Below are 240538 nucleotides of genomic sequence, written 5' to 3'. Positions count from 1 at the left end.
AGGGAGGTTTAAAGAACCAGTTCTCCCCTTCCCGATCCCTCACTGCTGCCCGGGTCCCCGCTGGTCTCTGCTTCCAGCTTCTATCTCAATCATTGCCAGCTCTGCCAATCAGAGGGTCAATAGAAGCCAGTGATCGGCTGAGAGGACATTCCTAGGCCTTCCCTTATACGTCAAGATAAAAGTCCCGGGCAGCAACCCCCTTAAAGGGAGTCTTTCACCTAAAATGACCATTATACACCACAAACATCATGATATCCATTACATTCCCCTCGGTTCAGCAGATACCATCCTCCAGTCAATGACAAATCGGATTAAACGCTCTGCTGCCTCTGCCCTAGTGGGTAATGGAGTGCGCAGGCGCAGGCGCCGGATTTGTCATTGACTGGAGGATGGTATCTGCTGAACCGAGGGCGGGCCAGAGGGGTGAAAGGGGAGGGGTTTGATTTGAACAGCGCCGTGAAGCCTGGGCACCGGCCGCATAAACGCCGCCCCTGGGCACCTTCAGAACCTAATTAGCATATGGATTAAAAGCGTTTTTAAGAGAGAATAGGCGACGGACAGCAATATGAAAGGTAAGATTATAATATGGGGAATGTAATGGATATCATGATGTTTGTGGTGTGTAATGGTCATTTTAGGTGAAAGACTCTCTTTAAATTGCAATATAAAGTGGAATTTAAAGGGAGTGGGGGTTCCTGAAGATTCTTCATTACAGGAATTTTAATGTAAATGCTGCCATCTTCTCTGAACACATCCTTCCACCTTAGGCTACTTTCAGACTAGCGTTATTCTTTTCCGGTGCTGAGTTCCATCCCAGGGGCTCAATACCGGAAAAGAACTGATCAGTTTTATCCTAATGCATTCTGAATGGAGAGCGATCCGTTCAGGATGCATCAGGATGTCTTCAGTTCAGTTTTTTTGACTGATCAGGACGTAGATAATACCGTAACATGATACGGTTTTATCTCCGGCCAAAAAAACTGAACACTTGCCTGAATGTCGGAGCCAGCATTTTTTTCCATAGGAATGTATAAGTGCCGGATCTGGCATTCAAAATACTGCAAGGCGGATCTGTCTTTCCGGTCTGCGCATGCTCAGACTGGTAAAAATGTTGAAAAAGTAAATAACGGATCCGTTTTTCCGGATGACAAACGGAGAGACGGATTCGTTCTTGCAACGGACCCGGATACATCTACAAATGCTTTCCGTTTGCATGCAGATTGCTGTATCCGGCAGGCAGTTTTGGCGACGGAACTGCTTGCCGGATCACTCTGCCGCAAGTGTGAAAGTAGCCTTAGTGAATAGATTTAAAGGGAGCCTGTCACTGGGATTTTGTGCATAGAGCTGAGGACATGGGTTGCTAGATGGCCGCTAGCACATCCGCATTACCCAGTCCCCATAGCTCTGTGTGCTTTTATTGTGTAAAAAAACCTATTTGATACATATGCAAATTAACCTAAGATGAGTCCTGTCCCCGACTCTTCTCACATACAGGACTCATCTCAGGTTAATTTGCATATGTATCAAATAGGTTTTTTTACACAATAAAAGCACACAGAGCTATGGGGACTGGGTATTGCGAGTGTGCTAGCGGCCATCTAGTAACCCATGTCCTCAGCTTTATACCCCAAATCCTGGTGACAGGTTCCCTTTAAGCACAGGAAACCTCCCCGATATCTATATATGACCTTATTGGATTCTCAAATTCCTTGGTTGTCAGGGCATGCTGGGAGTTGTAGTTTTACAAGGACTGGAGAGCCACAGGTTATAAACCGCTGGCATAGACAATCTCTTAAAAGCGGGCGTGTCAGTTTTGATACGTCTGTTTAGTAAATGCTTTTAACAATTCTGGAACATCTGTGTTCCTCTTTTATTGCTCCTGGAAATGTATGAATAAACTAACAACTAGTGTTTTAAGTTCGGCGTCTAAAGTTTGGGTTCGGGTTATCGAAGAATCGCGTTATGGATTCTAAATTCCGTTATGGTCCATGGTAGTGGAATCCATAACGGGATTCTTCGATAACCCGAACTTTAGACGCCGAACTTAAAACACAAGTTCGCTCAACACTAGTGACCACTAATCAGCATTCCACTGGTTGATGTCAGCACTGATCTGATGGTGGCCATAAAGGGGTTGTCATGGTGGGATAACCCCTTTAACAATAATAGTTACTAAGCAAATTGCAAAATAAAAAGTTGCCATTTGGATAAACTGATACAATTTGTAACATGGTTGACTGTTCAGTTCTTCCCCCGGCTGCACTACCATCACTTTCTATGCAGGGTAAATCTATGGGAGACTGAAGAGCCCCCCCAATGTATCTTTACAAGGGAACGCCCAATATCTCGACATAACCAGGATCTCAGTGACCGCAGGAATGCACAGATAGCAGCATCACAGGACCACAAACCACATAATCCGGCCACACAGACCGATTGATTTGCTTATGGTGTCGAACAAGGAAGAAACTGAACACATTGTTTATTTTCGCCTGAGCAAACCAACTTCATAAAAGCTGCAAATATTTAAAGGGCTTGACCAGTTTCATCATTGTATAAAGTTCGGCAACCTTCTAATAGACTTGGCACCTGAAATTCTCCTTATTTTCAAGATCTTTGCTTGCTGTCAGTTACAAACAGAGGCTTAAAAGCAATTCTGCTTCCACAACTGATGAGCTTGTTACAATGTATCAGTGCAGGTAAGAGGTATTACATAACTATATGGTCCTGGCAAGACAGATTAAGGATACGGCCACACGGCCGAAATCCTCAGCGACAAAATTTGTGCCAAATCCACGGTCCGGTCCGTTGCGCAGTGTGAGGAGTAGAGTCCGGCTTAACTGACTGACAGTCTTCTCACAGGGAAAGGCTGTAGCTGGTGGGAAGGGTTAGCACGCAGGGTTCCATTCACTGATGGAAAGCAAAGCAAACTGGAATAACATATATTCTAAAGTTTCAGAACTTCTCATCATACATGGATTAGGCTCCATTCACACGTCTGTAGTGTGTTTTGCGGATCCACAAAACACGGACACCGGCAATGTGCGTTCCGCATTTTGCGGACCGCACATCGCCGGCACTAATAGAATAAGCCTAGTTTTGTCCACAATTGCGGACAAGAATAGGACATGTTCTATTTTTTTCGGGAACGGAAGTGCGGGTCTGCATTTCCGGAGCCGGGCCATACATCGCGCGGCCCCATAGAAATGAATGGGTCCGCAATTCCATTCTGCAAAATGCGGAATGAAATTGCGGACATGTGAATGGAGTCTAAGGTTTCTTTCACAGAGTCCGTGTTTGGTCAGTGTTTGATCAGTGATTGTGAGCCAAAAACACAGAACAGGAGCTAATCTTCTCCTTATCTCTTTGGAGGCCCCACTCCTGGTTCTCACAATCACTGATGGAAATCACTGATCAAACACTGACTGGGTGAAAGCGGCCTCTTAGGGTTTTATATAGCAGAGCTGAGTTATCTTTTGGCATAACAATCCAATCACATTGATGTAAATGACCGACCGATATCATCTGCCAGAAAACTGACCCATGGACCTCATCATAAAAAGGTGAAGACAGGAACTGATTCCATCCTAAGGAAACATCCGTGTAAACTCAGATTTACATAGGACTGCAGGTAAATTTGCTGCAATATTAGTGATCACTATACATAAACAGCACAGAAGTGTCAAATGACAAACTCAGCAATGCTACATCAGTAAGTTTACAGAGTTTTGATTTTAGGAGGAAAGGTTTTTATATGAGGTTTCTATAAATGGCTGCCCCTTTTGTGCACTCTCTTTACGCCCGTAATGTAAACTATCCTGCAGGTATAAGGCAAATGCCGATTTGTAAGGATCCGGCGACCCCACCTTGTGCTGACACCGAGCCCTGCCACACTCCCCAAATAAAACCCAGGGCCCAGCCGAGGCCTGGCACTCGCCCAGTCACCTTTACGTTCCCATGGAGGGGGGACTGTTTGGCCAAGGAATGGACTGGGTCTATAAATGACTGATAACATTTGCTTGTGTAACCCGCGGCGGGATAAATACTCAGCCGCCCACATATTGTTTATACAGGGATGTGATCAGCATCAGTCTAGATTGTAATAGGGGGCAAAATTCAGGACATGGGGGGGGGGGGTCGGTGAATGGGATCTGACAACAGTATCTGCACAGAGCACCAGTTGCCCCCGGGGAGTTGTCGGAGTAGCGCATTTGCTGCTCCTGTAAGATGCACAAGAAAACGGGTGCATTCACACGACTACATGCATTATGCAGTCCGCAAAATATGGATGGCGTCCGTGTTGCATGCTTTTTTTTTTTTGCACCCATTTGTGGTCCACATTTGCGGTCAAAAATAGGACATGTTCTATCTTTTCCTGAATGGACATTCAGATGCAGAAAGCACATGGATGCAAAAGATAGAACATGTCCTATTCTTGGCCGCAAAATGCAGGTCATGGACCCATTGAAGGCAATGGGTCCACAAAAAAATAAAATAAATACATATCGTTGTGTGAATGCACACTTACCTAAAGCTCTGTTTCTGTGGGTTACCGCCCGTTGGGGTTGTCACGACGTCTAGTCAGTGTTGGACTAATATAAGACTGCACCATTATGCCAGTCTATATGTTATATGTGTTACACTCCATTATATCTCCCTGTACTGAAGTGCGTCAGCTACTTGCATTCATAATAGAAGTCTATGGGCTGCATAACGGATCCGTCCCATTTCTGTTATGCAGGAGAGGACTTCCCTGCATATTGGAAACTGGACGGAGCCGATAAGGAGCCCATAGACTTCTATTGTGACGGAATAATTAACGGAATGTCTCTAAAGGCATTCCGTCATAGAATTGCGTTATGGTCCGTGGTAACGGAATCCATAACGCAATTCTGCTTTTACCACCAAACGAAGCGTGAACGAATTTCAAAATATGAAATTCACTCAACTCTACTGGGTATCTAGAATGTGCCAAGGTGCCCCGATATCAGAGTCAGACATATTGGAGGATGAAGGAAATTGCTGCGTCTATGGCAGGTCAGGTCACACAAAATCTGCAGAGATCTCCAATGTAAATATTTAATACATAATATTTATACAGCCATGTATAACGTGTACATGGGAGGGCGTGTATACTTTGTAAACTGTATCTAACAATGCTGCGGAGAAGGAGCAAACGCAGAGGAGCGCGGAGCGCGGTGTGCGGGGGCGAGGGCATTGGATACGTAGGTGTGCGGCTATACACGTCTGTGTACAGAGTAAAGATGGCCGTACACACAGAGCTGCTGACCAACCAGTTATCACCTCCTCCCCCACATGCGTGTTCTTTTCTATGGTCATGGATCCCTGATGTTAAATGTGCGTGACTGTGGCATGCAGACTGAATTACATGGGATATCAGGCAGCATGAGGTGTTAGTCCGCCGGATCCCATCTGTACTACATCAAAAGCCACATGAATTAAAGAAAGAATGAACATGTGCCCAGGTCCGGAAGGGAGGTGAATGCTCGACCTTAAAGGGAACCTGTCACCGGGATTTTGTGTATAGAGCTGAGGACATGGGCTGCTAGATGGCCGCTAGCACATCCGCAATACCCAGTCCCCATAGCTCTGTGTGCTTTTATTGTGGAAAAAAACTATTTGATACATATGCTAATTACCATGAGATGAGTCCTGTATGTGAGAAGAGTCGGGGACAGGACTCATCTCAGGTTAATTTGCATATGTATCAAATAGTTTTTTTTCCACAATAAAAGCACACAGAGCTATGGGGACTGGGTATTGCGGATGTGCTGTCGGCCATCTAGTAACCCATGTGCAGTGTCCCAGGGGGTCAGTAGTGTAGCCTTGGATATGCTGGGCTTTGTAGTGCAGAGCAACCCACTAACCTGGAATTCACTGTCGTCTTCAATCTGGGTAGATACTGGAACAGGCAGTTCATAAATGTTCGTGACGCCAGTGTCAATTAAACGGTGACACGCCGTATAATGTTATGTAGAATAATGGAGTAACCACGTGATAGCCAACCAAAACTGGAACTTTACTGATTTTCAGTAGTAATCATGCATGGACATAATTGGAAGCGCAGTTCCATTGAAGACAGTTGGTTTGCAGATGAAGACAGTGGTTTCACAGAAGTTACAGACAGGCCGGTTATAGCAAGGTGCATTTCAGAGTGTTAATCACAGGAGTTGCAGTACAGGCGGCTTGCACTCTATTCCTGACTGGTCCTGAATATATGGAACTGATTCTCCAAGGTCTGATGCCCTATCTCTGGCGTATCCTTGAATCTGTCCTTATCACGTACCTCCTCTGTTACTTTGAGTACCTCTTGCTCTATCAGGTTGGCCTCTGTCTTATTCTGTGTCCAGGCTGGTTAAATATGACGTTTCAGCTAAAACAGCTAATGACTCAGGAGGGGAACCTTTTCCTTGGATCCGGAACCCGGTTACAGGGCCTAAACTACCCTCTCCTAGTCGGCAGGCTCCAGGCCTGCTTTACTCTCACAGGCCCATGGCCTGGCCTTGACTCAGACGCAGGATCATCTCTTACTCCTTCTCCCACTGTCTGCTGCTTTCTACTCCGTGACTGGGCCTTTTATAAACTAGGGTTCCCTAGCTCCCTCTAGTGACTCAGAGCTGGAATAACACCCTAGCCGGCCTGCACATGCACATTTCACAGTAACAGGAAGTACATAGCATTACATTAGCAAGATGATATGATACCAACCTCCCCATACATAAGGGGGGAACGACAGCACACAAGTGACCCTTCTGTAGTGACGGGCATTACAGCTCCCGTACACTACATACCCCGCTGCTTTAAGCTGAGTACGACCTCGTACTCCATCAGGGCCCGCCCAACTGGAATCATTACCTGAAATAGAGAAAGACACATGCATGCATACATATATGTCATTTATACTCATATCAGGCCCAATTGGCAAAGGTGAAGTGCGGTGACAAGGGGCGTCGTTCTCTTCTCTCAGGATAGTGAGTGGAACTGGGGCGCTGACCTGGCACAGCGGATGTTAAAGAACCAGGATAGTCCATGACAATAAATAAGTCCATAATAAAATCAACCTCTCAGAGGCTTGCACATAGGAAGTCCATCTCTGGGCACATAGACGTGAATAAAAAACGGTTATTAAATACAGTCAGCAGCACATATATAAAATGACAATACAGGACTCTGACAATACCAGGGTCATGTTATCCTGGCAAGTCCTGCTTACCCTTTAAAATAGTGCTGACATAAAAATGTCTTTTCAACCTGAAATGGGGGTTAAAAGGGAAAAATGGTGCAAACTTAAGGCACAACCGGGATATTTTAGCAGCAGGCCGGGCGTCCCAAACACAAAATGGGCGGCTGGAAGCAGTGGTATTCAATGGCACTTTCATTTGGTTATAATGCCACCGGCCGTGTAGAACTGGCAGCAAGCTTCACCAGCTTTGCCAACAGGAGGGACAACTCGGCCAGGATGGATATACGTCTGTGGAAACATATAGCAAAGCCTACTTACAGACGAGTATCATATTCTCCGTCCGAAGAAGATTCAACAAGAGGTCCTTGAAGCAAGTGTTCGGGTAAGGCAGGCCACATCTGAAACCCGTCCCCTCTTATGATTTTTAAAGGAGGAGGCTTATCCTTCATCGCCTCTATCTCTGCCTGGGTTCTGGGGAACGGGATGCACTGGACGCATCCTGCGTACCCAAGGTCCTCTACCCAGTAGATCCTCTTCCGCAGGGCTTCTATGTCCACCTTTGTACTAGTCAGTGGTTCCACCGGGGGTCCGGTAACGGTGGCCTCTAGTGTAACTGCAGTGGCTGCCGCCAAACGCCGGGCCTCAGCGCAGTCCTCCGACCGCTGGTAGCTGTCTTGTCTCTCTTTTTCGACCTCCCGCTTCACTGCTTCGGGAGGGGGATATTGGTCAGCCGGCCCCTGCAAAACTATGGGCTCCCAGAAGACGTCGGGCCCGAGATAGATCTGGCTGTGTAGGTGAGTGGATCGGGACGGTTTAGCTCTCGACTCCTCTGTATCACTCGGGTCAGCATCTTCCTTTTCCCGGTCCCAAGTTTCAGCCAGCGCCCTGGGGCGGGTGACTGCGGTGGCGTAGGGGCCCCTTAAACTCTCTGCTGGGGTGTACTCGACTATCTCCCCCAATGTTAAATTGTGGAGGCGCTCCGGCAGATAATGGCGTTTTACCGAGCGCCGATTAACGAAGAAGTCCCGGCCAGTTCCCAGCTCCTGGATAAATCCAAACCCCCGCTCTTTATCGAAGGCCACCACGATCCCGCGGCGCCTTTCCAGCTGGGGCTTACCTGGGAAGGAGTCTCCCTGGATGGATTTGACTATCTCCTCAAATCGCTTTTTCCGGGTAGTGTTTTTTCTTGCTACCGCGGCCCTTAATTCGGCCATCAGTGTCGGCCATTGCGCAGGCCGGCGACGGGTCACCCGAAGATCTACAGCTTGTTCCTGGTCCTGGAAACCGGCCGCCCAGGCTGGGGGATCCCATTCTTCCAAAGCAGGACAGTCCGGTGGAGTGGCGCCCCACTCACACGTGGAATCAAACTCGGGCCTCTCAGCATCCGCCATCTCCTCTTCCGCTGTGTTCAGAGTCCACACTGGCTCCTCCCTCGGACTGGGCCGGTCTACCTCCATCTCAGGCCCGCCTCCCAGGCGTAACTCTCCAGGGAAGTCAGCCGCATCATGACTCATCAAGGTGGGTGGCGCTCCAGGGCATTCTCCTCCTCCCTCTTGGGGAGTTTTGGCGCCAAATATTCGCGCCTCTGTACATCAGTGATGGCGCAGTAAAAAGCTCCATGGCATCGGCGGCCATCTTGGGTGTCCTGATGCCGCAATTGACAGCAAGCAGGTTGATGAAGAGTTCAATAAAGCACAGTCCACAAATACAATTTTTTCTCTGGGGGTAGCGCAACACAGTACAGCGCCTCCGATTCCTCCCAGGCACTATTGTAATCCACCAGCTTAGAAATAAAGGGTACAGTCCTTGCAATACGGTGGTGGAATAGTTAAAGCACACAGTTCACACTTCTCTGCACTTCAGAAGTATGCGGATCCTGTTCGTGACGCCAAAAAGAGCGATGCAGTGTCCCAGGGGGTCAGTAGTGTAGCCTTGGATATGCTGGGCTTTGTAGTGCAGAGCAACCCACTAACCTGGGATTCACTGTCGTCTTCAATCTGGGTAGATACTGGAACAGGCAGTTCATAAATGTTCGTGACGCCAGTGTCAATTAAACGGTGACACGCCGTATAATGTTATGTAGAATAATGGAGTAACCACGTGATAGCCAACCAAAACTGGAACTTTACTGATTTTCAGTAGTAATCATGCATGGACATAATTGGAAGCGCAGTTCCATTGAAGACAGTTGGTTTGCATATGAAGACAGTGGTTTCACAGAAGTTACAGACTGGCCGGTTATAGCAAGGTGCATTTCAGAGTGTTAATCACAGGAGTTGCAGTACAGGCGGCTTGCACTCTATTCCTGACTGGTCCTGAATATATGGAACTGATTCTCCAAGGTCTGATGCCCTATCTCTGGCGTATCCTTGAATCTGTCCTTATCACGTACCTCCTCTGTTACTTTGAGTACCTCTTGCTCTATCAGGTTGGCCTCTGTCTTATTCTGTGTCCCGGCTGGTTAAATATGACGTTTCAGCTAAAACAGCTAATGACTCAGGAGGGGAACCTTTTCCTTGGATCCGGAACCCGGTTACAGGGCCTAAACTACCCTCTCCTAGTCTGCAGGCTCCAGGCCTGCTTTACTCTCACAGGCCCATGGCCTGGCCTTGACTCAGACGCAGGATCATCTCTTACTCCTTCTCCCACTGTCTGCTGCTTTCTACTCCCTGACTGGGCCTTTTATAAACTAGGGTTCCCTAGCTCCCTCTAGTGACTCAGAGCTGGAATAACACCCTAGCCGGCCTGCACATGCACATTTCACAGTAACAGGGAAGTACATAGCATTACATTAGCAAGATGATATGATACCAACCTCCCCATACATAAGGGGGGAACGACAGCACACAAGTGACCCTTCTGTAGTGACGGGCATTACAGCTCCCGTACACTACACATGTCCTCAGCTCTATACACAAAATCCCGGGGACAGGTTCCCTTTAAACTGGTTAAAGAGAGATTACCTTTATTTGTTTAGAGCAGGCATCCTCAAACTGTGGCCCTCCAGCTGTTGCAAAACTACAACTCCCAGCACAGCCTACAGCTATCAGTCTACAGCTAGGCATTGTGGGAGTTGTAGTTTTACAACAGCCGGAGGGCCGCAGGTTGAGGATTCTTGGTTTAGAGAATAGGCAGTTGTACAATTTCTAATATACACGTATTTCCTATTTTTCCTTGCAGACCTTTATTTTATCCGTACAAAAGTCCATTCACACATCCGTAGTACAATACACCCGGCCGGCACCCCCCATAGAACTGCCTACTTTTGTCCGCAATTGTGGACAAGAATAGGACATGTTATATTTTTTTTCCGGAGCCGCGGACCAGAAGATCGGGGGCACACTCCAGAAATGCGGATGTGAACATGGTGTGAATATTTTGGGGCCCATTGAAAATTGCGGAAAGGATGCAGACCCATTATGCAGACGTTTGAATGGACCCTTAGTTATGGTCCATGGTAGCGAAATCCATTTGCGGCAGGGGCGTACCTAGAGCATTTGGCACCCGGGGCGAACCCTTTGTTTGGCACCCCCCCCCCCCCCCCCAAGAAAGTTAAGAAAACATGCACAAACTTTTTTCAATGTTTTCAATAATATTTATTACAAAACATTCAGACATCCGCATGTGTTTTGCGGATACGATCCATGTATCAGTGGATCCGTAAAAATCATACGGACGTCTGAATGGAGCCTTACAGGGGGGTGATCAATGACGGAGGTGATCAGGGAGTCTATATGGGTGATCACCCCTCTGTCATTGATCACCCCCCTGTAAGGCTCCATTCAGACATCCGCATGTGTTTTGCGGATCCGATCCATGTATCAGTGGATCCGTAAAAATCATACGGACCTCTGAATGGAGCCTTACAGGGGGGTGATCAATGACAGGGGGGTGATCAGGGAGTCTATATGGGGTGATCAGGGGTGATCAGTGGTTCATAAGGGGCATCTCCTCTCCTACATAGCGCCACATACCTCTTACATCCAGTGATGTCACCTTTGATGTAGACGTTCTCTTTCCTCATCTTCTCCATTCAAACCAGACCGCCATGATGATTTTTCTGCCATCTCCCGTCTCTGCAGAGATTGAGAAACAGACATTAGTTTCCTGCCACCCCCAATACTATACTGCAGAAACAGTCCCCCTGGAAATACTACTATAGTGCCCTAGTAATCATGTTCCTCATAGCCCCCAGTAGTAGTATAGCTCCCCATAATACCCCCTAGTAGTACTAATTTTCCCTATAATATGACAGTACATGAAATACCCCCGCTTAGTGCCCGCAGTTGAGCTAATGTCCCCATAATGTATGCCAGTATAAAATACCCCTATATAGTGCCCCAGTAAATGCCCTCATACTGCTCCTCTCCCCCTTCCCCATAGTGTCCCCCATAATATGCCAGTAAAAAAATGCCCCTTAGTGCCCCCAGCAGATGCCCCTATAGTGCTCCTCCCCCACAATGTGTCAGTAAAAAAATGCCCCTTCTTAGTGCCACCATATGCCTCAATAGTGCTCCACTCCCCCATAGTGCCGCTCTCCCCTATAGTGCCTCCCATAATGTGCCAGTAAAAAATGCCCCCTTAGTGCCACCAAATTCCAGTGCCCCCCATAATGTTCCAATACAAAAGACCACTTTAGAGCCCCCACTTCCCCATAGTGCCCCCAAATAATGCCCCTATAGTAACACCAGATGCCCCATAGTGCTGCTCTCCCCTATAGTGCCCCCAAGAATGTGCCAATAATTAAAAAAAAGCCCACAGATACCCCCATGGTGCCCCCCCATAATGTGCCAGTAAGAAATGCCCCCATAGTGCCAGCCCCCCCCCCTATAGTGCCCACCCCCCCCTATAGTGCCAGCCCCCCCTATAGTGCCAGCCCCCCCTATAGTGCCAGCCCCCCCCCCATAGTGTCAGCTCCCTCTATAGTGCCAGCTCCCCCTATAGTGCCAGCTGTCCCTATAGTGCCCCCCCATAGTGCTAGTTCCCCCATAGTGCCAGATCTCCCCCCATAGTGCCAGCTCCCCCCCATAGTGCCAGATCTCCCCCCATAGTGCCAGCTCCCCCCCATAGTGCCAGATCTCCCCCCATAGTGCCAGATCTCCCCCCATAGTGCCAGATCTCCCCCCTATAGTGCCAGATCTCCCCCCTATAGTGCCAGATCTCCCCCCTATAGTGCCAGATCTCCCCCCTATAGTGCCAGATCTCCCCCCTATAGTGCCAGATCTCCCCCTATAGTGCCAGATCTCCCCCTATAGTGCCAGATCTCCCCCTATAGTGCCAGATCTCCCCCCTATAGTGCCAGATCTCCCCCTATAGTGCCAGATCTCCCCCTATAGTGCCAGATCTCCCCCCTATAGTGCCAGATCTCCCCCTATAGTGCCAGATCTCCCCCCTATAGTGCCAGATCTCCCCCCTATAGTGCCAGATCTCCCCCTATAGTGACCCCCCATAGTGCTAGTTCCCCCATAGTGCCAGCTCCCGCCCCCCATAGTGCCAGATCTCCCCCCCCCATAGTGCCAGATCTCCCCCCCCCATAGTGCCAGATCTCCCCCCCCCCATAGTGCCAGATCTCCCCCCCCCCCCCGCAAAGAGGGAAAAAAACCAAAAAAACGAATACTTACCTCCATCAGCTCAGCAGCGATGCAAGCCTTTTCCGGGCTGTGTCCCTGCTGTGTGCTGCCGGCTCAGGCGTCGTGATGATAATGACATCATCGCGCTGCCTGAGCCGGCCTCTGATAGGCTGCAGGCATTAGTGCCTGCGGCCTATCAGAAGAACAGGGGAGGGACACGCCTCTCCCTCCCCTGCCCCACAGCACACAGCGGCCGCAATTACATCCAGGGCCGCGCCGCCTGTGGCGATCGGCGGTGCGGCCCTGAAGAATAAAAAATATAATTTTTTTTTTTTAAAGACAGGCGGCCTGGCACCCCCCTTGTGAGTGGCACCCGGGGCGGCCCGCCCCCCCGCCCCCCCCTTGGTACGCCACTGATTTGCGGAATTGTTACATAACCCGAACCTGAACCTTGTACGTATAGCTTGAAACACAATCCCGCTCATCCCTAGTTGGGACCACAGAGGGTGAATAACGTGTTTTTCTTTTTACAATTTTTTTGTGAGAGTGCTGCCATTTTTTTTAATTCTTATATTGTCCTGGATTTCCGGATCCATTGGCCTGCACCGCCATACTGATATTTGGCCTGATGTGCTGCCATTATTATATGCAAATTGTGGGGTTTCGCTCTGGTAGACAGGATTAGCGGACGCAGTATAGAGGCAACAACAAGTTCTTTGGATTAAACAGTTCAGTGTTTTATTCACACTTTAGGCAAATGACAAAACAAGCAAACAGTTCAGTGTTTTATTCACACTTTAGGCAAATGACAAAACAAGCAGTGATAATCAAGCAAAAAGTCACCGTGTGGTGTTGGTGGTAATTCACACCATGCAGCAATTCTGCCTCAAAGAGTCCTTGCTGATAGCAGCACCAACCTGTTTTTACGACAAACAGGTAGCAAGCCTTCATCCAGACACAAGGCTCCCAGATCCCAACACAGAGACCTGGTTTCTGAGCCCGGCTGCCTATTTAAGGACAGCCAGGTGCTGCCAAAACCCAGACCTGCATTTAAAATCTGTTCCGGTATTTGACCTCATCTGGCTGTAAATCAGCCCAGCAGCACATGCTGGGAGGAAAATACCGTACCCGTTTTCCCAGACCAAACCTCTCACTGTGTCACAATATATATATATATTAGGGTTATTCCTGCAGTATAGAAATCTTTTGCTACAGGTAGTGGTACATTGTGTGTGTGTATATATATATATATTACTCTTTTTGTGAGGCAAGGTAACCAAAAAATGGCTGTTCTGGCACAGTTTTAATTTTTAGTCTTTTCACCTGACAGGGTAGATAATGTAATATTTTTATAGAGCAGGTCGTAATGACTCGGCAATACCTAATATGTCAATTTTTTTATTTTTTGTGGGGATTTACACAATGTTTTTGTGTCTCCATTTTCTGAAAGCCATATTTTTTTTATTTTTGGGACGATTGTATTAGATAGGGTCTCATTTTTTTGCAGGATGAGATGACTGTTCGATTGGTACCATTGTGGGGCACATATGACTTTTGGATCACTTGGTATTACACTTTTTGTGATGTAAGGTGATAAAAAAATGGTTTTTTGGCACTTTTTTTTTTTTTTTTCGGCGTTCACCAGACGGGTTGGATCACATGCTATTTTTATAGAGCAGGTTGTTATGGTCACAACGATGCCTATTATGTGCCTTTTAGTAAATTTTATTTTACACAGCTGAAAAACAGCCTGTTTCAGTTTATTCGTTGTTTTCATTAAATTGAATGCTCAAAAAATGTTTAGTCTCACTCCCATTTCTTCTTGTTGCATGTTGAAGCTCTACTTGGAACCTTGTTAAGATCCAACAATGGAAAATATGATTTTTTGCCATTTTTCAAGTGGTCTTAAACTTTTGATCAGGACTGTATTATATTCACCATGTTATGGGGGAGGTTTATCATGTTTTCTACACTGGTGAATTGCAGGCCTCGGTATATATTAGGTGCATCCTCCAGCAGTCGATGCACCTAAACGGAGATCTACGGCAGGTCTGAGCAAAAAAAGTTGTGTTCTTAGACATGCAAAAATGTTCATTCAGGAGTCTGACAAATTCCAATAATATCGCTAGTTATTTGCAGTCATGTTTCTCGTCACCCAATGTTCCCAGCAGTGGACACTATTTTATCACTGGTTACAGCTTCACTATAAGGCCTCCTGCGCTGCTGCATACATTACGGGATACGTGCGATTTTTCTATGCAGAAAGACCATAGTGTAGTACAGTACCAGCAAAGTGTATGAGATTAGACAATTCTCATGTACACTTTGCAGATATTTTCTGCAAAAAATAAAATTAACAATGACCTGCCGAGGGGTTTTCCAAATACGCAGCTTGACAATTATGTTTGCGGTTTCAGCTGTGGATTTTACCCTTTTCTAATGAAGGGTGAGATCTCTGGCAAAACCATATCTGAGGGCTCATGCACACGAACGTAAAACACGGATGCCGCCCGCGTGCCTTCCACAATTTGCTGAATGGAGCGGTCGCCCATAACAGAAATGCCAATTCTTGTAGGCAAAACGGACAAGATTAGGACATGTTCTATTTTTTTTGCAGGGTCACGGAACAGAGCACACGGAGTGCTGGCCGCATCTTTTGCGGCCCCATTGAAGTGAATGCATCCGAGCCGGAAAAAAATGCGGCTTGGTTGCGGACAAAAACAACGTTTGTGTGCATGAGGCCTAAGGCAGCATTGTGCAATCTACAGGAAATCTATCCAGGCGACATCGATGATCTGACATCCCCCTGAAGGCCACCACCTGCAGACACCTATAGATATCAGGAGACATGGTGGGTGACACAAGGCCCCCTGGATGTGACGTGATAAGCCCCCAGCTCCTCACGCCATTTCCACATCCTTGCTCCATCCTCCGTCTTGATTTGGGAAGTTTGTGCTTCCACCCCCTCATAAGAAGAACATGACGACATGACAGTTCCTCTTCACAAGCATTTCTCTCCAGAGCCTCGTGTAGAATCAGCTGCAGACGGAGGTTGAGGACCCATCTGGTAATTATATCATGTACATTATATGGAGAGGGATCGGGGGAGGGCGATGCAAATCTTGGGGGCACATAACAAATATGGAATTTATCTATGGAAGAATATGGAATTTACTGTACAGGGAGCAGCCGGATAAGTTACACGTAAAACACAGGGAGGATAGGATCTCCACTTCTATGGGGGTGGACTGGAGCAGAGAGGAGACCGAGACCCCACCAGCCATACAGGACGGGGCATGTCCCCTTTGGTTGCCCCCTGTGGCTCAGACCCCTTATCATGTAAGGACCCGGACCCCAGGACTGTCCTCCAGCCTCCCCCTGTATTTAATCTCCTGCATTTCCTATTGACAAAATAAATAAAAAGTAACAAAATGTAATGTTCTGGTTTAAATAAAATCCCTGGGTTTTTTCTATTTATGGAAGTTCATCTCTATTTATTTCTGTGTAGATAAAAGGATGAATATAAAATACATTTGCACTTGTTACTTGCATATTTATTTATTTTTTATGCAGCAATTTTTGCACATTTCTCAGTTGTTTTCGATATCGTTGTGTGAACCCGGTTCATACACAGGCGAACGTTACAGCCACATGAGGATCTGACTGGTGGAGATTGCATCACTGAGTGAATTAGCAAATCACACCCCAAATCTTGTAGCCCCAAGTAGAGGAATGGGGGGGGGGGGGGTGCACTGGGGTCTTGCAGATGCTGCAATATCATTATAACTGTGTCCATGTCTAAAAGTCCCCCTTAGTTGGTCATGGGGACTCTTGCTGCTGGAATGTACACAGGGTCGAATAAAGGGATGTAGGGGTCCTGTCCGGTGTGGGGGTTCGGAGTGGGAGACACCTCCACTAACAGGGGCTTCCTGACTCACCCAGGATGTCACAGGTTTTAAAAAAAGAAATCAGGAGGATCTAAAAGTCATAAACACGTTATGTAATAGAGAAGAAGACATTTTTCTATCACTGAGGAGGATTGCACCAAGGACTGCGGGTCTCCTGATAGCAGCAGCACAGAGCGTCTCAAGCAGAGCTGCACTTGTCTACTAGTCTGGGAATAGAGCAGTGACAAGGACAAGGACAGGAAAGGACCCGGGAATTTCACAACCCCAGAACTGCAAAAGTGTCCTCATACATCCAAAGGGGGCTTGTAGAAATCCACAAATGCAGCCACGTTCAGAAGTAGGTTACAGATATTAAATAGAAAAAAAAATACAGTATTTGCTGCAAATGAACAGACTCCAATTTTGTCAAGTCCCTCCTATTACAAATAGGGGTGTAAAGTTTTGCAACCAATTTTTCTATTGCTTTAATGCATCCAATTTTTTTTTTATAAAAATGAACCAATTATATTAAACATCTCCTAGTGTTTCATGCATCCAGCTGCTATGGAGACCTGTGTGTCTCCATGGTTACAGACTACAAGCACCCTGTGTAGTCATGTGTTAATGTTCTTCCTGCGCCTCCTCTTCTTGATAAACTACAGATGGTAGGAGACAGATGAAGGCAGGATCAGACTACACAGGGTCGGTTTGTAGTCTGTAACCATGGTGACACATAGGTCTGCACAGGAGCTGTATACACAAACTATAGGCAAATTTTCATAACGATTTGCAGAGTTTCTCCTTTTCTTGATATTGAGGCATCGAGCAGTGAATGTCTATTCCTGTTCTCAGGGCTATAAGAGGCGGTCACAGAATTTTGGGGGTGAATCATTTTACCTCTGTATTTACTTTAGTTGCGCAATTTGATTTATGTCATAATTTACCATAGAAATTAAGAAACCAGACAGCAAATAATGCATAGGAAATTAACCCCTTCTATTTTGCAACAGTGACTTTCCTCATATATGTCAGGAACCTGCTTTGTGCAATGTCTGTGTCTATGGGGTAACCCGTCCTATTCAGTCCCTTCTCCTCTTAATAAGCATGAACTCTTTAAAGCGTGAAATCCCATATTCCTCCTCCATAAATGGTCTCTGAGGAATCAGCTAGACCAAAAAAATATGGTGCGTTTTTATTCAGCTGTTTTTATGATATATTACATTTTGCAATCAAAATTGAAGGACATAAAGATAAAGTGAGGAGGATGTGGGTAGATCCGCATCCAGCAAGCTAAGCAAAGGCTCTCAATGCCAAGTAGCAGCTGCAAAAGCAGCTAAAGTCTCAGGGTGCATAAAGTAACTGCTGTGGTTGAGGCGTGTGAGCCTTGACATGAGGGCGTTGTGTGGATCCAAATAACATCAGGGTCCACATTGTAACTAAACTAACAAAAAGAGGTCCCTAGAGGGTGAAACCCATGGGGATTTTGACAAAAACTGAATGCGAGGGTTGATAACCCAAAAAATAGCCCCTGTACAGGGTCACCCATATTGAGATAAAACTTAACTTTTGCTATTTTTGCTCAAAGAAAATAGAAGTGTGATCCATGAAAACTATTGGGTACCTCTGTCGTTCCTATGTGACGGTGTGCAGATCACGTCTAGCAGCTGATAGGATATTGGAGTGAGGTGTTGGCTCAAAGTGCACATGAAATTCTGGTGGGGGGTTGATCCACCAGTATTTTGGGGTGAATCTATAGGTGTCTAAATTACCTAATTTGTCCCAGGTCTAGTGGTCTCTGTGTGGTCTGGCTGCAGACTACCTACTGGATTCTTCCGAAGTGGCAGAGGAGCACTCGATTTCGTGAATACTTGCTTTAATGAGCAGTCATACATGCCGGATCGGTCTTGCTCCGCATCCCCAGGACGGAAAGCAAAATACAACCTGTTGCAGTTTGCTCTCCAGTCTGGGAATGCAACTATATGGAACAGAAGAGCATTCCGTTCTGTTTCAGTTTTGTCCCCATTGACAATGAATGGGAACAAAACTTAAGCGTTTTTCCCGGTATTGAGCCCCTATGACGGATCTCAATACTGGAAAACTTAAACGCTAGGGTGAAAATACCCTTAGTTAGCAAGCACTATACTGGGTAGCAGTTCCTTGTCTATAAAAAATAAAAATAAAAGCTAAACCTCCCTACATGTTTCATCAGCGCACTGGCTTCATCAGGGGAGTTTGGGTTGTGCTAAACTCCCCTGATGAAGCCAGTGCGCTGGTGAGACATGTATGGAGGGTTTGCTCACGGGCATTTTTTTTTTTCTTCGGCAAGGGACCGCTACTCTACCTTTGACACAGGAAAGTGCCTGCTAACTAACAGACCTTCTATTAGGAGCAGGATGTTCCATTCCACAAAATGCGGAATGCACATGGCCATGATCCGCAATTTGCGTACCGCAAAACAGGCAACAGTCGTGTGCATTAGCCCTAATCCTGTCATACAGCAGCCAAGATCTCTGCTTCCTGGAGCATGACTTTGCATGGGATGAGATATTATATTTCCTAGCAGCGCCACTGACACTTTAGAAGGAGTTTATAATCATTTGCGCAAAATGTTTAACTTTTTTACACCACTCACAGCACTTTAAAAAATCTCACCTAGCGGACATTTACTGTGCGGCATATCCCATGGATATGCTATAGATGTTTAGATGGGAAAACAGTGATTGGTAGGGATCACTGATGTCCATCCACCACCGATTAGATATTTTACCAATGCCTTACGTGAGAAACTTTACCCTTCTTACCCTCCAACTCAATAAGCAATGAGCAAATGTATATCCCTAACTGCAAAACAGATCGAACATGTCCTATTCTTGTTCATTTTGCAGACAAAAATAAGCATTGTTAAAAAATCAATCAGCCCAAAAAAAAAAAAAGGATGCAACACGGACGTCATCCGTATTTTTTCATGATCATGTGAATGCACTCTTGTGGAACTTTTCAGCAATTTGATTCAGATGCTGCGTAAGAAATCAGCAGCAGAAATCGACCTGCGGTGGACTTTATATGGCACCGTGATGCATGCCAGCCGCTTTATATTGGGATATGGCCATTAGAATTATACACAGATCATACATATGGTATCTCCTTTATGCAACCACCTCATGGGCCCTATCCCTACAGGTCTTCCCTAAGATGGACAAACCCAAACGCAGACTTCTTCCATTGTTTCGGGGGGGATGTTCACAAGAGTAGACTTTTACATGCGCTCCTCAGGCTGCTGATCTCAGGGGGGGAATCTAAGGCTGAAGATATCATACATCTTTGAAGGCTTTGTGCCGACCTCCTGCACTTATTTAGTTTTTGGATCTTATTTGGGGCAGATCAGAAGAAGGGCAAAATAAATGGTGATGTCATCCAGGCCAAACAGGGAGAATAGTGGCCCCATCACAGAACGGTAAGGTGGCAACAACAGTGGCAGTGGTGGGTGCCAGTAGGAGCACCTGGCAGAAGGTGTGGCATCAGGCGGGTGGCAGCATCAGAATAGTAGCTGAAACAGGTAGCCAGAAGAAACCAGTCTCTTTTGACAAAGTTTAGGTGAGGCACCGTGGATGATCTAGTCTGATGCATCAGGCATTGGTGTGTGGAAATCCTGGCTGATCCACGCCTGATTCATCTTTACTAAAGTCAGTCTCTCCGTAATTTGGGTGGAAAGGTGAGTTCTTCTTGGGGTAACTATGGCCCCCAGCCGCACTAAACACCCGCTCTGATGCCACACTACTGGCCGGGCAGGAAGGCTTGTCCAAGGCAAACTCGGCCAGTTGTGCCCACAACTAAAGTTTGGCTGCCCAGTAGTCCAGGGGATCTTGGATCTGGGGTGGTAGGGTGCAGTCTAAGTATGCCACCACCTGCTGGTTCAGGTTCTGCTCCATGTCCTGCTGCTGCTGGTGGGTGGTTTCTTCAGTAGGCGGGTGAAGAAAAGAGACTTCAGATTTAAGTTGCTGCTGAAGGAGCTGGTACTGCTCCTGCCCCCCCCCCAGCAGCCATGGCAGAGGAGCGTGAGCGCAGAGGGCCCCCCCGTTAGACCTTTATGAGGATGGACAATGGCACACAACTGACTACATAGGATGTCTCGATAGTAGATGAGTTTATCCTCCCTTTCAGCAGGTCGAAAAAAAGGCACCCTGGAGAGCCAGTAGTCATCTTTCTGCCGAATGGCGATAATACGGCTGTCACTACCCAAGGAACTCAGCATGCATCAGGCCATTTGCGTAGGGGACTCGGAGGGATTCCCTTCCTCCATCTCAACTGCATACTGCCACAGTGTGTCAGGGTCATCTGCCTAGCCTTCCTCCTCTCCTGTCACTTGTGCAGATAAACCACCCATTTCTGTATACATTGCTTGTGCGTGAATGTCGTCGTCCTCCTCCTGCACAGGGCTCAGGTGGCCATGAGATGTAGACGCCACGTCTCCTGTCCCCTGGCCAGCCAGATTTCTCAGCATCTGCTCCAGGACATGAAGCAGTGGAGTTACGTTGTTCATTCCGTAGTCTTGGCGACTGACAAAGTGGCCTCCTCAAAAGGGCCTGGGCAAATGGCAGGTGTCATGCATGAGCTGCCACTGGCTAACATCGAAGTTACCCAGGGGAGTGCTCCTGTCCGCTTGCATCATCAAGAAATGGTTTACGGCCTTCCTCTACTCATATAGTCGGTCCAACTTGTGGAGGGTGGAGTTCCAATGGGTGAAAACGTACTTGTGTAAAAAAAAATAAAAAAAAATAACACAATGTGGACACGCCAAAAGCAGTAGTATTACACTACTACTATTGCACTCCAATAACATAAACAAGGCCTAATGAAATTACTTCTGTATAAAACAATGTGAACACCACAAAATCAGTAGAATTAGACCACTAGTTCACTACAATTACAGAATCAAAGCCTAATGGAATTACTTATGTACAAAACCAAATACATGAAAAAAATATATACAGCGCTATTTCAACCCAATTACAGAATCAAGCCTTTATAGAATTACGTATATACAAAACAATGTGGGCACCACAATAGCAGTAGTATTAGACCACTTTTTTTTAACCCAAATTAGTGCAGCAAGATGTAATAGAATGGCATATCTGTTAACCAAGGGGGACACTGTTCTATGAGCCCCTGCACTCTCCCTATAGTGTGGATAAAGTCTCCCTATTATCTCCCTGTGCTGTCCCTGAACTGTTCCTAACCAAAATTTTACGATTAAAGTAATTCCTAATCACTGTCCCTCGCGCCTGTCACATCTTTCCCTGCACTATGTTCACAGTAAAATGTCGGAGACCGGGCAGGATGAGGCTTTTTATAGGGCTGTGACATCATGTGGGGCTGGCTATCTGCTGATTGGCTGGCTGCACGGCATTATGGGTGATCCCTTATTCCCGGGCCTCTTAATTTCACTTTGCAACATGTGCAGCAGCCATTTTAGAAAAAAAATATGATTCCTTACCACGAACCATCAGGAAATTTGGATTTGCGACAAATCAAAATTTTTCCTGAAATTCGGATCAAATTCCACTTCGTCAACTTCAATTTGCTCAACACTAGTTCAGACCATGACAAGGCTGTGGCCAAATGTTTCAGGATGAAGATGAACTGATGGACCGGCATCTGAACAACCGCTCCATATTGCGTTCTTTGGTTGGTGCCTCCATTATGTCGGTGGTAATCTGGTTCCAAAGTGTTGAGTTTTGTTCTCTTGCACCCTGCAGGGTACTGTTCAAAGATCCTTAGAGACTGGAAAAACCCATCTAATGGGATTAGTAAATAATTTATATATATATATTTTTTTGCAGGTTCAGAAGACAAACATGAGTATAAAATTCGACTTTGACGATTATTACTCAGACGCTTACACAGATGTCTACACCTACATCCCACCAAACGATGCCGCCCCGTGCCCGGTTTCATCACCTGTCAATAAATACGTAGTTGTCGTAATTTATTCCACAGTTTTCTTACTCAACGTAGTCGGCAACAGCCTTGTCATTCTCGTCCTGTGCTACAACAGGCTGAAGAGATCGTCAACCGACATTTACCTGCTGAACCTGGCCCTCGCCGACCTCCTTTTTTCTATAACGCTCCCCTTCTGGGCTGCATACAAAGGCAGAGAGTGGACATTTGGCATCGCTATGTGCAAAATCATCTCCATACTGCAAGAAGTCAACTTTTACAGTGGAGTCTTCTTGTTGGCCTGTATAAGTGTAGACCGGTACCTGGCGATCGTCCATGCCACCGAGTTCTTTACAAAGAAGAAACATTTGGTCAAGATTATCACCATCGCCATCTGGATCATTTCATTTGGTCTTTCTTTTCCAACCATTTGGTTTAGAGATGTGTTTGTGTCATACAAGAGAGGAAATGTTTGTCATGAGAACCTGAAGGAAAATACCGAGGACTGGTTGCTCATCATTAGGATTGGACGCCATGTGATGGGGTTCTTCATACCGTTGCTCATTATGCTTTTCTGTTATGGCTTTGTCATTAAGACCCTTATTAAGACCAGAAATAGCCAGAAGCAACGAGCTATGAAGGTCATCCTTGCTGTATTTTTTGTCTTCCTGATCTGCTGGCTTCCCCACAATATCACCGTCATGGTGGACTCCCTCATGAGAAAAAAACATATCAAAGAAACGTGCTTACTGAGAAATCAGTTGGACACCGCTCTGTACATCACTGAAGTTTTTGGCTTCACCCACAGCTGTATTAACCCAATTCTGTATGCATTCATAGGACACAAGTTTCGACACAGTTTCCTGACTATCCTCGCCAACAAGGGAATTATCAGTAAGGACAGACTTTCTAGTTATGGCCGGAGTCTCTCCGTCATGTCCTCATCGGCTCATACATCCACCACAATCTAGAGCTGGCAATGAACTTGTGGATCTACGCTCAGTTCTAGAACTTCTCGAGATAAAAGGCCACAAATATTGCACTAAAGTCAAAATGTCATGGACTGTGATAAATCATAGGCTGGACCTCTGGATCGGATATTGGGGGGGAGAGCAGGGCCATCTTTACCAAGGGGAAAAAGGGGCAGCTGCCCCGGGCTCAGTTGCTCCTGGGGGGCCCAAAGCAGCTGCCTCTTGAGCCCTGCTAGCTACTGCCCCGGGTGTCAAGCTGTCAGCTACACAGGCATCGTACTGTGCTAAAGTTGTGATCTAGGACCTTAATGACATCATCACCATGTGACCAGTAACCTAGCAATTACTGGTCACATGGCTATGAAGTCATCACAGGTCCTAGCAGGAGTGTTGCAGAAGTTAACTGTGGAGCTTTTTTTGTGTGAAGATTACATCAGAAAAAGGTGACAGGGGCTGTTATGTTAATATACTGTAAACTACGGTATAGTGGGGTGCTGTATACTATGTGGGGGCCTGTATACTGTGGGGGGCTGTATATTGTGTGGGGCTGTATACAGTGTGGTGGGCTGTATACTGTGGGGGGCTGTATACTGTGGGGGGCTGTATACTGTGTGGTGGGTTGTATACTGTGTGGTGGGCTGTATACTGTGTGGGGGCCTGTATACTGTGTGGGGGCCTGTATACTGTGGGGGGGGCTGTATACTGTGGGGGGGGCTGTATACTGTGGTGGGCCTTATACTGTGTGGTGGGCTGTATACTGTGTGGGGGTCTGTATACTGTGTGGGGGCCTGTATACTGTGTGGGGGCCTGTATACTGTGTGGTGGGCTGTATACTGTGTGGGGGCCTGTATACTGTGGGGGGGGGGATTATACTGTGTGGTGGGCTGTATACTGTGTGGGGGCCTGTATACTGTGTGGGGGCCTGTATACTGTGTGGGGGCCTGTATAGTGTGGGGGAATGTATACTGTGGGGGGCCTGTACAGTGTGGAGGGGCCTGTATAGTGTGGGGGGGGAGGCTGTATAGTGTGGGGGGCCTGTATAGTGTGGGGGCTGTATATTGTGGAGTGCTATACTGCTGTAATGTATACTGTGGGGGTCTGTATACTGTGGGTGCGGTATAGTGTGGAGTGCTATACTGCTGTACTGTATAGTGTGGGGGCTGTATCGTGTATAGTTTGGGGTGCTGTATACTGTGAGGTGTTGTATACTGTGGGGTGCTGTATACTGTGGGCTGCTATACTGCTCTACTATATACTGTGGGGTACTGTATAGTGTGGGGTGCTATACTGCATACTGTGTGGTTCTGTATACTATAGGGTGCTATACTGCATACTGTGGGGTGCTGGGGTGCACTGTAACACTAGGGTGAGCCGAGCCCTGGTCTCCTTCTTGCAGAGCGGTGCCCACTTCCAGCCTGAGCCCAGAGCACTGATCCTGAGCCGCTGGAGTCTTCAGAACTGGAAGTATTTACAGTCATTCACTGGACTCTACCAGATGTGTGGATTTTTTATGTGTGTGTTGTGGTGGAGGGCGTGATTGCCTGCTGAGGTGTGGGAAGGCGGGATCCAGAGGGCCCAAGTAAATTTTTGCCCAGGGTCCAATCAATACTAAAGACGGCCCTGGGGGAGAGTACATGCAGGCTTATTACATGGACTATACCGTGTGCATTCATCCGTGTAAACACCTGCACAGGTTATTTTTTTATTATTAAGAAGAATGTATTGTCAGAAAATGACTCAATTAAATCAAATTTTCATGTTAAACATTTTATAAAACCATTTTTTCCCCTAACACTTCAGGTCATCCTTTCTAATCCAGTAATTTATATAATAAAATAGATAATAAATATAGTGGCTCACTCTCCCTTAAACTATGGTTGAGGTGTTCTGCTTTTTGGTGACTCCACCCGTCACTGGAAAAGCAATATAAAGATTTTTGAACAGTAAAAACAGGCACTCACCATCTACAGTTGCAAGAAAATTATATGGATTTCTGCACCAATTGGTCATAAAATGTGATCTGATCTTCATCAAGTCACAACAATAGACAATCACAGTCTGCTTAACCTAATAACACACAAAGAATTAAATGTTACCATGTTTTTATTGAACACACCATGTAAACATTCACAGTGCAGGTGGAAAAAGTATGTGAACCCCTAGACTAATGACATCTCCAAGAGCTAATTGGAGTGAGGTGTCAGCCAACTGGAGTCCAATCAATGAGATGAGATTGGTAGTGTTGGTTACAGCTGCCCTGCCCTATAAAAAACACACACCAGTTCTGGGTTTGCTTTTCACAAGAAGCATTGCCTGTTGTGAATGATGCCTCGCACAAAAGAGCTCTTAGAAGACCTACGATTAAGAATTGTTGACTTGCATAAACTGGAAAGGGTTATAAAAGTATCTCCAAAAGCCTTGCTGTTCATCAGTCCACGGTAAGACAAACGGTCTATAAATGGAGAAAGTTCAGCACTGCTGCTACTCTCCCTAGGAGTGGCCGTCCTGTAAAGATGACTGCAAGAGCACAGCGCAGACTGCTCAATGAGGGGAAGAAGAATCCTAGAGTGTCAGCTAAAGACTTACAGAAGTCTCTGGCATATGCTCACATCCCTGTTAGCGAATCTACAATACGTAAAACCCTAAACAAGTATGGATTTCATGGGAGGATACCACAGAGGAAGCCACTGCTGTCCAAAAAGAACATTGCTGCACGTTTACAGTTTGCACAAGAGCACCTGGATGTTCCACAGCAGTACTGGCAAAATATTCTGTGGACAGATGAAACCAAAGTTGAGTTGTTTGGAAGAAACACACAACACTATGTGTGGAGAAAAAGAGGCACAGCACACCAACCTCAAAACCTCATCCCAACTATGAAGTATGGTGGTGGGGGCATCATGGTTTGGGGCTGCTTTGCTGCGTCAGGGCCTGGACGGATTGCTATCATCGAAGGAAAAATGAATTCCCAAGTTTATCAAGACATTTTGTAGGAGAACTTAAGGCGATCTGTCCACCAGCTGAAGCTCAACAGAAGATGGGTGTTGCAACAGGACAATGACCCAAAGCATAGAAGTAAATCAACAACAGAATGGCTTAAACAGAAGAAAATCCACCTTCTGGAGTGGCCCAGTCAGAGTCCTGACCTCAACCCGATTGAGATGCTGTGGCAGGACCTCAAGAAAGCGATTCACACCAGACACCCCAAGAATATTGCTGAACTAAAACAGTTCTGTAAAGAGGAATGGTCAAGAATTACTCCTGACCGTTGTGCGCGTCTGATCTGCAACTACAGGAAACGTTTGGGTGAAGTTATTGCTGCCAAAGGAGGTTCAACCAGTTATTAAATCCAAGGGTTCACATACTTTTTCCACCTGCACTGTGAATGTTTAGTAGTATAGTGTATTACTGTACAGCAGCGGCGGCATGAAGCGCAAGGCGTCATAGCAACCAATGACTCCGTGCGCTCCTGCTGTCAGCAGGAATCCAGCCCAGCATACCACGGACCGCTCTCGGCCGCGGAACACGGCCGTGTGCATTCGGCCTTAGAACTGTGCTGGGAGCCAGAAGCAATTAACCCTTACCACAAGCAGTAAAGTCTATTGCCATAAACGTGCGTTTAACTTACTATCTCAGCCCAAGCACGGTCTTGAATTGGGTTTTAACCTCTTGTGTGCTTTCTTTCCTCCCGAGGAGAATCCTTAAAGGGCTTCTGTCACCACAATCATTGTAGAGAGACAGGCTTACCTGCGACATGTGTGCCGGTCAGCAGAAGCTAGCATTCTTCATCCTGTCCAAATCTGTGGCTTTTTTTTTTTTGAGCCTTCTCCTTTCCTGTGCGCTGCAGCACCCGGCAACCAGTCCTGCTCAGCTTCTGGCTCTGGTGGCAAATTTAAATCATTCCCCGAGAACCCCTTTAACAGAGCAGAGCAGCAGCTCAGGCAAGATGGCCGCCCCCATAATCATGGCTAGAAAATAGAATTCAATTCTTAAAAACCCACACAATTTTTTTTTATCAAAACAGATTTGTCAGAACCCCCAATTTACATTACACAGGTCTCCTCCCCTGATAAGGGGAAAGAAAGTGAGTCGGGCAGGGAGCCACCCCTTTTAGGCTAGGTCTACACCATGACATTTGTCGTACCAATGTCGCGCAACAAATTTAATAATAGTCTATGGGGTCACACTGCAACATGCTGCGATTGCGGCAGTCACAAAAAAATCCATTCGAAATGGATTTCTCTGCGACTGTCGCGTTGCAGTGGCAGAATGTCGCAGTGCAACACCATAGACCAGGGATGGCCAACCTGAGGCTCTCCAGCTGTTGCAAAACTACAACTCCCAGCATGCCCACACTGCCTACAGCTATTAGCCTACAGCATGGCATGGTGAGAGTTGTAGTTTTGCAGCAGCTTGAGAGCTGCAGGTTGGCCATCCCTGCCATAGACTATCATTATAAAAATTGTTGCAGTGTAGTTGTGCCCTAGGTGTCGCGCCACACATGTCGTCGTGTAGACCTAGCCTTACTCTTCTTCCATTCTTGACTTATTTTTAACCCGTTCATCAGGCTTGGATCCCGGAGCAGTGCTGTAGTCTGGTCACCGATATGAGCTGTGCCTCTCCTGCTGTGTGCGGCCGGAGCGCCATCTGCTGTCCGCAGTGCTGTATTGCAGGTTTTTAGTGAAAGATTTTGAAAGAGCAGCACAAAGCTGTGGTTCTTTTCAGAGCAAGCCATCTCTCCTCTTGGGATATGTCCAGCACAGTTAAAGGGGAACTCTCACCTCTGAGATGAAAATACACCTTTTAAGGAAAGGTACATCTGCAGGCCCACATTTATCAAAAGTCTCAAGATTTTGGCCAAGTGCTAAATTAAAGCTAAGGGTACTTTCACACTTGCGTCAAAGTTTTCCGGTATTAAGTTCCGTCCTAGGGGCTCAATAACGGAAAAAACGGATCAGTTTTATCCTAATGCATTCTGAATGTAAAGCAATCCATTCAGGAGGTCTTCACTTCAGTCCTTTTACGGTATTTAGATGGAGAGAAAAACCGCAGCATGCTGCATGTTTCTCTCCGTCCAAAAATCCTGAACACCTGCCGGAATGCTGGATTCCATTGGAATGTATTAGTGCCGGATCCGGTCTTCCTGTCTGGGCATGCGCAGATTTTTACATTAAAAAATGTAAAAAAAAAAAAATACAAGATCCGTTTTTCCGGATGACACCAGAGAGACTGATCCGGTATTGCAATACATTTGTGAGACGGACCCGCATCCGGATCTGTCTACGAATGGTTTCCGTTTGCATACAGATTGCCGGATCCGGCAGGCAGCTCCGGCGACGGATCACTCTGCCGCAAGTGTGAAAGTAGCCTTAACCTTTTATAAAATGTATGCTTTGACTCATTTGTGACCACAAGTTCCCTTCTTTGTTAAATCCGCCACATCCAGCATCACTGCAAATAAGTGGCCAGGAGGATGCCAGGGCGAGTGTGGAATAATTCCTCAATCAGGGGCATAGCTATAGGGGTCTCAACTGAGACCGGGCCCCCTTTGCCAGTGGCGCACCATCAATTATGTATTGCCAGCCTCTGGACAGCCATACAGCTAGGTGCTGAGGCTGGGCAAGGAAGCCTGTAGCCTATCAGAGCCCGACACAGGTAGCGCAACGGTGGCCCCCACCGTCTAAGGGGTTCCCTACTTCAGTGCTGCTGAACACCGGGTGAAGCGAGCAGGCGGACAGCTGAAAAGCCGCGCTTTAAACTGCAAGCTCATTTTTGAAGAGCTTCTGCTGGGATTCCAACTCACAACCATCTACATTAAAGGCAAGAGCCTTAACCAATGAGCTAAAGAGCTCAATGTTAAACTGCTGCAAATATATTATGGCCAAAAACCTCAGTAGTAGTTTCCAAAGTATTTATATACAGTAGAAGTATCATTTTATATATTTTTTTTAGTAATAAAAAAAATGTATAGCACAAAATACATTTGGAATTACAAAAAAAAAAAAAATATATATATATATATATATATATATATATATACATACATACATAAATACATGATACTTCTGTTGTATATGAATACATAATACATGGGAAACTACTACTGAGGTTTTTAGCCATAATATACAATGCTGCCCATAATTATTCATACTCCTGGCAAATTTTGACTTAAAGTTATTTATTCAACCAGCAAGTAATTTTTTGACGGGAAATGACATAGGTGTCTCCCAAAACATAATAAGACGATGTACAAGAGGCATTATTGTGGAAAAAAAACATTTTTCAGCTTTTATTTACATTTGAGCAAAAAATACAAGATGTTTCGCACTGTGGAAAATCTCAAAGGACGTGGTCGGAAGCCAAAAGTGACACCTGTGCTGGTCGGACTGGGGTACCTAGGGCCCACCATGTAAAGTGTATTTTGGAGGCCCACCGTACAGATACATTCAAATATAATAAATAATCTAACAAGTATTTTATATGAACATATCGAACAAATCGCCAGGACCAGATGGCATACACCTCCGTATCCTAAGAGAATTAAGTAAGGTCATGGCCAGACCATTATTTCTGATATTTGCGGACTCTATACTGACAGGGAATGTCCCACAGGATTGGCGCATGGCAAATGTGGTGCCAATATTCAAAAAGGGTCCAAAAACAGAGCCCGGAAACTATAGGCCGGTAAGTTTAACATCCGTCGTGGGTAAACTGTTTGATGGTTTTCTGAGAGATGCTATCTTGGAGTACCTCAATGAAATAAGCAAATAACGCCATATCAGCATGGCTTCATGAGAGGTCGGTCATGTCAAACTAATTTAATCAGTTTCTATGAGGAGGTAAGTTCTAGACTTAACAGCGGCGAATCAATGGATGTCGTATATCTGGACTTCGCCAAAGCATTTGACACTGCACCACATAAAAGGTTAGTATATAAAATGAGAATGCTCGGACTGGGAGAAAACGTCTGTAAGTGGGTAAGTAACTGGCTGAGTGATAGAAAACAGAGGGTGGTTATTAATGGTACACACTCAGATTGGGTCACTGTCACTAGTGGAGTACCTCAGGGGTCAGTATTGGGCCCTATTCTCTTCAATATATGTATTAATGATCTTATAGAAGGCTTGCACAGTAAAATATAAATTTTTGCAGATGACACTAAACTGTATAAAGCAATTAACACGAAAGTAGACAGTATACGGTATATATACTACAGAGGACAGTGTACTGTATATATACACTACAGAGGACAGTATACTGCTACAGAGGGATCTGGATAGATTGGAGGATTGGGCAGAGAAGTGGCAGATGAGGTTTAGCACTGGCGAATGTAGGGTTATGCATATGGGAAGGAATAATGCAAGTCACCCGTACATACTAAATGGTAAAACACTGGGTAACACTGACATGGAAAAGGACCAAGGAATTTTAGTGAACAGCAAACTAAGCAGTAAAAACCAGTGTCAGGCAGCTGCTGCCAAGGCCAATACGATAATGGGTTGCATCAAAAGGGGCATAGATGCCGGTGATGAGAACATAGTCCTACCACTTTACAAATCACTGGTCAGACCACACATGGAGTACTGCAGGGGCGTTGCTAGGGTCTGAAAACATCCGGGGCACAAGCCCATTGTATCACGCCCCTGTGAAGCCACGCGCCCATGGGCCGTCACAGTAGTTATTATCCCTTTTCAGCAGTCCTCCCTTCAAAGTAGTTATTAACCCCTTTCAGCAGTCCCCCCTTCAGTGAATGGAGGACTGCTGAAAGGGGTTAATAACTACTGTGAAGAGCCTAGCCGTCTGGGCAACCCCACAGATCATCCCCTCAGTAATCCGTATCCTGCAGTAACTGAACTTTAAATCAGCGCTCATCTCATTATTATCTTGACTTAGACACTCAGCTCCAGTAACAGGCAGTGCGGGCGGCGCTCACTCACTCACGTCATGCGCCTGCGCCGCCTAGTGGGAGGAGCAGGCGCGTGACGTCAGTGAGCGAGCGCCGCCCGCACTGCATGTTTCAGGAGTTGAGTGTGTAAGATAGTAATGAGATCATAAGCGCTGTTTTAAAGTTCAGTTACTGCAGGATGCGGATTAGGATGGCGGGGCTGCGCAGCGCAGGAGAGTCAGAGCGGCCGGCCCTGCCAGCCAGGGGCGTAGCTAGAACTGACTGCCGCCCCCCCCCCCCCCCCTCCATGACTATCCCGGCATCCTATATGTGCATATGTAAGGGAGAGTTCACATCACATTTTTGCCATCCATTTGATGTTTACGTTGAAAAATGGGATTTAAAAGGGCAGCACACTACGCTTTGTATCCTGCAAAGTATGTTAAAAAAAAAAAAACTTACACATTAACGTATCATTTTTTTTTATGGTGTCAGTCCGAGTCACCTTTTAACATATACATTTTATGTATACATTTCCAGGGGTCAGAAACCTTCGGCACTCCAGCGGTTGCGAAACCACAATTCCCAGCATGTTCCATTAATTTCTATGGGAGTTATGAGAAGACCAGAGCAATAATGCATGCTGGGAGTTGTAGTTTCACAACAGCTGGGGTGCCGTAGGTTGCCGACCCCTGCAATTGACGAATGGCAAAACGTGATGTGAAACCGGCCTTAGTGTGCCATGATAGTGCCAAGTGGCAAGCACTAGAGACAGAGAAGGGAGGCTGCAATGTACAGGGCACAGTATAGTATAGGGGGTACAGTACAGGGCAAGGGGGGTGCACAGTGCAGAATAGGGGGTACAATGCAGCATAGAGGGCACAATACAGGGCAGAGGGATTCCCCTGTACCCCTGTGGGCCAGTCCCAGTCTGCCGACAAATATGGCACCGATGGAGCTGAAGCCTACATCCCAGACATCAAGATGGACGTGCAGAAGAAGGTGTGTAATCTATATCAATGTATGTGGTGCAGTGTGTGATGATCACGCACTGCACCCATCACATGCTGCACCACATGCACATATCACACGCTGCACCCAGGGCCGTCTTTAATATTGATTGGACCCTGGGCAAGAATTTACTTGGGCCGCCTGGATCCCGCCTTCCCACACCCTAGCAGGCAATCACACCCTCCACCACAACACACACCAAAAATCCACACATCTCGTGGAGTAAACTTTAATAATGTAAACATAAAGAACTGGTTCACAAATAAGTCCTTATATTGACCTATTTACCGCCTGTAGCTCCCCCCCCCCCCCCTTCACCAACCACCAAGCACCCTTACTCACATAAAACAATATACATAATACAGCTTACAGTGAATGACTGCAAATACTTCCAGTTCTGAAGACTCCAGCGGCTCAGGATCAGTGCTCTGGGCTCAGGCTGGAAGTGGGCACCGCTCTGGAGGAAGGAGACCAGGGCTCGGTTCACTCTAGCGTTACAGTGCACCCCAGCACCCCACAGTATGCAGTATAGCACCCTATAGTATGAAGCACCCCACAGTATGCATTATAGCACCCTATAGTATACAGCACCCCACAGTATGCAGTATAGCACCCTATAGTATACAGCACCCCACAGAATTCAGTATAGCACCCTATAGTATACAGCACCCCACAGTATGCAGTAAAGCACCCTATAATATACAGCACCCACAGTATGCAGTATAGCACCCTATAGTATACAGCACCCCACCGTATGCAGTATAGCACCCTATAGTATACAGGACCCCACAGAATGCAGTATAGCACCCTATAGTATACAGGACCCCACAGAATGCAGTATAGCACCCTACAGTATACAGCACCCCACAGTATGCAGTAAAGCACCCTATAGTATACAGCACCCCACAGAATGTAGTATAGCACCCTATAGTATACAGCACCCCACAGTATGCAATATAGCACCCTATAGTATACAGCACCCCACCGTATGCAGTATAGCACCCTATAGTATACAGGACCCCACAGAATGCAGTATAGCACCCTATAGTATACAGCACCCCACAGTATGCAGTAAAGCACCCCACAGTATGCAGTATAGCACCCTATAGTATACAGCACCCCAGTATGCAGTATAGCACCCTATAGTATACAGCACCCCACCGTATGCAGTATAGCACCCTATAGTATACAGCATCCCACAGTATGCAGTATAGCACCCTATAGTATATAGTACCCCACAGTATGCAATACTTAGTATAACACACCACAGTATGCAGTATAGCACCCCACACTATACAGCACCCCATAGTATACAGTAGAGCAGTATAGCACCCCACAGTATACAGCACCCACAGTATACAGTAGAGCAGTATAGCACCCCACACTAAACAGCACCCCACACAATATACAGCACCCACAGTATACAGTAGAGCAGTATAGCACCCCACAGTATACAGCACCCCACTATACAGTAGCTTACAGTATATTAGTATAACAGCCCCTGTCACCTTTTCCTGATGTACTCTTGACAAAAAAAAGCTCCACAAATCTGGCAAACTTCTCCTACAGCAACACTCCTGGTAGAAAGAAAGGACCTTTGATTACCTCATAGCCATGTGACCAGTAATATCGCTATGTTACTGGTCACATGGTGATGATGTCATCTAAGGTCCTTTTATCCTAGGAGATTCACAGCTCTCACTCTATCACAGTTTGCTGCCTGGAGTGCCCGCCCGCAGGCAGGCAGGCATGGCACCACCCCTCTGTGTAGCTGGCAGCCTGACCCCCCCCCCCCCAGGCATGCCACTCGATGTAATTAAATTTGTGGGCAGTGGCCAGCGGGGCAGTTAGTTACCTTGGGCCCCCCAGGATCAGCTGCCCCTTTTGCCCCGCGTTAAAGACGGCTCTGGCTGCACCACACCCATCACACGCTGCCCCACATGCTTCCCATACCCCACACAGTGCACCACATATCACACGCTGCCCCACATGTACCACGCACTGATGTGTGTGTGTGTGTGTGAGATGCATGTAGTGAATGCAGGCTATTAAAACCAAGTGGTAAAGTACACTTGGCTTTAATACACTTTACTACAATTACCTCATGTTATTTAGACCAGTAGGGCCCCTTTTACACGGGCGAGTTTTCTGCGCGGGTGCAATGCGTGAGGTGAACGCATTGCACCCACACTGAATCCGGACCCATTCACTTCTATGGGGCTGTGCAGATGAGCGGTGATTTTCATGCATCCCTTGTACGTTGCGTGAAAATCTCAGCATGCTCTATATTGTGTGTTTTTCACGCAATGCAGGCCCCATAGAAGTGAATGGGGCTGCGTGAAAATCGCAAGCAAGTGCGGATGCGGTGCGATTTTCACGCATGGTTGCTAAGATTAAAGTCTTTTCACTGTATTATTTTCCCTTATAACATGGTTTTAAGGGAAAATATTAGCATTCTTTATTACAGAATGGTTAGTAGAAGGTCAATTGAGGGTTAAAAAATTAAAATAAACTCACCTCCTCCTCTTGATCGCGTAGCTGCCAGTCTCTTCTTACTTCTTTAATCATGAGCTGCCGGCTAAAGGACCTGTGGTGACGTCACATCACATGGTCCAATCACATGGTCCACCACCATGGTGGTGGACCATGTGATTGGACCATGTGATGAGCTTAGTGACGTCACCACAGGTCCTTTGACAGGTCCTGAAGAAAGAACAGGAGACCGGCAACTACGCGATCAATTGGAGGAGGTGAGTTTATTTAAAAAAAAAATATTTAACCCTCAATTGGCCTTCTACTATGCATTCTGTATTAAAGAATGCTATTATTTTTCCTTATAACCATGTTATAAGGGAAAATAATTACATCTACACAACCATGAACCCAAACCTGAACTTCAGTGAAGAAGTTCGGGTATGGGTACCACATTCAGTTTTTTATCACACACGTGCAAAACGCATTGCACCCGTGCGATAAAAACTGAACAACGGAACGCAATCGCAGTTAAAACTGACTGCAATTGCGTACCTACTCGCGCGGGTTTGCTGCAATGCACCCGGGACGCATCCGGACACGCTCGTCTGCAAGGGTTTCCTGCATGCTCCCCTCTTAGGGCATGTTCACACAACCGCTATTTATTTCTGTTCTGCTACATAAGATGAGCAGAACAACAAAAATAACGGAAGTTCTGGATGGGGCACATTTTTGTCAACATACACAAAAAACATATACATTATCGGACGCCTTAGTTCTATTGTAAAAAAGTATAGTTTTTTTGCAGGATAGGACGGCATAGTGTATCACTGTTGCAGTTTTCCATCCTGAAAAAAAAATAAAAATAAGGATAGGCTACCAAACATGCCGATTTTTCTCACGCGCGTGCAAAACGCATTAAAATGTGTTGCACTCGCGCTGAAAAATCGTGCATTTTCCCGCGACACACACGCATCTTATCTGGGTCAAATCCATGACGCCCGTGTGAAAGAGGCCTAACAATGTTCCTAACTGTCTGCACGACCCTTCCTAGTCCAGAGTCCCTCCTTAATGAAGTGTTGGGGTCAAAATGACTAGTGACAGATTGGCCAAAATCAAGTAAAAACAAAGCGGAAACAGACGAGCCAGGACAGACAAAAACACATGGACCCAGCAGACACAAATCAATAACCAAATTCCACCAAAGTCAATACCAGGAGAAACACACAAGACATTTACACTGTCACTCCTGCAGTTTCTGCACAGTGTGCCAGGCAGGGTCACAGCATCCATTCACACAGGCTGGACCGCATCACATTCACAAATTCTTACACAATCTATCTGTGCAAAAGAAAACTGACACTGTACTGACTGTGCATTCTTTATTTACTGCAGAACCAGCCAAAATTGGCTTTTTTCCCCCCCTTTCATTTGAGCAAAAACTGCATTTTATACAGCAGGTAATCATCACACGCCATTTTGGTGTGTACTTGAGAAAACTTACATTTCAATATTGCATTTTTATGTGTATATTTAAAATAAAACCGTACACTGGAATATTGCTTGTACAGGAAATGGGTTTCTTGCATCATAGACTGAAATTTGGGGTTTAGTAGGAAACTGAGGCCGGCCGGCTGTCATTATAGAGGAAGGAGATGAAAATGTCTAAAGGATGACTGAGCCATCCACTTCATTATCTCACAGCCGCATGATGTTACCTCTGACTGTAACGTCACCCTCAGTTTTTGCCCCTTCCTATAAAGTTGGCTATTCTATTCTTCCTTATTTCACACATCTTATTTCACTGCCCCCTCCACCAGTAATGTGTTCGCTCCGTCCAGGATCTGCCCCTACTAAAGGAACACAATTTGGAAGGCCATATAAAAGAAAAGGCGCTTCACATTTTTTAAAATTTGGGTAACAACTTACTAGTGCATAATAGATGGAAAGGGTCCTTTTGAGAATATAGGAAATTTCTAATTTGTTTTTTAAACAAATAATGTTAAAGGGGTTATCTGATATCGAAAATATCCCCGGACCCCTTGTATGGACTATACGTGTCAGGGCACCCGCGTCGCTCCAGATAAATGATCTGGACTGACATTCTGCTGTTTGGCCACAAGATGCCACTGTTTCCTAAGCACAGCAACAGACTGCATTTCATGTGATGTTGGGAACACTCAGGGGGTGGAGTTACAAGTCTGGAGAGGAAAGCAGCAGCCATCTTATAGTGAGGCTGTGAGAGACACTGAAGAAATGTGTGAGCAGTGAATCAGACAGCATCCAGGTGTGAGAGTGACCAGAGCGGCAGCTAAGTGAAGCTGATCGTGTCCAGAGGAAACAAGGATTGCTTCCAGGAACGCTGAGGAGAAAAGCTACACACACTGCGGTCTCGCATGCTTGTTGGAGAGGCCTTTGTTCTTTTCAGAGTCACCAGTGGATGCAGAGCAGCAAAAAAAAAAAAAAAAAGACAAATTAAATCGATGGATGTAGGAACCCTAAAAGTGAAGCCAGCATCAACCAATCACAGCTCGGCTCTGATTTCTTACACTGCTCTGGTAAAATGAAAGCAGTGCTCTGATTGGTTGCTATAGGCAATGGCTAGTTTCTCTTGTAATCTATGTGTTGCTCTGTGCCCCCCACATCCATCCACAGTTATTACACCCAATATCACCGAGGATCGCTGTGACTCCATGACACCTTTAACACTGGGTGATCTTGTAAGCCGTGTACCGGGGTGGGCTCCCCAGCATACAGCAAAGTCACGAACGAGGAAAGCAACCCCAACACCAGCTTTTGCCAAAGCAAAATTTTACTTAAATGTGGTAATAAACACAACCACAAATGCTGGGGACCTTCAATAAATTTACATACACCCATCCCGAAGGTTGAGACCCTTGAGCTGCACAGCACGGCGTCCTCCGATGGATGCACGAGGAAAGAGCAGTAATTTACCTACTGGCAGGCATGACTAAACTGCCACACCTTACCTGTTATTACCCTAAAAGAACACTGTATGGGTGTGTGGCATGGGCTAGCCTGCGGTGCAGCACAACAGCTTACAATCTTACACAGATCTACAGGATTCCCTCTCCCATAACTAGTCCTGTAGCACATACCTGAGTATTCCTTCAGAGCCAAACGCCAGCCTGGCGTGAGTTAGTGGGAAGTTTATCAGCTCTCCAATGTGAAATGTCACTTTAAGTTATGGAGTCCTTGCAATGAACAGTAGTAACACTTGTGGCCTGACACAAACAGAGACCCTAACTAACTACAGGCCTGGTCTCAGTCTCTAGGCGCCAACACTGTGGTGAGGTGCGTGCACGATCTTACCGACCCGGGTCTGCTCTGCATCCACTGGTGACTCTGAACAGAACAAATGCCTCTCCAACAAGCATGCGATACTGCAGTGTAAGTAGCTTTGCTCCTCAGCTCTCATCAGCGATCCTGGAAGCAATCCTCATTTCCTCTGGACAGGATCAGGGTCTTGGACACGACTATAAGATGGCTGCTGCCTTCCTCTCCAGACTTGTAACTCTACCCCCTGAGAGTTCCCAACATCACATGAAATGCAGTCTGTTGCTGTGCTTAGGAAACAGCGGCATCTTGTGGCCAAACAGCAGAATGTCAGTCCAGACCTTTAACTTAATTTAAACAAACGCAATGTTCTGAAAATGAGAGACGTTTCCCCATCACACAGGCTATGGCTGCGGACGAGGTCATCGTGACCCCCGCATCATGTGTTACTACTACATTTTATTCCACTTGTTAAATAATTTTGGGTGGTGTTCAAAAAGATTTATTAAAACGGGTGTAAATTAGAACTGGCTTAGTTGCCCATAGCAACCAATAAGATACCACCTTTCATTTTCAAAGGAGCTCTGAAAAATGAAAGGTGGAATCTGATTGGTTGCTATGGGCAACTAAGCCAGTTTTCCTTTCCACCAGTTTTGATAAATCTCCCCCATCATGTTGGTGCAGTTTCTTCTTCATGGTAAGTTTCCAGGGCAGTTGCCTAGCAACAGTCCACATGTGCAGTGGATGACATCAGCAGACCCTCTAGGTTGCATCCGCTCCTTCACAATGGCAGCTGGGGGGCAGCGTTCTTATCGGGGAGATGGGTTTTCTCTAAATAAAGGCGGGCAGGCACTCTAGTCTCCTCAAAATCCTGGCAGACGTCACTTTCCTCCTCTTGTCCTCAGATAACTGCCTCGAGTGTTTGTCCACCTCTCGGTAACCTAGAGGGACTTCATGTGCTGAAATCATTGAATTCCTCTGGTGCTGACCTCACATCACAGCGTGTGATGCTACAGAGCTGCATTCACAATACTGTGCAATCCTGAGCTGAATTCTCCCAGCATTCCCTGGCCGTTTGTTGTCTACAGAGCTTGTCGGTGATTTGCATTCTGGGAATTGTAGTGCATTTGTAGGGCGCCAGGCCGTCACCTGATGTAGATGGTGCACATACTATTTCCCTGCATTACAGGAGCTCTGTTAGAGCCTTCACACGCTGCAGATTTTATTGCAGAATTTTCCACGATTGAAAATCAGTTCCTTCTTTTTTCCTATTCTTTAATATACAAAGCCACACATTTATCGTCACCCAATGACCAATCCCTTTAGTGCATCCACACTGTAGTTACCCCCATTGTGCCCCCCACACACACAGTGCTGCCTCTCCCATACTGTTAATAAATAAATACTCACCTAGCCTCGTTCCCCCAATGATCAGATCACATTCTGCGCTCCCAGCAGGCATGATGCGGTAACAAGTTGCGCCTGCTGCCCCCTGTAGAAGAGCACAGCCCGATTCCCCAGGCGCAGAATGAGTCCCGGCCTGTGAGCTGCTCCTACAGAGGCCACCAGGAGCGACATGTCACCATTGCATTCAACTGTCTTTGCGTCTGCAGAAACAGTTGAAAGTGGGACATGCTTCAGTACTGCTGCCAAAAATCTAGGACTGTTGGAAGGTAGCCGACACCTGAGCTTTGGTTAACATTTAGACGGTACACAAAAACTGGTTTTCCACCCTGTCATGGATGGGGCCACCACTGAACAGAAAATAGCACAGCTAGCAATACACCAATATGGGAATGTCCTTTTAACCCAGAGGTTTTTTTTTTTTCCTTTCATTTTTGCATGTTTGTTTCCTTCCCAGTCTTCCTGGACCCAAACTTCATTTTTCCGTTCACCCGTATGAGGGCTTGTTCTTTGCAGGACAAGTTGTTAAATGGTGGCATTGGAAAGTACATGGCCTACAATGTAGTGAGAAATGGCAAAAGGCTGTAATGACTGCGATCGGCATTATTGCCGGTCATGGACATTAGCTGCGGGTCTCTGCTGTTTGACAGAGACCCGCTGGCTACGGCGCTGCATGTGTGAGCAGGCACCATGTTTAAAGACCCTACCAGCACAGTACATCACTGGTAGCAAAAGGGTTATGACTTAAATTGGCAAAAGTGGCATGTGAACCCATCTAACAAATGCATAGCACGCTACGCTTTCCCATCCTGCAGAGCCCAGCAATAGCTATATACACACACATTCATGTGCACTTATTTTTACAAGTGAACTCTGGCAGCATATGCTAAATGCGAGCCAAAAACATGACATGAACCCAACTTTTTGTAGTGCAACCGATTTTAATTGTTACAATCCAGATGCACACAGTTAAATGCAATCTTGTGGACTGCAGCTGTCACTCAATAGTTAAATCAGTTGCGCTACAGCTCTGGTCTTATTCCCAACACTCAGATCTTCATGCAGTCACAGCTTAACCCCTTCAACCACTGACGTACCGGTACATCACAAGGTTAATGTATGGAGCAGTCTGCTGCAGTGAGCCCACTCCGTATGTGGCAGGTGACAGCTGTATCATACAGCAGACACAATGACAGGGAATGGTGATCCCACCAAACTGTCATTTAACCCCTCAGATGCCACAATCAATGCAGATTGCAGTACCTGTGAGGTCAGGCAGAGGGATGGAGGCTCCCCCTTCCTGCTGATCAGAGCCCCAGCAGTTAAATTGTGGGGCTCCGATTGGTTACCATGGCAGCCTGGATGCTTTTGAAGCCTGCCATGGTAAGCACCCTGCTGCTGGGTGCACAAAGCACAGCATGTGAAAATCCTATTCACCCCAATAGATCTATTAGGGTGATTACTACAATGGATCAAAGGATACCAGGTTCTAGCCCCCTAAGGGGGGTTAATAGTTAAATAAATAGTTGCATTGGAAAAAAACACAAATGCAAAGCCAAAAATAAGCCTGGTACATAAGGTGTTAATGAGCCGTCACATCCTCCATGAGCTGAAGCCGGTAGCACACTTTACAGCTACTTCCTCAGAGTCAGCCTTAACATCCCCCTTGGGTTTTATTATTTTTGGTAACAGATACTAGTGGTCTCTCCACCCAGTGGCAATGGCTGAGGGGAAAACAATTTAAAAAACGTATCCAGCTGCACAGGAACATGTGATGCATGTAAGAATTGGATGTTGACGCAGGACCAGAGCTTGACAGTGGGAGACCAACAGAGGCTGGTACTGCAAGTACGCCCGCTGCAGGCACCTCAAAGGAAGACCCTTTAAGGAGGTTTCCAGGATCAGGTATTGATCGCCTATAAAACCAATATCAGATCAAAGGGTATCAAACCCGCACCTTAAGGGGCCACAGCCTCTTCAACATGTACAAAGCTATTTAGTAACAGTTCAGGGAATTGCTGCTTCCTCCCCTTGAAGTGAATGGGCTGAAGCTCCAGTACTCTGCACAGCATAAAACCAGGTCAAGTTTGACATTTCATACTAGGTGTGAGCAAGGTCCTTCTGTACCCAGTGATACATAAATGTAACAAAGTAACTTAATTAAAGGGACTCTGTCACCAGATTCTAACCCCCCCTTTTATAACTATGGTTCTCTCCATGGTCCCCTTCTCATTACAAAGCTGTTGCTATAAGTTAAATCCGCCGTGTAGTTTTCATAAAAATCACTTTTATCTAACCTGTCAATCTTCAGGATAAGGTGCCCAGGGCGTTTCTGATGGTCTGAATCTGCCGCTCTTCGCCGCCGCCGTTGGTGCCCAGCTCCTCCCATGATCCTTTCAGCGCCACCTCGTCACCTCCGGCTCTCCTCAGTGCCCCCTCCTCCTTTTCAAAGATCTCGCGCGTGCGCACAGGCCTGTGCCTGATGCGCCCGTTTAGATTCTGCCTCGTTGAGCGAAGTGCGCATGCGCGCGAACGAACGCGCACTTCGCTCCACGAGGCAGAATCTAAACGTCCGCACGGGCGCATCAGGCACAGGCCTGTGCGCACGCGCGAGATCTTTGAAAAGGAGGAGGGGGCACTGAGGAGAGCCGGAGGCGGATTGCATTACATCGAGGTGGCGCTGAAAGGATCATGGGAGGAGCTGGGCACCAACGGAGGCGGCAAAGAGCGGCAGATTCAGACCATCAGAAACGCCCTGGGCACCTTATCCTGAAGATTGACAGGTTAGATAAAAGTGATTTTTATGAAAACTACACGGCGGATTTAACTTATAACAACAGCTTTGTAATGAGAAGGGGACCATGGAGAGAACCATAGTTATAAAAGGGGGGGTTAGAAACTGGTGACAGAGTCCCTTTAAAATACATTTTTATTAGCAAAATAAATAAAATAATGACAAAAGCTTCAGTCTGTGGCAGCAGATCCAGGGAGGGGACGGGTGGAAGGTCCTAAGGACACAATGTTCTTCACAGCCTTCTCTACCTCCCGTCTGGTGATGGTTCTCCTGTGGTTATATATGGACAGCCTGGCAGCTTCAGATGCTATGGACACCATTAGCTCAGATTCTTTGGCCAAACAGATGTCCCGCCCCTGAGGTCCCTGTAAAGAAAAGGGTTTATCAGAACAAGGATAGAAAAGCAGAGGCCATTTCTAGATGGCATCACCCACCCTGCACATTTGACTGGTGCAACTTAGCATGCCCAGGAAGGTGAAGTGATAAGTGGATTCCAAGCACTCCTGGTACCACTTGCCCAAGAATCTGACCAGGTTCAGACTGGCCCACAGATGAGTCCCTGGTGGGCTCCCTAGACCCCCATACTCTGGTACAGCAGACTGCACTTTATACTGTAGATATGCAGAGCACAGCATCCCAAACCAGGTCGATTATGTAACCATCTGCCCAGTTTAGAGATGCAGTTGACTGAGAACTTACAGGTAAACAGCAAGGATAGCCTGTATCATCTTTCATCAGGGACCTGCCCTCTACAAGTCAATGCAGAGACCTCATATCTTGTAAAGCCCTGCCACAATATTTGCATTTATACAGTGGTCCCCCAGAAGGACTTCTACTGGTGGGTCCTAGGCACCCATCCAACACCGAATCAGACTACACAAACCCCATTGATAGCATAGCACTGAGGGTAGACACAGATGCAGCCAAGAAGACCACCAAGCAGTTCACATTGCATTATGGTTTCAATTTTAAACCAGATTTGCAGCAAATCCCGCTGTTGGTTTTGCACCGTGGCTGCCACACGTGTTCATGACCACGCCAAGCTTTCTAGATTCCCTATGTTGAGGACCAGCTGGAAAACAGACTCAGTGCTCAACTAACCCAAGTGCCACATATACAACGTTTGGACACGGTGCCAATACTACATCATGTTATTGAACGGGGTACTTTTCAAACCACACCTCTTTCGGGTACGTTCAGATTTCAGCACCAAAATCCATGTCCCGCGTTTGCAGTGTAATCCACGTGGTTCTTATCTGAAGTCAGCATCAAGTGGCATCACTCAACCCACAGCCAGATAGCTGCATTGAGTGGGTTCTGCCTTGGATTTCCAGGAAAATAAGTCTGACTTCTAATGTACATTTTTTGGTCGTGTGAACATCTCCCCCCCCCCCCCCCCCCCAACGGTGCGAGGAGCCTCAGGTCACCTCTTACCAAACCTCCTCCAGCCAAAGAGCTTAGAAAGTCACTGCCTTTGAACTGTGAGAACGGCCCGTGAGACTGGGATACGTGGATTAAAGTCATTACTGGCAGTTAACAAGTCACAGCAGATCTGTCATCTACAGATCACTTCTGCATGAAAGCTGCCAAGTAATGCCAGGACCCAGGAGAAACAACTGCTCCTCCAGGAAAGGTGCAGGGACTGTAGGTTATGGAGCCATATTGGCAGAAGCCTCATTGCCCACCATTCCCTGCTGACTAGGAGGTGCTCTTGGACCATCTCACACCCACCTGTTTTAAAACCTTGTAGATGAATCTGGAGTAGTTCTTGGCCTTTGTGCGGCTTTTCTTCCCTGCAGATCTCAGGCTGCCAGCTTCCATTTTGTTCACAGCGTTGGAGGAGCACTTCATTCTGGATTGTTCAAGGAGCCTGATAAGGAGAATAAAGAACATGATGCCAAGGACATACCAGGCAGGGGAGCGACACCAACTAAGTGTCCTGCAGAAGGAACACTCAACGCTGAAACCCCCAGCACTGGGCAGAGCGTCACCCAGCATGTCCCCTATACATGACCAGCTCTGCACAATGCATTACTGACGGTCACATGCAGGGGGAGCCACAGTATAGTAGTGCACTTGAACCCAAGAAATGGGGGGGGGTCAGGGTCAACATTTCAATACATTTTTGCAGTTAGTACAGACTAACTTTTTAAGGAGACTTTCACACTTGCGTTATTTTTCAGTATCGAGATGCAGAGGGTCCCCATACCAGAACAACATTCCCATTTAGTCCTCATGCATTCTGAATAAAGAGTTTAGGATGCATCAGGAGGTCTCGCTTTCCATTTTGTGACAGGACACAAGACCACTGCAGTTGTGTCCAGTCACAACAGAATAAAACAGGTCCATCACTGAAAACAATGGGAAAAAATATATATATATATATATATATATATATATATAATAAAAGCAAGCTCCCACTAATCCTGTTCCTTAGCACTAGTGTGAAGCTAGCCTAATGTAGGTTATAGACAAATGCCTCGCCAGCATCTCACTCCAGGCAGAATGTAATCAACCCTTCCGTGAGCGGACCGTCATCTACTTTGTAGTTGGAGGGTGGTGCTGCATTTTTCTCCAAAATTATGATGTAGTGATAGTGACCATTTAAAGGGGCCTTCCCACCATAACCTCCCATTCACAGGATGATTATAAGCATCTGATCGGAGGGGTCCAGCTACTGGGACACATGCAGGTTCTGACCAGGTTTGTGAAACAAAAAAAAAAAAAAAAAAAAAATCAGGCGCTGATCATAAAAGGGAAGGGTGTTTTTTTTTTTATTGGACTCCAGGTTCTGGATACAAGAACTGCATTAAAAAAAAACTGAATGTGTGAATACAACATAGAGGAGAAATTAGGTTGCAGTCTGTTTCTGCTCAAGTCCATTACTAAACTCTACAGTAAGTTTATCACCTCTTTAAACCCATGTTTTTGTTTGTTTTTTGGGAGGGGGGGGGGGGGGTAAAATAAACCCACACAACTTAACCACAGACTGAATAAACCCTCCACCCCCTGGGTCCCATACACAAGCACTAATGGCTTCATACACTCACAACCAGCAGAACCAACAGTCCAGGGTTGTCCCAACTTATCAGAGACTAGACTGGCAGATTTGGCTTATCCTGACCCACAAATTATATAATCCCCACTCAGAATTGGGTTCCTGAAGAGGCAATAAGGGGGTCTGACAATGGGACCCCATGTCCGCCATAGTGATCTTTGAGCACATACAGTCACCTCCACTATAGACCAGCAGAAGCAATTGGTGAGAAGACCAGAAATCTGCCAGATTATCAAACATTTCAGACCACCAGACAGAATCCATGCAACTCACCACTAGCCTATAGGACCCCCAATGACTATGCTAATCTCATCACCACTTACCTAATGACCAACCTCACAGTACTGCTGCTGACCAGAGCGCCGTGCTGGGGGTTATATAGCGGGGAGTCATGTGCCTCCAATAAACCCATCACCGGGGGCCGCTCCCTGCAGATCATTACTCAATTACCTCCATCTGCTTCTGTCACTGCAAATCCTGCAAACCTATCACTGCACAAAAAAAACAACCCACACAACGGGGGAGATTTAGGGCTCATTCACACAACGCAGGCCGTCCGTGCCCCTATTGTGGACCGCAAACGACGGCTGACTTGAATGGGTCCGCAATCTGGAAGATATGACACGGTGTGGAGCGGATTGGAAGCCATACGAAGTGCGAAGTCAATGAGTCCGCAGCGAAACAATACAGGATTCACGCGGCCCGTGCCAGTGCACTGCGGAAAGCAGCACGGACAGCCTACGTTTATGTGAATGAGCCCTTATAGAAACTAGTAGAAACCTGGCCCAGTAGCCCGGAGCAGCCAATCAACTAAGGCCAGTTTTACATCCCAGTTTGCAGGGGAGAATCCAAGAGTGGCCTAAAATACCAGTCTTTGTAAATGACCCCCACAGTGTGTGTAGCGCCTGATGTTTTTTAATGCAGTTTTTGCTGGATCCGGCAGGGATCTGCACAAACGCTTCCGTCTAAATAATACAACCAGCAGAATCCATTATGAACGGATCGGGTTGTATTATCTTTAAAATAGAAAAGACGGATCCTTGTTCTTTTGTATCCGAGAAAACAGATCCATTTTTTCCAATTAGGCCCCCTGCACACGGACATGTGTGCTCCGTTGCCATATTCCGGACCGCATTAGCGGATCCGCAATACATGGGTGCCGTTCCGTGGGCATTTCGCATCACGGATGCGGAACCCATTCACTTGAATGGGTCCGCAAATCCAGAGATGCGGAATGGTGCGGAACGGAAGCACGGAACGAAACCCTATGGAAGCACTACAGAGTGCTTCCGTGGGGTTTCATCCCGTACTTCCGTTCCGCTAAAAGATAGAACACGTCCTATCTTTTTGTGGAACGGCCGGATCGCAGACCCAGTCAAGTAAACGGGTCCACGATCCACTGCGGCTGCCCCATGGACTGTGCTCGTGCATTGCATTTTGCGAGTCGCAGCGCGACCACGGGGCGCACACGCCCATGTGAAAGAGGCCTAAACGGTACCCTGCTTACCACATAAAGGTAATTATTGCTTCTCCCTAATATAAGGCGTCCCCTCTGCAGCCATTTCTGTCTGAGCTCCTGCATGCAGTACTTTTGTTTCCGTCTAAAAAAACTGATCTCAGACGGAAATGGCTCAAATGGATGACAACTGATGCAACAGGATCTTTAAAAAAAACTGATACATTGAAATCCTATGCATAAGGGCGGGTTCACATCAGCGTTATGGATTCCATTTTTGTTTTCTGTTATAACGGAAAATAACGGAAGACGTAAGTCAAAACAGAAGCTTTTAAAAGGCATTCCGTTTTGCTTTCCGTCATAATAGAAGTGTAAAGGGATCGTAACGGATCCGTCTAGTTTCCGTTATGCAGAACGAAAAAAAAAGTCCTGTCGACAGGAAACCAGACGGATCCGTTCTGCTGCCCATAGACTTGTATTATGAAAGATCAAAACGGAATGCCTCTTAAAGGCTTCCGTCTTATGGATTCTGTTATTTTCTGCTATAACCATGTTATAACGGAAAACAAAAACGGAATCCATAACGCAGATGTGAACCCGCCCTTACATCGGTTTTCTGTCCATCGTGGGAAGGCAACCAAATGGAATGCATTCTGGTGACTCTGTTCCGTTCAGTTCAGTTTTGTCCCCATTGACAATGAATGGGATCTGGCGGATCTCAATACCGGAAAGAAAAAACGCAGATGTTAACGTAGTGTGGTGTGTTTTTTTTTTTTTTTTGTTTAAAGTACGTGCCCAATTCCTCTGAAGAACATTATAAGAAAATGGATTGGTTAAAAAAAAAATGCATTAAAAGGGGTATTCCGGTTATATAGCGTTATATATAACCATTAGATCGGTGGGTCTCTCGCCGGTAGGAGGCAGGTTGGGCCTGTGTGCGCCCACTGCGTGCTTCAGAGATAGCCGAGCACAGCGAATTAAAAATTGCATGGGCATTTTTTCAAACTGAAAAAAAAATATATATATATGGGGAAAAAAAAAAAAAAAAGACTATGGAGAAAAGCATCAGACCCAGAGCTCTTTACGCTGGTCTTAGTATCCCCCTCTGCGCTGCCATAAGATCCGCCTAATTTATGACAAGGCGCGCGCTTCCGTCTGTGGCAGTCGGTGCGCCTGGAGTAAAAACTAGATTTAGTAGATTTTAGTTGATATTTGCGTATTTGTCCAGGCGCAAATGTAAGTAAATTTGCCAGAGCTAAAGTCCTAGCCCCCGACACAACCGCACCCCTATCACGCCCAACTGGTGTACATGGCGCAAAACTGACCATAGGCAGGATACGCCACTGCTATAGTGCCCCGCGGCACAGGGGGGCCCGGAGCGCACGGAAGGCCCCCTGCAACTGCGCTCACTGCAGGCTCAGCTTGAAGGCCCCCTCCCTGAACGCTCATGGACTCTGCGCGCTCCCTAGGACCCAGCCTGGCTGCGCGCTCCCTCGGCTCGTGTACCTGGACAGCACATTGGGCCAATCAGCATTAGGAGTGTGCAAAGATGCTGATGGCCCAGCTGATTGGCGCACCCAGCGTGGAAGAAGTTGAAAGTGACTTGTGCTGCCCGCCCACCTCGCCAGTGTCACCAGCCAAACCGTCATCCCGCAGCCAGTCCGGACCTGTGCCACTGCCAGCCCGCCCACACAGTAAGACTGCCCCAGCCCCCGGTCACTATCTTTTCAACCCCAACCCAGATCATTAAACAAAAAATTCCTTTACTAATAACAGTCTCTCTTACTGGCACTGGCGTAATTAGAAATGACTGGGCCCCACAGGAAACTTTTGAACGGACCCCACAGCAAATTTTTAAATGGGCCCCCCCAGTTGACTTCTTCCCTAATACAGTCCAATTATCGTCCAATAGACAGTGTCAAAATACCATACTACAGTATACATATATTTACTTCACTTGTCTATTGGACGATAATTGGACTGTATTAGGGAAGAAGTCAAGGGTCTCTGCTGGTCAGTGGTGCTGGACAACTGGGAGGGCCCATTCAAAAATTTGCTGTGGGACCTGTTCAAAAATTTCCTGTGGGGCCCAGTCATTTCTAATTACGCCAGTGTCCCTAACATTTTTGGTAGGTCATGTATACATTTCTTTATTTGCAAATGGGGGGGTGGCAGGGGAGGAGCCAGGGCAGAAGGTGGGATGGGCCAGGCTAGGGGGCGGGGTTAGGGGGCCCAATTCAGATTCTTGCTATGGGGCCCAATGATTTCTATGTACGCCCCTGACCATGGAACAAAATATTGTTGCACGACTTGCGACGCTTTTTACATCTAAATGTTTTGCAAGTCCCTTAGTAAATGTGCCCCATTGACTAAAAAAGTAATCTCAAGGGTGAAAACAATGCAGCTACAAAATAAATACAAAAAATACACGTTTGTCTTAAAATGCAAAGAGATACGTCCCAGGGCAGAGAACAACAACCTCCAGCATACAGCTGTTCTGAAACTACAACTCCCAGAATCCTCTTTTCACTTCTATGGGAGTTAAAAGAACAGACAATAAGTGTGCATGCTGAGAGTTGTAGTTTTACAGCAGCTGGAATGCCAAAGTTGCTGATCCCTGTCCCAGGGAAAAAGAACCATCTCGCTGGGGCCACCTTTTGGAAGTGACCCCTTATGAGTTAGGGCCCGTGCACATGACCGTATACCCTCCGTGAGCGGGCCATATGTCCCGGAGCGGCATACATCGTGCGCACAGGAGTGCACAGCATCATAGGTTACAATGAAGCTTATGAGTCCTGCGGGCGGCCCGACGTGCACAGCATAATTGTAACCTATGATGCTGTGCGCTCCTGTGCGCACGATGTATGCCGCTCCAGGACATATGGCCCGCTCTCGGGGGGCATACGGTCGTGTGCACGGGCCCAGCTGTTTCGGGTGCTTGCTCCTCATCACTATGGCTGGCTGAGTGGGATGCTCAGGATGCAGCTTAGGCTTCCAAAAGGTGGCGCTAGCGAGATGGTTCTCTTTCCCTGGGAGATAAGGCTCGTTTCACATATGCGGCAAGAGATCCGGCCGACTGTTCTGGCAGAGGAGCTCTATGGATCTGGCATTGCCGGACGATATTGGAATGCGGCCCCATCTATATATATAAAGAAGGACGTATATATGTATTTATGTATGTTCCGCAATCACTCAAAAACGCAACCATTGATTTCAACGAATCCCTTGCTACCTGGAAAGAAATATTGTGGGGGTCACAGCTCTCTAGCACGTACCGTTCCTGAGATATTCCCAAAAATGCTAATATGGCACATCATATGACCTACATTAGCAAATAGAAGCCTGCAGGTCTTTCTCTTCATATCCCAACTGCCATACACACGGTCACATGTCCCTTATCAGCCAATAGAAGCTCACAGGGCCATGCCCCCAATCCGGTTGGGCCACGCCCCCTCCCACTCCGCAGCCGACAGGGATTGAAAAAATGATGGTAAAAATCAACTTCTGTCAGCTGCAGGGATGGGAGAGAGAGTGACTTTCTCCCTGCAGCTCGCACTCAGACAGCACAGTGCTGCTGTCTGAGAGTGAGCTTTTTAAAAGGACATCTCTGCATGAGATATTCCCAAAAAATGCATTAGCCAATAGAAGCCTGGTCACATGACCCTTATCAGCCAATAGACTGTCAAAGGTGCGGGCTGCTGTGGAGATCACTGATAAGGGGGTGGGATGCTGTGGAGGTCACAGTTAAAAGGACGGTCCGCTATGAAGGTCAGTGTTAAGGGTCGGGGTGCTGTAGAGGTCACTGTTAAGGGGGAGGGGTGTTGTGGAGGTCACATTTTAAGGGGACAGAGCTCTGTAGAAGTCACTGTTAAGGGGGCGGGGTACTGTGGAGGTCACTAATAAAGGAGTGGCCGCTGTGGAGGTCACTGTTAAAGGGGAGGGCGTTGTTGATGTTACTGTTAAGGGGGCCGGACGCTGTGGAGGTCACTATTAAAGGGGCGGCCGCTGTAGATGTCACTGTTATAGTGGATACTGTCGATATCTTTTAATGACCCGAGATGAAATATACCCGAGCAAAGCCGGGCCCTTCTGCTAGTTAACTATAATGACGTCTGGTGGAGAAACATGTCAAAAATCTCGCCAATCCAGAGAGCTCCGGTGGACTTTTCTGCCGGAACAGCCTGCCGGATCTCTTCCAGCATATGTGACACTAGCCTCACTGTTTGCATGTGATTTTTCCCATGGAGCCACTTCCATACACAGTTGGTCTCTTTAAGAACCAGTACCCTGTCTACTTTGCCTTTAAAAAAAAAATTCCTGGGAAAAAAAAACAAAAAACAGAAGTTAAATGTCTTTATACCCGGTTTCCCAGCACTGCCAGTATTCCAGCAGCATAGCCAGTATTTTGCTCAGACGGCAGATACAGACCCTTTGACTTGCAGTTATTTTCTCTGCACTGCTTAGGAGTCCTGCTCCAACTCCAGATATGGCTTAGGAGTCCTGCTCCAACTCCATATATGGCTTAGGAGTCCTGCTCCAACTCCATATATGGCTTAGGAGTCCTGCTCCAACTCCATATACAGTATGGCTTAGGAGTCCTGCTCCAACTCCATATATGGCTTAGGAGTCCTGCTCCAACTCCATATATGGCTTAGGAGTCCTGCTCCAACTCCATATATGGCTTAGGAGTTCTGCTCTGTGTCCATATATGGAGTCAGTGCTGTGGCCCTGAACGGGGTATTCCCACTATGGTGGCCACTTGGTTCACTCCCAAAAGGCAGACAATATGACCACGCCCCCTGACTCTGCTAGGCCACGCCCCACACTGCCAACGAAGATTTAAAAAAAAAAACAACTGGAAGAACGTCCGGTTTGCTGCAGGGGGTCAGTTTGTGCCTGCAGCTCACAATGCTGCTGTCTGATCGTGAGCTTCTGAAAAGGAGGACATCCCTGCGTCCGTCCACACCCTGTGCCGGATGAAGGACAGGGAGTCAGAAAACCGGACTGTCCAGCTTAAAACCGGCCGTCTGGCCACCCTGTCCCAGGGACCCAAACGCTGTCAGTATGCCTGGGGCCACCCCTGTGTATTTAACTCATTCAGTCTGAATTTTAAAATTTTCTCTGCTCTTCAACCAGCAAATTTTTGCTATAAAAGGTATCTGTCAGCAGATTTATACCTATCAAGGCGTTTCCCTTCTCAGGGCACCCGGGACCCCCCCCCCCCCCTCCGATCAGCAGTTTGATACGGCGCAGGAGCTAGCAGTAGCACTGCGGCCATCTCCCTCCTCACCAAGAACAGCGCCGTATAGCGGCTGTACTTGGCATTCACTTCTATGGAGCTGAGCTGCGCCTAGGCCACGTGACCGATGAACGTGACGTCACTCGGCTTAGCAAAGGTGTGAGAAGGCCGCGGTACTACTAGGCCTTCTCAAATAGCTGATCGCCGGGGTCCCGGGTGTCGGACCCCCATTGATCACACACTAATGACCTAACCAGAGGATAGTTCTTCAGTAGTAAAGTCTCAGAAAACCCCTTTTAAGGCTTGTGCACACAAACATATTTTTTTCCTTGCCAGCTCGTTTTTTTTTGTTTTTTTTGTGGCCCATATCCGAGACCATTCACTTCAATGGGGCCCACAAAAAAAGATCACAAATGACTCCGTGTCCTTATGTCACATAACCGTTCTGCAAAAAAATAGAAAATGTCCCATTATTGTCCTTATCATGGACAAGGATAGGACTGTTCTACTAGGAGCCGGCTGTTCCATTCCATGAATTGCGGAATGCAAACGGTTGGTATCTGTTTTTTGCGTATTCGCAATTGACGCTCGTGTGCATGAGCCCTTTTCCGAATTTCTGCAATACAGGCCGCACCCAAGTGCAGGTAGCCTAAGGACTCATTCACATGACCGTATGAATGGGTCCACGTCCGTTCGGCAATTTTGCGGAACAGGTGCAGACCCATTCATTTCAATGGCTCCATTCCGAGGCTCCCGCAAAAAAAGAGACAGAGCATGTCCTATTCTTGTCCATTTTGTGGACAAGAATAGGCGTTTCTATAATGGGCCGCCCGTTCCGCTCCACAAATTGCGGAACGCACACGGCGCGGTCGTGTGAATGAGCCCTAATAGTGGTGTGTTCCTCTCTCTTTGATGTCTGCTAGAACATGCAGATACATGGTGACCACTAATAAAAACAGCGGGCTTTAATCAATTATTACATGTACCCAAAATGGTGCATTAAAAACTATAACTTTTTCTGCAAAAAATAAGACCTCATACAAGTACATTGATGAAAAAACAAAAAAGTTATAGCTCCTGGAATGCGATTTTAAAATATGTGCGTGGTCACTAAGGGGTTAATAAATCTATGCACTAAGATGAACCAAGCAGGGGATAGATATCTGCGCTGGCGCCGTGCCGCGCTCATACAGAAGATGTACACGCGCTGCATGCAGCGTCCCTGCTCAGATTGTCCTCCTGCATCAGCTTTTTTTTAACAAAGTGAAAGGGGAAGTTTGTGTGAAACTGAGATGAATGTATGAGAGCGCACGCTGGAAATTCCTCATTCAGTAAAGAGGCACAGACCGGCGCAGTTGTGCCCAGGGACCTCACTAATCCATCCAGACCCCCGAGGCTTCACTGCAGGGGGGGAGAGCCGAGAACACCAACATGGGGGACCGCGCAGAGGAAGGTGGGTGCCTGTGCAGCAGGTTCACTGTGGAGACATTTTACAGAATGTAATGAACATCAGTTATATTAGTTATCTGTCGGGGTAATATTTCCTGTAGCACAGTGGCTCCCTCTAGTGGCAGGTGTGATCCTGTTATAACACGCAGGACCCCAGGGGTAATGGAGATTCCTTGAGAATGCATTGTGGTGATTGTCGAATCAAGTGTGATAATATCTGAGCCAGGACATATATGTCTATGATGTGTGATACGGTCGTATCTAAGCCTATCGTCTGCTGAGCTGCATTTCTAAAGGTCCTTTATCACTGATTGATGTTTAAAGGGGTGGTGCCACAAAAAATATTCTACAGTTGTCAAACCAGCACCTGGAACGGAATGCTTTTGTAAATGGATGCAATTAAAAATTTAGCATAGCCGGTGAGTTATTCAATACAATTGCAGCATCGTCGGGCGCACTACTTGGGGTTTCTTGAAGTACATATTTGTCGTGACGCCAGATGTAGTGAAGCAACAAGAGCACAGCGCCCCTTTTAGTGATGTAGTAGTCGATGGTACCCAGGTGTAGGAATGCCAGAGTGGTGCAGGGTGGCCCAACTGTCCCTCAATGGTGTTGCACGTGTCACGGTGCTCCTAGCTGGATACGCCGGAACCCCAGGCGTGGCCTTCCTAAGCACAGAAAATGGGGGTAGTAATAGTAGGGGATGAAAAATAAATTGAGTCCAGACCTTGTGATGAAGTTGATAACAGCTTTACTTTTCTCCAAATGATTTACAGGCTTTGTCTTGGTTACCAGCAGGCAACTGTGGCAGGCAAACTCCTCTCTGCTACATCTGTTGCTCCCTGGCTCTGCTGTGCTAACAGGATAGTTATAGAACTCAGCTTTCTCTGAATGCTGCACTTTGCTCTGTAATCCGGTCTGTCTCTAGCTTTGTCCAGGGAACACTTTACTCCTGGTCTCTCAGGCTTCAGGCTTTGGCCTCCTTTTCTAGCCGAGCTGAAGGTGCTCAAGCTGGCTCAGACAGGGCTCGTACAACAGGGACGGGCTCCTGCTGCCTTCCCCTAGCAGGGGGTAACACTCCACCCTCCCTGCAGCAAGTAGGGAAAACGCCCACCACACCGCAGAGGGGGGTTAGAATGGAAAGAAAGGTTGCACTCATTGTGAGAAAGCTCTGCCGTGTTTGCTGCCACCTGCTGGTGAACCAGGCATATTACACTTGAACATAAACAGTTGCATAGAAATAGATATTATGCACCTGGAAATTAATACATAGGATGACATATGGTTAACCATAGAAGACAGTAGCAGGGTGCAGAAGTGGTACGCACCTCTGGGGCGTTACACAATGTGTCTGTATAGCACCACCTGCTGTATTTTCATTTTCTTATTTCAATGTCCTGCTCACTGAGATGGCCGCACATGCTCAGTTTCAACCTTCAACTGCCTGCTGAGTTGTGATAGGGAGAGTAAGGACACGCCCCCTGAGCTGCAGCAGAAAGGACACTCCCGTCAGGTTGATATAAATCTAGCAGTGCAATGAATGAGGAGATCTTTGGATCCATGTAAGGTACAGGGCTGGTTCTAGCTTTGCTAGAAACATACTGTCATGTCCTATATGATGTATAATTAAAAATTTTACATTAGTCATGAGATAACCCCTTTAAGGCAATTATCGGGAATGAACCAAGTGTTTCCGATGATTGCCTGATCGCCAGCGGTGATGAGGGCTGGATTTACACGCAGCAGTCGCCTCCATTGTACGGTACAAGCGATCAATGCAGCCATCTCTTGTTCCATTGGAAAATCATTGTCCCTGGGCAGCAGATCCCTGTTCAGACAGCAGCATGTCAGTGTGAGGGCTCATGCACATGAGCGTCATGGCTCAGCGCCGTGCTGCGGACCGCAAATGGCAGTCCGCAATGCGCGAGCACTGGCCGTGTCCACTCCGTTTGCAGATGCGGACCCGTTGATTTGATTGGGTCCATTATCCACAACCGCATTTTGTGGATCAGCGTGTCCCACCCTTTGTAAGAAATACCTATTTCTGTCCACAAAATAAACAAGAATAGGACATGTTCTATCTTTTTGCGGTGCAGAGCCACGACCCGAAAGCCCACGGAAGCGCGTCACAGTACTTCTGTGGGGCTTCCGATCCGTGCCTCCACTCCGCAAAAGATAGGTGAAGTCCTATCTTCGGTCATATCTTGCATTCAAGTCAATGGGTCCAAATCCACACCATGGAGTGCACACGGCCGGTGCCTGTATATCGCGGACCGCCTGTACATGGTCCGCAATACGGGCACTGAGCCATAACGCTCGTGTATGTGAGCCCTAGTTCAGCATCTTCCAGGTCTGGCAGGGACACAGCCTTCTAAATGATTGTTAGGGATAAGTGAAGCGAGGCTCAGATCCTAGATCTAGTTTAACGCTGTAGGGACTGGAGATCTGTCTCCGTACAGCATTAAATGTACGGCCTCCGACGAGGCGAAGTCAGTAACTTACGTATTTGATTTTTAAACTGAAAAAAAAAACATTTTAAAACTTGGATCCGAACTCAGCTGTGCCCTGCCTTATACTGCCTGCGGAGCAAACGTATCTAAGGAGGCATCCTCACGACCGTATCTGTGCTGTGTATCTAATCCTATCACTGTGATACTGTCCGTTGAGCTGTGTATCTAATCCTATCCTGTGTGATACTGTCCACTGAGCTGTGTATCTAATCCTATCACTGTGATACTGTCCACTGAGCTGTGTATCTAATCCTATCACTGTGATACTGTCCGATGAGCTGTGTATCTAATCCTATCCTGTGTGATACTGTCTGCTGGGTTGTGTATCTAATCCTATCACTGTGATACTGTCCGCTGAGCTGTGTATCTAATCCTATCCTGTGTGATACTGTCTGCTGGGTTGTGTATCTAATCCTATCACTGTGATACTGTCCACTGAGCTGTGTATCTAATCCTATCACTGTGATACTGTCCACTGAGCTGTGTATCTAATCCTATCACTGTGATACTGTCCGCTGAGCTGTGTATCTAATCCTATTACTGTGATACTGTCCACTGAGCTGTGTATCTAATCCTATCACTGTGATACTGTCCACTGAGCTGTGTATCTAATCCTATCACTGTGATACTGTCCGCTGAGCTGTGTATCTAATCCTATCACTGTGATACTGCCCGCTGAGCTGTGTATCTAATCCTATCACTGTGATACTGTCCGCTGAGCTGTGTATCTAATCCTATCACTGTGATACTGTCTGCTGAGCTGTGTATCTAATCCTATCATGTGTGATACTGTCCGCTGAGCTGTGTATCTAATCCTATCACTGTGATACTGTCTGCTGAGCTGTGTATCTAATCCTATCACTGTGATACTGTCCGCTGAGCTGTGTATCTAATCCTATCCTGTGTGATACTGCCCGCTGAGCTGTGTATCTAATCCTATCACTGTGATACTGCCCGCTGAGCTGTGTATCTAATCCTATCCTGTGTGATACTGCCCGCTGAGCTGTGTATCTAATCCTATCACTGTGATACTGCCCGCTGAGCTGTGTATCTAATCCTATCCTGTGTGATACTGCCCACTGAGCTGTGTATCTAATCCTATCCTGTGTGATACTGCCCGCTGAGCTGTGTATCTAACACTATCACTGTGATACTGTCCGCTGAGCTGTGTATCTAATCCTATCACTGTGATACTGTCCGTTGAGCTGTGTATCTAATCCTCTCATGTGTGATACTGTCTGCTGAGCCGTGTATCTAATCCCCTCATGTGTGATACTGCCTGCTGAGCTGTGTATCTAATCCTGTCCTGTGTGATACTGTCTGCTGAGCTGTGTATCTAATCCTATCACTGTGATACTGCCCGCTGAGCTGTGTATCTAATCCTATCCTGTGTGATACTGCCCGCTGAGCTGTGTATCTAATCCTATCCTGTGTGATACTGCCCGCTGAGCTGTGTATCTAATCCTATCACTGTGATACTGTCCGCTGAGCTGTGTATCTAATCCTCTCATGTGTGATACTGTCTGCTGAGCCGTGTATCTAATCCCCTCATGTGTGATACTGTCTGCTGAGCTGTGTATCTAATCCTATCACTGTGATACTGTCCACTGAGCTGTGTATCTAATCCTATCATGTGATACTGCCCGCTGAGCTGTGTATCTAATCCTATCACTGTGATACTGTCCGCTGAGCTGTGTATCTAATCCTATCATTGCGATACTGCCCGCTGAGCTGTGTATCTAATCCTATCACTGTGATACTGCCCGCTGAGCTGTGTATCTAATCCTATCACTGTGATACTGCCCTCTGAGCTGTGTATCTAATCCTATCACTGTGATACTGTCCGCTGAGCTGTGTATCTAATCCTATCATTGCAATACTGTCCGCTGAGCTGTGTATCTAATCCTATCACTGTGATACTGTCCGCTGAGCTGTGTATCTAATCCTATCATTGCGATACTGTCTGCTGAGCTGTGTATCTAATCCTATCACTGTGATACTGTCTGCTGAGCTGTGTATCTAATCCTATCTTGTGTGATACTGCCCGCTGAGCTGTGTATCTAATCCTATCCTGTGTGATACTGTCTGCTGAGCCTCTGTATCTAATCCTATCATTGTGATACTGTCCGCTGAGCTGTGTATCTAATCCTCTCATGTGTGATACTGTCTGCTGAGCTGTGTATCTAATCCTCTCATGTGTGATACTGTCTGCTGAGCCGTGTATCTAATCCTCTCATGTGTGATACTGCCTGCGGAGCCTCTGTATCTAATCCTATCATTGTGATACCGTCTGCTAAGCCGTGTATCTAATCCTCTCATGTGTGATACTGTCTGCTGAGCTGCTGTATCTAATCCTCTCATGTGTGATACTGTCTGCTGAGCTGCTGTATCTAATCCTCTCATGTGTGATACCGTCTGCTGAGCCGTGTATCTAATCCTCTCATGTGTGATACTGTCTGCTGAGCTGCTGTATCTAATCCTCTCATGTGTGATACTGTCTGCTGAGCTGTGTATCTAATCCTCTCATGTGTGATACTGTCTGCTGAGCCGTGTATCTAATCCTCTCATGTGTGATACTGTCCGCTGAGCTGTGTATCTAATCCTATCTTGTGTGATACTGTCTGCTGAGCTGCTGTATCTAATCCCATCATTGTGATACTGTCTGCTGAGCTGCTGTATCTAATCCCATCATTGTGATACTGTCTGCTGAGCTATGAATCCAAGCCTATTATATGTAATACAGTCAGCTAAGTCTCTGTATGTAAGCCTCTCATATGTGATACTGGCACACAGCACTACAACCCCCATCAGGGTGACACCCATGTTTACACTTTGCCCGTCTTCCACACTGACTCATGACACAAGAACTGCAGACATGCTGCTACACGTGGGAGGAGAGACACGGCAATGAGGATATAAGGATATTTCCACAGACAGAAATTTCCATGGACTCAACCAAAAACCTGGGAAATTCCCCGGAGGCTGCAGACTGCGCAGGGCTGGTGGCAGACGGTGGCAGACGGTGGCAGACGGGGGCAGATGGTGGCAGACGGGGGCAGACGGGGGTTACCTCCAGGGGATCTCAGAACTTGTCCCCATCAACGGTGGAGGAGAGACGGGAGGAAGTGTCAGTGCCAGAAATATTAAAAGTGCAATCAAACTGTGTGATTAATGCAGCGTAGAAATGATAGATATCATCGAGGGGGGCCCTGACTGCTACGGGGCCCCATGTGCTACCAGTAATTAATGGCCTCATCTGCCTTCCATACAGTCATCACTAGAGGGGCTGACTACCTATCTGCTCCCCTATGATCTCTGTATTGCGGTTCTGAATTCTTGGGCAGAGATCACACAGAGCAGGTGAACTGTGCACCGATTAGAGAACAGAGCAGAACTGCATCTAATGTTTGGTAGACGTCCATCCATCCCAATAGGTTATGGTAGGTGGTCGCTGTCTGACGCCTACCCTGGTCAGAAGAGCTGAGCGAATTGATTCCAAACTAAGCTGATTCTGTATTTTTACCAAAAATTAATCTTCCAACGAAGCTGAAGTTTCAGCAATTCAATTTCGATGAATTGCGGATGAAGACAGAGAATCACATGACCCAGGGTGGGGTCCTGGCTTACCCGTAACGCCTAAGGCCGCTTGCACACAAACTTTGTGTGCAAGAGGCCTTACAGTCAGCCTGATAGAAAGTCAGGTTTTATCATCAGGGACAGGATAGGTCATGGTTGCGTGCTGTTAGAGCCGGGGCCGGAGGTGATCACGAATCATACGTATACAGACTGCTGCGCTGCACCTCAGTTTTCACAGACAACACTCTATTTCCTGCGCAGGAGCCTTTTTTTTGTTGCAAAAATCAGTTGCAATGCTGCTACAGTTTATACATCTGCAATAAGCTTATTTTCCAGTATCACCAGCGGCACATATTCTTGCTGTATATTTAGTCAAACTGTCACTTGTTCAGAACAAACAACGGATTCTTCTGACATTAAATAGGCTCTGTCACCCGGATCAGCCCTACTAAACCAAGCACATAGACTGGTAGGGGTGATCCTTCACTGTTGGCACCACGGTTGTTGATAAAATCATACTTTTATTCCTATGCTGGCAGGCAATTTCAAGCACAGCTATGTGACACCTACCAACATCTAACCCCCCCCCCTTCCCCTTGATTGACAGCGTTAGCCCAAGTCGAAGTTGTACTCTAGCGCTTGTACTGAAAAGGCTGGTGCTCAAAATTGGCAGTGTGTCCCTGTACAGTCTGATACTATCCAATCAGTTTTGCCAGATGTCAGACTGTGCAGGGACACACCGCAGGGACACACCGCAGGGACACACCGCAGGGACACACCGCAGACTGGTAACACCTGTTATGGACCGTTATTGAAGACTGATAGCAATTCATTCATAAACTTCGAGTAGGAATAATAAAGGAATGACACAATATAGAGTCATAAGAATAGAGGCTCCAGAATTGTTACTACTTGGGGAATGAAAGCAGTTACTTTAAACAGACATGTCAGGATCGGAGAGAGGTCCTCTTTAGGGTGATCTGATTTACAAAATGTAAATTAGTTCTAAATATGGTTATGTGACAATATAGGGTGCTTTGCACAATGGCCAAGTCTGCAGTAAAACAAGGGGTTGCACAATGCCTGACCCCACAGTCATCAGCTGACCAGGGCTTGTTTTGCAACAATTACACTTTATGCAGCTAATACAAATTATACAAAAAAACTAAACAAAAGAGAATCCATTACTGAAACATAATAATACAGGATGTAACTCAGGATCAGTACAGGATAAGTAATGTATGTACACAGTGTCTCCACCAGCAGAATAGTGAGTGCAGCTCTGGAGTATAATGCAGGATGTAACTCAGGATCAGTACAGGATAAGTAATGTATGTACACAGTGACTGCACCAACAGAATAGTGAGTGCAGCTCTGGAGTATAATACAGGATGTAATTCAGGATCAGTACAGGATAAGTAATGTATGTACACAGTGACTGCACCAGCAGAATAGTGAGTGCAGCTCTGGAGTATAATACAGGATGTAATTTAGGATTAGTACAGGATAAATAGTGTAATGTATGTACACAGTGACCACCAGCAGAATAGTGAGTGCAGCTCTGGAGAATAATACAGGATGTAACTCAGGATCAGTACAGGATACATAGTGTAATGTATGTACACAGTGACCACCAGCAGAATAGGGAGTGCAGCTCTGTAGTATAATGCAGGATGTAACTCAGGATCAGTACAGGATAAGTAATGTATGTACACAGTGACTGCACCAACAGAATAGTGAGTGCAGCTCTGGAGTATAATACAGGATGTAACTCAGGATCAGTACAGGATAAGTAGTGTATGTACACAGCGACTGCACCAGCAGAATAGTGAGTGCAGCTGTGGAGTATAATACAGGATGTAACTCAGGATCAGTACAGGATAAGTAGTGTATGTACACAGTGACCACCAGCAGAATAGTGAGTGCAGCTCTGGAGTATAATAAAGGATGTAACTCAGGATCAGTACAGGATAAGTAATGTATGTACACAGTGACTCCACCAACAGAATAGTGAGTGCAGCTGTGGAGTATAATACAGGATGTAACTCAGGATCAGTACAGGATAAGTAGTGTATGTACACAGTGACCACCAGCAGAATAGTGAGTGCAGCTCTGGAGTATAATACAGGATATAACTCAGGATCAGTACAGGATAAGTAGTGTATGTACACAGTGACTGCACCAGCAGAATAGTGAGTGCAGCTCTGGAGTATAATGTAGGATGTAACTCAGGATCAGTACAGCATAAGTAATGTAATGTATGTACACAGTGACTCCACCAACAGATTAGTGAGTGCAGCTCTGGAGTATAATACAGGATGTAACTCAAGATCAGTACAGGATAAGTAGTGTATGCACACAGTGACTGCACCAGCAGAATAGTGAGTGCAGCTCTGGAGTATAATACAGGATGTAACTCAGGATCAGTACAGGATAAATAGTGTAATGTATGTACACAGTGACCACCAGCAGACTAGTGAGTGCAGCTCTGGAGTATAATACAGGATGTAACTCAGGATCAGTACAGGATAAGTAGTGTATGCACACAGTGACTGCACCAGAAGAATAGTGAGTGCAGCTCTGGAGAATAATACAGGATGTAACTCAGGATCAGTACAGGATAAGTAATGTAATGTATGTACACAGTGACTGCACCAGCAGAATAGTGAGTGCAGCTCTGGAGTATAATACAGGATGTAACTCAGGATCAGTACAGGATAAGTAATGTAATGTATGTACACAGTCACTGCACCAGCAGAATAGTGAGTGCAGCTCTGGAGTATAATACAGGATGTAATTTAGGATTAGTACAGGATATATAGTGTAATGTATGTACACAGTGACTGCACCAGCAGAATAGTGAGTGCAGCTCTGGAGAATAATACAGGTTGTAACTCAGGATCAGTACAGGATATATAGTGTAATGTATGTACACAGTGACTCCACCAGCAGAATAGGGATTGCAGCTCTGTAGTATAATGCAGGATGTAACTCAGGATCAGTACAGGATAAGTAATGTAATGTATGTACACAGTGACTGCACCAGCAGAATAGTGAGTACAGCTCTGGAGTATAATACAGGATGTAACTAAATGATTTTCCTATTTCATGATGTAAAGTCATAGTTTTATTAAAGACACGGAGGCGAGTATTGCTATCTCCTTCTTTACTGTCCACCAATAGCAGCAAAGAGAAAAAATTTACATACAGGAAATAACCAATGTCCCTCCCCTCTGGCCCCTATAATAGGCCGCTCTTCCTCTGGGACTTCCTCTTTCTTTGATCCTGGTGCCCACATCACGAACACCTCAACGAAACTCCGCACTGTAACTGGAACGAATAAGCCCAACGCCAACGAAGTGTATCCAACTAGCCAACTTGGCCAAACTGTGGTAGAAACCTCAACCGAAAGCACGGCATCCTAGAATGGATAGACCTTCAACCTGAAAAAGAGAACAGACCATAGGTCCAGGTGAAACAAAACACGTGACGACCAATCACGTCCGGAATCCCTCTACTGAAAACGACACATTAGGGATTAAAGGACTGAAAACAACATAAATCTTAAAAATAACCATAAATAACCATAAATCACAACAATAATGACAATGATAATAATAATCTTAAACATATCTATAATACAATAAGGCAAATAATAAATACCCCTGTAACAAAAAACCCGTGAGGAGACCCAAGGGCGGGAACAGGGCGGGCAATACTCGCCTCCGTGTCTTTAATAAAACTATGACTTTACGTCATGAAATAGGAAAATCATTTAGTTTTACAGCAAGACACGGAGGCTCATATTGCAAGTTCAAAGCCGATCTATAATAGAAGCAAACAAATTAGCCTGAGGACGGAAATAAAATTCTCTGAACGTGGTAACATTAGACCAATCAGCCAAACGCATCACGTCCTCCAATCTGGCTCCTGAAACCGCAAAGGAGGGCAGTGAAGACAGAAGTGTCAATACCCGCTAGCGACATGACCCACTTAAGCCAACGCGCCAACGTTGGACTAGACACCCCGGTCCAAACGGATGTCGGATAGAAAGGAACAACTGAGATGTGTCGGGAGATCGATGGGCTCTAGTCCTGGATTCGTACTCCCAAAGGCAAGCCACAGGACACAAAATTGGAGAAGAAGTGAAACTGGGATAGGAGACAAACCGGATGCTAGTCCTGGTGCGACGCGAAATGTTAAAAGTAACCCCAACCGGGGTGAAAGAACGAGCGTCAAAATCAAGGGCCCGAACAACCGAGACCCTCATGCAAGAAATAAGACAAAACAATGCTAACAATTTAGCGGACAATTGCCTAAGAGAAAGGGCAGAATTCCCCGGCCAAGAAGATAAAAAAGGAAAGGACCAGGGAGACGTCCCATCTAGTGGAAAAACGAGGTCGAGGAGGGCGTGCCAACCGAGTCCCACGCAACAGACGAGAGACCGAAGGACGTTGACCTGCAGGAACACCCTCGTAACCTAAATGGGTAGACGAAATAGCGGCCCTGAAAAGGTTAATGGTCTGATACGCCTTACCCGCCTCAAACAGTGATGTGAGAAACTGCAACAGGTGAGCTACAGGTGCCGAAACGGGATCCAAGACCCGTCCCACGCACCAGTTAGCCCAAGTTCTCCAGGCAGCCCGGTAAGACTTTCTGGTGCCGGGAGCCCATGCGCTGTCCAGTAACTGTCGAGGTGCTTCCGAAATGCCATCGACATCTCCAGGTGTCCGGAAATCTGGCACGCCAGCAGCCGTAGGGATCCGTCGAGAAGTGGGTCGTGCAGACCCAGAGGGTTGCGCAGGAGATCCGGATGGGTCAGGAGAAAGAGAGCTATCTCCACAAGGATCCTCAGCAACGAAGGGAACCAGACCTGAGACCCCCAGAACGGAACCACCAACACCAGGTCCGCCAGATGCCGTTGAACCTGAAGGAGCGTCCTCAGAGCCATGGAAAAGGGAGGAAAAGCATAAGGCGGGATACCGACCAATCCTGGAGAAACGCATCCACCACCACTGCTTCCGGATCTGGACGCCAGCTGAAAACCGGGTGAGTGGCCTGTTGAGCCGAGGGGCAAAGAGATCCACAGCCATCGGTCCCTACCTGTCCGAAATTGCTGAGAACACCTCCGGGTCCAGCTGCCAATCGCTGCCGTCCGACAGGTAGCGCGAGTTCCAATCCGCACGAACGTTGCTCAGCCCCGGTAAGTATTCCGCCTGCACCATGATGTCCCTGGACAGGCAAAGCGACCAAAATTCCTTGGCCAACCGAGCCAAGGTAACCGAGTGAGTACCTCCCAATCGGTTGACATACCGGACCGCCGAGACATTGTCCATCCGCAGCCTGATGTACGCGTTGGCGATCCCGATGGAGAAGTATCTCACTGCAAACAAGCCGGCTAGGAGTTCCAAAGCATTGATGTGGAGGAGGGATTCCTCCTCCGACCAGGCTCCCCCCGTGGAAGCTCCATTGCAATGGGCGCCCCAGCCCTGGAAACTCGCATCTGACTTGATGGTCAGTTCCGGCAGAAATTCGAAGATTGCTCTGCCGTTCCAAGCCTCCAGATTGGCAATCCACCAGCCCAACTCCTCTCGGGCTTCCGAGTCCAGAAACCACCGCGTCCGCAAAGGAGGCACCAGTCCGAAGATGGGCGATCTTCAATCGCTGGAGAGCACGGTAGTGCAACGGAGCCGGAAACACTGCCTGGATCGATGAAGCTAACAGCCCAAAGATGCGAGCCAGGAGACGTAACGAGAGGAGGGGAATGGTGAGGGCATGTTTCAACCCCTTGCGAATCATACGCAATTTCTTCATCGGAAGACTGAGGGACTCCGAAAGCGAATCCACCGTGAAGCCCAAGAACTCCATCCGCTGAGATGGGATGAGGCATGACTTCTCCTTGTTGAGGAGGAAACCGAGATCTGACAGCAGGTCCGCTGTCCACTGTAGATGTTCCAAGCAATCCCACACTGGACTCGTGCATCAGGAGGATGTCGTCCAGGTAAATGATGAGGCGTACGCCCCGAGTCCTCAACCATGACACGACTGGTCGTAGCAGCTTGGTGAACCACCAAGGAGCTGAAGACAGCCCGAATGGGAGACAAGGTGAACCACCAGATCTCTCCTCTCCACCAGAACCGGAGCAGATCCCTGGAACAAGTGGCCACTGGGACCATCAGATAAGCATCTTTTAGATCCAGCTTTACCATCCAGTCCCCAGGAACTAACAGGTCCCGAAGGAGGTGGGATCCCCTCCATCCTTGAAATGACGGTAGCGTACCACCGTATTCAGAGCGCGAAAGTTGATGACCGGTCTCATCTGACCCCCATTTTTCCTGGACGAGGAAAATATTGCTGATCACACCCCACTCCGAAGGAGGGGCAAATTCCATCGCCTGTTTTTGCCTGAGAGAGCATAGCTCCGCGTCCACCAGAGAGCAATCTGGACGTGATAGCGGGAGGGGCGGGGGGCAAGGAACCAGGTCTGGGGACCCCGTGAGTTCTATGTGAAAGCCCCTGACCGTGGTCAATACCCATGGATCTGAGGTGATGAGACTCCAAACATGAGAAAAAAGTTGGAGTCTGCCCCCTACACAAGGTACCATAGAATCCCCCAATTGGGGGAGACTTACCCAAGGGTCTGCGATAGCTGGGGTTGCCCTCGCGCCACGGGCCTGAAAGCTTGCACGGCCGGACAGGCGGTCTCTACTACTGCCGACCCGACGAGAGACCCGTCCGTGGAATACCCTGCGCATAGAGGCCTGCGCCTTGTCAAGCGCGGTAAGGGTACCCACGAATCGGCCGATAGCCTCAATAAAGGAGTCGCCGAAAAGGAGGCCCTGGGCGTCCTTACCCGCCTCTGTAAGTGCCAAATTTGCCCATTTGGGGTCTATTTTAAACAAGGTGGCCTTGCGCCTCTCAATTGCAAAGGAAGTATTGGCGTTACCGGCAATACAGATTGCCCTTTTGGTCCAGCCCCATAATTCTTCGGGGTCTAAAGAAGAGCCCTCATTTCTAGCCGATTCGGCTAATTCAAAAATCTTGGCTAGCGGGCCAAAGATATCTAGAACCTTATCCTGGCAGCTGCGTAGCGCTGGATCCAGGTCCTTTTTTGGGTTCCAGCCAGTCTTGGCCAGGAATTGTGACATTTTGGGATCTACAAAAGGGGTGTCACATACTTTGTTAGGGACTATCGGTCTGGGACACTCGGCCCTAAGTTTGTTCCGTGATTCACGGCTCAGAGGGTGACGCACCCAGTGCTCTAAATAAGCCCCCACGTGGTCGGTGGGAAGCCATTCCGCCGATCGAGGGTGGTGCAAGGACTCAGGGTCGAACATTGGTTCGCCTGCAGAATCCAGCGGAGCCTCTGATCTGTTAAGATTAGATGAGGACGCTACGTCCTCGGCAGCGGAAGCCGCAGTAGCGGATACTGAGGGGCCCTGAACTGGGGGAGCAAAATCCTCCTCTGACACGTAGTCAAAATCCGCAATAGCCCCCCCCTGATGCTCTATCCGAGTCAGACATATCAGGTGATTGTGCTCTAGCGCACTTCCATGTTCGCGCCCGTTCTGCCTGGCGTGAAGAGGCCCTTTTTCGTGAACTATGCACGATCTCTTGGGTGGCAGGATGCGCACCAGTCAAAGTCTCCTGTGGCACAGGAGGTTCATTAAAGGTAGGCTGCGGTGTAACAATAGGGTCTTGCAAGGACATTCTGGCAGGCTGGGCAGATAGTGCCTGGGTAATGCTATGCGACAATATAGTCGACATGGAGCCCGTGGCTGCCATGATGGCATCAGACACAGAGCGCTGCAGGGCAAGCGCCTGTGCGTCCACCTCATTGCTGTTCTGACCCTCAGGGAGGAGGGGAGAACATTTGTGTGAGGATTAGGCAGAGGGATAGACATGATACCCCAAATATAACCGGGCAATAGAAGGAACACAGGGGCTAGCACAAAGAGTAAATAGCCTAAACTACGCAGTAGGAGCGCCTGAGCAGCCGACCGGAGCAGAGCGCAGGCGCCGGAATGACACACAGTGGCCGGAAGCGCAGAGGGAACCGGACGCCAAACAAAAAGCCCGCGAATCGCGGTACAAACGACACCAAAATGGCCGCCGAGATCTCGCGGCCGGCAGAGCTACTGAAGGCGCTCACAGGAATGGCGCCGCAGAAGCGAGGGGAAGAGGCCTCGCCCCCGAACGCTGGGGGAGCGCAAGGACCGAGCAGGTAAAGCGGAGGTAACACCGCAATGAGCAGTCCGTCGTCCCCCCCCCCCCGCCGCGAATCGGGAACAACGCAGCAGAAAGTAATATGGAACGCAGGGAAGCGCTATATAGAAATACTAAACTAACTCAAAGGGGAATAGAACAACCTGTAAAGACAATGAGAGGGCAGAAGCCCCCAAGGGAGCGCTGCTAGTAAGGGTTAGTCACCCTAGGTTGGAGCAGCGCACAGGATAAACATAAACACAAACCATATAGAACACACAAAAGAATCTATAGGTGTACTTAGCTGATGGCAGCAGCAAAGAAAGAGGAAGTCCCAGAGGAACAGCGGCCTATTATAGGGGCCAGAGGGGAGGGACATTGGTTATTTCCTGTATGTAAATTTTTTCTCTTTGCTGCTATTGGTGGACAGTAAAGAAGGAGATAGCAATATGAGCCTCCGTGTCTTGCTGTAAAACTCAGGATCAGTACAGGATAAGTAATGTATGTACACAGTGACTGCACCAGCAGAATAGTGAGTGCAGCTCTGGAGTATAATACAGGATGTAACTCAGGATCAGTACAGGGTAAGTAGTGTATGTACACAGTGACTGCACCAGAAGAATAGTGAGTGCAGCTCTAGAGTATAATACAGGATGTAACTCAGGATCAGTACAGGATAAGTAATGTATGTACACAGTGACTGCACCAGCAGAATAGTGAGTGCAGCTCTGGAGTATAATACAGGATGTAACTCAGGGTCAGTACAAGATAAGTAATGTATGTACACAGTGACTGCACCAGCAGAATAGTGAGTGCAGCTCTGGAGTATAATACAGGATGTAACTCAGGATCAGTACAGGATAAGTAATGTATGTACACAGTGACTGCACCAGCAGAATAGTGAGTGCAGCTCTGGAGTATAATACAGGATGTAACTCAGGATCAGTACAGGATAAGTAATGTATGTACACAGTGACTGCACCAGCAGAATAGTGAGTGCAGCTCTGGAGTATAATACAGGATGTAACTCAGGATCAATACAGGATAAGTAATGTATGTACACAGTGACTGCACCAGCAGAATAGTGAGTGCAGCTCTGGAGTATAATACAGGATGTAACTCAGGATCAGTACAGGATAAGTAATGTATGTACACAGTGACTCCGCCAGCAGAATAGTGAGTGCAGCTCTAGAGTATAATACTGGATGTAACCGAGGATCAGTACAGGATAAGTAATGTAATGTATGTACACAGTGATTGCACCAGCAGAATAGTGAGTGCAGCTCTGGAGTATAATACAGGATCTAACTCAGGATTAGTACAGGATAAGTAATGTAATGTATGTAGACAATACATTTCCATCCATTAAATCTATAGTTTTTTTCTGATAATGCCTTTAATCTTCAAATCTTTGTTTTAAAAAGAAAGTTTTCACAAAAATGTATACTGTATTTAAAAAAAGATCGATAACCACAAAATTGTGTACTTTTTTTTTACTGTTTGTCTAAACGTATTAGCTTGGCGTACATAAAAAACAAGATGTGAACTTCCCCTAAGTACTGGAATGTATGTACACAGTGACTCAGCTGTATTCCTAGATTAGTTTTATAGTAAAACTGTAAATGGTGATCAAAGGTGAACATGTGCTGTAAAATGACAATAAACCTAAGCTCTGTCTTATTTGCTGTAGCTTTGAATACAATCTATTATTTCTTGTTATCAGCCATTTCAGATTGGAGAGAGTTAGAATCCAGTATTCCTCAATAGAATGAATAACAGAAACTATAGACACTTCCGTGACCTCTATGTCTCACGTCTCCAGTGGGACATTTACACGCATATAGGATCTTATATCTGTATTTTGCTTCTCTTTTTTTTTTTGCATACATATTACTTTTACAGGCTGCATACTCCATATTAATTGGTGAAAAGTAATCACCAGATGACATGAACTATGGACACCAATCACTCCGGAGACAGAGCTTTCTGGAAAGGGTTGTCATGCAAAAACAGTCATGTGTTGTCAGGTGATACAAGAGTTATGAAATCGGATGACATATATGAAATTACAACATTATGGAACTTCCACACTGTGTGAATAAATTGCAGCATCCAAGCTGACAACTAAATTGTGGTCTGTATGACAACCTACAAACTAGTAAATTGGCATGGTATTAAAAATCAGGAAGTGCTCAACCCCATATGCAGTGGTGCATGTATATCGGGGGGAAGGTCCTGCACTTGTGGTCCGCTGCTAATGGCAATCCCCAGCAAAAATGCATACAATGGAGGATGCCCACAGCGGACTACAAGTACCACAATGAACATCCTACACAGGATAGAAAATGTGTGGATGTGATAAACAGTAAAAATAATATAACAATAACAAAGACAGGTGCACTCTGCAGTCTTACTAACCCTCATACTGATCTAAAATTTAGAGATTAGCCAACATATCCTACTGTGGATGACATGACTGATCCCGAGCACCGCGCCAAGGTTTCTCAAGTAGCTCGGAACCTAACGTTAAACCTATCTGTGCGTATGGGCAATATCAGGAGCCAGTGGGCAAATTACAGGAGTGCAAGGCCTGACTCACAGCAAACTCACAGTCACCTCCAACATGTGACCATGCTTACAATAAGAGGAGGCAGAGAGCTCTGAGCTTCACCCAAGACTGGCTGGTATAGCCCGGGCCTCACATGTGCGCCAGAATGCTGCCTGTAGATGGAAATAAAGGCACATTCAGACTAGGAGTTTTTACACCTCCAAAAAATTAAATATACAAATTACAAATTGGCGTGGTATTAAAAAGCAGGAAGTGCTCAACCCCTTTATTTCCATCTACAGGCAGCATTCTGGTGCACATGTGAGACCCGGTCTATATCAGCCAGTCTTGGGTGGGGCTCAGAGCTCTTTCCCTCCTCCCATTGTATGCATGGTCACATGTTGGAGGTTACTGGGAAATTGCTCCTGTAATTTACCCACTGGCTCCTGGTATTGCCCTTTCGGTACAGATAGGTTTAGCGTTAGGTTCTGAGCTACTTGAGAAACCTTGGCGCGGTGCTTGGGCTCAGACATGTCCTCCACAGTAAGATATGTTGGCTAATCTCTCAATTTTACATCAGTATGAGGGTTAGTAAAACCGCAGAGTGCAACTGTCTTTGTTATTGTTATATTATCTATATGACAACCTAAATATTTGGAAGTGTTCGGGCTTGGATTGGAATCGCTGCTGCAGAACTGACTGTGGCTATGTAGTGCCCTGGAGCAGGGGGTACTTTGATGTTTGGACATTTGTGGACATTTGTCTATTTCCCTTATGCAATGTAAAAACTTCTTAATTTATTTCTCTTGGAAGGGTTAACTTATACTGTTTATTTCTATGTTACTGCCTTTTATATGTATGTTGGAATATATACCCTGTTCATTATCACTGTATTTACATGGCTCTGTGGAAAGGGTTAATGAACACTGAGAGACTGTTAGGACTTTGAATAAGAAGCTGGTAATTTACCACAGCTGCCATAGAGTTTAAAGAAGAGAATGTTTTGGAGGGAAAAAAACAGACGTTGTTTACCACCAAACCCAGACAGACTGACCTTGTGAATGTCTGGTTTAGCTCTTATGTTATGTCTGGAAACTTGTTTTTGTCTGGAAAAACTGTGTGTCATTGCCATTGAGTATCACTGAAGCTCTAAAGTCTATGACAGACGGGAGTTGAAACATTGTAACTGTTTGTGCTGAGCTTCTCCACCCCTCCCACTAGTAGGTTCTAGTCTAGCTAAAACTGTATATAAGGAGAGCAGTCAGAGCCCCTAGTGTTCTGCAGTAAGGAACAGTGCTTGGAAGAGGAGACTCTGCCAGACTACTGAGTGACCCTAAGAAAACACTGAGACAGTGATACTCTGCTACAGACCATGTGCCTCCCGCCTTTGACCAGGGTACCAGCCTTCTGAGAGAGAGGGACAGCTAGCTCAGGCCTTTCCTCAGCATCAAACCCTTCTTCTGCCAGGGAGGAGACTGGAGAAGTCAGCTCAGTGCACTGCCTGTATTGTTTTGCACCTGAATCCCTCCAGTAAAGAAGCGCACTGGTTTACTGCAGACCCTAACTCTCTGGACTTATTTCCCATTGGGGTGTACCACGCCTTACCATCCCTTCCGGAGAGCAGCAACATGTGGTGACACCTCGACTGTGTCCAGGGGAACCATCGTAGCGTTGGGGCCACCCCAAACCCAGCCACTATATAGAGGAATAGAAAATCATTCAGGTTAAAACCATTAAAAATTGCAGGATTCGGAATATGGCAGGGTTCACATCTGCACTGTCTGTTCTAGCGGTAAAACAGACTGCCGGAGTTCACCATTTCCGGCATAGCTGGATGCCACTGTGCACCGCAAGATCCCCATTTACTGTAATGTGATCCGGCAGTAATCCTGCAGCTTTCCAACATATATGCCGGCTTTCGGCCAGACAAAAAATGTGTGTAGCATTTTTTGTTTTTTATAAAAATTCTTTTTTTGGGAATTTTTTGTTTTTTACAAAGCATATTCTGACATGTTAAAACAGATGGCAGTGGTACATAAGATTTTGAAAAGCATATGGTTGTGTGATGCTTATACATATTACCAAATACCACCCTCAAGATTTAAACCATTAGATCATGTCTCAACTAGCCAATAATGGAAACATATAAACAAATAGTAAATAAAAAAATAAAAAATAAATGAATCCCTTAGGCCTCTTTCACACCGGAAGAGCGTGTGAGGGCCGGACAAGATGCGGGTGCGTTGCGGGAAAATGCGCGATTTTTCCATGCAAGTGCAAAGCGTTTTAATGCGTTTTGCACACGCGTGAGAAAAATCGGCATGTTTGGTACCCAGACCCGAACCCGGACTTCTTCACAGAAGTTCGGGTTTGGGATCGGTGTTGTGTAGATTTTATTGTTTTCCCTTATAAAATGGTTATAAGGGAAAATAATAGCATTCTTAATACAGAATGCTAAGTAAATTAGGGATTAAAAAAATAAAAATTTAACTCACCTCATCCACTTCTTCGCACAGCCCGGCTTGTCTTCTTTCTTGGGAGGAAAAAGACCTTTGGTGATATCACTGCGCTCATCACATGGTCCATCACATGGCCCATCACCATGGTGATAGACCATGTGATGAGCGCAGTGACGTCACCAAAGGTCCTTTTCCTCCCAGGTCCTCAAAAAAGAAAAAAGAAGACGATCCAGGCTGCGCGAACAAGTGGATGAGTTAAGTTTAATTTATTTAATTTTTTTAACCCCTCCATCCCTATTGTACTATGCTTTCTGTATTAAGAATGCTATTATTTTCCCTTATAACCATGTTATAAGGGAAAATAATAAAGATCGGGTCCCCATCCTGATCGTCTCCTAGCAACCATGCGTGAAAATCGCACCGCATCCGCACTTGCTTGCGGGTGCTTGCGATTTTCACGCAGCCCCATTCACTTCTATGGGGCCTGCATTGCGTGAAAAACGCACAAGTGATGTGTGAAAATCACCGCTCATGTGCACAGCCCCATTGGAGTGAACGGGTCCGGATTCAGTGCGGGTGCAATGCGTTCACCCGTGCGGAATTCTCGTGTGAAAGGGGCCTAATACTTCCCAAGTTACTGCGATACCTCCTCATCCTCTCATACTCTCTTGATAAGTAAAGTTTTTGTCTTACATCCAAATAAACTTACGCACTAACAGTGCAGCTTGTGATTTCCATTTCTGCCACAATTTTACAAACCCTTCGTGATTTCTGTTGAGCCAACTTGTCATCTCTTCAAATTGGCATGCGTGTAGCATTTTTTGTCCGTATGAAAGACGGCATGTACGCCAGATACAGTTACAGGATTACAGCACAGATGTAAACTCAGCCTAACAAACCTAACAACAAGGGACAGGGACCCCTCCCAACCCCCCACAACCATGATTCACCAGTAAATAAATAAAAAAAGTCCACAGAAATAATTACAAATATCATAAAATAATAATTCAAAATGTACATAAATCATAAATAATCATTTATAATATACAACAGTGCAAATATGCTAAATTAGACACTATGCACAACAATGAAGTGTACAGTGCAAAATAAACCCCCGTGGATACCAACGGAAGTGGCAGGGGAGGCAGATGCGGGACCCATCCTGCCACTTGTCTTGGCACGCACAGTGATTTTTTTGCACTTGGCACCTTATTTATTTGCACTAGTATATTAGTGGATTTGTATCGTATTATTATTTCTGTAATAATATTTACTCTCTATATCATGTATGGGCAGTGATTTGCACTGAACACTTCATTGTTGTGCATTGTGTCCAGTTTTGAATATTTGCACTTTTGCATATTATAAATGACTATTTATTATTTATGATTTCTTGTAATTATTTCCGTGGATATTTTATTTATTTACTGGTCAATCATGGTTCTGGGTGCGGCCTTTAGGCCCCATGCACATTACTGGGGTGCAACTATGTCCGTATTGCAGACCACAAACCGCGGGTCCGCAAAACAAGGGCCCCGGCCGTGTACACTCTGCATCGAAGTACGGACCTATTCACTTCAATGGGTTCACGATCTGCAAGATGCGGCAAAAGATAGGACATGTTCTGTCCTTTGCAGTGCGGATGCACGGATCGCTAGGATATGCCACCAATGTCATATAGGTGACAGTCCTACCTCTGGGACCCACACCTATCCCTACAAGGGGGCCCCCCGAAGTGAACGGGGACGCACCGCGCAAGCGCAGCCACCCTCCGTTCTCTTCTGTGGGTAGCCAAGCATAGAGGTCAATGGAAATGTGGCTGCTGATGCGTGATCCACTCTCTGTTGCTTTAGGGGCCCTTCTAGCGATATCGAAGGAATACTCCACCAATGTCTCAGATGACACAACCCCTTTAATGGGCTATGCTACAGCGTCCGAAGCAGGATTTCTGTCTGTCATAATCCTTTCAATATGTCTATTCAGAAATGTGGACATCAAAGAGTGGGGGCCCCTACTAGACCCCCCTATATGAGCAAGAACAAGGGGCCACTCATTTCAATTACAGGCTTCTGGCTTTCCAGTTCAGCCAGTCTTTCCAGTTCCATTTGCGACGGACTCGAACGGTGCTAGGGGTCCCCTTGCTTTTAGAAGGAGGGAAATATATAGTCGTTACGCCAGTTGCATCGAAGCAACAAGGGCACAGGGCCCCTTTTAGTGAAATGATGGTAGATGGTACCCAGGTGTAGGAATTCCAGAGTGGTGTAGCGTGGCCTAAATGTCCCTTAATGGTGTTGCATGTATCACGGTGTTCCTACCTGGATATGCTGGACCACACGGAGTCCACACCTTGTATATAGTAGAACAGCAACTTTATTTGAATAAAAGTTCCTCCAAACAATTTAATTTACAGACTTTGTCTTGGTCTCCAGCAGGCATTGGCACTAACTGTGGCAGACAAACTCCTCTCTGCTACATCAGCCGCTCTCTGACTCTGCTGTGCTGACAGGGTAACTGTAGAATCTTGCATTAGCTATAGGCTGTACTTGGCTCTGTAATCGGGTCTGTCTCTAACGTTGTCCAGGGAACACTTTACTCCTGGCTTCTGAGGCTTTTTGCTGTGGCCTCCAGATCCAGCTGAGCTGAAGGTGCTCAAGCTGGTCCAGACAGGGCTCGTCCAGCAGGGATGGGCTCCTGCTTCCTTCCCCTAGCAGGGGGTACTCTAGACCCCTCTAACTAGAACCCCACCCTCTCTGCAGCAAGCGGGACACGCCCCCACCACACCACAGAGGGGGGTGTTAGAATGGAAGGAAAGGGTCCATTCTCTGTACTTGTAGCTCTGCCATAGATGCTGCCACCAGCTGGTGAACCAGGCACATTACACTTGAACAGTTACAAAATCATAAATATAAATACACATTTTGCAAAACCTGGAAATTAGTACGTAGGATGACATTAGGTTAACCATAGGAGACAGTGGCAAGGTGCAAAGGTGGTGACGGCACTCTGGGGCTTTACACATTCATCCCAGTGATTGCTTCTTAAAGGGACTTTTAAGAAGATAATTGTCAATTGATCAAATAGCAATTCCTCAATACAGTGTCATGATTTGTATAATTTCCTTAGGCAAGACCTGACATTATCGTACAAGGCTGCATGAAATCTATGATTAGGCCTTTAAAGAAGTCTTGTCCCCTTTTCTGACATGTAGGTTTTAATAACTACTTGCTTTCCCCTTGTAATGACAATTCTGGAGCCTCTATTCTTAGGACTGTGTGTTCTATCATCCCTCTATTATATCTGCTAGAAGGTTATGAAATAATTACTAGCAGTTTGCAATAAAGGTCCAGATGGGTGTTACCAGTTGGGGGGGGGGGGTGTCCCTGCACAGTCTAATCAGTGCTTCCAGTGTCAGATTGTGCAAAGACACCCCCCAACTGGTAACAACCATCTGAACCTTCATTGCAAACTGTTATCTATTCATACATAACTTCTAGCAGGAATATTAAAGGAACAGCACAACTCAGAGTCCTAAGAAGAGAAGCTCCAGAATTGTTATTACTTGGGGAATGCAAGCAGGCATGACAGTAGAGGAAGAGGACCTCTTTAATGCAGGGACGGATAATAGATTGTAAGCTCTTGTGAGCAGGGACCTGACTCCTAGTGTTTCAATTGCATATTAGCCAGTTAGTTTTGTTTTGTACATGAACCCTATGAATTTATAAAGCGCTGCGGAATATGGTGGCGCTATATAAATACATTTTATTATAATAAAATCCATGAAAATATTTGATTACTAGGAAAGGAATGAGTACAAGTTGACCTCATGTGACTGACGATTTATAATCCATCTTAATCCATGATTTCTGATCTGATTCTTAAGGTTCACCAAGGAACCGACAATACGGCGCCATTGAAAGGTCCAATAATGAGGAAGGATCCACGTATCTGGATGAGAAGATTTCAATACCGTCCACAGGATCGGTGAGTTATGAATCGGATCATGACTGTTCTATGAATGTCTGAAAGTCAAGAATATCTGATAATCTGAAGCCTTTCCCATGTATGTCAGACCCAAGGAATGTTACTTTTATTTTTAAATATAAATTGCATTGGAGCAAATTATAATAATATAGAATTATGTTGGTGGGGGGGGGGGGGTAACAAGTAATCGTGGACAGGGGCGGACTGGGAACTTAAAGAGGCCCTGGGAGAAAAAAAACCCTAAAAGTGGCCTCATGTTGTAGATGGGTCCAAATTGACTGAAGCAGAAGCAACACGAGTAGGCAGGGCCAACAGAAGCCGGCGGGGCTTACAATACTGTAGCGCGGCACAAAGTACCGACCCAGCAGAACCAAAGACCACAGTGCAGCAGAAAACACTGACGGCCCTGCCACAGTATGCAACTGTATGACAGACCTGAGGACAGTCATACAGTTGAGTTCTGGAGGGCACCTGCGGCCGTCGATCAGGTGCATAAGTACCTCATAGCATTAATTAATGCTAATAGTATCAGATCATTTTGTACCCGGCCAGCAGCAATGAGGAGGGCTCTGGAGGCTTCTTGGACATCGGCCGACCAAGAAATTTCCCTGTAAGGCTTATGACCAGTCTGCCCCTGACCAAGGGGCTGGTGTAGCTCTTGGAGCACTACTAATACTACTCCCCTTGGTGCTCAGTGCACTCTCCGTTCCCCTATGATTGTGAGGGCTAGACAGCCCTGTCTAATGTGGCTCACTAAAAGTCATTGGTGGACCCATTGGTGATGGAATTGCCCAGAGGGGCGTCTAAGCCCTACTCAAGGCCACTGGTCAGGTACGTAAAGATGTGATGCTCTAAACACTTATGACGTGGCCATCGGCCAAACTGTCTAATTTGCATGAAGATAAAAGTAATAATATATCCACAGCGTTGCAAGCAATAGAGAAAAGAACGGTATCATTTTCATCAGCATGATCCACCATGCCAGGCAATCCGCTTGGTATAATAGGGTTGATCATGCTGGCAGAGGCTCTCAAAATTTCTATAACCCTATTCTATGCCCCAAATACTCGATGACCATGTGACGGCGCTGCCTATGGGGAAATATGGTAACACAGCTTGCCCTTGTTTCCGAAATCCTTGAAACATAAACATCCATGCTCTTGGGTGACAGGTCGTCTGAGGACATGAAGTTTAGGAAGGATTTTAATGGAAGACTAGATGAGACTGGAGGAGGAGACGGGTCCTATTTTTTCACATAATGCATCTTTTAGAATCTTGGTTAATTTTTTTGTAAAAATAGTTTAAAAATGTGTAATGGACTGCAAACTTGCAAGTAGCTTCATTTTCCCTGTAGCCCTGATGGATTAGGTTTCCCCCGGTTTTCATCCATAAGTGATATGTTTAAAGGGCATCTGTCAGCAGTTTTGTCCCTATGACACCGGCTGACCTGTTCCATGTGCGCTTGGCAGCTGAAGGCATCCGTGTTGGTCCCATGTTGATATGTGTCCACATTGCTGAGAAAAATGTTTGATTATATGCAAATGAGCCTCTAGGAGCAACGGGGGCGTTGCTGTTACACATACAGATGTAGCTGCCAAGTGCACATGCAATAGGTCAGACAGTTTCATAGGTACAAAACTGCTGACAGATGCCCTTTAAGAGTCAGGTTTTTCCACATTGCAATGCAGATTTCTACATCAGGGGTTCAGTGGTTAACGATAGTATTCCTGGTGGTCTACAGCAGTTTAGAGGTTAATACTCAAAAATGTCTGGTGACCTATTTAGGTGAAGGAGTTAATGTTGCAATGATCTAGAGTGGTTACGCTTTAATACCTAGTAGCCCTGGTGGGTTAGGGTGGATTAGAGGTTATTAGATAAAGTCACTGGTGGTTTAGGGGGGTGAAGGGGTTAATGCCATGATATGTGGGGGTTTGGGTAGTAAAGGGATCAAGCGTAGATATTTCTTTTTGTTTGATCTTCAGTTTCCATAGATAAATGAAGAAATTCGGGCTGCCTGCAGCTACCACTAGGGGGAGTCACTGCTCACAGTTTTATACAGCGCCTATGGAACTCAATAGCGGGTGGCTCTGATTGGACCTCCTTAGCCTCTGGACCCCAGAGAAGCTGTGGTCATGCTATGGACTCAGGTGTACCCTATGAGGGGGAAATGGCCAGAGGGGCATTGCAACAGACAGGGGCCCCATTTCCATTACATCTCCTCTCTAGGTAGGCCCCTGACCCTTGTAACCTGTACTGTATCTGACCCCCCACAGCCTGGCTTCAGCTTCCGCAAGCTCTGGGCGTTCACGGGACCTGGCTTCCTCATGAGCATCGCCTATCTGGACCCTGGGAACATTGAGTCCGACCTGCAGTGCGGGGCAATTGCTGGATTTAAGGTAGGTGCCGAAACTTTTATTCCCCTTCCCAGAGGCCAGTGAGAGCATGTGCTCAAAGGAAGGGCACATACCTACGACGCTCTGCAAGAAGTAAGAGAGAAAGGCACCAGAAGGGGGCGCTATTTTAATTTAAGCTCTGGGGTCTTCTCTTCCCTCCAGGTTTATCAAGAGTTATCAAATTCTTGCATCCTGCCATTTCTTGGTATTGTAGGTCACAACCATCTTGCTCCAGACAACCTGACCATGACTACACAAACTAGTGCACCCTGACTACGACTACACAAACTAGTGCACCCTGACTACGACTACACAAACTAGTGCACCCTGACTACGACTACACAAACTAGTGCACCCTGACTACGACTACACAAACTAGTGCAACCTGACTACAACTACACAAACTAGTGCACCCTGACTACGACTGCACAAACTAGTGCACCCTGACTACAACTACACAAACTAGTGCACCCTGACTACGACTACACAAACTAGTGCACCCTGACTACGACTACACAAACTAGTGCAACCTGACTACAACTACACAAACTAGTGCACCCTGACTACGACTGCACAAACTAGTGCACCCTGACTACAACTACACAAACTAGTGCACCCTGACTACAACTACACAAACTAGTGCAACCTGACTACAACTACACAAACTAGTGCACCCTGACTACAACTACACAAACTAGTGCACCCTGACTACAACTACACAAACTAGTGCACCCTGACTACAACTACACAAACTAGTGCACCCTCACTACAACTACACAAACTAGTGCACCCTCACTACAACTACACAAACTAGTGCACCCTGACTACAACTACACAAACTAGTGCACCCTGACTACGACTACACAAACTAGTGCTACCTGACTACAACTACACAAACTAGTGCAACCTGACCATGACTACACAAACTAGTGCACCCTGACTACAACTACACAAACTAGTGCACCCTGACTACAACTACACAATCTAGTGCACCCTGACTACAACTACACAAACTAGTGCAACCTGACCATGACTACACAAACTAGTGCACCCTGACTACAACTACACAAACTAGTGCACCCTGACTACAACTACACAAACTAGTGCACCCTCACTACAACTACACAAACTAGTGCACCCTGACTACAACTACACAAACTAGTGCAACCTGACCATGACTACACAAACTAGTGCAACCTGACCATGACTACACAAACTAGTGCCCCCTGACTACAACTACACAAACTAGTGCACCCTGACTACGACTACACAAACTAGTGCAACCTGACCATGACTACACAAACTAGTGCACCCTGACTACCACTACACAAACTAGTGCACCCTGACCATGACTACACAAACTAGTGCACCCTGACTACAACTACACAAACTAGTGCACCCTGACTACAACTACACAAACTAGTGCACCCTGACTACGACTACACAAACTAGTGCACCCTGACTACAACTACACAAACTAGTGCACCCTGACTACGACTACACAAACTAGTGCACCCTGACTACGACTACACAAACTGGTGCAACCTGACCATGTCTACACAAACTAGTGCACCCTGACTACAACTACACAAACTAGTGCACCCTGACTACAACTACACAAACTAGTGCACCCTGACTATGACTACACAAACTAGTGCACCCTCACTACAACTACACAAACTAGTGCACCCTGACTATGACTACACAAACTAGTGCACCCTCACTACAACTACACAAACTAGTGCACCCTGACTACGACTACACAAACTAGTGCAACCTGACCATGACTACACAAACTAGTGCAACCTGACCATGACTACACAAACTAGTGCCCCCTGACTAAAACTACACAAACTAGTGCACCCTGACTACGACTACACAAACTAGTGCAACCTGACCATGACTACACAAACTAGTGCACCCTGACTACCACTACACAAACTAGTGCACCCTGACCATGACTACACAAACTAGTGCACCCTGACTACAACTACACAAACTAGTGCACCCTGACTACAACTACACAAACTAGTGCACCCTGACTACCACTACACAAACTAGTGCACCCTGACTACAACTACACAAACTAGTGCTACCTGACTACAACTACACAAACTAGTGCAACCTGACTACGACTACATAAACTAATGCAACCTGACTACAACTACACAAACTAGTGCACCCTGACTACGACTACACAAACTAGTGCACCCTGACTACAACTACACAAACTAGTGCACCCTGACTACGACTACACAAACTAGTGCACCCTGACTACGACTACACAAACTGGTGCAACCTGACCATGTCTACACAAACTAGTGCACCCTGACTACAACTACACAAACTAGTGCACCCTGACTACAACTACACAAACTAGTGCACCCTGACTATGACTACACAAACTAGTGCACCCTCACTACAACTACACAAACTAGTGCACCCTGACTATGACTACACAAACTAGTGCACCCTCACTACAACTACACAAACTAGTGCACCCTGACTACGACTACACAAACTAGTGCAACCTGACCATGACTACACAAACTAGTGCAACCTGACCATGACTACACAAACTAGTGCCCCTGACTAAAACTACACAAACTAGTGCACCCTGACTACCACTACACAAACTAGTGCACCCTGACCATGACTACACAAACTAGTGTACCCTGACTACAACTACACAAACTAGTGCACCCTGACTACAACTACACAAACTAGTGCACCCTGACTACGACTACACAAACTAGTGCACCCTGACTACAACTACACAAACTAGTGCACCCTCACTACACAAACTAGTGCAACCTGACTACGACTACATAAACTAATGCAACCTGACTACAACTACACAAACTAGTGCACCCTGACTACGACTACACAAACTAGTGCAACCTGACTACAACTACATAAACTAGTGCACCCTGACTACAACTACACAAACGAGTTGTCACAACCAGACAGCTGAGAAGCTTTGACAGAGTGTCACAACCAGACAGCTGAGAAGCTCTGACAGAGGCCTTTCAGAACCTCCTCCTTGAGTTTCTGTGTTGTGGTATTCAGCTCCTCCTCTCGTTAGCCTCTCTCAGCTGTCATGTGTTGGACTAATTGCTTCCCTTTAAATTCTTCCCCAGAAGGCTTTTCTGGGCGGCATATACTACTTCCTGAAGTGTGTGTGCACGCTGACTTTGTCCTCCTGTTTGCTTCAAAGCTAAGTGTTGTACCTTTATCTGTTATTTTCTGTTTGCTGGATCCCAGGTGACCCTGACTCCCTCCGTATCTTGTGTAGGGAGCCGGTGGTCGTGTCCCCTCACTATTGTAGGGTGCTCAGGGCTTTATAGTCAAGGTTCGTGGATATGCTAACCTCCACCATTCGGATCTTTGCATAGGCTGAGCAGCCAGGGAAAGTGCCAGGTCTTCTGCAGGGGTCTCCCTTGGTTCCTTAGTTTTTGGATCCAGCGAGTCGTTTATACATGTTGCTTTGCCTTGTTTCCTGTACACCGTCCGTGACACTAGTGCAACCTGACTATGACAACACAAACTAGTACAACCTACCTGACTACAACTACACAAACTTGTGCACCCTGACTACGACTACACAAATTAGTGCACCCTGACTACGACTACACAAACTAGTGCACCCTGACTACGACTACACAAACTAGTGCAACAAGACTATGACTACACAAACTAGTGCAACCTGACTATGACTCCACAAACTTATAAGCCTGGAAAGAAAGTTATATAGAACATGAGGAAACTAAAGTAACATTTCTATGTGATACCAGATTATTGCAAATTCTGAACTACAGGAAGTCCAGATGTAATTTATAGAAACAGCTTCCACTTGCAGATGATCAGGGCACCAGATGAATGAATTTTATTTGTATGTTTCCAGCTCTTGTGGGTTCTGCTTGGTGCCACCTTTCTCGGTCTTGTGTGCCAGAGGCTGGCCATTCGGCTCGGTGTGGTAACTGGTAGAGATCTGGCTCAGATTTGCCGTTCTTATTATCCAAAGGTAAGGTCAGCCTCACAAGTCACATTGTATGATGTTTTCTTCTCTAGTCACTCCTAAAGATACAGTTACAGTTCTATTGGTTTCCAGTTATCAGAGAGAAGTGTATTGTGGGACTAGGTCAGATGGCTCTTGCCCAGATTGAGAACCGGTAGGTCACATGACAGTGGGGTGGAGCCAAAATACTGTCTATTTCAAAGGGCAACCTGCAGAAAAGAGCTTTGGATCTGCATGGAGAAAAAGACCTGAAATAATTTAAAATCAATGCAAAATTGAACATAAAGCACTTGCAGAGTTATATACTGGGATGTTTGTATTCTAGATGCAGAATGCTCCCTAACGTTATGCCTCCTCATTCTTCTCATTGTGCTGGTATATGATCCATACTCTTTGCATCCTCTGTGTCTCAGGCCCCGCGCTGGTTGCTGTGGATTTTAGTGGAAATAGCTATTATTGGGTCAGATATGCAGGAAGTCATTGGTACCGCCATTGCATTTAGCCTTCTGTCAGCTGGACGGTAAGATCCCGATATATCTACATGTATGTATACAGTGCTGTATAGAGTCAGGTAGGTAGAGACACTTCTACTTATCTAGATCCGGCATTAATGAGTACTGAATTATCAAATTTCTGGAATTGCTGTCATAATAAGGGGAGGTTCTCACTTTAAGGAATTAATATGGCTGGTACTGTTGGGGGGCTCTATGGCTGGTACTGTTGGGGGGCTCTATGGCTGGTACTGTTGCGGGGCTCTATGGCTGGTCCTGTTGGGGGGCTCTATGGCTGGTACTGTTGGGGTTCTCTGTGGCTGGTACTGTTGGGGTTCTCTGTGGCTGGTACTGTTGGGGTTCTCTGTGGCTGGTACTGTTGGGGGGCTCTGTGGCTGGTACTGTTGCGGGGCTCTATGGCTGGTACTGTTGCGGGGCTCTATGGCTGGTACTGTTGCGGGGCTCTATGGCTGGTACTGTTGCGGGGCTCTATGGCTGGTACTGTTGCGGGGCTCTATGGCTGGTACTGTTGCGGGGATTTGTGGCTGAGACTGTTGGGGTGCTCTGTGGCTGGTACTGTTGGGGTGCTCTATGGTTGGTACTGTTGAGGGGCTCTATGGCTGGCACTTTTGGGGGGCTCTATGGCTGGTACTTTTGGGGGGCTCTATGGCTGGTACTGTTGCAGGACTCTGTGGCTGGTACTGTTGGGGGGCTCTATGGCTGGTACTGTTGAGCGGCTCTGTGGCTGGTACTTTTGGGGGGCTGTGTGACTAGTACTGTACGGGGCTGAACGACTGGTACTGTTGGGGGCTCTGTGTCTGGTACTGTTGGGGGCTCTGTGTCTGGTACTGTTAGGGGCTCTGTGTCTGGTACTGTTGGGGGCTCTGTGGCTGGTACTGTTAGGGGGCTCTGTGGCTGGTACTGTTAGGGGGCTCTGTGGCTGGTACTGTTAGGGGGCTCAGAGGTAGGTATTTTTTGGGGGGAAGTCTGTGGCTGGTACTGTTAGGGGGCTCTGTAGCTGATATTGTTGGGAGGGCTCTTTAGATGGTACTATTGTGGGTCTGTGTGACTGGTATTGTAGGGGGCTGTATGGCTGGTATAGTTGGGGGCTTTGTGGCTGGTGCTATTGGGGGCTGTGTGACTGGTAATGTAGGGGGCTCTGTAGCTTGTACTGTTCAGAGGTCTGCTGCTGGTGTTGTTCGGGGGCTTTGAGGCTGATATTGTTGGGGGGGCTCTGCGGCTGGTACTGTTAAGGGCCCTTTGGCTGGTACTGTTAAGGGCCCTGTGGCTGCCTCTATTATGGGGGCCCTGAGAATGGTATGGTCATGAATACCTTGTGGATGTCTTATAGGGCTCTGTGGCTGTGGCTGTTGTGGACCTGGAGTTGTTACTGGCAGATGGTACTATTATGAGGGCACTGTAGCAGATATTGTTCTGCGGTTTTTTAGCAGTTAATGTTAGGGGGTCCTGTGATTTTTTTTTCTGTTATGGTGGTCTTTAGCTGTTTATGTTAGGAGGGTCTGTGGCTTTTACTGGCATGGGGGTCCTGTGACTGGTATTATTATGGGGTTTTATGCCTGGCCTTGTATCGTTATGGGGGTTTTATGCCTGGTCTTGTACTGTTATGGGGGTCTTTCAAGTGGTACTATTATGGGGGTTATTGTTAGGAGGGTCTTACGGCTAGGCTGTGTTATATCTTGACACCCTGAGGATCACTCTTGTGTCTGGCAGGATTCCTCTGTGGGGCGGCGTCCTCATCACCATCATTGACACCTTATTCTTCCTCTTCCTGGATAAATATGGTGAGATTTTGGAGTATAATTCAGATGATGTGCCTGATACAGATGATGTCATCATGCAGTGTCTGACATCATCAGTCCTATCACTGTTTCCCTATTAACCTCTTCCGTCTCTATGTTTATCGCAGGACTCAGGAAACTGGAAGCTTTCTTTGCATTACTCATTACTATAATGGCCGTAACGTTTGGCTATGAGGTGAGGATGGGAGTAATAGAGGGACAAGGCCTATCTGTCCCCTGTGTTCTGCTGTTTCCTCCTGTGTCAGCCCTGTAGCTGACAGCAGCCAGTCTTTGTCACAGAGTCACCCGGGCTCCATAGAAATGCATGGGCCCTGCAGTCTCCTCCATTTGTAGTAACCGATTCCCTGTCCTGGTTGCAGTATGTGGTGGTCCGTCCTGACCAGAGGCAGGTGATAAAGGGCATGTTCTACCCGTACTGTTCTGGCTGCGGATCTGAAGAGTTACTCCAAGCTGTTGGCATCATTGGCGCGATCATCATGCCGCACAACATATACCTGCACTCCTCCCTCGTCAAGGTAAAGTCTGTGCACATTAGTCAGATAAAGTGGCACCGTGGTTGGCACTCCTGCCTTCCATCACTAGGGTCCTGGGTTGGCACCATCCGCCGGGGGGGGAAGGGGGGGCCTGTAAATTTTACACAATTACATTGCATCCTATGTTCCATGACTCCTTTCCAAAAACAGAAGTCCTGCAGCGCTTATATAGTGTGCTAAGTAACAGTCCTTTGATCCGGCAATCCCAGGGTCTGATCGATGCCGGATTATCAAATGGACAGAGAAGTCCTATCATAAACTCTGCTGCAGGTTATGAATGGTGGCAGTCCTCTGCTCCTGGTACAGAGTCATCCTGATCATATTGCAGTTCATATAGAAGAGGCTGAATGGAGAAGTAACAAGGATTGGATTTATTACGTTCCCCTTATTTATCATCCATTTTCCGTTGGTGCAATAAACTGATAATTCATATCTGTCACCATGAAGTGATCTGCAAATACCTAGTGCTGCTGAGCTGCCGTATCTAAGCACATCCTGTGTGATACTTCTGCTGAGCTGCCGTATCTAAGCACACCCTGTGTGATACTTCTGCTGAGCTGCTGTATCTAAGCCCATCCTGCATGATACTTCTGCTGAGCTGCTGTATCTAAGCCCATCCTGCGTGATACTTCTGCTGAGCTGCTGTATCTAAGCACATCCTGTGTGATACTTCTGCTGAGCTCCTGTATCTAGGCCCATTCTGCATGATACTTCTGCTGAGCTGCTGTATCTAAGCCCATTCTGCATGATACTTCTGTTAAGCTGCTGTATCTAAGCCCATCTTTGTGATACTTCTTCTGGGCTCTTGTATCTAAGCCCATCCTGTGTGATACTTCTGCTGAGCTCCTGTATCTAAGCCCATTCTGCATGATACTTCTGCTGAGCTGCTGTATCTAAGCCCATCCTGTATAATACTGTCTGCTAAGCTGCTGTATCTAAGCCCATCTTTGTGATACTTCTTCTGGGCTCTTGTATCTAAGCCCATCCTGTGTGATACTCCTGCTGAGCTACTGTATCTAAGCATATCCTGTGGATACTGCCTACTGAGATGCTGTATCCAAGCCTATCTAAGGTAATACTGTCTGCTGAGCTGCTGTATGTAAGCCTATCTTTTGTGATACAGTCTTCTGAGCTGTGTACCTAATCCTATCATGCGTGATACTATCTGTGGTTCTGCTGTATCTAATGCTATCGTGTGATACTCTCTGCTGAGCTGGTGTATCTAAGTCTGTCATATATGATATTGTCTTCCAAGCTGGTGTATCTAAGACTGTCATGTGTGATATTGTCTGCTGAGCTTCTGTATCTTACCCAATTATGCGTGATACTGCCATTGAGTTGCTGTATCTAAGCCTGTATCTAAGCCTATAATGTGCTATACTGTCAATGTACCTAAGCCTATCATTATGTGTAATAGTGTCAGGGAACTTCACACCACTACAATCCCCATCGTGTAAGGATTTGGCTCTCATCATATCGCACCCCCAGTGTCTGTATCCGGTATGTACGCTGTATACAGGTCTCTGAGTTCGGTTGTGACTGTCTCTTCTTCCTCCACAGTCTCGGGATATAGACCGTAAGAAAAAGCAGGAGGTGCGAGAGGCTAACATGTACTTCCTGATAGAGTCCACCATTGCGCTGCTCGTCTCCTTCATCATCAACCTCTTCGTCATGGCCGTGTTTGCAGAAGCTTTTTACAAGAAGACCAACCAGGACGCGGTGAGCACATCCTCCACGAATCAGACTTGTGCATTAGTGTAATTGTAGACATTCAGGTGGTAAGAGGCCCTGGGACCCAAGGAGCGTCACTGCTCAGAAGGGCCACAGGTTTCAATGATAACATTCTTTCTGCCTGCAGCCACCACTAGAGGGACCTCCATATAGCATTTAATGGGACATGTGGCGGTGAGCTCCCCCTAGTGGTGGTACAATGTATGGTTGTGTCCAGAGAAGCAGAGAAAAGCCATATACTCTTCCCAGTCTATATCCACAATGTCGTCCGGCCACAGGTTGCCCTTCTTATTCAGTTATTGACATTGTCCCTTTTTTCCAGTACGATGTCTGTCTGAACAGCAGCAGCCCTCACGCCGGCGTGTTCCCACCCAATAACGAGACCTTATCTGTGGACATCTACAAAGGGGTAAGTGGAAAAATAATTGCACAGTATACATTTAAACTTGCCAATAGCTTTAAAGAGCACATATCAGCAGCATCAACCCTATTTAACCAGACACACTGTCTGGTAGGATGGATCCTGCTGATTAAAATAATACCTGTATTGTGAAAATTGGTTGTGGCATTCCTAAGAAAAAACACTTTAATTCTTCCTGCAGATAAGGGTTTCAGTGCACTGAGGGGCAGGGCCTAGCCCCTCGGTGCCCCTCAATGCCCCTCAGCTTTCCAGTGCTGGCCACATCCAGCCCAGTCAAAATTACAATAGCCAGGGACTCTTCAAAACTAGTTCTGCTACCCAACTAATGGAGTCCATGGCAAGGTGTTACGTGACCCTGCTCGACTTCTGTTGAGAGGGCTCCTCAGGGGAGGGGCTTATGTAGCCAGTGAGTGTCCTTTAATCGGGAATTTGATAATCATCCGGTTATCGCCGCACCTGCAGAAAATTACCCCAGTAGACAGATGGAGACTCTGGTGAATGATGTTTTATAAAACCTCTAGTGATTATTTTCTTGCAGAACTCGTTGTGTTGTTTTTTGTCCGTTTATCCAGAATAATTTATAATCTGCCACCGATTAGATCTCTGCTACATGAAAGGAATGTCGTATCCATACGCACCCAATGTCTTCTGACGCGGCTTCTCCTCTCTCCACAGGGCATTATTCTTGGCTGCTTCTTTGGCCCCGTCGCCCTCTACATCTGGGCTGTGGGCATCCTGGCTGCAGGGCAGAGCTCCACCATGACTGGAACATACGCCGGGCAGTTTGTCATGGAGGTGACTATATAATTTACTGCAGAAGTTCCTTACGTACGTGTAACGCAGGATTGTCCAACAATATGTGATCAGTGGAGTCTAACCCTCAGGACCGCCCGATCTCACCCTCAGAATCTCCACCGATCCCACCCTGGAGACTTCCACTAATCCCACCCATTGGGGCCTTCACCGATCTCACCCTCAGGGCCTCCACCACCTTTGGGGCCTCCACCGATCCCAAAATTGGAACCTCCACAATTCTACCCTTGGGACCTCCACCTATCTCACATTAGGGGCCCTCCAATAATCCCACCCTCGGGACCACCACTGATCACATCCTCAGGACCTCTACCAGTCCCACACTTGGGACCTCCATCGATCTCACTCTCAGGTTCTCAGCACATCCCACTCTAAAATGGGTCATAAAAAAGAGACACATTATTTCTACTGTCTAGACTAGACATAATTGTAGCAAGGCCCAAAGAAAGAATGAGATCTGTACATGATTTTTAGCCTCTGGAGGCAAACCATAATGTTCCTATTCAATGACAGTAAACAGAGATCTTGAAAATCTTAAGGAACTGAAATACAAAGTATATTAGACTGTGGATTGACGCCTCCTACTGCAGATGCATGCACATTCTTCAGTTTATATTGGTGTAATCGTTGAGCTGTGATGTCATCCATCTCGGTTCCTCCGTCTTCTTCTCACTTATAACCTCCATATTTTTTCTTTACTCATCCAGGGCTTCTTGAACCTGAAATGGTCCCGCTTTTACCGAGTCCTGTTCACCAGATCCTGCGCCATTATACCCACCATATTTGTGGCCGCTTTTCAGGATGTGGAACATCTGACGACAATGAACGATTTGCTTAATGTTCTGCAAAGCATTTTGGTAATTCGGGATAATAAAGTTTACATCAGTGAATGGAAATAGCGACATCAGCAAATAATGAGCCGTTCACTGCCTGATGCATCTGCTGTATTATTATTTCAAAAAAACATATATCTGAATAATTCCATAATGAATGCAACTTGTTATATTTTATTTACACAAGTATATATTTTTTTTACTTGTTACTTTCTAGCTCCCATTTGCTTTGCTCCCGGTACTGACGTTCACCAGCATGCGCCCACTGATGCACGATTTCACGAATGGCTTGTAGGTTTTACTGGAAATTTAATAATCACTATTATATCCAAGTTATGTCTTTTATTACACTTCAGAGCTGAACTCAATATTCTGCTGGTGGAGTCACTGTGTACATACATAACATAATTTATCCTGTACTGATCCTGAGTTACATCCTGTATTATACTCCAGAGCTGCACTCACTATTCTGCTGGTGGAGTCACTGTGTACATACATTACATTACTTATCCTGTACTGATCCTGAGTTACATTCTGTATTATACTCCAGAGCTGCACTCACTATTCTGCTGGTGCAGTCACTGTGTACATACATTACATTACTTATCCTGTACTGATCCTGAGTTACATTCTGTATTATACTCCAGAGCTGCACTCACTATTCTGCTGGTGCAGTCACTGTATACATACATTACTTATCCTGTACTGATCCTGAGTTACATTCTGTATTATACTCCAGAGCTGCACTCACTATTCTGCTGGTGCAGTCACTGTGTACATACATTACTTATCCTGTACTGATCCTGAGTTACATCCTGTATTATACTCCAGAGCTGCACTCACTATTCTGCTGGTGCAGTCACTGTGTACATACATTACTTATCCTGTACTGATCCTGAGTTACATCCTGTATTATACTCCAGAGCTGCACTCACTATTCTGCTGGTGCAGTCACTGTGTACATACATTACTTATCCTGTACTGATCCTCAGCTACATCCTGTATTATACTCCAGAGCTGCACTCACTATTCTGCTGGTGCAGTCACTGTGTACATACATTACTTATCCTGTACTGATCCTGAGTTACATCTTGTATTATACTCCAGAGCTGCACTCACTATTCTGCTGGTGCAGTCACTGTGTACATACATTACTTATCCTGTACTGATCCTGAGTTACATCCTGTATTATACTCCAGAGCTGCACTCACTATTCTCTTTTCTGATCTTTCTCCATCTTGTCTCTGCAGAATCAGTAAAGCCATTGCCATTGGCCTCATTGTACTGATCATCGCTATCAACTTGTACTTTGTGGTTGTCTACATCCCGACCCTGGAAAGCACCGCGTTGTATGTGGTGGTTGGGGTAATTCTCCTTTTTTATGGAGTGTTTACATTGTACCTGGTGAGTAAAAGGAGTGGGAGAACTGTAATAACAGGAACAGGTTGGGTGGAGTTCTCCTTTAAAGGGGTTATCCAATACTAAGGCCTCTTGCACACGAAAGCTTTTTCTTTCTATTTATGTTCCGTTTTTTGCATTCCGTATACGGACTGTATACGGAACCATTCATTTCAATGGATCCTCAAAAAAACGGAAGGTACTCCGTATGCATTCCATTTCCGTATTTCTGTTTCAACATAGAACATGTCCTATTATTGGCCGCAAATCACGTTCCGCGGCTCCATTTAAGTCAATATGTTCGCAAAAAAAACTGAATGCATACGGAATACATCCGTATGTCTTCTGTATCCGTTCCTTTTTTGCGGAACTTTCTATTAAAAATTTTATGTCCAGCCCAATCACAAATAGAAACCAAATGGAAAAACGGAATGGCAAAATGGAAACACTACTGAAACAAAAAAATGGAAAAAACTGATCCGTTTAAAACGGACCGCAAACCCATACGGTCGTGTGAAAGAGGCCTAAGGGCTCATTTACACAGCCATATGAACGGATCCGCAACTGTTCCGGAATTTTGCTGAAGGTCTGCGGATCCATTCATTTCTATGGGCCCTCAAAAGATGCGGACAGCTGTCCGCATCCGTTATTCCGTACCACGGCTCCGCAGAAAAGATAAAACATGTCCTATTCTTGTCTGCAATCTCGGACAAGAATAGGCATTTTCTATTATGGTTGCAGAACGCACATGGCTGGTATCCGTATTTTGCAGATCCGCAAAGCACTACGGCCGTCTGAATGGGCCCTAAGTACTTTTGCACATGAACGTTTTTTTTTTCAGTTTACGTTCCGTTTTTTGCGTTACATATACGGAACCATTCATTTCAATGGATACGCAAAAAAAACAGAAGGTACTCCGTATGCCTTCCTTTTCCGTATTTCCATTCCGTTCAGGGCTCGTTTACACGACCGTGTGAAGCCCGTGCTGTGGACCGCAAATTGCGGTCCGCAATGCACGGGCGCCGACCGCGGCCCAGCCGCATGGGGATCGCGGACCCATTCACTTGAATGGGTCCGCGATCTGTCGGTTCCGCAAAAAGATAGAGCAAGTTCTATCTTTTTGCGGTGCGGAGGCATGGAACTGAACCCCAGCAAGCACTACATAGTGCTTCCATAGTGTTCCGTTCCGTGCTTACGTTCCGCATCTCCGGATTTGTGGACCCATTGAAGTAAATGGGGAATGCACATGAAACGGTGCCCGTATATTGCGGATCTGCAAATGCGGTCGTAATACTGCAACGGGCAGCAAACGTTCGTGTGAATGAGCCCCCAAAGATAGAACATGTCCTATTATTGTCCACATAACAGACAAGGATAGGACTGTTCTATCAGGGGCCAGCTGTTCCGTTTCGCTAAAACGGAATGCACATGGACGTCATCCATATTTTCTGCGGATCTGTTCTTTTCGGACCGCAAAATACTGAAAAAGCCATATGGTCGTGTGCAAGAGGCCTAAAGGCTTGTTCACACGACCGTATGGCTTTTTCAGTGTTTTGCGGGCCATTTTTAAGGGATCCGTTTTTTGTTTCAGTAGTGTTTCCGGTTCCATTCCGTTTTTCCTTTCCGTTTTTCCGTATGACATATACAGTATACAGTAATTACATAGAAAAAATTGGGCTGGGCATAACATTTTCAATAGATGGTTCTGCAAAAACGGAACTGATACGGAAGACATCAGTTTTTTTGCGGACCCATTGACTTGAATGGAGCCACGGAACGTGATTTGCGGGCAATAATAGGACATGTTTGATCTTTGAACGGAACGGAAAAACGGAAATACAAAAACAGAATGCATACGGAGTACTTTCCGTTTTTTTTGCGGAACCATTGAAATGAATGGTTCCGTATACGGACTGTACACGGAACTAAAAAAGGCCCTTATACGGAACGCAAAAAACATTTGTGTGTTCGTGTGAATGGGTCCGCAATACACGGGCACCATTCCGTGGCCATTCCGCTTCACGGATGCGGACCCATTCATTTCAATGGGTCCGCAAATCCGGAGATGCGGAACGGAAGAACGGAACGGAACACTACGGAGTGCTTTCTGGGGTTCCGTTCCGTGCTTCCGCACCGCAAAAAGATAGAACATGCTCTATCTTTTTGCGGAACGGAAGGATCCCCATGCGCCTGCCCCACGGACGGTGCCCGTGCATTGCAATTTGCGGTCCACAGCACGGGCTTTACACGTTTGTGTGAATGAGCCCTAACTAATGGAATAACTGACCAAATAACTAACACGTGAACTCAGCCTAAGGCTTCCTGCACATGGCTGTATTTTTTTTCTGTTTTCATTCAGTTTTTTTGCTTTCCATTTGCGGAACCATTTACTTTAATGGGTCCGCAAAAACAACGGAAGGTACTACGTATGCATTCCGTTTCCGTATTTCCTTTAAAAGATAGAACATGTCCTATTATTGCCCGCAAATCACATTTCGTGGCTCCATTTAAGTCAATGGGTCCGCCAAAGAAACTGAATGCATACGGAATGCATCTGTATGTCTTCCGTATCCGTTCCGTTTTTGTGAAGCCATCTATTAAAAATTATTTATGCTCAGACCAATTTTTTTTATGTACTTACATACGTTTGTGTGCAAGAGGCCTTATTCCCATCTTGGACAATGGGGACATATCGCACGAATCTGATGTGCACCTATACCTAGAACGGAGCTTGCAAAGTGCCGAAGGGCGCACTGCGCATGTGTGGCCGCCCTCCTTTCATTCTTATGGGAGTACGGAAAAAAACAAAGCTGAGTGCTTGACTATTTTCGGAAGTTCCTAGTGTGGCCACCGCTCCTTTCACTTCTACGGGGCTTATGGAAATAACTGAGCCAGCTCTCTTTCTGGCGCTCCTATAGGAATGAATGGAGGGCGGGTGTGCCCTCTGGCACTTTGCAGGCTCTGTTTTAAGTATAGGTGCGGGTCCCACAGGTGGGACCCATACCTATCAGACATTGGGTGCGTATCCTAGGGGGCCAGGGGCTATCCATAGTATTCAGTATATTGAGCAGACTAGATGGGCCAAATGGTTCTTATCTGCCGGCACATTCTATGTTTCTATCCTAGCGATGTGCCCCCAATGTCCAAGATGGGAGTACAAATCTCTCTGCTACAATGTATCAGTCCGGGCTGTTTAGCTCACAGAGCATTGTCTAATAGCCTAAAGTGATAACACTAACCATTGTGAATCATATTCCTTGCACAGCTCTGGACCTGCTGTCTTGCCCATGGAGCCGAATTTCTGTCCTGTGGCAGACATGTTCAGTTTTGGTACGGATTACCAGAGGACTACAATAACCTGCCGGGGACCCAGTAGTGAGGTCAGGGACCTCTGGACTGTTCGGGTAAATGTGGATTTATGTCCTAGAGCTCAAGGGTTCGGCTCCACAGTGATCTTGGTTGCACGACATCCACCACGCCCAAGGATCGCAGTGAAGCATTGCTAGAATAGAAACGAATGGGGTCGTAGCACAACTTGCACATTTGTCAGGACCCCAGAATTGCTAAAATTCCATCAGTGTAAGATTTTTTTGCGATTCTGGTGTCACTGTTGAGACACATGCAAGTCGTGCTGCAACCCGATTTGTTTCTATGCTAGCACTGCTACACTGCAATCTTTGGGTGCTACACCTATCGTACGACCGCCATATAGCTGACCACTTAGGATAAGCAACAAATTCTTATCATGAGAACTATGCAATGATGTTCCAGTGACGCCATCTTGTGGACAATATGTATATTGACGGTGAAACAAGATTCAGAAATCATGGAACCTCGGGGGCCTCCATCCAGTCAGATGATTTTCTCAAGTATTAAACTCCAGTAAAAATAAATCTGGAAAATAGGAGCGACCATCCGGAGGGTGACCCCAGCAACTCCAAAGGAGTTTTAACCACTATTGTAAAGACCTGCTTACAGATTTTTTAGGGGTGTTTTTTTAATGCAGGACCCAGGAGAAATCCAGACTACTGAATACCGGATAAAAGGAATTTTACTGTGCGTCAAAGTGGGACTAATGTGGTTACAGGACGAGCGAAAATGGAAACATTGGATTTAGGAGATATTTTTGAAATTGCTGCACATCCCATGAGAATAAGTGTACAATGCACAGAGATGTGCCCCCGACCACGGAGGTGTTACACATTGACATTTTGTACTTTTCTTTATTTACAGTGGATGGTGGTCCAGGTCCTTAAACTTGATCTAATGTGTCGTGGGGACCAAGGGGACGGGCAGAAGCCATTTTCACCACTTTCGTCTTCCTTGCTTTCACGTACATAATTAGTGCAGAGCACCGTGGCAGTGCCACCGCCCAAATTACTGTAGAAAAGTAGAGTGAAAAATATTAAAGGGGTATTCCAGTAATAGCAAGTTATCCCCTATACACGGGCTAGATTGGTGGGGGTCCAACTGCTGGGACCTCATCAATCACTATAATGGAGGACCCAAGTCTCCTGTTTGAATGGCGTGGAAGGTGAGCATTAGCGCTGCTGCTCAATTCACTTTCTATGGGACTATATCTAACCCGAGCGAACAGCTCACCCGCCGCTCCTGTCAAATGGAGACTCAGGTCCCCTGTCCTTGTAACCACTGGGTGTCCCTGACTTTGACCCCCCCCCCAGTTATAAATATCCCCTATCCAGTCGAAAGGACAGGATATAAAACTAGAACAGTAAAAAAAAATACACATAAAATAATCCCGTAAAAAAAAAAAATAATAATAATAATTATAAAGGGGAATTTTCAAGTCAGATTTGCTGAAATCTGCAGTAGCTTAATTTGCACCGAATTTTTCAAACATTTTGCTCCCCTATTGTAGTGTTAAAAAAGTTGCAAATGATGGCACGTACCGTGTTTACACTGTAATTTGCTACTTTTCATTTCTCTTGCCGTTTTTCAGAGGTGAGGAGGGAAAGTGGGCGGGGCTTAGTGGGAGGGCGTGGCCTCTAGCAGCCCAGCAGATTTACACCAGAAATGTGCATGAGCGATAGTTCAGATCGCCGCCTGGTCAATGGTCATACCTGATGGAGTACTTAATTACTGCCGCACGGACTGCCAGGAAATGCGCCAAATTTATTAAGAGGCCTGTGTCTCTTTGGAAGCCAGAATTCCAGAGTGCAGAGTGTGATAAGTTCCCCCCGTGTAATTAGCAGAAAAGTGAAGTAGAAATTATAATTCTTACAAACTGTAAACTTAATTTTTCCAAAAAAGTATAAATCATGTAATTGAATTTAAAAAAATCAGAAAGTAAATAATTTACACTAACACGTAATAAAAATGGCTAAACCGCTGTAAAGTTTGGATAAAGGAGAACTCCAGGGACCAAGTATGACAAGGGCAGGGCCTAAGGATCTAGAGTATGACACAGGGGTAGGGCCTAAGGATCCAGAGTATGACACAGGGGTAGGGCCTAAGGATCCAGAGTATGACACAGAGGCAGGGCCTAAGGATCCAGAGTATGACACAGAGTCAGGGCCTAAGGATCCAGAGTATGACACAGAGGCAGGGCCTAAGGATCCAGAGTATGACACAGAGGCAGGGCCTAAGGATCCAGAGTATGACACAGGGGCAGGGCCTAAGGATCCAGAGTATGACACAGGGGTAGGGCCTAAGGATCCAGAGTATGACACAGGGGTAGGGCCTAAGGATCCAGAGTATGACACAGGGGTAGGGCCTAAGGATCTAGAGTATGACACAGGGGCAGGGCCTAAGGATCCAGAGTATGACACAGGGGTAGGGCCTAAGGATCCAGAGTATGACACAGGGGTAGGGCCTAAGGATCCAGAGTATGACACAGGAGTAGGGCCTAAGGATCCAGAGTATGACTTAGGGGTAGGGCCTAAGGATCCAGAGTATGACACAGGGTCAGGGTCTAAGGATCCAGAGTATGACACAGGAGTAGGGCCTAAGGATCCAGAGTATGACACAGGGGTAGGGCCTAAGGATCCAGAGTATGACACAGGAGTAGGGCCTAAGGATCCAGAGTATGACACAGGGGTAGGGCCTAAGGATCTAGAGTATGACACAGGGGCAGGGCCTAAGGATCCAGAGTATGACACAGGGGTAGGGCCTAAGGATCCAGAGTATGACACAGGGGTAGGGCCTAAGGATCCAGAGTATGACACAGGAGTAGGGCCTAAGGATCTAGAGTATGACACAGGGGTAGGGCCTAAGGATCCAGAGTATGACACAGGGGTAGGGCCTAAGGATCCAGAGTATGACACAGGGTCAGGGTCTAAGGATCCAGAGTATGACACAGGGGCAGGGCCTAAGGATCCAGAGTATGACACAGAACAGGGCCTAAGGATTCAGAGTATGACAAGGGTAGGGCATAAGGATCTAGAGTATGACACAGGGGCAGGGCCTAAGGATTCAGAGTTTGACACAGGGGCAGGGCCGAAGGATCTAGAGTATGACACAGGGGCAGGGCCTAAGGATTTAGAGTATGACACAGGGGCAGGGCCGAAGGATCTAGAGTATGACACAGGGGCAGGGCCTAAGGATTTAGAGTATGACACAGGGGCAGGACCTAAGGATCCAGAGTATGACACAGGGGCAGGGCCTAAGGATTCAGAGTATGACACAGAGTCAGGGCCTAAGGATCCAGAGTATAACACAGGGGCAGGACCTAAGGATCCAGAGTATGACACAGGGTCAGGGCCTAAGGATCCAGAGTATGACACAGGCGCAGGGCCTAAGGATCCAGGGTATGACAAGGGCAGGGCCTAAGGATCCAGAATATGACACAGGGGCAGGGCCTAAGGATCCAGAGTATGACACAGGGGCAGGGCCTAAGGATCCAGAATATGACACGGGGCAGGGCCTAAGGATCCAGAGTATGACACGGGGGCAGGGCCTAAGGATCCAGAGTATGACACAGGGGCAGGGCCTAAAGATCCAGAATATGACACAGGGGCAGGGCCTAAGGATCCAGAGTATGACACAGGGGCAGGGCCTAAGGATCCAGAGTATGACACAGGGGCAGGGCCTAAGGATCCAGAGTATGACACAGGGGCAGGGCCTAAGGATCCAGAGTATGACACAGGGGCAGGACCTAAGGATGCAGAGTATGACACAGGGGCAGGGCCTAAGGATCCAGAGTATGACACAGGGGCAGGGCCTAAGGATCCAGAGTATGACACAGGGGCAGGACCTAAGGATGCAGAGTATGACACAGGGGCAGGGCCTAGGGATCCAGAATATGACACAGGGTCAGGGCCTAAGGATCCAGAGTATGACACAGGGGCAGGGCCTAAGGATCCAGAGTATGACACAGGGTCAGGGCCTAAGGATCCAGAATATGACACAGGGGCAGGGCCTAAGGATCCAGAGTATGACACAGGGGCAGGGCCTAAGGATCCAGAATATGACACAGGGGCAGGGCCTAAGGATCCAGAGTATGACACAGGGGCAGGGCCTAAGGATCCAGAGTATGACACAGGGGCAGGGCCTAAGGATCCAGAGTATGACACAAGGTCAGGGTTTAAGGATCCAGACTTGCTGAGGAGGCACAGGCTGCAAGGGACGGGTTCCCAGCGCAGTCCATCTGTTACATCAACTGAATCCTGTGGTAGGAGCAGAGCACCCCCATAGCCACCCAGAACAAAAATGAGCATGCCCACTACTGGCCCCCATGAATGTGCTGCCACTGACATGTAAGGTACTCCCTCTATAGTGGGGGACATGGTGGTTTGTTTAGGCAAGACAGAGAATAGATGTCTATAGGTGTTTTCCATATCTACCACCGCTGGCTGTCTACGAGTCTATACAGGATGCATATGAGGCCTGTATACAGGGCTGGTCTGTCCTGGGATCTGTCAGGGAGGGGAATCTGGACATCATTTTTAGAATTTCAATTTTCATGCAGAAATAAACTACACAACAATGAGTAACTCTGCAAGTACTCTGCTTTATTTAGTTACTATATCCTGTACTCCAGTCACCATCAAATCTGCATTCAGAATTCTATTGACTGCTGCCCCCTGCTGGTTCCCAGCCAGTGCAGAACATACTGTGCAGCGGTACACCAAGAGTAGTATGATGCAGAATAAACATCTCCCATAATGCACCACAGCAAAGTGCCGAGCAAGGGGCATGTCTGTCAGTGATGACAGATTCCAAGTAGCAGGCACCAGACTTCTGAATGCAGCTCTGGAGGTGTACAGAGCACAGGATATGATGTAACTTGTTAATAGACTGTCTTGCAGATTTGGTGGTGTTACCATGCCTGGTTGGAGTTCTGTGTCATAAAGTGAATTCATAAAACTGTCTCTAATTCTCCTAAAAATATCAATGCAATAAAAACCACTGAACTAAAATGTGTCTTTTTTTTGCGATACAAATATAATTTCATTCATCGCTCGCAGCTCCGATCACATGGGAAACCTCAGTGTAAGGGCTCGTTCACACGAACGTGTGATGCCCGTTGCCGTATTGCGGACCGGATTTGCCGATCCGCAATATACGGGCACCGTTCCACATCTCGGATGAGGACCCATTCATTTCAATGGGTCCTCAAATCCGGAGATGCGGAACGGAAGAACGGAACGGAACACTACGGAAGGCTTTCTGGGGTTCCGTTCCGTGCTTCTGCACCGCAAAAAGATAGAACTTTCTCTATCTTTTTGCAGAACGGACAGATCGCGGATCCATTCAAGTGATGCGCCTGCCCCACGGACGGTGCCCGTGCATTGCGGACCACAATTTGCTGTCCGCAGCACGGGCTTCACACGTTTGTGTGGACGAGCCCTAAGCGCCGAAAAAAAAACAAGGAGATGAGGGGGAGGGGGTCCGTGTCAAATGAAGTGAAATAACATGGTGTCTATTCATTTATATGGATCTCTGTAGCTTTGTTACTGGGAGACCAGTGAAGGTCCAGCAGGGGCGTCTTATCCCTGATGAGCTGGTGGACGTCTCTCCATTGCTAATGGGCCAACGCTAATCTCCCTAATGGTCCAGTGATGGCTCTTCGTTGAAAATAGTCCAGCAAGAACTTCATCACCCCTAACCCTAAGTTCAGACCTGAGCGTTTTACAGCGCGTTCCTACACGCTGTAATACGCTCAACACGGAGAAACCAATGATTCCCTATGGGAATGGTTCTCACCTGGGCGTTTTACAGTGCGTACGATCGCGCTGTAAAACGCCCGACGCTCAAACAAGTTCTTGAGCTTTTTTTTGGGCGTTTGTCACACGTTCCCGTACATAGATATTCGGAAACGCGCGACAATGTGTGCACGCCTGTCTCTGTATGCGCGATTGTAAACGCCTGTACAATCGCGCATACAGAGCGCTCGTTTCAGAACGCTCAGGTCTGAACCCCCTGTAATTGTTTGTTTGGAGCCTCCTTCTACCTACTGGTCTAGTGATCGCTTCATTGTCCCTGCTGGTCTAGTGGTTGCAATTTTATTCCAAGTAGGAGTTTCATCAACTAGGGCTTGACATTGGTAAGGTCAGTTAGGGGTAGCCTAGCGAAAGCCTCCTAATTACTAATGGTCTAATGAGAACCCCGGTGCCCCTGATGTTCTAGTTGGAACCTCATTATCCCTATAGGTCTATTAGAAGCCTCAATATTGAGTTTCAATGGCATTTTAAAATCCCTGATAGAACAAAATCAAAAATTTAAAAACATAATTTATAGGCTCATATATGAGCCACAAAATCATCACAAAAAATAAAAAAAAATAAAAAAATGTATAAGAAAGTTTAAATCACCCCCCCCCTTTCCCATATAATTAAAAAATAAATACCTAAATACCAATAAATAATAATAAATATAAACATCATGGATATCTCTGCGACCGAAAACGCCCATACTATTAAAATAGAAAAAAAAAATTCCAATAAGGTGAAATGGCGTAACGGAAAAAAGGGCCAAAATGGCCGATTTGCCATTTTTACATTGCTTCTCTTACCCCCAGAAATGTAATAAAATGTGATAAAAAAGTCACACACTCCAAAATGGTATCAATAAAATACTACAGATTGTTCCACAAAAAATAAGTCCCTAAACAGCTCAGTAGATGAAAATATAAAAAAGTTATTGGGGTCAGAATATGGCGATATAAAATATATATATATATCAAAGTTTAAATGTATTTTTACACTATTTAGACATAAAGAACCTATACATATGAGGTATCGTTGTAATTGTACTGACCCAGAGAATGAAGGGCATGGGTCAGTTTTGCGTTTTTTTTCCAATTCCACCCCATTTAGATTTTTTTTTACCGCTTCCCACTACATTTTATGCCATAATTAGAGGTGGCATTAGAAAGTACAACCTGTCTTGCAAAACATAAGCCCTCATACAGCTATGTGAACTGAAATACAAAGAAGTTATGGCTCAAGAAAAATAGGGAAGAGGAATGAAAAACGCAAAAAACGAAAAAACCTCCGGTATCCTAAGGGTTAAATATCCAAGACTTTAGCAAACTACATTGTTGTAAGACAGTGGAGTCCCTATTAGTCCCCACTAGAGGGGACTCCAAAATAAATTCTGTTTCCCATCGTAATATTCATTAGAGCGTAACTGATCCCATAAGAAATAATCCTTTCCCCCTGACGTTTGCTACGCAGCGACGTGACCGGTCAGGGCCACATTTACAGCAGACGCAGTCTTTCCAAGTGTTATTACATGGACATAATCTGGCGCTCTCTTTATTTGTAATTTGGGGGGCGAGGGGGGGATCTACTATTCTGCATTTATGTAAATGCCCCCTAATAAGATGTGATTCCAACTGTGGCCAGCAGGAGGTGTACGGTGCGATTGCTCTGATCTGATCTCACTTGCAAAGTGTTATAAAAAGTGGGGGAGCGGCTTTATAGGAAACCGCAGGGATGACCTACGACTGGGAGCATCCGGCTGCCGAACAGGGAACCATCACATAGTCGTTAATACCAGACCTCCAAGGTGTCCCTCTTTTGGAGGGACAGTCCCTTTTTTTGACTCAAGTCCCTCTTTGCTCCTTAAATGTCCCCCTTTTTTACCTGAGGTGTAGATTTACATTGTTACATTTGTCCGGTTCCTCTCTGTATATTGCATCATTTTTTTTATTTGATGCAATTTTAGAAATTTCTATATTCATAATTTTTGCGCTATTGTGTAAAATGAAACTATTTCAGTCTATAAATATGCAGAAAAAATGGATCCTTCTCACCATGAACCATAAGTGTCCGTCCAAGGGAGGTATGTTACTACAATGCTTATGAATTAAATATAAATTAACCCTAACCTTAAAGTTTACTGGCCAGCCCCAACCCCCCCACCCTACAAGTGCTGCACTGTAAATAAGCCACCTTCGCCCGTGGGGCATTTCGCCAGCATGCATTATTCTATAGACGGACAGGGGGAGCAGCAGAGCAGACGGTCCCTGCTGGAGCTTTGCAGACGGTCCCTGCTTTCTGAGCTCTGCTTGTTGCTTCTGCTCATCTCCCGCCCTGCGCCTCACTCCGAGGCTGGAGCTTTGCAGACGCTCCCTAGGCTGTTTCCAGGCTCCCCCTTCGCAAACCTCCTCCTGGAGCCTAGTATATATGTAAAAATAATAAAACCTTCCTTCTGTGGAGCCTTCAGGGGCCCCGGGGTCCTCTCGTGTGTCCCCGGAGAGGGAGGGCAGAGGGAGAGCAGGACTCCCCCTGAGAAAGGAGGCCCAGAGGAATCCAGTGCTTCACCATCAAGCAACTTGTTTTTCTGAAGAATGTGAGAAGTCTTAAAGGGGCGACGCCCTCAGTGCTGGGCCTCCCCTGAGCTGCCCATGTGCAGGGTTATGAGCCCCCAGGTGCCTGCATCATGTGGCGCCAGCTGTGCCCGCCGGTCTTAGAGGGGCAAAGGTTTAAAAGTAATATCAGGAAGTATTACTTTACTGAGAGAGTAGTGAATGCATGGAATAGCCTTCCTGCAGAAGTGGTAGCTGCAAATACAGTGGAGGAGTTTAAGCATGCATGGGATAAGCATAAGGCCATCATATAAGATAGGGCCAGGGGCTATCCATAGTATTCAGTATATTGGGCAGACTAGATGGGCCAAATGGTTCTTATCTGCCGACACATTCTAGGCTTCTATGGTCTGTTCCAGTGAGTTACAGGCCTAAAGCTGCAGTGAATGGAATTTAAAGACACAGGAACGGGGAAAACTGTGCAATAATTAGAAAAGAAACTGAAATAAAGCTTTTTGTCTAATAATATTTAAGTTTTACTGTCATATTTTGATTTGCTAATGGGTAGGGACGGGGATAGGGAACTATTTTCCAATATACCAGGGCTGAAATGTCCCGTAAATAACTCAATTTCAGATACAGGAGGAACTGAAGCCGTGACCAAAGATGTGAAACCAAAATGACAAACGTTGAAGAACAGCAGCTCGCAGGAAAGACCCAGAGGCTGCCTCTATATGGACCACAGAGACCAGGGGTGGGCAACCTCCAGCTGTTGTGAAACTACAACTCCCAGCATGCATACTAACTGTGCTCTTCTCCGAACTCCCATAGAAATGAATAGAGCATGCTGGAAATTGTAGTTTCACAGCAACTGGCGTGCCGAAGGTTGCCGATCCCTGAGGCTGGGTTCACACCTGAGCGTTTTACAGCGCGTTCCTACGCGCTGTAAAACGCTCAACAAGGAGAAACCAATGCTTCCCTATCGGCATGGTTCTCACCTGGGCGTTTTACAGCGCGTACGATCGCGCTGTAAAACGCCCGACGCCCCAAGAAGTACATGAGCTTCTTTGGGGCATCTTGTCGCGTGTTCCCGTACATAGACTTTCGGGAACGCACGACAATGGGCGTTCGCTTGTCTCTGTATGCGCGATTGCAAACGCTCAGGTGTGAACCCAGCGTTACACTCGGCAGCATGCACCGCAATTGCTAAAACACCTGCGCTGCAAACACAATACAGCTCATTTAAGAACAGCCGTGTGCCAAATTAATAAAACCCTAAATGCGTGCACATGATGGGGGGGGGGGGGGGGGGCAAAAAATGACGGTGAAAAAGGCGAGCTTAGTAAATGTGTTAAAATGTATCGACATAGTATCACCGGGAGAATATTCATCAATGCGAATTCCACAGAGCCTGATTCCCACCTCCTTCCACCCGCACAAGATCAGCAGCACGTTTCTCCTCAAATACTCTGTGCTGCTGCATCCACTCTGTCATTCTGTCACCTCCTAGACCTAGAGAACCTGAAAAATTCTGCAACCTTCTAATAGATACTGGAGAGAATTCAGCAAAGCCTCTGGGCTGGCGCAAAGTCGCAAATGTTTGCGTTAGATCAGGTTTGCGCAAATCTTAAATAAATAACACCTGAAGATTTCCATTCCTGGCTCGGCTTATGCCCATGCAGCATCTGATGAGGGTACCTGCACACGGGTACAGGTTTCAAAACAGAATTTCGGCTCTGGTTTTCATGCCGATCTCTCTGCGTTTCTGCATCAAAATCCACATATGTTATTTGTGGATTTAGTTGCGGATTTCGATGCAGCTTTTCCCCAATCTCACTCTTCTTGCACTGCAAAGGTTGAAATTCGTAGTAAAAAGCCACTAAAACAGTTGACATGCCGCTGATTTCAAAATCCGCATGGAAAAAGGATGCAAAGTGTGCACGAGATTTTCCGGATCTCATTCACTTCGCGGCATTCTTCTATACATCTGGAGACTGAAAACACATCAGCTGAAATGTTTCTCTTGTAAGTACTGTACGATACAATGTATCAACCTGGAGACCAAACTATTGATGGTACAGGCACACAGAGCATCCGAAATGTTGCTTCAGTACGCCATCACGTAGATTTACTTCAAATTCGTATAATTTGCAAATCAATTGTTAAAGCCTATGTGGTATAATCGATGTTTACTATGAAACCATTATTGATCAATTTTAAAACTGCGCTGATTTAAGGTAAAGCCGCATGTCAGCACAGTTTTCAGCTGCTCCATGTGGCTGTAACCTTAGGTTAGGCCCCCTGCACACCAACGTGTGCACCCCGTCGTCATGCTGCAGCCCGCAAAATGCGGGCCGCAATGCTCGAACACAGTCCGTTGAATGGGTCCGCGATCCAGCTGTTCCGCAAACAGATAGGACATGTTCTATCTTTTTGCGGAAGGGAAGTACGGGGCGAAACCCCACGGAAGCACTCCGTAGTGCATCTCTGGATTTGCGGACCCATTGAAGTGAATGGGTCCGCATCCGTGATGCTTAATGCCCACAGAACGGCACCCGTGTATTGTGGATCCGCAAATGCGCTCCGCAATACGGCATCGGGAAGCACACGTTTGTGTGCAGGGGGCCTTACGAAGAACTGTTTAGACTGGATACAATTGTAACAAGCATTCAGCTGTAAGAAGTATTAGGGCTCATACACACAAATTGCAGTCCACAATGCACGGGCACTGACCGTGGGGCCGCCACGTGCAGATCGCGGACCCCTTTACTTGAATTGGGTCCGGGGTCCGCAATCCGCATCCGTCGGTCCGCACCGCAAAAAAGTAGCGCATGCATTACTTTTTTGCAGTGTGGAGGCACAGAGAAATCCCACGGAAGCACCCCCGTAGTGCTTCCGTTCCGTGCCTCCATTCCGCATCTCTCAGATTGTGGACCCATTGAAGCGAATGTGATCCGTGATGCACACGGCCAGTGCCCGTGTATTGCGGACCCGCCGTATGCGGGCCACAATACGGCTATTGCCGGGCAACGGTCATGTGCATGAGCCCTAAGGGTACGACCCCATGGTGTAACTGGCTGCATGCAGCCAAGCCACACCCACCAAGGTCCGCCAGCGGCCACGTGATTTTGAAAAGGGGCCCAATGCTGTATCCTTTCCTATAAATCACTCTGATCCAAATTTGCCAGCCTGTAATCAAACCCTTAGGCCCCTTTCACACAAGCGATGCGTGAAGCAAATGCACAGTATCCGGTCTGAATCCTGACCCATTCATTTTAATGGGTCTGTGCACGTTTTTCTTCAATGCATCATTTAGGAGTTCAAAAAAAATGGCAGCACATTCTATATTCAGCTTTTTTCACGCGCTCTGGTTCTGTAGAAGTGTATGAAAAACAGAAACCGGATATAATGCGTTTTTCACTGATGGTTGCTTGGAGATGTACTGTTATTTTTCTGATTTTTTTACGCGCGTGAAAAACGCATCCAAAACTGATCGCGCCCGCGCAGAAAAAACAAACACTGAACACAATCGCAGACAAAACTGACTGAACTTGCTTGCAAAACCATTTGTTTTTTCCTGAACAGACCCTGTCACAATCCGTATCGTTCACGTGAAAGAGACCTTTAAGGGTACATGCACACGGTCAGGATTCATGTGCGGAGAATCCGCACTGAAATCCGCAGGTGTTCGCAGGCAAATCTGTGCGGTCAATCCGCATCAGTTGGTGCGGATTTGCATGCAGATTCGGTGCGGATTTTACTAAGTGAATGAAGAAAATCTGGTCAGGAAAAATAAAATAAATTGACATGCTGCGGATTTTAAAATCCGCACCGCAGGTCAAAATCCGCGTAGAAAAAAATCTGCATTGTGTGCATTGAGAATTTCAAATTCTCATAGAATACAATGTACATGACCTACAGTGCGCAATTCCTGATCGTGTGCATTTAGCCTTAAGGTTTTTCTTATTTTTTTAAAGATTTTTTTTTTCATATTTGGGAAGTTTGAAGGTTAAAGTGAGTCTGTCAGCAGTTTTGACCCCTCAGAACTAGTGTTGAGCGAACTTGTGTTTTCAGTTCGGGGTCTAAAGTTCGGGTTCGGGTTATCGAAGAATCCCGTTATGGATTCCGCTACCACGGACCATAACGAAATTTAGAATCCATAACGGGATTTTTCGATAACCCGAACTTTAGACGCTGAACTTAAAACACAAGTTCGCTCAACACTACTCAGAACTGCTGACAGCCCTAGATAGGTGGAGGATAAAGTGGTTTGAGAAGCCCCCCCCTCGCTCTTGACTGGCAATTCTAGTGTTCAATCAGAAGACCGCCAGAACTGTCAACCAGGACACTGCACATGGGATAATTGTGAGCGCAACGCGGAGGGGATTACAACTTGCATAATGATCCCATGCGCTCAGTAGTAATTAATGCTAGGCGCAGGTACTTATGCACTTGGCTGGGGACTGCAGGTGCCCTCCAGAACTCAGCTGTGCGGCCATCCTCAGGACGGTGATACAGGGAGGCTGCACCATGGTATTGCTGGTCCGTCTACTTGTTTTGCTCTTGCCTTCTGTCAATTTGGACCCACCTACACCATTGGGCCTCTTTTAGGCCTCCTGCACACGAACCCGTCCGTGGGGTAGACGCAGCGGATCGCGGACCCATTCACTTTGATGGGTCCGCCATCCGGCCGTTCCGCAATAAGATAGGACATGTTCTATCTTTTTGCGAAACGGAAATTCGGGGGCGAAAATGCGGTCCGCAATACGGCAACGGGAAGCACAAGTTCGTGTGCAGTAGGCCTTAGGTATTTTTCCGGATCCACTTTAAGCTCTAAGTCCCCCCCCCCCCCTGCCTATGACAACTACACTGGCCGCGCAGAAGGCTGCCTCTAAGCCCCAAGAGGTTCCGCAGCAGCCGCTTTATCACCAGTTTTCTGCATTTACTTTGATCCAGTTTGCTTTCCTAACCAAGAGGTTCTGCAGGTGCTATAGCCTTATTTCTACTAATGGCCATCAGAACTGCCAAGAGGTTTTGCAGCAGCTGCTCCACCATTTATCTCCCTGTAGTTTCCTGCATCGGCTTTACTCCAGCTTGCTTTCCTAAGGGCTCAGGCACACGACTGTATGTATTTAGCGGTCCGCAAAAAATACGGATGACGTTCATGTGCATTCCGTATTTTGCGGAACGGAACAGCTGGCCCTTTCATAGAACAGTCCTATCCTTGTCTGTAATGCGGACAATAATAGGACATGTTCTATTTCTTATGGACATACAGAAACGGAATGCACACGGAGTAACTTCGCATTTTTTTCCCGGACTTGTTGAAATAAATGGTTCCGCATACAGTCCGCAAAAAAAAATAAAAAATGGTCTCGGAAAGAAAATATGTTCGTGTGCATGAGCCCTAACTAAGAGGTTCTGCAGGTGCTACATCCTCATTTCCACTAATGGCCAACCGAGCTGCCAAGAGGTTCTGCAGCAGCTGCGCCCTCACTGTTCCTATTAGGGTGTGGTCAGCTTCACTGGTTCTGCAGGAGTTTAACCACCAAGAGATTAGCTCCGAGGTTCTGCAGCAGCTGCGCCCTCAATGTTCCTATTAGGGTGTGGAGTTTAGCTCCGAGGTTCTGCAGCAGCTGCGGCCACACTCCCCAGTGCCTCCCCTTCCACCAGTGACCCGGGGGTGAGCAGGAACGAGCGCGCTCTGTATCCGCACGAGCGGCCCCCAGTGGGCGCTGCAGGTATCGCCGCTTTAATTGGGGCCCCTTGAAACCGCCTCCGGGTTCCATGTTTGTATCCGAGCTGTGAGCGCAGAACTCCATGTTGTAACAAAGTTTCCAGATCTCCCTTTTTTTTGTTTTTATTTGTGTTTCTTTCCCTTTTCCTCCCTCCCCGCTCGGCGCCGTCCCCTCCATGCCCTCCGTCCTGTCGCCTTCTCGCCCTGTGTTCCTCGGTTCTCCGGCCAACCCCAAGCCCAGAGGAAGGAAGAAGTGAGCGGCGTCCTGCAGGATCCCGACCCGGGGAGGTGTGATGGACCACCCGTCCATATTCACCCAGGTCAGCCGAGAAGATGTGAGCGCCCCCCTGCAAGAGAAAGGTGAGTGCATTCCCCGGGGGGCCCGAGCAGGGTGGGGGCTGCACACCTGGAGACTCTGGCTTTTGTATTGAGGCTGTGCCCCCCATAATTTCACCGTGTACCCCAAGAATGCCAAACCCCAATAGACATTGCAATCCAGTGTCTATGCCTTCTCTATGAGCCCTGGCAATGGAAGGGTTAATCGCATGAACCCCCTAAAAAGGGGGGTTTGACAGATAAGGGGGCGGGGCACTTGGCTGTGTCACAGGTTCTGGGCCCCTCTGTGGTGACATCCAGTGATCAGTCCTGTATTCTAATTGGGGGTAGACTGCTGATCTCTGCAGGTAATGGGCGTGATCGGTTTTAACCCCTTGTGGCGTGTCACGTTTTTGACAGCTGTGGGAGATTGATCCCCCACCCCAAAGACCCTGGAGTGTCACCCCCCAATCCTAATGGTCCCGGACCCCGTCCCTGCAGATCTGTAAAAGACCCCCGCTCGCCTTCCAGATCCTTCACTGGGTTTGACAGGAACTTGTTTAAACAGCAAATAAAGAGAATAAGGAATTTTTGGCATGCAGCCCGCACGCTGTGTCCCTGCACTGGAAAAATCCAGGGTCCCAGTTAGGTTCCTACTGGTAGATACATATTTATACTGGGGAGGGTGTTTTATAGTATTTGGGGGTCCTGGTGGCAGTGGCGGTTTCTGTGGTCCTGACCCGCACGTTATGGACGTGGCTTTATGTTCCTAAATTGAAAGCAAAAATAAGTTTCTTTGAAGCCGTTGGAGAAGTGAAAGCGACTTGTCTCTCTAGTCAGTACATGGCGTCCTTGAGGGTCAGCTCTTCGGCTTACCACATCTTAAATCAGTGACAAAGGGTTAAATATTACTTGTCAGCTACACGGTCTTGAAATGTTGTACTAATGTGGTCACGTGCAAAAAATGTCAAACTGCTTGCGACTTCCACTCATGGGGCATCGGAAAGAAGCGCCATGCTGTAGGCATCGCCCGCTGGTGACCCCCTATTAGTCACAGATTTTATTCCAAAGCATGTGGTGCCCCCTTCCGATCCTGAGATACTCTAGAGCAGGGATGCCCAACCTGCGGCCCTCCAGCTATTGCAAAACTACAACTCCCAGCATGCCTAGGCTGTCCAGCAATTAGGGCATACTGGGAGCCAGTGGCGTACATAGAGAAGTAAGGGCCCCATAGCAAGGATCAAACCAGGGCCCCCCCACAGGACAGAAGGGTTTCTGCCTAAACCCCTGTCAATGACCCTTGGGCCATTTTTCCACTGCCTCATTTGCTGAAAGTTATTCCTTTAGACCAGGCATCCTTAAACTGCGGCCCTCCAGCTGTTGCAAAACTACAACTCCCAGCATGACCGAACAGCCTACAGCTATCAGCCTACAGCAGGGCATTGTGGGAGTTGTAGTTTTGCAACAGCTGGAGGGCCGCAGTTTGAGGATGCCTGCTTTAGAGGGTAGAGTCCTGACCAAGTTTAATCCCAACTAAGACTGGGCCCCCTCTTGCCCTGGGCCCCCTCTTGCCCTGGGCCCCATAGCAGTCGCATGGTCTGCCGCTATGGTAGTTACGCCCCTGCTGGGAGCTGTAGTTTTGCAGCAGCTGGATGGCCGCAGGTTGGGCATCCCTGCCCTAGAGCCATACTCTGTAATCCTTAGGCCACATTCGCACATTGAGTATCATATGCAGATGTGCCACACGGATATCTGTGCGACAGATCTGCGGTGACATACAGTAGCATTAACATTAATGACATTTGCAAAATACCACGGACACATTGAGGAATATTTCCGTACGTCAAGATTTTTAAATCCGCAGCACGTCAATTTATGTTGTGGATCCGATTTCATACAGAAATTCCCCATTGGCAGTGATGAAGTCCGGAGGTGGATTTTAGGATGTTCTGCCACAAATTCTGTAAGTCCGAAATGGACTACTTCCTCCACTGGTGTTTCTTGTCGCACCCATAGTCCGATGCCAGTCTCTGCGCAACCCAGCCTCCTGCAATGACATCTCTTCCCATGTGACCGCTGCAGCCAGTCGTCATTGCAGGAGGCCGTGTACAGAGACGGGCATCGGACCAGGGAAGTGCCAGGGCAGGTGGGTATTCCGTGTTTTAGCCTGTTTTCCGCAGGTTAAGGGCTCGTTCACACAAAGGTGTGATGCCCGTTGCCGTATTGCGGACCGCATTTGCAGATCTGCAATACACGGGCACCGTTTCATGGCCATTCCGCATCACGGATGCGGACCCATTCATTTCAATAGGTCTGCAAATCCGGATATGCGGAACGGAACACTATGGAGTGCTTTATGGGGTTCCGCTCCGTGCTTCTGCACAGCAAAAAGATAGAATTTGCTCTATCTTTTTGCGGAATGGACGGATCGCGGACCCATTTAAGTGAATAGGTCTGCGATCCCCATGCACCTGCCCCACGGACGGTGCCCGTCCATTGCAGACCGCAATTTGCGGTCCACAGCACGGGCTTCACACGTTCGTGTGAACGAGCCCTAAAGCCGCAAACACTACGGTCACTGACAGTGATTTATTGTTCTTGCACACCTGACCGCTGAGACCAGTGAGTGGCTGCAGCGGTCTTGTGACCAAGAACAGATGTCCATCATGTCTAGTCCAGCACTGCCAGTGGTGGCACTTTGAAAAGTGAGTTGTTGTTTTTTGAACATACAGTAGTCCTGCCCGCCATTTTTTACGTTATCACTGTTTTTGTGCAAATGTACTGATCAGTGGTATCCGTCAGGGACTCCTGCGTTTTCCAGTGCAAGATATAAATAGGATTGCATGCAGGCGATCTTGTCCTTTTTTACGTCTCATATGGGGTCACTTACTTTTTTTTCATGCTGTACTTTTTCACAAAATCACTCTTCTTTTAGCTGCAGCAGGAGCTGCGCTCGGAGTCCCTCCCGCCTCTGACAGCTTTTTCCCTGTACTTTGCTTAGGGAGAAAGTTGTCAGTCAGTGGCAGCAGGGGAGTCGTCAGCTGATGAATTTTGAGGTCTCCACTGCACATGCATACCACTGAGCTGCGGCCTCCACTGCACATGCATACCACTGAGCTGCGGCCTCCACTGCACATGCATACCATTGAGCTGCGGCCTCCACTGCACATGCATACCATTGAGCTGCGGCCTCCACTGCACATGCATACCATTGAGCGGCGGCCTCCACTGCACATGCATACCATTGAGCGGCGGCCTCCACTGCACATGCATACCATTGAGCGGCGGCCTCCACTGCACATGCATACCATTGAGCGGCGGCCTCCACTGCACATGCATACCATTGAGCGGCGGCCTCCACTGCACATGCATACCATTGAGCGGCGGCCTCCACTGCACATGCATACCACTGAGCGGCGGCCTCCACTGCACATGCATACCACTGAGCGGCGGCCTCCACTGCACATGCATACCACTGAGCGGCGGCCTCCACTGCACATGCATACCACTGAGCGGCGGCCTCCACTGCACATGCATACCACTGAGCGGCGGCCTCCACTGCACATGCATACCACTGAGCGGCGGCCTCCACTGCACATGCATACCACTGAGCGGCGGCCTCCACTGCACATGCATACCACTGAGCGGCGGCCTCTACTGCACATGCATACCATTGAGCGGCGGCCTCCACTGCACATGCATACCATTGAGCGGCGGCCTCCACTGCACATGCATACCATTGAGCGGCGGCCTCCACTGCACATGCATACCATTGAGCGGCGGCCTCCACTGCACATGCATACCATTGAGCGGCGGCCTCCACTGCACATGCATACCATTGAGCTGCGGACTATTTTTTTTTTTTTTTTTTATGCATTTTCCTTTTTGCTGGTGTTTCCCCCCCCCCCATTTTACATGGACAACACAGCAAGTAGAGGAGACACATTTACATGCAGCGATCTCCTCCACAGTATGGGGGGGGGGGAGTGAGAGCTAATGCCAATGTTCCTCCCCATACAGACTCATTGTTTGCCGCCAGCAGATCGTGTTTACACAGCAGAATCTGCTGACGGCAAACAATTTTTGTGACCACATAAATGATTTATTACCCGCGTTTAGCTCGTTCATTAAGTAATTGGCGGCTCCTTAACACTGGGTTCAGACCTGAGTGAGCGTCCTGACCTGAGCGTTGTGTATGCGCGATTCTCCAGGCGTCTCACATACGCGGCTCCGGTAGTATGCGAACGCCCATTGTCGCGCATTCCCGGAAGTCTATGTACGGGAACGCGCGACAAGACGCCCCAAAGAAGCTCCTGTACTTCTTGGGGCGTCGGGCATTTTACAGCGCGATCGTACGCGCTGTAAAACGCTCAGGTGAGAACCATTCCTATAGGGAATCATTGGTTCTTGCCTGTTGAGCGTTTTACAGCGCATAGGAACGCGCTGTAAAACGCGCTGTAAAACGCTCAGGTCTGAACCCAGCCTTACACGGCCAGATAATCGCTAACAAGCGTTCCTGTGGACACTCTCTTTAGCGATTATCTACGAGATTCTCAGCCCATGTAAAGGGCCCTTCAGGCTAGGTCTACACAACGACATTTTTCACGCAACATTTTGTTGCACCAATGTCGCGCGACAATTTTTATAATGGCAGTCTATGGTGTCGCACTGCAACATACTGCGACAGTAGCAGAAAATCCGTTTGAGATGGATGTTGCAGTGCGACACCATAGACTGCCATTATAAAAATTGCTGCGCGACAAATGTTGCAGTGTAGTTGTGCCCTATCTGTCACACAACTTATTGTCGTCGTGTAGACCTAGCCTAAGAACGCCAGCTCCGGATGTCAGACAGACAGGTGTTTTTTTTTTTGTTTTTTGTTTTTTTTACTCTTGAGGTGCATTTTTTGGGTCAGTGTTTTCTTTTTTAATTGCAGCGTGCTCTGGGTCTGGTGTTTTTTCTCCCCATTTATTTATTTATTTTTTGCATTTTGCTGGCATTTTTTAATGCTGTTTATTTTACCAATGTTTTTTTTTTTTCCCCCATACAGCTCTAGAAAAGAAGTGACGTCACATAGGGGCCATACTTTCATTTAAAAAAAAAACGCTGCTTAATCTGCAGGCAGCATGTTATAGAGCAGGAGGAGCTGAGCAGATTAATATATAGCTTTGTGGGAAAAGATTTGGTACAAGTTGCATTTCATTCATTTATATCTCTGCTCATTCTGGGCTTTGAAGTCCAGGAGCCGGTCCTATCGGTGATTGACAGCCTTCCCTCTAGGACTGTATACACAGATAGCTATCAATCACTGATAGGACCGCCTCCCGGACTACAAAGCCCAGAATGAGCAGGAAATAAAATGAAAAAACACAAGTTTTGCTGATTCTTTTCCTATAAAACTATATAGGAATCTGCTCAGCTCCCCCTCTATAACATGCTGCCCTCAGCTCAGACAACGTCCCTTTATTAGCAATGTTCTGGAAAGCCCCTTTAGGCCTCATGCACACGACAGTGTTTTTTCACTGTCAGTGATTTGGCTTTAGTGGTCCGTGTCCGATTTTGCTTCAGTTGCGTCTCCTTGTGTCTTCCTTTTTTTTTGTCTGACAGGGGGAAAAAAAAGGAAGGTTAATGAAAAGTGTAATTTTATTGCATCAAGGTCTTTTAGAAAAAATGGACGTGGACACGGATGACATACGAGTTGTGCATCATTTTTTTTTTTTTTTTTTTTTTTTTTTAATGACCCATTGACTTGAATGGGTCCGTCCTCCGTTTTCCACTGACAAGAATAGGACAGGTTATATTTTTTTGACAGACTGGAATCACGGAGGCGGAGAAAAAACGGAGGACTATCAGTTTATTTTTCACAGCTCCATTGAAATGAATTGGACCTCCGCTAAACTGTGAAAAATGACGGAACGGACGCGGATGCACACAACGGTCGTGTGCATGAGGCCTTAACTGCTGAGAACATTAGAGACTGAATTGCTGTTGTTTCCTGACTTGGTCCAGTTTACCCCAGTGCTTCTGTGCACACTGGATCCGAGCCCGTGTACTGCAGCCTATACGTTACACGTATACATAGGGCTCCCTATTAGATGACTCGGCCACACAAGACCTGATATATGGTGCAAGCCCCAGGTCCCATCTCTTGGTCAGTATTGTAGGTGAAATCTTCTGCAGATCTGCACGGGGTCTGGCCAGGCTTCTTCTCCTCGTTATAGACTTGAAACATTTTTCCAGTAGCCATATTACTTGCCCCGTGTTGTAGGCTTTGCTGGAAGTCGCCGCTGTGCCCTATAATCATCACCATCATTATATCTTTCCCAGGCTCCTGAAGGGCAGGTCTGCATGTAATCGAGCAGCCCACCCAGCTTTCCCACTGTCTAGTTGTCCAGTAATGTATGTAAGTAGGCAGATCAGACGTTATCTGGGACACATCCCTGGTCGGGGGTGTCCTAGGGGCAGATACAAGTCGGATCAGTAGGAAGAGTTTGCATCAATGTTTCATTTTTTGTTCTTCTGATGCATCAAAAGAGCAGAAAAAAATAAATAAATAAACAGATCCTAAGCATCAGTTATGTACATTTGGCATCCGTTTGAGCCATTTCCTGTTATAGACGGAAAAAAAAAGTCCTGCATGCAGAACTTTTTTTTTTTCTGTCTAAAAAAACGGATCTCGGACGGAAATGGCTCAAACGGATGCCACATGTACATAACTGATCCTCTGGAACCGTTCTTTATTTTTTATGTTCTTATGACTGATCAGAAGAATGGAAAATGAAACGGTGATGTGAACTCTGCCTAAGGGCTCATGCCGCATTTCTTGCAGCTCAAATGCGGACCCATTCACTTCAATGAGGCCGCAAAAGATGCGGACAGCGCTCCGTATGCTATCCGCATCCATTGCTCCATTCCGCAGCCCCGCGAATAAAAAAAAAAGAACATGTCCTATTCCGTTTCGCGGACAAGAATAGGTATTTCTTTAATGGGCGGCCTGTTCTGCAAATTGCACTTTTGTGTGCATGAGCCCTAAGCTTGTTAACCGTTCTACAGCTCGAATCATTGACTGACTTGTAATGAGCTCTAGTGATGGTGCCCCTGCCTCCTTTATTTTTGGGGTCGGTCTCCATGTGGAATCATAAGTCATTGGGTGGTTTAGTTGATGACACAACCGTACAATGGCGGCAAGTATCGTACACATGTAAATACATTTTTTCGTGAATCTGGTCTCTGTTGCTGGGCATCTACACTTGGTCCTATCCCTGGTCTGATTTTGGCAGTGGGCCCCATGTGTGGCCTACATAAGCATGCCTCCCAGGTGTCCCTCTTTTTGACCCAAGTCCCTCTGTCCCTCTTTAATCCTTAAGGCTGGGTTCACACTTGAGCGTTGCACAAACGCGCGTTTTACGCGCGTTTTTGACGCGCATTTTTATGCGCGTTTTTGTAATAGTAAACGCGCGTTTGACGCGCGTTTGTGTGATTCACTACAGTGTCCTATGGCCACAAACGCCCCAAAAGTCGCTCATGTACTTTTTGGAGCGTCGGGCGTTTTACAGCGCGATCGTACGCGCTGTAAAACGCCCAAGTGTGAACCATTCCCATAGGGAATCATTGGTTTCTCCTTGTTGAGCGTTTTACAGCGCGTAGGAACGCGCTGTAAAACGCTCAGGTGTGAACCCAGCCTAAATATCCCTCTTTTTGACCTGCAGAAATGAGCATTAATACATTTACTAAATTGCTCCCTACTAAACTATCTGTATGGTCTTTACCTGTATATTGGACCATAAAAATGAAATTTGGTCCAATATATTTGGTCCAAAAAAAAACTAATATTCGTCATTACAAATAAATAGCGCTATATTCTAAATATTCGTGAATTCTCGAAGTGCTGATATTGGCAATAAAAATTTGTAGTACGAATATTCGCGCTCAACACTATTCACCTGCTGTGCGGATTCTGAAATCCACAGCAGCTCAATTTCTGGTACGGAGTTTACCCTTTTCAATGGAAGTCTGAGATCTGAGGCAAAACTGCACCAAAAAACGCAAGTAAGACATGCAGATTTTGGTGTAGAAACAAATTTGTGTGGATCTTCTACATTTTATATATATGTTTACCCCCAGATAATGTGCCTGATAATCGGTCCATGGAAAAGGACCTTAAGGTAAGTGTCCTGTAATCAAGTATAATAGGATAATCTGACAGTGGCCTCCAGGCTCCATGCATCTCCCCGAACATGGCAAGGGGCTCATGCACACAACAGTGTGCGGCCTGTGCTGCGGACCCACAAATAGCATTCCACAATGCACGGGCACCGGCCTTTTGGCCGCTGTTTTCAGATGCGGAAATGTTGTATTTTCTTGAGGTGCAGAGGCACTTAACAAAATCCAACAGAGGCGATCCGTAGTGCTTACGTGGGCTTTCGCTCCTTGCCTCCGCAACACTCCGTATCTTGCGGATTACGGACCTATTCAAGCTGTTTGCAGACCGCACACGTTCACGTTCATGTGCATGAGCCCTAAAATGTAATTTCCTCCAGTTCTGTCCAACACTTTTAGATCAGTATGTGTAGCGACCACAAAATCTTATCTATGGAAGGAAAAATCACTGTGGTTTCTAACTGTCAACTGATCTGATGCAACTAATGTCACTGACATAACCATGACGGACCATGTGCCCTGCAGCAACAATATGAGGACTGTGCTATGAGCGGAGGAAAGTGATACTTTAACAAACTAAAATGAATAGAATAGCTATACCTGTTATACCTAACTACTATAATACTGCCCTCTATGTACAAGAATATAACTACTATAATACCGCCCTCTATGTACAAGAATATAACTACTATAATACTGCCTCCTATGTACAAGAATATAACTACTATAATACTGCCTCCTATGTACAAGAATATAACTACTATAATACTGCCTCCTATGTACAAGAATATAACTACTATAATACTGCCTCCTATGTACAAGAATATAACTACTATAATACTGCCTCCTATGTACAAGAATATAACTACTATAATACTGCCTCCTATGTACAAGAATATAACTACTATAATACTGCTCCTATGTACAAGAATATAACTACTATATTACTGCTCCTATGTACATGAATATAACTACTATAATACTGCTCCTATGTACAAGAATATAACTACTATAATATTGCTCCTATGTACTAGAATATAACTATTATAATACTGCTCCTATGTACAAGAATATAACTACTATAATACTGCTCCTATGTACTAGAATATAACTACTATAATACTGCCTCCTATGTACAAGAATATAACTACTATAATACTGCCTCCTATGTACAAGAATATAACTACTATAATACTGCCTCCTATGTACAAGAATATAACTACTATAATACTGCCTCCTATGTACAAGAATATAACTACTATAATACTGCCTCCTATGTACAAGAATATAACTACTATAATACTGCCTCCTATGTACAAGAATATAACTACTATAATACTGCTCCTATGTACAAGAATATAACTACTATATTACTGCTCCTATGTACAAGAATATAACTACTATAATACTGCTCCTATGTACAAGAATATAACTACTATAATATTGCTCCTATGTACTAGAATATAACTATTATAATACTGCTCCTATGTACAAGAATATAACTACTATAATACTGCCTCCTATGTACAAGAATATAACTACTATAATACTGCTCCTATGTACAAGAATATAACTACTATATTACTGCTCCTATGTACAAGAATATAACTACTATAATACTGCTCCTATGTACAAGAATATAACTACTATAATACTGCCTCCTATATACAAGTATATAACTACTATAATACTGCTCCTATGTACTAGAATATAACTATTATAATACTGCTCCTATGTACAAGAATATAACCACTATAATACTGCTCCTATCTACAAGAATATAACTACTATAATACTGCCTCCTATGTACAAGAATATAACTACTATAATACTGCCTCCTATGTACAAGAATATAACTACTATAATACTGCCTCCTATGTACAAGAATATAACTATTATAATACTGCCCCTATGTACAAGAATATAACTACTATAATACTGCTACTATCTACAAGAATATAACTACTATAATACTGCCTCCTATGTACAAGAATATAACTACTATAATACTGCCTCCTATGTACAAGAATATAACTACTATAATACTGCCTCCTATGTACAAGAATATAACTATTATAATACTGCCCCTATGTACAAGAATATAACTACTATAATACTGCTACTATGTACAAGAATATAACTACTATAATACTGCTCCTATATACAAGAATATAACTACTATAATACTGCTCCTATGTACAAGAATATAACTACTATAATACTGCTCCTATCTACAAGAATATAACTACTATAATACTGCCTCCTATGTACAAGAATATAACTACTATAATACTGCTCCTATGTACAAGAATATAACTACTATGAGTTAGATTCTGCAACTTTCTAATATATTTTGTTTTTCAGTTCCTGATCCTTTTCATTATGTCTGCTTGCTGCGGGCGAATGGAAATACCCTTGTTTATATCTAGAGGCTGTATAGACCTAAACCACAGCTGAGGGTTTGCTACATTTGTACCCAATGTAGAGAATCCTCTGTGACCAAAGAACCCCAGACTGATACATTTTACTGCATTGATACATTGTAACAATCTCTCAGGACAGGAGCAATTTGTGCTGCGGATGTTTTCCGCTCTCGGGGCGCTGTCACGCATTCAGTTTTTTTTTAAATGCGTTTTTTAAAGCCAAGACGAGGAGTGGATTGAAAAGAACTGGAGAAGTTGTGTCCGCCCTTAATACTCTCTCCTGTTATGATCCACACCTGATTTTATCTTTGAAAACTGCTTACCTCGTGCATTTTGTGTAGCAGCCTCTCAATTGTGAAAAATATTATTAGGTCTGTACAGGTTTTTAGCTTCTAGATGTAAGCAGTAATGCTTCAACTCACTGACAGCAAGCAGATATCTATGATGCTAAATTAAAGGATTGTTACTAAACTGACTGCGTGATGTGTGAACATTTGCGATCGCACCTCATGCCTCTCGTATCGTTGTTGATTTCATTTGATTCACTGCTTTACCGGATAATAAAGATTTCATAAAAAACGCGCAGCGGCGGCCGATGCGCAGACACTGGGTTGATGAGCAAATCAAATGTGCTGATGCTCGTCTTTTGTTAAAGGTCCAGTAACCTGAAAAAAAGGTGTCGGGTGCCGATTTTTGGAGTAAGAGCATGGCAGGGCACGACATGTTTAACTCTTTCCCTTCCACTTCTTTATAATAAGTTAACATGTAAAAGTAAAGGGAAAACAAAAGATTTGCCGTTCAGAAGCTGGGAAAGCTGGGTAGCTGCTGGGTCCGTATTGGCCTTCCATGCTTTGCTATAGTCGCCCATCCTTCCCAGAGTCCTCAGTGTAAAATCTCATTAGGCAGTGATGTGGCATGGGGCAGATTTGCTCCCGGGGCCCCAGGAAAGCTGTGTGAACGACTGACTTGAGTTTGGTCAGATGTTCGCTACTTGTATCCGTTTCTGAGAAAGCTGAGTCGCTTCCATGTCCAGAACAACTAATATGGGCACAGATAGGAGAGGTCACCCAGCTTTTCCCTGAGTCCTGAATGACATCTGCCTGGTTACAGTGCAGTCCTGGGTGGCTTTGGACTCTTGGAGAGCTTTTTGGTAACCTCATTGACCACATTGTTTGTCATCCAGCTTTCCCAGAACCAGACTCGGGGACAGTCCTCATACTCTGCGGTCTCTGGGAGCTGCATGCGTCCTGGCAGGGTGTTCGGGTGTGGCTGCAGTTCACATTGTTGCTGCCCACGCAGGGAGGTGCGCGGTGTGCACAGGAGGCGCCTGAGAGGTTCCCAGACGTTGTGTCCCTCACGTCCCCTCATATAAGGGGGCTCCTCCCGGGAAATACAGTGTCCTGGAAATAAATACTCTGCCCTATCTATAATCTAGCTGAATATGGACGGAGAAGACATCGTCCTCTTTTGTCCAGTGGTTAAATATTTCTTGACTGCATCTGATCCTGGGAAAGTGCTTTCCAGACGATCCCTATGTGAGGTCTAATAGTATAACACTGGGGTCACCCAGCTTTTCCATATACAGATGTAATAGAAGGAGAAGGTAGCGAAGGCTTTCCCAGACTCCTGAACAGCAATGCAGGCATAGATCCCTTGTTGCATATCTAGCTGGGTCTGTATGCCAGTCAGCACTGGGTGGTATGATTCCATAGATAGAAATCGAAAGTACCATGCCTGCAGGGGGCATCACCCAGCTCTCCCAGTCGTCACCCAGCTCTCCCAGTCGTCACCCAGCTCTCCCAGTCGTCACCCAGCTCTCCCAGTCGTCACCCAGCTCTCCCAGTCATCACCCAGCTCTCCCAGTCGTCACCCAGCTCTCCCAGGCACCTGAAAGGCAATTCACCCTGCCTTGTGATAGGTGAGTGGTCACATGAGAACTCGTCTGGATTGATTTGAGCCGATGTCAGGACAAGCGATCAATGAGAGAAATGGCGCTGTAACCGTATATCTCACCCGTCATTTATCACCCAGGCTATGAAAAAAATTTCAATGACAGCATGACCATTCACATAGGAGAGAGTTAGCATCGGTCCGCATAGAAAGAACATGTGGGTTACTGCACCCCGACTAGATAGGATGAGACTAATGCTTCCCCCCCCCCCCACCTACTACTAGGATAATGACGCTGACACTCGGGGTACAGGATAATGACGCTGACACTCGGGGTACAGGATAATGACGCTGACACTTGGGGTACAGGATAATGACGCTGACACTTGGGGTACAGGATAATGACGCTGACACTTGGGGTACAGGATAATGACGCTGACACTTGGGGTACAGGATAATGACGCTGACACTTGGGGTACAGGATAATGACGCTGACACTTGGGGTACAGGATAATGACTCTGACACTTGGGGTACAGGATAATGACGCTGACACTTGGGGTACAGGATAATGACGCTGACACTTGGGGTACAGGATAATGACGCTGACACTTGGGGTACAGGATAATGACGCTGACACTTGGGGTACAGGATAATGAGATGATGTCCCTCTAAATCCTGGTCTTCTTTCTGAGAATTGGGGGTGACATCCGGTGCGGCCTCCAGTTCATCCACAGGATTTATCACCCAGCTTTTCCAGGCTCCAGTGACTGATGACAGAGAACAGCAGCTCGTCGGCCGGGTCTCCCTCTGGCAGGATACAGGAGATGACAGCAGCGGCAGAGGCAGAGCCAGGAGTATATATATACACACGGGGACTAGTGTATCGCAGAGCAGAGGTGTCGTCACCAGAGGCGGACTGGGAACTTAAAATGGTCCTGAAAAAAATACTAAAAGTGGCCCCGTTTTGTAGTCGTGTGCAAATTTATGGAAGGCAGAGCCATGAACACCATATTGCGGCACATTATACCGCCCCGACAGAGCCACATACCACAGTGCAGCACAAAATACATCCCCCAAAACTTCCACTGGCCGTCTGTGAGGAGGGCTCAGACGGCCCCTGGGCATCGGCCCACTGGGAAATTTCCCTGTAAGGTCTATGGCCCTGTCTCCGCCCCTGGTCGTCACTATGTGGACGTTATATTCTTCTGATCTTGAGCTATTGCAGATCAACATAAATGTTCTCATCCGGGGTCTGGGAAAGCTGGGTGTCCTTGAGGGGAAGGGGGGGGGGGGGTGATGATCTCGGCATTTGTGATTTTGTGCACGTTCACAGCCATTAATGAGTAACCACGGAGGCTTCTCCTCTCACTTCCTCGTGGCCTCGTTTGCTTTATTGCTCTGGGTAAACTTCTCCTGAAAGGTGTGACTGGAATTCTGCGCTTGTTTTCTATCTCCGGGCCCCTCCCTGTAGCAGAGGCTCCTCCCCCTAGCTGAGGCCCCTCCCCCTCAGTCCCTGGGCAGCAGTCATCATCGTTTTCTCACTGGTGGTTTAGTAATTATTCTGCCCTAACTGTAATCCTCTCTACATGCTCCAACCTCCTGCCTATATTAGGCTTTTATGCAGTCAGTGCTGCAGTGTACAGCATGGTGGACAGAACAGCAGTCAGAATCTCAGATGTGACAGGTGGTAGATTTCAGATGACCTGCGACTCCGAAAGACCCCACATCCTAATATGGGTACAGACCCCTGAAACAAATAGACCCAGACCCGCTAAACTTATAGAGAACCTGGGCCAGACCCCCTAAAGAAAGTCCCTCCAAATAAGGACAACAAATCAGGCCCCCTTAAAAAAATAAATAAAAAAAAGACCCCAGACCATACCCCCCAAGATGTTTTTATTGCTACTTTAAAAAAAAAACTAAATAGATGAGGACCCCAGAGCAGACCCTTCTAGATAAATTCAGACCCCAGACCCAACCCCCTAAAAATTCACATCCCAGGTTACCTTATAAAAAGAGACCTCCCCAGTTAGACAGGTCCCGTCCTGACACCGCTTTGTGATGACGCCTGTACTGGAGGGAAGCGCAGGAACACGGAGTGGCGAGTATGTGGGCACCCAGGAGATTTACCAACTCCTCAGGAAGTTTAGGAGATTCCCTCTTTTTCTGGAAAGTTCGGCAAGTGTACTCCAGTCACCTCCAAAGATACACTCTTCTGCCTGCAACTTGATTAGACTTCTTGGCAAGTACCTGTAGTACAGTCTTAGTGCTCCCCAGAAGAGCGTGCAGACACTGGAGCAGCAGGGCTGCTGTTAGCTGCCAGGTCATTCAACCTGAGAAGCCTGCAGAATTTTGAATGCTTTGGATGGGGTTGGAGTAAAATGTGACCTTGCTCCCTATCGTGCTGCCGCGTCCATGCACGGCACGTGTGTCAGTTTGCCCTGTTTCAGCGCGCTCAGCAGATTGGCACCGTTGTTAACCACTGATCGGCCTGTGACCGCAGAGCTGAAAGCAGTGCAGGACCGGTGTGGCTCTTGGCTTCCAGGCACAACAGCCGCAGCACAGCATGGCAACGTCTCACCTGGCACGTCGAATAAGTTCTGAGAGCTTGGGGGGTGCAGCGGAAGAGGCGGTAGCAGTGGAAAAGGAGGAGTCAGCCGAGGAGGAGACGGAGGATGGAGTAGAAGAAGAGGCAGGCCTGCATGCAATCCGTGGCGGTAACACCAAATCCACACGGGACCACGGGTTGCATGTTTGACGGCCAGTGGGCAGTAAAAGTTATCTACCTTCCCTGCCCGTGTTTGCTAGACCACGTGTCTGTGGTCAGATGTATCTTGGTACTGACATGCCAGCGGTCAACCGTTGAGCAAGAGGATTTTTACGCTCGAACATTTGGGCCACGGAAGCCTGCCTTCTGCCAGATATACGCGATGACGGCACGGTGGAAGGTGGAGCGGAGGACAAATTGGAGGGGAGAGGAGACGGAGAAGAGGCAGGACGTGGAGTGCCAGGTGTGTGGCTTTGTGGGTTCTGACGGCGTTGCTCCCACTGGGCTCGGTGATGGGAGGCCAGGTGCCTAAGGCGGTCGTCCCTAGGTGAGTGTTGGGCTTACCGCGACTTATGCGTTGACAGCACAGGCTGCAGATGGCAACACTATTGTCAGCAGCTGACACGTTAGAAAAAGCCCACACTGCGGAGCCATGTGCCGGCGTCCTGGGAGCGCCAGATGTGACCGTGCAAGGTGGATGGCTCGCTCCAGATACGTTTGCTTTTTGCCTCCTGTGCACTGCGCGCTCTGCCTGCTTCTCCTTCTCCTCCCTCTCTGCTGCTCCGTCTCTCCCTCCGAACTCCCCTCCTCTTCCTCTCTTGTGGGCACCCATGTGACATCCATCGACACCTCATCATCGTCACTTTCACCACCACTGACATTAGAGATCTCGGAGTAGGCAGCAACACCGGGGACCTCCCTCCTTGGGCTGATCTGGGTACTGTCGTCAGACCGCTGGGTGGCGGCCGTTGCTACCTCCTCATCCGATGCCAAGAATGGCTGTGCATCGGTAAGGTCTGGGAATGGATGGGAAAATAATTCCTGTGACTCGAGTGGAGGGGATATGGTGGTGGTGGTGTCTTTGGGGGTGCACACAGCAGAGTAAGTAAGGAGAGTGCTGATCCAGCGGATGAGGCGGAAGGCTTTGAAGTAATCGCACGCGCCTGCTCCAACTTCCCACTTAGGCTCCGGCCTGGTGCACCTGCCCAACCCCTACCACCCCTGCGGAACGTCCTGCCTCTTCCTCTGCCTGTCATTTTCTAAATGACCCTGTAACAAAGTCCCTAGAGAAGAACAGTATTTGATGGAAGCAGGTATATCGCAGGCCTCAAGCTGTTTTTTGGGGGCAACAGGTATATCGCACCCATTGCAATTAGTTGTTCCAATAGCGCTTGTCCCTCTGTATAACTGCCGTATCGCAGCAGAACCGCACACGACTGCTGCTCAATACAAATGCACTATAATATAATTTCTAAGTATATCGCACCCCTGTCCCTGCTCCACACGGCAACCTCTCCCTACACTGGCAAAACACATCATGTAAAATGGCGGCCAGGTCGGGTTCTGTTATAGGGTTGGGGGGGTGGCCATGTGCTGAAATGTCTCAATTGGCTGTCCTGTCCCACCTGATGGATGTGCCATGGGTCAAAGTTCGGCGCTATGCAAAAAAATATGGCCCGTGCGAATATCGCCATATGTTCGCACGTTCAGCGAATCGCGAACGATCAAAGATCACTGCGAAACGACCCCCGGGCGAACCGCAAGGCCATCTCTACTGTTTAATATTCTCGGCTCCAGGGTCTTCCTCCCTCTGTGTATTCTGGCAGAGCTGCAAAGGCCGGATATGCCTGCAAGACGGGGGGGGGGGGGGGTCCGCAGCGGAGCATCATGGGAGCAAAAGGTTGGCACTAAAAGTGGAGAAAGGAAGATGGATAGAGGAAAAACATTGGGGCGTCATGGAAACAGAAGTGAGGGAGGGGCCGGGGGCGTCCTCTGGATACTTTGTAGTCAGTGGATGAATGAAACGTCGGAGCCAAAAAGGATAGTGGAGGGAGGGGGGGGGGGGGGTGTCACCACAGAACACGAGTGGCCGCCGCCTTGCATTGTGTGCAGTGTGTTTCACATTAGGCAGTTTTATGTTTTTAGACCCAAAATAATGTCCCTTATGGATGAAATTAATTTAGCTTGTATAAAAACTATAATCAAGCATCTCTTAAAGGGCCAGTAACTCCGCAGCATAGGACTTAAGAGCCACATACCTCTTGCATCCAGTGATGTAGACATTCTCTTTCCTCATCTTCTCCATTCAAACCAGACCACCATGACAACTTTCACCTGAATCTGTAGAGCTTGGAACACACACATCTTGGGTCACATCATCTTCTTCCTCCTGGTGCCCGAACATTGTCATGTTGCTGATAACCCCAATACTGTGCCCGCTGTGCTGCTCAATGCCCGCAAATACTATACTGCAACAATAAGCGCCATACAGACAGTCCCCGCCATAGTAATTGTGCTACCAGACTGCGCTCAATAGTGCTCCCTACACTACCCCCAATAGCAATAATGCACCCCAAGAGTGCCCCCATTAGTAGTAGTGCTCTCTATATTGTGCCCCCCCCAATGCCTGCAATTGTAATAAGGCCCTTTAAGTGTCCCCTATTATAGCCCCATTAGTTATAAAGCCCCCACCAGTGCACCCTGTTGTTATAATGACCCCCTGTAGGGCCAGCATGCTTACGTTCCCCCTTAGGGCCTCCTGTATTATAATGTACCCTCTATTGCTCTGGCCCGTATTAAAATCCCCCCTCACTGTGCTCCCTTTATTATAATGCCCTCTGTATTAAAATGATCCCCTGTATTAAAGTGCTCCAGCCTGTCATCTAATACCTCCTATAGTGCTGCAGTGCTCCCCATAGTGCCACCTGTATTATGTTGCCCCCCCCCCCCCCAGGCTGTAGTGCGGCGGTCTGTCATATAATACCCCCTGTAGTGTCCCCTGTATTATGTTGCCCCACCCCGCCCCCCACAGGCTGTAGGGCTGCCTGTATTCTATTGCCTCCTCTATTATAATGCTCTCTTTACTGCTGTAGTTCCCCCAGTAATACCGCTATATATAAGGCTGGGTTCACACTTGAGCGTTGCGCAAACGCGCGTTTTTGACGCGCATTTTTATGCGCGTTTTTGTAATAGTAAACGCGCGTTTGACGCGCGTTTGTGTGATTCACTACAGTGTCCTATGGCCACAAACGCCCCAAAAGTCGCTCATGTACTTTTTGGAGCGTCGGGCGTTTTACAGCGCGATCGTACGCGCTGTAAAACGCCCAAGTGTGAACCATTCCCATAGGGAATCATTGGTTTCTCCTTGTTGAGCGTTTTACAGCGCGTAGGAACGCGCTGTAAAACGCTCAGGTGTGAACCCAGCCTTAGACATCACTCTCTTTCTCTGCCGCTGTCTGTCGGGCAGGCCACAGGCCGGAAGAGGCCGCTTCCCGGTGCAGGCTAAGGCAGCGCCACCACGTGATCGCACCACTGAACACCCAGCGTCGGAGGTTGTGAGCTCTTGTGCATTCTACTGGCCGGTCGCCTGAGGGGAGATTCTCATCTCGCCTCATGGCCGATGCGGCACCGGCTACAGCCATCCTCTCTCCAGCCTGAAATGACTGATAACAGGGACTTGCAAGCAGATTTGGAGCTTCACCTATGAATAGTGCTTGGCATACCTGGGCTCTTACTGGACAATGGGGGGTCTTCTGCAACAGCCAGTTGCCTTACAGCCAGCGGGGGCTGTTATATGGTATCCTACTATTGCATACTGGCAGAGCATAATAGGAGTTGTAGTTTCACAACAGCTGGAGAGCTGCAGGTTGCAGATCACTAAACCTTGAGCGCAGCCAGATGCTGAAGGTTGCAGGTTGGTGCCGCCAGATGGTAACTCTAACCTCTTCACAAAAGTGCAGCTTGTAGCAGTGGATTACTGACTGACTGCACAGCTGGACTAGGGTTAACCTCTTCACTGCTGGCGAGGCACTAAGACACAGTCCCTGATTCCTGGTGTCACCCCCCATTCTTGCCGCCTTCGCATTGAGGGTGTCTATTGTATGCAGGTCGTGGGCGCCGTGCCGCCTCCTGAGGCATGTATTGCGGTGGTGGGAGTGAAAGGGTTAACCAGACATGTTAGGCTACTTTCACACTAGCATTTTTTGCGGATCCGTCATGGATCCACAAAAACGCTTCCGTTACAATAATACAACTGCATGCATCCGTCATGAACGGATCCGGTTGTATTATGTCTTCTATTGCGGTGACGGATCCGTCTTGAACACCATTGAAAGTCAATGGGGGACGGATCCGTTTTCTATTGTGTCGGAGAAAACGGATCCGTCCCCATTGACTTACATTGTGTGTCAGGATGGATCCGTCTTGCTCCGCACCACATCGCAGACAGAAAAACGCAGCAGCGTTTTTCTCTCTCTCCGTGATGGGGACGCAACCAAAGGGAACGGAATGCATTTTGGTGCACTCCTAGGACGGATCTCAATAGCGGAATTGAAACCGCTAGTGTAAAAGTAGCCTTAGGCATTAACCGTGTAGGGGTGACATTCCTGGGAGGGGTGGCGTTGTCTTGAGCGTAACGCATGGTTGAACTCCACGACCTGAAAAACAACGTACAGCAATAAGATCTGATTACAGACACTATCCGCTAACTGATAGGAAGAGTGTGGACAACTCCCACTCAGGAAAAATGGGAGTGATAGTAGTCGGTCATGCTACTCTTGGTGACTAGTGAGAAGCCAACGTTCAGCTTTTTACACGTTGTGCTGAGATCATGTATGTCATTTGATCACACATGGTAGGCTTAGATATACCGACCCAGAAGTTTGTATCGCACATGGTAGGCTTAGATACAGCAGCTCAGCAGACAGTGTCACACATGGTAGGCTTAGATATACCAACCCAGAAGTTTGTATCGCACATGGTAGGCTTAGATACAGCAGCTCAGCAGACGGTATCACACAGGATAGAATTAGATACACAGCTCAGCAGACAGTATCACACAGGATAGGATTAGATACACAGCTCAGCAGACAGTATCACACATGGTAGGCTTAGATACAGCAGCTCAGCAGACTGTATCACACATGATAGGCTTAGATACAGCAGCTCAGCAGACAGTATCACACATGATAGGCTTAGATACAGCAGGTCAGCAGGCAGTATCACACGTGGTAGGCTTAGATACAGCAGCTCAGTGCAGACAGTATCACACGTGGTAGGCTTAGATACAGCTCAGTGCAGACAGTATCACACGTGGTAGGCTTAGATACAGCAGCTCAGTGCAGACAGTATCACACGTGGTAGGCTTAGATACAGCTCAGTGCAGACAGTATCACACGTGGTAGGCTTAGATACAGCTCAGTGCAGACAGTATCACACGTGGTAGGCTTAGATACAGCAGCTCAGTGCAGACAGTATCACACGTGGTAGGCTTAGATACAGCAGCTCAGTGCAGACAGTATCACACGTGGTAGGCTTAGATACAGCTCAGTGCAGACAGTATCACACGTGGTAGGCTTAGATACAGCTCAGTGCAGACAGTATCACACGTGGTAGGCTTAGATACAGCTCAGTGCAGACAGTATCACACGTGGTAGGCTTAGATACAGCTCAGTGCAGACAGTATCACACGTGGTAGGCTTAGATACAGCTCAGTGCAGACAGTATCACACGTGGTAGGCTTAGCTACAGCTCGGTGCAGACAGTATCACACGTGGTAGGCTTAGATGCAGCTCAGTGCAGACAGTATCACACGTGGTAGGCTTAGATGCAGTTCAGTGCAGACAGTATCACACGTGGTAGGCTTAGATACAGCTCAGTGCAGACAGTACCTGACATAATAGGCTTAGATGCACAACTCAGTAGACAGTATCACACCTGATGGGCTTAGATACATCGGCATAGCAGACAGTATACAGCTCAATAGACCGTATTAGCTTAGATACACTGGAGTGAATCCCGGATTTCAGCTCACAGATAACCCATTGTGTGACGTCCATCTCTCTCCTGTTTAATTACATCTTGTTAAGAGCGGTCGGATTAAGGTGCGATGATCTGCGCTGATCTCTTAAGGATCCAGTAATCCCTCCCCCACCTGTTGGTGACATCCACTCATCCGATCACTGGAAAATGAGTTCCTGTCTGTAACCTGAGTGGACGGGGTTAATAATGCCTGGAATAATGAGGCTATAGGGGCACTGCTCCCCATCGCCCCCCCGCTGGACTCACTTCTTGTCTTCTCTTCATCCTCAGCTGTTCACAGCTCCTCATCCTCCAAGAAGCCTCGGAGTCGCAGCATCTTCCACTCCCTCTTCTGCTGCCTGTGCCAGGAGGATGCCGAGCCCCTACCTGTTAATAACAACGCCCCCCTATTGACCGAGGAGAATGGATCGGTCCCCAAGGTGAGCGCAGCTGCTTGGATCATTTGACTACTTCTTTAAGGGAGGCTCCACCTTCTGAGATGCTAAAAGGAGCGCAAAAATAACAATTCTCTAAAATGAGTTTGGTAACAGATCACCGGACGGTCGGGTTCATCCAGGATCCTCCTGGGGCTTCCAGCAACAATGTTGCATCAGGGAATTGCTACAGTGTCTATGAGAACCCGCAACATTAGAAGGAGGTGCAACAATGTATCCAACCTGTCCTTATCTTAAAGGGGTACTCCGGTAGGTAGAAGTTTTCTCCTATCCCCGGAACTCCCGGGGAAATGAATGCAGCGGCCGCAGGGGCTACAGGGCCCGAATCTGATAGTTAACCACTAACCTGTGGATAAGGGATAACGTGTACCTACCGGAATACCCCTTTAAAGCCTCATTCACACGTCAGTGATTGTGAGGTAAAAACCGGGACTGGAGCCTCCACAGACATAAGGTATAAGGGAAGGATCTGCTCCTGTTCTCTGCTCAGATCCACTCCTGGTTTTGGCTCTGAATCACTGACCGAACTCTGACGTGTGAATTTTTATACATCACATATAAAGCTTTTATTTTGTAATTTTTTTTATGGGGGTTTTTTAGCGAATTTTTTTTTCTCCCTTTTTTTAGTTCTATTTGGGAAAAACTACAAAAAGTCATTTTGTTTTCAAACTATTGCTTTTTATTTTATTTTTTATATGCAAACTGACAGCAAAATAAATAATAAAAGTGCTTTCCCTATTTTGTGTTGGTCATTTTAATGTATACAGTATTAGGGCTCGTTCACACAACCATTGGTGTCCCATTCCCGTATTGCGGACCGCATTTGCAAATCCGCAATAGACGGGCACCGTTCCCTTGTCATTCTGCATCACGGATGCGGACCCATTCATTTCAATGGGTCTGCAAATCTAGAGATGCGGAACGGAACACTATGGAAGGACTACGGAGTGTGGAGAGATCGCGGACCCATTTAAGTGAATGGGTCTGCGATCCCCATGCGCCTTCCCCACGGAAGGTGCCCATGCATTGCGGACCACAATTTGCGGTTCACAGCACGGGCATGGGACACCAACAGTCGTGTGAACGAGCCCTTAGCTATAGGTTTACATGGAAGGTGCGATAATGGCGATGGATTTGATTAGTGCCTGTGTTTTTATTTCCTTTCTTTGTATTTTATTATACATTTTTACTTTTACTTTTTTTTTATATATATATATATTTTTGGCACATATGTCCCCTCAGAGGTCATTAAAGGACTTTTTGCCCTTTTCGACTCGCGTTCGGTATGATGTGGAAAAAAGAAGACATCAAGTTGTAGAATTTGCGGTTACAGAATCCTTCTAGGTCGATAACTGTGATAAAATCCTCGTTATAGCACTAATTAACTTTTTGAGACCACAGAGGTTTATAGCAACTTCTAATTAATGTGGTGTCTCCTGTTTAACACTTACACAGCACCACCTAGTGGAGAGGACGAGGGCTGTCCTGGAATTTCTCCTAGCTTACGAATATCTGGCCAGCAGGGGCGCCGTTGATGTGACCAAGAACTACCCTTCCAAAAAACACCACCAGCCTCGGACATCTGCAGTAACCAGAGGTTTCTAAACTTGTTTTTGACTTTTTAGGTGACCAAGTATCTCCTGCCGGAGGTGAAGGCGCAGGATGCGGGCAGGATCTGTGTGGTCATCGACCTGGATGAGACTTTAGTTCATAGTTCGTTCAAGGTACATTTTTTTTATTTACTGGGATTTATTATTCCAACAGGAATTTATAGTTTTCATAATTGTCAAGATCTCTGCTTGCTGTCAGTGAGTAAAAGCACAGGTGGCGGCTTATTGCCGTCTTACAGAGCACTGTTTTATGAGAAGCCCTGCCTCAGTGTCAGGAGCACAGGTTTTGGGCAGGTGTAAGCTAGAATGTTTCCATTCACTGACAGCAAGCGGGGAGTTTGGCATGATGAAATACAAGCTTTGTTAATTCTATCCAGTATCCTGGGCTGCTGAGACGGGTACAGGTTGTGTAACCAACCTTTGAACTATTGCAATTCACTGGCAGCCAGCAGAGATCGTGAAATATAGGGAGAAATATTCACAGAAGTATATTAGAAAGTGGCAGAATTTTTTATGATGCAGTGTTTGAGTTTTATTTACATCAGGGTTTAATTTCTTAGAGGGTCTTAATCACAAGGGATTATGACCCTCCCCACAAAAAAAATAAATATTGGGGGTTACTGGGGTTGGGCTTGGTTTGCAGCCGGAGCGGAGGTTAGGTTTACTTTTAATATCATGCAGGCTCTCCAGGTTTTGGAGCAATGGCGCCTCTCCCGGCCATGGGTTGTGTCTGGTACTGCAGCTCTGCTCCATTGAAGTAAATAGGACAGAGCTGTAGTACCACATATGGCCTGAGGACACGAGAGGCGCTGTTTGTCTCTATTCTCACTCTGTCGTTTTGGTTTTCTTTTGCAGCCGGTTAATAACGCCGACTTTATCATTCCTGTTGAGATTGATGGAACGGTTCATCAGGTAAGTGGCGGCGGCTCTTCTGTCCATCCTCCCGCTAATCATGTGACTTTCAGGGAGGGAGCGCCTGATCGCAGCCCGAGGACTGTCCGATTGTCTGTGTGACCTCTTAAAGCCGCTGCTAGCTTCAAGTAATCCAGGATAGGCTGCAATATCACCTCTCATCCTATTCTTGATTACTTGTGGTCAGCGCCGGCTTCAATCGACGAGATCTCGACGAGGCGTTCCAGTGGACTGATCGTCGTGTTCTGATCCTGAGTCACAGCATGTATTATGTTCCAGAGCTGCATTCACAATCCTGCAGCCTTCAGAGCTGAAATTTCCCAGTGTACAGCTTCTGGATAACCAGGTTTAGAATAACCTGATTTTAGAAAATAAAGTGCGTTATACATACCTGGCTGCTCGCCGTCTTCAGCATCATTCACCCTGCGCCCTGGAGCTCCCCCCCCCCCCCCCCCTTCCCCAGTGGCCTTGGACAAGATCGGAGTTGTAGTACGTTAGTGCCTTACCGTGTGTTTATTCATTACTTGGACATGATGGGAGTTGTAGTACTTCAGTGTTTCAGTGTGTAATTGTTTTCTAGGTTTATTTTACCTGATTGTGTAGGTGGACAGTTGATGATGAGGGTTGTCACTGGCTGTGCCCGCTCCACATCATATTACAGGTTTAAATGCAGTCTCAGACTTCTACTCCCACCATGCAAGTTGCAACTGGGGGAACCTGTAGCTGGCCTGACTACCCAGGAAATTGAAAGTACAGATAGGTTGTCAGGGCTAACTACTGTGAAGGGATCGGATATAATCCACACCCCCGTTTGGTATTTTTTATGAAAAAGGTGTCAGTTCTTCTCGTCCATGACCTGGGGCCCGATCTTCTGCCCTCAGATTCCCAGATCTTTCTTCTTTGGCAGTTGGTTTTACAATTTTTTTTTAAATCTCTTTCTCTCCCTCCCCTCCCAGGTGTACGTATTAAAGCGCCCCCATGTGGACGAGTTCCTGAGGAGAATGGGGGAAATGTTTGAGTGCGTCCTATTCACTGCAAGCCTGGCAAAGGTGAGCCTTAAAGGGGAAGTCCACCCAAACCTAATCTGTAAGCAGATCACATCGGGGGGGGGGGGGGCGGCATCCATGAGCTCAGACCTGCATCATGGAGCCCCCAAAATCCCTCCAGCCCTGCTGACCAGGTGTGCACCTAGCCTTTCTGCTGAATGAGGCAAAAAACTGAAATGCCCCCCCCCCCCCTTTCCCCTTTGCCAATCTCTTAACCTAACCCCTTCCCTTTAGGCCTACTGTTAAAGACCCTGGAAAACATTGCATACAGCGCTACACAACATGCAGGGTAATACAGCGCCACATACCTCTTACATCCAGTGACGTCTCCTCTGATGTAAATGTTCTCTGTCCTCCTCTTCTCCATTCAGATCAGACCGCCATGATGACTTCTTTCAGCTACGTCTCATTTTTGCAGAGTTTGACAAACAGATCTCTTAGTTTACTACTTTTCCATCATCCTCCAAACTTCTGTACACCCTATCCTGCCATCCCCGATACTGTGCCCGCTGTGCTCCCCAATACTACACTGCAGAAACAGTCCACCTGAAAATACTAGTACCACACAGATGGCGCCCCTTAAATAATTATTGGCACACAGTGCCCTCAAAATAACTGCACCCAGCAAATAGTGCCCCTGACACTTATAGTGCCGTAAACACAGTGTCCTCCAAAAATAACTGTGCTAAGCTGATACTGTGCCTCCCAATGTAACAGTCCTCCCAAAAGTCCCAATAGTAATAATTCTCTGCCATGTGGTAACAGTGCACCCAATAGTAATAATGTCCCTCATTTTCCCCCTATAATGTGTGCCTGTATAAAAACATTCCCTTCTAATGTGTGACGGTACAAAAAAAAAACACCTTTTAGTGCCCCCTATAGAACAAGTGTCCCTAGAAGTGTTCTAGTACAAAAATGCTCCTGTGCCTCTCGTTTGTATTGCTGTCCTGAATACAGCGATGCAGTTGAATATGTAGAGATTAGCGTTTTCACATCGGAAGCGCTCATTGCCCATGGCCCTTCCGCTGCCCCCCTCTTATCCCTACCTGGTGCTTCCTGAGGAATTCGCCTCACCTCGCCTCATTGGTGGTGCACCCCTGCTGCTGACCCCATCACTTCAAGGACCAATCATATCGATGGAGCGTTCCTGAGATTGCCCTGGTTGCCCGTATCAACTGGCGCACTGTGAGGGGTTGCTATGGACAACGAGTTAAGGTTTTAAAGGGGTTTTCCTTGTTTAAAGTTTGTGGCAAGTCGCTAGGAGATGCCACAAATGTCAGGAAGGTGCGAGTCCCACCTCTGGGTCCTGCAGCTATCTCTAGAATGGGGCCCCCGAAGTGAAGGATGGCGCACCGCGCGCACAGTCGCCCTCCATTCACCACTATTGGAGTTCGAAAAATAGCAGAAGTCTCATAGCGGTGAATGGAGAGGACGCTGTGTATGAAAAAGTCTGCAATTTGAGGGGCCCCATTCTGGAGATAGGTGCAGGTCCCTACACCGATCTGACATTGATGGTACATCTAGGAGAACCCCTTTAAGATACTCGTAGAGATTTATGGAACGGTCTCTGTTGCCCACAGCAACCAATCACATCACAGGTTTCATTTCCTAGAGAGCTCTTGAAAAATGAAAGCTTTGCTGTGATTGGTTGCTAAGGGCAACAAGGCAGTTTTTATTTTGTTATAGAGGGATTCAGTTACCAACCAATCAGAGCACAGTTTTCATTTCTTAAGCTACCCTGTAAAAATGAAAGCTGACCTCTGATTGGTTGCTGTGAGCAACATTAGACTGCTGTGATAAATGAGGCCTATAGAGCACCATAGTGTTGGATATTGGTGGTAGTCTGAGCCTGTGGGCATCCCCCATGCTCCCCATCCATCGTGCCCTCTCACGCCCCATCTTTTCCTGTTTGCAGTATGCTGACCCAGTTGCGGATCTGCTGGATAAATGGGGCGCATTTCGAGCCCGTCTTTTCCGGGAATCTTGTGCCTTCCATAGGGGCAACTACGTCAAGGACCTGAGCAGACTGGGCCGGGACCTCAATAAACTGGTTATTCTCGACAATTCTCCGGCTTCCTATATCTTCCATCCAGATAATGCGGTATGTCCTGACCTCAGACGCAGAATCTTAAAGGGGTTGTGCTACTAAATTATTTTTTTATGTGAAGACTTTTGTAAAGATTTAGCATAGCCGCTGAGCTATTCAATAAAATGTATGTGTATAGCGCCACCTGCTGTTTGCTCTTTTGATAATTTCTTGTCCACCTCAGTGAGGAGGTCGCACGCGCTCAGTTGAAATCTTCTGTTAGCAGCTGTGTCAGTTACAAGGAAAGGGCTACAACAGAAAGGACACACCCCCTTAGAATGGACACGCCCCTCCTGAGCTGCCAGCCTGAAATAAATCTAGCAGAACAGTCAAAGTAATGAATGGGGAGATCTCTGGATCCATGTGAGGTACAGGGCCGGTTCTAGCTTTGTTAGAAAGCAATTCTCATGGACTGCATGATGTCTGGTTTTCATTTTTCACTTTAATCATGGCATAACCCCCTTTAAGAGGCTTCTGTCCCTTTAAGAAGGCAGGGAGTGAGGCGGGCTGGTTAGTCATTGTAGGGTTATCCAGCCTGTGGTCATGGCCATCGGTAAAGAGCTGCTTGGATTTGGCGGCGTGTTTAGGGAATTGTACTATGAGCAGTTGCCTATTATAAACTGCTGCCAAATTTTAGATTCCTGTTTGTGGATCTGGTCTTTAAACACTGGGATCCACCAACAGGAATCTAAAATGTGGCACTGGTTTATAATAGGCAACCGCTCATCATACAATTCACTAAACATACCGCCAAATCCGATTTATCCCATTAAGGCCTCTTTCACGCGACCGTATGGCGTTTTCAGTGTTTTGCAGTCAGTTTTTTTTTTTACGGATCCGTTGTTCTGTTTTATGTTTCCATTTCTGTTCCGTTTTTTTCTGTTCCAATGCGGACCCATTGACTTAAATGGAGCCACGGAACGTGATTTGCGGGCAATAATAGGACATGTTCTATCGTTCAACGGAACAGAAAAACTGAAATACGAAAACGGAATGCATACGGAGTACATTCTGTTTTTTTTGCGGAACCACTGAAATGAACGGTTCCGTATACAGAACGCAAAAAACTGCCCGTAAACGGGAAAAAAAAGAAAACGATTGTGTGAAAAAGGCCAAGACTAGAGGCTTGTTAACGCTATATTGATACCTAGTGTTATTGGGGGGAGGAGGGGCTATTTAGGGATTTGTTCTTAGGAGATGGGGGGAGAGGGGGTCGATCAACCACATACAGATCTTATTCAATTCAAATACTTTGTGTTTATTTATTTTTTACTATTTTAAGCCTCTCTGCTTGCTGTCAGTGAGCGAACATTGTGCAGACCCAATGCTTTTCTAAGCCAGAGTTTTAAGCCACTGTTACATCCAGCCCATACACTTCTCCATGCGGTAAACAGCGTCGCAGATCTCTCTCCTGTGCAGATAGTTTGTTACAATGTGTCAGTCAGAAGTCTAAACTGTTTTGCAGTTGTCTAGACTGGATTCAACTGTAACAAACCCTCAGCTTTGAGACGTATAAGGTCAGCCTCCAGCGCACTTACCAGGTTTGCAGTTGGTAAATTCAGGACAAATAGGCCCAGCCTCCGGGAACAACCCCAAAGCTTGCAGGAACACAGATTTTTGGGCGAGGCTTACATAAGCACTGCCCATTTCTGGCCTGGGACAGCCCAAATTTGAAGGGACTGTGTCTGAAAATTAGTGACTGTCCCAGCAAATTTGTTACTGTTGGCAACTATGCTCTGGATGCTTACAAGAATGTTCCCTTTCACAGAAAGCAAGCAGAGGTCTCGAAACTGGCGCACAGTGGAAAGGCCAAGTCTATTAGTTTACTGCAGAAAGTTTACAGTGGTAAAGCTTTTCCACGGCCATTCTTGGAGTCGGGATAGTTCCTGCTGGTCGGCAGTCTTGTGTGTCGCCATGTTGGCGCATATAAAAGGAGCACATTTTTTTGTCTCTTGCAGGTGCCCGTAGTTTCCTGGTTTGACGACATGAGCGACACGGAGCTGCTGGACCTCCTTCCCTTCTTTGAAAAGCTGAGCCGAGTGGATGACGTGTACAGTGTACTAAAGCAGCGCAGGACTGCCAGCTAATGACTGCCAGGAGGAGGGGCCTCATCACGCTGAGCATGCTCACACCTGCGCTGGACTCTGGAAAGACAGGGGAGTGGGCGTGGCCTCTACTACTGCTGCCGAGGGTGCGTGTGCAGCCCCTGATCCATAAGGCCTCGCCCTTCACCATATTTGTGGGTCGCATTTTGCCGATCTGATACCAAAACCCTAAGTATTTCGGACAAATGTTTTTGAATTTTTCATTTTTTAAATTCACTAAAAAATGAGGGAATTCCTCACAATTTTAGAAACCCCCCCCCCCCCCCCAAAAGAAACTAATGGAGAAAAAAAAAATTAACAGGAATTTTCAATTTTTCAAATTTCATTGTTGATAACCCCCCCTTTTTTTTTTTTTTTTTTTTTTTTTTTTTTCAGTTTGTGAGGGGGTATGAACTTCATCAGCTCCACCGAGGACCTGCGGCCAATAGGGGGCACTAGCAAAAGTATTAATGATTCACAAGTTTGCTTGTTGTGATATTTCAGACGGTTGCCATTATTCCCTGCAGTTGTTAGGAATTTTTGGGTGGTTTTTTTTTTGTTAGTTTTTTGGTGGAAGGTGTGCAGGAGTCATGTGATGTGGGTTACACACTGGGTTGTCTCCCTATGTGCCGGACACAGTTGGGATTGAACTGTTGCCAGCTGGGTGCTGTAATTATTATTATTATTTTTTTTTTTTCAAAAAGTTGAATTTAGTAGGTGGAAAGGTGCATTTGGGGCAAGTCGGGTTCATGATTTAGTGCTTTCCCCCCCACTCCCCAGTATTGGGTCGGCTCAAGGCCTTACCATAACTTGAATATCGCACTATGACCAATCTCCGGGCACTGCGGAGTCCATGTGGACGAGGTCGCTGGTATTAATGACGTGAAATCATTGAGAATAATTGTGCAAATTTTACAAGTTACACTTTAGAGATTTTAGAATATTTTTTTTTAGGACATTTTAGGGACCATAGAACCGCGGAGGTCGAAAGAAAAATTCTGTTATGACTTGAAGAAATCAAGAAGATGTGGGGTTCGTCTTGCTGGCTGCTCTGCTTCGTCACGGGCGTGGGTTTTTGGGGAGCTTTGCAAGTCTTGCAGTTATTGGACCGCTCTATGAAATATGGATCCGAGGACCCCGGGCGTCAAGTCTCCTCCGCCAGTCAGATTTGGGGAGAGAATAAGTGCCTTATAGACTTGGATGTTGAGAGCAAGGTGCCGCTAATTAGTCAGCGCGGGCAGTTTTCGTAGTGCACTTGTCTCGGCCACGTGCTTCGCTATTTGATTGGATGATTGAGCGCACAATATGGATGCCGAGCGAATTCGGAAATGGACCCAGGGTTGCAAAATTTGTGCCTTCTCGGCTCCTCACCGTCACACAGAGACTCGGACATTGAACCATTTGCCTTAAATCCGTGCCTTAATTTTTTGGAAACGCGGGGTCGAGACTCCACGATCGACACTATAACCCCCATTCTCCCTTCAGAGTAGTAATCCAAAGCTGAGCGTTCTCTTGCTGTATTGGAATTGCACATTTTGCTGCAGGGCTACTTTACCGGCGACATTTTCTCACGTAGAACAATTGATTGTAATGCAAGGAACATTAACAGTACAGTGTTCATTGTCGCTCCTGTCACGGCAGAATAGTTAACGGAAATCTCCGCAGCCATGTGCGGCGGTACCAGCAGGGGGTGGTGAAGAGGTAAATAAATAAATACAAATATGTTTTAATTAGTTTATCACTTTATAAATATGTATATCTGTATATATGATTTTAGAGCGCTAGTAACACGGATGGGATCGGCGGGAGGTCTCGCCGTAGATTGGGTTTCCTTGTAGACACTTGATTGGAAGGGCAGGTTTGGCCTTTGCTCTCCGGTGCCCAGAGGTGTGCACAGAACTGCAGGGTCTGCATATGAACATATCCACCAGCTAGACAGGGTCCATGGAAACATTAAAGGGGTTCTCTCACTTTAGCAAATGACATTTTATCATGTAGAGAAAGTTACTATAAGCCATTTACTAATAGATTGTTATTGTCCATATTGCTTCCTTTGCTGGCTGGATTCATTTTTCCATCTTATTATGCACTGCTCGTTTCCATAGCTACGACCACCCTGCAATCCATCAGTGGTGGTCGTGCTTGCACAATATAGGAAGAACACCAGCCTATGTGCGCTCCCATGGTCGCAGCCACCAATGGTGCAAGCACGACCACCACTAATGGATTGCAGGGTGGTCATAGCCATGGAAACGAGCAGTGCATAATAAGATGGAAAAATGAATCTAGCCAGCAAAGGAAGCAAAATGGATAATAATATATTAGCAAATGGCTTATATTAACTTCCTCTACATGATAAATGTCATTTGCTAAAGTGACGACAACCCCTTTACAGCGAACATCCACCTTCTAACACCATTAATCAGTCCTAAATTCGGAGCTGATTAACTCTATAACAGGGATGCTCAACCTGCGGCCCTCCAGCTGTGGCAAAACTACAACTCCCATCATGCCCTAGTAGCTGTAGGCTGTCCAGGCATGCTAGGAGTTGTAGTTTTGCAAAAGCTGGAGGGCCGCAGGTTGGGCAATTCTGCTCTATAATATACCTTTTATATATGTTTTCTGAAACAGAGGTCCAAATCCCCAGCAAAGCCACAGTTAAATGATACAATTTAGATTTTCTGCGGCCACCACTAGGGAGAGCTCACTGCGTATGGTTTCTACCTTGGTCTCTACAGTATGCAGTGAGCTCCCCCTAGTGGTGGCTGTAGAAATGCAGAACTACATCTATGCAGAGGATTTGCAGCTCTGGATCAGATACAATGGAGATTTGACTGAAGCCTATGCTGCTTGTCCGCTGGCGCCTCACTGTTGAGTCGTAGTCTTGTTTCTGCGGCGCTCCTAGGATCCAGCAGGTGGCGTAAATTCAATGTAATGTCCACAGCTGCCTACGGGTTGAGAAGTGGCTGCAGCCCAGCTGAGTGAGCATTTGCATCAGAACATTTTGGGTTCAGTAAGATTTTGGGGTGTCGTCGATAGATCTAACCCCCCATCTTAATCTTAAAGGAGCACTACAGGGAAAAAATGCATCGTATTATGCTGAATGCAAGGCCCAAGTGGGTGGAGCATCTGTGCCATCCCCCGCCTCCCTCAAGTCCTGCACTAGGCATTGCATCAGTTTTACCCAGAGTTCTCCTTTTAATGCACTTCTTTGGCCTTCAAGACTAAAATACTCATTAGTGCCTTGTTGAAATAAGAAACGAGGAGCTCACTGACAGCCTAATCAAACATGGCCTGAAATCCTCTGTGCTGCAGTGTGATAGGAGGCACAGCCGATCAGATTTTCTTGCACAGACCCATTTCATTTTTTTTGTGAATGCAGCAGGTAAGATGCTAAAGTGCGAGGACCAATCAGAATTGCTCTTAGGAACATGAAAGCTGCGCTCTGATTGGTTGCTGTGGGGAGCAAGGCCACATGACACCCTCTGTCCGTACCTTGCAGGGTGTAATACTCTGCAGAGATCCGGTTATGACCCTCTACATGGCGTGTTGTCTACAGAAGAGCACACGGGGGATATTTAACCCTTAAAGGGGCCACCGATACTCCTGAAAGTTATTTTTTTTATGATATTATATATTTTTATTGTATATCTGTCTTTTGAGAGAACACGGGAGCTAATCCTCTTAACAACCTTGGTGAGAAATGTGAGACATTTTAAGTGCCTTCTTTTTGTGTGTGATTTTAAAGCAAAAAAAACTGTAAAATAATCTTTTCAAATGACAAGGAAATGACAGAACTAAAGAGAAATTCCAAAGCCGGTGTCTGTGCCTCGTTCATTTCACGTACGACGCCTCGGAGATCGAATTTCTGTCCAATGTTACATCTGTTTAGAAGCATTCTTCACACAGCTGAAGGTTTGTTACAGTGTAGATTCTGTCTTCTGGACTTCTCCCGGATTGTTCATTTCCACACTGATACATTGTAACACACCCCCAGCTGTTTCAGCAGGACCAGGTCATGGTGGGTTTTCAGCCTCTGAAAGTAAAAATAAAGGCTGCAAACCACAGTCAGCAAGCAGAGATCTTAAAAATGGTGAGAAATGGAAATAGGAACTTTGTTAGAAAGTTCAGGACAGTCCTTAGGCCCCTTTCACACCGGCGAGTATTCCGCGCGGGTGCAATGCGTGAGGTGAACACATTGCACCCCGCATTGAATCCGGACCCATTCATTTCTATGGAGCTGTGCACACGAGCAGTGATTTTCACGCATCACTTTTTCACGTAACGCAGGCCCCATAGAAGTAAATGGGGCCGTGTCAAAATCGCAAGCAAGTGCGGATGCGGTGCGATTTTCACGCATGGTTGCTAGGTGACGATCGGGCTGGGGACCCGATCTGTATTATTTTCCCTTATAACATGGTTTTAAGGGAAAATAATAGCATTCTGAATACAGAATGCAAAGTAAAATAGTGATGGAGGGGTAAAAATAAAAAAAATTAACTCACCGAGTCCACTTGATCGCGTAGTTGCGGATCTCTGTCTTCTTCTGTAATGTTGAGCTGCCGGCTAAGGACCTGTGGTGACGTCACATCACATGGTCCCTCACCATGGTGATGGACCATGTGATTGGACCATGTGATGAGCACAGTAACGTCATCAAAGGTCCTATTCCTGTGCACAGCAAAGAAGAAGACAGAAGAGATGCCGGCTGCGCGATGAAGTGGATTAAGGCGAGTTAAATGTGTTTTTTTTTTTTTTTTTTTTTTTTTAACCCCTCCAGCCCTATTGTACTATGCATTCTGTATAACCATGTTATAAGGGAAAATAATACAATCTACAGAACACCGATCCCAAGCCCGAACTTCTGTGAAGAAGTTCGGATTTGGGTACCAAACATGCAGATTTTTCTCACACATGTGCAAAACGCATTACAATGTTTTGCACTCGCGCATTTTCCCGCAAAGCGCCCGCATCTTATCCGGGAGAAGAACAGGACGCCCATGTGAAAGAGGCCTTAGGGTCCATTCACACATCCATAAGTGTTCTGCGGATCCGCAAAACACGGACACTGGCAATGTGCATTCCGCAATCTGCGGACCGCATATCGCCGGCACTATAATAGAAAATGCCTATTCTTGTCCGAAATTGCGGACAAGAATAGGACACGTTTAAATTTTTTTGCGGAAACTGAAGCACTGATGCGGAAGTGCGGATCCGGACAGCACATTCCGGCCCCGTTGAAAAAACGGATGCGGACCCATTTTGCGGACGTGTGAATGGACCCGTATTATACAGGTTTTATGGTTTACGGATGTAAACTGGAAAGTCCTGATGTAAAGGGGTATTCCGGTTACATAAAGTTATTCCCTATCCACAGTAGAGTGGATTGCTATTAAATCGTTGCGGGTCCTATTGCTGGGACCCCCACTGATCAGGAGTACAGGGCCCCTGTACCCTGTGGAGCCATCCAAAATAAAGAGAGCAGCTGGTCGGGCATGCGCCATGCTGCTCCATTCATTTGTATGGGAGATAGTGGAGTACAACCCTTGGCTACCTCCAGAACAGCCACTCTCTATTCATTTCAGGGGTCTCCACAGAGTACAGGGCCCTCATTGTCCTGATTGGTGGGGGTCCTTGCAGTAGGACTCCCACTGATCTAATAGTAATCCCTTATCAAGTGGATAGAGCAGGGATCAGCAACCTTCGGCACTCCAGCTGTTGTGAAACTACAGTTCCCAGCATGCTCCTTTCATTTCTATGAGAGTTCTTAGAAGAGCAGAGCAACTATGCATGCTGGGAGTTGTAGTTTCACAACAGCTGAAGTGCTGGAGGTTGCCTACCCGTGGGATAGAGGATAACTTTATATAACCGGATTACCCCTTTAAGTGAAAGGGAGCAATGCTGCAGTACCACTTACAGCCACCACCAAGTGCATAGCGCTGTTCTTCTGTTTTGGAGCACAGCAGCCCATTCAGACAGCTGATCTATAAGGGGCCGAGAGTCAGACCCCCACCGATCTGATATAGGTGACCTTTCCTAAGGATATTACAATCCCAGAAAACCCCTTTAAGGACACAAAGGGAAAATGGTTTTAGTGTTACTTTCCTTTTTTTTTTTTTTTACATTTTACTCATATATATATATATATATATATATATATATATATATATAAATATATATATAAATTATTATTTTTTTGTCTCCTGTGGGGAATTGAACACCTACCACAACAAAGTGTAATGGGTGGGGGTCTAACTTCTGGGAACTCTACTGATCTTGGAGTCCCAAGTCCCCTTTAGAGGGTAGCCAGTTATAGAAATGTATGAGAAACAAAAAAAAAAACAGTCAAGTTCTCCGTCTTGGAGCTCATGCACACGAGCGGGTGTGCCCTGTGCCATGCTTGCAGTCCGCAATGCACAGGCACTGGCCATGTGCACGCCGTTTGCGGATGCAGACCCATTGACTTCAATATGGTCAGAGCTTTGTACTGCTTTTGTGGGTTTCTGATCCATGCCTCCGCTCCGTATCTTGAGGATTTCGGACCCATTCAACTCAATGGGTCCACGTCCATGATACGGAGTGCACACGGCCGGTGCCTGTATGTTGCGGACTGCAATATGGGCAAGGGGTACACATGTTCATGTGCATGAGCCCTTAGGACCATGGTTCAGACCCCAGCAATCCCGTATAGCAAATCTTATAATTATTGTAAAATTTATTTAATCTGAGGAATATCCACCCCATGATATATTATGATAGAATCATCCCATTATTCCACCCCCCCCCCCCCCAAAAAATAAAATAAATAAATACGTCAGAGAAAAACTGAGCATGACCTACCAACCTAAGGAACAATGTAATTCTGAAAATGTGGCAAAAGAAAATATTACACCTACATTATCAAGCTGCCACTAGATGGTGATGTATCACACCCTCGGTTTTGTGCATCTGGTGACTGAGAAAAAAACCACAATGTCTCCTCAACCATACTGAAACCATGATGCCTCCTCCACCATACTGAAACCATGATGCCTCCTCCACCAACCGCAAACAATGATGCCCCCTCTACCAGCCCCAAATGTTGATGCCTCATTCACTAGCTTCAAACCATGATGGCTCCTCCACCAGTCCCAAATGATGCTTCAAACCATGATGGCTCCTCCACCAGCCCAAATCATGCTACCATCTTTACAAAACCCAAACCTTGATGCTCCCTCCACCAGTCCCCAAAACATGATGCCACCTTCACCGGCCCCGAACCATGATGCCCCCTCTTACATGCTTCACGGTTGGGATGAGGTTTTGGTGTTAGTATTGGTGTTCACACTGCATCCCAAAACCTCATCCCCACTGTGAAGGAGACCTCATGGGTTGGAGCTGGTGGAGGGGGCAATGCTGCATCCGGATCTGGATGTCTTGCGATGACCTACATATTACAGGAGAACACAAGGATGGCGTCCGTGACCTCAAGCTGGAGAAATGGCTGATGCAAGAAGATAATGACCCAAAGCTCACAAGTAAATCAACTAAAGAACAGCTAAAAGATTGATGTTTTGGAACGGCCAAGTCCTATCCCAATACTGACCTTAACCGTAAGGAGATGCCGCGGTCTGACCTGAAGAGTGTTATGTATGGAGGACAATAGGAACACATTTGCAGGGAGGAATGGTCCAAAATTCCTCCTCAATGTTGTGCAAATCCTATTTGTGACTGCAGAAACAGTGCAGCTGATTGGAGGTGATTGCTGCTAAAGGGACTATTAGAAGGGGTTCACTTACTTTCCCCCCGGTCGTCTGGATGTTTATTCCATGTACTGAGTAAAAGACGGTTCCGCTGTCTGTGTGTTATTAGTTTAGTTACATTGTGTTTGTCTATCATTGTGACTTTGATAAGACCGTATTCAGTGATCAGTGCAGAAATCCAGGCAGCTCCAAAGGGTTCACTTACTTTTTCTTGCACCTATATACACCGTGTTGTGAGACTAGGATATCGAGGCTTCAGCACAATAAACAGAATTTTCTCGGTCCATTGAGTCGCTGGGATGTCTGCGTTCTGGCCCGGATCCCAGTTGGTGGAGGTAGTGCTCATTATCTTGTGTTGTGAACAGAGCTTTGTGTCCGGCCTCGTTAATGCTCCTAATTTCCCTCATTAGTCTGTGAAACGCGTCGCTCACTGGGGCAGAACTGATGTCCTGATCTGAAGCTCATTATTGTCTGTACATCTTCAGGGCAGAGGACGAGCTGCGAAATTCATATTGGAGACGATAACAGGTCGGGGATGAGCAGGAGAAACACAAGGTGAGGACTACTGCATATAATGACCAGTATACCTGTATATAACGGGGACTACTGCATGTAATGACCAGGATACCTGTATATAACGGGGACTACTGCATGTAATGACCAGTATACCTGTATATAAGGAGGACTACTGCATGTAATGACCAGTATACCTGTATATAACGGGGACTACTGCATGTAATGACCAGGATACCTGTATATAAGGAGGACTACTGCATGTAATGACCAGTATACCTGTATATAACAGGGACTACTGCATGTAATGACCAGTATACCTGTATATAACGGGGACTACTGCATGTAATGACCAGTATACCTGAATATAAGGAGGACTACTGCATATAATGACCAGTATACCTGTATATAACGGGGACTACTGCATGTAATGACCAGGATACCTGTATATAAGGAGGACTACTGCATGTAATGACCAGTATACCTGTATATAACAGGGACTACTGCATGTAATGACCAGTATACCTGTATATAACGGGGACTACTGCATGTAATGACCAGTATACCTGTATATAAGGAGGACTACTGCATATAATGACCAGTATACCTGTATATAACGGGGACTACTGCATGTAATGACCAGTATACCTGTATATAAGGAGGACTACTGCATGTAATGACCAGTATACCTGTATATAACGGGGACTACTGCATGTAATGACCAGGATACCTGTATATAAGGAGGACTACTGCATGTAATGACCAGTATACCTGTATATAACGGGGACTACTGCATGTAATGACCAGTATACCTGTATATAAGGAGGACTACTGCATATAATGACCAGTATACCTGAATATAACGGGGACTACTGCATATAATGACCAGTATACCTGTATATAAGGAGGACTACTGCATATAATGACCAGTATACCTGTATATAATGAGGACTACTGCATATAACGACCAATACATCTGTATATAACGAGGACTACTACATATAATGACCAGTATACCTGTACATAACGAGGACTACTACATATAATGACCAGTATACCTGTACATAACGGGGACTACTGCATGTAATGACCAGTATACCTGTATATAAGGAGGACTACTGCATATAATGACCAGTATACCTGAATATAACGGGGACTACTGCATATAATGACCAGTATACCTGTATATAAGGAGGACTACTGCATATAATGACCAATACACCTGTATATAAGGAGGACTACTGCATATAATGACCAATACATCTGTATATAACGAGGACTACTACATATAATGACCAGTATACCTGTACATAACGAGGACTACTGCATATGACGACCAGTATACCTGGTTACAACGAGGACTACTGCATTTAAAGGGGTTTGCACTTTGTTTAAACTGATGATCTATCCTCTGGATAGATCATCAGCATCTGATCGGCGGGGGTCCGACACCCGGGACCCCCGCCGATCAGCTGTTTGAGAAGGCAGCAGTGCTCCAGCAGCGCCCGGCCTTCTCACTGTTTACTGCCGGCCCAGTGACATCACGACTAGTATCACTGGACTGGGCGGGGCTAAACTCTATTTAAGTGAACAGAGCTTAGCCCCGCTCAGGCCAGTGATAATTGTCGTGACGTCACTGGGCCTGCGGTAAACAGCGAGAAGGCCGCGGCGCTGCTGGAGCACCGCTGCCTTCTCAAACAGCTGATCGGCGGGGTCCCAGGTGTCGGACCTCCGCCGATCAGATGCTGATGATCTATCCAGAGGACAGATCATCAGTTTAAACAAACTGCAGAACCCCTTTAATGATCAGTATACCTGTATATAACGAGTACACCCAAAGAAAATGTAAACCAATGATCATCAAAAATGGAACAACCGCCCATACATATCAATACCATACATGACACAATCCACTCATGCCTATGGCAAAAAAATATGTCTGCATATATGCCAATTAAAAAATGCCAGACCGCATTAAATATAATTTATTAACACAATTCATAATTAACAACCCATACATAAAAACAAGTGCAGGGAAAAGGTGACATCCACATCAGGAGACACAAATGGTGACTCAATCCCACATATACATAATAATAAAGTGCAAGTGCATATAAATATCCAATTAATACCCATTATGTGTCTCCTCTGGGATGGCGCCAGCCCCTGTATATAACGAGGACTACTGTATATAACGACCAGTATACCTGTATATAACGAAAATACAATGCAACAGCACTCTGCAAACCAAATAAAGTACAAAAAGGTATTCTAATGCTATGCTTATTTTGTAAATTTGAGATTCTTGGCATATACATTTTGTAAAAAATGATTTGGGCCCGTCTGCCACACGTCAAGGCGATCTCTGTAAGACAGGAACCTAACACTAAATTCTACCTGTAATGTGCGATGACAGCCACCATACAATTCAGGGAGTGTAGGTTCCACATGCATGCTGGGCCACCTTAATTTTTGTCATCTTTGGTGTCAAAATGGCCTCCATTAAATTCAGGGAATGCAGGTACCAACATGCACGCCGAGCCCACTCCACACCACTCCTGGTGCCAAATGGCTTCCAGTGAGTGCAGGGAGAGCAGGCTACGGCTTTATACTTAAACTAATTAAAATCAGCCTATGGGGCAGACAGGCTGGTCAGGGGTGCACGACTAAATAGAGTCAGCCACAACTCTATTACAAACGGCAAAGAAAAAAAAAGGGGGTCAGTCAGCACATCCCAATGCGCAGGTGCACGTTGCCGTGGCTGAAAACACAAAGTAAAAAATACAATGTAACAGCTCTCTGCAAACTAAAGTACAAAAAAGTATTCTGATGCTAATGTTATGCTTATTTTGTAAATTTGATATTCTTGGCATATACATTTTGTACAAAATGATTTGGGCCCGTCTGCCGCACGTCAAGGCGATCTCTGTAAGACTGGAACCTAACACTAAGTTCTATCTGTAATGTGCAATAATGGCCACCATATAATTCAGGGAGTGTAGGTTCCACATGCATGCTGGTCCCACCTTATTTTTTGTCATCTTTAGTGCCAAAATAACGAGGACTACTGCATTTAATGACCAGTATACCTGTATATAACGAGGACTACTGTATATAATGACCAGTATACCTGTATATAACGAGGACTACTGTATATAATGACCAGTATACCTGTATAAAATGAGGACTACTACATAAAACATCCAGTATACCTGTATATAACGACCAGTATACCTGTATATAATAAGGACTACTGCATATAACGACCAGTATACCTGTATATAACGACCAGTATACCTGTATATAACGAGGACTACTGCATATAATAACCAGTATACCTGCATATAAAAAGGACTATTATATAAATCCACATGGGCTGTTGTACTGTATATAACCATGACTACTATATATTGCAAGGACTAATGTTTCACTGTTTGTTCTCCATGGATAGAAATGCTCTTGGTCATTATAACCTAATACTTCTCACAGCTGAGGGTTTGCTACAAGTGCATCCAGTCTAGAAAATCCTCTGTGAGCTGAACACAGATCAGCAGCACAAATCTCTCTCCTGTCCTGATAGTTTGTTACAATGTGTCAGGCCGGAGTGCTGCCTATTTAGCTCCCTGAGGATTGTCTGCACCGGATACAATTCTAGCAAACCCTCAGATGTGAACTATATCAGATCTGTACAGGTTTTCAGCCCCTGCCTATAAACCAGTGTGTTTCTATTCATTGACACAATCAGAGATCTTGAAAACGGTAAGGAATCAAAAAGCCAACTCTAATTAGACAGTGGCAGGGCATTTCGTTATTAACATGTGGCCGTCATGCGAGTTGTAAGCGTTTTCTTTGACTGCGCGGAGGAGACTCAGATGCCCAAGACTGTCGCCCTATTTGCACATTTTCGGGTCCATAGGTTGCTGAGTGTTTGAAATGAGAGATAAGAGGCTCATAAATCGCCAGGGTAATAGGATGTGATGTAGTTAATATTTGGCCAGCTACGCATCAGTTCTTTTTTTTATGGCGGGGCACGGTGTAGGTTTTATAGCGCAGTCCCAGCATCGCACCTTGTATAATGGTTGTACCAGGAAGAAAAGACACAAGAGCTTCTCTAACTTGCGCCACTTCCTCAGTCCAGATCTGCAGCCCTCATCCTCCTACTGGGGTTCACTCCCCTCAGACTTGTACAGAGCAGCCAATCTAAAGAAGCAGAGCTGCAGTGTAAGGCATGGAGGATAGACTCCTATAGACTATGCAGCTGAGCTGGAGTCACGCTGATCATAGCTTTACCTTAAAGGGAATGTCCCATTAAATATATTGTACATTTTTTAAATCGGCACCTGGATTTGAATGCTTTTGTAATTGCATGTAATTAAGAATTTAGTAGAGATATTCACTGAACTCTATCTGTATAGCTCCACCTGCTGTTTGCTCTTTTTCTAAAAATCTGTGTCCAGCTCGCTGAGACGGACGCACATGCTCAGTTCCATCCTTCAACTGCAGCAGAAAGGACACGCCCCCTGAGAAAGTACTCAACCCCTGAGCTGTAAGCTTTAAATAAATCTAGTAAAGCAATGAATGGGGAGATCTCTGGATCCATATGAAATACAGCGCAACCGAACACAACAACGGTCGTGTGCATGAGCCCTTATGCTGCAGATTTCCACCACAGATTTGAGCCTTTACAATGCATCAGGTGAAATCAGCAGCAAATCCACAGCAAAACCTGGGACAAATCTGTAGGTTTGCAATGTTTGTTTTTTTTTACCACAATTTACGTCCTATTTGGACCTACCCTAAGGCTACCTGCACATATTGGGGAATATTTATCAATAATGCTGTATTTTGCACCAGAAAAATACTTACATCACAAATCAAAAGTGATGATTTGTATGTTCACTTAGCCGGCACTGTATTATGCTGTGGTTTTTCTGCGCGAAAATCGGTGTGGAAAAACCGCACTTAATCCTCACCGCGTACCATGCATCATATGTCCACATATGCCTGTATGAAAGTAGTCCCAGCAGACGTTTTTCAATTCAGCACGGTGTATTCTTTTATTCCAGCATGCATATATGTTTATAGGACGCGTTTCGGCCGTCCAGCCTTCCTCAACTGATCGGCCGAAACGCGTCCTGTAAACCTATATATGTATGCTGGAATAAAAGAATGCACCGTGCTGAATTGAAAAACATCTGCTGGGATTACTTCCAAATTATTTACGGGGAACGCCACTTCTCGCGCAGCGCAAGCCACGGATTGAGTGCTGTTGAAATCTTTCCACATATGCCTGTAAACACAGAGAAAAATCTGTGGTTATAACTGCGTTTACATCTTGCCACGAAAGATCCAGCGGGCTTCGCCTTCTCCATTGCAAAGGCTGAAATCCACAGAGGAGATCGGCAGCATAAGTTAACATCGTGCGGATTTTAAATCTGCAATGCCGCGCGTTAACGGGCGTCCATTAAGGTTCCCATGGGTGCTGTCACCCAGCTCTCTCAGGCTCCTGAAGGGCATATGTGCCTGGAAGGGTAAAGGTGTTGACCTCATTGTTACTTATCTCCTTCTATAACGTGTGAGATAGTGAAATACTTGAGATAGTTGAGTTCACAGTCCGAGGGCTCATCTAATGGATTACTAGACACCCGAACAATCCAGCGTTACATCACATTCCTAGAATGATGGGCGTGGAGCGGGAGAGAAGAATAGATGCAATTAGCTACAATATGTAACATTTTGTCAGTATTTTAGCTGCTATTATGAATTGGGTGCATTGTCCTCATTGCTATGATTGTGCAGCTAGGCTTTCCTTCATCAGTGAGCTGCCCCCACCCAAAGTAATGCGGTTCGTTGGTGCCTCCTTGGCACCCAGCATCTTGGATACTTGGTCCTTCAGCCCCAGCTAACTAACCCCTGCACAGTCTGTGCCAAAGGGTGACAACAACCCTCAGTGTCTTTTTATGGCTGCCAAAGTGGTTGTCACTTCCCTTCCCCCACATACCAGTCACAAAGAACAGAGGTCCTCATTCCAAATAAAAGTGTCACCCCCCTTATCAGGCTGGCAGGGGATTTGCACAAAGCATCATGGTCCTAGTTTGGGACCTTATAGGCTTAAGTTCTTGAGATATGCCAAAAAAACTGTCCCATTGGGGAGCTGCATTATATTAACTTTCAATCAGATTTTACTCCACTGTAAGCCACAGCTGGGAGCTACAGCAAGCAGAGTTATGTCACCTGGCTTCCCCCGGCCCCAACATCTTGTTGGAAATCAATACTGTACATATCTAATACTTCTCACTGCTGAGGTTTTGATACAGTTGGTCTAGACAATCCTCTGTCAGCTAAATAGTCTGTAAACGATCAGGACGGGAGAGAGATTGGTGCTGCGAGGATTCCCTAGGCTGGATACAATGGTAACAAACCCTCAGCTGTGAGAAATCTTCAGTCTGTACCGGTCTTCAGAATCTGTATGTAATTAGGAATGCTACCATTCACTGACACCAAGCAGCCCTTTAGAAAATAGGGAAGTATTCAAAAACAAAGAGAGGGAATGTAAAACAAGCACCAGAAAATTGTACAAAAGTTGCAAATTTTTGCACCAAAAAAAATTGTGACTTTAGGGCTCATTTTACTCCAAAGTGCTTTTAAAGGGGTTGTCCCACGAAAAATATTCTACAGTTTTCACACCAGCCCCTGGATCTGAATACTTTTCTAATTGCATTCACTTAAAAATTTTGCATAGCCACTGAGTTATTCAATAAAATGTATCTGTGTAGCGCCACCTACTGTTTTTTTTTTTTTTTCTTATTCGTTGACCTGCTCACTGAGATGGCCGCACATGCTCAGTTTCATCCTCCAACTGCCTCCTGAGCTGTGATAGGGAAAGCGTGGACACGCCCCCTGAGCTGTGATAGGGAGAGCATGGACACGCCCCCTGAGCTGCAGCAGAAAAGACACGCCCCCTGAGCTGTCAGCTTGATATAAATCTAGCAGAGCAATGACTGGGGAGATCTCTGGACCCATGTGAGGTGCAGGGCTGCTTCTGGCTTTGTTAGAAAGAGATTTTTATGTCCTATGTGATGGAAGATTTTCATTTTTTTTACATTAGTCATAGGATAACCCCTTTAAAATGGGTCTTAGTAAATCAACCCCACTGTAAATTAGAAAGCTGCGTTCTTTGTCTGTACACGAGAGCTCTCTTTCAACCAACAGTCATTTCTCCCGACACCCTCTTCCCCTCCAAACACATGAACACTCAGTTCGGCTGAGCATGCATGTGTTCTATTCAGGAAAGGGGACAAAGTCTCTGCAAAGGAGCCGTATCTTGCCAAGAACAAAAGGATTGGACATGTTGATATTAAACTGTCCAATCTTTATCTCCCCAACATCAGTCAGCTATCAGGGAAGAGTCTGGGAGCCGCCATATTGGATGGTTGGCCGCACCTGTTGATAATTTTGGCGCACAGTGTGACAACAAAGATTCCTACAAAGCGGACTATAAAAATTCCCCTTATGATAAATCTCCCCCCATGAGCACTTCCTGTATATTCACACTTTATGCGCGGAGATGTTGGAGGGGGCCCCACCCTCAGGCGACTTTAGTAATGTGCCGTTTGACGCAGGTGTTGCAGATTTTGTTGCTTTATTTTAGTTCCTATATATTTATTGCCCTGGGGGATGATAACAGCGATCTCTTCTAGAAAAGGATGTTCAACGCAGAGAAGAAGAGGGAAAATAGGGCAGTAATATGGAAACAAGCCTCATGCAGCTTTAAAGGAACCGTCAGTGAGTCCCTCCATAACTGGGCAGATGCGCCGGTCAGAGGGCTCGGACGGTTGGGTGACAACCTCCATGGGGACTTTAAGCTTTAAATATACAGTATATATGGCTGTTTCTTGGATGGATTTTATACCTTGGGTTATGTACCATGCACTGTGGATGTCATTCGCAATAATATCTTTGGGGGGTAATAATCTTCTACTTTATACTCCCACATGCAATGACTCCTGTCCCGTGTGAAGAAGTTTTTATACTGAGTATTTATAGGTCACTTCCCATCTTCTATCCATCAGCAGAGATAAGGACTGGACTGTGCCTCCCTCAGTCATAAATGTCGTGTCATTTTCCACTAGGAAACCTCCTAGAAAAAGCAGAACATTCACCTTGTACCAGGCAGGCACAGGACTAGGAGTGTCAACAAGGCGGAGTCACTGTGCGCATACATTACTTATCCTGTACTGATCCTGAGTTACATCCTGTATTATACTCCAGAGCTGCACTCACTATTCTGCTGGTGGAGTCACTGTGTGCATACATTACTTATCCTGTACTGATCCTGAGTTACATCCTGTATTATACTCCAGAGCTGCACTCACTATTCTGCTGGTGCAGTCACTGTGTGCATACATTACTTATCCTGTACTGATCCTGAGTTACATCCTGTATTATACTCCAGAGCTGCACTCACTATTCTGCTGGTGCAGTCACTGTGTGCATACATTACTTATCCTGTACTGATCCTGAGTTACATCCTGTATTATACTCCAGAGCTGCACTCACTATTCTGCTGACGCAGTCACTGTGTACATACACTACATTACTTATCCTGTACTGATCCTGAGTTACATCCTGTATCATACTCCAGAGCTACACTCACTATTCTGCTGGTGGAGTCACTGTGTGCATACATTACTTATCCTGTACTGATCCTGAGTTACATCCTGTATTATACTCCAGAGCTGCACTCACTATTCTGCTGGTGGAGTCACTGTGTGCATACATTACTTATCCTGTACTGATCCTGAGTTACATCCTGTATTATACTTCAGAGCTGCACTCACTATTCTGCTGGTGCAGTCACTGTGTACATACATTACTTATCCTGTACTGATCCTGAGTTACATCCTGTATTATACTCCAGAGCTGCACTCACTATTCAGCTGGTGCAGTCACTGTGTACATACATTACTTTTCCTGTACTGATCCTGAGTTACATCCTGTATTATACTCCAGAGCTGCACTCACTGTATACATACATTACATTACTTATCCTGTACTGATCCTGAATTGCATTCCATTTTGTGCTCCAGAGCTGCATTCACTATTCTTCCAGTTGGAGTCTCTGTGTAAATATATTGTATTACATTACTTATCCTGTACTGATCCCGAGTTAAATCCTGTATTATACTCCAGAGCTGCACTCACTATTCTGATGGTGGAGTCACTGTGTACATACATTATATTACTTATCCTGTACTGATCCAGAGTTATTTCCTGTGTCATACTACTAGCAGAATAGTGAGTTCAGCTCTAGAGCAAAATACATACTGCAGGTGGATGTTTGGGGGCTGAGGCATTCATTACTATGTATTTGTGTTTTGCACAGTAATGTTAAAGATTCAGTAAATTTGTTAGATCTGAGTACAGAGGCTTTCTCCACCTGGGACACACGTGATACAAGGCGTACCTGTAGTCGGGCCCCGGGGAGCAGGGACATGAATGTGCACGGACACGACTGATTCCTGCTACTCATCGTCTCAGGGGATCGGCAGTCATTACCGGCAGCTCTCCGATGTCAGAGCAGAATCAGAACAGACCCATTTCTTGTTTTCATTTGCTGGTTCCAGCCATTAGATTTCCCACATGCATATCAATCTGCACTGTTATACAGAAGACAATCACTTTTCCACCTGTTGTGTCAGTCTTTACTGTCATTCTGGAATTTTGTTTATGAACCAAAAATAAGTTCCATCAGGATTCAAGAGTGTTTGAAAATGTTATGCAGTTTTGGAAATACAGATAAGATAAAATATAAATGAATGAGTCTCTTTATGACCACATTCTCTGGAACAGGCGGATTACTGGAACTTTATTGTATAGGTGTTGATGATGGATGCTTATTCTGTGGGGGTCTCTGCAGTCGGACCCCAACTCTTCAAAACTTTTGATATGTTACTATGACATTGATAAATCTGACATTTCTTATTGCTCACCATATGGGACAAAAGCAATTATGTACAGATGTTTTTTTCTGCACATAAATAGAATAAAGGAAAAAAGGTTGTTTTTTATGTTCTCTGGATTTTTTATTTGTTAATTGAACAATTTTATTTTAGTCTTTCTATGGGAATATCCCTTCTTCTGATCGAGTATAATACAGTGCAATACTTCTGTATTGTAGTGTACACTCAACAACACCAAGATAGTCAGGTCGCAAGGTTATGCAAATTGAGGATGTAGCAGGTGTCACTAAGATTTGCAGATGATTAAATTTTCAAGCACCTAGCTCCAATCTGCAACATGTGGGAGGGGCATAAAAGCCAGATTGAATGTTTTTTAGCCACATGAAACCTCAAAAATCAGCTCAAGTCGTGTGGGATGATTGTGCGATGCTTCGAGACAGTTATCACCACTTGTCACAAACTGAGAGGGACAGAATCCTTCAACTAAGAAGAGCTCCTGCCGGCAGTGTGAAAGAAGCCAGACCTTGGTTTATCACTCCGGCAGATCGCTATGCACTTAGGCTGAGATGTCAGTACTACAGGGAGTGCAGAATTATTAGGCAAATGAGTATTTTGACCACATCATCCTCTTTATGCATGTTGTCTTACTCCAAGCTGTATAGGCTCGAAAGCCTACTACCAATTAAGCATATTAGGTGATGTGCATCTCTGTAATGAGAAGGGGTGTGGTCTAATGACATCAACACCCTATATCAGGTGTGCATAATTATCAGGCAACTTCCTTTCCTTTGGCAAAATGGGTCAAAAAAAGGACTTGACAGGCTCAGAAAAGTCAAAAATAGTGAGGAATCTTGCAGAGGGATGCAGCACTCTTAAAATTGCAAAGCTTCTGAAGCGTGATCATCGAACAATCAAGCGTTTCATTCAAAATAGTCAACAGGGTCGCAAGAAGCGTGTGGAAAAACCAAGGCGCAAAATAACTGCCCATGAACTGAGAAAAGTCAAGCGTGCAGCTGCCAAGATGCCACTTGCCACCAGTTTGGCCATATTTCAGAGCTGCAACATCACTGGAGTGCCCAAAAGCACAAGGTGTGCAATACTCAGAGACATGGCCAAGGTAAGAAAGGCTGAAAGACGACCACCACTGAACAAGACACACAAGCTGAAACGTCAAGACTGGGCCAAGAAATATCTCAAGACTGATTTTTCTAAGGTTTTATGGACTGATGAAATGAGAGTGAGTCTTGATGGGCCAGATGGCTGGATTGGTAAAGGGCAGAGAGCTCCAGTCCGACTCAGACGCCAGCAAGGTGGAGGTGGAGTACTGGTTTGGGCTGGTATCATCAAAGATGAGATTGTGGGGCCTTTTCGGGTTGAGGATGGAGTCAAGCTCAACTCCCAGTCCTACTGCCAGTTTCTGGAAGACACCTTCTTCAAGCAGTGGTACAGGAAGAAGTCTGCAAGGTAAGAAAAACATGATTTTCATGCAGGACAATGCTCCATCACACGCGTCCAAGTACTCCACAGCGTGGCTGGCAAGAAAGGGTATAAAAGAAGAAAATCTAATGACATGGCCTCCTTGTTCACCTGATCTGAACCCCATTGAGAACCTGTGGTCCATCATCAAATGTGAGATTTACAAGGAGGGAAAACAGTCCACCTCTCTGAACAGTGTCTGGGAGGCTGTGGTTGCTGCTGCACGCAATGTTGATGGCGAACAGATCAAAACACTGACAGAATCCATGGATGGCAGGCTTTTGAGTGTCCTTGCAAAGAAAGGTGGCAATATTGGTCACTGATTTGTTTTTGTTTTGTTTTTGAATGTCAGAAATGTATATTTGTGAATGTTGAGATGTTATATTGGTTTCACTGGTAAAAATAAATAATTGAAATGGGTATATATTTGTTTTTTGTTAAGTTGCCTAATAATTATGCACAGTAATAGTCACCTGCACACACAGATATCCCCCTAAAATAGCTAAAACTAAAAACAAACTAAAAACTACTTCCAAAAATATTCAGCTTTGATATTAATGAGTTTTTTGGGTTCATTGAGAACATGGTTGTTGTTCAATAATAAAATTAATCCTCAAAAATACAACTTGCCTAATAATTCTGCACTCCCTGTATTCAATGTTCTGTGTCCTGGTGGTTGGGAGAAAGACAACGAACTGGAATAAAAGCAAGAGGTCCACATAGGAGAATAAGAAGAAGGGTGCATAGTGATCCATTCTGTACTGCAAATGAAATTGTGACACCCCAAGCCTAAGGCGGCAAACAGTGTCTACACAACAGTGTCTACCTACGATTGTTCTCCTGACCTGACACCACTGCTGACAAAGGTTGTCCTGGTGCACAGCAAGGTGGCAATTGAGGCTGTAGTTGAGGTCTGTCCTCTTCAGAGATAATAGCCAGAGATTGGTCTGGAGGTCATGTGGGCAATGCCATGGAAAGGTCTTCAGAAGGGAACATCACTTTGGTCCTACTCCTGGGAATATGGTGTGGGGTGGCATAATGTACAGTAGGTGGACCTCTCTAGTCTTCATTTCAGGTTGTCACGAACCAGCGAGTGGGGACCCACTGTGCCACTTGACCAATTTCCTCTAAGGGTATTGTCTAAGTGAACCTCCCATTCTTCACAGTACCTCTGATGGTGGGGATAGACTTTCCTAAAGAAAAACACCAGATCGCTACCCATTGAGGCTGGCCCAGGAGCACCAGCGGGTACGAGAGCAAGGTACCAGAGGTACGGACATAGTCAACAGGCAGAGTCGTAACCAGGAGCAACAGTGCATCACCAAAGGATGAGGCAGAGGCGAAGTCGTACACGCAATAGGTCAGGGCGGTGGGCACAGATACAGGTCAGGCAATCCAGTTCAGAAACAGGAGAGTCAAGACGGACCAGGCAAGGATCAGAGAGATAGCAGAATCCAGAAGACAAATATGGGTCAGGAGTTCAGAAACACAAGCATCTACAAATGCAACATTAGCAGGACACAAGGACCTTTGAAGCTCAGGCACCTGGGAAGAGGGCTGGACCACTTATATAGGTGCTTAACCATTAAATCACAGGAGGTGATAAGCGTAGGCCATTAAACAATGTGCTACAGGGAATAGGCTAGAAGGCATGCTGCACCATGGGCTGGAAGGAAACCCTGGTGGAGGTGTCTGGGCAGAGCGGCACCTGCAAGGACAGAGCCCGGGACCGTGGAGGTGAATAGGTAAATATCAGCAGCTGACCACCGCTGCAACCTGCCCCGCAATGCGGCTGAACGCGAACAATGACGAAAGGGGCCAGGGAGAACAGTGCTTACCCGAACAAGGAGTCCGGGACCGCGGTGGTGAGTAGGGGGACATTGGCAGCCAGCGTTACAGTAACCCCCCACCCTCCTTAAGTCCCCCATTCTTGAGTCCAAAACTAGACAAGAACCTCTTTAGAAAATTTGTGGCGTGGATGTTCTCCAGTCCACAAGATAGTAGTAGTAGTAGTAGTCTTCTTACCACGCTTTTTGATGTCCAGGGTGTCTTTGACCACAAATACATTGTCAGAATCTCCAGGCACCAGAGTCAGAGCAGATGGAGCAGCAAAAAAGTGATTTAGAAATACTGGTTTTAGCAAGGACACATGGAAGGAGTTGGGAATTCACAGAGAGCGAGAGAGAGAGAGAGAGAGGCAAACGTAGCTCATAGGTGACCTCATTGATCTTCTTCAATACTTCAAAAGGTCCTAGGAACCTAGCGGCTGATTTGAAACTAGGGACCTTTAAGCAAATATTGTTAGAGGAGAGCCATACCTTATCTCCTGAGGAAAACTGAGGACTCGGAGGTTTTCTTAATTTCTTGGCAGCATTTACTTTGATATGAGTCACAGCCTTGCTAATGCAGTCTTTGATCTGACGCCAAACCTTCAAGAAATCTCTAAAAGAAGAATCTGCAGCAGGAAACTCAGAAAACGTGGGAACAGGAAGAAGGGTATGAGGATGTTGTCCATAAACGACAAAGAACGGAGAGGATCCAGTAAACTCACTAGAGTGGTACCAATTGTACCCAGTTGTCGTATTGGGCAGAGACAAAGTGACAGTGATAGTTCTCTAATATCTGATTGACCTGCTCTACCTGTCCATTGGTCTGGGGGTGATACCCCAAAGAAAAGTCTAATTCAATCTTGAGCAGCAGGCAAAGTTCTCCAGAGCTCAGAGGTAAACTGGACTCCGGGATCAGAAACTATGTGCAAAGGTAGTTCATGCAACCGGAATATATGCTCTACGAATAATTTATATAGCTTTGTGGCTGAGGGCAATCTGGATAGAGGGACAAAGTGAGCCGTTTTGGACAACCGGTCCACAACCACCCAGATAGCTGTACACCCGGCAGACTACATCTCCAGTAGTAATACAAGTAAATTTAGACTAGCACATTCATAGTCGCAGGTAGGGATGAGCAGACCTGTAGATGTTTGGGTTCGCCGGGTTTGGCCGAACTTCATGTCAAAGTTCGGGTTCGGGACCCGAACTTGAACCTGAATCCAAACCCCATTGAAGTCAATGGGGACCCGAGCTTTGGTGCACTAAAATGGCTGGAAAATATTCATAGTAAGGGCTAGAGGGCTGCAAAAGGAAGCAAAATGGAAGGGGGGGGGGGGAGTGCAGGACAGTTGCCCTGCAAACAAATGTGGATAGGAAAATTACTTAAAATAACATAGAATAGAAAAAAGTAAAAAAATTATAATCTTGAACTAGGAGGCAGAGGTCAAAGTGGAGTAGGAGGTTGAGGAGGCGGTGGACGTGGTGGCGGTGTAGGTGGAAGCAGCGGTGGAGGAGGAGGAGGTAGCCAACACTGTTTTTGTTGTTTTTTTATTTTACATTTTTTTTCTCCTTTATTTATTTATTTATTTATTAGATAAAAAAAAATAATAAATTGGGAAGACCCCAAAACATTGGGAAATAGAAAAGACAAATCAAAGAGAAAGTGCGCTGTAGTATAACAATGGCTGGGTGCGGCCGGTATACATGTCTATTCTGCACGAGGTACGGACAAGTCCTGTGGGATCCATGTCTGGTTCACATTGGCTGTGGACAGGCGGCTCCGCTTGTCTGTGATGACACCCCCTGCCGTGCTAAACACACGTTCAGATAATACACTGGCTGCAGGGCAGGCCAGCACCTCCAAGGTGTAAAGGGCAAGCTCAGGCCATGTGCCCAATTTGGAGACCCAGAAGTTGAATGGGGGCAGACCCATCACTGCTCCACCATGTTGGTGAAATGCTGCCTCCTGCTAAGACGTTCCATATCAGTTGGTGGTGCTGGTTGTTGTGGCGTGCTGACAAACTTTTTCCACATGTCGGCCATGCTAACCCTGCCTTCTGAGGTGCTGGCAGTGCCCAAGCTGCGTTGGCGACCTCTTCCTCGTCCTCTGCCTTTGCCTTGTGCTTCCACTGAGCCCCCGCTGCTAGGTGGGAATGCTATCATCAGCGTGCGCTTGTACTCGCGCATCTTACGATCACGCTCCAGTGACGGAATTAAGGACAGCATGTTGTCCTTGTAACGGGGATCCAGCAGCGTGGCCACCCAGTAATCAGCACTGGTTAGAATGTGGGCAACTCGACTGTTGTTGCAGAGACACTGCAGTATGTAATCGCTCATGTGTGCCAGGCTGCCGAGAGGCAACAACAACCTGTCCTCTGTGGGAGGTGTATCGTCTGTGTCCTCTGTATCCCCCAACCACACTCCAGTGATGCCCAAGCTGCTTTGGGTGCCACCCTGCTGTGAACATCCTCCAGAACTGTGCCCTGGCTGGACAGTTGTGTACCTGGCCTCTGTGGGTGCAGGAACCCACCCTCAGAGCCACTTGTGAATGACTCGCCTGATAACAATGGAAATGATCCCTCTTCCTCCTCTTCCTCCTGTGCCACATCCTCTTCCATCATCGCCTGAAGTGTTTTTTCAAGGAGACATAGACATTAGATAGTAATGCTGAGAACGGCGTTATCGGCACTGGCCATGTTGGCGGAGTACTCAAAACAGCACAACAAGGAACACAGGTCTCGCATGGAGACCCACTTGTTGGTGGTGAAGTGGTGCTGTTCCGCAGTGCGACTGACCCGTGCGTGCTGCAGCTGAAACTCCACTATGGCCTGCTGCTGCTCGCACAGTCTGTCCAGCATGTGCAAGGTGGAGTTCCACCTGGTGGGCACGGCGCATATGAGGAGGTGAGCGGGAAGGCCGAAGTTGCGCTGCAAAGCACACAGGCGAGCAGCAGCAGGGTGAGAACGCCGAAAGTGCGCAGAGACGGCCCGCACATTATGAAGCAGCTCTGACATATCGGGGTAATTTTTTGGGAACCTCTGCACCACCAAATTCAACACATGCACCAGGCACAGCTGCTACGAGATTTTGCCCGTTATCGTACACCACCAGGCCAGGCTCGAGGCTTAGCGGCACCAACCACTCATCGGTCTGTTGTTCCATGCCAGTCCACAGCTCCTGCGCGGTGTGGGGTTTTTCCCTAAAACAGATGAGTTTCAAAACAGACAAATTCTTGGGACACTGCGGGAGCATTGCACAGTCTAAAATGCATGGCGAGATACTCATAGTGACCACCACAGGTGTTAAAAGCGGTCTTCCACTCATCACCCTCATGAACGTGCATCAGATTGTATGCACTGCGCAGGTCTAATTTTGCAAAGACCTTAGCCCCTGGATCCTGCCGAAGAGTTCAGAAATTAAGAAGTGATCATTTCTGAATAGAGAACCCCTATTTGCAGCTTAACAGGTTTGGGAAGTGGTACCATATTGACTGAAGCCACTGACAGTGGCTTTTCTAGACAGAAGGTGGGGAGCCAGTACTGATGGACTAGAGCCAGCTGAATGAAGTTACCAGCCAACCCACAGTCCAAGAATGCAGGCACAGACTCCCTCATAGGTGAGGGTCGCCGGAACAGCAAGTTTTGGAGAAGACTTCTCTTTGTCCAGAACCACCTTTCCTACTGGTCCTAGACATTGGCATTTTCTGCCTTCTGAGGACAAATATGCACAAAACAGTGTTGCCTTCACAATACAAGCAAAGGTTCTCTGCTCTGCGGTAGTGATGTTCCTGATCACACAACCTGAGACGTTCTACTTGCGTGAGCTCTTCAGAAGGAGTAGACACTTGAGAAAGGACCGGCTTCTGGAAGCATGGTGTCAGAAGGGTTGGTCTTCTGGTGCATGTGACCTTCTTTGAACGCTCCCTGAGCCGCATATCAATTCTTGTGGCCAAAAAGATCAGTTAATTCAGAGAGGATGGACGGTCACGACCAGCTAATTGTTCCTTGATTGGGTCAGAAGACCCCCCCCAAAACACCGCCAGTTGAGCCTCTTTGTTTCATTCAAGTTCTGCAACCATTGTACGAAACTGGATGGTGTACTGACCCACAGTCAGAGAGCCTTGGCCTAGACGTAGAAGGGTGGAGGCAATTAAGGAAGTTTGGCCTGGTTCCTCAAAGACCAGCTGGAAGGTAGCCAGGAAAGTCAGCAGATTAGTGGTCTCTGCATGTTCCCAAATAGGCCAGACAACAGAGACAAAATAAAGGCGACCTTCGACCACTCAGTAGGGAACTTGTGCTCGTGCAGCTCGGAGTGGATCAAGCACTGGTTCAAGAGGCCATGACAGGTTTAAGAGTCTCCATCAAAATGTGGCAGCAGAGGAAATTGAATGCCTCAGCTCTGGGTTCACAGGAACAGGAACTGCGGGGTTAGCTGCAACTGATAGCTGGAGAATAGATGGCATCCAGGCGGGCAGTGATATTATGCAGTATCAGGATGTCCTGCCATTCGCTCTGACGTCTCATCTCAAATTGCAATTCCAGTACAGCAGGCTTGGGATGACCAGCGAGGTCCATGGCGCCTGAGCATTTTCTTTTTAGGAACCAGCTGGTGTGGACTCATTGTGCCACCTGACCAACTTCCTCTAAGAGTGTTGTCTAAGTGAACCCCTCATTTTCCGCAGTACCCCAGATGGTGGGGATAGACTTTCCCGAGGAGAACTCCAGGTCGCTACCTTTTGAGTTGGGTTGGCACATGAAACAGCTGGTACAGCCGGACCAGGAGGTACCAGAGGTACAGACGTAGTCAAGAAGCCAAGTCATAACCAGGAGCAACAGAGAGCAGGACCAAAGGATGAGGCAGAGGCGAAGTCGTACAAGCAATAGGGCAGGCGGCAAAGGTACACATCTGGCAATCCAGATCAGCAACAGAAAAGTCGAGATGGAGCAGGCAAGGATGAGACAGGTAGCGGAGTCCAGAAGACAAGCACAGGTCAGGAGTTGAAGAACACAAGCACATACAAATACAACCTTAGGAGGACACAGAGACCTTTGACGCTCAGGCACCTAGGAAGAGGGATGGACCACTTATACAGGTGCAGGAAGGCTGGGATTGGTCAGAAGGTCAGCACAAGTCACGTGCTTAATCCTTAAATCACAAGTGACACGTGCTGGCCCTTAAACAATGTGCTACAGGGAACAGGCTGGAAGGCATGCTGCGCCTGGGGCTGAAAGGATGGACGCGTTCAGGCAGGATGGCGCCTGCAAAGACATAGCCCGGGACCGCAGTGGTGAATAGGTAGATACCAACAGCTCACCACAACCTGCCCCGCAATGCGGCTGGCCGTGGACAATGACCAAGGTGGCCCAAGGAGGACAGCGCTCACCCGAACATGGAGCCTGGGACAGCGGCGTTCCTTAGGGGGACATTGGTGGCCAGCTAATGCCGTTACACAGGTACTAACAGCTCGGCATTACATTGATTTGGTTGTGGAGCCAATGGTACTTCCATTTCTCCTTAGTGTCCTAGACAATGCCAGGCTGCATGTTTCTCCTGCTACTGTGAGCAGCCTGCCTAGCCTAAACGTCCTACCATGGTCTGCAGTGTCTAGGGACTAGTCTCCCATTGAGCATATCTGGGACGTCATTGGTTGGCAATAGTAAGCGGTGGAGCTTGATGATTTGCGTGCTCAAGTGCATTCAGTGTGGCAGAACATTCCTCAGACAACCATTAAGAACCTCATTGATAACATATAATATACATTTACCTACACGTATTCAAAGGGTGGTCACCCAGGCAGGAAGTTAGGTCATTGCTAGGCAACTTGAAGTACTTGAACCTGCAGAATACACTACCTGGAAGGTGCAAGAAGAGTAGTAAAAGCAATTTCTGCCAATTTATATACTACTCACGACAATGTGTATAACATGTATGTGGTGGAGGTAGCCTTTAAAGGGGATGTGTTCGCCTTGCACTTCACCAGAAGCAACAGGTAAAAAAAGAAAGCAAGATGATGAAACAAATAAGTGTTAATTAATAGCGAGAGTCTAATTAGCATGAAATACACAGGGGAGAGGTTGGGGACGGCCTCCCCGCCACAGCTGAGCGCATATCCTTATATGGCAAATACGACTTCTTATTCCGCAGCGTACAGCCGGGGACAAAGGTCACTGCACCCTGGCAGGAGACCGTACCGGTACAGGTGCACAGTGCAGCTCTGCCGGCCACACCTGACAGCACACAGGTAAGCTCCTCTCCGGCCGCCCTTGCCTGTCACCTACAATGTCTCCCAGGAACAGCTGATTTTTTTTTTTCTGTTCCAATGTAAACAACCTAAGCAGCAATGCAGATCATAGCCACCAAGATCTAACCCTGACGAATGTTCTGGTACATGTTCTCAGCAAAGGAACCTTTCCTCCTTCATATTCAATCCTCTGTGGGCTCCTGGACTCCAGGCTGATACATTTCACCTGCACTGATACAATGTAGCAAACTAGACAGAAGAGAGATTGGTGCTGCTGATGTGTTTAGCTCACAGACTGGATACAAATGTATCAAAACCGGGAATTCCGGGATCATTAAGCCTGGTTCCCATTCATTGACAGCAAGTAGAGAACTGGTGAGATTATTTGTTAGAAAATTGCAAAATGTATAATTAGACAACGGTTACTCTTTATGGCTATTAAGCTGGGGTGCTTCTTTAAGTTTTATGGCTAGATTGTTGCAATTTTCTCATGTTACAAATTACTTGGGTGTAACTACAGCCATAGCACTTGCTATGGGCCCCAGAGGTTGTGGGGTCCTATCAGGTGCATAAACATTGTACTTTTTGTGGGGAATAACTATATGGTGGCTTTTTGCTATAATGTGGGTTTTCTGACATTATACACATCTTTAATTATTGCCACTTTAATTTTTTTTACACTAGTTAGCGGGGGCCCCATGTTATTTTGCTCTGGGGCCCTATGAATCATAGTAATGCCCCTGACAAATTGGTATGACTTGTGTAAGAAAATTCACAGTTACTGATAATGGATTTGGAAATGATACGTCAGAATGCTTCGGAGGTCAGTGCGGAGCTGATCACGGACTGTATCGCTGATTTATCACACTGTAGACAGATTGTACCTGATCTTTGTGATGCTGAAGAACATCTTTGAGGGCTGTGGTCACTCAATATAGTAATCAGTGCACTTAAAGGGATTGCATAGTTTGCGTTTATCTTCTGTTAGGACATTTCTGTTGCAGGGTATTCATAATTCTTAATGAGGAGCCTACTATTAGATCAGGCAATGTGATGGTATGGATGTCCATTTCTTTCAACTGATGACCTGCCATACTGTGATGTGTAACTATTTTAGCCTCCCTCCTGCTGCCCAAAGGGGGGGGGGGAGAGTAGTGAGACCTAGGGGCGTAGCTATAGGGGATGAGGCTGCTTTGGGGCCCCAACTCAGGAGGGGCTCACCCTCAACAGTATTATAAAATGACATTATGTCGGAAACAGATGGAGCAGCTGCTGGGCCTGGTCTGAGAGAGCGATCGATCGATCTTCACTGGAGGTTGCACAGGAAGATGTGGTTGCAAAGAAGTTGCTGGGGGAAGGGGGGGGGGGCATTCAAAAATTTGCTGTGTGGCCCAGTCATTTCTAGCTATGTCACTGGCGAGACCCCTGCAATCAGCTCAGAATTAAGAAGGCCAAGGCTAGAAGGAAGATTGCAGAGGCCTTTTCATTGAAAGCAGTTTCCTACTGGTCGTTACATGGATACAATTTGTTTACAATGTGAAGCTGGGATTTGTAGCAAAGTGTTTACAGAGAATATAAACTGTTTCCATTCACTGACTCATTCATTGCGATCAGGTGACAGATGAATGATGAATTAACACAAAGGCCCAGGCAGGTCTGGTTGTGAGGTGGTGCCGCTCTCTTGCAGTTTTCTGATGCCTAACATTGTGCCAGGCAATACAATAGAAGGATAAATAGAAAACCACAGGAAATCATGCAGTGATGCCCCAGCTTTCCCAGTACACGGCAGGAACAGCAGTATATACAGTATAGAAAACAGCCCTAAAACCTTCAATTACAGTTATTACAATGGTGTTATAATGGAATGCTGGCGCGTTTCAGCTGTAGTTGTGCCCAGCTTTGGTCGGCGTCATCAACCTGTCGCCGTTTCAGCTCAATGTCTAGTTGTTTATAACAGTGTTTCCCAACCAGTGTGCCTCCAGCTGTTGCAAAACTACAACTCCCAGCATGCCCGCACAACCAAAGACTGTCCGGGCATGCTGGGAGTTGTAGCTTTGCAACAGCTGGAGGCACACTGGTTGGGAAACACTGGTCTATAAGATGCAGAAATGACTGGTAAAGCCTGAAATGCATCAGCCTTCTGATGGATCTACTAAATACTAATAAGAGAGAGTTTTATACGGGTTTGAGTTGTTTCTTGACTATAGCAATATAGACATTGATTTGAGCTGCTCGCAGACATTAAAGTAGCACTCCTACAAAAATGTTATAAAAAAGTGTACCTGATATAAACTGTAGTGACTGTATTTGTGAGTTATCCCCTCCCTTCTGATCCTCAGCTGTGTCATGTGACCAGCACTCTGACTCTCCAAATAACACAGCATCTTATGTGTGGTCAGGAGGCCAGTTCTCCATGTATTCCTACCGGAGCCCCAATATCAGCATCATAGTAATGAATAGAGAAACTGACTCCCTGTCCTGTGTCAGTAGGAGAGGCAGAGTGTTGGTGACAAGACACAGCTGAGGATCAGAAGGGAGGTTGTATCTCATAAATACAGTCTCTGGTAAGAAAATTACCTTCACTACAGTTTTTATTATGTAACTTTCTGTAGAGGTCAGAGAATATAATTTTTTGTGGGAGTGCTTCTTTAACTGATGGGAACATTTTCTCCAGCCCATAGCTAGCCATTATGCTCCTGGGGTGACAGAACCTCCTCTCTCTGTCTGTCTCTGTATATATATGAATACATAGAACAGTCAATTATAAAAAATACTTGGAAATGTTCAGTTTTCTAAGAACTTCACCTGATTTACACCATAAAAAAAAAAATCATACATGACATTAGTCGTTTGGAGAAAGTCTGTGATCTTTGAACATCATTTTACAGTTATATAGTATCTAGATACAATCTGTGAGTAACATTGTAAATAAATTGCATTACTTATCTTGTTACAACCTGTATTATACTACAGAGCTGCAGTCACGTTCCTGCTGGTTGTCAATGGAAACAGTCATCAGGCTTGCTGACAGATATTCCCCTAACAACTTGGTTGGGAAGGAGGGAGTTGGATAGTTAATTTTTCCTACATCAGACGAGTGTATCAGGCCTGATACAAAACCTTCCCAAAGTGCAAATCATCAGAACATGCTTTGAAACATCACAAATGCTGGGAAACTCCACCATTAGACCACCAGCAGAATAGTGAGTGCAGCTCTGGAGTATAATACAGAATGTAACTCAGGATCAGTACAGGATAAGTAATGTATGTATACAGTGACTCCACCAGCAGAATAGTGAGTGCAGCTCTGGAGTATAATACAGAATGTAACTCAGGATCAGTACAGGATAAGTAATGTATGTATACAGTGACAGCACCAGCAGAATAGTGAGTGCAGCTCTAGAGTATAATACAGGATGTAACTCAGGATCAGTACAGGATAAGTAATGTAATGTATGTACACAGTGACTGCTCCAGCAGAATAGTGAGTGCAGCTCTGGAGTATAATACAGGATGTAACTCAGGATCAGTACAGGATAAGTAATGTATGTACACAGTGACTGCACCAGAATAGTGAGTGCAGCTCTGGAGTATAATATAGGATGTAACTCAGGATCAGTACAGGATAAGTAATGTAATGTATGTACACAGTGACTGCACCAGCAGAATAGTGAGTGCAGCTCTGGAGTATAATACAGGATGTAACTCAGGATCAGTACAGGATAAGTAATGTATGTACACAGTGACTGCACCAGAATAGTGAGTGCAGCTCTGGAGTATAATACAGGATGTAACTCAGGATCAGTACAGGATAAGTAATGTAATGTATGTACACAGTGACTGTACCAGCAGAATAGTGAGTGCAGCTCTGGAGTATAATCCAGGATGTAACTCGGGATCAGTACAGGAGAGGTAATGTATGTACACAATGACTGCACCAGCAGAATAGTGAGTGCAGCTCTGGAGTATAATACAGGATGTAACTCAGGATCAGTGCAGGATAAATAATGTAATGTATGTACACAGTGACTGCACCAGCAGAATAGTGAGTGCAGCTCTGGAGTATAATCCAGGATGTAACTCAGGATCGGTTCAGGATAAGTAATGTATGTACACAGTGACTGCACCAGCAGAATAGTGAGTGCAGCTCTGGAGTATAATCCAGGATGTAACTCAGGATCAGTACAGAATAAGTAATGTATGTACACAGTGACGGCACCAGCAGAATAGTGAGTGCAGCTCTGGAGTATAATACAGGATGTAACTCAGGATCAGTGCAGGATAAATAATGTAATGTATGTACACAGTGACTGCACCAGCAGAATAGTGAGTGCAGCTCTGGAGTATAATCCAGGATGTAACTCAGGATCAGTTCAGGATAAGTAATGTATGTACACAGTGACTGCACCAGCAGAATAGTGAGTGCAGCTCTGGAGTATAATCCAGGATGTAACTCAGGATCAGTACAGAATAAGTAATGTATGTACACAGTGACGGCACCAGCAGAATAGTGAGTGCAGCTCTGGAGTGGATAAGTAATGTATGTACACGGTGACCCACCGTCTTAGGTATACGAATTCTATACATAACCTGTAGTATGGAGCTGTGGAGCAGCCCAGTCATTGTGTATAAGGTACATTCATTTCTCATGTCCGGTGAGTAGTAGTTCAAGTCCATGAAAGTTGTGGAAGTCTTTGACGGAAATCCAGTACGTAAGATGCCGCCATCTGACGTTTTCATCATATGGCGACGGTGACCGGATAGGAGGTAGAGATCATTCTGTTGCTACTTCGTATTAATGAGTCTCCTCATATTCTGAATCTGTTATACCAAATTTTGGGTTCACTTATTGAATTTGGAAGATCTGTAGATGGTATGGTTAAGGTGGAGTCGAGGGAGGGGGGATAACCTCTTGCATTGGACTCCATCTTATTGTTTTGCGTATGTATCGCACAATTTTATATCTGGCTGTAATGCAGGACGGTTTTGGAAACAAATTAAAAGGTCAAAAATGTGAAAGAGGCAATACAGGTTCCCTGATGGGTGCAGCTATGGAAGTGCAGAGGTAGCAGCCTTGAGGGGGCCACCTCTGCCACGTGAGCAGACACCAGTATTAGAAATCTATAGCTTACATTTTGGGAGATGAAGGTTCCCTTTAAATGTAGCAGCCACCAGACTAGGACAAAGCTGTCCTCTTTGGACCATCCCTCAGTTAGAAGCGTCCCTCACTGATGGCTGTGCAGCTGCTCGGACCCTCGGACTCAGCTGTAATGAGGGCTCGTTTCCTCTGCAGCGTCACCACAGGAGAAATAATGCATTGCACTGTGACCATTAAAAACAATGGGCTGTCGGTGTATGGCGGGTAGTCCGGAGCACCTTGTAATTACTCTACACTCTCTGTAATTTGTGGAGGTGCTTTGGTTGGAAGGGCATGCTGGGAGTTGTAGTTTTCCAACTGCTAGGAAGCTACAGGGCGGAGAACACTTTTTTATAGGGCGTTTGAATCCTCTCCTGCAGGTGTAAAGAGTTGACCCCACAACTGTGAGACCCTCCATGGGTTGTCACCTATGTAGGGGAATAAGAGGTGCCTCATGACCTGGTGCCTCCTAACATTATATGCTCAGGTCCAGAATACGACAGATAAAGTACATGGGAGGAATACGGAACCTATTGCTACCCCCACATGGGGGCAAATTCCTCCCTGCCCTGCCCTGAAGAGCTATGAACGGGGTCAAAGTATCTCAGTAATTATTATACATTAATAGACGAATGACTACATGTGGAGAAGCAAAGTGTCCTAGCGGTGCAGAAAGTATCACACATGATGGGCTTAGATACAGCAGCTCAGTGGATATTATCACACAGGATAGACTTAGATACAGCAGCTAAGCAAACAGTATTACACATGATAGGCTTAGACATACTGGCAGTATCACACAGGATAGGATTAGATACACAGCTCAGCAGACAGTATCACACAGGATAGGATTAGATACACAGCTCAGCAGACAGTATCACACATGAGAGGATTAGATACACAGCTCAGCAGACCGTATCACACAGGGTAGGATTAGATACACAGCTCAGCAGACAGTATCACACAGGAGAGGATTAGATACACAGCTCAGCAGACAGTATCACACAGGAGAGGATTAGATACAGAGGCTCCGCAGACAGTATCACACAGGACAGGATTAGATACACAGCTCAGCAGACAGTATCACACATGATAGGCTTAGATACACAGCTCAGCAGACAGTATCACACAGGATAGGATTAGATACACAGCTCAGCAGGCAGTATCACACAGGATAGGATTAGATACACAGCTCAGCAGGCAGTATCACACAGGATAGGATTAGATACAGAGGCTCCGCAGACCGTATCGCACAGGAGAGGATTAGATACAGAGGCTCCACAGACAGTATCGCACAGGAGAGGATTAGATACAGAGGCTCCACAGACAGTATCACACAGGATAGGATTAGATACACGGCTCAGCAGACAGTATCACACAGGATAGGATTAGATACACAGCTCAGCAGACAGTATCACACAGGACAGGATTAGATACACAGCTCAGCAGACAGTATCGCACAGGGTAGGATTAGATACACAGCTCAGCAGACAGTATCACACAGGAGAGGATTAGATACAGAGGCTCCGCAGACAGTATCACACAGGACAGGATTAGATACACAGCTCAGCAGACAGTATCACACATGATAGGCTTAGATACACAGCTCAGCAGACAGTATCACACAGGATAGGATTAGATACACAGCTCAGCAGACAGTATCACACAGGATAGGATTAGATACACAGCTCAGCAGGCAGTATCACACAGGATAGGATTAGATACACAGCTCAGCGGACAGTATCACACAGGATAGGATTAGATACACAGCTCAGCAGGCAGTATCACACAGGATAGGATTAGATACAGAGGCTCCGCAGACAGTATCACACGTGATAGGCTTAGATACATTATTAAAGGGGTTTTTCAATTTTTTTTGTACTAATGACCTGTTTTCTGGTTAGTTCATCAGTATCTGATTGGTGGGGGTCCAATCCCTAGGACCCTCGCCGATCAGCTGTTTGCGGAGAGCATGGCGCTCTCCTGTCAGGTGCGCGGTCTAGTGTTTATATCACAGTCCGCAGCTACTCCTCTTACTATGTGCGGGCGACTGCTATACTATGCATAGACCAAGGCTATATATGGCAGCATGTGACATCATAATGTCCTGTAAACGTATGGCGGCTTTGTATGTTTACTGGATGTAAAGCTCGGTACCGTGGTGACAAATGGCAGCTCCCAGCCTGGGGCTGGATAACGTCTATAGGGAAAAGCTGTATTGTCCTCTGACTCATTGAAGTGAATGGGGCTGAGCTGCGATACCACACACATCCTGCGGAGAGGCCAACGCTGGTTTTGAAGCCATGTTTTTTTTAATCCTCTACAACACCTGAGATGTGTAGAAACGTTAGGAGAAGAGGACCTGGTCCACAAGACTTTATGAGAGGTCACAAGATTGAATGAAGAGTGAAGACTAAATGTGGTTTAGGATTAGGTGTATATGGGGTTTCTGCCTCTGAATGTGAACAGAAATATTTTCATATAGTGACAACATGCAGAGATCTTGAAAAGTCTGGGCGATAGAAACAACGGTGCAGAATATTTATAATATTGCATAGAAACATAGAAACATGGAATGTGTCGGCAGATAAGAACCATTTGGCCCATCTAGTCTGCCCAATATACTAAATCCTATGAATAGTCCCTGGCCCTATCTTATATGAAGGATGGCCTTATGCCTATCCCATGCATGCTTAAACTCCTTCACTGTATTTGCAGCTACCACTTCTGCAGGAAGGCTATTCCATGCATCCACTACTCTCTCAGTAAAGTAGTCCAGGCAGTGAGTGGCTGCAGTGTCACATGTCTGTGTCAATAGGGACCAGGGGGGAATTATTAAACAGGTGCAGCAGGGGATCAGTACGCTGAATATTATTCTTTTATTATTTTATACCATTCTGAGCATTAAAAAAAATAGGCACCTGGACAAACCTTTTAATATTTTAAACATATTATGTTACACTGTAATTTGTGATGTCACCACTAGATGGCTCTGTTGCAGCAAGGTTACATAAGAAGCTGTTTGTAGGAAGTGCCGCAGTGCGTGGCTGAAGCCACATAGAGTACTTAGGAAGTCCGCTATACTGTGAGAGGGCAAACTAGACCAAGATCCAGCTGCTGTGAAACCAACCAATGGGGGGTGGGGAGAGTGTTTGTGCCAGTAGGAAGGAGAACATGTTCATTGGCGAAAGAGAAGACGTCATCGGCGCAGGCGCACTGAGGGAGTTCTGAGGAGACGAGCCTCCTCATCTCAGAGCGCCTGTGCCGAATGAACAGAGGCGCGCGATTTTTGAAATACTGACAGGGCCGGCCGGAGGAGGAGATCACGGCTGGCCCTGTCAATCAACACGACGAGGGGGCGGTTTTCTGCTGCGGCTACCAGCAAGTAGACGCCCTACTTGCTGGTAGAGACTGGATTTGCATATTATAAAACTTCGTTTTCTCAAGAAACGGCCGCATGAAAGTAAGTGACAACATTATATTCTCCTATATCGCGCTATAAGGAATGTAACTAGCCCAAAAAAAAAAAAAAGACTTTTGTGGGGTGACAGAAGCCCTTTAAATTGTGAGTCTAAATACCGCCTCCCCCTGCCTGAAATAATGGGCCGACATGGAGGTGTACTTTCATTCTTATGAATCTTCGGTAAAAGATATAGGGTCGGTACGGTAGTTTCCTTCACAATTAAGGCATCATAGGGACTTAGATATCACATCCTCGTCCAAGGCTTTGTCCAAAATCAGTTTCATGCTTCCTTTAAATGAATGCAGAGGATTGAATGTAAGTTTTTTTTATAACATTCTTTATTTTTTAATTGCCTATATGCCTCCTGTTCATATAATGAATGGGGCCAGATCACAATATTTCCTCCTTTGTCTGAAGGTTTGAATACTACGTCAGGAAGTTTGGACAGTTTCTTCAAGCTCACACGTTGTGCCTGGTTATGGATGTAGAGATTTCTGTCTATTCCCTCGATACTAACTTGACATAAAGATCAATTGATGGACATAGCGAGAGAGGTGGAAATGTATTAGACTGGCATCTAATTGATGATGGAATCTCATCGTCTTGTTCATTTTCATCCAATTGTTCCTCCAATACAAGCACAGCTCCTTGTTCCTCTTTAGTGGAAAAAATAATACCGGTGTCCAACTCTTTATAAGGCCACCTTTTAAAAAGTAACGAGCGAGCGAAGATGTGTAAATCCTTCACCGCTGTAAAGTGATCAAAAGAGGCACAAGGAGAAAAAGTTAATCCTTTTGCCAACACAGTACATGCTGAGAGAGATGAACTACCTCCAAGGCATCCTGTTGTGTACCTCCCTTCTTCTCATTGGATGTAGGTCCAGGGGCCTCCTTTCTTTTGAAGGAAGTGGATCTTGTCATCCTACCTGTGGATTCCGAAAATGTCTTTCTCATATGCCCAAGTTTATGCAAATGAGTTTACATGACAAAACAGCATAGGAAGGTTATTGAATATAATATTTGGACAATTTGTATGCAGCCCTCCTAAGCGGTGAGAGAAGAGTTAGCTGGCATCCAAAAAATAATAATTTACAATTTTTGTCACCCTAATGATAATGATCTAGGTGCGCAGGTCCCCCAAGCCATCCAACTCAAATCAAGCAACTTTGAGGCCCACTGGCTCTAAGTCAGAGGAGAGCTGGTTTTAAATGTCTCATAGTGCACAAGGCTGCCATGTTAAGGTATGCTGTCTGTACCTGTCTCATGGATAGGTTGTTGGCTTGCACATACCTGGCTTTTGGCATACAGCCTTTGTGTGAATGTCTGTTATAGGTTGTTTATTGTGTGTTACAGATGTTTCTCTGAAAATAAGACAGAGTCTTATATTATTATTTTTCTCTGAAAAAAGGGTTAGGGCTTATTTTGGCTCCATGAACATATTTTCTATAGACACATGCCAATACAGAACCGTCCCTGGACAGTGTTTATATTAAGTATGACTATAATCCCCCTCATCCATAGGAATGCACCCATATACTGCAGGACATGGGTGCATTCCTATGGATGAGGGGGGTTATAGTCATATATGCCACACATTTTTTATTCTATTAAGAATAAGAAGGTTTGGATGATAGACAGCATAATAAGGCTTAAGAGAAGCTATATATAGTAATGAGAAAAGATTATAGGTTTATTTAGTGATTTAAAAAAATCTAGAATATTTGCTATTATGAAGATATAGCATTATATTCTAGATCTTCGTGAATTCTCGAAGTGCCTATATTCACAATAAAAATTTGTGATTAGAATATTGGTGCTCTCATACCTGCAACTGTCATTTTGTTTGATGGAAATATTTGTTAAATATTCTGGAAATAAAGATTTAACAAAAAAAAGAATATTGGTGCTCAACACTAATGAAGAATAGTGATGAGCGGCAGGGACAATCTTCGAATTCACGATATTTCGCAAATATTTGGTAGAATATTCTTCATATATTCGTGATTTCGAGATTATTTTTTTGATCGCGAAAAATCGGCAATGTAATATTCGCATAATGCGCGTGAAATACAGGTGTGGGTCACTATAGCTACATTTCTCAAGCTGCTAGAAGTTTCCTGAGACTGGAGAAAATGGTTGTCACGGCAGAACATTACGACAGCTTTATATGCAGATAGAAAAAAAAATCTAGAATATTCGAAATTACGAATATATATCACTATATTCTAAATATTCCCGAATTCTCGAAGTGCCGATATTCTTGATTCATATTTGCAATTCGAATATTCGCGCCCAACACTAATGAGGAACAGAAGGTGATGAGAAATTGAGAAGTACCTGCCTCAGCCAAACCCTTGTAGGCACTATTTTAACAGAACTGTATAAACCCCCATACCTTTAGAAAGGAGGGTCTGTTCAGTGTTTTGCTATGTACCACACACTGTATACACCAGCATGGTCTATGTACTTATATCTGTACACGTTACTGATGCCAGGTCTCATGCCCTGTATCCTTTTTTCAGGTTCCCAGGTAACTTGTGATCCCATAATCTTCCAAAATGGCAGAACTGACCGAAAAAGTAACCAAGACCCTGAATAAAACCACCCCAGGACTGCAGATCTGGAGAATAGAGGTAACAACTATTATTTGTATTGTCATATTGTTATCAAGAACTCTGGCAGGGAGGCATTACATTCTCTTTGTTTAGTGCCCAGTCCATTTTGTTTAGAGGTTTGGTCCTCCTGTCCATTGTGTTTAGAGGTTTGGTGCTACTTTACATTGGTGTCCAGTGGTGTGGTGCTCTTGTCCCTGGGTTCCAGTGGTTTGATGCTCCTGTGCATGGTGTCCAGTGTTTGGTGTTCCGGTCTCTGGTGTTTAGTGGTTTGCTGCTCTTGTACATGGTGTCCAGTGATTTAATGCTTCTGTACATGGTGTCCTGTGGTTTGATGTTCCTGTCTATGGTGTCCAGTGGTTTGATGTTCCTGTCCATGGTGTCCAGTGGTTTGATGTTCCTGTCCATGGTGTCCTGTGGTTTGCTGCTCTTGTACATGGTGTCCAGTGGTTTGATGTTCCTGTCCATGGCGTCCTGTGGTTTGATGCTCTTGTACATGGCGTCCAGTGGTTTGATGTTCCTGTCCATGGTGTCCAGTGGTTTGATGTTCCTGTCCATGGCGTCCTGTGGTTTGATGCTCTTGTACATGGCGTCCAGTGGTTTGCTGCTCTTGTACATGGTGTCCAGTGGTTTGCTGCTCTTGTACATGGTGTCCAGTGGTTTGATGCTTCTGTCCATGGTGTCCTGTGGTTTGATGCTTCTGCCCATGGTTTGATGTTCCTGTCCATGGTGTCCAGTGGTTTGATGCTTTTGTACATGGCATCCAGTGGTTTGATGCTTCTGTCCATGGTGTCCAGTGGTTTGATGTTCCTGTCCATGGTGTCCAGTGGTTTTATGCTCTTGTACATGGTGTCCTGTGGTTTGATGCTTCTGTCCATGGTGTCCTGTGGTTTGATGCTTTTGCCCATGGTTTGATGTTCCTGTCCATGGAGTCCAGTGGTTTGATGCTTTTGTGCATGGCGTCCAGTGGTTTGATGCTCCTGTCCATGGTGTTCTGTGGTTTAATGTTCCTGTCCATGGTGTCCAGTGGTTTGATTCTTTTGTACATGGCGTCCTTGGTTTGATGCTCCTGTCCATGGTGTTCATTAATTTTGTGCTTCAGTCCCTGGTATCCAGATATTTAGTTCCCCAGTCCCTGCTTTCCAGTGCTGCTCTGTTCCCAATCTCTAATGGTTTTATAGTATCACATTTGAGGAAGGAGGATTTTGTGTGTTCCCTGTCTAGATATGGAGACACATGGACCATACTCCTCTACCTGCACTTCCCCATATCCCTGATTGTGTTCACCATTACTCTATTTACTATAGTGAAGGTCTTAGGTTCACTCCAAGTGTTGCCTATAGATTTTTCATCTTCTTTGACCTTTCGTTTCTGAACTCTCCTCTTAGAACATGGAGATGGTTCCTGTTCCAGAAAAGTCCCATGGAAACTTCTTTGAGGGTGATTGTTATGTCCTCCTCATGGTGAGTACAGCCTTCATTAAAGGAGTTCTTTACCCTCAGCATGATGCTTATGTACCAGGCCAGCGTCCCCCCAGAGATGCCCTAGCTTTAAAGGGGGAGTTTGATTTCATGTCAATAAATCTCAATCATTGTATCCATGAAAACTATCATTTTCATGATCTTTGTTTGCTGTCAGTGAAGTGAAGACGCATTTACATTAACCTGCACAATAAGGAATACTCCTCTCAGCTGAGAAATGGATGCAATTCTATCCAGTGTAGAAAATCCTCTGTGAGCAAAACATCCTGGACTCCTGACTGATACATTGTAGCAAACTACCAGAGAGATGCCTACAGCTGCTGCTGCTGTGTTCAGCTTACAGATCATTGGTTAAGCAGCTGGATACAATTGTATCAACTTCTCCATATCCACATTCACTGACAGGAAGCAGATGTCTTCAAAATAGTTAGGATGTGAAATATAAAATCTATTAGAAAATTGCAGAAGTTTTCAATATAAAATCCACAGTTCTGTTCTGATCCAGACTTAATGTCTAGTCCGCCTCTTGTCCAAATAACTGTACCAGTGTTATAAATGACCCCCAGTAAATTCCATCTGTATTCTTCCATGACAGACTCATAAGACGAGCAATAACTTCTCATATGACGTCCACTTCTGGATCGGGAATAATTCCTCTGTGGATGAGCAGGGAGCGGCGGCCATTTACACCACACAGATGGATAACCACCTGGGGGGAGTCGCTATCCAGCACCGGGAGGTCCAGGGATATGAGAGCGATGCATTTAAGGGATATTTCAAACAAGGCATAGTGTGAGTATGACCAACATGGCCTCCGCCTTACCTACATTCAATTGAGTGCCGACCACCGGGGGAGGATCCACATGTGTAAAGCAAAGTTCCACGCTCCGTGGTCTGGAGTCTGGGCTGCAGTTTTGTACCTATGACACCGGCTGACCTGTTACATGTGCGCTCGGCAGCTGAAGGCATCTGTGTTGGTCCCATGTTCATATGTGCCCGCATTGCTGAGAAAAATGATGTTTTAGTATATGCAAATGAGCCTCTAGGAGCAACGGGGGCGTTACCATTACACCTAGAGGCTCTGCTCTCTCTGCAACTACCACACCACTTGCACTTTCATTGACAGGACCAGGCATTCATCACGTCTGCCTGGCCCTGTCAATCAAAGTGCAGAGGGTGCGGCAGTTGCAGAGAGAGCAGAGCCTCTAGGTGTAACGGCAACGCCTCCATTGCTCCTGGAGGCTCATTTGCATATTTTGTAACTTCATTTTTATCAGCAATGCAGACACATATGAACATGGGACCAACACAGATGCCTTCAGCTACCAAGCGCACATGTAACAGGTTAGCCGGTGTCATAGGTACAAAACTGCTGACAGATGCCCTTTAACAGCAGCAGAAGCAAAAAAAAAAAGTTGAACTGTACCTTTAAATTTAAAGACCTAGCGGTGGTAAAACTACTTACGTAATACTCCTCTTTATATCAGATATAAGAATGGCGGAGCGGCCTCTGGAATGAAGCAGGTGGAGACGAACACGTACAACATAAAACGTCTGCTACATGTCAAGGGGAAGAAGAACGTTTTGGCTGGAGAGGCGAGTGATACAATCGCCATGAAAATTCTGATGTGTGGAGATAAGACGTGCAATATAATACCACTAAACTTATCATGGTTTAGGGGGGTGTGAATACTTTTGCAACCATTTTTTATTGCTCAGCAACACCAAAAATGTTATTTGAAGCAACTTTGCAAAAAAAATAAAAATGACAACTGCCATTTTGTGTATACGGCTACCGTGCAGTCTTTGTGTCTCCATGGTTACAGACTACAAACAAACCCTGTGCGGTCTGATCCTGCAGTCATGTGTCACTCCATCCCGTCTGCCTCCTCCTCTGTCTGTAGACATCAAGAAGAGGGTCACGTGACGTCAGGATCTGACTACACAGGGTTTTGTTTGTAGTCTGTTACCGTGGGAACGCTCAGGGCTGCGAAGGAGCTTTAGACGCAAAACGGTTGGAGATTTTTAATCACTTCCGATTTGCAAAGTCACTTCATTCGATATTGTAGATGCCCTGGAGGTATAAAACAATGATTGCAAAAATATACATGCCCTCTGATTGGCGAGTGTAGTCAGAAGACCAACCAGTACAATAGGAAATATAGCTCGGCAGCCCGTGCCATTCCTCATCTCAGCCTGCATTACTCATCAGATTTTTTTTTCTCATTTTGCTAGCTAGAGAACCCCTTTAATTCATTCTTTCTCCCCCAGTTCAAAGGGTTCACTTCCAGTTTATATGGTGTAGGAAAAATGTGCTGCAAGAGATAAAGCCCTGAGCTTTGTGTCGTCCCTCTTCTAGGTCCCTCTCCAATGGAGCAGCTTTAATAGCGGTGATGTCTTCCTGGTAGATCTGGGGAAGCTGATTATCCAGTGGAACGGGCCGGACAGCAACAGGATGGAGAGACTGAGGGTAAGGGACCCGAGAACGGGAGGAGGCGGAGGAAGAAAGGGCGCCCTCTAGTGTCTTACTGCTGAGGAATAATATGGTGGCCGACAGGTTGCAGTAGTGGGCGCGCAGTGCAGACCGTTCCCTAGTTGTGATTCCGCCTGTTAACCATATGAGCGGCTATGCAAACATTTTCAGGCGTCACAGCACTGAAATGTCAAGCAGCAGCATCACGGGAGGTCTACGAGCTGGGGCACTGAAACATTGACCCATTGATTTCAATGGTTCTGTCTCACCACGGAGTATGCGGTCTGTTCGAATTTTCAGGTCCCGTAACTAAAAGTGGAAAATCCCTTTAAATGTCCCAATCTGCTAAATACCATAGCACCGTTGGGTTTCTCATATCGGACGCCCGCCGTAGATACGTATTTCAGTGTTGAATTGTTTTAGGGTATGAACTTGGCAAAAGACATCCGCGATCGTGAACGTGGCGGGCGCACCCATGTCTACGTGGTTGAAGGTGATAACGAGGAAGCGTCCCCGAAACTGATGGAGATTCTTATGCACATACTGGGCCAGAGAACAGGAATAAAACCGCCAGTATCTGATGATGTAGTGGACAGTGCAGCAGCAGGAGCAATAAAGTTGTATCAGTAAGTGACAACCCCCCAGACAATCGCCCGTACTACCTGTTACAGTGCGGTGTCTACATTGTAACAACTCCGAAAATATACCTGCCTCAAAGCGAATGTGACATCACAAAATGTTGTTTAAATCAAGTTTTTATGTTAAATATTTTTTTTAGAATTCAGATTTTTTTTTTTCATTTTCTTATCTAGATTTTTTTTTTTTATCTTAAATTTCTGCAGTTTTCACGCCTAAAATAAGTCAAGTAGCCTCATGGGCCACAGACACAATGGACAGGAGGGGATCTCATTGACTTTGATGGGAGATTTTTCTAGGCAGGGAGGGGGAGTAGATAAGCTGTGCTATCACCTATTGTGAATGCACGATCCTGTGTTATCTATAATAAAGGTCATATCTGTCTTTATAATCCTGCCTGTGGTGATGATGATAATGAGATGACTACTGAAAAGTGATCTGTACAGAACTGGAAGTCTTAAAATATTATTAGGCCTGGGGCTCAGTGAGAAAACTGCAAAGTTTTTGTTTTTTAGTTTTACATTTTTATTTTATTTAAAGACATCAAAATGACAAACTTTACATAATCTCACATTGATGTTCTGTCATGCCACTGGACGTGGAATGTCTCACATACAGGAGATGTCAGCTTCCAAGCATAAACGTATTATAGTTGCAATTATCATTAAGACAATGGAGAGTCTACATAAAAGACAAGGCATCATGCAGAGACATAATCATGTAATACATTGACAGAATCAACGACACCAACTTAGGGGGATGTCAGAGGGGTAGGGGGGCTTATAATGGAGATTTAGTGGGTTCCCCATCTCACACAAGGGACTATCGATCTGTAAGGCTCCGACCTATTAACTAATCGGTTAAAGCAAGGTGTCTACATCGTCTCCTGTGGAATAGGTGAGGGGGACCTGCAACCCAATTCGTTCTAATCTGTAGACCTGATCACATTTCAGCTGCCACTGGGACAAGGGGGAGAGTCAGCTCTGATTTCCACTACGCAGGCATGCTCCACCTGCGGCCCTCCAGCTGTTACAAAACTACAACTCCCAGCATGCCCGAACAGCCTACAGCTATCAGCCTACAGCAGGGCATTGTGGGAGTTGTAGTTTTACAACAGCTGGAGGGTTGAGCATCTCTGCGACTACTGTTCTTGCCACTGGACAAATGTGTTGACCGAGGCGTTTCTCAACCGCCGTCGTAGGGAAGGAGGAAGCCTCTAAATCTCACTCCCATTGATATAAGAAGCTATAGGTATGCGGCTTATTGTGTTCAAAGTTTTCATTTTGGTGACATGGAAGATGAAAACAAAAATCACCAAGAATTCTAAAAATATTTATATGTTTAACATAAAAATGTGATTCAAAGAGCATCTGTCAGCATGATCAACCCTATTAAACCAGGCATGCTGATTATATCTGTGGGTAGAACTGTTGGTAAGATACCTGCGATTTTAGTAGGGGGTCGGCTTGAGCCCTCGGAGCACTACTTTTGTAACACCCCTCACTTCCCCTCCCCCTTGATTGACAGGGATAGACAATTAAACAAAGGGAGGAAGGAATGTTGAGAGCAGAGGGGTGTAAAAAAAAAAAACAACAACAGTGCTCCAAGGGCACCAACCAGCCCCCTGGTGCTCAAACCAGTTCACTTGCATATTACTATAAATACAGACATCTCGGCAACAGTTCTACTGATAGATGTAACAAAGGTATCGTTTTAATCAGCATGATCAACCCTACCAGGCAATATGTCTGGCTGAACAGCAGGTCATTTTCAGATGGCATGTTCCCTTTATGGCAGAACTCCTCTTAGTAGTTATTTTGCAGCAGTGGTCTCCAGGTCATTGTTATTTGAGGGGAGAAAGTAAAAACAGTTTGTACTCAAAATCCTCTGCAGTGAGGAAGGAAACATTTCAGATTGATTCTTTTTATCTCCACTTTCTTAATCAGAGTAACAGACAACAACGGAAACCTGATGGTGCAAGAAGTGGCCACCAAACCATTAACCCAAGACCTGCTGAGCCATGATGTGAGTCCTCTACCCATTGAGATAGACAGACAGATAGATAGATACAGTAGATAGATACTATAGATCAGGGATGCTCAACCTGCAGCCCTCCAGCTGTTGTAAAACTACAACTCCCACCATGCCCTTCTGTAGGCTGTCCGGGAATGATGGGAGTTGTAGTTTTGCAACAGCTGGAGGGCCACAGGTTGAGCATGCCTGATATAGATAGATAGACAGATAGATATTAGATATGAGATAGATACTATAGATAAATAGACATAAGATAGATAGATATGCATCGGGCGGTCGTGCCCCAGGGCCCTCCTATATCGCCAGTCCAGGTGTAGGAATGCCGAGTGATATGTTGCGGCCTAAGGCTACTTTCACACTCATGTTTGGGGCACAACCGTCTGCATCCGTTCAGAACTGATCCGTTTGTATTATCTTTAGCATAGAAAAGACGGATCCGTCTTGAACACCATTGAAAGTCAATGGAGGACGGATCCGTTTTCTATTGTGCCAGATTATGTAATAGAAAACGGATCCGTCCGCATTGACTTACATTGTGTGTCAGAACGGATCAGTTTGGCTCAGTTTCGTCAGATGGACACCAAAACGCTGCAGGCAGCCTCCAGACCGGAATGGTCACTGAACAGAGCCAAACTGATGCATTCTGAGCAGATCCTTTTCTATTCAGAATGCATTAGGGCAAAACTGATCGGACCGCTTGTAAGAGCCCTGAACGGATCTCACAAACGGAAAGCCAAAACGCCAGTGTGAAAGTAGACTAAAATGTCTCTTTATGTGTCACGGTGCTCCTACCTGGATACAGCTGGACCCCAGGCTTTGGCTCCGAAGCAATAAATAGGGGGAATAATTGAGGGATTTGAAGAAATAACTTGAGTCCAGACCTTGAGATGAAGTTCAATTGCAGCTTTACATGAATAAATGTTTTTCTGAACTGTTTCAGGCTTTGTCTTGGTTCCAGCAGGCTTTAGCACTAAACTGGCAGGCAAACTCAACTCTGCTATATCCTTCTCTCACGCTGCTGTACTGACAAGCTGACTTGACGTCTTTGTTTCAGCTGTTTCGGACTTATGTTCAGCCAAAAAGTAGGTTAGAATCCTGGCAGCTCCAACATGGAGTCTCAACCAGAACAAACTAGAACTACCCCACCTTCTTTCTGGTAGCAAGCAGGGCTTGCCCACTTCTGCCCAAAGGGGGGAGAATGGAATGGTAAGTTCCATTCTCTCTAAGGATAGCACTGCCACCTGCTGGTGAACCAGGCACATTACATGTAATAAGCAGTTACATAACAAGATTATGAATTCACATTGTGGAGGACCTGGAAAGACATACAAAAGATGACATTATATTAGCCCATTAGAGATAGTAGCAGGGTGCAGTAGTGGTAACACCACCCTGGGGTGTTACAGATATAAGATAGATACGATAGATACGACAGATAGATAGATAGATAGATAGATACAATACATACGATAGATAGATAGATAGATAACATCCATATTTCTTGCTCCTGGCAGGACTGCTACATCTTGGATCAGGGTGGAATAAAGATCTTTGTATGGAAAGGAAAAAATGCATCAAAGGAGGAGAAGCAGGCGGCCATGCAGAGAGCGCTGGTGAGTGTGGTCCTGACGCGGGGTGGACATCACCCCGTGTTACGTGTCGTCTGCGCCTTGTACATATGATCTGGGGCCCCTGTCTCTGCTCTTCTTAGATTTGCTCTTTATCTTCCACCTATTTTCACCTTAACAGAATTTTATCAAAGCCAAGAACTACCCCCCGTCCACGAACGTCGAGGTGCAGAACGACGGGGCCGAGTCAGCCGTATTCAAGCAGCTTTTCCAAAAATGGACCACAAAGGATCAGACTGTTGGGCTCGGAAAAACAAGCTCCGTTGGTAAAGTGGGTAAGTGCATTACAAACGTGGCGTGGATTTATTGGCACAGCAGTACAGAGTATTTTAGGAAGGACGTGCAGATCATGTGTTATAATTGTGAGGTGAGAAGATCAGGGTCTGCAGCAGCACAGAGTATTTCAGTGGAGGGTGGCGCTGATCTTGAGGGGGGCAGTGACCTATCCATGATGATGACGATGGTGAGGACAGGGCTGGGTTTCATCCATGTCTAATCTTACAATGCAGCCAAAGTGGAGCAAGTGAAGTTTGATGCGGCCTCGATGCACGCCAAACCTGAGGTGGCCGCCCAGCAGAAGATGGTGGATGATGGATCTGGAGAAGCAGAGGTAATAATATACGGTGCACAGAACCCTCCCTGACCAGGTTTGCCTTCCCCTTGGGTGTTCGGTTGGCGGTTCTTTCTTCGTAGACTACAGCTGGCCGTACACACGAGATCACAGTCTGCTGAAACAGAGGATTTTGGCCATTTCATCGATGATTGAACAATGACTGACGGCAGATTAATGTCTGTCAAAAATCAGGGTTGGGATGTTTTGATATTGTGGTGAAGCACCATGGAGACAGTATAGTCTGCCAGTCCCTGGGGTGGGTCCTACCGATCACCGATCGCTGCATTGCCCTGGGCACCCTCAGGTGTACGGCAGGATTATATCTGCCGTGTCTGCGCCTACAGGTCTACAGGATCGAGGACCTGGAGCTGGTGCCTGTGGAGAAGCAATGGGTCGGACACTTCTATGGTGGAGACTGTTACCTGATTCTGTACAAGTACCTGGTGAACAATAAGTACCATTATATCATCTACATATGGCAGGTGAGAAAGGGAGACAGATCTATTTCCTGTCTATCACATTGTCTATCTATCTATCTATCTATTTTATAATGTGAATTCAAAAGATTTAAGAATAAATAAGCTTATTCAGGCTAAGTGAATATACAGGTGAAACTCAAAAAAATTAGAATATTGTGCAAAGTTCATTTATTTCAGTAATGCAACTTAAAAGGTAAAACTAAGACATGAGACTCATTACAGGCAAAGCGAGAGATTTCATTCCTTTATTTGGTATAATTTGGATGATTACGGCTTACAGCTGATGAAACCCCAAAGTCACAATCTCAGGTCCCCTTTGCTCAGGGGGTATGGATTAATCAGCCGACTAGAGGGTGACACTTTGAGCCGAGAATATTGAATATTGAAAATTGAATTTTAAGTTGCATTACTGAAATAAATAAACTTTTTCACGATATTCTAATTTTTTACGAGTTTCACCTGCATGTATTTACTAAATGTGATTAAAACCATGTAAAAACAGACAAATCACATACAGAATCACATGTCTATCTATGTACATGCACCTCATATCTGTCTAAGCTTTTAAATGACACCACGTTCTGTGCACACAGGGCCGCAATGCCACTCAGGATGAGATTGCAGCTTCTGCATATCAGGCAGTGAACCTGGATCAGCAATACGACGGACAACCAGTTCAAGTGCGAGTAACGATGGGGAAGGAGCCCTCACACCTCATGGCCATGTTCAAAGGGAAGATGGTGGTGTACGAGGTAAGGGGAATGTACTGACCACGGCACTGACTGCAGGTGGAAGGAGCCCCGACTAATGTCTGTGATCCCCAGGGTGGTACCTCCCGTGCTGAGAGTGACTACACTCCTCCTGAGGTCAGACTGTTCCATGTGCACGGCACCAATGAATACAACACCAAGGCCTTTGAAGTCCCAGTCCGGGCGTCATCTCTTAATTCTAACGATGTGTTTGTCCTGAAGACCAAGGGGACCTGCTACCTGTGGTGCGGCAAGGTAAAGCGAACAGCCACTGTCCTCTTCTGACATGCCTGTGTTAGGAAATCTGGAGCATCCTTTCTTATATCTCTGCATTGTCTCATTCCTCTGTTATTCCTCCTGGAAATTTCTGAATGTGCAACATCTTTTGAAGTCAGTTCTTTTTTTTCATGTTGCACAGGGATGCAGTGGTGACGAGAGAGCTATGGCCAAAAACGTGGCTGACATCATATCCAGAGGAGAGAAGGTGGTGGTTGCTGAGGGACAGGAACCATCTGAGTTCTGGTTGGCACTAGGCGGCAAGAGCCAGTATGCCAGCAGTAAGAGGTAAAGCCTGCTATGAGCACTCTGTTATGTCATATATAATAAGAAACCCATGAAGTCGAGTCCATGTGTTCACTCTGGTTTATTATAGGGTTAGTGATGTCACAAGTTTAAAACCCCCAGCATAAATGACTAAATTCCGCCTGCCTGCAGCAGCCACCAGGGGGAGCTCACTGCATGTTGTGCGGTTAGTGAGTATAATGTATGCAGTCTGCAATAAGCTCTTGAGCTCCCCCTAGAGGTGGCTGCAGGCAAACAGAAATGTATTTCAAATCTGTATGTCTAGGCAGGGCATTGGGAGCTCTGTGTCAGAAAAATGGGGCACCTTTGGATATAATCTGTGGAAAAATCTGCATTAGCTACATGTAGGTTGTGAGGAAGGTTTTGCTGTGAATTTCATCTCTAGGGTAAACATGAAGTTGAAAGGCTGAAATACACTTGAGCTGTTTTCAATGGAAAAGAGACATCGTTCAGACGGCCAGTATTTTAATGCTGCTGTTTATTAATTACCACCTTAAAGGGGTTGTCCAGGATTTTGATATTGACTGATGTGGCCTCTTCAAACAGTTGATCGGCAGAGGTATTAGGAGTTGGACCCCAACCGATCAAATATTGATGACCTATACTGAGAATAGACCATCAATATTAAACACCCAGAAAACCCCTTTAAAGGGCATCTGTCAGCAGTTTTGAGCCTATGACACTGGATGACCTGTTACATGTGCACTTGGCTGCTGAAGACGTCTGTGTTGGTGCCATGTTCATATGTGCAGCATTGCTGAGAAAAATGAAGCTTTAATATATTCAAATTCGGCTCTAGGAGCAACGGGGGCGTTACCATTACACCTAGAGGTTCTGCTCTCTCTGCAACTGCCGCACCCTCTGCACTTTGATTGACAGGGCCAGGCAGACGTGATGACATTTGCACTGCCTGGTCCTGTCAATGAAAGTGCAGGGGGTGCGGCAGTTGCAGAGAGAGCAGAAACTCTAGGTGTAATGGTAACGCCCCCGTTGCTCCTAGAGCCAAATTTGAATATATTAAAACTTCATTTTTCTCAGCCATGCGGGCACATATGAACATGGCACCAACACAGACGTCTTCAGCAGCCAAGTGCACATGTAACAGGTCAGCCAGTGTCATAGGCACAAAACTGCTGCAGTTTTGCAGCATATCCGCCCGATGCGCTAATCCCTTAAAGGGAACCTGTCACCAGGATTTTGGGTATAGAGCTGAGGACATGGGTTGCTAGATGGCCGCTAGCACATCCACAATATCCAGTCCCCATAGCTCTGTGTGCTTTTATTGTGTAAAAAAACAGATTTGATACATATGCAAATTAACCTGAGAAGTCCTGTCCCTGACTCATCTCAGGTTAATTTGCATATGTATCAAATCGTTTTTTTACACAATAAAAGCACACAGAGCTATGGGGACTGGATATTGCGGATGTGCTAGCGGCCATCTAGCAGCCCATGTCCTCAGCTCTATGCACAAAATCCCGGTGACAGGTTCCCTTTAAATGAATGTATCGATCTTGGTGTCACTTTGTAACAGAATATCCTTTTCTTCTAGGCTGCAGGAGGAAATTCCAGATATCACCCCACGTCTGTATGAGTGCTCCAATAAGACCGGGGTGTTCCGTGCAACTGAAATCTCAGATTTCAACCAGGATGATTTGGGTGAAGACGATGTCTTCCTACTGGATGCTTGGGATCAGGTAAGATGAGATATTCCCAGTGTCCACAGTTAGGTCGCAGGACAATGTCCGCTGGCTTAAGAGTCCCACGGGGCCGAAGCAGAGAAAAAAAAAAAGTTCAGTATTGCCCCCCAAATGCCGATGGGTTGCCATGACAGTTGGGGCCTAAGTGAGGTCCCCAGGTCTGAGGCGAGGCCTATTAGGTGGCTATGTCTTTAAAGAGGATCAGTCACCCCCTCCACTTTCCTGACATGTCAGTTTTATTAAATATTTGTATTCTTCATGAAATCACAATTTTCAAATTCACAATCTTTTCTCTGAGTTGAGCTGTTCCTCTATTATTCCTCCTGAAAATGTATGAATTAACTGACAGTAGGTAGTTACCACTCCTCTTGTCAAAAGGGCGTGTCCCTGTGCCATCCGCCTCAGCACTTATTGGACAGTGCACATCCCCCAACTGGCAGCCAGTTGTCAATTTATTTATAGGCTTGTAGGGGGAATAACAGAGGGATGGGCACCACACCGAGACTAAGGAGGCTCCAGAAATGTTATTACATGGGGAATACAAGTATTTACTATAACAGATGTCAGGAGAGGAGACAGCCGAGTGCAGCGCCATGAAAGGGTTCCGTGGTTATATGTAAATGAAGCTTAAAGGGTTCCTCTAGTGCATGACACCACCCCTTTAACCTTGTACAATGAACATTTCTTACAGCAGGTTGGTTCCCTGTAACTTTCATATTGATAGCCTTTCCTTTAGCGAGGTCTCCTATATTTTATTGGTGGGAATAAAATTGCAGGCATTTAACCCCCTCCATCAGCAGAATGAAGGATGCCAACTGGTGCGGAGCCTAATGGTGACATACGTGGTGCAGTCCGGCCACGGGATCCACAAGCAGGTTACTGGAGACTGCAGGGCAGCACCTGTACTCCAAATGGCAATGATTGGTAACCTGCCTATGGATCCTGCGACCCGATCGCTGAGTATAAGGACACCCTGAACATGTTTTCTGTTTCAGTTCTTCTCCATTTTCAAGATCTCTCTGCTTGCTTTCAGTGAATGTGTAAGCTGCCCTAAAAGGGGTTGTCTGACTTCTGCAAATATAATTTATAATGTAGGGAAAGTTAATAAAGTACAAGGCACTTACTAATGTATTGTGATTGTCCATTTTTGCCTCCTTGATTCATTTTTCCATCACATTATACACTGCTCGTTCCATGGTTACGACCACCCTGCAATCCATCAGCAGTGTGCAAGCACGACCACAGCTCCTGGATTGCACAATGGTCGTAACCGTGGAAACGAGCTGTGTATAATATGATGGAAAAATAAATCAAGCAAAAAAAGGAGACAATGTGGACAATAACAATACATTAGTAAGTGCCTTGGATCAGCTTTCTCTACATCATAAATGGCAGAAGTGAGAGAATCCCCTTTAAAGGGGTATTATTCCCACCTAAGTCATTAATGGCGGAGATCAGAATACTGCTCTTCTGTGACGGCCATGATGGCTGGAGTGACACCAACACGACAGCGCATTCCGCTCAGCTGTTCCCGTAACTCCGGACACTGCATAAGGCCTCATGCACACGACCGTTCCGTTTTTTGCGGTCCGCAAAACAAGGACGCCGCCCGTGTGCCTTCTGCAATTTGCGGAACGAAACAGGCGGCCTATTGTAGAAATGCCTATTCTTGTCCCCAAAACAGACAAGAATAGGACAGGTTATATTTTTTTGCGGGGCAACGGATACGGACAGCACACGGAGTGCTGTCCGTATCTTTTGCGGCCCCATTTAAGTGAATGGGTCTGCACCCGAGCCGCAAAAACTGCGTCTCGGATGCGGACCAAAACAGCGGCCTTAGGCTACTTTCACACTAGCGTTCGGGGCTCCGTTTGCGAGTTCCGTTTGAAGGCTCTCACAAGCGGCCCCGAACGCATCCGTACTGTCCTAATGCATTCTGAGTGGATGCGGATCCGCTCAGAATGCATCAGTATGGCTCCGTCTGTCCTCCGCTCCGCAGGCGGACACCCGAACGCTGCTTGCAGCGTTCGGGTGTCCGCCTGGCCGTGCGGAGGCAAACGGATCCATCCAGACTTACAATGTAAGTCGATGGGGACGGATCCGTTTGAAGTTGACACAATATGGCTCAATTTCAAACGGATCCGTCCCCCATTGACTTTCAATGCAAAGTCAGGACGGATCCGTCTGACTAACTTTCACACTTAGAATTTTTTCTAAAATATAATGCAAACGGATCCCATCGTCTGCATTATAGGAGCGGATCTGTCTGTGCAGACACCAGACGGATCTGCTCTGAACGCAAGTGTGAAAGTAGCCTTAGACTAGAATTCTGATCTCAGGCATGACCGGCTGAGTCAGGAATACCCCTTTAAACTTCTCATAGTTGAGGGTTTGTTACACTTGTATCTAGTCTGTAAGGTAATCTGTTTGATCTCTAGACTGATACAATGTATCAGGGCAGGTAAAATGTAACAAAGTATCAGAACAGGAAAGAGAGGTGTGCTTCACAGAGGATTGTCCAGACTGGATACAACAGCAGCAAATCCTTATCTCAGACTAGAATTAGGTCTGTGAAGCTTTTTGGCCTCTGGATGCAAGCAAAAGTGTTCCCATTCACTGACAGAAAGCAGAGATAAGAAAAAGTCAGGAATTTTAATACAAAGGGGAAATGTATTAAGAATGGCATTTCTTTCACTAGTCGTAATTTTTTTTTTATGCTGGCATTTCATGTGCCAAAATTAAGGGGCACATCTCGGGAGGTCAGTCTACCAGAAAATGAAATCTAGGAGCTGGCATAGATTTCTGGTGTAGCGCCCCCCCCCCCCTTCATAATGGCAGCCATATTGGTTGTCAGCCAGATTTTTCTGAAGTAGATATAAGGAGAACCAGAATTTTTTCTGAGAAATCTTTATCGGTTCCTCGCAGGTCTTCTTATGGATTGGCCGAAATGCAAATGAAATCGAAAAAAAAAACGCAGCAGTCACAGCTCAGGAGTATCTGAGGACTCACCCCGGCAGTCGTGATATCAACACTCCAATTATTGTGGTGAAGCAGGGATTCGAACCCCCAACATTCACAGGCTGGTTTTATGCATGGGATCGATTCAAATGGGAGGTATGTGCTATGCCCAGATCCAGGCTGCTGGGACCTCCAGTGATCGGTCTATAACCCAGCAGCAAGTGTTCAAATCCCCTGCAGCGCCCCTACAGGACAAATGAAGCGTAACACAGTTCTCATTGAAATTAATGGATGGGTTATGTAATGCAGACAGGGAGCGAGACACTGTTTGCAGACCACCCTCCAGTTATTTATTCAGAGTGAACCAAGAAGATTTTTTATTTCTTGGGTTTTCTAAACCAGAAAACCCTATAATCAGAATGAGTATAAAAATCTGATGTTGGGGTTATCAGCTGAATTTACAGGTGTAAAGCCTGCAGCTCTATTGTCCCCTATGACAACCCTTCCTTACCGATGAGGTTATCCAGATTTCCATCCAGATCCCCACTAGCTCCCACAATGAGGAATCAATCAGCTGCAGCCATGGATCTTCCGGCAGGGCCCAACTGCTTCGGTACAAGTGGTGCCAAGCACCCTCCGTTGGCTGCCAATATCATCTGAAGGATCCCCAAACCAGGGTTTGATAAACATCAAAGTGAACACTTTCCATTCGCTCCAGTTATTCCACGGGTGATAAATAATTTCAAATTTTTTACAGAACACAAAATCATACGAGGACTTGAAAGCCGAACTGGGAAATGACAACGCCATTGAGGATATCTCCAAGGCAAGTATCGTACGCAGACCTCTAGATGACAATTACAATCTGTAAATTAAATTAGCATCCATTTTAAGGTGGACATACTGTTATTTCTGCAAGATACAACAGTTCAGAAATCCCTCAGTCACCAGAAAAAACATCTAGTGTAAAAGAGTAAATGGTCAACAGGGAAGAGGGGGATGCAGCTGCAGCTTTTCTGTCTGTATGGGCTCATGTACGCGCCCATTGCTTGTTTTGCGGTCTGTAAATTGCGGATCCACAAAACACATATTACGCATTTTGCATAACAGAACGTCCGGCCTATAATAGAACTGTCCTTTCCTTGTCCATAATGCAGACACAAATAGGACATGTTCTATATTTGTGCGGATGCCATGGAACTGACTTCACAACAACGTTCATTTCTGACATTTACTCCTCTATCTGTAACAGGAATTTGACAGGACTCAACTGGACTCTTTTACCTCCCAAACCAACTTTGGGTCTCTAGCGTACCAGGTCTTACCAGCTGAGGCTCTGACTAATAAGACTGCAGAGGAGCTGCCTCCCGGAGTGGACCCCTCCCGAAAAGAGGTGAGGGGCTGTCGTCTAATAACTGTGATATTGAACTGTATGTGCAAGGGGAATCGGAAATTAGAGCCCAATATACAGAACATCCCTATACTGACAATATAAATACAATTAAAAATCCCTGCTACAGGATAAAATACTACCTCCTATGTACAAGAATATAACTACTATAATACTGCCTCCTATGTACAGGAATATAACTACTATAATACTGTTCCTATGTACAAGAATATAACTGCTATAATACTGCCTCCTATGTACAAGAATATAACTACTATAATACTGCCTCCTATGTACAAGAATATAACTACTATAATACCGCCTTCTATGTACAAGAATATAACTACTATACTACTGCTCGGGGTCACTTATTTCCAGCTATAGGTTAATATAATGTCTATGACAATGCCGGTCATCAGTTCTGTCTCACACACAGGAGTAGATAAACGTTGTGGTTCTCTAGCTCTCGGTAAGTCATCGGCTTTGGAGTGGCGGCTCTGTCACCTTCATGTTTTTTGTTTCAGGAATATCTGAGCAATGAAGAGTTTACGGGAATATTTGGGATGACGCGTGACGAGTTCCAGGCTCTGCCAGAGTGGAAGAAACAGAATCTGAAGAAAACAAAAGGACTGTTCTGAATGCACTTTCTTCTTCTCTTCACTTTTGTCCTATAAAACATCAACTTTTCTGTTTTGTCCTCAAGAAGAAATAAAAATAGGAGTGGCTATATCCGCAGCCTGGGAATGGCTATGTGCAGATCAAACGGGGATCCTGTCAATTCAGTGTTTTAATGGAAAAAATAAAAATTGTACTGTTAAAAAAACAATTGCCCAGTGTTTTCCAGTGTTGCCAAGTCAGGCAGTACCCCATAGACTATGATCATTAAAGGAGTGCTCACACTTCTGCAAGCGGCATTTATTATGTAGAGAAAGTTAATACAAGCCACTTACTAATGTATTGTGATTGCAAGCACGACCACCACTGATGGGTTACAGGGAGGTGGTAACCCTGGAAACGAACAGTGTAAAATGTGATGGAAAAATGACTCCAGCACAAAGGAGGCAATATGGACAATCACAATACATTTGTAAGTGCCTTGTATTAACTTCCTGCACATGATAAATGCTATTTGCTAAAATAAGAGGACCCCTTTAAGGCCAGTTTTCAATTCTGGGAAGCACTGTCTGGATGTGACCTGTATTTCCTGGGCTGAACACTGCGCCTGTGACACGCACTCACAACATCAGAATGAGTTATAATGCTGTGAATTCCAGTCTGACTGCAGCTGTACCGAATTGGACGGCTTTTTTTTGTACAATTCAGGACAGTCGAGGTCCGACAGGAAGTGAGGTTATAAATCCTTACAATGCTGCGAGTTTATGAGACAGGAGCAGTGCCCGGGAAATACCGCTAACACTCGGAGACAGATTCCCGGATTGAATACGACTGTGTCAAACTGGCCTTCAATTATGAGGACAGTGGAGGCCATTTAAAAACATTTTTATGTCAGGGTTTGGTGTAAAAATAGTGGACAACCCCGTTTTTGAATGCCTGTGCGACCCTATGTTGTCACATAGGCGTTTTTATGGCATGTTCAACACATAGGAATTTACCAACATTTATGCCTGGAAATAGGCATACATGTTGGTGAAAATGATTGCAGCCAGAGTCTGGTTGAGGTTTTTCCACCAGGCGCATGGACTGCTGAAAGCAAATCTTTCACCAGCAAAGCCAGTGAAAAAAGCATAAAAAGCCGGTCTTTGTAAATGACCCCCAGTGTGAAAGCCCTAGGACCCCTAACGCAGCGCGTCACAGCTGGGTTCTGTGCACTGTCCACGGTTCTAGACTAGTTCTGCAAACGCTCCCTCTGTGAATGAAATTCCATGAAGCATCTGTCTAAAATCCTTAAAGGGGTTGTCTCACTTCAGTTAATCACATTTTTTCATGTAGAGGAAGTTAATACAAGCCACTTACTAATCTATTGCGAATCTCTATATTGCTTCCTTTGCAGGCTGGATTCATTTTTCCATCACATGATACACTGCTCATTTCCCAGACCACCCTGCAATTCATCAGTGGTGGTCGTGCTTGCACACTATAGGAAAAAGCCTCAGCCTCTCTGGTGACCGGGAGCAAACATAGGCTAGTGCTTTTTTCCTATATTGTGCAAGCACGACCACTGCTGCTGGATTACAGTGTGGCCGTAACCATGGAAACGAGCAACGTATAATGGGATAGAAAAATGAATCCAGCCAGCAAAGGAAGCAATATGAATAACAACAATATATAGTAAGTGGCTTGTATTAACTTCCTCTACATGATAAAAGACACTGAAGTGAGACAACCCATTCAAGGCATAACCCACATTGGTCCTGTAATGGTATGGCCAAACATGACAAATGCTACACATCTGCCACCGCAGATTTTCATGAAGCGTTATACAGAACCAGCAAAGCAAATGAGTTTTAGCAATTCTCACCTGCACACTGCAACACTATCTGCAGCAGAAGATTACCTATGGATAGAAATTGACTTATAGATAACAGATCAGCAGCATCTCAGTCTTCGTATTCTTTGCAATGCAGAGTGAAATCTGCATCAAAGCAGCAGCATTTCTGCAACAACAAAAAAATTGCACCATTTGGCGCATCTTTTTCTGCTGCAAAATCAAAAGCATTTCAGTCATGTGTGGATATACCCTATGGCCAGTGTCACACAAGTATGTGTAATGGCTGCATTTCCTTAAATGAATACTGCTCTGCTCCTCTAACCCAAACTCGGTGCATTATCATAATTTATGATGCTGAGAGTTTATTCCCAACAGGTCTACTGTACATAACCCCGTCAGTACAGTACAATAGGTCCACAGTCTGGCAGGAACGGACAGCATCATTATAAATGTGCCGATCACGGTTTGGTTTCGGAAATGCAGCCATCCCACGGAGCGCTCATCTAAAATTAGTCTAAGGCTATCTGCACAAATTGCGGAATTGCAATGGAAACTTGCTGTAGCAACTCCGCAAGGAAATCTGCAGCGGTAAATCCACACAAAGGCATGCAGATCTGCCTGCAGACAAGGGATTTGAGAAGAAAATAAGACAAAACAAGACATCTCAGTTCCCTTGTTCTCCTGCCAATAGGTAGCCTGGAGGCAGGATGAGCTACGGCCTCTAGCCTGGAGGCAGGATGAGCTACGGCCTCTAGCCTGGAGGCAGGATGAGCTACGGCCTCTAGCCTGGAGGCAGGATGAGCTACGGCCTCTAGCCTGGAGGCAGGATGAGCTACGGCCTCTAGCCTGGAGGCAGGATGAGCTACGGCCTCTAGCCTGGAGGCAGGATGAGCTACGGCCTCTAGCCTGGAGGCAGGATGAGCTACGGCCTCTAGCCTGGAGGCAGGATGAGCTACGGCCTCTAGCCTGGAGGCAGGATGAGCTACGGCCTCTAGCCTGGAGGGGAGGCAGGATGAGCTACGGCCTCTAGCCTGGAGGCAGGATGAGCTACGGCCTCTAGCCTGGAGGCAGGATGAGCTACGGCCTCTAGCCTGGAGGCAGGATGAGCTACGGCCTCTAGCCTGGAGGCAGGATGAGCTACGGCCTCTAGCCTGGAGGCAGGATGAGCTACGGCCTCTAGCCTGGAGGCAGGATGAGCTACGGCCTCTAGCCTGGAGGCAGGATGAGCTACGGCCTCTAGCCTGGAGGCAGGATGAGCTACGGCCTCTAGCCTGGAGGCAGGATGAGCTACGGCCTCTAGCCTGGAGGCAGGATGAGCTACGGCCTCTAGCCTGGAGGCAGGATGAGCTACGGCCTCTAGCCTGGAGGCAGGATGAGCTACGGCCTCTAGCCTGGAGGCAGGATGAGCTACGGCCTCTAGCCTGGAGGCATACAGTATGGTATCCTGCAGCACATTTGCCCAGAATTGTTACAGCTGGGCCTCAAGATCCTGCACACTTGTAGGTTGGTGAAGCTTGTGTCCCCACTGGTCCCATAAATGCTGGATCAGTGATGCATCTGGTGCCCAGTTGCCAAGAAAGGGTTATAATCTGGAGGAGACTATGCAATTTTCACGCTTCCCATTCACTTCTATGGGGCCTGCGTCACGTGAAAAATCGGACAATATAGAGCATGCTGCGATTTTCACTCAACGCACAAGTGATGCGTGAAAATCACCGCTCATGTGCACAGCCCCATAGAAATGAATGGGTCAGGATTCAGTGCGGGTGCAATGCGTTCACCGCCCGCATCGCACCCGCACGGAAAACTCACCCGTGTGAAAGGGGCCTTTAAGTTTCAGCGATGGATTGATCGCTGAACGCCATATAGCTGACGCCTGACCACCCGGAGTGTCGCCATTTCAGCCAGCACTGGGCCCTTTACACTACCTTTAATGACTTCAGGGTCTGGAGCAGGAATGCTGCACTGCCGCAGTAAGTGCTTTTTCAACCAGGATACATTAACACAGAACATAAATTGCAACAGAAAAATCCACAAGTTATATGTGGATTTAGACCCTATACACTGCAAAGATAGGAAATCTGCAGCCTAAATTGACATTTTTGCATCTGACTTTAGAATACACTGCCATGTGTGTATACATGTGAAATAGCATCTGACCATCATATAAAGCAGGCATGGCCAACCTGAGGCTCTCCAGATGTTTCAAAACTACAACTCCCAGCATGCCCAGACTGCCTACAGCTAGCAGCCTACAGCAGGGCATGGTGGTTATTGTAGTTTTACAACAGCTGGAGAGCCACAGGTTGGCCATGCCTGATATAAAGCTTTTATTCTGCATATTTTTAAGCAACTCCCACTGCAGGATATAGAGATAGATATATCTAATTTTTAGTTCTCTCTGAACTTGTGGGTTTAGACTAGCAGCTATGATGTCTCCTATAGACTGCACATGGAGAAAACAAGAGTCTCTCTCTCTCTGACATGATGAGCAGTAATGATGTAAATAAAGCACTTTGTTAGAAGACAACTGTTAGCTGCAGCTGCCCCTCACTCCTTCTCCCCTCCCTCTCCATACCCTTTATGGGCAGCTGTGATCTGATCCTTTAGGGAGAGATTTGGCAAAGAATTAAGACGTTAGTTTAGGAAAAGGTGATAAAGAGGAAAAAAAAAAAAAGCTGATATTTGGAGAAAGAGGCAGCAGTTAGTGACCATTTTTCTGCAGCTTGTGGGGGACATGTCTAAAACAGCATCCGCTTTGACAGCAACTTTCGGATGGGGAACATACTCTTAGAACCCCTTTAGTCTGGCTCCATAGAGGATATAAAACGTGCAAGATATTCACTATCTGTGACGTTGCCCCGGAACTCTACTCCCCCAACCCCCTTCGATTGACAGGGCCAGACATGTCACCCCAGCCCCATCAATCTCACTCCTGGGAGCACAGTGCAAGTGGAGGGGGCTCTACTGCTGCTACCAGAGCAGTGCAGGTGCTGACTGTGCATGCGCCACCCCACTTCACAGATTAGTAGCTGGATATCCTCTGTGCTTTTACAGCTACCCAGAGGAGACATGAGACTGACAGGGCCAGCCCATTGCTGCTCAAGAAGCTTTTTTTTTTAAAGACATCCAATTGTACAAATCTTTTAAACCACTGCCTTTTTAAAGCAATATGCAGTATTTTTAGCATTATATATATATATATATTTTTTTTTTTTTATGAATACAGTCCCTTCTTAATTCCCTTGCCGGAGTCTTCTCAGCTACACCACCTTGCTATTACAGAGGCTCTGCTCCTTACTGACAATTTCCATTGGCTACCCTGCAGTGAACCAATGCTCACTATGCAAAGACCTGGCTGTGGTGAGAGTGACTGAGCATGTGTGACCAGCAGTGCTCAGCCCATTAGATGGACAAGCACATTTCTATATGCTTTGAGCACACGGTTGCACTATGCTTCATAAAGTAAAGATCAGAGCTCTTCATTGGATTGGTTTTTAACATGTAAATGGTGAACAAGCTTCATTTTTATGATCTATGCAAACTTACTGGTTGGACAACTCCAACTGGAACCCAGTTGCGATACAAGAGACAACCCGTGGATAGGAGTGGCGTCGTTTTCGAATAATGCAAATTCAGCAGAACTTTCTGTATACATCTAATGAATGGTTTCACAAAACTAACGCTCAGGTTGCCTTAGTCCTTCTTAAAAGGGGTTTTATGCTTTCTCCAGGAGGGCAGGTGTAATTACAACTCCTGTCCCATGCACTTGAACGGTACAGAGCAATTCCAGAGAATGGGATGGAGGAGCTGCAATTACACCTGCTCCTCACTACAATGTCACTGGAGGGCAGGTAAACAGTGAAGAGAATGCAGCATTCGCAGGAGCTCTGCAGTCTCTTCATACAGATTATCGGTAGGGTTGCCGGGAGTCAGACCACCTCCAATCTGACATTGAGGACTCAGGGAGAATTCACACATCCATATGTATTTTGCGGTTCGCAAAAAAAAAAAAATAAGGACCGTGACGGATTTATTGTAACAATACCTATCCATGTCCGTGAAATGGACTAGAATAGGACATGTATCTTTTTTGCGGGACTGCAGAACGTATAAATGGATGTGGACGGTGCACAGTGTGCTGTCCGCGTTGTATTGCGGCCCTGTTAAAATGGCTGCATCTAATCCACAAAAATGCAGATCATCCGATGCGGACCAAAAATACAGTTGTGCAAATAAGCCCTTAGCCTGAGGATAGGCCATGAATATGGCAAAAGCAGAAAACCCCTTTAAGATGTCTGATAACAAGTGGACAGTAAACTCTTATGTGTTGGGGGGGGGGGGGGGGGGAGAATAAAACACTGTCAATGCAGCAAATTATTTAACTTAAGTCTTTTTCATACAGAAGAAAGACAACATAAAAACAAAAAGACTAAAATAGTTAAATAGAATATGTACAACAAAATCAAAATACACCTTACCGGAAAATATCAGGGGGAGAGAGGAGCAGAGGACGTTACAAAGACTTAAACACTGCATTTTGGAAGCTGAAAACTGCAACATAAGGACTCGGTGAAATATTTTCAGAGGAACAAACAACCAAAAGGTATAAAAAACGCGTTTAGTTTTGCAGCAGAGGAAGGATGCGAGACCCGACAAACTTCAGGACTAATGCCCTCACGTATAAAAAAAAGACAAGGAGCAGATAGGCAGAAATAAAAATGGTTAAAAATAGTCATCTTCGTGACAGATTGTCATCGGTGCCAGGCAGCAATGTGCGCCAACCCCCCACGGAACAGCGTGCATGCTCCAGCACCATCTTATTGCTATGAACCAGCAGGAATGGAGAAATAAAGGATCATATAGTAACTTCTCCTGTACAAAGTATTAACAAAACTTACATTTCTTTCAAGAGAAAAAAAAAAAGCAGTGCTCATTCAAATAGTGCGGCCTTAAAGGGCCACTAAACCTAAAAGGAAACGGCTGATTTCGGGAAAACAGATAAACTGCACAAAAAGAAAATGGAGATGAAAGTTTACTCTGCCTTTGAACTATTAACATTATTGGCATTACAGCCAAATTTTCAGAATGGAAGAGCAGGGAAAACAGTTCAGAAGTCGCCTCTACTGGGAGCTAGAGGTACTGCAGTTAGTTGTGTAGTGTCACAAAGGTCTTCAAGGACACAAAAAGCTTATTGCTGTGAGAAACAAACAGGATAACAAGAGCTCTGCAATCCCATTTACAAATGTAAAACTTCAGTAGCTGTGACATTGGCAGATTTCAGTTTGTGCCGTGATCCCGGGTTACACAGCAGCAAGCTACAGAACTAGCAGTGAGGTCCTGTTAATGTGCTTATTACACCTCACAAATCCAACATACTGGAGTTCAGTGCAAGTCTAGAGGCCGGCGCTCCACCAGTCACATCGGGGGTCTGGCTGATCTGTTCGGGTCAATACTTGCTTGTGCTTTTTTCTCCTCTTCAACAATTTCATCAAATATGTCCCTGGAGGGAAAGAAAAAGGATTTTTTTTTTTTACTTAACTTTTTTTGGGTCCATTCACACGTCTGCAATTCCGATCCCGAAAAAAATAGAACATGTCCTATTCTTGTCTGCAATTGCAAAGAAGAATAGGCATTTTCTATTAAGTGCTAGCGATGTCTGTTTTGCGGATCTATTGATCCGCATAACACACACTGATGTGTGAATGGACCCTAAAAAGAAAATTCTAAATAGTCTAAAGGAGAAAAACAAAAATGATAAACTTTTTTTTTTTTGCCTTTTGACCAATAGATTGTTGCTCTGTCCACTACAATGTTCACGGCGTACTGTAGTTGCGGAAAAGGAGCTACAAAGAACAGCAGGATCGTGGAGGTGCGGGTTGTCTGATCACCCAGTGATGGCATAACCCGAGGCTGGACAATACCTTTAAAAGGGATTCTGTCACCAGGATTAGGTCTATAGAGACATTCATATGTGTTAGGTCTCCTCCAGCATGTTATAAATATACTCGTGTTTCTGCCAGCAATGATTTCATACATATAAAAAAACAAACCTATATCCATTTTATTCATACACTAATTACCTTACTAAGGAGCTGTCCCCATTGCCGGTGGAGCCCAGCTGCACCCTAGAGCCCACCACCGTTCCACATCCAATAATGCCCTCTTTCCAGCCTTTATGTCACTGCACAGAAGCGCCATAGTCCCGTGCTGGCACTGCAAGTGTCCGTGCACGGACGTCACTACCTAGAACAGTAATCCCACGTGGTCTATTTTCCCTGTGCTGGCAGCAGCCTCAGGAAATGCACGTGTCCATGCGCGGGATTACAGCTCTTCTGGGCAGTGATGTCGGGGCTGGAAGGAGAGCATTATTGGATGTGGGGCGGTGCTGGGCTACAACGGCAATAGGGGCAGCCCCTTGGGCTCCTTAAAAGAGGACCTTTCACTGATTATTACACTGTGAACTAAGTATACAGACATGGAGCAGCGACCGGGGATCTCACTGCACTTACTATTATCCCCGGGCGCCGCTCCGTTCTCCTGCTATGCCCTCCGGTATCTCCGCTCCGTTCTCCTGCTATGCCCTCCGGTATCTCCGCTCCGTTCTCCTGCTATGCCCTCCGGTATCTCCGCTCACCAAGTTATAGTAGGCAGAGATTTCAGTCACTAAGTTATGGTAGGCGGAGTCTGCCCTTGTTCTGCTGTAGCGCTGGCCAATCGCAGCTCAGAGCTCACAGCCTGGGAGGTTATTTTCTCCCAGGCTGTGAGCTCTGCAATGCGATTGGCCAGCGCTACAGAAGAACAAGGGAAGACTCCGCCTACCATAACTTAGTGAGCGGAGATACCGGAGGGCATAGCAGGAGAGCGGAGCGGCGCCCGGGGATAATAAGTGCAGTGAGATCCCCGAGCGCCGCTCTACATGTCTGTATACTTAGTTCACAGTGTAATAATCGGTGAAAAGTCCCCTTTAAGAAGGTAATAAACGCATCAATAAAAAAAAAATTATATAAAACTAAAATCATTGATGGCAGTCACATGTATATTTAAAGCATGCAGGAGGAGACCTAACTGCACATATGAACGTCTCTATAGGCATTATCCTGGTGACAGGATCCCTTTAAGGTCCAAGGGGATTGTGATCAATGTATGATTCCTGGGGATCCCCAATTCCCATGACTGATTGGAGCAGTGGTGTGTGCGAGACCACCACTGTATTTATGGTCTATGAAACTGCTGACTACAGTGCTTGGTTATCTCCAGCAGCCCTTTAGAATTGCATTAAGCCATTGTAAGGCATGTGAACTACTGGTCTATTCCCACAGGGGACTCCTGCTGTTATAAGTGGGGGTCCCACTAGTAGTGTGCAGATTGCTTTAAGGGGGAAAAGACATCACATAGGGGTGCAGCTCAGGTCCATTTATGTATCCAAGGAAAGTCTTACATTATCCCACCATATTGCCTTATTTTAAGGCATCGCCTGCCCCAATAGAGCTCACTGTGTCCAGGCTTTGAATATGATTGGTGGACTTTATTTTCCCTTTTACGTTTATATATTTTTGTAATGAAGTGCTCCCCAAAAGCGCAGAGACTTTAATGACTTTCCCATAAAACTGAAACTCCCATATCAGTCCTAGTTACAATGGAAAACAATGATTCAAGCAGCATAGTCATGCGACTAGTCACCCTACGATTAAAGGGACCATGCATAACGCACAGATAAGTGCTGTCTATAGAGTGATCAATAAGTGAATGCCTTGCTGTTTAGAACAGCCAGACATCCAACCCATGGTGCTGTAGAATAATGCCTACTAATGACTGTAGTAAAATGACGCATTGGCAGTCATTAAGGGTGCATATTCTAGTTTTGTCAATCAGGGTCCTCACCGAACTATCCACAGACCATGAATGATCTGCACAATCTTGGTCATGTGATGTACCAGATGTGACCATTTCTCCCTGTTCTTGTCATTATGAAAGCAACCTACAAATCCACAGGCCTAGATGAGCGAGATTTACACTTATTTTTGCCCTGCATCTGAGTTTATGGAGTTAAAAGCTTTAAAAAAGACCCTAGTACCCACTTGTGCATATAGAAAAATATATAGCCGCTGCGATCCCGGTCATGCTGGACGGTGCTCTCTTGCGTCTTCGACACAGCCAGGTCATTGTATGTAAACCATGCTTGTTTCTTGATATCATACACATCACTGATGTAGTGGCCTGAAAAAAAAAAAAAGAGAATGGGAGAGAATTACAGATCCCCAAAAAACATCCACTGTAAAAACAATTCAAAGGAACTCTGGGAAAGAAATGTTTTATACCAGAGGACGAGGAGCTTCCGATGTGGCTGACGACGCTCACCAGACGATAGGAGTGCGACAGTTCTCCAGTCTGAAAGTCAACAGCACAAGGAGCATTAAACACAAGTTCCAGCGATACAAAAATAAATCCATTCTTAATGGACACATGAACAGTGAGGAGACGTTACCTCTGCGTTTTTCTTCAGCTCCTCAGCTTCCTCCTCCGTGTACTCCATGTCTAGAACATCTTCATTTCCAGAATCCTCATCAGACATCATCCCATCCAGCAATGAGCTATTAAACTCTGTATCCAGAAATAGGACAGCAACAGATAAATGACACTTCAAGGTACAATTAAAAAAATTTACACTTACATTTCAATGCCATTACCCAACTTTCAGGGCCATGTTGGTAACTACATGTCAAGCATCTAGCAAGCATTAAACTATTTCCCCCCCAAGTCAACTGATAACTGTAGGGAGGTCACTATAGGGAGAAACCTGTTCTTCAGAAAGAAAAATATCTCTAAACACTTGCAGGCCACTTGAGGTCTTAAAACGACAGGGCTGGTCTGCATACAAGTTCCGTAAGGCTGGGTTCACACCTGAGCGTTTTACAGCGCGTTCCTACGCGCTGTATAACGCTCAACAGGCAACAACCAATGATTCCCTATGGGAATGGTTCACACCTGAGTGTTTTACAGCACGTACGATCGCGCTGTAAAATGCCCGACGCCCCAAGAAGTACATGAGCTTCTTTGGGGCGTCTTGTCGTGCGTTCCCGTACATAGACTTCAGCGGAAACGCGCGACAACGGGCAGTCGCTTGTCTCTGTATGTGCGATTGCAAACGCCCGTACAATCACGCATACAGAGCGCTCCATCGCAAACGCTCAGGTCTGAACCCAGCGTAAATGGCAGGGAATCTTATCGCAGCGATTCCGTGAGTAGGGGTTATCTGCAGAGTCTTAGACGTGAAACTGGGGAAAATAAGCCCGATGAGGATAGGCTATCAATATAAAAATCCTGGACAACCCCTTTAACATTTCTATAATTAGCTCATTTTACTTAACATGTATGTAGTGTTGTAAATGAAAAAGCGTAAAGTAATCATCTGAATATTTCACATTCATTCTATGTGGCCGGCGTGTACAGAGGTAAAGCTGCATCACCTTGTAAGCTCAGTTCTGTCGCTCTTTTCAGTTCATCATCTTCTCTTAATTCTCGAGCCTCCTGTGATCATAAGCAAAGAAAAAAATTTAAAAGTTAAAAAGTTAATCGATCAATTTGTTCTATTATCCAGATAGCAGGGATAATCTACCAACTGATCATGCAGATGTGTATGCACAAGAGTCTTTACAACATGGAAGTGCATTGAAAGCAATGGGAATGTTACAGCAGAATTCTAAACTTTTGTGTACAACTGCGCTTAAATGTGTGGTTCTGACATAGGGCAAAAACGTGTCAGGAACAGAACCTAAGCAGACCTACTTGCAAGTAGGTGCTTCAACATAAAACTACTGATCTCTCACTTGTTCTTGGAGAGATTGTGCCAAAGCCTGCTGCAGCTCCAGCTCCTCTCGCTCTCTATCCAGCTCATGCTGCATCCAGTCCATGTCATTCTGGGAGCCATCCGGGGTCTTGTTCTCTTTATTTTCATCAAAGTCTTTGGCCAGGTCACTATACTGAGCAGCACCAGGAACGGCTAAAGAGAGGTCATATTATTGTAGTATATAGTTAAAATGAAATGCAGAGCACAACATGCAACCCGACTTCCTATGGTGAATCCTTTATGTACAGATAAACTTTATAAAATACTGTGAGGTATTAGCAATTCAAAAGGCTAAAATCTTTTCGTTAACACTTTGGAGAATAGTCCTAGGTTTTAAACCTATGCCATTATAAATGTACAGTTCGTGCTTAAAGATCCTGCTTATTCAGACTTGCATGAGCTAGTCAGATGCTGGATCCTGGAAAGACAAAAGCAGTTTATAACTGCTAGTGTTTTATCTTCTGCAGTCTACACAGCATTCTGTAAATGCAATGCAGAGAGCAGAACCTGCAATGTCAATGCCTCTATCAGACACAGCAGTCAGAGGACCACTGGGTGATCTTGGCACTGCAGAGCCATTAGCAAAGATCAGATCTGCCAGTGATCAACATCACCACAGTGGGTAGTTTACGCCTGGGAATAGGTTTCTATAGATCCCCAGTTAGTGAAAAACTGAGCCCCAAAAATATGTAAAGTGTTTGATCACTAACTAAGCTGAAGAGCCACATAATTTCTTCCCAGCCTTTGAATTCTCTTCCTCTATAGTCTCCATACCTTCAACGGTTTCCTGCATCTCATCATCACCACCAAATCCAGTATCCGGACTGCTCGCCAGTTTCTCCTCTTCTTCGTTGTTTATATCTTTTTTGGTAATTTCCAGCACAGCCGCCATCAGTTCGTCATCGTTCATTTCATCAAAGCTTGTATCAGCAAGCTCTTGACATTTCACGCTTTCTGAATTTGATTTCTAGAGAACAAATATTAAATATTTTTTTTTTTTACCAATTCTGTTAGTTTTTTTTCATAAAAGGAATATATGGAAATGACATGTACAGACAATATCTAGAGTCATATTGAGAGATTGTCTGACCAATTAAACACAGAAATATGCAGCTCATCCCTATACGTAAAAGTGAGTTTCACAAAGGCTATTCCAATAAAATGGACCCCCATTCCTTTACCCCTTGTGCTGTATGGTTTTATTCCTCTTAGACCGATGTGACTGCTAACAGCGATAGTTACAGATTCTATTATGTTTTTAGATAGTTAGCCCTTTTCTGCATTGTACACATCTCAGCGTAGCCTTTGAAAATCATTTGTTTTGGATCTGTCAAGTTAATGACCAAGTTCGGTTGATGGTTCCAGCAATATCTCGTAGTTCTTACCTTGTCCAGGTTTTCAGGCGGAGAATCTTTACCCATAATTATTGCTTTATGGTTTACGACATTTCTTTTTAGGGGCTCATCATCACTTTCAGAATCTAAACAGAGGGACAAATTGCTCGTGGATTTCAGGCTTTGTTTTCTGCTTAGATAAAAATGGAAAAAAGAAAAAAGAAAAAAAAAGTTAGACAATTGTCATTGCAATACTTTTTTTAGCTTCAATAATTACAGCGGCACCAATATCAATGTGAATAATGAGATGGTGTGCACACGTTGGTGAAGCCCATATACAATGAGGGAACTTTGCTTCAATCATCACTGAACTCCAATGCAATTCTGTGCTGATCACACGGTAAACTACTGTCCCAACAGGGGTTGCCCCATGATTAAATATTAGATTACTGTTAGAACAGTCTCCTGCAGCTAGATAATGCTGTTACATGCTTGTTATGGCACCTCCTGCTGTGGAAGAAAGTCCAGGGAGAGGACCACAATTGCAGCAATATCTAGACAAGTACATTTTTTTTAATGATTTAAATTGAAAGATTGTTATATTATCTAGTAGATATATTAAGTTGTGGTACAACCTCTTTAACTGGAGCATGATGGGAAAATCCCAACAGCAATAAGAGATTCTTAATATGGCTGTTTTCGACTATTAGCGCAGCTGATCCGTTTCTTTATTTTATTTATAACTAAAAAAAGTAGTGAACATTTCTTGTGGACACTTTAGTAATAAATCCTATTATTTACTAGGTCTATTTAGGAGGAATGAGAATTAATCAGCACAGGATGCTGGACAGATTTAAAAACCCCAAAAGGATGGACATTCAATTTCATGTAAAAATTCCAAAGGCTCAACTCCACCACTCAATCTATATTCAGAAAGTTGTAGTGCCATACCTGACAGCTGTAAAGAGGTTGCCAACACTGCAGGAATTCACCATCTGTGAGGTTTTAAGTGGTCTCAAATTCCTGCATTAGAAGAGAAAACAGTGATAAGGAGCAAAGTCATTCCTTTCTAGAGCCAAGGTGAAAAATAAAGATATTGATGATAAAATACACAGTAATAACATAACTAATAACTTCTGAATATGTATACAGCATAGCCTTTAAATTTTGAAGTCTTTCAGAGAGAAAAAAAAAAAAAAAAAAGGGGGGAGGTCAAGTTTTGAGGGGGTTATGATCTGGATTGAACCCTTTTTCTGGGATGCCGTTTTTAATAGGACTCTAGGGCTGCAGTAAACGATTATTTTAGAAATAGAGTATTCTATAGATTATTTTTTACGATTAATCGAGTAATCTAATAAGAAAAAAACGAGATTTTTGTATAACTTACCAGTAAAATCTCTTTCTCGCTCTTTCCTTGGGGGACACAGAAGACCTTGGGTATAGCTCATCTCCCTAGGAGGCGTGACACTAAGTGAAAACTGTTAAGCCCCTCCTCCATCAGCTATACCCTCAGCCTGGAGAGAGAGGCTGCCAGTTGCGTGTCCAAGTAGTGAGAAAAGGCAAAGTCCAACAAGTGGAAACAACAAGCCAACTACCCAACGGGTAAACAAAAACTCGGAAACCGTGCAGAAAAAAACCAATGAATGGGTGGGTGCTGTGTCCCCCAAGGAAAGAGCGAGAAAGAGATTTTACTGGTAAGTTATACAAAAATCTCGTTTTCTCGCCCAATTTCCTTGGGGGACACAGAAGACCTTGGGACGTTCAAAAGCAGTCCAAGAGGGGAGGGACCACAGCACCAAGGCGAAGCACCCGAAGGCAGCAAGGAAATGCCACCTGCAAAAACCAGGCGGCCCAAGGCAGCAGCCGCCGCCGAAGCCAGAGTACGCACCCAGGAAAACCTGGTAAAGAGTGCAAGGAAGACCGTGGCCACCCTGCACAATGACATGGCCGAAGCCCAATGCCTCCGGCCCCGGAGGCACCAACCGCTCTGGTGAAATGAACGGTGACACCAAAAAAAAAAAAACAGAGCCCTGCCCTTGAGCAGTAACCACAGCAATAGCCATGTGGTTAAGCGGAGGAAAGCACCCAGGAGCCGTGAACCTTGGCGCGGACCTCCTGGAAACAAGAGACCGAGCGTCGACAAGAGTCGGAGATGTCCAAGCAAAAAACTGCAGACACTTCAAGTAACAGAGTCCCAGTCGCAGGTCCAGGCCAGACTGGAGAAGACCGAATCACGGGAAGAGAAAGGCAGAATTGGGTGAATGCCCAGCTTCCTAAAGAACCCCAGGGAAGACCCTAAGTCAGACAACAGAACCTGGACGAAGCACGGCCGGGAGCGAACACTAGTGTGCTCGCTGGACTCGTCTGGGCAGACGGGAGGAAATCCAATGCGAGTAAGCGCAAATCAGTGACACGGCAAAAAGGTTGGGAAAACCGGTCCCGTCGGCCCCCGAGCAACGCCGTCCCGAATCCACGCGGAGTGGGGGAGCAGATGGACAAACGGAAGGAACCGAACGGGACCCGGCCAGTTTCCAACAGACTCCAGGACAAGTCAGGCTAAGTCCTCGTCGTTGTAGCCACCACAGTAAGGTGTTCTACAGACCCGAAGTGGGGGCTTGAAGGGTAATCTTGACAGAAGAAAGTAGGCACGCCAGGTTACCGAGAAGGTAAAGTCCAAGCAGGACCAGCGCCCAGAATGGTAAAAGTAATCTGCACCCAGCGGGAGGACAGAATGCGGCAAACCCGGTAATAGGCACACAGCTAGTACAGCCAGTGTGAACAATGGAGACAGTACGAGGTCATAAGGAACACCGGGACCATCCATATGAACAACCATGGTCTCCCCAGGGGGGAGGGCAGTGAAGGAACAGCCCCTGAAGCCTGGCCGGGGCAGAAGCCACATCGGAGTAAAACTGACCCAGGAGAAGCCAAAACAGAGCCGTCGAGAGAAAAATAGCCGAGAAGACGGATGACACCCTCCAACCGCAAGGAGGAGTGGGCAACAGGGAAGCCACAGGACCGCTCAAAAGCAGAACTCCGCTACTCCGAGATGTCCGGCTCACCAATTCGCAGAAGGCGAATACCCTAACGAATCGAAAGTGGAGGTCCCTGAGACCTCGGTAATCGAGCAACCAAGAGAAGTTGGGCGACCTGCTCGAAAAGAGCGGCTAGAACCTGGTAGCAAAACAAACTGAAGCACGGAGGGTGCCAACAGGAAGGACTCAAACCAAAACGCATCCAAGAGGAGGAATGGCAACAGGCGAGGGAACCGTAATCCGGCCAGAGCCAACGTAGACTGCGAGGGACGCTGGAGACAGCACTCTCGACCATGTGACCGCTTGCGCTGGGAAGCAATGCCACAGGGTAACTAATGGGTACGCATCCAGGAACCACAAACACTCCCCAGGCGGAAGGGCCAACGAATATGGTGGATACCGTCACAACGGAAACACCAAATATACCCTCCGAACAGAGAATGGATACCACCCAGCTCGCTGCAGTAGAGAACAATAGAGCCCGTCCAGGCCAGGTGAACAGAAAGATCTCCTCAGAGAAGAGTGCCAGGCCGGCGGCAATCACCGTATCCCAAGAGAAAAACGACAAGTCGCAGGAAGAATGGAGGCATACGTACAAGCAGCCCCATAAGCAGTGAGAAAGCCAACCCACCTACGGAAGGAGAAGGCATACACGGCCCAACAACGCACAGAGTAGCAGCCCCCAAGAGCGTCCACCCACTGCGAAATAGTCATACAGCAAGGAGGGCCAGCCACAGAGCCCCACAGAAACCACAGAAGTGCAAAGTGCAACCGGAAGGGGGGACATACACAAGACTAGTATGGCATGCGACGGAGCGCAAGCAGTCCGCCCAGAAGAGAGGGCAATGTACTTGGCAAACAGTGCGGGCAGCAAGCGTGCAAAGCCCGCCCCACAAGGGGGTGATGCCCAAGACCAGCACCTACTTCAGAGAAGGAAGACATACCATATTCCGCCCAGAAGAGGGCCATGCACATGGCCACACCGCATCCAGCAGGACGTCCACCTAGTGAAAAGGGGACATGCACAGGGTAATCCTAGCATTAAGTGAGTGTGCAATAATCCACCAAACACCGAATTTTGTGAGAGTACAACTACTTCGCCAATGAATGGGGACAAGTACAAGTCCAGCACAGCACATACAAGGACAGTTATGAGTCCTGTGAGCGTACAAAAGGTCCACCCATGGAATGAGGGGTGGTCACGCACAAGGCCAGCACCGTATCCAATGGGAGTGCAAGCATTCCACCCATCTTAGAGGCCAGCAACGTATCCGGTGAGAGTGCAGTATGCCACCCAGAAGGGGGAGCCATGCCCATGGCCAGTATTGCAACCAGGGAGAATGCGAGCACCCCGCCATGGATGGGGGTCAGGCACCTGGCCAGCAGCACACTGGCGAGAGAACAAACACAGTCAGTGAGAGTGTGTGTATGTTGCCTGAGGAAAGGAGACATGTCCATGGCCGGCAGCGAATCCAGTAAGAGTGCCGTACACCACCCACAAAAGGGGGAACATGTATATGGCCGGCAGTGGATTTAGTGAGTTGCAAGCGTCCCACCATGGAAGGGGGTCCTGCACGCGGCCAGCAACTTATCAGCGAGAGAACGACCCCAGTCAGTGAGGGTGTATGCATGGCGCTTGAGGGAAGAAGGCATGCCCAAGGCCGGCAGCGAATCCAATGAGAATGCAGCATACCGCCTATGGAAGGGGGTTATGCACATGGCCGGCTGCCCAGCACCATAACCAATGAAGTGCAGTATTCCGCCTAGAGGAAGGGGTCATGCACAAGACCGGAAGCGAATCCAGTGAGTGCAGCATTCCGCCCCTGGAAGGGGGTCATGCACAAGACCGGCAGCGAATCCAGTGAGTGCAGCATTCCGCCTATGGAAGGGGGTCATGCACAAGACCGGCAGCGAATCCAGTGAGTGCAGCATTCCGCCTATGGAAGGGGGTCATGCACAAGACCGGCAGCGAATCCAGTGAGTGCAGCATTCCGCCTATGGAAGGGGGTCATGCACAAGACCGGCAGCGAATCCAGTGAGTGCAGCATTCCGCCTATGGAAGGGGGTCATGCACAAGACCGGCAGCGAATCCAGTGAGTGCAGCATTCCGCCTATGGAAGGGGGTCATGCACATGGCCGGTATCAAATCCAGTGAGAGCAGCGTTTCGCCTATGGAAAGGAATCACGCACATGGCCGGCAGTGAATCCAGTGAAAATGCAGCGGTCCCCTATGGAAGGGGGTCGTGCACCAGACCAACACCGTATCTGGTGAGAGTGCAGAGTCCACCTATGGAAGGAGGACATGCACAAGACCGGCAACGAATCCAATGAGTGCAGCATTCCGCCTATGGAAGGGGGCTGTGCACATGGCCTGCAGCGAATCCAATGAGTGCAGCGTTCTCGTGCACATGGCCAACACCGTATTCGGTGAGAGTGCAGTATTCCACCTAAGCGGGGGGTCATGCACCAGGCAAGCCTGCAGCCCGAGAGAGTGCAGTATCCCGCCTAGGAAGGGGTTGTCTGCACATGGCAGTTACCATAGCTGGAGGGTGACGAACTCTGCCAACCGAAAAAAGGAGAGCGCATGCACTTGGCCAGCGCTGTATCCCGGAGAGGGCAAAGAAGGGAAACATGCACCAGCCGGGGAGTGCGACACCATGCCGCTCATGGAAGGAGCATGCATACAGGCGGCGCTACTGAGATAAGGCTGCAGCGTCCTGCGCAGCGCACAAGAAATCCATTAGCTTAACCATGTTATGCATTTCTAAATAAAAAATAGCCTCACTGAGGCAGAAGAAGTGCCACCATACAGGTGCCCAGCATAGAAGTAGAGGGGGGGGGGGGGGGGGGGCGCCAGCCATATAGGCCCATCAGCCGAGCAAAACAAACTGAAGCACGGAGGCCGGTACCCGAAGGGTTAACAGCCAACCAACCTGGAAGGGAGGAGGAGGCGGCGCCGCGATCCCCTGGGGGCGGGGAACCTCCAGGCGGGAAGAATTCGCGCCCGGAGAAGTTCCCGCCCCCTCCAACAGAGGCCGGAAGTTTGCGGCCTAGCAGGCCGTGAAGCCGGGGCCTAAATTTTCTGCGGCACCCGGCTGACCGGGGCCGCACAGGAAACCGGAGCGGACTGCCTGGACAAACCGGCCGCGGAAGCCCACCCCGCGGACCGGAAGTCAGGGGCCCGGGTGGAGCGCCGGAATGCGACCCAGTAGGCCCGAAGCCTGGGCCAAAATTTGCGGAAGTCGCCGACGGCCGGCCGGAATCGTTGGAGCATCGTGCTCAAGCCAAATGCCGGCCGCGGGAGTCCACCCCGCAGGCCGGAACAGTCGGGGGCCGGGAAGGAAGTGCGGCCCAGCAGGCCGGGAAGAAGCGCCGGAGGTGCGGTCGCCCAAGCAGCACTGCCGTCAGGAAAAGGCCCCCGGTCCAGAGCAGCGCATCGGTGAGGGGATGGGGGGACCCTGAGACCAGGTGCCCGTGAGGATGTGAGCACAGCGTTCCCAGGAGGGACGCTGATAAGTGAAGGGAGGCGATGTGGTTGCCTATTCGCAGCATTCTGCTGCTAAAATGTCCCATGAGGGCCAGAAGGGAGGAGAGGGAGCAGGGAGTGGAATGTCGCCCCGCAGCACCCCAGGGGCCAGCCTAGGTCCAGCAGTGACCGAAGGGTCCAAGTATGGGGGGTCAGGCACGCAGGAGACCAGGGTGGGGGGTGGGGGACGAAGGGCTGGAGAAGCCACTCTCTCACCATAGTCGTCTTCACCCTCGGTCCATTCCAGCAGGGTCGCCCCTTCAGCTACTGGCACCGTAGTGGCAGGACGCTGGGAGAGGGACTTGGCGTGCGGGCGACCCTTGCGCTGGCGGGATGTAGGGGAGCTGGGCTGCCCTGATCCACCTTGTCTTCTGTGGGGGAGGCAGCAGTGCGGGTGACCGGCACTGGCGCAGCTCAACCCCGGGAGAAACAGAGAGGTCTAGTGCGTCTCTGTTGTCCCTGATGATCTGGAACAAAAAGAAAAGAAAAAAGTAAAAATCAAAATTTAAACAAGGAGAAAACAGCCCTGCAGTAGCAGGGAGTGTCTTGCCTCCTTGGACACTAAGCAAAAACTGGCAGTCTCTCTCTCCAGGCTGAGGGTATAGCTGATGGAGGAGGGGCTTAACAGTTTTCACTTAGTGTCACGCCTCCTAGGGAGATGAGCTATACCCAAGGTCTTCTGTGTCCCCCAAGGAAATTGGGCGAGAAAATAATTTATAGACTGTTTTCCTTGATAAAACTCAGACCCCCTACCATCAGTCCAACACCCTTTGTTCCCCCCTGTGCAATCAGCCCAAGTGCATCAGTTCCCCCTGTGCTCTCCCCCACCCCCTGTTGTGCCAGCAGCCCCCCCCCCCCCCCCCACTGGAATCCACGCTGTGCACTCCGGGCACCCAGCCTTAGTCGCACCAACTTAACTTTCCAGCAGGGGTGCCGCAGACACTCCACCAATCCGCGCTGCTTACAGAGCATCAGGTCGCGGTGTGCGCATGTCAGTGTAGCGCAGGACCATGGAAGGCCCTCTGCTGGAAAAGCGAGTATTCCGCGAGCAGCGGGAGATCACGTAGCGGGAGTAATAGCAAGTGCTTCACTCCTGCTCCGTGGTCACGTGACACAAACGAATCCTTGATGCAAAAAAAATAAAAATAAATATGCATCGAGGATTCTTTTGTCAAATTACTCAATTTAGTCGAGTACTCGTTGCAGCCCTATATGACTCAATAAAAGCTTCAAGATTTTATGGTCTAAGTGCTGTTTACATCTTTAGACATTATAAAGCTCTGGAGCTGAGGTAGTGTCCATAGGATCAAGCGACAAGAGCGGCGAGCTGGACCGAGTGTCCAAACTTTGCTATATATCAGATAACAGTAAACACATTTTTTAAAAAGCAAAAAATTATTTCTAGTTATACAATAAAATGAAAAAAAAAGCTACAGGAAACAAGTTACGAAGGCCAGGAATAAGCAATTCCTAGTAATTCAGCAGACAAGCAAAAATATGTTATCCCTAAAAGAAGAGTTGAGACATACGCTGCTGCCTGTGTACTGTAGCCCAGCGGCACTGGGGGCCTTGTGCTTTCTGTACAGTGCGATGACAGAGTAAGGTAACGGGGAATGATGACTTGTTGGCCAACTTTGTTATTGAGTGACAGCGCCACATTAAAACTGTACCGTTTAAGGTGAAGAATTAAGACCCTGCAGAGAAAAAAAAAAAAAAGTTATATATGTGAATATCCAAAAAGAACAACGCTCAACCAAATTCTAGTTTACTGCACAACATAAGTATTACGTGCCTGGGCAACCGGCTAAACTTGTGTATTACAATGGCTGACTTTCCACTGCACTTCTCACAGGAATATTCCAGGTCTTCCTTCTGCAAATACAAAGCAACTTACTCTAACTTCATATTTTAAGTATTTTTAACCAGTCAAAATGTTGTAATATGACATGATGCGTTCAATAATAATAAATAGTGGTTGAAAAGTGTAATACTAAAGAGGTTTTTCACAACTTAAAAATAGTGGCTGTGCTTGGTATTGAAGCCCAAGTCCATTTACCGTATTTTTTGCCCCATAAGACGCACTGATTCTGTAGTTTACAGAAACACCTCATATGTTGTCGTAAACTGCTGTACAGGCACACAGCAGGGCGCAGAAGGAAAGGAATGCCATACGGTTTTTGGAAAGCAGATTTTGCTGGACCATTTAAAGCCCCCCTGATGCACCCCTAGAAACTCCAAAAAAGTGACCCCATTTTGGAAACTACAGGATAGGGTGGCAGTTTTGTTGGTACTAGTTTAGTTTTGCTCTATACTACACTTTTTGTGAGGCAAGGTAACAAAATAAAAATATAATGTTTTAGTGTCTCCATAGTCATAGAGCCATATTTTTTTTAGTTTTTGGGCGATTATCTTGGGTAGGGTATGATTTCCACGGGATGAGATGACCATTTGATTGGCACTATTTTGGGCTGCGTATGACTAATCGCTTGCCATTTTTTTAATGGTATTCATCTTAAGGGTTAGTTCATGTGATATTTTTATAGAACAGGTTATTACGGACGCGGCGATACCTAATAGGTATACTTTTTTTAATTTAAGTTTTACACTATTTTTGAAACAAAAAGAAAAAAAAAATCCTGTTTTAGTGTCTGCATAGTCTAACTTTTATTTTTTTACTTTATTTGTTGTCCCACTTTGGGACTAACTTTTGGGTGTCTAATCCCCTTTACAATGCATTCTAATACTTCTGTATTGGAATGCATTGGCTGTATGAGTAATACTGTTTGTATTACTCATACAGCTTCCAGCCTGTGAGATCCAGGGGGCTGGATCTCACAGGCTCGTCACAGGAAGGCACTGCGCTGCCTTCCATGCCATCGGGTCCCCCCTACAGCCCCACGGGGACCCGATGGTACCGCCGCCTGCTGCAACCTGTAAAAGCCGCAATTAACTTGCAGTTTGCGACGATCGCCTACACGGGAGGGGGGCACCCCACCGCGCATTGTCTCCGGGTGCCTGCTCAATGATTTGAGCAGGCACCCAGTTCTGATCACCACCCGGCGGTGATCGGAAATACATAGGACGTACAGGTACGCCCTGTGTCCTTAAGTACCAGGACATCAGGGCATACCTGTACGCCCTATGTCCTAAACAGGTTTAGGTTTCCCATTTCTAGTCTGAACCCATTTCCATCAAATGACAAAATCATATTTTAATTCTGGAAACTTACCCGGAAAAAGAGGTCAAGGGAATCTTGTATGGACCTTGAGGGAAACAGTTTTTTTCTCCGAGGAAGGTCAATTGACAGATCGTTAAACTGCTCACGCTTTATGACCTTTTCGCCACACCTGATTACAAGGAACATGAGTTATTCAAAAAATAAATCAGTATATAAACACCTGACATATTAAAATCCTCATTAACCGTATTGGAGGCTAACAGGCACACAATATCTGTAAAAGGGTATACACATCTAGTAAATCCATTTCAATGTGTTCATCCAATATGGCACTAAGCAGTTGGGTGCAGTTTTCTGAAGTGCCTCCTATCATGCCCTCTTCCTTTTTGTTTTATTAAACTATTTGTTGTCAAGGTCTACGGACATTGCTGTAATCTAGCATTGGCCATCTTGAGGCTGTAAATACTCTCGTGCTGCAGCTCCCAGTCACCACTCTGTCTTCATAGCTTTTAATGGGACAGTTACAAGACATGTGCAATAGCCATTCAGCAGAGGTCAATGTAAAAAAAATGCACATACGAGCAGTTGGCACATTCGCCTATAGTGTCATTCAAAAATAAAGTGCCTCTCCAGCACAGAGGTAAAAAGCTCCAGCGCAGCTGAAGACATGAACCAGGGAGGTGAGAATCCCTAAACAATCATTTCTGACTAAAGAGATGTTGCACTTACATTTTACATATTATTGAATGCTGAGCTTCAAACTCGAAATTGAAAATCACTGGACACGTGTAAACATGAGTGGCAGCAATGTCATCAGCAGTTTTGCCACCAGCTCGGTCTTCTCCGGAAGACTGTTCTGTCTTCCATGCTTTATTCAGTTTCGCCATGTCTTCCTTTAGCTGATCAAGGCACTGGCTCAAAAATTCATGGGCGTCCTAAAAAGATATCACATTTAATGTTGCCTAATGTAAACCTAAACCCGCACTAGCAAAGGTAAGCAGTATATCTTAAAGGGGTTGTCTGGGTTCATAGCTGAACCCGGACATACCCTTATTTTCACCCCGGCAGCATCCCTGAGACCATCATGGGAGCATCTCATGCTCCGCTAGATCGCGCAGGGCAAGGGCTCTTTGGTTTATAACACACTGCCGGGCGGAAACTTCACCAGTGACGTCACCAGCTATGATGGAGAGACTTTAGCACTGCCCTAGCAGTTTTAATGGCTAGGGCAGCACTAAAGCCCGCTCATCAGTGCCGGAGACGTCACCGGGCTTCCTGGCAGCCCCATGGAGAGCACCGGTACGTCAGCGGAACTCCTAAAAATGCCTTTGCCCTGCGCAGGGCAAAGGAGAGCATCGGAGCATGAACTGCTCCTATGCTCAAGGCAGAGGGGGCTGCCTGGGTGAAAATGGAGGTATGTCCGGGTTCAGCTCTGAACCCAGACAACCCCTTTAATTCAGTGTAACTACAGCCAAAAGAGAAAACTTGCTCCAGTATGTGCAGTCTCACAGGCACTTGTGCCACCTTTAGCTTCTAAGACAGGAATTCGAGGTCCAACAACTACCACTGTCAGCCATATTAGCCCTTTATAAGGCCTTGCCTCCCATTCCTCAGAGTTTATGGGCAAAGAATCAATCATGTTTCTATAAGAACTTGCACCAGATCTTAATGAGGTTTTCCATTCTTATGAGATTAGATCTGTGGGACTGAAAGCAATCCTGAATATGATGGGACACAGCCCTATTACAGACACTGCACAGCAGCACCCTGACCACATGCTGTGAAAGGAAAAGCAGCAGTTTTGGTCAAGTGGTTGGGCAAAGCTGCAGAGGAAACACTTTGAATCAGAGCTGCATCCCCTTCATTCTCAGGATGAGTCATAAAGTGGCATAACCTATTGAAATGCAATCCCTTTATAAGATGGAATATGAGAACACCATAGATGTTTACTAGTTATCAAAAATCAAAGGATACACCTGCAATGGTGATGTCTACTGTACTTACATTCTGCATGTAACCTGAAAACCTCTCGGCAGTGGCAGAGATGGCGCTCTTCACTTTCTTCAGCAGATCCCTCTTCATTTCCGCACTGCAAACATCTTTCTTGGCCAACAGAAAGGCAAAGCGTCTGTAACACAGGACATCAATTCAACTTAAGTCAGATTAAGAATAAAATGTTTAATTAGTCGATAACTATTCGGATACGTTTATTTCTCTTAATGAAAGACCCACCATACCTGATTAATGCATTCAGTGGAATTTTCTTGTAAGGAATACCTTGTTTGAGCAAGTCATTTGCAAAAGGCTGTAGTGAAAACAGCGACTGGAGGATTGAGTTCATGTAGCAGGTATTTCCCAAGTTAGAAAAACTGCAATATAATTATTGAAAGTAATGGAAAGAGTATAGAGACAGACAAATCACTTCGAAATATATTCAGCTTCACCGCAAACACTTTGCATAGTTATGAAGAGATCCCAATTACACCTTCAATTTTAAAGCTGTTGTCAGAGTTCCATAAAAACTTAGCCCCTGTAAGTAGTCTAAAAGGACCAAATTTATATATTTTTTTTAAAGATATCCACCCTGTTCTCCCCTTTTTCTTTCTGCATTGCGCTCTAGTCCCCCCCTGTGGCTGTTTGTTTTCCTGGCTGCAATGGCGACGTTAAATGTACACAGTTCACCGCTGCTGCCAATCACAGTGATTGGCTGCATAGAACGTCGAAGCTGCAGCAAGGAAGATGGTCAGTGGTGGGGAGGGCTGGAGTTCAGCACTGGAAGAAGCAGGAGAGAAAAGGGACTAGTATCAGTTCTTTTGTTATTTTAGACCATTTACAGGGGACGTCCGCATTTTTTTGTTTTTTAACTGTGACAACCTCTTACACAAATTCAGAAAATTTTAGTTATAAAAAGTTAGTTAATCCTAAGTTAATTTCTCATATTTTAATATATTATAGATTTGACCAATATAAGCAGATATTTTACCAACCCCTGCAATTGCTGAGGCTGTGTAGAAAGAACTCTCTGCTTGTTCCATCCAGCATAGTCTTGATTCGGTCGCAGTTTCTTCGCTGACAAAGGATTGGACTGTGTTGGAAGAACTAGACTTCTTTTAGCTGAGGGGGGCTGGGTGGATCCAGGGGTCCTGTGGGTAAAATGTATATATATCTATCAAAAAGACGATTGGTCTACTTTTGTTTTCTTCTGCATGTCAAGAGCCCCACACAAAGTGTGGAGGCATCTTTACTGCAGCATGTTAATATTTTTTGCTGCAAGTTATATGGACCAGGAAGTGCTGTACAGAAAAACTTACACGTCCACTAGTGCAAAATAATATCTTAAAAAGTCACAGAAAATAATGCACTAGAGCAATAGATGCACTGCATCACCAATGAATGTAATTAAAGAGGACCTTTCATGGGTCCAAAGAATATGAACTTATTAGTAGTAGGCTGCATAGAGCGGCGCCCAGGGATCTAAGTGCACTTACCATTATTCCCGGGCGCCGCTCCAGTCACCTGCTGTGGCCCTCGGTAATTTCAACATTCAGAGCAAGGAGGAGGAGACGCCAGTGTCTCCCCTTCCCCCTGACAGCAGCGCTGACCAATCACAGCGCAGAGCGAGGGAGTTGTTTTTTTTCTCCCTGGCCCTGCGCTGTGATTGGTCAGCGCTGCTGTCAGGGGGAAGGGGAGACACTGGCGTCTCCTCCTCCTTGCTCTGAATGTTGAAATTACCGGGAGCCACAGCGGGTGAATGGAGCGGCGCCCAGGAATAATAGTAAGTGCACTTACATTCCTGGGCGCCGCTCTATGCAGCCTGCTACTAGTAAGTTCATATTCTTTGGACCCATAAGAGGTCCTCTTTAACTCCTTTATACAAGTGTCGGCAGCGTTATAACAGACCCGGCCTCAATAACAGGGCAAGCGATCTGTGGCGCGTATCGCATGCCCTGTTATTGAGGCCGGGTGCCGGGTCTTTGATACCACTGCCTATACTTCTGTTTTACATTCATTGGTGGCGCAGTGGCGACAGCTCCTCCCCTGCCATATCCCCATTGGTGGTAGTGGCGGCCGCGTCACAGTGGAGAATGAGGGACTCCTTCCTTCTCCACTGACTGTGCTACTGAAGAGAACAGGCTGCGCAGGATTGCGGCGGTACAGTCGCAAATGGCGACAAGACTAAAAAGTCTTGTCGCCATCTGCAAATTTTAAGGCGCATTGGCGACCGTTTTGGTCGCCATCTGGAGCCCTGCTTTGTGGTCTCAGTCAGGCAGGTCCTATGCTAAACCTACCTATGCCGTTGGGCATCAACATTCAGGAGAAGAGACCCTGCACATATACAGTGTGTTGCACTGGTTACCTCTGTGTGCATCAGCAACCAATAATGTCTTAAATGACAAACCGAAGAGAAATCTTTATATTTACAGCAAAATTTTACTTCAAGTTAAAAGAAGAAGCCAAGACGTAGATAATGCAAGAGAATATTCACCCAGGACTGGCAGAATAATTTTCTGGGTCGAATTCTGAAGGATTTTGCAAAACTTATATGTATGTGCAGAAGAAACCATCCTATCGGGATCTTTGATCATTGACCTTTCTGTAATAAATCTGCTGTGTGTACACATACCGCAAGACATAAAACCTGCTGAATGATATTTTATCTGAAAGTGACAATTACCTCTCTGGATATGAAGTTCCTAAGGAATAATCCTTTGGTGTCAATCGGCTGCTGTAAAAGGATGAGGACTGCAGCGGCGTTAAACCTAAAATTGAAAAAAAAACGAGAACAAAAAAAACACTAACAATTAGTAACTTATAGGGATAATAAATAATACGCTATGATAAAGAGTAATTTAAGGGGGTTTTACAGCTTTTGATAGTAATGACCTAGCCTCCAGACCCGTCATCAATATCAAAAAGGTGGATTATCCCTTTAACCTCATAAAGGCAAGACCTGTTTGAGCCACAATAATGTGCCAATATTTAGTTTCGCCTCACCGCTTTTCAGCAGACGAATATTTAACTTTCACTGACATGGTTTTTTTAAGGCCTTGTTTTAGGTTGCTTGGGTCATACATGAATTACTGTATAATGAAAATTGTTTCTCCTCTACAAATGCAGGGAAAAAAAAGCAGGCTGTGTGCACAGACAGTCCTGGGGTCAGACTGTACAGGGATTTGCCAGTCCTAGGAAACCTAGTGACCTGATCAAAGCGGGAGCCCCCTTGATTATATTGCAGTAACTTTCATCCATGACAAGCAGTAGACTAAATGGCAGGTATCAGAAGTTCCATTGATCCCGGCGGCTACAGTGGGAACTAGACTTTCAATAAACATCTTCCTACTTGTCCTGTTCTACTATAAGGCTAAAGCTCACCATAGATGATAGCAAAAAAAGTTAGACTATGAGCATTTCAGCAGATTATCTGGGAATGTTCTCTTCCAAATATCAGCATGAATCTGTCTGCAGTACACAACGTAAAATGGGTTGTCTGCCTGCTGACCCGTTTGGAACATGTACAGCAAAATCTCCACGTATGAAGCCAAATTTACTAGTTTTAATATGGCAACAAAGTAGTTGTTATGGAATACAATGCATAGTGAAAGAAAAAAAATGCAACAGCAAACAGAAATGACATTTACCGGAGCGATTTTCTTCTGCTTGCTTCAGATTTAGTTGTTTCTCACGACTGCTGCTGAGAAATTTTCGTCCGGGGTCTGTTAATGCTTTGTTGGTGCTGTCAAGAGACAAAAAAATAAAATAAAAATGCAAGACTTATTTCAGTGGATCCAAATATGAGCAAAGTGAAGCAAAAATAAATAAAAAGATAAAAGCAAGCTGGCCAAGTTTATGGTGAGGATAAATAATCGTGCAAACAATGCCTCTGAGATGCTTTCATGTAGTGTACAGAATCCGAGCACCAGAGTCACACGAGCTGGAGAAGGCAGCTTTTCACAAAGGATGTGCAAAAAGATGATGAGAAGCCAAAGTGTCTAGGACAGAAGACAACGACATTGAAAGATCCACACCCAAACAGCCCTGAATATTTTACTCCCAGTGCTCCCAATACCAACATGGTTTGTGACTGCCCTTTCATTTGTTGACCCCAGTGTCTGGTGTTGAAAATTTACAATCCAGTTATCAAGCTATACCAATGACTTTACTGGTTTTATAGGTAAAACATACTTCTGGCGTAACATTGTGTATGCCAAGTGCCAGGGCCTAAATCTACTGAGCCCTACCCTCCAATGATCAGCACAAAGAATCAAAAAAGTTTCCATTCACTGACACCAGTGAACAAAACAAATAATCATCTATATAAAAGCCAGAAAACTTTCTGGCAAAATCAAATTATTTTGTCAACGTCACACCTTAAAACCCATTTCCACCTTTGAATGGTCTGAATATATTTACAATAAAATACACAGTGGAGTCCCATTATTCTGACCACTTCCTACTATCCTTGTCGACAGCAGGTAGCTCATGAAGGGAGTCACGTGTAAGCGGCGTGGAAACTGCAGCGCACCATGTGCCACTGATGTGAGAGGTGAACGTCAGCTATAGAGGCCTGCAAGGGCAGACAGACACCCTACAGTGGAGCAGTTTACCGCCACAATGTACCAGACGTAATGAACCCTACTGCATATGAAGCTCCAAAGCAAATGGATGTTACATGGCTAGAAATGTCCGATATTGGCTGTAACAGCATGACCAAGACTTCCAAGTACCACACTGGCCCCCCATCTGCCCAGACTTGAACCCAATCTGTGGGACCACCTTGATTGTGTTCCAAGATACCCCCAACAGCAGCTGTGGGACGCACTGCAGTCAGCATGGCTCCACATACCTGTGACAACCTACCAGGATCTTACCCAGTCACTCTGGGCCAGTGTAGCTACTGTCAGTGCTGCACACGGCGGTTACTCTGGACATTAGCTGCTGCTCAGAATAATGGGACTCAGAGTATGGAGCAGTTTTTGCAATACGTTTTAGTTAAAAAGTTCTGCTAGTTAAAAGCTTTGTTCCTATGAATATCTATTTGTCTCCATGGTAACAGACCAATTCTGAGTGGTCTAATTCTGCAGTGCTATGTCTTGTATGATTGCAGGATCAGAGGAGACCACAAAATTGCTTTATATGAGACATTTAAGATCCCTCAAGTAAATTGAAGGGGGTTGTGCAGTGGGTAGATTTTGATGACCTATCCTTATCATAGGGCATCAATATCAGAGGCAAAGCTCGTGAGGATCCCCGCATATCTGCTGTCGATGGCCTATCGAGGGAAGGTCATCACTATTTACCCACTGCACAACCCCTTAAAAATAAAAATTTGGTCATCTATGAGAAAAAAATAAAAATACGACATTAAGGTCTACTTTCCTGCTCCCAGGCAGCTGATCAGTGGGGGTGTCTGGTACTGCGCATTCAGATAATGATTACCTATCTTGAGAATAGGTCATCAGAATTAAAATCTCAGAAAAACACCTTTAACAGAGGACTTCCCGCTACAGGAAAAATGATTGACCACTGTTGGATTATTATTATTTTTTTTGTGTGTTGACTTGTTGATTATTAGGGGCTCGATTTTAGTGTTATTTTTTGGATGTAGTTTTTATTTTAATTTCATTTTTTTCTTATTTTTATTAATTCTTATTTTCTGAGTTGTTAATACTGATGGCCCATCTTCAGAATAGGTCATGAGTATCTGATCGTGAGGGTCCGACACCCGCCTATCAGCTGTTTGAGAAGGCGCTCACAGTAGTGCCACACCCTTCTCTAAGCTCTTCCAAGACCAGTGACAATATGGTCATTGGCGACATGGCCCATGAGAAGCTCAGCCCCATAGAAGTAAAAAGGGCTGAGCGCAACACCAAGCACAGCCACTATACAATGTGCCACGCTGTACTTGGTAAGCACGAATGAGGCCACGGCGCTCACAGGAGCGCTGGTGCCTTCTCAAACAGCTGATCGGCGGGGGTCCTGGGTGTTGGACCCCCACTGATCAGATACGGATGAGGATAGTTCATCAGTATTTAGATCTTCGAAATCACTGCTGGAATAGATCACAACTTTGCTGCCAAAAATGCAAACTTCCATGTATAATACAGCTTGTCCCATCCAGTATGCATTACATAGATTGTATGCTTAAAGGGGTTCTGCAGTTTGTTTTAACTGATGATCTATCCTCTGGATAGATCATCAGCATCTGACCGGCGGGGGTCCGACACCCGGGACTCCCGCCAATCAGCCGTTTGAGAAGGCAGCTGTGCTCCAGCAGCGCCGCGGCCTTCTCACTGTTCACCGCTGGCCCAGTGACGTCACGACTTGTATCAACTGGCCTGGGCGCAGCTAAGCTCTGTTCACTTGAATGGAGCTTAGCCCGCCCAGGCGAGTTGATAATAGTCGTGACGTCACTGGGCCAGCAGTAAACAGTGAGAAGGCCGTGGCACTGCTGGAGCGCGGCTGCCTTCTCAAACAGCTGATCAGCGGGGGTCCCGGGTGTCAGACCCTCGCCGGTCAGATGCTGATGATCTATCCAGAGTCTAGTAACTCTGCGAATTTTAACATCCCGCAAGTTAACAAGATCAGACGTGGAGGTAGATCCTTTTCGTCTCAAGGGGCCAGGATTTTGGAACCACCTACCTCTGGCACTGAAAAGGATTCCCAGTCTTCTCTCATTCAGACATGCACTGAAAACCTTACTTTTCAAACAGGCGTTTGATCTTCCTATATAACACTTATTTTTGGATCATATAATTTGTTTTTTTTTCTAAATCTTAGTCTATAAATTCACAGTTGGTAATGTCCCTTCTATTTTAAAGATACCTTTTCCTCACTTATTTTGTTCTCTTTACATTCTCTATATCTCGTCTGAACCCTTTGAACCTTGAGATCCCCCTACCTTCCCTCCCTTTTTCTTGATTCTCCATTTGATCTCTGGAATAGGTGCCTTATTCTCTAGGCCTTTGCGGCCCATGGTAAAGTGTCATGCCTTTTTTCCTCCCTTATAGAGGAGTAATAGTGTCTCTCCCAGATCTCACCCTGGGATGGTGCTCTGTCTAAAGTGGTTCACCCAACCATTAAAAAGGTATAGGAATAGTAAAAGTAAAAAATTGGCACTCTATATCTGGTTTTAATAGGTTATTTATTTATTGTTAAAAATGTATTAAATAACAGTTTAAAATATTACAATGGTTGTTTTCTTATTTATTTAAAATGGGAATTAGGGCAATGTAGTGTGAACTATAGTTTGTTTAAAAGCATTTTAAATAAATAAGAAAACAACCATTGTAATAATATTTTAAACCATTTCATAATAAATGTTTAACAATAAATAAATAACCTATAAAAACCAGATAGAGTGCCTGCCTATTTTTTACTTTTATTATTTTTCCTCCCTTGTTGAATCAGCCAGCTAAGCGCATCGAGGCCCTAAGGGCAAGACTGCGTGTACACAAGACTATACATCAGAGGATAGATCAGTTAAAACAAACCGTAGAACCCCTTTAAGGCCTGCCCTGAACAAACACACAATAGTGCTACACAAATGTCCCCTAAACCAAATATTATGTGAAAAGTCCACTGCACAAAGTTACTTAAATCAATCTCATACATAGCTGGCACTGTAATAACGTATGGTATCTGGGGGATGTTCTGAAATCAATGGAGCTTGACAAATGGAGTCAAAAATTTCCAGCAACATCATTAGTCTGCATTACACAAATTAAAAAATAAAATAAATGAAAGCTGATGAGTTAGAAGTCGCAGCAAAGCAAATCAAAGGCAAAATTCCCAACAGCCCTGAAATGTGCAGCCACACAACATACGTAGAAGAATCATTCTCTTTAGGGTAATCTTCAATCTCTGGACTTGAAGACAGTAATTGTTTCCTTTTCTGACTCCTGTGAGAGTGTAAAAAATAGTTCAAATTGACTCAGGTTAAACCCAAGTCCCCTAGGTGTGTGGACATCTTATGGGAAGCTATGCAGTTATTGCTTGTGCAATGTCATGGTGCTTGCTGACCACATACGAGCAGAGAAACGTGAATACCTGGTCTCCATCAAGCCGGTCCTGTGAGGAGTAGAGGTTGCAGGGGAATTCCCAACACGGCCTGGAGTCATGTTATTTGGTGAGGTTTTTCCTGGGATCCTTCCGTTATTGTTCAGCTTTTTGATAGGAGTTTCATCTTTACCTTCAAAGCTCACTCTCTTGGTAGGCGTCTTAAATAAAGACCAGATTCATTTTAATGAAAACTGAAAAATATATAGTAACTATAGGCATAGGATATCATGACAATATTGCAGATATTCATTTTTCTGTGGCAAAGTGGTTGCAACTTCCAAGGGACAATCTGGATGAGCTGCCATATTGCATATTAAAGATTTTTTTTTTTTACTCATGTTCCATCTTCAGGATAGGACATCAGTACCTGATTGGTGGGGTTTCAACACCCGGGACCACAGCCGATCAGCTATTTAAGGCTACTTTCACACTAGCGTTCGATCGGATCCGTTCTGAACGGATCCGATCATAATAATGCAGACGGAGGCTCCGTTCAGAACGGATCCGTCTGCATTATTTTAGCATATAACAGCTAAGTGTGAAAATAGCCTCGTACGGATCCGTCCAGACTTTCAATGTAAAGTCAATGGGGGACGGATCCACCTGAAGATTGAGCCATATTGTGGCATCTTCAAACGGATCCGTCCCCATTGACTTACATTGTAAGTCTGGACGGATCCGTACGCCTCCGCACGGCCAGGCGGACACCCGAACGCTGCAAGCAGCGTTCAGCTGTCCGCCTGTCCGTGCGGAGGCGAGCGGAGCGGAGGCTGAACGCCGCCAGACTGATGCAGTCTGAGCGGATCCGCTCCATTCAGACTGCATCAGGGCTGGACGGCTGCGTTCGGGTCCGCTCGTGAGCCCCTTCAAACGGAGCTCACGAGCGGACCGACGAACGCTAGTGTGAAAGTAGCCTTAGGAGGCAGTGGCACTCCTGTGAGCACCACAGCCCTCTTCCAGTTTTTCCTAGGCCACTCAAGACACGTTCACATGGCCTAGGAGCAGCTCAGCCGCATAGAAGTCAATGGAGCTGAACTGCGATACCAAACAAATACTATACAATGTACAGCGCTGTGCGAAGACCATAGCACTACTGCGAGCACCGATTCCTTCTCAAACAGCTGATTGGTAGTGGTCCAGAATAGGGATGAGCGAACCGACTTCAGATGAAACACCCAAAGTCAATTATATATTAATAATACTTAGTTTGAATACTGTACTTGAGTGAGCGCTCCGTACAGTATTAGAAGGTACTGGCTCCTATGAGCCGAAGTTATTACTTTGCGAAGTCTCACGAGACTTAGCATAATAACTTCATAAATCAATTTCTACTGTAAAAAACATTTCCTGAACTTGGGTTCGGTTCCAAGGTACCACTTGGGAAATGTTTTTTTACAGTACAAATTAATTTATGAAGTTATTGTGCAAAGTCTTGCGAGACTTTGCAAAGTAATAACTTCAGCTCATCGGAGCCAATACATTCTAATACTGTACGGGGCTCCTGCTCCAGAACCAAGTTTTATGCAAATCAACTTCAGATGTTTTATCCGAAGTCGATACGCTCATCCCTAGTCCCGAGTGTTGACCTATACTGGATGACCTATCCTGAGGACAGGTCATCAGTACAAAAAAAAAAAAAAATTGCTGAAAACCCTTTTAAAGCTTCTTTCAAATGATAACAGACTGGAATTTTCTTACGTCAAATGGGTTGTTGGGGCCCAAAAGAGCTAAAGGCTGTAAGGGCAGGCTGGGAGTTGTAATTCTGCACCAGGCTGAAGAGCCACTGTTCTAATATGCTCGACTATATGGAGTGTTGAAATGGTTGCATGTGTTTTAATGCCTCACCATTTCCAAGATATGCTAGCTGTCAGTGAAGGGGAACTTCTCAAGACTAAACATTTCCTACATCTGTCTCCAGTATAAATGATCCTCTGCGAGCTAAACATGCCACAAATAGCGCCGACATATTGGCCTTCTGCTACAAGATATCAGTGCAGACAAAAGCTTCAAGAAAATTGACAGAAGGGGGAGATAACGATCAGCTGGATGTATCTAACCATCTAATGTGGATGGAAAGTCCAAAATAGTGCTTACCAGACTTCTGTTAGTCAGTGGTCTGTTGCTTTCCCTCTGAATACTTCTGTTCCCCAGGATGCCTCCAAAGCTTGCAGACCCCTGAGTGGCTTTCACTGATAAATTAAGGTAAAATTAAAGTTTAATAAGCTCCTGCTGTAGCAAAAATTATAAAATGATGGCAAATTTCTATGACACTTCCACATAAAACATAGAAACAGCAGTAAATAATGATTAGAGAAATTGACTTCTAAATTACGTTAATCGTTTTCCTGCCATGGACGAAAGTCATATGTCCTTGCAGGGTGTCAATGCAGTAGCACCTTATGTATTTCGGTTAGAGCCTCGATCTTGGACTTGTTTTAAGGCCTCTTGCACACGACCCTAGGGCTTTTCCAGTATTTTGCGGTCTGCAAAAACGGATCCAGTCCATGTGCATGCCGTTTTTTTGCGGAACGGAACAGCTGGCCCCTGATAGAACAGTACTATCCTTGTCCGGTATGCGGACAATAATAGGACATGTTCTATCTTTGAACGGAAACCTTCAGTATTTTCTGCGGACCAATTGTAATTAATGGTTCAGTATATGGCCTGTAAAAAACACGTTTGTGTGCAAGAGGCCTAAAGCTGAGAATGTTAGCTTTAAAACAAGACCAGGCTACACAGCCTGAGATATGGCAGCAGAAAGCAGCCCACCCCTGTCTGCACCTGTGCAGCAAATTATAGAACATGTACTTGTTTTTTACAATGGGGCCCGCAAAAAAAGTGTGGGATGCACACAGACTGCACCCGCCATTTGCGAATCGCAAAACTGATATGGTTGTGGCAATGTGCCGTTCTCCTGCTATGCCCTCCGGTATCTCCGGTCACCAAGTTATGGTAGGCGGAGTCTGCCCTTGTTCTTCTGTAGCGCTGGCCAATCGCATTGCAGAGCTCACAGCCTGGGAGAAAATAACCTCCCAGGCTGTGAGCTCTGCGCTGCGATTGGCCAGCGCTACAGAAGAACAAGGGCAGACTCCGCCTACCATAACTTAGTGACTGAAATCTCCGCCTACTATAACTTCGTGAGCGGAGATACCGGAGGGCATAGCGGGAGAACGGAGCGGTGCCCAGGGATAATAGTAAGTGCAGTGAGATCCCCGGGCGCCGCTCTACATGTCTGTATACTTAGTTCACAGTGTAATCAGTGAAAGGTCCTCTTTAAGCCCTAGGGCTCATGCACACGACTGAGGTTTTGAGCTGCATTTTTTTGCACATAAGATACGGACAGTATGCCTGTGTGCTGTCCACATCTGTTATCTGCAGCCAAACAAAAAAAAAAAAAAAAGTAAAAATATCCTATTCTTTTCAGTTTTGCGGACAGGGGTAGGACATTTGTGAAAGAGTGAAAGAGAATGGCAACAGTCATGTTGACTGGCATCTCGTATCAGTGTTTTGCATCTGCAGACTGCAAGAACGGACACAACCATGTTCATGAGCCCTTAGGCCGAATGCACACGGCCGTGAGCGGTCCGTGGAACCGTGGCCTGGATTCCTGCTGAGAGCAGGAGCGCACGGCGTCATTGGTTGCTATGACACGGTGCGCTCCCTGCTGCAGCCACAATACAGTAATACACTGGTATGATCTATACCAGTGTATTATTGTACTGTGGCGGCAGCAGGGAGTGCACGGCGTCATAGCAACCAATGACACCGTGCGCTCCTGCTCTCAGCAGGAATCCAGGCCGCGGTTCCACGGACCGCTCACGGCCGTGAAAAACGGCCGTGTGCATTCGGCCTTATTCACACGTCAGTGTTCGGTCAGTGATTTTAAGCCAAAACCAGGATTGGAGCTTCCACAGACATAAGGTATGAGGAAAAGATCTACACCCATCCTGTGTTTAGAGCCGCACCTGGTTTTGGATCAAAATCATTGATGCAAATAACTGACCGAACGCTGATGTGTGAATGAGGCATTAATCAGTGCATACTTGCTCTCTTCAGCCTTATATGGCTAGTGTCTTTTTTCCCCAGAAAAGGAGTGTGAGGATGATTGCATGCACATCTAATCCCCCACTGTGCTTACAGTCTGACCTAGCGCACAAATATCATTAAAGTTTACCCTTTCCTGTCCATACCCGATCTATAGACCACAACGTACAGAACACTTTCGGTATAATACAGGGACTTATTTTGTGTTAATATCATGGATGCAAGTTTTCCCAAAAGCTAAAACTGGCCACTAGTTACTATTTTCAAATGCCAATACTCTGCTTGATAAAATGGACCTTTAATTTAATCTCCTAAAAAAAAAAATATTAAAACAAAAATAATGATAATTGGAAGCGATTTTAAACCACAGGATCACTGTCTATTGGATCCACAATTATCTTCCTTTTAAATATCTCGGAGCGGTGTGCACTTCCCATCTGTCCTGCAGTCATCCATTCTTATTGCCATTTGTTATTTCGTCCCTGTGGCAAAATACGATTAAAGGCTTTTCGCTCTATAACCTCCCCCTCCACCCCAAACACGTTTCGCCAGACCAAATATTGTCCCGGCTACCAGAGGTGCAAAATGTCCAAACACCCCTGGCAGTGAAAGGGTTAAAGACAGAGTGGGGGGGGGGGGGGCGCGCCTTACCTGTTTGGGTCTTTTCAAGGTTGATGGACTCCAGGAGGTGTTTTAGCTCCTCTGCCTCCTTGCTCGGGACCTTGTCAATAGTAAGAGAACTGGAGTCTTTCATAGTAAGCAGAAGCCGCGACTGCTTCACCCCCGCCGGCCGCAGAACTATATGCTTGATGTTTTGACTAAGCTAAAGGAAAAAAAGATCATAATCCTGTTATCTTAAAGAGGGACAGATTCAAAAGTCATGAAAATAAATAAATCGGAAAATTACACAAGCCATAAATAATTGGGGGGGGGGGGGGGTAGGCGACATTACTCAATATTCCCGATTGGCTGCACACATTTGATGGCGCACAGTGAAATCGAGGAAACTGCAGGGGCCCTGGATCATCACTCATGTTTTAATGTTTCATTTTAAAGATCTCTGCTTGTTGTCAGTAAAAACACAAAACCTACTACGAACCTGAAATTTCGCTGGCGCTCCACCAGCATTGAAATTCACGACAAGGGTGAACTTGTTGTCCTTTTCGATGACCTCACAGTTACCTTCCTTCCACTTTGACGTCCCCATGTTAAGGCAGTGTATCCGGATCGAGCCTCGCAAAGACAGCGAAGCCATTTTTGATTAAGGTATTTTCTATAGACAAAAGACGACCTAAGAGGGAAAAACGTCCAAAAGATAAGAGCAAAATACAAAAAGACATAAAATATAAACAGTAATACAGTAAAGTTCAGGTGACAAGTGTCGGCGGGGGTCCGAACACTAAACCACAGCGGATTACAAAAACAGGGCCTGTGCCTTAATAAAGCGGCGGTCAAGTATGCACACAACGATGGAGCGGCAGGGCCAGCGATCTCCTAGTCAGCGGACCCCCAGCGATCAGACACTTGTCACATGCCCTGGACAATCCCTCTAATCAGGACATAATACTAAAGGGGCCGCGCCATAACTGGGCCCACCTCTAGAACAGCCCCCCAGCAGCTTGAGGTGGTACATTGCAGCGGCCATGCTGCATGGTTTCCACAACCCCTAAGAGAAACGCACAGCACAGACCACCTCCAGCTGCCACATCCAAGTAGGAGGAGGTCAGGGCCTGTTCCGAGGTCTGGGGGTTCACTATTCGATAATAATGGCGTCTCCGCAAATAATTTCCAACAAGGTGATAAAAGATTGTTTGGGGGCGTCCGCCTTTGTAACATTGATGACCGATCTGATATCGATGACCTATCCTGGGGGCTGGTCATCGATATTACAAAAGTACACACCCCCTTTAAACGGGGAAATCTCATCACCGTGATGTCTACATTTTTATTTTATTTATTATGGCAGATTAGGATTTCCTCAGATACCGTATATTCGAGGATAATAATAATACTAATCCACTGGTAACAATCATTGATTTTGCAGGATATGAACAGATTTCCAGTTTGGGATAATGTAAAGAAATGAAAAAAGAAAATCTCCCATTGTTTTTTGTATACAGCTCCTATGCAAACTTGTGCATCTCCATGGTTACAGACCACAAAGCAGCCCGATGTAGTCTGACCCTGCAGTCCAGCATCTTTACCTGCAGACGGAAGTAACAGGAGCAGACGGTGTTTTCTTGTAGTCTGTAACCATGGTGACGCATGGGCCTGCACAGGAGCTGTACATTTAAAACAAGGTTTATGGATTTATTTTTACCAGTGCAGCTTTCTTCATTTTAGATGCAGCAATAAATAGGAAATAGCTGTAAAGGATCCACAGCGCCCGCCGCTACCTGCAGTGCCACAACACGGCGCTCAGCCGGCGCCCGCCGCTACCTGCAGTGCCACAACACGGCGCTCAGCCGGCGCCCGCCGCTACCTGCAGTGCCACAACACGGCGCTCAGCCGGCGCCCGCCGCTACCTGCAGTGCCACAACACGGCGCTCAGCCGGCGCCCGCCGCTACCTGCAGTGCCACAACACGGCGCTCAGCCGGCGCCCGCCGCTACCTGCAGTGCCACAACACGGCGCTCAGCCGGCGCCCGCCGCTACCTGCAGTGCCACAACACGGCGCTCAGCCGGCGCCCGCCGCTACCTGCAGTGCCACAACACGGCGCTCAGCCGGCGCCCGCCGCTACCTGCAGTGCCACAACACGGCGCTCAGCCGGCGCCCGCCGCTACCTGCAACAACACGGCGCTCAGCCGGCGCCCGCCGCTACCTGCAGTGCCACAACACGGCGCTCAGCCGGCGCCCGCCGCTACCTGCAGTGCCACAACACGGCGCTCAGCCAGCGCCCGCCGCTACCTGCAGTGCCACAACACGGCGCTCAGCCAGCGCCCGCCGCTACCTGCAGTGCCACAACACGGCGCTCAGCCAGCGCCCGCCGCTACCTGCAGTGCCACAACACGGCGCTCAGCCAGCGCCCGCCGCTACCTGCAGTGCCACAACACGGCGCTCAGCCAGCGCCCGCCGCTACCTGCAGTGCCACAACACGGCGCTCAGCCAGCGCCCGCCGCTACCTGCAGTGCCACAACACGGCGCTCAGCCAGCGCCCGCCGCTACCTGCAGTGCCACAACACGGCGCTCAGCCAGCGCCCGCCGCTACCTGCAGTGCCACAACACGGCGCTCAGCCAGCGCCCGCCGCTACCTGCAGTGCCACAACACGGCGCTCAGCCAGCGCCCGCCGCTACCTGCAGTGCCACAACACGGCGCTCAGCCAGCGCCCGCCGCTACCTGCAGTGCCACAACACGGCGCTCAGCCAGCGCCCGCCGCTACCTGCAGTGCCACAACACAGCGCTCAGCCAGCGCCCGCCGCTACCTGCAGTGCCACAACACAGCGCTCAGCCAGCGCCCGCCGCTACCTGCAGTGTCACAACACAGCGCTCAGCCAGCGCCCGCCGCTACCTGCAGTGTCACAACACAGCGCTCAGCCAGCGCCCGCCGCTACCTGCAGTGCCACAACACAGCGCTCAGCCAGCGCCCACCGCTACTTGCAGTGCCACAACACAGTGCTCAGCCAGCGCCCACCGCTGCTTGTAGTGCCACAACACAGCGCTCAGCCAGCGCCCACTGCTACTTGTAGTGAAACAACACAGTGCTCAGCCAGTGCCCGCTGCTACTTGTAGTGCCACAACACAGTGCTCAGCCAGAGCCCGCTGCTTCTTCAGTTTCTCCACACATAATGAGCAGTCATGGAGACCAGAAGTCATGAGTGGATTGTCAGGAGGACGGAGTGACAGGAGCCCTGGCACCAGAACTGACACACTGCTGTACCCCGAATCCCCGCACGACTGCCAGCCTTCTACAAGAGACCGCAAAACTACCGGAGACAAGGAGGACATGACAACAAACCCTCCGCCCGCCCTCCCGGCTTACCATATGCGGGCTCCCTCCGCCCGGCGCCGCGCTACCGCAGCCTGTCACAAGTACCACACACGATTTGGCGGGAACCTGGGAACCTTCCTAGCGCAGGGACGAAGCGTCGCACTGTGCGTCTGACGTCACTACGCTGCGCACCCCGATGACGTTTACACGGGATTCCCCTGCTTTGTTCTTGGCCAGCTTATAATGGCGGTGACGCGTTACACTGCCCTACCTCGTGAGATTTCCCTACCCTCTGACTTCCTGTCGCATGAGCGATGACGTCGGGGGGCGTGTCTCACTTTTCTCCATCTGCGCATGCCCAAAAGGACACTCTAGTGAAAATCTTAAGGCTGAACTTAGCAGCACGCCGGGAACCTGCGCATGCGTCTGGGAGCCGAGACGCGCCTGCGCAATGTGATGGTAGGGAAAAATTACGTCCCAGTGCGCAAGCGCCGAGGGTAAACATGAATATCCATGCCAAAAGCACTTTTAACCCTTTGCAGGAGCTATTCTCATATTGGTTCTTGACTGATTGTCCTCCTATATATAGGTTCTATTATATAGGGGGTCTGTCTGCACAGTATATGGGGGGGTCTGTCTGCACAGTATATTTGGGGGGCTGTCTGCACAGTATATTTGGGAGTCTGTCTGCGCAGTATATAGGGGGCTGTCTGCACATTAAATGGGGGGGCTGTCTGCGCAGTATATGGGGGGCTGTGTGCGCAGTATATGGGGGGGCTGTGTGCGCAGTATATGGGGGGGCTGTGTGCGCAGTATATGGGGGGGGCTGTGTGCGCAGTATATGGGGGGGCTGTCTGCGCAGTGTATGGGGGGGCTGTCTGCGCAGTGTATTGGGGGGCTGTCGCACAGTATATGGGGGGGGCTGTCGCACAGTATATGGGGGGGCTGTCTGCGCAGTATATGGGGGGGGCTGTCTGCGCAGTATATGGGGGGGGCTGTCTGCGCATTAAATGGGGGGCTGTGTGCGCAGTATATGGGGGGGCTGTGTGCGCAGTATATGGGGGGCTGTCTGTGCAGTATATGGGGGGGTGTCTGCTCATTTATATAGGGAGGTCTGTGCAGTATATGGGGGGGCTGTCTGTGCAGTATATGGGGGGACTGTCTGTGCGGTACGGTATATTGGGGGATGTATGTGCAGCATATTTGGGGGGGGGGCAGTGTATTATATTTGTGGCCTGTGTGTTAGATGTGTACAACCCTATTTTAACAAAAAAAATAAAAAATTCCCTATATCTCCTATGCCATGGCATGTTTTTTGCTACGAAACTGCAGTCATCTCGTCACTTGGAGAAGGATAAGAAGCGGCCCCCATCCAGAAGGACACACCTGCCACCAAATCCGTCTCTCACTGGATTCTGTAATCCCCGTCTGCTGTGTATATGTGCACCGTCCGTCTGCTGCACTGCGTCTGTTCTGCCATTTGCTCTAACTATTTTAATAAAAAAAAATTGTGTCACAACTCTGACCAGCATGTTCTCCTATGGAACACAAAGTACCTGAAGTGGTAAGAAGAAGCCCATGTGTGAGGCCCGCGCCCTGGCGGGAGCATTGAAGGGGCATCTGACAGGTGACGAGCTGCTCCTGTGTACTGTGATCACCGCGAGTTCAGAGGTCGGCACCCATAGGCTGTCCACATGCTGTGAATTACATCTCCCATCATGCTGGTAAAGTATTATGGGAGGTGTAGTCCAAAACATCTGGAATACCAAATGCGTATGAATGAAAAGCATGGTGTGTGACTGGTCAGTAACAAGGGTTGAAGCCTTGACGTGGCGTTACTGCTCACATGTGTATCCATGTGCCAATTCAACCAATGTGAGTGACTGTAATTAATACTGATTAGGTAACTATAAATACTGTGACAATGGAGAATTAAACGACTGTATCTCCTACACACTGCTTACACCGTGACCGTATCTCCTACACACCGCTTACACTGTGACCGTATCTCCTACACACCGCTTACACCGTGACCGTATCTCCTACACACTGCTTACACTGTGACCGTATCTCCTACACACCGCTTACACCGTGACTGTATCTCCTACACACCGCTTACACCGTGACCGTATCTCCTACACACCGCTTACACTGTGACCGTATCTCCTACACACCGCTTACACCGTGACCGTATCTCCTACACACTGCTTACACTGTGACCGTATCTCCTACACACCGCTTACACCGTGACTGTATCTCCTACACACCGCTTACACTGTGACCGTATCTCCTACACACCGCTTACACCGTGACCGTATCTCCTACACACCGCTTACACCGTGACCGTATCTCCTACACACCGCTTACACCGTGACCGTATCTCCTACACACAGCTTACACCGTGACCGTATCTCCTACACACCGCTTACACCGTGACCGTATCTCCTACACACCGCTTACACCGTGACCGTATCTCCTACACACCGCTTACACCGTGACCGTATCTCCTACACACTGCTTACACCGTGACCGTATCTCCTACACACCGCTTACACTGTGACCGTATCTCCTACACACCGCTTACACTGTGACCGTATCTCCTACACACTGCTTACACCGTGACCGTGTCTCCTACACACCGCTTACACTGTGACCGTATCTCCTACACACTGCTTACACCGTGACCGTATCTCCTACACACCGCTTACACCGTGACCGTATCTCCTACACACAGCTTACACCGTGACCGTATCTCCTACACACTGCTTACACTGTGACCGTATCTCCTACACACTGCTTACACTGTGACCGTATCTCCTACACACTGCTTACACTGTGACCGTATCACCTACACACTGCTTACACGGCCATAGAGGGACATATGTTCTGACCTTTCTGAGACCTGGGGGGATTTAAATGCGGTGTCTCAGAAGATATGTTGTAAGAACAGCAATTTTTTTTTTTAAACATTCATATTGTTCTTAACCTTACATCATGTTATGTTTTTTTTTCCCAACATTTAAACAGGTTACACAACGCTGATCTATCCAGGACGGCTTCAGGATGGACTATAAGAAGGAGGTTCAGTCCCGATTGGGTCCGGCGCAACCTCAGGGAGTACATATATAGCGGCCTTGGTTTACGACGACGCACAATGGCACAAAGAAGGTAAATTATATATATTTTTTAAAGAAATGTAAATGAAATGTAAAAAGAAATGTAATTTAAAGGGAACCTGTCACCGGGATTTGGGGTATAGCGCTGAGGACATGGGTTGCTAGATGGCCTCTAGCACATCCGCAATACCCAGTCCCCATAGCTCTGTGTGCTTTTATTGCTTAAAAAAATCAATTTGATACATATGCAAATTAACCTGAGATGAGTCCTGTATGTGAGAGGAGTCAGGGACAGGACTCATCTCAGGGTAATTTGCATATGTATCAAATCTGTTTTCTTACACAATAAGAGCACACAGAGCTATGGGGACTGGGTATTGAGGATGTGCTAGCGGCCATCTAACAGCCCATGCCCTCAGCTCTATACACAAAATCCCAGTGACAGGTTCCCTTTAAGGGACTGTCTGTAACAGCAGAGCGTTTGGCTACCCTGTTTTGGACAGCCAACTTATGGTGTAATGTAGACGTAGCATCGGACATGGATGGTGTTTTTAAAGGTAAATTTTTATTTAATTTTTTTCATACAGAACTAAGAGCAGCACTCTGGAGACTGAACAACCTCCTGATGCGGAAAATGAATGGATCGCCAACGCCAGACCTCCTGTCCCTCATGCATCTGCTTGGGAGAATCCGGGTCCCCTACCGGATCCCTCTGCTCAACAGAGGCTCTTAGGTTGACATCCAAATTTAAGAGCCCTGCTGAGCATGCAGAGATCCGGTAGGCCAAAGCAAAATGATTATGTGGACCGTGTAGAGGTTGTTTCCAACACTGTAGAAGGTTTGGACGAACATCAGAAGGAGTTTAGTGCTGCCTTGATTCGCCGCTGGGAGGGAGCAGAGTCGGCGATCCAATGCAGCCCTAACTACCATTATGGGGTAAGCATAATCAATTTGGTGGACTCAATGACGCCCGAGCAGTTGCATGAGTTTAATATCATGCTTAGAGAATGTGTCACAGAAATTGGCCACGGCCCCCACAACCTCATCCCACACCAGTGACCATTACCGACAACCTTCCCATTCCCAGCCCCCGGGCATGTGTTCCCTTCTGTCTCTTTTCTACTTCTCCGTCCCACCATTTTCCCCACCACCTCTACACATGCTCGGGTACCCTCCTCCTCAGACCCTTATACAACCCACAATTTCAACCTGCATCCTTTCTTGTGGACTGTATTTTTAGCTCAGAGAATAAAGAGGACAGGGGGGCTACCATTGCCAACCTCAAACCACCTACACGACAGTCCTACTCCACTAAAAACATTTATTTTTTGTATAGTATGTATATATATATATTTTTTTTTTATGGATATATTGTAATTTATACAAAAATAAAAAAATGTATAGTTAACTTCGATGTATTTGTGTTTTCATTGGCCGGTACAGGGTAACAGTACCCTTTGGCACTACCGCTGTGGTGACATTAAAACCACCATAGGGTCACTACTGTACGTTTATTGAAAAGCCCTTGGTATTTTTTTTCCCCCTAAACTACATTATTGCCAAAGGTGAACCATGAACAATACAATCAGTAATGAGCGATCTTTTGGCTCTTTATTGATCGTAGACCCTATGATTGGCACATGAACAGCAAAGGCTTGTTCGTTGTTCAATCTTGCCCCTTTTCATTTGAGCCCTTGTGGGAGTCACGGTCCATCAGCATCATCAGGAATTCATTAATAAATTGTAATTTAACAGTTTGATTAATGATTTCCCTATGACGCTATGACATAACTAGTGTGATTACCACAATGGACACACAAGGGACTAACTGCTGTTAAAGGGGTATCCCAATCAATGGTGGCATATCACTTGAATATGCAACCATTGTCTGATAGGTGTGGGTACCACCGATGGGACACGCACCTATATTGAGAACGGAGCAGGTAGCGCTGTGGCTGG

General features: G+C 46.3%; 6 protein-coding genes across 8 annotated transcripts; 4 read left to right on the top strand and 2 right to left on the bottom strand.

Annotated features, from left to right (window-relative positions):
- Window positions 1-15761: 15761 nt before the first annotated feature.
- Window positions 15762-23823, top strand: LOC122945328 (C-X-C chemokine receptor type 2-like). The gene is made up of 2 exons (XM_044304389.1): window positions 15762-15841; window positions 22502-23823. Exon 2 carries the CDS (start codon window positions 22517-22519, stop codon window positions 23567-23569), a length of 1053 nt encoding a protein of 350 aa, XP_044160324.1. The 5' UTR covers window positions 15762-15841; window positions 22502-22516; the 3' UTR covers window positions 23570-23823.
- Window positions 23824-42551: 18728 nt separating this feature from the next.
- On the bottom strand, window positions 42552-44298 carry LOC122944694 (histone H2B-like). The gene is made up of 2 exons (XM_044303241.1): window positions 44164-44298; window positions 42552-42797 (listed from the first exon to the last, which is right to left on the bottom strand). The coding sequence occupies exons 1-2, from the start codon at window positions 44281-44283 to the stop codon at window positions 42603-42605; spliced, it is 315 nt and encodes a 104-aa protein (XP_044159176.1). The 5' UTR covers window positions 44284-44298; the 3' UTR covers window positions 42552-42602.
- Window positions 44299-53489: 9191 nt separating this feature from the next.
- On the top strand, window positions 53490-96712 carry SLC11A1 (solute carrier family 11 member 1). The gene is made up of 15 exons (XM_044305126.1): window positions 53490-53638; window positions 76813-76913; window positions 79187-79309; window positions 83211-83330; window positions 83738-83844; window positions 85547-85617; window positions 85743-85810; window positions 85995-86150; window positions 87729-87887; window positions 88222-88308; window positions 88996-89115; window positions 89841-89990; window positions 90184-90257; window positions 91217-91370; window positions 94630-96712. Exons 1-15 carry the CDS (start codon window positions 53617-53619, stop codon window positions 94738-94740), a joined length of 1623 nt encoding a protein of 540 aa, XP_044161061.1. The 5' UTR covers window positions 53490-53616; the 3' UTR covers window positions 94741-96712.
- A 12136-nt stretch (window positions 96713-108848) lies between these two features.
- On the top strand, window positions 108849-140086 carry CTDSP1 (CTD small phosphatase 1). Its single transcript, XM_044304210.1, has 7 exons — window positions 108849-109174; window positions 130461-130609; window positions 132250-132348; window positions 133090-133146; window positions 134103-134195; window positions 136108-136293; window positions 138237-140086. Exons 1-7 carry the CDS (start codon window positions 109108-109110, stop codon window positions 138363-138365), a joined length of 780 nt encoding a protein of 259 aa, XP_044160145.1. The 5' UTR covers window positions 108849-109107; the 3' UTR covers window positions 138366-140086.
- Window positions 140087-166039: 25953 nt separating this feature from the next.
- On the top strand, window positions 166040-194876 carry VIL1 (villin 1). 2 transcript variants are annotated; one of them, XM_044303381.1, is made up of 20 exons: window positions 166040-166125; window positions 177247-177357; window positions 178725-178799; window positions 179413-179609; window positions 180305-180413; window positions 181177-181287; window positions 181714-181916; window positions 183873-183951; window positions 185475-185573; window positions 185710-185863; window positions 186098-186198; window positions 186546-186683; window positions 187274-187432; window positions 187505-187684; window positions 187848-187993; window positions 189564-189708; window positions 192637-192825; window positions 193427-193495; window positions 193922-194062; window positions 194584-194876. In XM_044303381.1, exons 2-20 carry the CDS (start codon window positions 177283-177285, stop codon window positions 194695-194697), a joined length of 2484 nt encoding a protein of 827 aa, XP_044159316.1. In that variant the 5' UTR covers window positions 166040-166125; window positions 177247-177282; the 3' UTR covers window positions 194698-194876. The 2 variants fall into 2 exon arrangements, with proteins under 2 accessions (XP_044159316.1, XP_044159317.1); XM_044303382.1 differs by lacking the exon at window positions 166040-166125 and adding an exon at window positions 166479-166500.
- A 6009-nt stretch (window positions 194877-200885) lies between these two features.
- Window positions 200886-235651, bottom strand: USP37 (ubiquitin specific peptidase 37). Of its 2 annotated transcripts, XM_044303843.1 has the most exons (24): window positions 235515-235651; window positions 232634-232825; window positions 232186-232357; window positions 229585-229679; window positions 227479-227648; window positions 227256-227330; window positions 223071-223165; window positions 222107-222191; window positions 220419-220574; window positions 219669-219800; window positions 219436-219559; window positions 218161-218366; window positions 217483-217600; window positions 216046-216125; window positions 215783-215947; window positions 208644-208715; window positions 207744-207882; window positions 207133-207325; window positions 206339-206511; window positions 205979-206039; window positions 204997-205112; window positions 204830-204899; window positions 204590-204728; window positions 200886-202011 (listed from the first exon to the last, which is right to left on the bottom strand). In XM_044303843.1, the coding sequence occupies exons 2-24, from the start codon at window positions 232787-232789 to the stop codon at window positions 201927-201929; spliced, it is 2877 nt and encodes a 958-aa protein (XP_044159778.1). In that variant the 5' UTR covers window positions 232790-232825; window positions 235515-235651; the 3' UTR covers window positions 200886-201926. The 2 variants fall into 2 exon arrangements, with proteins under 2 accessions (XP_044159778.1, XP_044159779.1); XM_044303844.1 differs by lacking the exon at window positions 227256-227330.
- Window positions 235652-240538: the final 4887 nt, after the last annotated feature.

This window comes from Bufo gargarizans, chromosome 8, assembly GCF_014858855.1.
Source record: "Bufo gargarizans isolate SCDJY-AF-19 chromosome 8, ASM1485885v1, whole genome shotgun sequence".
NCBI classification, from domain to species: Eukaryota; Metazoa; Chordata; class Amphibia; order Anura; family Bufonidae; genus Bufo; species Bufo gargarizans.
Note: the sequence above shows the minus strand (reverse complement) of the source record. Positions and strands in the feature narration are given on the sequence as shown.

Excerpts from the sequence above, each read along its gene's own strand:
- VIL1 (XM_044303381.1), top strand. The coding sequence starts at position 177,283 with ATGGCAGAACTGACCGAAAAAGTAACCAAGACCCTGAATAAAACCACC. Across the intron at positions 181,288-181,713 it reads ACAGGATGGAGAGACTGAGG|GGTATGAACTTGGCAAAAGA; the intron begins GTAAGGGACCCG and ends GAATTGTTTTAG. Across the intron at positions 192,826-193,426 it reads GGGATCGATTCAAATGGGAG|AACACAAAATCATACGAGGA; the intron begins GTATGTGCTATG and ends AATTTTTTACAG.
- CTDSP1 (XM_044304210.1), top strand. The coding sequence starts at position 109,108 with ATGGACCACCCGTCCATATTCACCCAGGTCAGCCGAGAAGATGTGAGC. Across the intron at positions 132,349-133,089 it reads TAGTTCATAGTTCGTTCAAG|CCGGTTAATAACGCCGACTT; the intron begins GTACATTTTTTT and ends TTTCTTTTGCAG. Across the intron at positions 133,147-134,102 it reads TTGATGGAACGGTTCATCAG|GTGTACGTATTAAAGCGCCC; the intron begins GTAAGTGGCGGC and ends CTCCCCTCCCAG.
- SLC11A1 (XM_044305126.1), top strand. The coding sequence starts at position 53,617 with ATGGGGGACCGCGCAGAGGAAG. Across the intron at positions 83,331-83,737 it reads GCCGTTCTTATTATCCAAAG|GCCCCGCGCTGGTTGCTGTG; the intron begins GTAAGGTCAGCC and ends TCTGTGTCTCAG. Across the intron at positions 91,371-94,629 it reads GAGTGTTTACATTGTACCTG|CTCTGGACCTGCTGTCTTGC; the intron begins GTGAGTAAAAGG and ends TTCCTTGCACAG.
- USP37 (XM_044303843.1), bottom strand. The coding sequence starts at position 232,789 with ATGGCTTCGCTGTCTTTGCGAGGCTCGATCCGGATACACTGCCTTAAC. Across the intron at positions 227,331-227,478 it reads ACCGGCTTGATGGAGACCAG|GAGTCAGAAAAGGAAACAAT; the intron begins GTATTCACGTTT and ends ACACTCTCACAG. Across the intron at positions 218,367-219,435 it reads TTTCAGGTTACATGCAGAAT|GACGCCCATGAATTTTTGAG; the intron begins GTAAGTACAGTA and ends ATATCTTTTTAG.
- LOC122945328 (XM_044304389.1), top strand. The coding sequence starts at position 22,517 with ATGAGTATAAAATTCGACTTTGACGATTATTACTCAGACGCTTACACA.
- LOC122944694 (XM_044303241.1), bottom strand. The coding sequence starts at position 44,283 with ATGAAGTGCTCCTCCAACGCTGTGAACAAAATGGAAGCTGGCAGCCTG. Across the intron at positions 42,798-44,163 it reads TCTACAAGGTTTTAAAACAG|GGACCTCAGGGGCGGGACAT; the intron begins GTGGGTGTGAGA and ends TTTTCTTTACAG.